Here is a 288,358-nt window from a genome sequence, read left to right on the forward strand (position 1 = left end):
AGACATCCAGAAACATCACTTTTATTTTGACAGCTTGTAAAAGAAAAAAAAGACAAAGAAAATATTTAACTGTATGAACAAGTGTTAATTACACATTGAAATGGTTACAAACTTTGGCGAATTTTTAATGTTTACTTCACGTTAAGTAAATTCAACTCTTCTATACAGTCCGTGAGTTCACATCAGCATAGAAGTCATTGGTTGCCATTTGTGACAGATGTTTCTAGGTAAAAAACGGATCACATTAAATTTTGAATTGTGACATCATGTCAGCTCATTTCACAGTTTCGATGACTATGTTCTTGTTGGCAGACGTACAAAGTAGATAAATGAACTGAATTTTTTTCCAGATTCTAAAAGTGGAACGTTGGAAATCAACCTTTACTCCTCTGCTTTCTCGTCTTTCTTGGCACCCAAAGCCCAGTCTGGTTTCGCCTATTAGTGAAACACATAAATATATTAGAATAGTGTGTATTCAATTGCAGGGACAGAAATACATCTAAAAATTACTGTATAAATGTATTTAAACAACGGAAGTTATCGATTATTCCAAATGACGCATTTAAATTGAAAATATTTTTTCTCAAAGCAATAACGGTTCGACAACACTATATGAGGAGGAATTTTTAATATCTGGAATTTTATACGAGGGCTATCCAGAAAGTAGATTACGTTTTGGAATAAAAAAATAAACAAAGTATAGGAAACAAATTTTATTATATACAGAATCTGTAATTTCATCTAATGTCTTAATATAAATTTTTAATACATTAAAGCATATTTTCAGTTCATCAAATCATATTATTGTAAATATATGCCTTTATTTTTCTAACTAATACTTTTTATAATACTGAAGGGAAAATTATAAATATTCATTCAAACTGTTCTTTCAAAGTCCATCATCTATTTTTAATGGCTATTTAAAATTTTAATTAAATTGCTTTAAAATATCTTTGTTATTACATTTTCTTGGACAAGTTTATACTTTGTTTTGGTTGGAAAATGAGAAAAATGCCAAGTACTGCGAAATTCTATAAAATACTCAAATACTATGAAAGTCGGATTGTGAGGGCTCCTTGCATTAGAAAAGAAGAGGAGAAAAACATTTATGTGGTGTGGACGCACACAGAAGGTCGATGTTTATTAATTTTTTTAACAGTGCTTTTTCCCAAAACATAATGTACAGTAAAGTTTTTGATTAATTTTACAAGATGATTTATTTTATTAACTTTAGTGCTTATTTTTGCGCAAAGCTTGAATTATGTTGCAAAATTTAACTACAAAATAATTTATTCACGTTCGCTTTCTATTGCTAAGCCTCAAAATGAATATATTATGTACATTAAAAACTGGCTTTATTCTCTGCTTTTTTGCTTTTCCATTCTCATTCCTATGCAACTCATACCGAAACGAATTTCACTCCTATGTTTCGTTAGAGAATCGGGGATTTTAGTTTAAATATATTTGAATGTCACATAGCAGATTTATTTACTTTTTAAAACATGCACTATCAACTAAATTGTGATTTTTCATCTTTTCTTGGAAAGATTTCATTAACTTTCCTCTTAATTCACCGTTTCTTCTGATATCCGCTATGAAACGTTTCCTTATTTTATTTCCTCTGTGAATGAGTTTCTTAAGCTTTTTTCAAGTGCGGACTACTTTTATAAATTATAATATTATGCGGATCATTTTACTCTTGTTCCCTTCGAAAGCAATGTTTTTAGCATATGTTGCTACCAGTATAATTATATTATTAAAACACAATTGATTAGAATTCATTTCATTTTATACTATTATTAAATTATACATTTTTCATGTTTATTTCATTTCTAGGATTCTTAATTTTACTAGCATTATAATTAGTTTCTTTCAAGCATTCATTCTTTATTTCATTTTACTACCATTACACTAGCTTCTTAGAGTAATGGTAATTATATTTGATACTTAAATGAAAAGGCGTACATGCAATTATATTTTTCCACAGTTTTTGGAATTTCGTTTACTGCTTAATTAAAATGTTTAAAAAATTTATGATATCAGTTTTGACCATTTCACAATATAAAACTACCCTATGTGTTATTATTAACAATCTAAAACTTTATGAAAAATAATTCTATTAAATTTTAAAACAGACTTAATAAATAATTTATCATTTTTATATTTTAAATATAATAAAGTAAAATCAAATCGAATTGATTTTACACTAAAGGCGTAAATTAATTAACATTAAATATCAGAAATATAATTCTTATTCATTTTTAATTGAGAAACTTAATATTTTTCTTCTAAAGATTAATTTTACTTCAGAATCAGTATTAATGATATTTAAATATAATTCTTCAGTTATTTAAAATGCATTTGTACTTACCTCTTAAAGGCTGTTTTGCGTCGAAACTGTTTATTGTGTTAAGCAATTTAAAACTAAAGCTCAAAATATGAACTTTTTTTTTTCATTTTCAAAATACGTTTAACTGCGCATCCATAATGAAATTCAAACAATCAAAATACTTCACAAAGCAAACAAAAACACAAAAATGACACAAAAATTTAAAAACATTGATAGGGAAACACTGCAAAAACATACATACACCTGGTTCGGTTTCTAAAAATTCTCCAGGTGGAAAAAAAAAAGGATGCAAAGCGACACAAAATACAAGGTAGCACAAAAGAAAACAAGGGATTAAAAATTGAGGATTTTCAGCTTCAATCTTTTTTTTTTTTTTTTTTTTTTTTTTTTTTTGGTTTTAAATATTATCAAAAGCATAAGTGTATGGATATTATATTCATTTTTCTAGCATTTAAAAGGCAATTTTAATTCCGATTTCCATTATTTAAAATTAAGTCTTCTGACTATAAAAAAATCTTCCTATGTTTGGACTTTTCAAAAAACATGTGAAGGTTTAATATGGAGAAAAAAGGAAAATTTCTTTTTTCCTCATTGTTTCAAAAATTTTAATTATGGAGCATAGATTAAAAAAAATAATATATATTACTTTTTCGCTAAAACCATTTGCAAAGAAATAAAAAAATAAACTTTCATGATGTTTTTAATATTTATTAGAAGTTTGTAATCGAAATTTACATGGATTTGAATGAATTTAATATGTGTAAACAGTGTGTAGGATAGCTTTCTGAACGCCCAGGTCACAGACGAAGGTTCAACACAGAGATGGCGATACAACAGCACTGTTACTTGTTTGCCCATTCGGGGGCTTTTTTCTGTGAAACGAAAAAGAAACATCATGTAACACACACGAGGAAAATTTCAGGTAGATACACATGAAACTAGAAAAATAGAGTTAAGTGAACAAAACTGCATTTATTTCAAAGATATTCCAAACAGGCACTGCTTTGCAGTTGTATGTGACTCTGTTTCAAGAAATCTTTTTGACTTTTTAACCAAATATCATATAGGCTGGATTTTGTCCTAAATACTCTATTAATACTACTTTAAAACTTATGTACTATTGTTGAGCATATTTAACTGATCAACTCTTACATCCTGAAGATTTATCCTACAGCCCTTTGTTTATTATCGTTAGTTTTGACGAATATTTATCGTCGTAGGTTTAAACTATATCCAAAATAATTTGTGACTCACAAACTATACTTGCGAAAACATGCATCGCACTTTATTCTACATGTACATCGGTTAATACGTAAGCAGAATTTATTTTACTCATTCGTGACGATTCACTTTATATTCAACCGTTTAATTTTTCATTTCGTAAAAAGTCTGAACAATTTAACTCATTCAGGTATAACACAGCTACTTTAAATCTGTAGTACCTTATTAGATTATGCTATAGTTAATTCATAATATGTACGAAATTTGAGACTGAATTTGTATGAAATGTGAGGAAACTTGCGAATCATTTGTGTACTGAAAATAATGAATCCCTTTTTTAAAACTAAATGAACTGATTATTTTTTTTTTCAGAAATGTATCTGCAATAGCTGAAAAGTAACGCACTGTTATCTTGCTTTCAGGTTACAGTAGCGTTAGAATGCACAAAAGTAGTTATAAATATAAATGATAATATTAATCCATGTGATAGGGTAAAGACAAATACACAGCACACAAAAGCGCTATAACAGAAGCTCATAATTATGATACAAACAAAAAGCCACCAATTTTTGTTACAACATTAAGAAAAGGAAATACTTAACCTGACAAAAGAAAATGAGACAATAAAAATAATCAATGTATTTATACTTTAAAACAATATTTGCTTATAAATTCAGATAAAAATTAGGTAAATGAGGAAGCTTCTCCTACCTCCTTGACATCTTCATCGAGCTTGAATTTCGTGGATGGTCCAACAGATTTCAGATTGGCTCTGAAGTCATTATCAGCCTTCTTGGCTGCGCGCATTAATTTCTCGAATCTAGGAAAGAACTCATTGTTAGAAGAAAATTAAAAATGATGTTTAATTTCAACATATTGGAATTTCATAATTCCAAATCCTCAAGTTTCCCGAAGATAAATAAAAATCCCAAAATTATTTAAATTAGGTTTAATAGCCTGCTTTTGTAATGTTTATAACGTGTTTTCTTATGAAAGGACAGGAGATTAGCGATTAAAGTCTTCCATTAGTTATATTTTTATGAAATACGTTCGACTTAAAATACTTCACTCCAGTCTGCAAAACATGTCCATTGCTTTATACAGTAACGAAACAAATCTATTTAGCTAAAAATCGACAAAATGTTTTCTTTAAAAAATCTGAAAAGTTTCAGATTTTAATCGTCGCCAAAAGAGTTAGTTAAGGTATTTACGTTCGTGTTAAGCTCCCAGTCTACCAATCTGCTGTTACACTCACTTACAACTTATTCGCACATATTCGGCTTATTTCTCTATCCCAAGTCACACATTACCATGAACATTATGCGAAACAAGAAAATATTTTCGAAAAACGAAAACTTACTTTCCATATTCGAATCGGGATACTTTCTTTAGAGGTGGCTTGATGCTAAGGGAAAAAAGGTAAAAGAACGTAAATCACAAGTACAACTTTCTATTCTATGGAATAAGAGCACGTAATTAATTATTAAGACTTAATTATTGTGATTTTAAACATTTAATTAACTTACAATTTTCCTCTCATGTCGTTGACTTGCATGTTAAGTTCATTAATCTGAAACACAGATCGAAAATTAGTTTCAATTAAATTAATTATATATCAGCAAATTTAATGCTTCACTTTTTTAATAAAAGGTTCTTTGATTATTATTTACGATAAAATGTTTTTTTTATTTATATTTAAATTGTTTGTTAACTTACTTTAAGAGTTTTTAACTTGATTTAATTTTGTAATTTTTAATATTATTTTTTATGAAATCGTTTTCACTGACTTTAAATCAAAAACAAAACGTAGAAAATTATATTATTATGGAAAGAGTTTCAAAATTTTAATTTAGTAAATGAGATTATGTGTAATGTGCAATTAAGTGAGATAAAAGAAATGAAAAGGGAAAAATTTTCAGAGTTAAGACAAATTTATTTCTGAAATAGAATTTCTTACATCTTACATAAAGATTTTGAAAAAAAAAAAAATCTCGGCGTAATAAAACATGCGAGAATTTAACAACATGCTTTCAGTTTACAAACTTGGCAGTCATTCCTACATTCAGTTCAAAACTTTAAAGTTTATAAACTTTAATAATAATGCATATAAATATTTAGATTAATACAGCACTTCACTTCAAAATTAGAACTACGAAAGTTTATAATTCTTGAATCACTCATCCTATAAAATGTAGTTGTTTGATATACTTGGATTAAAGTTCAGAATTTCTTAAAATAAGGCTTGTAGAAATATGTGAATATGTACACATTTTCTACAGTTATAGATTTTAATCTATACAAGTAATGTTACTCACTCATGGTGCTCATATGTTCTGGAATGTGTCCAAGATATCGACTGATTATTTTAATAGACTTAAGTGTCCATAATTTTCGTTAAGTGTCCATAATTGATTTGTAAAACGTATATATGTTAGCAATCCTATAAATTTTATTATAAGTTTTTTTAATTTGGGAAATTTCTTCGTCGCTCATAAATCTTGAAACATCTTATCCCATCAAAATGAGGTCAAGAATTTTTTAGAAGCCCTGCTATAGTTTATTCGTATTTTTACGTAGCAACGATTTCAATCACAGATTTAAATTTAAATTTATCAAACTTGTTTAAAAGTTTAAATTCCTTATTTATCACATGAACTTAAATTACTAAAAGTTTCAGTAAAAACTTTAGTAATATAATATGTCTTTCCAGCTAACTTTAATATATACTTTTCCATATAATTTCAACATACCTTTTCTAATTTTATTATCTTTCTAATTTCTGAATAGCAGAAGGTCTTGGAATCTCTTTTGTCTATTAGCGTGTTTTCTTTATTACATTTTCTGATTTTCTGAATGGCAGGATCTCTTGGAACCTCTGTTGAAGTTCTGTCTTTGGAGAATATTTATCACTTTGCTTTGTGTAATATTTAACTTTATTTAAGTGGGAAAATTTAAATATTCAAATAATCGTCTGTCAATAAACAGCAATAGTGAGTTCAAGTTTAAAGAATGGCTTTTTTTTAACTGTCAACGACGAGATTTATAATTATAAAGATATAATAGCCGGTTATGTTTGCACTTGTGTGTTAGCATGAAATATTAGTCTTAAGTGTATATTTATGGTATGAAAGTGTTTATTTATCACATTAGTTCAGATGGACGTCAAAGCCTCATTTATTTAATAATTTTCAGATAGTATGATTTCTAAATAATCAGAGAAAAATATTTTTATAGAGCTGGATAATTAATGCTGAACTGAATGAGTTAAAATAATGAGAGTTATTGTTTTATCTTTTATTTCAGTTTACGTTTTAGATAAAACTACAAAAAATGAGTAAAGCTCTTTAGTTTATGTTTTACCTTTATTTCTGACTAAGCCTTATTAAGCGTTTTTACAATTATAGGGAATGCAAGTAAATACTAGTTTCGTGATCACATGTGATATTTTCCTGAGTTGGAATGGAGTATCATTAAAACGTGCACTGACCTTGTATTCCTTATGTCTTGATTCATATTCCATGTCGTATTTTTCACCTTCCAGTTTACCAATGCGATCATGATACTCTTTGCAGATTTGCATTAGTTCGGCTGCAAAAAGCGGGTACAGGGAAAAAAAGGCAAAACATAATAAACTGCATTAAATCCAGTTAAATAAGCGAATGGGTTAGTAAGCGATTAACAATGATTGTTGAAAGCACGTAACAAAGGAAAAGGAGCACTGAGGATTACAAAATGCACTGTGACATAAAGCTCGTGGGCAGAACTCAAAAACAAAAAGCCACTTGCGAAACACAAATCATACTTGAAAAATTATTCATTGATTCTGTTTGCTTCAGTAATTCAGCATTGCATTCGTAAACAGTTCATTTTTGTCCGTCCCTGTGTGTTGTTCATATTGTTATTTAAGATGCATTCTCAATACCTCCGGGGACGAAAAGGGACATTTTACCTAATTATTGATAAGTAAGAATTGATCAACATTCCTAAATTGTTTTAAGTATTTTAGAAGAGTATCAAAAAAATAGGTTGCTTTTATTATAATTAGAAAGTAATTTCGATTACACTGTATTCTTTCTATTATGTCATATCTTTTTATATTCATTACTTATATTGATATCTACAGTTATTATTCCTGATAATATTCCTGATTTTGCTAATAAGATTACATTATTATCGAACCCTCCTGTGACAGCCATTTTCTTAAAATCCCCGTCCTTAAAAATGATGAATATTTCTGATCGATGTTAAACATGACGTTTGTAAGACCGCCTCTACAGAAAGCCTAAATCATCTGAAACCGTTGGTTGTCGCCTTATGAATATATTCCATATAGTTTTGCTAAAGTATAACTTTATTTTTTATGCGTCGTTGTCAATATATTTTGCTGTTATTGGCCTTTATTTTTGTTGTTCATTGCCTAAATACAAAATTTTGGCGTGAGTATTTCTTTCCTGGCGCTCAAAAGTAACAGTTTTTAGATCATTGTTAACAGAAGTTGTGATATGGATGGAAAATAAAGAAATTTTTTTGCTCTGACTTTAATTGCTCAAACTTTGTCGATTCGGAGAACCCATAAAACGATATATATATTGAGCCTCTGCCATTCGCAACGCAGTAAATGGTAAAAAAGTATTGTAAATTTATCTGTGCTGCGTATATTTTAAGAGAAAAATAAAAATAAAACCAATATTATATTCAATAACATTCTTTTTGTTACGCAAATATAAATAAAAAAAGCACTATTTGATTGTTTTTTAAGTAAAACATATAATATAGACTTTTTAATAAACAATACAATTAATCTAGTTGAATTTTAATTTTGACTTGCAGAACCAGTAGACGCATTGAACTCGAAGGTTCCGCTGAATATAGTTTCATATCCATTGGACTGGGACGATCTGCATTAGTTCAGAGTCGTATGTTAATTTGCATTTCACACATAGTATTCACAAGGTGTAGATATATCCCGAAATACGATATAATGATATAAATGGCAAGGTGTTGTCGATAGCAAACAGCATAAATGAATAACAGTTCCCAAAGTATAATAAAACATCGAACGACAAAAAACAAAACAAAAAAGTGCCAGCAAAAAATAAGGTAAGTCATCCAAAAAAAAAATCGCAGAAGCGTGAGTGCCGCAGCTATCTGCCAATCAAAAAGGAAAATTAACCATTCAAAAAATCTATTTTCTTATCAAATGACTCATACCACAAATTCTTTCTGTCTGACAGCGTACTCCAGATCATACTTAGCATCCTCTAGCTTCACGATCCTCTGATAGTATTCTTTGCAAATAGCCTGTAAGGCAGCTGCGGCCCAACAAGGTTGCGCGAGGAAATGGAAGTTGTGGAAGAGGTAGGGAAAACGAAAGGTGAAAAAAGAAGAGGAATTATTCATTTGAGAAGATGCAGAAGGGAAGTTATTGAATGAAACATGAAGTCAGAGCGAAATGGAGAGCTCTACTGAGATAAAAGTAATTGTAAAGCCGTAAAATTTCCATATGCAAATTACAATTCTGTTCGTAAATAAAAAAATAAAAAGCAGAAGACAAAAAAACAAAATTTCAAAACTATAAGAAACATATATGGAAAAAAAAACGACAAAAAGGCAATAAAACTCAAAATATTAAAGGTAAAATAAAAAATGAGTAAACAAAAATAAATAAAATCTGTTTAGAAATATTAAGAATTTTTTAATTTTAAAGCTACTGCAAGTTTAAACAGAAAATTCAAAATTCATTAAATCAGTGCGTATTTTTTGGGTTGCAATCATCTTTGTAATACTGAATATTTATTAATGGGTAGTGAAATTTTTTTACCAATAGTTCTTATTTCAATGAGTCCGTTTTGCTATTTATAAGTCGATGAGACGTTTTACATTTTTAATTGCTGAACGTAAAAAAATTCTCATTTAAAAGTCATACCTAATTACTGTCCCCATTATTTTATTAGAATCTAGTTAAGAATCTTCAGAACAAAATAATTCAAAAGTGGGGTTGGACTTAAGAAAATTATATATTGCTGCATGAAAAACAAAGTGGATTTATTTGATGTAAGAAATTGTAAACATCTGAAAACTATTATGTTAAGAAGCTTTATTTTGTTGCTATTATAAAAGAAGAAACAAAAATTCTTGCTATAAATTAATTTTGATTAACTTTTAATATCTTTTTTTTTTCTACTATTTATAGAGCTCTCAATTTCATTCTGTTGATAATGCAACTCTGAAGTGCTTTGACTACCGATATTCCTTTCAAGCCCTATCATGCTTCCGTCGCGTTTGATTTTTAGGCTATATTTTTGGACATTTGGTACTTCTTTGTTATAGCGGCCTCCAACTATGTTTGACGGTTTTAGATTTGCGCCAAGATCTCGGCTATAATTTTGTTAAGCTCATGAAGCGCGAATATAAAAATAAACAACACAGTACATAATAATAACAATAATACATGTCGTTTCCTAAGAATGATTTCAAGAATCCTTATCCTTATCTTGCCCACCAGCGGCCGAGCGGTAAAGTTGCTGAACACTGGTAGTTCGGTCCGATGTTCGAATCCCGCGAACGGGCTGGCTGCATGGGCGTTTTCGTGGTTTTCCCCATGTGTAACGTGTATACGAGCCAGTTTCCCTTAGAAAGTCCTCCACGAAGGCATCCCTCCTCTTAGGCAGATAGCCCTCGAGGCTTTGCCATAATCAAACACACACACACACACACACTTATCCTTATCTTCATTATTATTATTTTATCGCACGTAATTGTTCCAGTCAACTACAGTACTTTCACACATATTAAGTTGTGTGTCACTCCATTTCATGGACGTCAACTCCTCTGCTGAAAAATACATAAATCTAATAGCAATGACGAACAATATTCTGGAACCACTGAACGAATTTCCAACACAGAGGCCCTTCATCTTTTTTTAATTTTTAACATTGCACCTCCAAATGCTTTCGTCGTTAACATAGAGCTTCATGTTGCGGCCATTTTCTCATACTCGTTTGTCAGGTAAAAGACCTCTTTCTTGATAAAACGATATAGCATCCATCTCATTACTTGATAAATTAAAGATTGTTAACGTCATATTCGATGGACAAAATGAATATATTTTAAATAAACAATGCAAACTCGAAACACCTCACCAAAAATGAATAACATAAGAACACGTGGCGACAGTAAACATGCAACAGGGTTGTAATATACTTTTACTTGTGGAGGTTTAAGAACACGCAACCAGATTTTGGCGAGATAGCTCTTGATCGGAGATTCAATATCGGGGCCAGCTACAACAAAGAAGCACCGGACATTTATAACATATCTACACCTTATTAATTTCGGTTATTATTACCAATAATATCTAATATCAGATGACCTGTAAAATATTTTCTATGAACAAAACATATCAATAAATCCATGATCAGTTTCATTCGCAATGTCACTGTATTCATAATCGCAATATCATTGTATTCCATAATGACGTAATCTCTTCGAAAAAATTAATATCCTTTAACGCAATTTTAAAAATTCATGATGCATTGCTAAGTACAAATAACAATTAAGTTAGAATAAAGTTAATAGATCTTCTAATTAAATGAGGTGATTATATAGTTCCGTGGCCATACATTGGCAGCGCCTTTGTAATGAAAGATGTTATGGCAAATCTCAGAATATAACTCAAAAACCAGAAAGCTTTAATCCGCAAGCTAAAATAAATCTTACAATACTTAAACAATTGAGATAAGATACTATATCTGCTTTAAGGTGTGATACAAAACTTTGTTTCAGTTATAATGAATCAAATACACTACTTTCGTCTAAAGCAAATGCAATATATTATTATTATTGCGCATAACTGCATTTGGAATACTTTTAACTTAACGCAGTTTATAATTAGTACACGACAAAACAAAGGGCAAGGTAAGAAATCCAGAACTCAAAGCACTTTTCATGAAGAAAATACTAAGCACACTTTACATTTAAAACATATACGTATATGAAGAGTAAAAATACTAACAATAATGATTACACAAGCTGAAACATATACAAACACATTCATAAATAATACTAAAAAATAATATTAACTACAATACTGAAACACGTTTTAAAACAAATGGAGTACAAAGCTACAGTTTGTGTCGCTTTGAAATGACACAAATGGAATACAAACGTACAGTTTGTGTCATTTTGAAATGACATCGACTAAATGTGCAATTCGGAGAGGAATGATTTTAAACAATTACTAAACTAAACACAAATGATTATGCTCTATGAACTATTCTATGACAAGCACTTTGGTATATCTGCATTTGAACATACACAACTAAAATTATAATTTCTGAAACTTTGTTGAAAATTTAAGAAAAGAATTCTATTTGATTGACCACTCAAATAAATGAGTTCAATCAGTTACTAAACTAAACAAAACTGATTTCTTTTCTAGGTAGTATTCTATAACAAAAAATTTCCTACATCTGTATTTACACAGACACGAAACAAAAGACATGTTCTGCCACTTCGCTTAAAAATTTTAAAAATTATGTTTTACAAATCTCTCTTTCAAAAAAACAATTTTAAAGTATTCATTTGCATTTCTATATAAAGTAACAAATTAAGTAAAATGGTTCCCTTATTCGAATGATTTTAATGACTAAGTTCTAAGATAAAGAAAGTTTAAAAGAAATCAAAATGAAATTAGAAAACAAATCACAAATTATAATGTATCAAATTGAAAATATATTCCGAACTATTTCGAAGCAAAATTACATTTGTACTCCATAAATTATATACATATTTTAAAATTCTGGGTTTAGAATTACCAACATATTTAAAAACAATTTATTTGAAAAAATAAAGATCAGGTATTCGTGTTATAAAATAAATCAGACGCTGTTTAATGTTTCACAATGAAATTAAATTTTCTTCTTAACTTTAAAGGATTGACTTAAGCCGAGTTTCTTTGTCTCAAGTTTTGTTACGTAAATATTATAAATCTATAGATAGTAACTAACAGCGACAGACTATTGTACATAATTGTACAGTTTATTATCACGTTAACAAATGGACGTTCAATTTTCACTAAATACAAACTCAACAATAAACGTTTAGAATTCTAGAGATATGGTGAGATTTATCCGTTACAAACTGGGGCATTACGTCCGCTTCATCTGTCATAGAAGTACAGTTAAGGAATGAATTAAATATATCTTTAAATACATTTAGAGTTCTGTCCTGTTATTTTATTTTTGTTAAGCGTTTTAATCATTATTTTGTAAGTTTTATCACGCAAATGATAAATAAACTATCGTTTGATCTCGGTCAGTAAACCTTTTAATTGGATGTCTATGCTATAATATGAGAAGTACATACACTTACCGGACAAATATAACAATAAAATAGTTATAAAATAATAATTCATGTGGTTTGAAAAGTTTTTTTTTTTAAATATTTGCTTTAAAATTAGGTTTGGTTAATTATAATCATTTTCCATTTTAATTAGCTGAAGTAAAGTAATCTCACAACAGCTGTGATGGAGAGCAAAAGGCTCAGGATCCACAATCTCAGAACCTCGGCAAGGAACAAGATTCAAACATCTAAGCTATCTTTACAACCGGAAGACACAACTGGAACTCATTCATTAGAGGCTGGATGGATCCTTGTCAAAAATCCTACTTCGAGAACCGAATAAGGAAAAAAAAAAAGCGTCTTATCTCTCTTAACAATTTTCACTACGCATAGTGAAATTTATTTGTTCTTGATTTTCCTCACTTACTGCTTCATTTTTGAAATATTCGCCGCTACGGTTACAGGCTGAATTTTGTTATACTAATTATAATTTTAACCTAGTTATCATCATTTACCTTCATTGATGCCATCTAAGTTTTTAGGAGGTCCACACCTCTCGGCAATAGTCCTCTTCCTTTCTTCTGCTTTTCTTTCTTGTTCTTTCTTCAATTCTTCGGCGGCCTTTTTCCTCAGCAGGGTCTACAATATACTTAACTTTTAACTGGTAGAATTACAAAAGTATATCTCGCCTCAGCTTAGTAGACTTTTTTTAATTATATTTTAGTTAATTTTCTTCTCTAAAATATATTTATGTCGTAATGCTCAAATTAACTAAAAATAGTATTTCGTACTTACCCTCAGCTTCTTCTTACGGGCAGGGGTCATGAAACCCTTTTTTCCGCCACCCTTCTTGGCCTGAGCCGCAGCTTCTAGCCGGGCTCGGACCTCGGCTTTCTTCCTCTCCTTCTCAGCCTGTTTTCGTTTTTGTTCCTATAAAGCAAAAGAATCAGTATAATAAACCATGTTTTATTAAAATAGATAACTTAATTTACTTAAGAACTTATGTAATAACAACGTAAATAATTTAATGAAAATTTACTAATAAAACTAAAATTCTGCTCCGTATTCGTAATTTAACACGGCTTCCAAAAAATTTAGAAAATTAAAAAATAGCGAGTTATAAATTGCGTAATCCAAAAATGGGATTCAAAATTCCGAATGCAGTAGCCCAAAAAATTACCCGCCGATACTGTTTTTATGACTATCCAAGACGTAAGGAAAAGTATGAATGTTCGGTAATCGTGAGTCATTATTTACACAATGATTTAATAGGAAACTTGTTCAATATTAATAGTTTTCTCTTTGAAGCTGTTCCATATTTACAACGCAAGTATAATAGTTTTCGTTCCTCATTCGGCTAAAAATTAGAATTCCTTATGTTCTTATATATAGAGAAAAGATAGCAAAATTGGACAGTGTTGCGTGTACTTTATCGTTATTTTATTAAAAGAAGTCTATCTCTTACAGAAAATAATTCATTAATAATAATTTATAAATCTATGTTACACGAATATTACGTTATGCATAGTTTTCTGGGACTTGGTATTATCCGAGTTTTCACGTAACTGCGGAATGTCTTGAAACCTAAGTGTTACTTAAATGAGACTTCCTTTATCAAAGCATGCAAAATTTCTTGAATTTTTAAGTTCTGTTAGTGATTTGAAGCATTAAACACCAATAAGATTTGAAAATGATTCCAACTTCTGAAAGAACGTAGATTAATGAATTTTTATCAAACGTCGCAAGGTATTACTTTTTTACATATCTTATTTTTATTTAAAAGACAAGCACGCCTATATCTTTAAAGGGATGTATGATATGAAAAAACTATGAAATTTATAGTTTATAAATGAAACCACTTGTAAATGTTTATGGGGCTGCTTGCGTATTTCCCAGTTAAACAGTGGCTACCATCGAGCCAAGAAAGTTGGCGGGAACTGTCCTAATATTGCGCCAGTCGTTTCTGCAGAATTCTGAAGGTTAGGTTATTTAATTACGGCAAAGCCTCGAGGGCTATCTGCCTAAGGAAGGGATGCCTTCGTGGAGGACTTTCTAAGGGAAACTGGCTCGTATACACGTTACACATGGGGAAAACCACGAAAACACCTATGCAGCCAGCCCGTTCGCGGAATTCGAACCAGTGTTCAGCGACTTTACCGCTCGTCCGCTGGTGGGCAGAATCCTGAAGAAACTAAGTCCTCTTTTTTTAGTAACTGCTTCATTTTTACTCTTCATAAAAAGTCTTTCGTCGATTTCTAGTTAATTTTTAGGTTTTCTGATTTTACCGTAAGCTCTGTTTAGAACGCTTAGTGTATAATTTCCACGCAGGCAATTGTTACAATATATTACTGTTTTGTCGCCCATATCCAGCTATTCTTTTCTCCATTCAACCAATGTTAATTCTCTCGACCAGCTGTAAATGAACCGGAGTGCAGTCACAAATGTTGCATTGCCATTGTTTACCCGTTTTCAGTACTTTATCCATTAATTAGTACACACTGTTTTGAGAGTAGGACACAGAACTGAAAATAGTCCACTGCTTGCTATTCTGTAAAAGGCAGATCTCAAATTTTAATCTTATCCGCATCCGAAATGCAAGACAAAAGTCAGAAAATAATTAATTTATATTCCTTTTCGTAGAAACAAAAATTGGTTGACTGCTAATCAATCGAGGTTGCATCATACGAAAGCGCAGTTATTCTGAATATGTTGTTACGACTTTCTTTATTCATAACTAATGACAAATCGTGTTCCTTGGCTACAGTTTCACGGTCGACAGGATAATACGTAAGTATCATATTTGCTTAGTATAGCCAAATAACTTCTTACAATAGAATATACTACTAAATAATTCAAAATTGTAAAATTAGTTTAAATTCAAAAGTATTAGAGGCTGCTTTTTCGTGTCTAAAAGTGAAGTTTACTTACCTCACTGTAGTTCCCAAGTAGAAGAAGGTGTTCATGGAAAAGAGAAAATTAAATATTAGTCGTTTATATAACATGAATTTCACAAATGAATTGAAATGAAAGCTATGAAATTTTTAAAAAATGTAATATTAGCTACATAAAGTTAAAATTAGGTGTATATCTGAATTATTAAATGCATTTAAAACTAAAAAATATGTTGGTATCTGCACATTTTTCTCCTTCAGTTAGATTTCTTAATCAAAGGTACACCAGACTGAAAGTCAAAGAGGTAGTGCTTTGTTGATATCAAATTGCAGTTATCTCTATAGACTGCTTTATAAACTATAGCTATCTCTACAGCAAATCTGTATAATATTGCTGAAATGATGAAATTTTTGCATGCATCAAAATCCACAATATAAATTACTAGAGGATTTTATAATAATGTTAAATAACGTCATTACGTCATAAATTCTCCTCATCAAAGATAAACAGTAATTTAAATTTGATTGAATATTTTAACAATTTCTTCACTAAATATTTTTTTAATATTTTTTACAAAATTAAATATGAATAGTAGAAAAAAATGTCATAAATAATTATTTCTTTATTTTAGTATATGTATTATGATTTTTCATATTTGAGAAGCAGGAAAAAATAGTTGATATCTTGATGTGCCTAAAAATTAATTTTAAAACTGATATAATATTTCCATAAACCCATGTGTTATAAGAGATAAATTCAAACAACGTAAGAAATATCTTTGATACGTACTCTGCCATATTTATATTATTTGGGGCCCAAACTTACTGGACCTGAAAAGAAAACATAAATTATTGTAATAAATTCCTATGTAATCTAAAACATTTCAAGAATTTAATATAAGAAATTTTCATTTACTATGAGTATTTTCTGTTTTGTATACATAAAAATGTACACTCTGCACACAAAAAAGGAAGGTGACAGTTTTATGTCTTTCGATCTACTGGGTCGATTGACGAAATTTAACTTGCGTTTTTCATGTCTCGAAAGCGCGATTTAAGTATATATATTAGATTTATATACAGCATTGTTTTAACATAGGTATTTCGGTATTCGGTGTTTTAACATAAGTATTTCGGACTTTTCATGAAATGACAATTTATTTCCATATTTTGACTTTATGACTAAAATTATGCCCAAACATTAAATTTTATAAAATTTGGCGAGAAACTTGACGAGATATGTAAAAAGCTATTTGTTACCCTTTTTTTCAGTTTGTGCCAATAATAATTCATTTGGCGAAATTCTTAATTTATAGTAACCTATTTCCCTTTCCCTTTTCTCTTTGTGCACAAGACGGAAAGGTGCATCGTTCACTGTTTCAAATAATTTTAACAAAGAACGTAAACCACATTTGGCGTTGTTAGCTCTTCTAATAAATATACCAAGTTTCAAAATGCATTCATGTATAAATAAATTCATGTATAGCTTCGGAAATTTTGAATGAAAAGAACTCTGGAAGTATGCCTAGAAGTAAATCTACTTTAAGGTGATGGCGCAAATTTTAAGTTATAATTCAAAATGTTTTCGAAAAATTTATAAAAATTACTAATAAATGCAAATTTCTAAAATAAATCAGAAAATATTTGCGAATTTTATTTCTTTTGAACCTAAATTTCGAATTGTGAAAGAATGAAACAAGTGTGTTTTTTTTTTTTTTTTTTTAAAGAGAGATTAATAATACCAAATTCAATTAACATTGAAAAGCTAAAGCTTTGAGAGTTACTTTTTTGAACCTACTGGCTCAATTTTTTTTTTCAAAACTTGCCACATTGGCATAATTTGAGTCATGCAACAGAAATATGGAAAAAAATAAGTATGCCATTTGAGAAAAAGTCTAATTTTTTATCAGAATACCTATGTTAGAACAGTGGTATATGCAAATCTAATATATATCCTAAGTCGGGCTTTCGAGATACGAAAGGTACAAGTTAAATTTCATCAATCGGCCTAGTAAAACGAAATATATAGAACTGTCACCATCTTTTTTTTTTTTTTTTTTTTTTTTTTTTTTTGTGCAAGATGTACGTAAAAGCGGTGAGAAACAGGCAAATGTTTTTACAAGCACATGGTATTTAGCAAAGTAGATAACTGGAAATGTTTTAATATCTCGAATATTTACTTCAAATCTTTCAAACCAGAAGTTATCTAATTGTGTTGAAAATTAAAGCAAGTAAAAAACAGACATTAGATTAACAACATCGTCATCGAGTTACTTGATGCATTTGATATAAGCGAAATTCCAATTTAATACATTCGAATCCAATCTGTAACCCCTTTCAAATATAGATGAATTGAAACTGCATAATATTCATATATCGTCAATAGTAACATTCTATCTCCTGTCCATTTATCAAAGTATAATTATATCCTGCTTCTACACTGAGCCATTTTGGAATATATGTCGAGTTTGACATCGAAAGCGCTTACTTAAGACGGTAAGATAATCTGTGCAATTAATTTTGAAAGAGCACTGGTGACTAAGTCTAACCGCAGAATTTAATCTTGCTTAGTCGTTTAATATCGGAATATTTAAAATATATTATAATAGATTCCTTAAGTAATAATTAACGTGTTTTCTTTACGTTACATTTCGAAAGGAAGTAATAGTTCTGTAAATGGCAAAAAGTAAATGCTGAAATTTAATATTTAAATTTTAATCTAGAAATTTATTACTCCATACACTATGCGTTCTTATTTCTTTTTACCTATTTATTTAGTCTGCTTTGACTATTCGTATGTACATAATTCTTTTAAATAGTGCATGAATTTCCCATATTATCATATGTTTTACTTAAATTTAAATTATTGGCATTTTTATTTATTAATTAATAATAATGACTTGAATTTATTACACATATCTCCCATTACCATGTATCTAATTTAATAATTAAGAGTAAATTAATTACTAATGCCTAAATTTAACTAATTATTGCTTAAATTAATTAATTGATATTCTTGAGTTGAATTTATTAGGAAATTAATGCTCAAAATTAATTGGACTAAGTAACATTAAGATTATCTAACTCGCACTTAAATTTAACTACGAGAGCTAAAATTAAATTGGTATAACTAAGTAAAGCTTGAATCAATGAACTAGCACTTCAATTTAAATACAGCAACATCAGGCAAAGCTTTGGTTTATCATCCCATCTAGACATGATCTTGATTATATCTTATTTACAGTTTCTGTTTGTTGTAATGTATAAAATTCTTAGAATCTATATATTTGGCATCCTCCTTTTCTAAATACATTCAAAATTTTAAATTAACTCTTCTGTGTGATTAAATTTTCTCTGCCCCTGCCTTTAAACTTCTAATGCACTTTAGATTTGATTTACTTTTTCCACATTTCCAATTCAAACCAGGCACAACAGAAGACGTGTTGACTAAAACCCACTCTCTGGCAAACTTCCTGCTGCTCCCAAAACGAAGTGAATTCAAGAATGCTGAAAATTCAAAAGCATTAAATTTATGCTGAACGAAAGATTTCCAAGGATTTTTTCAGAATTTGCACTTTTTTGCATCTACAAAAAAAAATATCTGGCTTTTCAGCCAGCAGTTTAAAAAGCGACAAATCTCTAAGATAAATTAGAAATTTTTACTAAAATTTAAGTAAAATTGTTTACAACTGCATTATCTCGAATATTACACTAAAGCGAATACTATAATGTTTATCTATATCGGCATAATGCATTCAGTAGTATTAAATAAAGAAGATCGTTATTTAATCTTTCAACTTCATATTCGCAACAGAGCTGTGTCTCCCAGTAAAACCAGGAGACACGACTTTTCATCTCCTGATCTCCCGGTAAATTTCAATATCTTCTCTCCCTTAATTTATGGGAATTTGGATCTCCCACTAACGCTGAAAGGTAAAGTCACTGAACACTGGTTGTTAACCTGGTTCGACTGCAGGCGAACAGGCTAGCTGCGTGGGAGTTTCCGTGTTTTTCCCAGTGTGTAACTGAGTATAAGCCAGTCTTCCTGACAAATGTCTCCACGAAACCATCCCTCCGTTTAGATAGATAGCCCTAGCGTGCTTTATCACAATCAAATAACACAAAATTGAATTTGGGTCATTTCTCTTAAAATATTTCTTGATGAAATGTTGGCCATTAAGATTTGAAAAGAGAGGAAATTTTACGAGAATATTTTAATGGCAGATAGCTAGCACAATTTTTGTGATTCAATATGAATTTTTTTAATCCACTAGTCCCTTTCCCAGCCATCCCCTTGAAATAGTTATTATAAATGTAAAAAATATAGAATGGTTTTAATGAGTCCAGTTAGTAATTAATGTTAACAGAAGTGAAGAACTGCATTTACGACTTTTATATCACTTAGTTTCTAATGAAGAACTGACAGATTAAATTTTAAAGCAAAATTAAATATCTTACGCCTTCCAGAATGGCAACAGACGGGTTCGTGAAAGATTAAAATATTTGATTTCGGGCAGTGGCAATGCATTTTTTTTAATCGCCGAGTTTGTCTATAAAATTCGAAAGACAAACAGTCTACCCTTTGCCGAGTGGCAACACATTTCTTTGAAATCGCTAAGCTTTTCTGATTAAATTTGAGACAAATATTTTCCAATCTGTCCAGTGGCAGTACGTTGTTTTTAGATCTCCGAATTTGTTAATCAAAATTTCATTTAATTTACAAAATATGAAATAAATAAAAACAAATTCGAAATTTAAAATTCGAGTTCCGATGTGAGCATTTTTGGGTGGAGAAATACTATGTGTGTTTAAATTCTGGTGGTTCTAGATTTAGCTTTTTCAAAATGCGTGGAACATACATACATCCAGATTCTTAACTATTTAATAAATTCAAAAAGTTCTATATTTTACAATTGTAGAGAAAATTGTAACATATAGTGTGTCAGTATGGGCTCTACGCATGAAAAGACGAGAAATCAAGTATCTGTTCAGCATATAGAGACCCTTCTTAGAATCTACGGCACGACTTCTCTAAATTCAATCAGTATCCTTGCAGGGATTTTACCTTTGGATATAAAAACCGAAGAAGAAGCAGTTTGTCAACTATGTAGCCAAGCAATTGCAAAAGCCAGCAACTACAGATGATGAAGTATTTCAACCAAACGAATATGAAAAATAAACGCTACATTTGCATATACATCCGTCACAAAAAGAAATAGGAACCAAAATCAAATTTAACAACATACACAGCATATAATACACCTCTTTTGCCGAATTAGAAATTTATAAGACATACTGTAAAGAACTCTATAAAAACTTAATATTTAATACACAAATATTTGTGTTTAGTTTTGCTTTTAATCTGTAAATCGCGTATTACAAAATTTAACCACATGATTATATGTGCGCATTAATTATAAATTTTTATTTTATCGTGTTTATAAAATCACTCTACTTGACTTTTCTTCCACGTTGTCAGAGTCTAAATTTTAAGAAAATTACAAAATCGAAGCAAATTAGCTAAAATTATAACTGAGGTAAATTTGTAATAATGAATGGGATGTTAATAAATCAAAACTTGTTATAGACCGTTCAATAATCCGAATTATCCGTACTATCCCCAGATCAAATTGTTACTTCGGAATCCATCAGAAGTTCCATCACAACGAGTCACAAATTCGGTTTTTTGGTATTTCAAGGATGGCAGCTAAGTCACAAATTAACGACCATGAGCATACATTTTCTCTAGCATTCTTGGAAAAAAAAGACTTTGCTTTTTTATCTATGTTAAATGTTTATTATATACTGTTATTTGTGATACACATAGGATAGTCTCAAGTTGTTGGAACTAATTTCACTCATAAAGTGTAAATAATCTAAGAAACATATTCAATTAAATAAAAATAAGAAATAATCATTACATCTACATTACACAACAACTCATGCAATTTTTGGCATGTGTACTAAATATTAAAACACTTTCTGCATATGCAGAAAGCCCACCAGCGGACGAGCGGTAAAGTCGCTGAACACTGATAGTTCGATCCGAGGCTGGAATCCCGCAAACGGACTAGCTGCATGGGCGTTTTCGGGGTTTTCCCATGTGTAACGTGTATGCGAGCTACTTTCTCTTAAAAAGGCTTCCAGGAAGGCATCCCTTCTCTTAGGCAGATAGCCCTCGAGGCTTTGCCGTAATCAGATAAACTGAAGCAAACCATATGTATAATTTCATTATATATAAAGAGAGAGAGAGAGAGAATGAGAACTTCCGATAGATACATCATTTCTTGCTATGCATTTCACAATCTTTTAGGTTTAATTATTTAAGTAATTTTACGAAGTATTTTCTCTCTCCTTTCCGCGGGAGCACGCTTGACATGTATTCGGGAGGTCAGGAATTCGAATCCCGCCGAGAGTATTGCGGATTTTTTCTTTTTCCTGACATTGTTATAACTTACTGACTGCAAAGCTTTCATAATTCTTTATTTTAGCTGGACAGTTGCTAGCTCAGTTGTTAGCGTAAACAGGATATTTAACAAAGTCGCACATAAAGAACTCTGGAAGGATAATGCCAGGAAACCGAGGGGACCAAAAACCTAGTCCACCATGATTAAACATGGCTGTTAAAAGAAAGTTTAAACATAGGCTATCTAAACATAATTATTTTAAAGTGATTGTTTGCAGTAGTATTACTCAAATTGTTTTATTTATACTTCTGTATTCTTCCCTTTTGAAATAATTTTTGTTGCGATAATAATTTGTTTCATAAAGGTACGTAGATAGCAAAATCTATCTAATAAAATTATATAATAATGTAATATATTTAATAAGCAAGAATTCATTAAACCATTGTCTATATTTTATTGGTTAACAGCATGTATACTAGTTAATAACTTCAAGCTAGTTTTCATAAAAATGAGAAAGATTTTTATTTTCAATTCACTAGGGACAATTACAGCAACCTGGTTTCACATAATTAATTTGTGCGAAGAGTAATTCATGAATTAGTCTTCAATTTACAATTCTTTTTTAAAAGTAGCTGCCTGTGCTCAAATGAAATATATATATATATATATCATACGTTTAAAAACTTCTCGTGGGTTTAAAAATGAAATCTACACTAACTTAAATTGACGTTATTCTGTTAAAGAAAAAATAATAACCTAAAGCTAAGTTCCAAGAAGATCACTAGAGACGGTAAGAAAATAGGGGAGCGATGGTTTAAAAATAGAATGAACATGTTGTTCCTCTTCCTGTTCGCTAAATAAGGTTACCCTCCAAAACGGTTTTTTGCTACTTTAGAAAGGTACATAGCTGAAAAGGATCAATGAATTTAATAACATCCGACAAAATTCTCACTTCGTTACTGGATTAGGAAATTCAGATGACAATGCAACCCAACTAAATTCTTTTTAATACTTTTTCCTTCCTATTTAGAAATGTACGGAAAGTCGATTGTATAGTATACTGTTTCAACTTATCATCTGAGAGTAAAATTTAAAATGCTTGAGAATAGCTTAAAAAATTTAAAAAAAAGCTTTAAAAAATAAACATTATAAGCTTAAGAAGCTACTTCTGAGTTAAAAAGCTTTCGTGCGTTTTTAAATTTTTTGAAACATAAGTACCTTTTTGGCCAAAATAATTCATAAAATATGTCATAATGTAAAATTCTTTAGAATTCAAAAAATCTTTCATTCTTTCTTTTCATTATTAGATTAGGTTATTTGGTTTTAGTAATAAATTATTATCTGAAGCTTTTAAAAAGAAATTTTTAGCTGAAACAAATTGTGCTTACCTTATTATTGAATTATATTTATTATACTCAACAAATTTTATGCAATCTATATTTTCTCCTTTTCACTTAATTTCTCACTCTGACTGGCGAAAACAGAAAATGTAAATATTACGCTATGGCACATTTTATCATAATTAACATGTTGGAAACATGTATCTAACATTTGGATGCGAAGGAATCTAAATTTTAAATTTTAATGTTTTTCATTTTAAATTGTCCTACATTGCCTTTTCTTTTATTAAATCATGAAATGAAGTTATTTTTTTCTGGTTTTGTTTATAATGGCAAAGCACACGAGGGCTAAGTGGAGGAATACCTTCATGGAACACTTTCTAAGGGAAACTGGCTCGTGTACGCGTTACACATAGGGAAAATCATGAAAATCCCCATGTAACCAGCCCGTCGCCTGCATTGGAACCGTCATCGGAACTATACCAGTGTTCAGCGATTTACCGCTCGGCCACTGGTGAGCCTTCTAAAAAGAAAAACGGCAGCGAAAGGGAGAGTTTTGGCAGAAGCTACTTACATCATTGCTCACAGGCCTTAAGTACAATTATGATAGTATGAATTAGTTATAGCCTAATTTTGATCGACGAAGGATGGTAATGTCTGTGTTTTCCCAAAAGTCTTTCAACAGGACTCCCTTGCCAACAGATTTTCAGTACACTTATTTATTAAGCGTGCTCAGTATCTGAGTTAAGTGTCTAATTTAAAATGCAGTTTACAAATTATACCTTAGAAACAAAAACAGATTAATATTTTCCTTCTCTAGTAAAAAGTATTAAATTGAATTTGTGCGCATCTGATACATAAATATATTCAACTCTTTTTAGATATAATGTTAATATTTATAAGAAAGGTTTCTTTTACAAACTGAGAAATATAAATAACATTACTCAAAATGTGTAATTTATATATACAAATATCCTCCCTCTTTGTCTGTATAGCTATCTTTCTATCTTCCTTTAAATATGCGTATATATATATATAAATTAAAAGCATTTAGAGACAGAGAAATACACATATGGCGTGCAAGGTAAATACATATGTATGTACAAATATAGAATCATGCGTATCATGCTACAGAGAGAAATGCACATATGATGCATATTAAGTACATATGACCTCCTATATGCATATATATATGAAACTGATTTCACTTAATATACTTTCGAGTAGCTTAATTGTACAGATACATGATAATTTTCTACGAGGCAAGCAAACCTAATTGTATGATGTTTCTATTTTTGTCGACATGTGAGCTTTAAATATGAGCCGTTTAACCTTAGGAAATCCTGTGCTAAAGAATTCTTCTTAAGTCAGCTCAGAAAAATCAAATAACGAGCTTAAACTAAACTAAACTAAATCCTAACGTTTTTCATTATTCTGCAAAATATTTTTCCAATTTTTTTTAGAGTTATGCCCTACAGAAGTGTGGACTCTCTGGACATTGTTAACTATAGTGGTGCTGGATCCCCTGGACACGTTGTTATACTTTTCTTCACAGTTTTTAACGGGTGTAACATAAATAGGAACTAATTTCCTTTTTCCTCCATTTCCTATATTTCTCCATTTGGATAGCCTTCAAATGTTTTTCCAGACTCCAACCTACATTAGTAATTAATCCTCAGCAGTCATGTATTCACTTAAGTGCAAGAAGTGTTGCAACAGTGCTTTATTTCGATATATCAAGAGATGCCCAAAACATTAGCTTACATATTAGCGAGGTGATTTTGTCCAAGGTTCCGTTGTTGGAGACTGGAAGGCAAAGCCTGACGTTTCGTGACATGTCCATACCACTGTATAGGATGACCGTATCATTGTAAGGCTATTTTACAGATATCAGAAGTTTTATGCAATTTTTTTTAATTCTTTGCACCGTCATTGAGAATAAAATCCGGATTTCAGCTTACCGAACTGATATACTGACTAAAACGCCATAAAAATACTTAGCAGGAATGTTTTCTAATTTTTAATTTCCACCTACAGCAAAAGAAAAAAAATAACGAGAGAGAGAGGACTCCCAGTCGACCATTCAACATGTCCAATAATTATCGTCCTTCACCTTTAGTTCAGATGCCGGTATACATTGAAAATTTCTTAAAGTTTATAATGGCTTGGCTGCGAACTGAATTCAGGTCTTCCAATTATCAGACTAATATGTTGACCGTTAAATTACAAAAGCTTGTGGGAAGAAACATTTCATTCCTTAATTTTTTTTTCCCGAAGGACACTCTGAAAGAGCTTACGCCTACGAAGAGTAATTGTTCTTCGAACAGTTTGTGTTTTAGCAAGTGTATTTTGTACCAATTTAACCAGTATTATTATTGAATCCTTTGCTTGTTAAATAATACTGTGCTTTAAAAAATGCAAAAACTCATATTTATCATTTACTACTTCATACTCGCTATCGGTTAGTATTCCCAAAAACGGGCTTGAAAACCCAGAGATATAAAAACAATTTAAAAGTTCTCGCGATAAATTGTTTCCATAGATCTGGCTTTTCCAGGCTATCATACTTTTATTTTGCCATCCGCTTACTGGAAGCAAAACCTGTTTGAGATATACTTAAATATATTTATTCCTTTAAGTAATCGTTTCTTTGGTGGTCATGAATATGGATAGAATATGTTGTTATGGTCTCTCTACCAATGACAGAGTACTAAATTTGTAAAGGTTATTAGAGTTTTCTGAATAAGAGGCATGAAAATGGCCAGTATACCTTCGTCGGGTTTCGAATTACTGATTGAAAGTGCTATCCCTGGAAATCATGTGCGGTAATTGCAGTAATTACAAAGCAACCTAATATTTTACGCTTAGTATCAATATTTGTTTTATTTCTGATATCCAGGGGGGGAAAATACACTCCAAACTAATATTTTAGAAACTGAAAACTTCTATGCATTATATAAAATGTAATATAAAATTATGACTTGTATTTAATAATAGTAAACATTGTATTAAAGTGACATTTTCATTTAAAAAAAAAAACAAATTTCTTCATTTTTTTAATAAAAAAATACATAAAAGTGCAACATTCAACTTTTTTATTGCATAACGATCTTTTTTATCTTCTTTTTTTATTGTAAGTGCAAAATTCAAGTCTGATCTTTAGGTTAAAGCCGAATACCTATTATACGTTTCCTTTAGTGAGAAGACAATCGGAAACGTAGTAATTAACATTAAAGCTAGAATCTTTCAAAAAAACACTTCGTAAAAGAATTGTAATATTAAAAAGGATTTTAGCATTTTTTCCGCTAAAATGTAAATAATGAATGATTGCCTCCCTAATTCTAATAAAGAATAGCTAACAGCTAGTCGTATACAGAAGGGACTTTAAAATTAAATATGGTTTTGAAATCAGATACAGTGTCTAAATTCATTACCGTAATGAATATATTTCAATATAAATGGAAACATTTGATCACTTTAACATATAAATAAAGAAAACCTAATTAAAATTAAAAGAATTCATATTTTGAGTTTTCGGTTAAAATTACAGTAATGACTTACAGTTAAAAACTAATAGAAAATTATTGAAATTTTTGTAAAACATTGAAATACCACATGCGTCTACTTCAAAAATAGTATGAATGCATTTAGATCTCTTTTCCCTGAAAACTTCAATTATAAAAATTATTGCAGTAACTTGAACAAACCTATGCTTCACATATTTTAAGAAAAGCATGGACTGTTCATCAAATCAAAGAATTATTTTACATCAAAATTACCTAATAAATGATATTATGAATACATTTTATTGCTAGCATTAACTGTGTAAAATTAACCTAAAAATTATCAATCTTATAGTATAATTATCTTACAATATAATTTATCTAACAAATAATTATAATAACAATATTTACAAAAATATTCTTTCTGATAATTATAGGAATTTTTAAATTAAATTTATTTAATTAAGGTAAACATTATTAAGAATTACATACGTTATTTTAAATTTTATTACATTAGTTAGAGTTATATTCCTGCATTCGAAAGAAAAGTTGAACATCTAATAGCCAGGAAATGGTCCTAATTCTCAGAATTGACAACTTGCAAGGAGGCGTGTTGATTAATGCTGTGGTAGTTCAACGTAATCCAACGGATCGTAAAAAGGAACAATTAAACTATAAATGTTACTCATGTATATTTAAGATATTAATAGTACTTCTTTGATATGTAGGTGAAAATAAAGCACAATTAAACAAGAAGAAATAAATAAGGATTAAATCAAAGCAGAAAAATTCAAGTAAGTCTGTTTATGTAATTGTTAATAATATAATAAACGCATCTGATGTAAAGGTTTTTTCATATTCAAATGATAGCACAGAATAGCTTAGTATATTGTATCGTACAGTGGTCTGACTAAAGATTATCAGTGGAAATTGTATAAAATGGTACAAACTTATTATTTGTAATAAACCAAGAACGAAGTATGCGCATATATTTAATGCCATTCAAATATTCAAATAAAAGATTTTGCAAGCGATACAGGATACTGTTAAAATTCTTTTACATTATATCAAATTTAGGTTTTAAATTCCTGCATAAATAATAAGAATTTGATTAGTACTTATACTTTAACTAGATAAATTATACTATTATTTTTCACAGTTACTTTTGCTAATCAGTGTTAACTACAATGCAAACCGAAGCCTTAAACAAAGAATAATTACATTACGAAGATTACACTATGTACTGCACATTTTATTAAGATACGTACTTAAAGATCTATAAAAAAATTAGAGAAAATTATAGAAAATTTATACAAATTATAGAACATCTTTATCAAAATTTAGAGAGTACATTTTGTGAAAAATATTGAATTTTGGTTTTGTTCACTTCCACAAAACAACTCAATTAAGAATTTAATTAGATCTAAAGCAAATTAGCAGTAATTGAATTCTGAAGATAAGGTTAGGTAATTATTTTAGACAGAAATATTTTCCCTTAAAGATTTTTTTAAGTACTCACCATTGTAAAACTTATTATACTTCTAAAACACAATTTATCTCATATATATTGTATTATTTGTTATTTAACATAAATAACATTTTAATGCACTTCTAATTTCTTTTAGGTTTTTTTTAAGTTAAAATCACAAAAATTAAAAATTTAAAGTAACCACATTTAATTATTGTCATTTTAGAGATTAGTCTTGTAACTACGCAGTACAAATGAATTCAAAAAAAAATTGTATGTAAGATAGTTAATAAGTATTTCAAAATGAAATTTAAAAACACTTGTTTGTTCTAAATCATTGTATTTTTTCTCTTATAGGACATGACTGGATAAAATAATACCAAAACAAATTACCAAAGCTGCAAGTATAGCTGCAAAATTCGGTGAGTAAATCATTAGCTGTTGATATAAATTAAATTTCGTTTAAAACATTTATCACCTTCTTTATACCCAGCTTGAAACAAATTATCCCTTCTCACTTTTGATAATGATAACTACGTGTATAGATTTATTTTAAAAATTGTTTAATACGGTACATGAGAGCGTTATGAATTTATCTGAGTACTTTTTTATACGCTAAAACCTCTTGCTGAACTCAGTCTACCCGACAACTTATCCTGCGCATCTGTATATTGTAATAAACGGCTACTACAAAACTGATTGCTACATTTAAACTGAAGTAAGAGAAAGTCAAATTTTCGGTATTTACCTGCCAAAGAAATGAAGGAAAACTGCGAGGAGTACTATGAGTGCAAGTCACTTGTCCCACACCAAGGAAACTCCTAAAGAAATCTTTAGTTTCGAGAAGACTTCTCAGGGATCACTTAGTAGTCTCCTGATTGGAGGAACTTTTCAGCCAATCTTAAAAAAGAACACACTTCTCCCCCTAACCTAGGCATCGCGTAGCGTGCATGTATTCTTGGGAGATGGAAAATACCACTACAGAGCTATTCCTTTCTAGAAACATTTGGAAATAAACTCGCCCTTGCTCTAACGAGTTCAGTGGGTTACAATTCAGAAGCTTTTTGTTACCAGTTATTTTAACAATGCTCTATAGCAGAAATTAAGTACTTGATCCTATGCAAACGGTATGCGTTCATTTGTATACTGTAAACAGAAATTTCCAGTAATACTTTTCAACTCCGATTGAACCGAAATTAAAGAAAATTTACAAATTTCATAATCGCTTATTGTTGCTGAATAGTTTACTTTACATTGTTTCCGGTTGGAAGTATATATAACAAAAATTATGAAATTTTTTCTAGTTATTAGTTGATAAGATTTCAATTTAAAAAAAAAAAAACTGAAATGTTTCCGATTTTAACGGCTTTCTGAAAGATTTTGTTAAGGTTTTTTACGCTCTCGCTGTCCTGGCAGTATATAAGAGTATTGTTACACTGTTTTTTTTTTTCGGGGGGGGGGGTCTTTTTAGCTTTATTATTAAGCATCATTTTCTTTGCACTTGCGGAGCCTATGCAATTCAACAAAAAATTACAAAAAATTTTTAAAGCAGAATGCAGTATACATTTAGAACTCCCGATGCAGCTTAAGTGTTGGCAAACACGTTTTTTTTTTTTTTTTTTTTTTTTTTCAGTCTTTTCTCAATTTATAATATTAATATTTAGTTTGCTTACTAAATTGGCTTTACAAAACTTCTTTTTTATCTTTTTATTATTTACGATTTGTGAGTTTATTTTGTTTATCAAGTATTACGTTCTTGCCGTTTCGCCATATAAAATTCGGTTCAACAGCAAAATCACAAAATATTTAAAAAACAGCATATCTTTAGAATTTTTTATAGATTGTCTCGCGCACAAGAGATAAAAATGTTTTATTCCGTGCAGTGTTGGCGTGAAATCATTGAGCCCGCTTTGAAATCATTGAGTGCCCTCTTTGAAATCATTAGCTCGCTTTGAAATCATTGTGTTGATCAAAAATTCGTTAAAGTTTTACAAAATTCAAATGAATAATAAAGCAAATTTGAAATTCAAAATTTTGGCTTCCAGGAACCCATGTTCAGGAGGAGGACTATGTTAATCAAAATTAGATGGCTGAAGGTACCGTCGATTTTTTCACTATGTGAAAAACATACATACATTCATGCAGATTCTTCATTATTTAATTTCTTTAAATATAGTACAGGGCGATAATCTTTGGTGGCAACAATTTGAAAAGTGATACATCGTTTTTAGGATTGAACGCAAAATGCCATTTCATGTAATATTCCATTTGAGACTAGCGTCCCTTTTGGGCTAATAACTGAGTGGAATATGTTTTTTATGTAAGTTATTTAATCACGATATAATGTAGACTACAGTCTGGACGTTTCCTGTGTCTTTTAAATTCATTACAAAAATCGCAGACATTAAAAATTCAAATAAAGTTCGTCTACCTTGTTCAGTGACACTCTAGAGATTATATTTATGAATGTGGAATAAAAATTAATTTATTAAGGAAAAAATTTGTTTGAGAGTGGATGGTAAAAATCCTTCCCTTTAAGAAATACCTGCCCAAAATAAACGATCTAAAAATCCTTTTGCATTATGCATCGGAAGTCTGATAATCTATAAACTGCTAGTGTTTTAGCGATGCTGTATTATCAAATATGCTGAATTATCGGACTAAAATTGTTTATTGTCCGCAAAAACTATTTTTTTATTTTTATTGAATGTATAAAGGAATGGATAGTTTGCATGCAATAATTACATAAATATAGTTAATGAGTAAAACTTGTTGGTAAATATACTCGTATTTATTCTATAATTAAATTATATTTACTCAGCTTTCCTTTATGTCGTTAATATTTCCAGTACATGAAGATCTTTTTAAATAATGTTCATGTGTCCCCTCCTTCAAATATTTCGTTCTTTTCTTTCCCTTTAAAAAAATCCTTAGAATATAAATATTCATTTTTTTTTTCAATATTTTATTTTCTAGTTAGCCCAAAGGGACAATTTTCCCAGAAGGGCTATTAATTTCGTTTTGGCATTTCGCGTTGGTTCACCATAAAATTCTGAATCACTTTCAAATTGTTCCCACCAAATATCACAGCCTTGCATTATATTGAAAGAAATTAAATAATGAAGAATCTGCATGAATATATGTATGTTTCTTGCATTGTAAAAAACCAATGGTACCTAGAGACATCAAATTTTAAATAACCTAGTCTTCTACCCGAACATGTGCGCCTGGAAGCCCAAATTTGGAATTTGTTTCATTATCTATTTCCTATTTTGTAAAACTTTAACGAGCTTTTGATTAACAAACTCAGCTATTTCGAAGCGTTCTATTCACATTAGTATCACGTGCATCTTCAAGCCAGTTCCTATATTTACATTTAAAATTTTGAATAATTCCTTAACCCGCAAGTTGCATCTATATTATCCAGCTTTTGTTGAATTATTAAAGTCACGTTATAGAGACATTAGAATTAATTGGAAGCAGGCAAGATGAAAAATATGCAACGCGTTCGTCGGGAATCGAACCGCGAACCTCTCAATTACGCGCTGAGCGTGCAGACCACTACACCACGAAGGCTCGCTAAGAAGGCGTGAGAAATACCTTATAATATGTTTCCGGTTTTTTTTTTTTTTTTTCCCCTTATATTTTTATAAAGTTCCGAAAACATTTTAAATAAATAAAATAAAACAAGCAAATGCTATATAAAAGCTTTGTTTTGAATAAAAGACTAGAATTTCTGGGCCTTTCCGAATATTAGACACCAAAATGCTAATGGCAGAAATGTCTATGAAATGGTTTTGCTTATCGGGTGTGTCGACCATTACACGCCGGACTATCCAATGTTTACTAGAGCTATATTTTTCATGAACTAGTTGGTAATTGAATAAAAAACTAAAAACGTACGAATACTTGTGATGTTTGTCGAAACGTGAATGCAGTTATCTAAAAGACAAGCACCAAACATACTTTGATTTCGAAATATATATAGCTATAAAAGTTGCTATAATGGCATTCTTGCATGTAAATATAGTCAAGAAAAAAGGAAAACCTGAATTCGTTCGAGCTTAATGCACTTGAAAGCACATAGCTTCTTTTTTACCTAAAAATAATCACTGAAAACTAAATATGTACACCAAATAAATTTGATGGATATTCATGGAAAATCTGGTGATATGATAATAAATTAAAAGAAAAACAATAAAACATCCTTCGGCTAAATAATGTCAGTTTAAAACGGAAGATTTTAATTAGTATTTCCATTATTCACTAAACACGTTTTATGTCTGTAAAAACATAAAGTTGCTAATAACACACTTCACAAATGCTTACAGAACATACTACTATGAAACCTAAAAACTCCTTAATCTATAAGAACGTAAGAACTTTCATAATGGCATTAAATTTCACTTCATTCTGTTCACCTTGCACCATTAAAAAGGAATAGTTCAATATTTACCGTCTTACTGAGCCGATTGATGGAATTTAACTTGCATTTTCGAAAACGCGACTTAGAATGTATATTAGATTTACATATAGCAGTGATCTATCATAGGTAGTTTGACACAAAATCTGACTTTTTCTGAAATGGTATGCCAAATTTTTTTCCATTCTTTGTTTTGTGCACGGTGTCCATGTTAGATTTGAATTACTCTTTCTGGAGCTAGAAAACAATCTATAGCATATTATAACAATCTATAACATCTATATCATATTATTGCATTATATAAAATATTGTTTTTTTGATTCTAGAGAGCATTAGTGTTATTGCCATATCTTATTCTCTTTCGAATTATGTATTTGAATTGATTACTGAAAATGACTATTGTTTGCTCAACGCTAATAACACTTTCGTAGCTCATTTATAAAATTACTTTTTATTCTTTTAATCTTAAAAATTGTACCGTTTATTCAGTTATTTCTTTCTTGAGATTTTCGTGTTTGTTATGTATTGAAGGAAACAGATCTTGTTTAAAACAGAAAACGGTTTAAGCAAAAATGTTTCCTAATAAAGAAAAATTGCAGATTTTAGTCATTTAAGTATTTCGTAAATTTTCAGGAATCTTTTATCCTGCCTTTTTTCTATTTACAATAGAACAATTTACAGATGAACATTATTGTCTGAGTATCATCTTAATGCCAAATAAGCATTTAACTAAGTTTATTGTACTTTACAAAGATAATGTTGTCTCTGATTCATATTTTGGCATATTATCCAGGTGAAGAAATGGAAAATTTTCTTGCAAAGAATTTGTGTAAGGTGCTGAAGTCACAATTCGCATTTTTGCTTTCTTCATGAAGACACAACAAAAACGGACAGTTGTCTATAAACAAATTGTAAAAAAATTCTTCACATGTTTATTTAACATCATATCGTGGTTATCAGTAGATCTAACCATGCGATATCGGTCTAGCAACATGGAGAGATACCTTCATTGAGGATTTTAAGACAAAACTAGCTAGTAACGGAATATCTGGAAAAATCAGCAACAAAAATATGTATGCTGCGACACTGTTCAACTCCTGGGAAGTGAGCTGGTGAAGAACTATCAGAATTTCATAGCTCTGACAAATAACTATAGTTATTAATAGTTATCATAGCGCTCATATCATACAAATATACTTTATCGGAAAACTTACTCTTGGAATATCATTTATCTGTTTACGTTTATGCAACTCTGAAACACGTATATGGCATTCTACATAATAATAGATTCACATACTAATTTCTAATTTTTTCAGGCATATGGTATATATGTGAATAGATGTTACTCATATCTTGGGAATGTTTTCAAAGCATACACATATCAGTTGCCGGAGAAACTCTAGAACAGAGTTTTCCAAAAAGGTCGTTATTGAAACCCTGGGGGTCGATGAAATTTAAAAGGGGTCATTGATGGTCAAGGGGTCGATAGCCGAATGTATACCAGCAAGTGATCGGCATATCAAAATCAAACTGATTAAAATTTATTTATTAATAAAATTAATTATTTAGTGATATAAAGATATATCATGCAGTAAAGAAGAAATCGTTTAAAATAAGCGAAAATACGTTAAAGTCATTTAACGTATTTTAAAATCAATAATATTTTTTAAATATATAATTTTTTTGTATATATAAGAAGTTAAACTTAATATAAGAAATCACAAAGACTACAAAACTAGAATGGCAAACAAGAAACAGGTTGAAAGTTTTTGAACGAGGTGATTTAAAAATTAAATTAAGCAGCTCTATGCCAAATATTAAAAAAATTCCATCATTACATCTGGTCAGACATCATATTAATTAAACTGAAATTTTATGCAATTAGAATCTGTGATCTTCGCTTATATTCGTAAAATTAAAAAAACAATAATAATACAAAAGTAATTAAACATAAATCTAATAAACCATTTTTAAAACGCTTATTCATATTTTTAATCTAATTGTTATCTTTAAGCTTATTATGCGTTATCTTCAAGTTAATTGTGTACTATTCTTAATCTAATCGTATTCATTAATTTGTTTTATAATTGTGCTGTATATTATATATTATAGAGAAAAATGTAAGAGGGGTCGATGAAGAAAATCACTCCATTAATAGAGATCGACGCAAGAATAGGAACATTTTTTGAATAAATGAACAAACTCAGGACCTCGTATACCCAAATAGTTGCTTGAGTATATACTTTTAACTTCGCGAGTATTGGTGAGAATATATTTTATCAAAATGGTAATTATCTGACCACAATAATCATTCGACACATAAAAATCACGAACAAAACAAATCAGGAAAATCAAAACAAACTCTTTTGATTACTTCGTAAGCAATCAGTTTATACCAAATAAATATAAATAAATGTGTTCATTAATAGCAATTCAAATAAAAGTGTTAATTGTATTCGTCATTCAGAATTATACTCGTCTTTTTTTTTACATACATATTTTTCAAATTTCGGCTTTTTTTATTGGTACATAGATTCAATGTTTAAAAAGGTGTGCTTTGAAGTTGGCTAGCATTGTAACTTATCATTTATCCCTTAGACGCTTAACCTATGTCTTAAAAGAAATATATACTTCAAAGCATAATTAAATAAACCATTTAATTATCTTTTTGTTCTTAACTTGAGCATATCGAGCTCATATATGCAAAGACTTACGTATAAGCTTTTTCTTCAGTTGTAGAACAGTCTACAGTTTTAAGAATATCTTAAATAGAGGGTCGTTTATAGTCGGGTCAGTATTGCTGTATATGTTCATTTCTTCTGTGGTGTATTTTCTATAAAAACTTCTTTATAATATCTGTTAAGTTTATAATTAGTTAATATTTATTCATTTTATAAGATCTAGACTTCTTAGGCCACATAAACTAAACTATATCATACAAATGAACCTGGCAAATTCTCTGACAGACGAGAATTAAATACCAGCACAGAAGAAGAGTGAAAATAACGCTCTATTAATTCAACTCAGAACAGAAAGGCACGTACTTCGTGATTTACAATAACACCGACCACTTGCGGTGGAACTTAAACATTATAACATAAATAAATTCAATTCTAAATAGAATAGTGCTGGATTAGCACTTTAAGCTATGGCTAACTTAGGTTGACTCAGCAAAACCTAACAGGCGTGACAATTATCCGAAATGGCCAAGGGCCGTACAAGCGTAACAGCGAAATAAGCAAATAAACATGCGCTGGCTAGCGAAAACAGGCTCTGAATATACTCAGAGATTCACCCGTTTAAATGCTCCCTTTACTTAACTTAAACTTAAACCTGACGAGGAAATGCGAGGCGAAATTGAGGAGTTCAGGAACGATAACAAAAATCGGAATAAAATTTTATTTAACCAAAGAAAACCCTACAATTTAAACTAACGCATCATATTTAATCAAATAAGAGAATAATTTTCTCAAAAAAAAAAAAAAAAAGAGTCTTTTCATTCTTATTTCTAAAATAGTTTTTTCCTCCTAAGTTATGTAAAAAGTATTTAAAATTAAATTATATCAAAAACGAGACGGCCGAAACTGCTGCTAGTGTCTGCTTTTTTTTTTTTTTTTTTTTTTTTTTTTTTTTTTACTTTCTTGGAAATTTTGCGGTTTAAAATAAAGACAGTTAAGCGCTAGAGCTAGGTATAAAACGAAGCCAGATTAGTAAAAGTTGAAAATAATATGACGGATTTCACCAGAACAGTTCATCAAGCCAATTTTAATGCTTGACTTCTAGAAATGTCTCTGGGAAAGAAGCAGAAGGAACAAGTTTGTTAAATGATTGATCAGAAGTTATCTTGATGATATCCTCTTCCGTACGAAAGTAAAAATATCGCTACATAAATTCTGCAAGGCGGCAGGTATTTTCAGAAACTTGGAGATCAGCCATCAAAGTCCTTTCCCATGGGTTCGTTAAAAGATAAACGATTAAAACTCAAAACAAAAATATTAAAATAAAGCTTATTTTCAATTTAAATTAAACATTTTGTCTTCCCTTTTCAACAGCACGTGTTGCTTTCGAAATATTGCGGTTTCCGAAATAAAATATGAGGGCATTTAAAGAAAACATATTTTGCGAAAGAAAGAGACTTAAATATTAATAACTTCCATCCTAAACATGGTTTAAAGTGTTTCTTTCCTGACCGAAACGGCAATTGTTAATTAGTAAAATTCTGAATTATTTTTCTAATTGAAATCAAGAATTTCAATTGAAGATCAAGTGAACAACAATCATTTCCAAAATAAATGTTCTCATTTTTGTATGGTTACCAGGTTCCTTATAACGGCTTGAAACTCTTATTACTTTAGAACAGGCACTTCAGGGACATTTCTTTCCCCAAATCATGCCTCCCAAACAAGACAAAGACTGTTGCGAGAAAAAGGTTGAACACTCTAATTTACTAAAACCCTTTTAATTTACTAAATTCCTACTGTGCAATGGTGACGATGAACGTTACGATCGTCACTACGGCCTTGAAGTGCCCATTAAATAACAGACTAACGTCATTGACAGATTATAAGATTAATTTTCTACTCATTTTGAATTTTTAAATACTTAAGTTTCCTTCTTACTTTTCCAACAAAAATTTATTAGCTCTTTCAAAAATATGAAATACAGAAGTAAAAATATCCCTCTTTCTTTCTTGCGCTCCGAAATCACTATGCGAATACGCATTTAGAGCTATTAAAACATGAAAAACGCATGTGTGCGGTGTTATCGTCATGCGAAGATTTGTAGTTGCTTTATTTTCTACCACGATATTTTCGAACACAATGTTTTTTACTACAATATTTTACTAAAACTGCGATGTTTACTTTTTGCTTTATTTTCTTCCACGATATTTTGTACCACGATATTTTTTGCCTTGCGTTCTTTTCTCCGGTACTCTTTCGTCCGCAATTTTTTGCTACGATGTTTTCGGCGGACATTATCATATACAGGGCGATTCTAAATTGCTTTTACAAATTTAAAGGGGTGATAATACCCATCCAGACGAGCAATAATTACCATAGAGCACGGGGTCGCATTCCACACTGAGCGGCAGTAAAGAGAAATATCAGAATTCCAACCTGAACTTAGAACAGTGTTGGGAAAGCGAATAAACAAGACCAAAAGTTGCGCAATCAGATTTATCGTTCAGTAAAAAACTTACAGAAAGGCTCAAAATGCCAACCACGTGTGTCGTCGTCACATCATCGGAAGAAAAGACCGGCGCAACCTCCCGAAGATTCCTGGTGTCGTGTTAATTTTGTCCGCTGCAACAATGATTCTCGCCATGAGATCTTCAGCTGATTCCACAGGCGTCTCGTACACAAAAGATTTCATCTGCCCCCGGAAGAAAAAGTCCAGTGGGTTGAGGTCCGGTGAGCTAGGAGGCCAAGCCACAGGTCCGCCATGTCCAGTTCATCGTGCGGGATATGTGGTATTCAAAAGGTTACGGACCGTGAAGAAAAAATGTGTTGGTGCTGTCGTGCATAAACCACATGTCTCTGTCTGAATGGGGAGCTGAACAGCCTGCAATAAACTGGGAAGTACTTGCTCGAAGAAGATATGCGCCGGTCAAACGGTCTGGCATGGTGTAACGGCCTGCCAGGTAATTACCTATGATACCTGCCCTAATACTTGATGCGATGCTGTGTCTTTTTCAAGGACACCGTTTGCTCTGATTGGGTTTCTGCGGTACCAACTAAGAGAAAAATGTTGCTTCTTCTCAGTGCAAATTTGCATACGGTCAATTCTTGTAGTCTTAGGATGTAGATAGTATCCTTGTCATTGCTCGATGCGTCTCTACTTTCCTCTTTTTTCTGCCTCTCAGAGTGGAATGCGACCCTATGTTCTATGGTAATTATTGCTCGTCTGGATGGGTACTATCACTCCTCTTCATTTGTAAAAACAATTTAGAACCACCCTGTAGAATGCAAATAATTAAGAAAGTTTTTGTTTAAAAATTAATCATTAAACTTACGAATGAAATCTTTGCTTCTTATGATTCCGATTATACAAATCCCACACAGCAAAACGATTTGCATCCCTCGTAGAGGGCTCTGCATGGCGATACGTCCGTTGGACAGACAGCCCTAGTGGGCTTTGCCATAATACGGTTAACGGTAACCGTTATTCTTAATCCAAGACTTGCTCTAAAACAAAAACTCAAACGTCTCAGCAAAATAACTTACCAGAAATACAACCAGAAAAGCTATAATCTATTATCGGAGTATTCATCTAAACTATACTTACCTACAGTTATTCAATTACAAAACCAAAGATTTAGACTACCTATGCTTAATAACAAAATAATTAAAAAACGTCCAGTCGGAAACCTAGAATCCTGATAACATGCTTAAATGCTTTAAACCTATTAGTCAAATTTCCTCATTAAGCAATATCGCCGAAGTTATGATACTGATAAGGCTGCTGTCCTATACTGAGAAAAACAGTACAGTTTTTATAGGGTTTATAAAGGTTTGTTTTTACAATTTTTATAGGGTTGTGTATACATGCTTAGCATCCTGGATTTTACGGGATCATTACATTATGGCTGTATCCTGTCTTACAAGTGACAAAGAACGTCTGAGGCCTTTTTTATTCGTCTGATCAAAACGTTTTGACATTCATACAGCCTTTTCCTTGGTTCCATACTCTTTTATACTTAAATGAACGACATTCCACAAGCACTAAAAATGTAAACAGACTATCCTACAATCCTTACAAAAAATTCATTTTCCATTCATCCAAGCGCTTTAAGCTTGTATGCATGTATTGGAAACCTAGCTTGTAGAGTTAGAAAATGAGATTGGTATCGATAAATCAACCATAGTGTTCTTCGGCTAGGGAAAACAAAGACAGAATGGATTTTTATTTGCAAACATTCAGCAATATTTCTTTTAAAATAAACAATGCATTTATTTCGGAATGATTCTTAAACTTAATCTTGTATAGGCCCCACAAATATTATTTAAAAGTTTTTCGTAAAATTTATTCTGTCTTAATTCCCCTCAGCATTCATTCGAACAATAATAACTTATTTGCCTGCAAGATAGTGTCGCGTCTGACTTTCAATTATAATAATTCCTTTTGAAACTTTACTTGTAAAACCAATTATGGAAATCTAAAGGTTAAAAAATTACCGCATTTCGACAGATTCTCTACAATCACTTCATAGTAAAAAAAATACTAAAAATCTATAAAATGATACACTTCAGTTTTTCTTACAACCTTGCTCCCATGCCAGAAGTTCGTCAATACTCAAAACAGTTCCCCCGCTTCTGCAACTATATAACAAGTTATATAATATATAGGAACAACAAATATAGATGAGGCAACAATAAGCGCCTTCAGACAATCTTAAAGCCTCTTCATCAGCTATAAAAATATTCATTATGGCTACGAGTAAATTTTTCAATAAATTATTTACTAAACACAGTACAGTTCTTTTAAAGACACTTGTTTTTATTTATTTACTAAAATATTAACAATTTACAAATTAGTAACTGCAGAAACAATAATATATTATTGTCATTAGGAACACACTATTTTCTAATTTACGAAATAAATACGAAATTTATCAGTATTGTAGTTTACCAGTGTATCGAAAACTGCAGTATCAGCGATTAAATGCAAAATATTGTTTATGTTTTTAAAAGAAAACTAGCTAGAAACAGGCGTCTAAGATAACTCGTCTAATTCTCATGATGCTTTACGTTCAGGCACTTGCTGCATATTATTCGAAGTCTCCGTCTCTTTCTCCACACTTACATATGATTCATCTCCTTCATTAACCCCGCGCCTGTTGTGTGCGAGTTTTGTGTGCGAAATTTTCTTATCTATAAGACAAAAAATAATGATAAGCTTTAATATTTTAGTAAATTATTTAGATTATTTTATCTAATCGCGTAGTTTTTCTTGAGGTTAAAGGGAATTATTAGTTGAACTATTATTACACCATTTTGAATTATTGTTTGCTATACTGAGACATTTGAATGCTTAGCGTACATATATTAAATATGTACGCTAAATACATTATTAATATATGTACGCTAAATACATTATTAATATATGTACGCTAAATACAAGGTTGTTATTGCGATTTTAATTGTCACATTGGCGTGTTTCTCTTCTATTCTAAATAACTGATTATTTTTAATTTTCAATATACGATTTAATAATAAAACAAAAAAAAAGAGAAAAGAATATTTTTTTATTTGTACTAAAGCTTGAATCCACAAAAGCAGTCTGTAATTTTTAATTAACGCTGAACATCCTGTAGTCGTAGTACATTGTTTCAATAAAAACTGGTAAACTACAATTTTCGAATTAAGCTAAAATAATTTAATTATAATTTTAATCAAAGACACATCATGTGTTATGTGTCTAAATTTAATGAAATAATGAAATGGAACCAACAATTCAGGAAAAGGAATAAGGCAAATGAGATTTGTTGTCAGTTTACTTCATGCAATACTAAAATTAGAAAATAAATTAATTATTTTATCGTGAGTACTATTTTGCACATGAAATTATACTCATGAAATTATACTTATATTATAAGAGAAACACACTTCTTAATTACTAATTAAATAATGCTCTATCGTACTCCTTGATTTCTAAATAAAACGACGAAAGGGGATTTTTATCGAAAACTGAAAAAGCGAAGTATGTTCCCAAATTAATTATCATGTATGTTTTTGTCACTTAATACTTTTTCCGCTAAACCATAAACAGGGATTAGACAAATCGTGCTTTTGTTTATGTTATTTGTTAAAACGTTATCAATAAATTTCTCTACTTCCGCCAAGCCGTGACCTAGCACAAGAACAGCAGATTGCGTAGATGAGAAGTGTGGTCTAAGACGTAGGTATATTCACCCATCCAAAAAGCTCTGATGTCTAGAGAACAGCGAGCTAAGACGCTTTATTTTTAGATGCTGTGCAGAGTGCCTTATAGAGAGGACTATGCCGTAACCCGAAGCAAGCGGTGCTTCTCTGCGCAAGAGGGAAAAAATAACACGGACACAATCTAATTTGAGAACGAAACCCGAATTCTACGATCTTTGCGCCTCGTTCAATTTCGGTTTTTCTGTGACGTCGGGAAGTTAAAAGAAAAAAAAGTGAATAGAATTTCGACATTTTCTTCTTGTTATTTTAAATTCCTTGAAAGCTGCAAATTTACAAGAACAAAGTAAAAAATTGGAATTCCCAGGAAAATATTAGTTTAAATTTATAAAATATGCAAAGGAACTTCCATATGATATGATAAAAAAATCTTTCCTTCAATTCGAATCAACTAATTTTAAAATAATTGTTCCAACTAAATGAAATGCATTTGCTGTATAATTAGTGTATATTCCGGCGTATAACGCACACTTTTAATATAAAATATAAGAAGGAAATTTATGGGTGCGAGTTGTACGTCGGATATAAAAATAATAGATTTAAAAACAAGGAAAAGACGAGAATACAAAAATTATATTTCTACAGGTATCTAAAAGTTGTTTATTTGAAAGAAATGCGACATTCCTTATGAAGTTTAAAAAATTATTTATCTGATGGCATAAAAAGTTCGTCATATTCGCCTTTCGCTATATCTTCAGTCACATCATCGAATTTTGTTTCATTGCACCATCACTGTTAATCTGATTTATAAATAAGTAATCGCCTTCCGTTCCATGTAGATTGCTAAATATACTAGATTTTTAATGACTTTTGAATCATGTCGGGTTTAATTTCACTCCATCCTCTTATTATCTACCCACACACTGTTTCTAGACTGCCATGATGCATTTGGCCTCCTTTTCTTTTCTTGTTCCTTTTTCTTTCTTCAACGTTCACTTCAAAATCACGGCTTTCAATGACTTCAGGAAGAGAAAGAAAGCATCTAACTCCTAAATCCGCGAATTCATTCGGGTCGGAAGTGCATTCTTACCTCAATGACCTCCTCTTCTAGAAACCCTACAATAACATTCTTGTGCACATCTGAGTTGAATACAACGCGCAGACTTTGAAGAATTATTTACTCCCTCAAGCATTACCTCCACACAAAATTTGTTCCCCTTACATCTAATCAATTCTAATTGTACCATTGTACTAAACCCTGGGGAAAATCTTCGAATGTATGACTTCGAAAGATAAGAGCATCGCACATGTATCTTTCAGATTTCTTCATAAAGAAAAGGATGTGCATTATACGGCGAATATACCCAAAAAACTAAAAAATGTAGTTTGAAATTATAGGTGAACGTTATGCAATGGGGCGAGTTTGGTTATACACCGAAATATACGGTAAACATTGACCGTAGACAACTACGGAAGTGGTTGACACCGCTCAGGCGCTATTAGTTTGTCCAGAGTTCGACTCCAAAAGGGTGAATGATCTGGCTGCTTGAAATATTTATTTTTGTGCCCATGTGTGATGTAAGTTCACTTTAAAAAGTATAAGCTACTTTTCCTTGAAAGGTCCCCTTAATTCTTAGAAAATGAATTCGTTATCATAATCAATTTAATTAATCGTAACTGTTAATGTAAATAAGTAAGGAGTTCTAAATTACGAACTGAACATCTGAAAAAATAATGTTTTAACAAGCAAATATACAAATATTAGAAACTAATATCTATCTATCTGTATATATATATATATATATATATATATGACATTGTTTCTTAAAACGTGTTGAACTTTTTGGAACCACATCTCCTGGTAACTTTTAGGCGAGCTTACTACAATTTATATATATATATATATATATTGTATATTATTTATACTTGTCTGAATGTAAGATGAAGTATTTTTTCTTAAAATTGTTTCACTGAAAACCGTTATTAATTTTCCCTTCACAGTTCAACACTTTAAAATTATATTAAAATAATCATCTTTTCTCCCTTATCTTTTGAATGAAAAGCGAGTAATTTCATTTAAAATTACCTCAAGATGTGGTATTTAGGCCATGCAAATTTTTCTCGTTTAAAAACACTTAAGTGTTATCAAACTTAAATATATGACGCCGTTTTACAGCCAAGTCATCATTTTTCAATTGTAAAACACCTTCGAAAATGCAGCGTAATTGTATGCATTAACTCGTTTTACATTGAGGGTCTAAGTAACACTATATAACATATATTTTAAACAATTCTCTTTAGATCCCCTTAATTCGTTTTCTTTAGAAAGTTTTCCACTATAGTAAATTGGAAAAATGGCTAACAAGATTTATTCGCAAAATAGAAAAGTGGTTAAAATGTTTTTCACTTTTTAGTCCTTTTTCTATGTTATGCTGCATTATTTTATGTAATGCATCATTCAAAAATTAGTAGCTCTTTACCTTTTTAGTTAACACCTGCCATGGACTATAACGTATATGTTTGGAGAAAAATAAGCAATTCGTGTTTAATAATTTGTTTTATTTTCTTTTTAATGTTTTTAAAGAAGACTAAGACAGGGAGAAAAAATTACATAATGTATTAGGGTACAAAATTTTTTGTGTTTTTCAACCTGACTTATGATTATAATGCAGAATGTTCTTACTTCTGAAAAAAAATTAATAAATCTTCCTTCCTTAAAATTTTGTAGTATCTTAAATATTCTTTAAATTTTTAACTCTGCTTCACTAACAAAAAAAAAAAAAAAAAAATTCTACCATTACTGAGGCCTTTCACGTCCATCAATCTCGCAATTTTAGTTACTGATATTTTAATTCCTCTCTCCGCACATTCAAAGTCGTCTTACACACATGATCTCATAAAATTGTACTTGTGCCTTTTTATTTATCCCCAGTTTGTTCAACAGGTGGCGCTATATGACTGTTCAATTTAAATCTAATCCTTAAAAACTCCGACCAAGAAATTCCGAAAGTCCGTAGTGTCCAAAAACAAAGTGTTCGAAGATCTTTAATTAAACGCTGTAACACTACTCATATTATTACCGATTTTCAGACTGCTAACAGATCTATTCAAATAGCGTTATAACGATATTTGCTAGATCAGAGAAGAGATTTAAAAAATATACGGTAACAGACATATTATTAAAGTCCATAAATATTGCGAATTTCAAAATGACATGACTTACGTGTGTAAATTAGGCATTTCTCGATAATCTTTTACTGAGAAAAGAATGAAATAATCATAAATTAAAATTTTATCATCAGCCTTTCTTCTTCGACCGTCTTCTAGACTTCTATAATACTCTTATAATTTCTATAGTAAATTATCTTTAAACACAAATAGAAACAGCCAATGTATGACTTTAAATTAAGTAAAACTGTAAACCATTTTGGGGTAAATTTTTAAATAAGTTTACTATTTTGTCTAATTTTAAGTTATCTTTGTGTACTATCCAAAACTGAATTCTACTCAGTGGGGATATTTGATGTCATTTTTCTAGGAATAGATGGTCATAAGATTTAAATATCCTCACGAATAAATTCCATATAGTAAAGACGAAATTATTCGGCTTTTTTTAAATATTGCAGGGAATTTTACTTGAACAGAAATTTATGTAATGATGTAGAATTAAATATCTGCAATGGAAAATATAGCTGATGAAATTTTTATTGAAAGTTTGAATGTAAATGATTTGATTATTTTTAAATTCTCAACATAAAGGAACTTTGATCGTTATGTACATCAAATAGAATATAAAAATACACTCCCAGATATAATGCATAAACTTACATATTATATCATAAACGATAAGAAAAAAATAATCTGTTATTTATCATTGTCATTATTTTAAAGTTTCACTCATTATTTTTATTGGTGCGATTGTATGCTGCGTAAAAGGTTTGTTGAAAACGCGGTGTTTATAAATTTATGCGGATTTTCAAAAGTAGATTTTGAGCGAAAAGCATGATTTCAGATCTACCTTCTAGTCATAACAAAGGAATAAAAATTGTACTGATCATTGTTTATTTTACATACTAGTAATTAAATTATAATAAACATGTAATGAAACAAGAAAATCCAATTCATTAAAATTCTTGACTGAAAAGATGTATCCTCCAACCTTGATTTGGCGAAATATGATCCATTTGAAAAAATACTTTTGTCTTCCATTCATTTAAATATATTTACTTACTGCTGATTAAAAACATCATATTCTATAAAAGATAAGAGATATACTTATAATTCAATTAAAACACTCTTTAAAATTAGAATTTTCGTCAGAGAAAAAAATAATAAAAACCGTGAAAAAGAAATTACTAGCTTCCCTTCTTTCATATATCCGACATGTGAATATAACGCGAAATAATAGTAATAATATTGAATTTCTAGTCATTTGGTTTTAAAATTTTGAAAACAAGTTTGTTAATTTTAGCGTAAATGCTATTTACATACTAAAATTTTTCTTTCAGGGTTTTAAATTCAATTTGTGCTCCTTGGAGATAATATATGGAATGATTTCTTACTATAAATTATTATGAAGTATCAGAATCATATTTTCAGCAAAATCTTCTAATTTTCTTTTAATAAAACTAGTTCCCCTTCATATGTTTCGTTCCGTAATTATGTATTGTAATTTTATTAATTTCAAAAGAAATCCCAATTGTTGATCTTAATTTAGTCATCTTTGTTATCAGTTTTCATAAAACAGGATATAGTATCAACAATTAGCCCTTTTATAACCAAAAAAAGATACTTTTGTTTAAAAGTACCAAATATTTGTGTTCTGAGAAAAATGCATGTTAGTAAAATAAAATTAAAAAAGCAATAACCTTTTTCTTTTTTTATAAAATAAAATTAAAAAAGCAATAACCTTTTTCTTTTTTTATAAAATAAAATTAAAAAAGCAATAACCTTTTTCTTTTTTTATAAAATAAAATTAAAAAAGCAATAACCTTTTTCTTTTTTTATAAAATAAAATTAAAAAAGCAATAACCTTTTTCTTTTTTTATAAAATAAAATTAAAAAAGCAATAACCTTTTTCTTTTTTTATAAAATAAGCTTTTATTTAAAATGGATATGACAATTAATACACTAAAAGGTGAAAAATAATTTATCATGTAGTTTAGGAAATAATAGATTAAATAATTCTATTTACAGAATTCATTTATAATTTCATACCGCGAATAATAAAAGCATGGCGAGCCCATGATGAATTAAAAAAGATAATGGCTTATCAGTTTCACAATACACTTAAGAGATTTCGTTAGGTGCCGCACGCTTTAGTTATTCGCAATAGAAAATTGTGCGAATGTATCATTGTAATGATCCTTCGTAATGAACATTGACCTAGAATGAAAAACAGAAAAGTTTGGAATGCAATTATGATAAGTAATCAAAATTCTATGCATTCTATCTCTATAAATTTAGTTCCTAAGATTAAAAAGGGTTCATAAAAATTTACAAAAAGGCTTTATCAATAATGTTACGAATTTGTAAATAGATAGATAATTTTAGTGAAATTATATATAAAATTGTTGTATTTCTTTTGTATAATGTAATACAAAAATGTAAAGGAGAGAAGCTTACCGGAAAAGTAGCCATACAGGGGCCAGTCTAGATAACATTGAGTAAATGGATGTCTCGCCAATATCTCCAAACTGGCAACGATTTTGGGGACTAAAATTTTGCCGCTAACTTTGGAGATAAATCGCCAAAAGTCTCCAATCCTGGAGACATTTTGGTTCGGTTCCTGTATCACTGTAACAGTTATTATGATTGAATAAATGTAATTAATCACTATATCTCGATGGCCGTGTGAAAACTCTGTAAGCCCAGACAGAGCAGCTACTCTCAGTTATTCTTTTGTTGTTTTGAGTTGTTATTTCAGCATGAGAGTCTAGTGATGAGATATTTCAGGGTTACGTCAGCTTTATCTTTAGATGCACTTTGCAATACGTTATGTTTAACGTTCTTAGCATTTTTAAGAGCAACTACTGACTGCACTCTGCTATACTGTGACCATCTGTACAAGACTTTCTGTGAAAAATTCGAAAAATTCCAGAACATTGAAGTTTTTAAGTTTTTTTTTTTTTTTTTTTTACTTTAGATTTAGATAAAAGTAAATTTTACTAACCTATCATCGGATCTGTGAGCATTCCATCTATTACAAACTCGTATGCAAGCAACAGTATTGAAACTAGTCAAAATTTTGGTTTTAAATTTGAGAAAACCCTACAATAAAATTTATGAGTTGACAATGTTGTAGCTCGTTTTGACAGTTACATTAATTTAAAAGATTTTATTTCCAAATCCTGTCTGCTAGTATCAAATGGCGGTTTTGATCTCTGACAATAGGAATATTCAAGAGGAGACAAAACTGAACATTATTGAAAACACCTGTTTTAGACCTTATGTAGAATCGTCAGTTGGATTCTTTAAAGTTTAATACGAGCTGGGTTAAAGAATTAGACCTTGAACAGAAAACTAAATGAGTTATACAATAAGTAGTGTTCATGCGATGCGTGTGTTAATATACAAATAATTCAATTTTAACGACATAGACTGTATTAATTCATTACTGTAATGAACATTCGCGCCATGCAAGGCACCAAAAAGAGAAAAAAATAGCGTAATCTTAAAGCTAAACTGTCCTAATGACTGAACATACCCTCTCCCGGCATTGAAGGGTTACTTCAATAATTGCGTGCAATAATACTCATAATAACATACAAAGTTGTACAATTAAGACCTTATACAATGTAGCAATACAAATAATATATCTTAATTAAATACAATAATATTCAGTTTCCAATACAAACTTCTTATACACAATACAAGTTATATAGTAATAAGCTAACACACTTAACTAACTTAGGAAGCTTCTTCCTGGGGTAAAATTGCAATTTTTGTAATTACACGCTTAATGATGCCTTTTGCTGTGCGTATTTCTATTACTCTAACCTTACCGTCAGCTCCAGGAAAAAGTCTTGTTATGCACCCTAACACCCATCTACTGACTGGAAGCTCATCCTCCTTAATACTAGCATACCGATTTTAATATCCGTTTGTTCTACCTTCCATTTTGAACGCTGTTGTAGTGTGTTTAAATAGTTCCTATGCCAACGATTCCATATCAATTGGACAAATCTGGAAGTTCGCTTCCATCTTGAGAGTCTGTTTTCAGATATATTAATTAATTCGGGTTCTACTATAGCATCCAAGGGTCTTCCAATGAGAAAATGGCCTGGTGTAAAGGCCTCTAAATCATTTACATCGCAAGACAAGGGAGTAATAGGACGAGAATTTAAAACAGACTCTATCTGAGTTACTACAGTTAATAACTCCTCGACAGTCAGCCTTGCATTACCTATAATCTGCTTTAAGTGATATTTCACGGATTTAATTCCAGATTCCCATAAGCCACCAAAATTAGGTGTCCGTGGGGGAATAAACTTCCAAACGATTCCTTCTTCACCTAAATAATCTGCTAACTTTTTGTCAGGATTTCTAACTAAATTGTTCATTCTTTGCAATTCCACAGTTGCGCCAACGAAGTTTTTTGCGTTGTCTGAGAAAATGATTGAGCATTTTTCGCGTCTAGCAATAAATCTCTTTAAGATGGAAATAAATGCGTCAGTGGTGAAGTCACTCACTAGTTCGAGATGCACTGCCTTTGTTATAAGGCAAATGAAAAGAGCTAAATATACATTATGAAGAGTTCCTTTCCTCTGTCCCTTGCACCTAATGAAAAATCAGCAATGTCAGACAACACTGTTATCTTTGTGTAAGTAGCTGGTTTCTTGATCGTTGATTTGTATAAAAAACAATCTAACTTTGGATTCCATAATAATCATTAAGTTTTGATGCTCTGATCGTAATTCGATTACGATCAGAGCATCATCGAAATGCGACGATATCGAAAAATACTTACTGAAAGAATATTGCTCTTGTCCATCCGGGAACTGCAAAAGATCAGGGTGATTAGCACACCATCTGTGCAGACGGCATGGCATTCCTGAACGTGATAATAGGTTAATCAATTGCAAAATTCTTTAGCCTCTATTAGAGTATGGACTCCTATGAGTTCGTCATCGATGTAAAAATCTCTTTTTACAATTTACGCTGCTAACGAAAAATTGTTTCTCTCGTCCTCTGCTAATTGGTTAAGTGTGCGTGGTGCCAGATATGGTGCGTTGGAAGTACCGTAAGTTATAGTCTTCAGTCTGACTTTAACTGGTTCTTCTTCACTACTCTTCCATAAGATGCGTAATAAGTCTCTTTGATGTTCTTTAATCAAAATCTGACGATGCATTTTTACAATGTATGCTGTGAAGGCAATTTTATGCGTTCGAAATCTGCAAATAATATCATATAGTTTGTCTTCAACTAACCCTCCATTCAGTAGAATATAGTTTAACAAAATTCTAGTAGTCGTAGGAGCAGTGGCATCGAACACTACCCTAAGTTTAGTGCTAGGTTTATCTGGACACCTGAAAACACCATGATTAAGAAGATAATATGAGAAACTAGAGCTATCCCTTTCAGCAATTTCTTCGGAATGGCCTAATTTATTATATTCCTTAATGAATTCTTCGTATAAGGGTTGCTCTTCCTCCTTCATTGTCATTTCCACTACATATCTGCCGTCCTCTTGCCTCCTGTGTGCACAAAGAAAGTGCTGTTCACAAAATGCCTCTTCCTGACTCTTCAAGTTTTTCGCTTCATTAATACATTCAATCTCGCAAAATCTTCTCATGTTGCCAGATAAATGATCCACAGTTTCAACAAACCCTTAATAATTATCAACATTGCCTTGCTGCGGCAGGCGTACTGACCCGCTAACGATGTATCTAAAAACTGAGTGATGGAGAATCAGGTCTTGCATATTTATTCTATTTGTTCCCAGTATATCGAAAAATAATTCGTTAGATAATAAAACATGTATTTGACCAGTTTATAAAAGTCTGGATCAGCTAAAACAATGGGTTGCAACTGCTTAAGATCAGGAATGTTTAGATTTCTAACAGGCGTTACACGAGTTATTTTTGGAACAACAAAAAATTGTAAGGTCCGAATAAAATCTCTAGTAGCGTTAGCGATGGTTGCTATAGCGTTTTCTCTTAACACCCATAACTGTACCATTGATACCTGAAATAGAAGCGTTTATTTTTCTTTTCTTCAAATTCAATAATTCAGCACATTCTTTAGTAATGAAATTATTTTGAGAACCGGAATCAAGCAAGGCTCTCAGCGAAATAAATTTTCCATCACCACCTTTAACGAAAGTAATCTCAGTTGAAAGTAGAACTTGTTTATTAAAAGAACTGGAAATATTCAGTGCTGTTAATAGAATTTGCATGGTTGGTTTCATTAGTGTCACTAACCTTTTAGCTGCTTGCCAATGGAGTAAATTTATCAGCATTTGGAGAAAGATTACTGCTAAATTTATTAGTCTTGTTTGCGTTTTGATTCGATGTGCCGTTTGCTCTATCGAAATTTTCTTCACTTCGATCAAAATGTAAGAGCGAATTGTGAAATTTTTGACATTGTTTGCATTATTCGAATTTTTGCAGTCCTTGATTGTGTGGACCGAAGATAAACAATTGAAACAGTTTTTCTTGTCTTACCAAATTCAAACCGTTTCTTGACTGTTACATTTAAGAATTGCACACATTTCAACAATAAATGATCACCTTTACAATAAGGAACATTTTTTGAATTTTCCGAAAGTGATGTAAGAGCTTTGGTTTTAAATGAACGTTTCGATTCCCATGCGGAGGTTTGTAATGGGATAGGGTGCTAGCATGTTCCTTCAAAAAAACATCTCAGTTGTTTAACTGTTCCTATTTCATCTTTTTTAAGTAATCTTTCCCACGAGCACCAGTATTTCTATCCAACTTTTCAACTAATAAATAAATAATTAATGTGTCTGAAAATTCTTCCACCTTTTGCTCTCCACTGCTTCCAAGGATCGTAAACATTCATGCACCTTGTCGATAAATTTTAAAAGCGACGATGTAGAATCACTCGTTTGAGGTACAGAAATTAATTTCTTGATAGAATTTATCAAATCTTTTTTGTTGCAATAGAGCTCAGCCAATAGATTCCATGCTATGTATAATTTGAATCCGAAATTGGAATGGAATGAATAATATTTAACGGATCTGCCTTACATGAACTCTTTAAATATTGCAATTTTTGCGCATTACTTAATTTGCTATTTTTATGCATAGCTGCGGAAAATAAATCCTCAAATTCAATCCATTCTTCTATTTTCCCACTGAATATAGGAAGAGACAATTTAGGATATTTTATATCCCAAACAATTATGAATTTTATATCCGAAACAATTTACTTGAACCGTTTTCATTTGAACAACTATTCCTTTGAGAACTGATCTCAATTTTTTTTTTTCTTTTAATCTTGAAATAAATTTCATCAAGATTATCTACTATATTTTCCTTTTCCTTAATAAATTCGTCAGTGTCCTTTTCCTCACAATGTGCAAATAAAGAATCGAAAATTTTACTTAATTCCTTTTTAAATTCTAATATTGTTTATTCGTATAACTCCAATAAGGAAATATCTGCTTCATCCTCCGTTGAATACCTTATTTTCAAACTTTGTGATACTACATTTTAAACTCCTTTTTGTTAGCGCCCACCAGCGGCCGAGCGGTAAAGACGCTGAACACTGGTAGTTCGTTCCGAGGTTCGAATCCCGCGAACGGGTTGGCTGCATGAGCGTTTTCGTGTTTTTCCCCATGTGTAACGTGTATACGATCCAGTTTTCTTTAGAAAATCCTCCACGAAGCCATCCCTCCCTTTAGGCAGATAGCCCTCGTGTGCTTTGCCATAATTAAATAATCCAATCACATCCTTTTGTTAGCTTTAATCGATTTCAGTTCACTCATCATGAACAAATAAATAATTTATCACTTACCGTTATTGCAGATTTCTCGACAGCAATACCGGAAGTGAACGATGACACAGTATCCAACCTTAATTGCGTAATCCATACGAAAATGAAAGCATCCCAAACACTCTATATGCGTAATGCAAACAAAACGAAAGAATTCCAAATTTTCTAAAAAGTTAATTTTAGTGACGATATTTTTTACCTCCGGCTCTCGGCGGCCAGAAATGTTCATGCGATGCGTGTGTTAATATACAAATAATTCAATTTTAACGAAATGGACTGTATTAATTCATATTTTATTTTACAACCTTAATCATACGCGTGCCATCTTTCAAGCGATGACTTACTACTAACAACAACAGTAATAAAAAAAATCTGATGTGTACACCACATAACTTCCTTGTACGGAATATTAAATTATATGCATTTTATCTTGCATTTCATTTAAACTTATTGGATTGAATTAAATCTACTTCGTCGACAATACATAAACCTCAATAGAATAAATGCATTCTTTAAAATTCACTCTAGTATTTGTTTACCATAGCGACAATCTGGCGCTAGATTCACTTAACAGTATTATATTTCGTTCATATTATAACTCATAATGCACTTAATTTATATCATTTAAAGAACAGAATTATCTAATCGTTCCCACATGTTCTATTCAAATACTATAATAAAGCTAGAATGATGCATAAAAGAAATTAAGCAAACAAAACAAAAAAGAAACTGTTTTTCACAAACGATTGAGTATTTCTCATTCAATTAATTCAGGTCTCACTTCGCGAAAAGGCAAAAATACATAAAAACTCAAAATACGAGTATCTATATTAAAAATTACGAAATACATTTTGAACACTTATTTCCTCGAAAAAATTCCAGAAAGGATTAAGCATGATTTAATTGGCAATAATAAATGAAGGCGTTATCTTTTTTGTTGCGAAGCTAAGTTTCTCTAGATTGGTAACAAATCCACTAGTCTGCTGTTTCAAATGTAAACAATCAATGGCCGCCATCAAAAAAAAAAGTCTTAGCGGCACTTAAACAACTTTAAAATTGTTGATAATTCTAAAAATATTGCATACAGATTTACTAAAGGCATAAAAACCTTAACTGGAAGATAAAAACAACATAATTCAATCATTTTTAAAGAAAAAATGTATAATTTACAAACATATAAGAGTAAAGAAACTGAGATCACTGAGTCGGGTAACAGAGTGGATATATATATATATAAATATATTTATATACGTTTGGTGCGGCAGATTGCAACCAAAATACGAGGTGCACATCTACATGTTATAGCAGTCCTATATACAAAATTTCAACGTTCTAAGGCTACTCGTTTTTGAGTTATGCGAGATACATACGTACGTTCGTACAGACACGCCACAAAAAATTCTCTTCAGAATCAATTTTAAAGCAGTTTTATAATTTTTTTGGAGGAAAAGTGTCTTTTATTCTGTCCTTACCTACAGATATCACGCAAAAACATCGTTAAATTGCATTCCATAGTGGTCAAAATGGATTATTTCGTTGAAATATGCTGCCTGAAACTTTTCGCGATTACAATACTTCCTTTTTACTTCGTACAAGGAAGTAAAAACTGAGCGAGCCGTTACAGGGTTACTGTAATGAACATTCGCGCCATGCAAGGCGCCAAGAAGAGAAAAAATGACGTCATCTTAAAGCTTAACTGTCCTAATGACTGAACAAGTAGCTCGTACCATTCTTGATCCGATTGGATACGCCGCTGCAGTTATGCTTTGCTCCAAGTTAATACTACAAAAGGCTTAACATGGATGTGAAATGGGACACAGAAATCACTGGTAATCTGAGGAAAAATTTATTGCAATGGTTTCAAGAATTAAAGATTCTGGGGAAAATTCATATTTCCACACGGATTCATGTTACAGCAGAAAATTTGAAGCAGTTCACAGTTCACATATCCTGTGATTTGGTAAAGATATCTTTGCTACTGTGAAGTTTTTGAGATTATAAAAGAAAGTCGGTTAAATTGGCACTGCTTGCTGCTAAATCTAAGAGTAGCTCCCTTAAGAGGTGGAACAGCACCACGTATAGAACTTTTAGCTGCCAAGATTGCAAATATTCGGTAGCTGAAGCATTGAATTGGAAGGTTGTAAAATATTACTATTGAAATGATTCAACTACTGTACTCCCATGAATATGTATAAAGAAGAGAACTGGTCGGTGTTTGTCTGAAATGGAGTACCAGAGATAAGAAAACCAACTTCTCTTTTCGCTTGAAAATCATGTGGCTACTGAAATGAATCTTACCAACTTACCATCTAATGTGCCTTGCAGTAGCACAGCTTTTGCCACTTACATTATGAAGGGCCCACAATTTTTACACTGATTTTTACTTCCTTGCATGAAGTAAAGGTAGTATTGTAATTATGAAAAATTCCGGGTACCATACTTCAAAAAAATATCCATTTTGACCGCTGTCGAATGCAATTCAACAGTGTTTTTGCACGACATCTGTACGGAACGACAGAATAAAAATTTCTTTTTCCCCAAACGAATTATAAAACTGATTTAAAATGGGTTCAGGTTCAGAAGAGATTTTCTTGTGCCGTCTGTACGTACGTACGTACGTATGTATCTGGCAAAACTCAAAAACGAGCAGCTTCAGAACGTTGAAATTTTGTATATAGGACTGCTATAACATGTAGTTGTGCACCTCCCTTTTCCGTTGCAATCAGCCGCACCAGCAATATGTATATATATATATACCGTCAGTTTGATAAAACCGTCGCTTTGTATATATATATACACTTGCTTTGATAAAAATTGAGCTGATTTAGCCAAGTAACAGAGTGGGTTATATATATATACTAATAACCGACCCTGTTACTTGGCTCAATGAGCTCATTTTTTAATTCTTATATGTTGGTAAATTGTGCATTTTTTTAATTAAAAATGATTGAATTATGTTGTTCTTATCTTCCTGTTAAAGTTTTTATGCCTTTAGTTAATCATCGTGCAATATTTTTATAATTATAAACAATTTTAAAGTTTTTTAAGTGAGGCTAAGCCTATTTTTTTTTTACCATAGCAACCATATTTGTTTACATGTAAAACTTGGCAGAACAGCGAATTAATTCTTTCTGCACCTTCAGTGTTTTTTTGCCGAATGGAACCAAAAGGAAACTTTAAGTTTTGTGCACCTAAAAATCTGGCTTCTTTTCTGCTGGCCGCATTGCTTGTTTTTTTTTTTTTTTTTTTTTTCGTAGAAACTGTAATTTGTAATGTTTGTAATTTGTAATTGTAATGTTTTTTAAATTATTTTAAGTGTATTTTGTATTTTATACTTTTCAATATCTTTCAATTCTTTAATGAAAATATTTTGAGGTTTTTATGTATTTTTACCTTGCCGTTACTCAGTCGTTACTCAGAACTGCCGGGGAAAACTCGTTGCTCCCCGTCAGCCCGTACGGTTGCCATACAGGTTTACTTTCTTTGTTTACTGTTTCGCCAATTGGCGGTTTTCTCTAGAGTTTTTGAGTCTGTATCGCCTGTTTGGTGCTGCCGCTTCATACTCCCTCCGCAGTGTCAACAAAATGTGACATACCGATACGTAGGGTCGGATTAATCGTCCAGAACGGGTGATACAAATGTCCGAAGGTTTTTTTTCACACTCTTGGGAATAACTTGGGAAGAGTCCATGGTTACAAAAGCGGGTTTCAGTCTATCTATGGAGATCGTTTGCTTAGTACCTTTTATTTCGAGATCAAACGTTTTATCTCGTCTATCTAGCACTTTAAATGGTCCATCATAAGGTGCAGTGGTTGTCTAACTCCGTCGTGTCGAACAAACACATGCGTGTGCTGGTGGATGAACGAAACAGGTTCGCTGACCGCGGCAAGAAGTCGTGATCGGGCGGATACTGGCAAAATGGGATTTTAAATCCTCCACAAACTGTTTGGGGGACGCGTCCGTAGGTGTCGAATTGAAAACTTCTCCTGGGAGACGGCTTAACCAGATACGAGTGCCGAAACACAGATACGGGTGCCGAAGTTCACATATCACGTTGAAGGCACAAAACTGGGGTAGTTTCACAGACGTACACAGACTAAAGTCGTTACTCAGAACTAGAACTACCGGGAAGCGTATTTTTTTTTACTTCCTCCCTAGAAAACGCAACCGTGACTAAATTCTGCGATTTACGAGGTTTCGGCGAAATTGTGTCTAGCGCATGCACGGAGACGGACGAACTATCGTGATGGTATGTCGTATTTTGTAGCTTGATACTTGATCGCCGATATTTGGTAATGGCGGGTTATATGTACTTGTGCATGTGTCAAACATAATTACTGAAGCAGCAAACTTCATATGTGATTAGTGGGGGATATTGTTGGTTGTGCATTAGCACTGAAGGCGTAATGAGTACGTTTCCTCAAGCACAGAATTAAAGAATCATAAGTCAAAAATTTTAACTACGAAATTTTTATTTAATAAAATAGGATAATTCTGCTTAACTTAAGCATAACAATAAAGTAATAATCTTCACAGATATTAAAATTGAAGTATTCAAAAGAATAACTTACATAGAATCATCATCAGTACTAAATATCATCAGGCTTACCTATATAAGGCAATAAGAAAAATAAACAGGAACATACTTTGCCATCGTACCTGAAAGAGAAGAAAGTACTACTGGATTAGACCTTTGGCCAGGTACAAGTAGCTAGGGTGAAAATCAAATATACTGCATTGCACACGAGCTTTACTTTCTCTCGCCAATATATACCTTGGCGCACGTTCGTTTCGTATGCCTTTCGAGTTTCATTATGCAAAATACCTAAATTTATGCTAACATTGCCCCTGTTTTCCTAATGAAACTCATACCAATTGTAATTCATTCCTGCAAAACTGAAATTTAGCTTTAGGAATTGGTTTAGTCATAAGATCAGCAACCATTTCCTCTGTTGAAAGATAAGAAAGTTTTACTATTCCTTTGTCATTCAAGTCGCGTATATGATGAACTTTTGTATCAATATGTTTACTGCGTGAACTGAATTTTTCAGATTCTACAAGTCTTATAGTAGACTGATTATCTTCAAATACCTTTATCGGTAGAGTTTGGGGTAGATTGAAATCTTCTGTTAATTTTAATAGCCATAATAGTTCTTGCGTAGCTTGCGATAGTGCAACATATTCAGCTTCTGCTGAGGATAAAGAAACACAAGCTTGTTTTCTTGAAAACCATGAAATACAGTTCCTTCCTAATAAAATAACACTTCCTGATGTAGATTTTCTATCTTCAATATCTTGTCTCCAATCAGCATCTGAATAAACTGTAATATTAGGTTCTTCACTCGACGAAATTTGTAAGGATAGGTACTTTGTCGTGTTTAAGTATCTAATGATTCTTTTAACAGCATTCCAGTCCTTTCGACGTGGATTATTACACCTTCTGTTGAGTATGTGAGTTGAAGCTGTGATATCTGGTCTTGTGATAGACGATATATACAAAAGACTTCCAATAGCTTGGCGAAATTTATCATTTGAAGTTAGGAGATTTTCTTCTTTGTTTAGGTTATAATAGTTCGTTTCCATTGGTGTGCTAGCGTGTTTCGCTTCTTCAAGTTGAAATTGCTTGACAAGTTGATTTATTTTATTTTTCTGTGATAAGAGATAACTTCCATCTTCCTTGCGATTTATTTCCATGCCTAAGAAATATTTAGCTTCACCAAGATGCGTTATTTGGTAACGTTTCTTTAAATCATTAATTGTTTGAAGATTTAGTCCTTCTGTAGAACTTATTAGGATGTCATCAACATACACTATTAAATTAATTCTTTTATCACGAACCACTTTTGTGAAAAGACACGGATCTGCTTTACTTTGACTGAGCCCTAGATTCTTCAGTGTATTTTCAATTTCTGCATTCCAGCACCTAGCTGCTTGTTTGAGACCATAAATCGACTTCTGTAATTTACAAACTTTATGTCTTTCTTCCGGAACCACGAATCCTTCTGGTTGTTCCATATATATTTCTTCATTTAAATTGCCGTACAAAAAAGCTGTTTTAACATCTAGTTGATGTACCTTGGCATTATTATACGCTGCCCATGCTAAAAAAACTCTTATTGTAGTGTGTTTCACTACTGGTGAAAAAGTTTCATCATAATCACTGCCGTATTTTTGAGTAAATCCTTTGGCTACTAAGCGTGCTTTGTATTTTATATTTTTACCAGTTTCATCATATTTTGTTTTAAACACCCATTTGCTGCCTACTGCATGTTTTCCTGGTGGTAATTCTGTAAGTTTATAGGTTTCATTTTCTTTTAGAGAATGTATTTCTTCTTGCATAGCCTTGATCCAAGCTTCTTGTTCACGTTTTGGTAAGTTTAGAATTTCTTCAAAGCTTTCTGGATCTTTAATTTTAAGTAAGATTGATTCTTCGTCTTCTGCTTTATAAGAGAATCTTTCCGGTGGGACCCCTTTGGTTGATCTGCTAGAAACCCTTCTTTCTACATTTTCTTCACATTTAATTAACTCTTCGGAACTTTTTGAATCTTCTGTAAAATCATCGCCAAGAGATGTTTCTTCATTATTTTCGTCATCTTCTTGCGAGTTATTGAAGTAAATTAATTCTAAATCTTCAGCATTATTTTCTGCAAGTTTGTCAGGTAAAGACGCGTTTTCTGAAAATTTAACAGTTCTACTTACTATTATTTTTCTTCCACCTACATAAATCCTGTATCCCTTACTTCGTAAATTGTATCCTACGAATATTCCTTCTTCGGCTCTGTTGTCGAATTTACGCCGTTTTTGTTTGTTCACATAGTAAAATGCTTTACAGCCAAATACTCGTAAGTGACTTAAGTTTGGTTTTCTACCATTCCACAATTCATATGGTGTTCTATCTGTGGCTTTAGTTGGTAACCTATTTTGAAGATATGCAGCAGTAGCTGCTGCTTCAGCCCAGAATCCTTTCGGTAATTTAGAGTTTATTAGCATAGCTTTTGTCATTTCTATTAAAGAGCGATTTTTCCTTTCTGCGACGCCGTTCTGTGCTGGACAATAAGGAACCGAAGTTTTGTGAAAAATGCCGAGTTTCTTTAAATAATTTTCAGTACTTTCGTTACAGTATTCTGTACCGTTGTCGGATCTGAGAACCTTTATTTTCTTTCTAAATTTATTTGTTGTCGATGCAACATACTGTTTAAGTTTGTCGAATACTTCATCTTTTGAAGTAATAAAATAAATTTGAGTATAACGCGAATAGTCATCAATGAAAGTTACGAAATATCTTTTCCCTCCTAAGCTGTTGACTTCAATTGGCCCACACACATCTGTGTGCACTAAATCCAGTGGATTTTTAGATCTAAAACTAGTTTTGGGATAAGGTGTTTCAGTTAGTTTCGCTTTTACACAAGTAGAACATTCCACACTATGAGTGCATTTGCCAAGTTTAATGCCGTCTGCCAAATCATTTTTCTCAAGAGTTTTTATGGCATCTATATTTCTGTGGCCTAATCTTTGATGCCATTTTAGTATACAGTTCGTATTAGAACATGAAATATCATTAGCTAAGTATGCTTTCTCGTCAACTGAGTTTACGGTCAATTTATATAAACCTTGCTGAGCGTTACCGTCGGCTACGAGTATATTGTTACGCTTTATGTAACACTTATTACTATCAAATGTAACAATGCAACCTTTATTGGTAACAGATTGAACAGAAAGTAAATTACTATCTAAACCTGGTACATACAATACATTTTCCAATTTTCCATTTGTGTAACCTGACCCTTTAAGTTTTGAACTTTAAAACAGCCTTCACCAATACCATAAGAATTTAATTTAGCACCATTGGCTACAGTTACTATTTGTTTATTAGAGTCATTTAACTGAGAGAAGAAATTCTTATCACTAGTCATATGAGTTGAGGCTCCCGAGTCGATAACCCATTCTTGCGTTTGCGTGTTTTCATGTTTATTTTCCACTTTTAGAACTTGATTAAACTGAATCTGCGAATTTTCAGTTTCAATACTTTTAAGATACTTATTTCCTTTAAGTTTCCTTATGTTTTCTACACTTTGCGTATTTGCTATTTGGCATGCATTACTTTTATAATTTTGAGAATAATTTCTTACTTTACTATTATTTACATCTGTTTTCGGGGAAGTTCTAACTTTGCGTTTTAAATGAAAACAGTCATTTATCGTATGGTTATTTCTCTTACAATAAGTACAAAATTGTGTAACATACTTTGGTTTATTTTCGCTTTTTACTTTTTAAAGCAACTGAATCGTACTTTTGAACTTTCTTAGTTTCCACACGTCTACAATACTCATCTATTAGTTTGTTTTTAACATATTCTAGCGACAATTCAGCTTCCGATTTACTTTCTATTGCAGTTATTAAGGAGTTGTATGAATTTGGTAAAGAACATAGTAGTATTGCTATTAAGTTATTTTCTTTAATTTCTTCACCTATACTACGCAGCTTTTCAGCCAACTCTAGTACTCCTTTGATATGTTCCTGCATTTTAGAACTTTCATTATAGCTAATGGAATATAGTTTTCTAAGAAGAAATAACTTATTTGTTAAATTTACACGTTCATGGACACATTTTAACTTCTGCCAAACTTCTTTTGCAGATTTACTATGTAAAACATGGATAATTTGCGAATCCGAAATGTTTAGACATATTAAAGCTTTAGCTTTACGATCATTCTTTAACCAAATATCAGTATCAGTTTCCGGTTTTTCTTTGAATACAACATCATCTAAACCTTCTTTTATTAGAAGTTGTTTTATTTTAAATTTCCACACTGAATAATTTTCATCTGTTAATTTTTCTATACAAATTGATTCTTTTAGAATAGACATAATTATTCGTTACAATTATTCTTATAAACTTTGTAACTAGTATTTTCAACAAAGAGTTTTAACACTTTATGCCCCTGGAATCTTACAACATTACAAAATTTCAATATCTCAGTCTCATAATCTTTTGTTGGTTGTGCATTAGCACTGAAGGCGTAATGAGTACGTTTCCTCAAGCACAGAATTAAAGAATCATAAGTCCAAAATTTTAACTACGAAATTTTTATTTAATAAAATAGGATAATTCTGCTTAACTTAAGCATAACAATAAAGTAATAATCTTCACAGACATTAAAATTGAAGTATTCAAAAGAATAACTTACATAGAATCATCATCAGTACTAAATATCATCAGGCTTACCTATATAAGGTAAGGCTCCTCTAAACCAGGCTGAATCACCAACGTTTCTCTCTTGGCGAGGGAGTGAACGCGCTGCCAATTTTAGCGCGTTTATCGCACACGCTGGTTGAATGTCTGCTGTTTTTTTAAAGATTTATTTTATAGACGCGCGGTATTCAGCGCATATAAACTTTTCGGATAATTTATTAATTCTCGAATAGTATATAGACGTTTTCACTTAAATAAAAATTTCGCGTATATTTTGTAAACATATTCACAATAACTTATTCTTTAGATGTTTCAGTTTCGTTAGCAGACTATAATAAATAAGATATGAATAAAAACTTTCAATAGTGTCAAATGGGGAAATAGTTAAAGCGTAGAGTGTGAAAATAAATTTATCTTAATGACATTTTAACAAAAATTTCCATAAAAACACTGTAAATTCATACTAAAAAAAATAACTTAAGAATATGTTGTCATTTAAGTCTGAGGTACATGGAAATAATTGTGCAAGATTCTGAAGAAACACTTTCTTTTAAATGTGTGAAATATTTCATAACATAATATGGAAGAAGAAAGTACAGCATTCTGTGTTTTGGATGCTTTTCATCAAATGTAATATAAATACGAACTAGAAACCGTAATAAAAAGTCCTTCCTCTTCAATCAGATCACCTTTGTGTTGCATTGTATTTGTAATACTTCTAAAAATCCAGTTTTTACCTAAATTAAAAAAACAGTTATTCCATAAAAGATAATAACTTTGAACGTATATAGAATGAATTTTGTAATTTGAGTTATGTTACAAAATAATTCATAGTTTATATATTTTATACTAATAATTTAGATAAAACCTGTCCAATTTAAGAATGTGTGTTAACCACATTCTTAAATTGTAAAAGGACGACTTAACCACATGTAATTCATTTCAAAGCATAAAAAAAAGCTTATTTTTTATTTTACACAGCAACAGCATTTTCATGCAGTCAAGTTTTTTTAACTGCTAGTTATTATACATAATACTTAATTTTAAACCCATTCTTATTAGAAAGCATAACTAAGAAACTTCTTTTTAAAGCACCACAGTGATTGCAAAGAATGTCGTTAAATTTACAAAAGTATTGAAGATATATTGAACAGCATTATAACAAGAAAGTACTGTACAAAATATGTAAATTTAGCATAACTTCTTTTTTAATATTTGCATAGTTTCCTCCAAATGAACCTTAATGGGAAGTTATCTTGCGAAAATTTAAAAGTATTAAAATGGCCTCTATTTAAGATGTAACTGCATTTATAATTATTTTGTAATTGCGAATAGATTATATTATTGCAATTAGATTATGCACTTACAACATAATTGCATAAAGTAATGAAATTAAGAGTTCACAGATACAATGTAATATAATTACAATGCAATTACCTAAATTGTAATTATAATCACTTATTTCATACCACAATATTATTACAATCACAATGTAATTTAAATTGGGTACTATATTTGCATACCCTCCACTCAAAAGGAGGTACTGATAAGCCTGGAAGTTATTATCAACAAAAAGCCTGTTCAGGACAGTTTGATGACAATTTCCACCGGGCGAAAAGTACATTCTTAAGCCCAGGCAAATCATGACAATAAAAATCATTTAGTCTTATGATTCACTATATTTTAAACCCTAAATTTGAATTCTGCACCAAATTATTTACCTATATTTTAACATACTTTATGAATTATTAGAAGCGATATGGCAAATATCTTCTAAAAATAACTGTAAAATATTTGTATCCATTAATTGATTCAGATACACACTTTTATTATTTAAGTATATCAAAATAACAGTTTCATGTTCCTGAAATACAAAAATTATGGAAAAAGTTAAAGTAATATTCTTAGAAGCATATGATATTAGTCACCAGATGCAAAATTATAGTTAATTTTTTGCCCTAAATACAATTTTATTACACAGTAGTCAAATGTGTAACTTAATAACATGTTATATAAAAAATTAATGATAATAAGTTTATCAGAAATGAATTAATTCTGCAAATAAACTTTCTGCACTTGAAAATTTTCTACACCTGAGGGGAGGGAGAGATCTAGTAAAATTAGATTTATTATAACTTCAGTTGGACCAAACACCTTCTCTCTATATATATGCATCACTAAAGAAATAAATAAAATTATCATGCTTAAAAAACAGATATACCATACCAGTTTTTTTTCCCCTTGTTACACTTTACATTGAGAAATAACAAACCGTACAACACTGAAAAATACTATCCTTGAAATTTTGTTTAAATGAAGAAACACACACCATCTTTTTATTTAAGCATTACACTTCAAAAACAGATACACATACCAATTTATTTTCACTAGCCTTTATACTGATAACATGCCATATAAAAATGAAAAGAATTATCCTTGAAATTTAGATAAAATGAAGTAACACAATGGGAAAATTTATGCACACGGACATCTTTTTTCTATTGCATGTTGTCTGACATGATCCACAAGTGCCTAAAAATGTACCCAAAGAAACGCATTTCAATATTAACAAAAAATTGTTTACAGATTAAAATTCATTCATTTCATACCAGTATTATAAAGATCATGCATGAAACAAATCTGCTTTCCCATACTTTTAAGTAAAACTTTTATACTGGAAAATAGACTATATTTCTATAATTAGAAACAAGAAAATACTAATTTGAATGTTCTGCATTCATTTCTAAATCTTTACTCCATTGCCAAATTGTATAATACTGTGATTATAAATAAACTTGCACAATCCTTGCAATTATTGAAGTCAGATTATATATATTTTGTCTCACACTATTCAATTTATTCTATTGACTTCAGATGTCAATGTCAAAATTCTGGAAGTTATTTTAACCAAGAAACAGTAGTGGGCACCGTGCATAAACAACTCATCTAACTTTTTAACAATAGTGATTATAAAATAAAGAAAAAATTATATATCATTCCAACGATATTGCAACTATAGTATAATGTTACATATATCTTTAGCAAACATTGAGATTTTATCTTGACTTTCCAAATTATTATTTATTTTTTAATAAATTTCAATATGCTAATGATTTTCATGTTACATTAGTATAAATTCCACAATTAGCACAGGAAAACAAAATCCGCGCTTTATATTAGAAGAGAAATTTCTTTTCCATATTCAAAACATCTACATTGGCGATGTTTGGCGACGGTTACATTAACCCTAGACTAATTTAATTATAGCTATTATTACAGAAATTAGCAGATACTCAGGTTATTGTACACAAGAATTTCACTTTACTTGCACATTATAAACATCAGAGAAGATATAAACTCTAAATGAAGGCGTAATTAACATTATACTTACTAAGCAAAGTTGAGCGCCTGGACCAGGTTTCCAATTGTCTCTTCGGCAATTATTTACCCATATTTTTCTTCTTTCTTCATTTTTAGGAAATTTTACCAATGTATGACCTTTCCGTGAATGATTTGAACAATTAATAGCTGTACATCCGCCCATTTTACACAAAAAAAAACACAAAAAATTGTTGCACCTTAACCACTCAGCCGCCATTAAATCTCCCACTTGGGAGCGCGAATGCCTGATGATTCAGCCTGGTTTATAGGAGCCTTAATATAAGGCAATAAGAAAAATAAACAGGAACATACTTTGCCATCGTACCTGAAAGAGAAGAAAGTACTACTAGATTAGACCTTTGGCCAGGTACAAGTAGCTAGGGTGAAAATCAAATATACTGCATTGCACACGAGCTTTACTTTCTCTCGCCAATATATACCTTGACGTACGTTCGTTTTGTATGCCTTTCGAGTTTCATTATGCAAAATACCTAAATTTATGCTAACAGATATTAAATAAAAAAAATGGCGGTTCATTTTTCAACAGAGCGTACTTCTGGTGCTTTTTTTATGGCTTGACTACAGTAAAGATAAATATTAGGTACAGACGGGGAAAAAAAAGCCTTCAGCTGAGCATGAGCTCATTTGATATGATAGCAATGTAGGTAGAAGTGCTTTTATTAGGCTTTTGGAATGCTGGAGTTGTACGTTACCATGTCTCAGCACCTCTGTTATTACACCTTTCCTGTAAATTTGTGGGATTTAGTAAACCATGATATTTAATAATGATTATATTTGATTGAAAGTGAATAATAAAATAATAATAATTCTTTCTAATTGAATAAGTACTGTTCTTAGTTTAGATTATATAGTTCAGTTTTAATAATTCTGTAACTATAACATGTATTGTATATATTTACGTATTAAATAATTCTGTTAAGATATGTATTGTTTCTTATAAAATATCAAGTGGATGTATAAAAATTAATAATTTATTCATTTTAACAGTTTTTATTTAACTCATTCCACCTTCCTTTGCTTCCGTTGTCTAGTTCGTAACATATACAAACACTTAATAAGTGTGATATATTTTCCTATCTATCTATCGATCGATCGATCTGTATATATATATATATATATATATATATATATATATTGTTTCAAAAGAATAAATTGAATAAATACAAATTTAATTAATTCTTTGCGCCATTGCTGCAAGGAATTAAATTTAAATTTTAACAAAAATGTATATAAGTAAAAAAGCAAATTTAAAGTTAAAATAATGTGCAAACATATAAAAGAATTAATTTTCAAACTAATTTACAATATCATTTAAATTCAGATTGCATAAGTAAATCAAGTGCAAAACCAAAACATGAAAATAAATTCACCAATTTAGCAAATTAAAATTAATCTGTTTTTTTTTTTAAATGCATAAGTGAATGACTGTTGAGCAGGCAGGAGACAGACTTATCAAAGGGAAGTTGCCTCCTAACCTAACTCTTCAATCATTCAATTCGTGTTTCGCCATTCATGCAAGCAAGGGTAAAAGTCAAAACCAAAAGTAGTGAAGAATGTCCAAAAAGAAATACCAACTAAGTGGTACCTTGAGTAATTAGCAATTAAAATTAAAGGTCTAAAGGAAAATACCAATAATGAAGTATTTTGATAAATAAGCAATGAAAAGTTTAGTATTAAATTAAACTTTTTTAAAAAATTAAATTTTCCAGAAAAATTAATTTAGAGACCAATGCATTTTAGAAGCCCTTGTTTACAGAAACCTTCCCGACACGAATATGCATATTAATCAAAAAGAAACTAAAAAGGAACTATACAATTTAATATAAACCAATAAGTCACTAAAAAGAATAATTCATAATTTATAAAAAACAAATATATACTTAAAAATAATTACATATCTAGAAAATACTTAAAAGCAAGTAAATAGTAAGTTTTAATACTAACTTACCTACCATATAAGCATTGGGGTCTGCAAAAGTATTTCCTAAGTGATGTAAGTATATATATATATATATGGGGTCATATCATGAGTAATATATATACGTTATATTCAAAATATGTATTTTAAGTTTTAAAGGAAAATATCAATCTGAGAAATATTTTATCATGTAAGAAATGTTAATCAGAAGTAACATAGTTAAGTAATATATTTTGAAAGATCATTTTAAGTAATTATTACATTTATAAGCGTTAGGTTTATTTTAGATTTTAACATATACTTGAGTAATTGATTATTACTAACCCTTTAATAACTGATTTAAATAAATTATAAATATATCTTTTCTTACTTAGACATAAGTAGTTATCATTTCTGTAACTGTTTCTTCATTAAGAGACTGTTAGTTTTCACACTTTAAAAAATTATATAATTTATAATTTAATAACTTGCCCAACTCATAATAATAGTGTTCCATTTAAAAACTGTTACTAGAAATGCAGGTACTTTTCTGTTATACGGGCACTGCAAAAAACAGTGTTAAGCAACAATGTGATCAGCTAAGTCATCTTGGTTTTATGAGTGAACTGAGACAAATATTCATGTGTTATTATTAGTTTATTACACTTTCTTATTCTCATTAAATAAATATAATTTACATGCCGTACAGCTCGGGTTGTGCATTTTTCCAATACTAACCGTAGTCTTTGTGCATTGGACTGCAATATATAAAGCATTTGTAACGAAATCTAGAAAATGTTCCTTTTGATGTCAATTCAAAACAGAAGATGTATTTTATTTCCTAGTCCTCTATGAAAGCATGCAGAACCTATTTATGACATGTAGAACCTATTTATTATTTGTGCCCTGTTTGACATTCTCATTCTGAGCATATGCCACAGAAATCTAAAAAATTATGCACGATGTTCCATCAATTTAATTTAATGTCTGCTGGACTTGTTTTTGGCTGTGCTACGCAGCATTTCCTGAACAACAAAATGTTGTTCAGACCATGAACATCCTTGAAAAAACGAAACTGTCACTGCAATTTTTTTTATCCCCTGTATAGCATGGCTTTTTACTGACTGCTGTTAGCGATATATTGTTAGTACAAAGTCAAATATCTAGAATATTCGTGACATTGGCAATTTCAGATTTGGGATTTTGCTGCATATTAGATCTTAAGTTTAAATCCAGTAAGATGTTAATTATAAAATTAAAAATCTGATATGGCGATTTATGAAATAATAGAGTATGTGACCTAAAGGGAATCAAAATGTACAAAAAAAAGCTCAATATTTATTTGTTTGCTTTATTAAGCATTTATTTCAATGTAACTTGTTTAATTTTTTGTGCTAACACTTTCTCTTTAATTCTATAGATAGAAATTCTTGTTCAATAGCAAAGTTGCCTGGGATTTAAAAAAAAAAAAAAAAAATGAGGAGGAAGCAGTGAAATTACTACAGAATAAAGGGATTCCTCATAGCTGAAAATTTTGTAAGAATAATCATGAAATGATGTGTTTTACCAATTACGATACACCAAAATAACGTTTCAATCTTAGATCTTACCCAGAAAAAAGTCTCAGATCTCGCACTTGATTCTTCAAACCAAGTGCGAGATCTAAATTCTTAGAGCTGTAAATCTAAATTTCTAAATAATCTAAATTTCCTTAGAGCTGTAAAATTTATATACCATTGGTACCATGGACTGACCTCAGTTCAGTTTTGTAATATGCAATACAGTTGTTGATTGGAACAATTATATGCGGAAATTTTTTTAACCATTTTATATCTAGGTATGTCTCATGCTTATTTCTGAAGTCTGTTAATAAATGTTATTTTATCAAATCCTAGTTGATTTCTCATTTAAACTACAACAATGCACAATCTTAAATGTTGGAAATTATTTCCTACAAATTTTAATTTTTATGAAAATTGTTAAAAAATATATGGAAGCATTTATCATGCCAGCAAATTGGAGTTAATGACAATCGTATGGGCATTGAACAGGTTAAGAGAATTCTTAATTTACATAAGATTTACAATATAGAAGCATTTACTGCAAGATAAAAATTATTTCTGATGTGTCAGCTAAGTAATTTGACAATTGTAGCGTTTAAATATTAATTACATTGGCAAAATGACAATTTTATGCGCTACCTCTCTTGCAAGAAATATATCTCATTTTAAAAGCATGAAAATATTTTAAGACTTGTTTTTAATATTGTTACGAAATATCAAGGTGCGGTGTGATAGCTTCCCCGCAAAACAGTTTTAGGGTTGCCATAAAATGGCAAAGGAAGGCATGGTTGCCACATTTGGCAAGAAATCGCCCATTTGTCGATATTTGGTGACAAAATCGGCGATATGCCATGGACGGATGGAGAACCTTCTGGAACGAATTCTTACCGGTTTAGCCCAGAACGTTCTCGAACACCAGCCAAAAGCTATATAAACTCTGCTGGTACGAGTGCGAGTTAGTAAGTGCTTCTTCGAGAGGGCGAGTCAGAGTGCGCCTCGCAGAGAGTGCGAGATAGAGTTTGCCTCGTCTAGCGAGTTGATAGTCAGTCATTGAGCGAGTGTCTCGAAGTCTAGCGCCGAGTGGGTTGTCGAGTACATCGAAGGGTCTCTTAGCGTATCGCCATTTAAACTATAACAGTGCACAATCCTAAATGTTGGAAATTATTTCTTACACATTTAAATTTTTATGAAAATTGTTAAAAAGTATATAGAAGCATTTATCATGCCAGCAAATTGGAGTTAATGGCAATAGTATGGACATTGAACAGGTTAAGAGAATTCTTAATCGACATAAGATTTACAATATAGAAGCATTTACTGCAAGAGATAATTTTATGAAATTATTTCTAATGTGTCAACTAAGTAATTTGGCAATTGTAGCATTTATATATTAATTACATTGGCAAAATGACAGTTTTATGTGCTACCTCTCTTGCAAGAAATATATCTCATTTTAAAAGCATGAAAATATTTTAAGACTTGTTTTTAATATTTTTCTTCTCTTATTATACAGCAAGGATTATATACACCATAAGTTTGGCATATTGTTGCTATTTTAGGTTATATGCTATTAATATGCACTACGCACTTACAAGAAATAACTATCTTGAAATTTAAAGTTTAAAAATGATGGCAATTATTTTAATTAATAGTATCAAGCTGATATAATTACAGAACAATTTTCAAATTTTAATTAAAATCAGATTTTTTAATACATAATGAAAGCAATCTTTCATTGAACATTTTTATAAACAAAATAGTATAAATCAAAGAACTACTTACCATTAATTTAAATGGAAAAAGGTTCTCGGATTAGAAAAAAAAAAAAAAAACTTTCAAATTATATTTAAACAAATTAAAATTACTAAAATATAAAATGATATAATAAATACATAGTCTAATTAATAATAATAATATATATATATATTATTAATTAGCATTTAAAAGGCCAGCAAGTGCATTATAACTACAGGTGGATGAGTAATGATTATGTTTGGTATTCTGAGTTGTCAAAGATCTGATAGTAAGAGATGCAATTTTGTTATGCAGAAAGAAGAACGAGGATCATTTAGCAGTATCTTAACCACTGCTAGAGTGTGTACTGTTCCTATGATTTCTATGCCTGTTTGCTCACAGCACTGGCAATTCAGGTTTATATTGTGTTATGGTTAGCGTAAAATATTAAAATTAATATATTCAATAAACAAAATTTTTTTCATGCACGATCAAAGCATTTTGAAAAAACTGTGTTAGATCAGTATACTTTCTTTAAATTAAGGCGTACATTTTTGCAGTCATTACATTAGATAAAAATATTAAATAATAATTTCACTTTTTCATTCTAGAAAAATGAAAATCTAAGCTTTTATAACCCTTAGTTCTTTCTGAGAGTAAATTTAAGACCTTTGTAAAAGAGAAGTGACATAAAGGATTTAGTCATATAATTCGGGAATAATAAATTTCCAAATATTAAAAATATTTATTAATCCTAAATATTTATTTTTAATATTTAGGGATTGAGTGGGCTTTCTACTAAAAATGCACAACTTGCCATTGTTCAGGTATAATTTCATTTTTTCTTTCAAATTATTGAGGTCACATAAGAGATTTTTGAAGAATAAACAAAAAAAATTAAGTACCACATATATTTTTGTTTTGATGCACTGTATTCATGTGATAAACCTGTATTTATTTTGAAAAGTTTAGAGTGAGAATTAAAGGGGTGCAGGTTGGTGGCATTTAAATTTCTCTTCACTTTGTGGCATTTGTGTATATTGTTACGAAATGTACAGGCGTGGTGAGATGGCTTCCCCGCAAAGCAGTTTTAGGGTTGCCATAAAATGGCAAGGAAAGGCAGGGTTGCCACATTTGGCGGAAAATCGCCCGTTTGGCGACAAAATTGGCGATATACCATGAACGGTTGGAGAACCTTCTGGAACGAATTCTTACTGGTTTAGTCCAGAATGTTCCCGAACACAAGCCGAAAGCTGTATAAACCGTGCTGGTCTGCAGTCAGCAAGTGTGCTTCATCGAGAGGAAGTTTGTCTCTCATCGAGAGTGTGTGTTCCTCGTCTAGCGAGTCAATCCCTGCGGAGTCGATCAAGTTGACAGCCGGGCAGCGAGTGCCGAGTGGGTCGTCGAGTCCACTGAAGGAGTCTGTTACTGTATCGCGGTTAGTGCATCGTCCAGAGAGCCTGCTGAGCTCCGGGAAAGACTGAACCAAAGAGTCAGGAGCTGTGCTCGTGTGTCGTCGAGTGCATCGTGAGTTGTAGCGTGGAGAGTCTCGAGAGTACGTGGAGTTCCGAGAACGACCAAGCAGAGTCGGGAGCTGTACTCCGGAAAGCAGAGTCGGCTGCTTTGCAGGAAGCTGTCTCCACCGTGATAGCCTGTTAACCTGAAGGCTGTGTCGCTGATCGTGTCAGCGTGTTTATAGGAGTTTATCGACGAGTGTAAAACGTGTTTTGGAGCTGTCCTGACAATATTGGCAAATAAAGTGTGTTTCCATACTTTATAAAGTGTCGTCGTTATGCAAGTGAACCACAATTTTAACTCAGAAATTTTGTTTTAATAGTAAACATGTCTTAAAAATACTATTCTAACTTCTGAATGCAAGCCTGTCTTTCCCTCGCACTCAAGCCTTGCACAGAGGTTGAGACTTTTGAGGAAAGAAAAGCCCCCAATTACATGTCAAAGACTTATTCTCAAGGATATGCAATGAATTTATGAGAGCGGGTAAATTTTCTATTCTCTCAAAGAACTAAAAGTGACACTCTGGTCATGCACGTTCCATGCTAGTGACTTCCCTCTGCAGAGCTGTAGACTTTCTGAATGATGTAACCAAACAGAGGGACCACTGTTGCCATTTGAACCGAGAAGTCTTATATTTATTCTCACGTTGTATTCAGGAAAATTTTTTCAGAAAAGTAATCGGGTAAAATTTCTGCTTGACGGCTAGAATTATATCGACAGGGCATCGCGATCAGGTAGTCTTGAACTCTTCCCTCTTTGTCTTCAAAGCTACACTTTTCACTTAAATTTTATTCCATACCCTCATATTGTTTCTAGAATTCTCACTATTCTCCTTAGTGGAGCTTTAATCATTTTATCTTTTTTTATTCGTGTGCTGCAAAAATGAATGATACTTGTCATCCCTTGGAATAGTACATTTTATGTATAATCAGTACTTAAACTCAGATGGAGATTGGCTGAGCTGCTTCTTAGCATCTAAGTGGAATTGTAATTCCGGAAGATGCCTCAAATAAGACGAGGTTCGATACTTTTTTTTTCGATTTAACTTGTAGGGTTTATATTTATTTTAACTAACATTTATTTTAAGTTATCTTTCCTGTCAAGCCTTTACTTTCCCCTAGAATTGCCAATGCTAGGGTATGTAAATTGTAGTAGAGCGCGCAGTTTATTCAAATTTACCGGAAGTAAGTTGAGTTTAAATAGAAAGGAAACGAGATTGTAGGTGTGCTTCTTGAATCGCGAACGTGAATGTCGCTCGGTAGAATTTAAGAACCGCGCGTGTCGGCATGTGTGCCTACCTCGGCAGATTTTGCTGGATCTTTCAACTGCTTAATCAGTAACCTCGCTGAATCTCAGCGGTAATGTTAAAACGCGGTTAGGTTAGTTTAAGATCTCAGAGCCTCGTGGATAGTGATCTCGCTATTTATTCATCCAGTCATTATTTTTCATTTCTACATTCTGTTTCAGTTAAACCGCCGGGTTGGCGTAGTTTGTGAGCGTCAAGTGGACGCAGCTGTTATTTTAAAAGTTGAATAAAAAGGGCTTTAAATCCTTCTTACGTGTCTGCGTAAATTCACACTTAGTAGCAGTCACTACCACAGTTGCTGACAAGTTGGGGCCACACGATATTACAAACTATTTAAAATTAATTTAATAGTTTATTAAATTTCTCTTTGCATTTTTCTTAATTTAATTAAATTAGTTAATTTAATCAAATTAATTTATATTAATTAAAATTTATTATTTAATTATTAGCTATTTTAATTATTCATTTATTTTTTCTTTCCTTCCTTACAGTCTTCCATAGGGCTCCGGCACTTCTAATTTTAGAAATTAAGCCCTGGTACATAGCATGGAACAATAAGCCCTCAAGAGTTAATGGGAACGTAAGAAGGGTAGATGATCTTTGGATCTATCTTCTGGTCATTGTTTCAAAATGAGGTAGAGCTGGGCAAATTCATATCGTCACCTATAATGTGTCCAAGGTTTAAACTAATGACAGACATAAACAAGTGCACTCTTGGTCAATGATTTCGTAGACAATTTTACTGTTACTATCAGAGGAGTCTGCGATTATATTTAGAATTTAACTAAATCAAAAGTTACTATGTGTTATTAATTGCTTCAACATTCAATTAATTTATTATTAAATAATCATTTATGTAAGTGATTTTTCCTTCTATCGTGTCTGAATAATTTTACATTCTGAAGCTGTCATTTCAATATACATATAGAAACTATAAATTTATTTATTATTCCATAATGTGATGGATGAATTAATATGCTTAACAATTGCAATCTAATGTGCTTTCAGCTGTTGCAAAAAATGCCTTCAAACCTTCTTAACTAGGACAATTAAAATAATGCCAATATCTTAAAAAATTCATTGTACGAAATATGAGGTACTGGAATATCACGAAAAGTAATAAAACATATTGCCCATTAGGTAGAACAATTCTATGTTCAGATACATGTTTATGAGACTGCCTTTATCGTCACCATTTTGACGGTATTTACTAACAGTGAACTCTGTGGATGTATAGCAGAATAAAAATATTATATTATTAATTGTTATTTTATTGGCACGAAAGTAGTTGGTGAAAGCTTCTTTCACCGAATCAGTTGGGCGTAAGCAATTCCACGCTTCAGCAATATCACATCGATGTGTATGAATGAAACTTTAACCAAAGTGCACAGATTCTTTTTTACATACTCATCACGACATCTTGTATACTTATTATTATTTTTTTTTTTTTTTTTTTTTTTTTTTTTTTAAATTCTGACATGCAAAGCAGCTAAACATTATTTATTTCTGAAACTAGCCTCTTTCTTATTTAGTCTTGCATGTTGACACACATAATCTTTCTTAAAAATAAACTTTGCTCTTTCCGATTTGCATTGTTTTGTTTTGGAAGATACAATCCAATGCACATGGGAAACAGCTTCAAAACGTATTTTCCAATTCTCCCATCTACTTTCACTATTAAGATCACATGTGATCTCAAAGTCGGGTAAAAGTTTACAGTTCGGTTCCCCTTATTTTACGGCGATTCTTTTTTGACGTTAAGATCGGCGCCAGGAAGGCACAATTTCAAGATGTCCGCTAAACAAAACCAAAATAAGAAGTCAAAGAATTGCACAAACTGTGTCCATGTACACATCGATCTGTTTTCACTTAAAAAAAATCCTAGAATTGCACAAACTAGGCACTGTGCACTGCCTTAAATTTGTTCATGTACACATCAATCTATTTTCATTTAAATAAAATCAGGAAACTAAACCAAAGTTAAAACTCTCATGGTAACCAGAAGTGAGGTTTCATCGCCAAAATTTTTAAAAAATTGTCGCTAATCGAAGGGGACCCAATTCTACACTAGAGCCCAAAGTCGAAATCCGCTTTTCTTCCGAACTTGGGAGACACTACTAGACTGTAGGAATATCCATCAAATAAAATTTTATAAAATTCATTTTCACTTCGTTTGACATACTCGCAGCTATCACAAATTTGAAACATAAACCGACAGCTTTATTTTCTTTTGCGCATGCGCTTGGGGTCACAATTTCGCCAAGACCTGATAAATCGCCAAATTTAGTCGGGGGTTGCGTTTCCTAGGGAGGAAGTCAAAATACGCTAAAGGGAAAAAACTCGTCACTCGCCGTCAGCCCGTAGCCATACAGGTTTACTTTCTTTGTTTACTGTTTCGCCAATTGACGGTTTATCTCTAGAGTTTTTGAGTCTGTATCGCCTCGTTGGCGCTGCCGCTGCAAGGGTTTAAATGCACGGATTGGTTCCTTAACAGTTAATACGACTTAAATTTACTTGTCAAAAGAAAGTATTTAATAATGAGCTTCCCTCATGAGAGCCAACTTACAATTCATGAAAATGTGTTACCTACTATTCTTATGTTTACACATATTAACAATTGTCAACTAGCTTTGGTTGTGAGAAGGTCGGGTTATTAAATGAGTGGCTCAGCAGCCAAACTTATATCCGACATACCAAATTCTACCACGGGCAAAATGAAGACGCTATTCTTGAGATTGAATATCATAATCTTCGGAAATCGACTAATTATTCGATTACAGTAGCATGAAGGCAAAATCCTGTACACTGATTTCTGAGAGGAAGAACAAACAAACGTAGGAGAAATCAGAAATTCAAAAGCTGAAATTTGTTGAGAGGATTCAATAATAAATAATGCACTAAAAAATCAGTCAGCCTTTTATTTTAAAATCCCTTCATGTGATATTCGAACGTCAGTGTGACCAAATATTTAATTTTTTATTTGAAACTAGGTGGTTTGGGTATTTCAAAATAATAATGGAGTAATTTGGAGTTTTTGAAGCTCGTCAATCAGCATTTACCCTTCTGAGCCCCCGTTTCTTGCTTTAAAGAATTTCTTGAGAAGAAAAATGGGGTTCTTGGTCATCGACGGATGTATTAGGTTGTAGTGTTACTTTCATCTCTGACCTTTTTTCGGTTTGCCCAAAAATTGTTTCGCCCTTTGAATATTATACCTTATCGAATTTTTTTCCCTCTACCATTTTTAACCTTATCCTTTTCTCATACTGTTCCTTGTTATCTGTTTAATGTTCAAATATGAAATAATAGATTACTCTATATTTCCGTTGTAAGGATTATGTTAATTTTATTAACAGTTAAATTTCAAGTTCCTTTCCTGTCAAATTCTTAACTTCAACTTACTACTTCTGGCTAGAACGTAGTTTTGGAATCTTTCTGAATATTTAATGAGGAGGAGCGGTATTTAAACCGCAAAGTCTACTTGCAGAGTCAGATAGAATCAGAGTTTCTGATTTGCGCGCGTCTGCCCTTTGGCTACTCTCTCTCTCTCTCTCACAAAGTTGTTATTACGCTCGGCCGTACTCAGTCCCTTGATAAGCTTCGTAGTCAAATAAAGGGGGACGGTGACTTTAAAAATTAGTTAAGTTTTTGTGTTTTCAACAAGAAATTTTATATACGTACATATTATAATATCAGTTTATAAAATATATGTTCGAAATTTCAATTCATTTTAAATTAAAAAATTTTAAAACAAACAATTAATTATTTTAATTAAAGATTTAAAATGCTCCTTGTGCGCTAATTTTCAATATTTTTCCCTAATATTTCCTTTAAGTTAGTTATAAAGATTTGACAAGAGAGTTTTTGTGTATCCGTTATTGAATATGATAGATCAAAAATTTTTAAAAGGATTTTTGTGAACTTAAACCCAGTTTTGGGAAAAAAGTCACCTTTTGTTAAACATTATCACAAGATTAAACTTCTTAATAACCTCATATCCAAAAATGCATACACAGATCTACTGTAACATGTAACAAGATAGTGCCTTCCAAATATCATTCATTTTTAACTGAAAATGAGACGCATGGAGCATTTTCAAGGTATACGAACTGAGAAAAAATTTCTTCTGAGAAAACCGAATTTAAAGTTTTCTTCAAACTTACCTTTAATACATGGTCATGAGAAACAGAAAACTAACTTTAAATATGAATATATAGACACTGGATAACATTTTCGTATAATTTAACTATTTATAATCTCATAATATTACATTTGAGAAAAATAAACATATCGCAAATTGGTATGTGATTCGAAGTAGGTAGAAACAATTTATGCGTTATATCAAATGAAACTTTTAAAATTCACCCGCATCACATGTTTTACCTTCATTTGTTATATTTACATTATTTCTTAATGCTTTACAATATTTTTTACTATTTCTGTTTATTTCCAAGTAGATAAACTTCTCTTTTTGCTTTGGTTCAAGCGACGTTGATCACGCTTTTTTTACAAGCGTCTACGGAGAGAAGGCAACTTTTGAGATCATGAATCTGATCCTCCCGTCTTACGCGCATCTCAGTTTGCGCATCATGTGACGTTAACAGATACGTCAAAAATGTGTCTGTTTACATTTTGCATTTGACTTCGTGCGTTTTATGCTTCGTTAGTATGTGAATTTTGCTTTCACATATTTATAATGAACTGAAGATTCTCTCAATAAAAGACCCTTCTCACGGCCAAATACTTAGGAATATTGTGATGATTCTGCTTCAGAATATTAGAATATATAGCACCAATTTAAATGAGCTGGGTGGTAATATCAATGATCATTCAAGACAATAGATCTGAAATTCACATTTCCGCTTTGATTACGATTGGTAACATCTTTCAGAAAACTGTAATTTCAAAATCTTACAACTGTTCTATTTGCAAAAAGTGTATTTTAAATGCCAGCAATTTATAGCATCATTTGAAGAACATTCATTCCAATAAAAAGCATATTTCTACTGCTGAAATATTTAATTCCAATTCAGATCATGCATTTTATAAAGTCGTCAATGGTAATTCGATTTCATATACTTTTGCTTCAAAATCCAGTATAACTTCAAAAAAGTTTTAGCTGCCCTGATTCCAAAAAAATGCTTCTCAAGTAACAGCAATCTAAAATGTCACTGCATGAAATTGCATATATCACAACAAACAACATTACTCAAAGCAAGTAAAAATAAAGTTTTCCAATTTAAATGCAGTTTATATAGTCGTCAGTTCAACAATAATAAAAATTTATTATTTTCACAATCACATAGTGCATTTACTGCCCTTGAGTGTTCATCATTAAAAAATGATATAAATGCACATTATGTAATGAAGGTTTTTTAAAGGAAAACTTTTCATTACATTTGCAAATGGAACATGAAATAGTCATTGAAAAAGAAGAGAGAGATTTCTCTGTGTTTAATGATTTCATGTTGTGAAAGGAGAATTTTGAAATAGAAACATAATCTAAATTTTTTTAATTTACAAAGAAACATGACCCATTACATGTAAAAGATATTTATTTTGTATGCCATCATTCAGGACATTATTTTATATCTAAAGTGCAAGGCATGGGACATTTAAAAATACAAGGGAGTAACAAAATTAATGCTTATTGCCCAGTAAGCCAGTTTAATAATGGAAAATGTACTGCTTATATAAAAAAACCCATTGTAAGTCATAGAAAGGGTATAGGGCATCTGTCTCTTACAAAATTAGAACGGCAGTTATACCATTCTAATGTTAATTTATGTAACTTAAATTGCTGGAAAAGTATCTTTTGATGAAATTTTAGATAAAATTCAAGATTCTGTATATGATACTGCATCTTTTGACAAAGAATGATTTATGGAATATTGAAAATTCGGTACTCTTCCGTTATCAGAACCAGAATCAGAAATGTATGCATGTATGGCTGGATGGAAGTGTTCATGTATGCATATATATGTGTACATATGAATGTATACATTTCTGAATCTGGTCCCAGTAACAGAAGTGTACCGAAAATTCTTATAATCCACAATCAAATGCTGTAAGGCATAAAAATGATTGTATAAATGTTAATGAAATGGGGTTAATGAAATTACTAGTGAGGATAACAACTCTATTTTATTTTATAAGCCTTAAAATATATTTTAAAAAGTTATCCTGAATTTTAAAATGATGATTTCACATTAATGAAAATGAATGACTCCCAGAGGCACTTTCTTCAGAAGTTGGGATCAGACTATATATGTATAAATGGTACACATAGGTTGAACGGTTACAGAATTGAATTAATCACACTGCTTTTACTTGATGCTTTGCTTCACGGCTTTCCCTGTGCATTTATTATTACAAACAGAACTGAGCAGGAAGTTTTGTCTGTTTTCTTTGCACATCTGAAAGATAAAGTATGTCAGTTAACACCCGAAGTATTTATGAATATGAATACAAGCTAGTTTTGGCTCACCAGCGGCCGAACGGACGCTGGTAGTTTGTCACTGAACTCTGGTAGTTTGGTCCGAGGTTCAAGTCCCTCAAACGGACTGTCTGCATGGGCATTTCCATGTTTTTCCCCATGTGTAATGTGTATACGAGCCAGTTTCCCTTAGAATGTCCTCCACAAAGGCATCCCTCCCCTTAGGCAGATGGCCGTCAAGTGCTTTGCCATAATAAAATAAACCAAACCAACAAACTAGTTTTGATTAAAAAGTCTTCCATGAAGGTATTTCTTCCCCCACATGATCTTTGCCATATTCCAGTTCCAACAATCAAATCAACACATTGTTATTTAACTACTTAATTTGAAGATTTTTGGGCCCACCAGCGGCCGAGCGAGCGATAAAGTCGCTGAACACTAGTAGTTCGGTCTGAAATTCGAATCCAGTGAATGGGCTGGCTGCATGGGCGTTTTCGTGGTTTTCCCCATGTGTAACGTGTATAGGAGCCAGTTTTCCATAGAAAGTCCTCCACGAAGGCATCCTCTTCTTAGGCAGATAGCCCTCGAGGCTTTGCCATAATCACACGCACACATTTTGAAGATTTTATATATATATATATATATATATATATATTTTTGTGTGTGTGTGTGTGTGTGTGTACGGTTGTGGTCTTGTATTGTATATGGTTCTATCTTGTTTGTCTGCTGCTGTTTTTTGCAAAAATGTATGAAAATGTTGGGAACGAAAATAGCACAAGTTACTTTAGTTAAATTAATATATACTTTGTATGATGACTTTTGTTGATATCTCAGGATGCAATACATATTACTTTGCATATACTCAGCATACATATTACTTTGTATTTCATGCTAAATACCTTGATACGAAGCAATTTAACACCGTCAATATTTTTTTCTCCCCCAGTAACACATCTATTCATCATTACCAAACACACTCACCACACACACACACACACTTGTGAGACACTATTTATTGTAAATGAAGACAAATTTTCTTCCTTTTAACTACACTCATGGACACAATCGTATTTTAGGATATTTTCTACTTCTTTTCCTTTTCTTTCTATAGGCCCTTTTTTTTTTTTTTTTTTTTTTCCCTCTCTATTATTTTTGGCCATTTATTTTAAATTTTATTTTGTCCCATCTTTTCTTCCTGACCTTTTGAACTCGTGCAAGATGTACGAAGTTCCCTTTTTACTCTCCTCAAATACGAAATTGCCCCCTTTCTATATACCTTTCCTTCACACCTATGCTAGATTTTTCGCCCATCGGTGCAGAAAGACTTAACGGGTGCAAAACAAGACATCTGTCTACTTTGTCTGTCTGTCTGTCAGGATACAGAGTATATACTCCGTGGTTTGTATGTTAAGTAATACGAACGATGAAGTTGTTTAATCCAGGATTTCAAGTGCGATGGAATTTTCGGAAGAGACATCTATATTTATTTGCGTAACATAGGTGAAACTTCTGCTGTAAAATCTAACTTTTACTAATGCGCCTTTTTTAATGTAAAACACATTAGAAAATGGAAACGTCTTAAATTATATGTTAGAAATGCATGGCTTTTACTCGTCATACTTTTCCGATCTTTTATGTATTGATATAATTCTGAGTTTAGAATTTTAAATGTTCATAGGGGGCATCTGAAGTGTTACAAAAATATGGCATCAGGAGGTTTGTTGTCACCCAGAGTTTCGTACATCATAGCTGAGCTAGAAGATGTAGATTCTGTTTTTGCACCAATTAGGAATGCAAGTCGAGTTAAGGTAATGTTTAAAAATACAGGTAATGCTTGTTTTTCCCATATTCTTGATCTGTTCGTAAATATATAATGGATCATTTTAGATGGATATGTAAATGTATTTGTAATCGTTAATTTGTGTAAATTTGAATCGTTTAGAGCAAGAGTTTAACATTCAGTTTCTGAAAATTTAATTATGATCAGTTAAAATGTAGTAAAAGCCACACTGGCATGTGTTAATTTATAATAGATTAAAATTTATTTAATGTGTTATCATATCTATGCTTGTTGAATTTCAGTATATTATTAAAAAAAAAATAGGGGTAAAGTGCAGAATTGCCCATTTGTATGGCACATATTGATGTGTACATGGACAAAGGGAGTGCACAATGATGTTTTTTTAAGTGAAAATAGGTTGATGTGTACATGGATACCGAGTTTGTGCAATTCTTTGGCTTAATATAATATTTTCAAGTTGATGCAGAATCGCCTATTTATATGGTGCGTATAAGGTACGTGAGATGAGATCGCTTGGGGTCACGTGATATGAAACGTCGAATCAGGATGTTGAACATGAAAGCATAGTAAATTCTTAAATTTATGTCTTTTTACAAATTTATTGTCTTTATTTATTGGCTTTTTTTATAAAATTTTAAGCAATATTAAAATGTTTATGCCTTCAAAAAAAGAATTCTTAGAACTAACATTTTTTTATTATTTTTTATGTCTATACTGTATGTTGTCGCCAATAAAGTCTGCTTGGCGAGATTTGTGCCGGCGAAACGGAAAAGTACTGAATGTTTTTTTATCGTATCATAATTTACAGACATCCAGAAAATTATCTGTTAGATAAAATCATTCCGCCTTTTTAATGGTATTATAAACACATATCTTTTTTTTTAAGAGTTGCATATTAGCTTAGTTTATAAGGTGAGTTATTGTTTTGATATGTTAAGCTCCTATATTCATTTAAGTAAGTTTATGAAAAATATTGAAATGTCTTGTAACTAAAAAGTAAAAAGTAAAAAAAAAAAAAAAAAAAAAAAAGTGCTGAGTGCTTCAAATGTATGCATGGACATAGTCAGAATCGGTGCTAGAGGGGGCAAACAATCTTAGACGGAGCAAATGGAACCATGATATGACAAGAATTAGTTAATCTTCGGATTATGGTAACTTGGTGAAACTTTGGCGACTAACCCTGTTACAGCAACCTGCTAGTTTTTTTTTTTTTTTTTTTATGCCATTTTGTTTTTACGTAGTAAAAAGCTTTTTTTTTTTTTTTACTGAACATTTTTTCCCAACAATCTGCTAGCCGAATTACGCTTATGCTAGAACTTTTATGGAACAAAAGTGCTTAATCATGACGAAGATTAGGTGCAAAATTGGGAGAAAGTGCAGAATCGCCCACTGCTTGCCGCGTTTTTAAGAATTACACATACACGGTATCCATGTACACATCAACCTATTTTCACTTAAAAAAACATCCCAGAATTGCACAGGAATAGACTTCTGAACATTTTTTATTTGGTCTTTAATTTATGTTACAACAATTCTTCTACTGTCTTAACTAAATCATTCTAAAACTCCTTTTTCTATTTCTATTCTTGTTTATTGCGCAAGCTTTCGATGCACACTTAACATATACAGCCCATTTAAGTGATTCTCTGTCACTGTAGAACACAATCAAGTTTGTACTCTGCACAGGGTACTAAATGAACGCTCAATAGTACACGTAGTACATGGTTGAGATAAAGATATAAGAAGAGCACATTTCATTTTCTGGGGAAAAATTGTTTCTTTTACAAATCTTCCATAGTTAACTCCTCCATGTTGTCGATATCTGGTTTCTTTATTTTCCAGAAATTATACCAGAGTTCTCTCTCACTGGCAAAATTTTTCAAATTATAAAAAATGCAAAAGCACTCTGCTTTTTGCTAAATTTTTCCACTGGTATCTGTAGCATAGCCACAGTATGTAATAACAACAACAACAAAAAAAATGTTGGTAAATTATTGCTGGAAAATCTTTCTTCCAGTCATAGTAGTAAAGAATCCAGATAAGGGATAGTAAGAGGCCTTTTCCAGAATTCATCGGTTACAGATGCTGGAGGATTTGAGCGATGTTTTTGCAGTATTGTAATTCCCGGTGCTTGCAGTGCCAATGCTCTCAGCCATAGCACGTACGAAAGATAGAATTTCTTGGGTTAAAACATCTGTTGCTCTATAGAATTTCTTGGCTTAAAACATCTGTTGCTCTACAGTGTTCTTTCACAAGCATTCAAATTCTGTTTATGTGATCTATACATTGTAGCATATTTAAACTTTTGGACTGTCAAATTTTAGCCACAGGTTCTAGTAGAACTGAATATTGTGCAATTACTCCTACATACACGATAAATTCAGATTTCATTGTAGTACAATGTAATGAAAAAGTAGTTTTCTGGTAGATGCATTACCTTTTTTTGATAACTTTTTCAGTCCCTGTACTGTGTTTAATAATGCTCTTTAAATATACAGATACTTCTGTATTTCTGAGACCAGCATGTGTCACCTAAGTTTGGAATATTTACTATATATCTTCTTCGTAGAACAAATTCACGAAAAATGTTTATCACATCCTTTACAGTAGCAGTAATATTTCTGATTTCCGATATGCAGTTCAAATCGTTCACAACTAAATTTAGTTTGTCACTGGCACAATGGAAAAACAAGGCTTTTTTATACTTCTGTTGCAAGACCTTCTGCACACCACTAACATTCCTTGCCATAGTTGAACATCCATCGTAACCCTGTCCAACAGATTTATTTCGATAAAAACTTTCCCTTTTCAGAAAAAATGGCTAATTCATTTGCTAGAGTACGAACATCCATTGCATTTAGTTTAATAAATACTAGGAATTTTTCCCGGAAACCATCCTTTCTTCATCAAAAAGTCAAATACCAATTGACAATTACTCCTTCCCAGATATATTGCTTGTTTCGTCTGCCATTTTCTGTAAGCAGAAGCTTTTATTCCATCTTGTACTATAGTGTCTTTCACCACCAGTCTATACAAACTGATGAATTCGTTTTGGATTTGAAGTAACATATAAGTAGAATTTTTACTACCTTGTTTTAAATGTCTTTGCAAACTTTTATCTACTGCTTCGATTCTTAGACAAATCAGGTTCTGATAATTCCCTTCCTGTTTTGTCTGACCCCTTAGAGAGAGATCATGAGTTCCACAAAATATGATTGTGGAAACTATTGAAGCTATTACGTTCTGATTTTCTTCTATTACTTTTTTGTGCCCAGAAACTAGTCTTAACATTTATAGGTCCATTTTCTAGAAACTTCTTGGCGGCGATTACTGATGCTCTATGCCACTGATTTGAAAAATAATTTTTACAAGCTTCATGCATGACATGATAATGCATGAATGGCTTAATAATGAAGGAGCCCAAAACACTTTTCACTGATGCAGAAGCAGGAGGGAAAAGAACACAGTACAAGCATAATGCTCCTTTTACACTTTTTGAATATGCAAGCCGAAAAGCATAAGTCTTTAGCCACTCATGTCCAAACTTTCTTCTCAGTTGGATAGCATCTGCTGCAAAATCATAATTTTCATCAGGTATGCAACAACATTTTAATATTTCCATCTTTAGATGTGAGGCCATTGATAACAAAGACCCTACCCATCTTCCCAAATCATGGTTGCAACATTCCTTAATAGTGTCACTACTATGTGATGTAAATAGAAGCATGACTTTATATAAAGTGGTAGGAAAAGTACACGTTTTCGTTAATTCTTCACTTTTGCCTTCACTATTGTCTTCTATTTACTTCCTCTTCACTGCTGAAATATAATACCAAAATTATTTACCTGTTTGGAAATCAACGTCAAAATCCTATCACGGTGTTTAGGCTTTTACAGTATTAGAGTTGACAAGCATTCATATCAAATTGGGTTAATGCAGCTAAAAGCATTCAGAAGTTATCATATAATATCCATGCACATACGTACAGTCATTATTCAATCAATAACATTCACAAAAGAATTTTTTATTTCTGTCTTTACTAAAATTTAGATCTAAAAATTTTACAAGAAGGGCCTGCATGAGGTATCTCCTGCTTTTAAGCGAATGCTACTTAGCTATCTTTCAATCAAAATGTTTAAAAAGCATTTTATACATTCTAAAATTAATACTGTAACAAATGCAAATAAATTCTAGCTGTGAATGAAATGGATTGCCTGCCTTAAAGAATTATACCTTATAGAAATAATCTACTTTAAAGAATAATATAAGAAACAGAGAAAACTTTTCGCTAACTTGTTAATTGAAATAAAAAAATAAAGTTACATTAATTGGGGGGGGAGAAGTGCAAGTGCATCTAAATGAATGCAACTTTACATTTTGCACCTCCCTGCAACCCCCTGGCTAGTCCCATGAATGTATGACATAAGATTACAAGTATGTGGTAGATTTCAAAAGTGTTCTATATCATTTTTTTCCTATGCTTTGTGAGTTTTCACTTGGGAATTTTTAACCCACTTTTATAAAGCAAGAAAGCTTGTTACATTGATTAAATGCTGGTAAAAAAATAATTGCAGAAGTATCTCAGGGATGTACTGCTTTTTAAAATTTTGATAAAATTTTGTGGTACAGTATAACTTATTTATTAAAGCACCCACCGCATAAGCTTGAAGTTTAAAATTTTCATGTTATGGATTAGGCTCTGAAGTTTATTACTAGTTTAGGAGTTGGTGGTGGTATCAATAAATACTAAATTTTTAAAAGTATAAAAAAAAAAAAAAAAGTATTGATAAGAATTTATTATAAGGGGCAAGTTATTAATATTGGCAATTTTTCAAAAATCTCTTGATATTTATTGCTATTTGCCAAATATTATCAACATATCAAAAGAAAGCAATTTAAAATAAAATTAACATACTACTGTTCGTTAATGATCTGATTATAATTATAGGTTGTAGAATTCATTATTGACGCACTGAAATGTGAAGTTAACATTTCTTTCCATAAAAGTGCAGTAGAATTTATTTTTTTAATTATGTTGTTTTGAATCTTGTTTCTGTTTGTGTTATTGTGGAAATCTTATGCATGAAAATAATGTTCTAATTTAAAGATCGGTTGCTGGTTAGTAAATAATTAGGACTGACATCCAGATTATTTGGTTATTTGTTATTATTTTTTCTTCAGAAAATAAACTGCTAAATATGTTAAAAAGAAAATAATAGTTTTTAAGTCTTTTTCAGGAACTACTCTTATATGCGCCCTCAGGTCGCCCAATTTCTCGCCAAGCATTTTTGGTGAGAAACTCCATGCCGCCATATTACTACCTAAATTTTTTTGTCTACATTTTGAATTTTAAGCCTAAAATATCTCCATAAATGTGGTTTTCGCACATGCAAAAACCACATTTTAAAGACACAATTTAAGCTAAAAATCCGAAACAAAAGCAAAAAATGTAGATAGCAAAAACAAGAAGTTTCTAACCAAAAATATTTGAACAAGACCCCAAGTACACAGCAATACATTTCAACTTCAAAAAACATCTACGAATTGCACATTTTAGGCAGTGAAGGAATCTACGAACTACGCACACCTCGCTTCAATAAATTAACATAACAGCAATAAATTTCAAAGAATACCATGTACACAGCATTCTGTTTAAACTTAAAGAAACATCTACAAATTCCACAATCTAGGTATTGTGCACAAATCAAACAAATAAACTAAATGATAGTTACAAACTATTCAAAAAACAACAAGTTACAAACGATTCAAAAAACAACAATAACAACAGAAATTCATAACAAAAAAACAACGAACATAACATTCTACAAAATAAAAACAGTAAAATAAAATGCACTTACCATAATACATTCCTGAATAAAATTTCGCCAGTCACGCAACATCTCTGAACAAAAGTGCCACAATTTTGCTATATCACGTCTTTCTGAGATTCAAAATTTCGAAAGTAACGATAAAAACATCCTCCAAAATTGACATACTACACAAAAACCACAATTGAAATCTTAAACTCAGCTGACAGCCACATACTTTACCAGCACCCATTTGACTGCAAATTCACACAAGAACTATCAGAAACACCCTTCTTTGTCCGAGACCTCATAGCAGCTCCGCATTTTGGACTCCGTTTTTAAAGTCCCATAGAAATTGCAAAAATACACTTCAATCCTCATAAATACACCCGTGAACAAAAAACTCGTTAACAACTCCAACATCATACCTTTTAATACTAAATTTACTTTCCACATAATCTAAAATGCACGACTGAAATCTTGCCACCACGTCTATCATTGCAGCATAGGCCATTTCAAAACACGCACGACACGAACCAACAAGCAATTAAACCACTCCAGCAAAAGATTTTTCAATGTCAACAGGGTTGCCACACAACACGCAATCATGCCAAAAACCAACGCAAAGCACATATTGCCACATTTGGTGATATTAGGGCGTATATAAGAGTAGAGCCCTTTTTCATTTCTGTTTTATATACATGTATAATTTTTGCATGTGTGAGAACAAAATTCCTGTAACTTTTGAAATATGTCTTTCAGTACACGTGTTTTGATGTATCCCGTCACTACATTGTATTTGGTACAACTGCAGGTGGCATTGTTATATTACAGCATGACAGTTTATTGTACATAAAGACATTAACAGCTAAGGTATATTTTACATATTTTTTATTGTCTATTTTGTATTTTCAGAATCAATTTAAAGTCAGAAAGCTGTATATATTATTGTATCTTTAAACTATGTACTGAAATTTAAATTTGATACTTCCTATTAACTCCACACTAGGTGATGTTTTGGTTCTTTTCGATTAAAACCATTCAACTCATTTTTGACTCCATATTGCTGCATTTTGGTTTATTTCTTTCTTCACACTTTTGTCTGGATGGTAGACAAAAGGAATTTCTGGGAGCAGCAGCAATGAATCCTTCTCTAATTTCATAACAAAAATCCTTCAAAAACCCACTGAAGTGTGTGTCTGGGGGTGGAGATTGTGGCCTACATTATTATTTACTATTATTTGTCTATTTCCGCAGTTTTGCAGTTTTAATGTTATGAACTACAGTCATAACAGTCAATTAGTTAGAATGAACTACAGTCAAAGTCTGTAATCTGGACTCGTCGGGACTTCGGCGATTCCGGATTATCGGTTTTCCCGGATTATAGATCATCAGTTTAAATCTGGTAAGATGGCATGCAGAAATTGTAAAATTAAAACTATGAAACTGTAATTTATGAAATAGAGAGCAATTATGATCTAAAGGGTATCAAAATTTACAAAAAAAAAAAAAGCTTAATATTTATTTGTTTACTTTATTAAACATTTCTTTCAACTCGCACATGTGTAAAGCATACATTACGCATAGTCGAAATTAGAAAATTGCAACCAGAAAACTATTTGATGTGTATTCCTGATATTTATAATGACGAGGAATTTGATTTCAATCATATCAAAGACAAAGTACATCGAGATGAAATACTACATTTAGTAAGGAATTATCAGCTGAATAAAATAAAAACATCTGCCCTGAAGATAAGGATAGTGCTGACAGATCAACTTCCAGTTCATTGCGCGCCATGTCGTCAACCCCCCCCCCCCCCGGCAGAGCAGCGTGAAATTGATAATGCAAAGAAATGCATGACAAAATGCCATCATGCAGGCCCAGAAATAAGTGCCTTTCTTGCTAACACGTATGCATGACAGTCAGCGCAAAAGGGTTAAACTTATTTTCTTGAATTATTCTAACTTAATTAACCTACTCTCAAGGCAAGTTAAAAATGACATCAAAAACTGTGAATTTTGAAATTAAATATCCTGGTTAATTTTTCTCTTGCAGGTGTCAGACTTCTTATAATTTTATTTTTTTCTTAACGAGTATTCAACTTTCCCAAATATAAGTATAGAAATTCAGAACTAGATATCAGTATTCTTTAATTTTTTTATTATTATTTTTTATTTATTTATTTATTTTTTTAAATTTGACATTATTTAAACATGAAAATTTTCGTCCTTTAAAATACTTCCATAATTGGAAATATATGACCAATGGATTGTGAAAATTAAGGCCAGGTAAGGGTGAGACAGAGAGAGAGAGACATGTTTGGTACTGCTGATTGCATTTTAAAAAAGGAAGATGCATAACTACCTGTTACAACAGTCCCATTTACAAGTTTCAATGTTCTACAGCTAATTGTTTTTGAGTTATGCAGAATATAAATATACATTCCCATATAGGTGCAGACATCATGAAAAAGCCTATTTTACAATCCATTCTGGAATAAAGAGTCCTTTATTCTGCTCGTATGTACAGCCATTGCATTCATTTACTTTGTACAAGGAAGTAAAAAGGATTAAAATTTTGGACCTACGTTCTACAGAAAAGCAAGTAGTGGAATATTTTTAAAGCTGTGCGAGATTAGTTATACTGGTATGTATACTCAAAACATTAAAAAAAAAATACATACGAAGCAGTGAGATAGAAGACATTGTGGGACTACACGACACCACTTAGATTCCTGTATAAGTGAATTTACGTGTCAAGTTTAGAAAGATGACAGTTTTATTGTTATTAGAACCATTACTCTCAGTCCTCACTTTTTTGTCCAAATCAGTTTTCAAATAAAAGGATAAGTGGATGCTGTCACTAAATGTTATTGCCATGTATTATTTTTAAAGAAATATTAGAACAAATGTAAAAAATGCTTGCCAACACTTAATATTCTCTTAAGAATTCTAAAAATATGTTAAGCATTTTATGATTTTGCTGTTGAATTTTATGTGGGATAAGTGCAAAGAAAGTGATGTTTAAATAATAAATCGAAAAAGACAAAAAGTTGTGTAAATCATGTTACTGAGAAGACTGATCATGATGCGACGAACTGAAAAAAGACTAAAAGAATAAATTAAATAACTAAATAGAATTTAAATGTATGGCAGCATTGATATATATACTCAGACACAATGATTATAGGAAATTCTGAATTGTGTATCTGGAATTCTAAGGCAACATGTTGCCACTCAACAGGGCATAAAGTATTTATATTTCTTGTTAAATGAAAAGACTTAGTGATATAATAGAAATGTGTTGCCACTTGGGAAATCATGAGATATTTGTCTTTCAAATTCAATAAAAGAACTCAGTTGTTTAAAAGAAATGTGTTGCCACTGCCTGATATAAATATTTTTACCTTCCATGTGCCAGTTTGTTGCCATTCGAAGCATAAGATGTTTAATTTTTCTTTTTAAGTTTAATATACCAGTTATTGATTAACAAACTAAGTGATTTAAAAATGATTTGAAAACTATAAACTCAGTTTTCTTTAAATCTTTTATTCCTTACCAGCTCGACCCATGAAGTGACACTAGCTGGATTTATTAAATGTTATTTATTTTTCTTTTTTATAGTGACTATTTTAATTGCCTGGCTGCACCAGCAGCTACTTATTTAAAAGGTGATTCAATGTAAAAGTCAGGATCAAGACTTATAGCACTTCTTGGCTAACAAATGTATTGCAACACTTAACACTGTATTAGAAATTCTAAAGATATGCTGCTGATAAAAATTTTGTGATTTTTATGTTGAAGTTTGTGCACGCACCATAAAGTAATGTTAATAAAAGTTCAAATGATAAAAAATTTGTGTTGCCAAGAGCGACTGCAAGAACAGTTTGATACAGTATGAGTACAGTAAAAACATAAAGAAACTGAACAAACCCTCTAGTGTGATATTAAAATCTGAATCCTTTCAGATTCCCTTCCCCCCCTTTTTTTTCTTTTTATTTGGGATTTTTGACTGTCAAAATGATTAGTGCTAGTTTTAATAAATTTCTTAGGTAAATAATCTCAAAGACTGAGCTTACAGTTCTTTGAAGTTTTGTATCCCATATTCATAACTTCTGTCTGTTGATTATCTAATTAAATAAAGAGCATTTCCACCGGAATTATTGATGCAGTTTTGGCAGGTTCTTTACAAACTTTTGCTAATGAAAAGTGATTGTCAGGTTTTCCCATATGCACCTTCATTTTAAATAAATTGTGTGCAGATTTGTATTAAATAAAAGAAGTACAAATTAATATTAAATTGTTTTTCTATATGTATATTATATAGATTTTCTACTGCAAACATTGATTGAATTGCTTGCGTGTATTGCTAAGAGTGTTTCTTGTCAGTGCTAAAATGTGCCGATTCCCACTTCTAGCCAAGGCCTGCATAACCAATAAGTACCAAATATTCCTTGAAATTCAATATCCAGATCAAGTTGTACCTGTTCAATTAAGCTTGTGCAAATTTTCAATTTAAAATCCTATCCTAATAGAGTGCATTGCTTCTCAAAATTCTATCAAAATAATACTATTTTTCATCTTTCTTTGCCTATTTGTTAACGACAAAAATATTATTTTAATATGTTATGACATATTTCAATACGTTATGTTTTAATGAAGCATAATATTTCGTAATTTGATTTTTTTTTTTTTTTTTTCCCATTTGAAATAATATAATTTTCTGTATGTAGGAAGGACCTGTTTGTCAAGTTGTTTTGGCTCCAGATGAAAACATTATTGGGTTTGCAACTAGGTAAACTGTATTTTAAGTAAAATTATATCAATTCTTGTAGTATAGAATAGAAAGAATGAAAAATGCAAAAAATTAATGTTTTTTGATACATATAAAGTATATTTTCCTTTACAGTTTTTAGTATTTTATTTTAAAAGTTCTTTTTAAAATTTTCATTAGTTCATTTTTCAAAAATTATTAATGCATTCATATATGTGTACTTTTATAGATCATTTCAGTAGTATAACTTTAAAAATAATAATCTATTATGAAAAAAAATAATTTCTTGTTCATTTTTAGTAGGGGAGTTGCTCTTGTTATGGAGCATAATGCTGAACGGGGAGCCACTCAACCACAAAGGTTGCAATTATCTTATGAACACAGAGGGACATTAATAAGTTGTATGCATTGGAATATGTCTTCTTCTAAATTGTTTATTGGAGATGATAAAGGCAAAGTGTCTGTTATCAATGTTTCTGTTTCAAGGGTAAGTTTTGATTGCTTGTATGTTTTGCATTAACTTTGCTGTCCTTTCTCTGAGTTACTAGTATTAATGTAAATTGTTTTATTGTACTAAAAAGTGTCTGTCTTTTTTTTTTTTAAAATTAAACGCTTTAGATAAATATTTTTTCCCTATTTATATATATATATATTTGAATACTTCTTTTAAATTTTAGTTTATTTTGCAATTATTTTTGCATTATTTAATATACAGTATATACTGTTCTCTATTTAATATATTGTGTGTGTGATCATACTTTTAAAAGATTCATGCTAATTCCATGATATACGTATTATTTACATGATGTACAAAATGTCAAGTTTTATAGTCTGTATATCATTTTACATAGCTCAGATGTAACCCTTCTGTGTGAGATGACAGACAGCAATGTGGTAAAATCCCTCTAGACTTTGTATAATATTTCAGGGGCCATTGTCATTATAGCTTCTTTGATTATTTCTTGACAGGTTATATGGTTATTGGACAAGTCAAACAACAAGAATCAGTGTAATATTTGTAAATTTTGCAGGACTAGTTTCAATGGTTTTAACTGCAAAACCATCGAAACTAGTCCTGCGAAATTTACAAATATTGTGCTGATTCTTGTTGTTTGCCTTCTCCAATAATCATTATTGGGCGTGCTACTATAATATAGGTTATATGTTATAAGTGGCATGAATACATTGCTTTTGATGCACACTACTTAAGAGAAAAAATTGCAAAGCAATATTCAGAGGGCTATGCCATGAAGATGGTCACGTTTCCTCATATGTAAATTATTCAGTGTCTTGAAAGCCTTTGAGTGTATACACAAATTTCAATGTTATAATGAGGTAGTGCATAGACGTTTTTATACCAGATGTTGCTGATACATCACAATCTTTACTGATTTTATAAAACATATGAAACAGTGGTTCTCAACCTGTTTTGCCTCATGCACTCCTTCACCATCACTAGAAGATTATCACCCCTTCTTTTCAATACTAAAAAAATAATGGTACAGTTCTGTTATTGGGACCGGATTAAAAAATTATGTATGTGTACACATGCATACATTTGTACATACACATATCTATGCATACGTTTTTGAATCTGGTCCTGATAACAGAACAGTACCAAAATAACTGTATGCATTATTTAGATTTAAATTATTTTTTAATGTGTTTTATAAATTAAACAGTAAAAAGTATAGAAAATTTTGATAAATGCCAAAGCTTGAATAAAAGTAGTTTTTCATAAACTAAAATTAAATGCAGGTGTTCCTGTTATCACACAGTTTCTCTCCTACACTATAAGAAAATTGTGGAAATCCTTTTATACCACTGCAACACAATTTCTCTCCAGCACATTAATGAATATGTGTTAACAGTCTCATAGTATTTTATGTATGTATATATTTCTATAACACAATTTTTATTCTAATCATTTATGATTAAGTTATGTGTAAGGCCATCATGTGTAATAACAACCTATTTATTTATACACAAAAAAATATATTCTGGGAATACCCACTTTCTGTCAGATCACAACTCTTTTGAAATATTTCAGTCCTTAACTACATCTGAAAGTGAGAAAGTAACTTTGGTAATTGTATATTATACCATTAATCACAAAACTGTGTCCAGAAAGCATGATTCATTGTCAGATTTGGATAAGCAGGATGTAACAATACATTCATAGGATCTACGTTTTTGTTTGGTATAATCTTGATTGATTTCCAATAAGCCACATTTTGTTTTTATAAATTATTTGTTATTGCTGTCTTTTTTCCTTCCATTTAAAAAAAAATTAATAAAATGTGGGATCTGTCTTTTATATAATAATAAGCAGTGGATTAATTACAAAGTTATGGAATCATGCCATCGAAAAAAGTGGGGATTAATGGTTAGCTGAGTATGGTTAACAATATAATCGACCATATTCAGTGAATAATAAAACAATAATGAAACAGAATAGCATATTAAGCAGAGCTTGCAATAAAATTGAGGGGCCTAATAAAATAGTAGCAGTCAATGAAACCTTCTTGCAAAACACAGAAACCAAACAGGTTGAATACCGGTTGTTTATTCAATAAAAAGGCATCCATTCGTTTAAAATTCTGCAGAAATGATTTGCACAACTCTGATAGGATCTCCTCCAACTTTCAGAGTTCAATGGTAACTAGATTTCACGGTTTATGGGATATATCTATCAGTTAAATCTTTTATTTAACTGATAGATAAATCAGGAATCTATCTATCAGTTAAATCAAAGTTAACAGCATTCTCTTGAAATATGACATACAGCAGAAAATTTATCTCTGGCTGATAACCCCTGATATAGAATGAATGCTGTCATTTCTGTCATGACTGGGCATCTGATGCAACTGCGATATGTATAGATGCATTTGTAACTGTTCTGTAACATTTTGCTAACGATGTTATGCAGTGTCAAAATCAAATTGTCAAATCAGTTAGCATGTACAATATAGGAACAATGAAAAGGCCTGTTTATTTTTTAACAAAATAGGAAAAAGTAACAAAATAAAAAATATTAAAAATAAATTTTAATTTTTTATTACTAAATATTTATTAAAATGTGGCATAAATGTAAAGGGAAAAAAACTCAAATTTTTACCTGCAAGAGGTATTTGTTGGTTACATTATAACAATTCAGTTATATTATAATTCAAACATACTGACAGCTAAATATTAAATTTTTAAATTGGCATTCCTATCTAATAATTCTAGTATGTTTAATGAATCATTGAATAATTCAAACTAAAAATAAGCAAATTATGAAAAATTTGTACGTTTTCAGAGAAACATTTCCAAGTGAAACAAAAGCTGAGAATAAATAATGACAACCTAATCTCTTTCTGTTATTTATTAAATTTTTCTTCAGGGCATAAATAAAAATACAATAATTTTTTGCAAATAATTGTAAACTCTTTATTTCTTATTACAACTGGACACTTGATGGTATAGTTTGTTAAAGTTTTTAATGTTGTGGAGAAGTTACTGGAAATTATCTTCATCATGAATTATAGATTCTTTTCTTATCAGTTTTCAACTGTGGAAAAACATTCTTCACGTATTAATGCCCTTCTTTTTAGAAAGATTCTCAAACTATCAATGTTTCCAGTAAGTTTGGTAAATGGTATCAACATAGGAAAAGAAAACATACTTTAGCAATTTAAAATATAAATTTTAATTATTAAATAAGGATTATGTCATACATTAAAAAATAAAACGCATTCTTCTTTAATTTTTTTTTTTTTTTTTTTTTTGTTATTCTTCTGAAGTATACAGCAATCTGTTTTCATTTAAAAAAAAAATCGGAGAGTTGCTGAGACTCGGCTTTGTGCAATCTTTAACAGTAGTTATCTAGAAAGCGTATTTCCTCGTTGTTGTTCCCTTTAGAAAATTTTCAGCAAAATTCTGTATTACTGCTGAAATTTTATCATAGTTTCTTCCACTGTTGGTGAATTCCACAGGTTGATATTTTAAAACTGAGTTTAAGGCAAAAGATATCATGATTTGTGTATAAAAATTGTCGGAACTTGGAATACAACAAAACAGAACACATACAAAAATGGCAGCGTTGCTTGAATGAAGATTGTTATGAGCTTGGTTGCCGGAAGAATGGGTATCTGCATGGTTGCCAGAGTTTGGCACTTTCTGAAACTTTGGCTACTTCTGCGATAGTTCATGAGTACCTCTGTATCTTGAAATCTTTGAGTAAGATTTATATCACATTATAAATTAATTAACTACATTTATAGATTTTCTGACACATTGTTCATGTTCATTTTTAATGGGATGAAAATAATATAAACTTAAACTTTAAATAACTGAAAATCAGTACTAATGTATTATCATAACCACCTTAGTAGAAATTTTCAAAGCTTCAGAATGCACCAGACTCTGGTAACCAATCACATAACAATTATTCAGGCAAACAATGCACATTTTTGTTGTTGTTGTTGTTGTATTCTAAGTCCCAACAGCTTTTATAGAAAAATTATGATTATTTTTTATCTTATATTTACAGGGTTGCCACACTACCTGGAAAACCAGAAAAAGTCAGGGAATTCGAAAATTGACCAAAAAATTCAGGGAAAAGTCAGGGAATTTAAATAATTTAGTAAAAATCTGGAAAAGTCGTGGAATTTCATATGGCTGTTCCTCCCAAAAAAGCGATTTTTTTGCCGATGTTGGAAGCGATCACTCTCTTGGCGAATTATGTATCACGTGAGCATCATTCAGCCAGCTGGCATAGAGCCAATTTTCGCAGCTCTAATCAGATGGTCTTGAGAGAAAGGCAGCAAGTTTCCAGTAACCTCAAGTATCGAGAGACTTCAATGCGCATATGCAATGTATGTTGAACTAAGGAAAAGATGTATTCTCGTATGAAATCGGTTTAATCCTAGCATAGGGTACTTATGGAGGTTAGAATAGCCTTCATGTACCATATACACGGGATTTGGGGATATTATGATGAGCAGTAAATGGACCATTTTGGTGTTGGCAACAATTTTCAAAATCGTGCCAAGGCCATGGCGTATACTAGGATTTTACCACAAAATCTTTTTAACCCCCTTTTTTTAATAAATGCCTTATTTGTCATTTTGCAGTAAAATAAAAAAATAGTAATCAGTCACCTAGGCTAACCATTTAATGTAACTACGTTCGCCAAAATATTGTTGATTATTCTAATTCAATTTTTAAATAATTATCGTTATTTTAATGTTATTTATGTCATTTAATGTTGCTTCTTCTCTCTAAATTTATTTATTAGTAAATAAATACTTTCAAATTTCAGTAAATTTTCTCTGCATAATCCTGAAATTAATTCTAGCAGTATGATGACATACCATCACGAAATTTAATGCACATATTTTTTGCTTATGCATGCTACTAAATTAATATAAAATACCTGAATTTATTTAAAAATATCATTAAATTGATTTTTCTTTCGTTTATCTGCAAAAAACGTCTGCAAAAAAAAGGCTTTTTTTTAATCCAGATTGGGCAGATCATAATCTCAATCTTCAGTGGAGAAAACAACTCCTATTATAGTTATAATACTAATGCTTTGTAATCTAGAAATTCTGCATAAAAAACATTTCACCTATACTTTATAATTTACTTCCGCATGATTTCGGTAAGCTACTTTGAAGTACATGCTTGGTATATTTATTGGAAACTGGTAGATAGATTTTTTTTTGTTGTTGTTTTAAATTTCAATTCAGATGTAAACAGTTTAATGAAAATTATTGATAGCATGTTTTTTTAGGTCAGTTTGCTTGCAGGTGCTTCTTTTTCCTATTAAGTCAAAAAGAGCGTAGTATGATGATTTTTATTGAACTAAAGCAAGTAACAAATTATCTTAACACCAGATAATTCCATTTTGCTACGAATTATATACTGCTCTTTTCATGAGAGATTCACTGTACTGGAAGTAACTATTCAAAATAAATAAATAGCATAATGTTATGACCCAGATATTAACTGTAATGAAAGTAATTTAAAATGTGACATTATTTTAAAGGATTACTGTATTTTATTTTAACTGTTTTCAAGAATTTTTAAGTTCATCAGATAATTATCATGTTAAATTTTAACGTGCTTGTTAGAGAGAATAAGCTTTAGATTATTTGATAATATCTAATAACTAACTAAATTTCAAAAGATGACAGCTAAATCCTTTTCATATGCCACATTACCTTATTAATAATTATGAAACTAAAATGAACCTCAACTTGATGCACATTATGTATTAAATAATGTGTCAGAAGTATTCTTTAAACTATAGTATTTTTTAAATAGTTTTAGCACTTTTTATCCATAATGAAAGTGGAGATATTGGTATATAAAATTATTTGCTGAAAGATCATCAAGTATCAATAGATTGAAAATAAAAGGTGGGAAACTGTATTATATCATGTACTATAACAATATAAACTGTGTGATGTATTAAATGCTATAACATCAGTACGTTTAAAGTAAAGAATTGCCAAGACATGAAAATGAGTTAGGGTATTAGAGTGTAGTGCTAGACAGTAGAGGTCAGTGTGGATGGATTTGAAAAGGCATCATTATAATTTATTTGAAAATCAGAGAAAATAAAGTGTTTAAATAAAAATTGAAACATTCCTGTGCTTAAGGAACAATAAAACAGCTTTCATGACTTATTTAATTTTCAGAAAATACTTGAAAGTACTTGATGCCAGGATGTGTATAGAGAAAGATATCCTCTGCATGTGTAAAAAGCAAAACTTTTGTCCAGTGTTGATACCGAGTTCTCCAAGTGAATTTAATAGCTGCGTTGTAACTTTTATATCAGGGTGTTATTCCAATTTTAAAAGCATACTTTTGGAAAAGGCTTTTCCATCAGGCGTTTCTTCTGCATACTAATCCAAATACAGCTGTTTCAAGACATAATTTCAAACTTCTGTATAGTATTCAAACTTCTGTATAGTGTATAATTTGGCTGCATCTTTGGAGTAAATTAGTCATACATTGGCACCAGTTAATTTGAAGAAGCTAGGTTAAATGAAAGTGGATAGTAACAAATATGGTATAGGACGAGAAGGAAGAAAGTTGCATGCAGTGTGATGGAGACAATTTGCAAGAATTTTTGGTACTCTTCTGTTACTAGAAACCAGACTCTGAAATGTATGTGTTCCTGTATTCATGTGTATATGTGCATTCATATGTATGTATGTGCACATACATATATATGCATATACATGTTCATACATATATACATACATTTCTAAATCATGTCCCAATAAAAAAAAATACTGAATGTTTTGATTTTAATGGGAAATGTGAAGGTTTCATAGATATAGAAGACACTGTAAAATTAGTCTAATTACGGTCACTACAAACTCTTGAACACTCTGTAAGCAAGATTGTAGTGTATCAGAGAGTCGAAAGATGGTGGAAGATCTTCTTACAGTGAGGCTACAAATGCCCTATCCACATTTTGAGCATTTATTGAAAATGTTCCTGATGTTTTCTATATACATTTTAAAAACTATTACAGAAATTGAATCGCTGTCAATAAAACCAAAATAAAATTTGACTAAACAGTTACTTCTAGATTTTATTTTTACCATCTTTCCTTGAGTAAACAGTTTATATATAAATGAGATGAACTGGTTTTTATTTCTCTTTATTAAATGTACTAGTTGCTATTCCATTGCTTTTAATAAGCTTTACCTTCTAATCAGTGTTTCTGGTTCAGAAGTTTTTTATCTTGTGCCTCATGAGAAGGTTCCTAAGTTCCTTCAACTGCATTGAAACTCAAAAGAGGAATATAATGTAAAGAATGGCATTATATTTTAAATCATTTGAATTTTAGAATTTTACCTGTTGTGATTTTATATTTAAGTTTGTCAATTGAAGAGCTCAAGAGATAAGAAAAAATTATGAAGCAGTTTTGATTTAATAAGTGTTAATATTTTAATAGTCACCAATGTAATATTTTGACTAGTACTTCATAATGGTCTTTCAATAGAACAGATTTTAAGTCCATTTCATTTTGTTTGTTTTCCCACAATGAATTATTAAAAAATTTATAAATTTTTGTTACTTTCAAAGTGAAATGTGTCATAAATTTCCTTTTTATTAATATAGACAAGGAATTTTTTTCAAGTTCCTACAACTACACTCATGAAATTAGATTCTAAAGTTGTACAGTTAGATTTTGCCCAGGATCATTTACTCGTCTCTACCATGACTAGGTGTTACCTCTGTGATACTAACAAGTAATTATAATTTATTTCTTCTTCATGTTTGGCTAACATTTTTTTTTCAAGATTTAATTGGAGTAATATTTATGCATACTGTGTTACTGATGTATAATGCTATTTAACTGTACTTTTGAATGTGCTGCCAATATTGAGTCGTATTTGAAAAATTAATTTTTTGAATAAACTGTAAGAATAATGCAGGGAATTAAAATAAGAGTGGTGATACATATATATATATATATATTGTCCATTGTGACTTCATTGCTATATATATATATATAAGAGTTTGTTTCGTAATGGTAAACTTTGTCTTTTGTTTTATATTAAAATGGGCTTAAGATTGAAATTTACTAATTATTAAATTAATGTGTAAATGTACTATTTACATCTTGTTTATTAAGTTAGATGTTAAGAAGCCTGACATTTTAAGACAAATTTCAAATAAGATTCATAAAATTAATGGTTGTATTTACTCTTTGTCAAACACTTTAATCATCTGAAAATGTGAACATTTAGGTAAATAACATTAGATATTTAAGTTTATGGGGTGTCACATATTATAAATCACATTTAAAAGTTTTTCAGATATACTCTTATTTCCATTTTTTTTTTTTTTTTTTTTTATTATAAACACAAACAATTCCCTGTGTACCACAACAGAAGTAAGTATGAAACAGAATATTAAAAATAAATAAACGATAAAGAAAAGGTTAATATGAAGAATTTGTAATTTGCAGTTACAGTAATTTAGGAAAGATTTGTAATTTACTAAAATTACAAAAATAGTCAAAGGAACTTCTCTCGGAAATAAATTGATGAAAACTGGAGGCCAGTTAGAATTAATATTTTTAAGTGCCAGTTTTTAGACCTTTCTTTACACTGTCAAATTTGGAACACAGAAGAAGCATATGCTCAATTTTCCTCACCACTGATCGTATAAAAAAAATCTCTGGAGCCAACTTAAATCTGCTCAGAAATTTCCATGGTCACTAAGGAAATTGGTCATTTAATAACTTATAAAAAATTAGGTCAATCTCTTTTTAATCTAAGGGAAAATTCTCTTAGTTAAGCTTCCTTTATTTCAGCTAATGTATTCTTGATTCCACAATATTTTTATTCATGACCTTATTAAAGAATGTAGAAATATTGACAAAAGTGTCAATTTAGCAGTCTTTGCAAGAAAATTGACCCATTCATTCCCAGCAACACCTGTAGGTCCATAAACAAATGCAAAAGCAACCAAAATGTGTTTATCTTTTAGGTTTTTAAGTTGCCTTGCATTTCCAATATTTCATAGCCAAACCACTACATTGCATCTAAGCATGAATTGTGTATCCATTTCTTGTATTTTGCTTCATCTTACTTTATTGATGTATATATCATAAATTCTTTCCTTTAGTGATCAGACCATAGAAAAAAAAAACAAGTGTTTTATGAACAAGCTAAGGTTGAAATAAGTGAAACCATGGTGTTATTTAGAAGTGAGCTCTGAATGTATATAATTATTTATACATCAGTCACTATATTGTGTATTTTTAAAGTAAATTTATATTTGATAAAATTTTGGATCTGACCTTGAAAATAATAATGATAATATATATATAGCAGTGGGGTTTTTACACATTAGTCATGCCCAGTTGATTTGATTCTTTATTTAAGGCATAGCATTATCAAAGTAAACATATATAACTAAATTGGAGTAAGAAGCATATCTGTTATTCCCTGATTAATAAGTGTGCATTTCATGTATTCATAACATTACAACTGGTGATGAAAGCAGCAGACTACATGTTAGCTGGACAGAGGTGAGCATAAGAAAAACAAAGATTATTTTACTGAAGTTAGATGAAAGAATGTTGAAATTGTATCAGTTGTCAACAGATGGACATAGTATCATTTTATTGCTGTTAGTTGCCCCACCAGTGGCCAAGTGGTTAAGACTGATGAATACTAGTGGTTTGCAATGGGTTCCAGTCCAGGCAGGCTGGCTCCATTATTGATTTTCATGGTTTACCCTATGTGTTAGATGAGACATTTTCCCTTGGAAGGTCGTCCACGAAGGCATCCCTTCCCTATGGTAGATAGCCCTTTTGTGTACTTTGGCATATCAAATAACCTTATCTAACCTAATCTATTACTCTTAGGTAATAAAAGTTTCAGTGTGATTACACTGTAGAAGACCTGAAATACACACAGCCTCGTAGATGTCAGGAGGGAAATGCCAACAATGAAATGCTTTGGTGATTTTTATTCACACTGAAAACTATTAGTGAAATTATTGGTTTCCTCATTCAGTATTGAAACAAGTTATTATATTCTGTTGATTATCACTTTTACAACTGTTGATGAATAAATATTTTACTCAGAGCTGCTAATTGTGTTCGTGTAACTAAAGATTAACCCTGTGTTTTTTTATTCAAGCAAGACTACAGTTTGGAATTTTGATAATCTTTCATTAGTAGGACTGCAGCTGAGATGAGCATAAGTGTGATTGAAATGAAGCAGTTTTATAGTGCAAAATGTGCCAAGTATTTCAATCCAAAAACTTTTTTCATGTGACATTTTGACTAAACCAAGATTGATTTTTTGGCATTCACTAGATGGTGAAGAATTTGCTATTAAATTCTTTCAGCAAAAGAGAAAAATAATCAGGAAAAGTACATATAATCAAGATTTTGTTTTCAAACAATGATGCGTCTTTTAAATGTATTGTTAGTGTCCAAATCATTATTCCAGATTACATTTCATGCCAATATTAATGTGTAACAATTGCTGTCCCTTTATTGGTAATGTAATGAGAATTTTTTTAAACTTTCATTAGAATTATTTATTTATTTACTTGAACAAACAATACTGTCTTGTCATATCAGAATGGTACTTTCTAAATAAATTACCAATAAATATGCAAACAGTAGCAAAAAAATGAATTTGGAGCTGTAAAATCATCTGAATGATCAGGAAATAATGTCTGTGTAATTTAAGGCAAAAGGGATTCAGATATAGAACATCCCAGATTTTTAAAACTAACTGATCTAAACAGATGCTTGAAAATATAAAAAATACTATTTATATGCTACCTTTAAATTAAATTAAAATATATTTAATATATATATATTTCTCTTATAAAAAGTTAAAAAGAAATTACTTTAGTGTGATATTCTTGAATTATTTATTCTTCCTCTTTATAATCTGAAGGTAATTATATTTAATTTATAACCTTAAATTCAAAAGACTCTAAAAAGTTGTTACTAAAAAGTTGTCTAAAAAGTTAGCCACCACCTTTTGATTTAATTATGATTTCTTGATTATTTAATCAATTTTGCAACATGCTCTGCAGCTTTTAATAATCTTCAACTTGAAATTTTTAAACTCAGTTTTGAAGTTTCTAAATTCATATATTGTTTCATGCATATGAGTTTGTAATGAATTGAATGCACACATAACCAGTGATAGCTTGATAAAATTTATTTTAGTAAAATAAACACCTCTGGAACTTTTCACAGAAATACACTATTCTCAGTATGACAGAGCACAATCAGTAGTTACCACTTCGAATTCTTAGAAAATTAAACATTGCACAAAGCAAAGCACATCCAAGAGCAAAGCTCATCCAATGTCTCAATGCTCCAAAGTCAGCTATGAACTAAAAACTGAGAGCAGATGCTGTCTCCTGTCTTTTATAGTTTTCACCTGGCAGCCAAGAAATCTCTAATAGTACCTTCCATTTCTCGAAATTACCGGAAGGCAGATATGGTTAAGGTTACATCTAAGGGCCAGATACAGTTACAGTTACATGTAGGGGTCAGTTACAGTTATACAGGGACTGGACCAAGATGTTGCTGAATGATCACCAAATTTAGAAACAAAAATTAAGTCATCAAAACCAAGGCCATCTTGGTGATATCTCACTATTTTAGTGAGATAGCCATTTACCTCAGTATTAAATAAACTTACCCCTGTCTTTTTTTTTTTTTTTTTTTTTGATGAAGTTTTGCCTCTTCATGTTGCATTACACAAAATATACTTCAGTTTTGCATATAATTTTACTAAAATTATTTACAAATATGCAAAAAGCATTTTAAAAATTTAGAAACGTTGGTAGAATTGAATGCAGTTTGTGAAAAAGTTATTCCCATGAAGTTTTTTGGGGGGGTCAAAGGGAAAAAATGCTAAAATTTTCGTTAATGGAGAGTGCCACACAAACGCAGTAACAAGAAATATGTAAATCAGAGTTCTATAAATTGTAGGTGTTATAATTAACAGCTCACTTCTGACTTTTTATCCTACTTGACCTTACATAAAGTTTTAATTGTGATGCTGATATTAATGGATAAATCGTTATTAGTGAAGTTGTTTTACTTTAGCCAAGAATCGTCAACTAAAGCATTGTCATTGTGGCACAGAAGGGATGGAAGAAGGGTCTAATCATTCTTGTTGGATTGACTTCCCTGGTACAACATTTCAAAGAAACAGGATGTTTGTGTCATTGCCTTCCTGTAGAGGTGTACCAAGTTTATCAGAGGTCCATAGTTCCGATGTGGCTTTGCAAATTGATACTTCAAGGTGCAGAACAATCAAGATGTGCAGTAAATAGTACACAAAGTGGCTCGGAATACTGATATACCTAAGGCATCAAAATTCAACAGCCTTCACAGTGTTTTAAAATTGTTCCCCTACAAGTTGCAATCAGTCCGCCAGCTCTTATCAAATGACAAGCAATATGAATTCGCAAATTGGGCTTTGTCAAATTCACTGCTATTAACTGTTTGGTGTAGTTTCACTATATTCATTATTGTGGGCCCTTTTTTCTTTGAAGAGTGCTGTGCAAAAGCTGGCTGGAAGATTTGCTCAGCTACTGTAAAACACTACTTGAAACTGCTGCAGACGAAAGTGATACCGCTTTTACTGGAACATAATGTCCTTGACACAGTGACATTCTTGCAAGATGGGGCACCTCATATTACAACAGAAGTGAAGACATTCCTAAGAAGAACTTTCACTGAAAATCAATTAATTAGCCATTACTGTAGAAGTAGTGCCACTCCTCGTTTACCAGACTTAACACCACTTGATTTTTGGCTTAAGAGTGATGTGCTTGTAAGCATTTGCCTGCATGTAAATAAATATAGTTTTCCTTGAAATGCGTAATTTGCTTTCGTGCAGCGTCCTCTGTCGACGAAAATTTTAACTATTTTTTACCTTTTTCCAAAAAAGAAAATCTTTACAGGAATAACTTTTTCAGAGACCAAATTCATTTTTACAAATCCCTTCAATTTTTATGAATTTTTTAAACATTTACAGACTTATGGGACGTCACCCTGTATATATGTGTACGTGCTGTTCAAAACTTTGTATCATAATTTGCAAGCTTTATTTACTTGTTGTAAATGTAATATCAAAATAATAGTTGATCCTGCTTGTTACAGTCATTTTTAATAAATGATGTTTAAGCAAAAAGTAACAAGTTAGATAATTCCTTGTTGATAAGATATATGTTGTACGGTAAATCAGTGTCAGTGGCAATTTGAATTTAAAGAAAATCTATTTCAGTTTTCTATTTTTTAATTATATAAATTTAACATAGTTCTTAATTTTTATAAATTAGAGAACAATACTTAACAATTGGAAAGAAATTAAGAGATGGGGAATATGGAGCCTGCTTTTATCCTGGTGTTAGATCTGTTGATCCTTGCACCATTTATGCTGCTCGACCAGGATCAAGAATGTGGGAGGTAATAATGGGTAATTACTTGTAAAATTTGTTCATCCTAAAAAATAAATAATTTGATTTCATGTAGTCAGTTAATCAATATTGTAATATTTTAGTCAATTAATTTTATAATATTTTATTGTCAAAAATATAATTGTTGTGTTATTTATTCAACTTTTGATATAAATTTGTTTGTTAAATGCTGTGATAAGGCTTAACTATTTCAGAATAACTTCTGTAATGGAATAAGGTTCAATGATATTTAATTCATGTATTTGTATTTAATTTTATATGCAAAACTTCACCCAGAAAACAATTTTTTACTTTGAGAAAAGAGAAGAATTAAAAGTATTTTTAGTTTCCTACATGGCTCCTAGAAAAACATAATTAACTTGAACTGTTTATAAACTGGGTAGGATGGTATACAATTATTTTCATGACAAAGCAAATCATTGAGATAATTTTATTACTAAGTCCAAGATCCAAACTCATCAAGACTTTGACAATTCCATATTTGAGATTTCTGTAGATCATCAGTTTAAAACTAGTAAGATGACATACAGAAATTATAAAATTGAAAATATCAAATAGTGATTTGTGAAATAATAGGGCATTTATGACATTAAAGAAATCAAAATTTGCAAAAATAGCTCAATGCTTATTTGTTTGCTTTATTTAACATGTCTTTAATTAAGTCGCTTTATCTTTTGTACTATACTTTCTCTCTAATTTTGTATACAGACATAATTTCTTGTTCATTTATAAAGTTCCGTTGTTAAAGTCCTGTAATAACCGTGTTGTGAATTTCGACTAAATTGTCAATCGAAATTTTTTTTGTTTTCAGCAACCTCTCTGTCACTTTCATCATTATCGGTAGCAACATTTTCTTCTGGATTTAGAACCATAAGACAGATTTTCATGTCCTTTACCTGATTGGAGCATTGTCATCACAATGAAAAACATCTGTTATATCATTATCATTTATTACTACTTCTCCATATTTCTTGAAAAAATTCACTTTTTCAATGTGATATCTGAAAACCTTCAAATTCGCGGCTGTCACCCTAAAGCGTAGCAAGCGTCCACTATATACAATTGGCAGTGTATCATGAGCCTGGCAACTAAAGGCATGTTGTGCACTAAATTTTGTCTTGCTTTTATCACGTGCTGAATTATGTTAGTTTAGTTATTTATTTATATTTACATTTATTTCCTGCATATATTTAGCATTAGAATTAACAGCAACAGCCATTTTTGACGATATCTCTATTTTAATTGGACATAACTTTTTTAATTCTTTATTTACAACTTTGATTTTTTTTACTTTTTCTAAAAACTTACAAATATTACATGATATTCTTTTTTGTCCATTTTAAATAATTATCTTTGCCGATATTATTATGTATACCTAGAATTGCGGCTTTCGGTCATTTTGACTGCATCTTGAAATTTATGTATTTTTTGTTATTTTTAAGACTTTTTTAGATATTTTCAGTTTACTGGTAAATAAACAAGTGCATTTTTGGTAAAGAAGATTGCATATTTCTCAGAAGTTAATGGGGAACGGAATAAAAACACCTCCTTAGAATTTTTTCAAACCACGTGTCTGCCTGTTTCCCTTGTGTTAGAAAAGTTATTTTTCAGTAGACACAAATGTACTTTACTTCATTTGAATAGTTTTGTAGTTCTGACCTATTTATCATGTCGAGTAGAAGCATTGGTGGAAAATATCTAATAAAAGAAGAGATGCAAAATGTTTTTGAAAGCCTTTCTGGTGATAATTCTGCTTCATAAGCTGAACCTGATGAAGAATTTTATGCCGAAACTATTTCCAGTTTATTCGATAAGAACTGGATTGTTCCTACTGAAACAAGTGAATCCGATTCATCTGATGGAGAATCTGTTCGTGAAACAGTAAAGAAAAGTAAAAATTTATACTGAGCAAATATTAAATTGCCTTCTACTAATATAGTTTCCGAAAGTGAAATCCACAGCAGTACTCGAGCTCGAGAGAATAGTGAAAGGCAGCAAAACAGAATTCAAGAACGGGGTAGATGTATCCAAATTAAGTAAACTCAAAATGATGAAGAAACATCGAATGATGGTTTAGTTTGGAAAATAGGAATATTTCAGGAAGACGTCCTCAGTGGAATGTCTTACGAGAAGTAGCTAGGCCAACTTCGTACGCAATGAGAAAAATAATTGATAGTAACTCAAGTAGTGCTGACAACGGACATTTTTTTTTTTTACTCTGCTGAAAATAGTAAAAGAAAATAAAGTTCAGGGATAAGCTACATTGGCACAATTAATCATTCAAAAAGAGGTGTACCTTATTCTTTCAAAAATATGAGGGTGAGCTCTCTTATGCTAAGATTGCTAAGCATGACAATATAATGCTTATATTTTATCAAGAAAAAAACAAGAATGTCCTTGCTCAAGAGTACCATGCACCCAACATTGGAAATTTCATGTGATGAAAAAAAAAATGGTACCGGAACTTGTGAATTTTTACAATTCAACCAAATATGGCGTTCTAGTTTTGAACTAGATGACCAGAAAATACTCAGTAGAGTTCTCATCCAGCCGTTGGCTGGCTTAACATTTTTTTAAATATTCCTGATTTGGCTACGATAAATGCATAGATAATTTTCAAGGAAACAACTGAAGGTAAGAACATCAGCTGCCATGATTTGATTTTGAATACTGCTGAGGAGCTTCAAAAGATGCACAGTGCACAAAAAAAGGGGGGGTATAGTTCTATATCTCCCATTCTACTTGGCTGATTGACGAAATTCAGACTGACTTTTCCATTTCTCAAAAGCATAACTTGGCATATATATTAGATTTATATATAGCTTTGTTCCAACATTATTATTTTGACAAAAAATTGGAATTTTTCTGAAATGGCATATTTATTTTCTTCCATATTCGTATTGCATGACTCTAAATTATGCCAGTGTGCCAACTTTTAAAAATCAAAAACCGCCAGTAGTTTAAAAAAAAATAAGTCTCAAAACTTCAGCATCTCAATGTTAATTGAATTTGGTATATATAATTATCTTAAAAAAAAAAAAAAAAAAAAAAAAAACCTACTTGTTTCATTCAAATTGCATTTTTCATGTCTTTAGAAGTGCAACTTGGGATATGTACTATTAGGTTTATATATAGCATCATTCTAACATAGATATTTTGACAAAAAAATCAGAATTCTTTTGAAATGACATGCTAATTTTACGCATATTTCAATTCTACGATTCAAATTATGCCTAGATATTAAATTTTGTAATTTTTGGTGAGAAGTTTATGGAGAAATTTAAAAATTTATCTTGGCCAATTTTTTTCATTTTGCACCAAAAATAATTCACTCGGTAAACTTTTTATAGCAACGTATTTTCCTTTTCTTTTTCTTCATTGTTCACAACTGGGAAAAAAGTTATGGTTCATACTTTCAAATAGATTTAACAAAGTGTGTAAACCACATGTTCGTTATTATTGCTTATAATAAATACTCCAAATTTCAAAATTTAAATTCACCTATATCTTAGGAAATTTTAAATAAAAAACTCTTAATTTTTTGCAGGTATGCTTAGACATCTACTTTAAGATGATGTCAAAACTTTTATAGGTTATAATTCAAAATTATTTTTAAAAAATTTATAAAACTTATTAAAAAAATAATTTTCAAAATAAATCATTAAAAATAGACAAATTTTATTTGGAATTAACGTAAATTTCAAAATATGAAAGGAAGAATAAAATAAATTTAATAAAAAAGAGATATTAATAAATATATATCAAATTCAATGAACACTGAGGAGCTAAAACTTTGAGAGCTAATTTTTTAAAACCTACTTGTGTGATTTTTACAAAACGTGGCAGTTTGGCATAATAAGAATTGAAATATGAAAAAAAAAATGTCATTTCATTTCAGAAAAAGTCTCATTTTGTGTCGAAATAACTGTATTAGAACAATACTAAGTATGAATCTAATACATATCCTAAGTTGCGCTTTCGAGACGTGAAAAACGCAAGTTGAATTGCGTCCATTAGCCCACTAGAATGGGAGATAAAGAAATGTCCTCTTCTTCTTTTTCTTTCTCTCTCTTCCCCTCTCCCCCACAGTGTACCTTTTATCCAAATTTCACAAGCTTCCAGTATCTGATGAAAAGAGAATTGATACTTGCTTCAACTCTTCCTGTAAGCTTAAACAATGCATGCAGAGGTAACAAAACTTTGAATAGTTGTGAATACTGTAAAAAATATGTTTCTGGAACCTGTATAGGTAAAATTAAAAAAATAGTAATTTGTATGCACTGCAAAAGCAATAAATGTAAGTTCTAATATGTGTAATCTTTAATATATTTATTCCATATTGAAAATTTTTATGAGTCAATTTTTTGAATGGTATGAAGTTTAAAAACATCTAGAGTGATTTTCCCCTCCTTTCAGCTGCTTGTTGTATTACATTATCCTTCAATTCATATATTTACTCACTTTATTTTATTTTGCTCTTTGTCACATTAAATTTCTGGTTGTGTGTATGTACAGTCAAAAGTCGTTAATCCGGATTCGTCGGGACTTCAGAGATTCCGGATTATAGATCATTAGTTTAAATCTCGTAAGATGGCATGCAGAAATTCTAAAATTAAAAACATGAAACCGTAATTTATGAAATAAAGAACAATTATGATCTAAAGGGTATCAAAATTTACAAAAAAAAAAAAAAAAAAAAAAAAAAGCTTAATATTTATTTGTTTACTTTATTAAACATTTCTTTCAATGTAAGTTATTTAAGTCGCTTCGTTTTATGTGAAAATACTTTCTCTTTAATTCTATAAACAGACATAATTTCTTGTTCAGTTAAAAAGTTCCGCTGTTCAAGTCCCGAAATTGCTGTGCCGAGAATACCAACTAACTTGTCAATCGAAATTTTTTCATTTTCACTAACCTCTCTGTCACCTTCTTCATGTCTTTATCCATTTTTTGCAGCAATTCCACTTTTTGTTTGATGGACATCGAAACATACTTTCGTTTTGTAGATTCTTTGGGAGCTCCAGCATCGGAAATTCTATTTGACATAATCGAAAGTTCAAGTTTACTTTTATAACATTGCTCTTGCAGTCTGCAATGTCTGTTATACATTAAACGCGCACGCGAAAATGTATTCTGCACTTGCGCACACGCATCTCGCAGTCGTAAAAGTCTTACGCGCACGCGTAAACGCCTATGCGCATATGTCAACGCGGCGCATGCGCAGAAAGTTTTTAGCTTTGAGGTCCGGATTATGGGTGTCCGAATTAACGACTTTTGACTGTACTCACTTTACTTTATTTATTAATTAAACAAGCAAAATGTATCATTATAAGCATTAACCTTAAGTAATATTACCAAATAGCAAGCCTTTTCTTCTGTTTGGAGCAAGTGGTCAAAATGAGCACTGATCATAGGTATATGGAAAACGCTGTAATGCTAGTGTTAAGGCTTATCTGAGTCCCAAATAAAATAAATTTCCACGTATACTATACAACCAAAATGTGTGTATTAAGAAGACATTTTGAGTCAGTGATATTTTTATTTTAAAACTGTCTTTATTGGTAAATAGTAAGATAATTTATACTGAAAATACTTGTAATATTCTTTAAACATAAAAATTAAAATTTTAATTATTATAAAAACAAACATAACTGAATGAACTTTATTATTCTCTTCGATATCATCAATTTATCCATTTGATTTTCTTTTCGGCTTCCCTGATATTGACTTGTGACATAAGTTTAGTCAAGCTTTATCAGTAGTTGTCTTCAAACATCTGAATTTTCAGTAGTTAAGCTATCTTATTATTACTTAAAATAAATTTCATGTGTGAAAATATTTACTTGCATTTATAAGTAGAACTGAATGCAGGGGAAATGGAAAAGCCATTTGTTTGGAATTATGCATTATAGAAAGGTGACCAGATTTCAACGTTTGAAATTCAGAATACTCTATACATAATTTTTTAAATATTTTTTTTAAACCATTGAATCATTTTATTATTGCTATTATGGTCGAGGTGGTATGGAGGTCCAATATATACATATATATGTAGTGATATACAATATTTTTCAATAAATAATGAAGGAATCAAAACGCAGTATTCATACTTATTGTATGATATATTCGCAGTAGTAAATTTTTTTTAAAGGACTGCTATAATATGTAGTTGTGCACCTACCTCCCTTTTTCATTGCAGTCGGTCGCACCAAAAAGCATATAAATATATATACCCACTCTGTTACTGGGCTCGGTGGGCTCAGTTTTTTTTATTCTTACGTATTGGTCAATTTTGCATTTTTTGCTTTAAAAAATAATTGAATTATGTTGTTCTTGCTTATGGTTAAGATTTTTATGCCTTCAGTTAACCTACATGCAATTGTAGAAATATCAACAATTTAAAAAGTTGTTTAAGTACAGCTAACCCTAATTTTTGTTTACTATAGCAGCCATATTTGTTTACATTTGAAACTTAGCAGAATAGTAGATTTGTTGCCGATCTAGAGAAACTGAGTTTTGTAACAACAAAGATAACGTCTTCTTTTATTATTGTGATTTAAATCATGCTTCTGGAATTAACATTTAAGTTATTAAATTATCTCATATATTGACTCAGCGGAGTGTCCACAACAAATTGCATCAGTTTCTAGGCCTTCAGTGCCTTTTTGCCGAGTGAGACCAAAAGTAAACTTTCAGTTTTATGCACCGAAAAATCTGCCTTATTACCTGCTGACCGAATTGCTTGTTTTTCTGTAGGAACTCTAATTTTAATTGTAGAAGTTGTTCTTTAAATTGTTTTAACTGTATGTTTTATATTTTTCAATTTTTAATAAAAATATATTGAGTTTATATTTTTATTTTGCATTTGCATTAAAAATATTTTATGTATTTTTGACTTGTCATGAAGTGACAACTAAATTAATTGAAGGAGAAATATATTTCTAATGAAATTCAAGGAAATAAGTTTAAATGAAATGCTGGGGAAAAAATGCATATAATTTAATATTATGTACAGTGAAGTTATGTGGTGTATACATCAGATTTTTTTAAGAAGTTTTAACTGCTATGCAAAATCAAAATGACAATGGAGTAAAAATTTTTCATCTAAACGTGAGAAAAGAAGGCAATTTTAGATTAATATATCTACAGTGAAATTTCAGCAAATTACAAAAGAATTATTTTTAGATGCTGTGTAATTAATTATGTGTAAGGGGTAAAAAATATATGTATATATTATAAATTTAAATTACAGTCAATATATCAATTAAAAACTGCAGTGCTGTCTGTAAGTGAAAGTGTGAACTGCATCTATGAGCTGTGAGAAAAACTTTGGTGTATGTTGGGGGAGGGAGAGAAATACAAGAATGAGAAATACTAGATGGACTAGGCAAATACTAGATGGGGAATCATCTGTTTATGTAGCCGGTATGGCATGTGTCTCTTAACTTAAGCTTGAATTTTCAGTTTGCAATCTGCACTACTTAAATGAATATATGCCGTAGAACTTTAATGTTCTCATACTACAGTTCTTTAGGACTATTCGGGACAAATTCTATAAATTCAGGACCAAAAAAAGAGTTGTAAAAAATCAGGACAGGAACGACAATTCGGGATGTATGGTCACCTTAAATCTGCATTGGCAAATTTATTGTTTCCTCCTTGAAATTATGTTATAATTTTTACTTTTTAAAAATAAAAATACATTTTGATTACTACAAATTAATAAACAAACAAAAATATTATTTTATTATATATTTTCAGTTTATTTTTTCTGTATTCATGAAGTGCCAGTTTTATATTTAGGTTTTATAATTTATATATATAATACTTTATATTTGGAAATCAAGTAGGCCACTTGAAATTATGAAGTGGGTCACTCGGTGACCTGCAGAGTATAGGTTATCAAGCCCTGAATTAAGGTTTATCCAGGACTGGCACTAAACAATTTATGGCACAGTGCTGTCTCTGAGGATTCTAAATTCTGCTGCCAAGCACCTTCCTAAATTCCAAAAATATTCCAAACCTAAATTTTGTGTCCCAGTGCCTTTCATAAATTCTGAAGATTTTGCCTTTCCATAATTTTTTGCTTCGTGCTTCTCTAAATTCTAATGATCCTGCTTCCCTTTAATTCTGCCATGCAGTGCAACCACATCAGCTCTAACACCAGTCCTTGGCTTATCTGAATAATAAATTTGTTATTCTTAATTCAAACAGTACTAAATGCAATCTTTTGGCCTATGAGTATCATTTACAAAATCTATTTTTTTTCGTATGGAAAGATATTTCTGTTAAATTTCTTTTCGTAACACACGTATTGCTTTACAGTGGAGTTTAAATCTGTAATCATCACCAAGCATAATGTCATATAAAAATGTGTCATGTATAAAGGATAACTGTGCTTTTTATTGTTCAGTCGTTAATATTATTTTTTTAATTGTTTTGAAATTGATGCATAGATCATTTCTCAAACTGCAGAATGTTGATAGTCATGCAGTGATGAAAGCAAATAATATAATAACTCGCTAGGTTGGCATTAAGGAAATGTTTTGATATATAATGTTTTAGCTTGAGATGTATGCCAAGCTAAAGAGCCAAAAAATGGGTCGTACAGATTTATGTTAATAAATTGTTTCTTCAGTGTGGAGATATTTTATTTAGTGCTGAAGTTAAATTAGGAATCAGGATTCTCTGCATGTTTTATTATGAAAAAATATCAAATCACTTACATAAAACACGCAAAAAAAAAATTTCTTTAACCTTTTGGGGGGCGGTATATAAAATAATTTAAACTGTGGTAAAATTTTGCATGAACTATAATTTAGGGACCCTAAGGACACAAAATTGAGACTTGAAAAATCTAGAGCGAAATCCTAAATTTTGAGAGCCGGTATATATTTTATACCGGCGCCCCTCTAAGACATTTTTTTTTCCAGGTAGTTCCCAATTGTTAATTTTTGTTTTTTAAATTGATTTTGCGTACTTTTGATGTGCATCTGTAGAGATGGGTGCTTTAATATAGTTATGTAAGTCTAAAGACAAAAACTTTTAAAATTTTGGTAGAAATTTAAAATTTTAAAAGTAAAATTTATGTTTTTATGCACTTCGATGATGCAACCGAGCTGAACATACTTATGTAAAATATGGGTAAAAAGCTTTTGAAATTGATTTAAATTCAGTATTATTATTTTATGAAAAAAATTAGCAAATATAACGCTGCATGTGTAAACCATATCATGCTGTAATTGAACTAGTATAATCTTACAAAAAGATGTAATTCAGCTGAAAAATTAAAAAAAAAAAAAAAATGAAACACTACAACTCAGCTGAAAAAGTATGTTGCAGTTTTGAAGTTATTACATTTTATGCTTTAGATAAAATATAAAAAAGAGCATGCTTCGTGCTATGATACCAATAATCGTCCCCCCACTCCCAACACACTTTCAATTATCGAGGTTTGTAAGAGCCCCTTTGTAATTTTTGTAAATATAGGTTGTAATATATCATTTTGTTCAGGAAGAAATGCCATTAAATGATTTTATTATTTTGTACATCACAAAGCCCTTATTTGATTGTCAACCCCTTTGGCCTCCTTATCAACTTTTGGATAAATTCTAGTTTGCATCTAAAACAGGAAAAAAATATTTTCTGTCATTTCACCAACCGTGAAATTTATTTCAAAAACAACCTATTTGTAACCCAACCTTAAATTTCTCTTGCGTTCCCTAGTCTTTCATCTGAAATTAACAAAGATGATAAGAATAAAAGCATGCTTTCAAATCAGCAGTTTTTGTGATTACACTAAAGAGATGGACCTTCAGTGCACTTCTATTTCCTGTATTTTTAAGTGAGCTTTCTCTTTGTGTGATCTTATCACACCACACAGAGGGAAGAAGGCTTGACTCCTGAATGACAAATCAGTTGTCAATCACCTACTTTCATTTTCGTTGGATTCTAGGATTTTGGAAAACACGAAGCAACGGGTGTCTTTTGGGGGCTAACATGCCACATTAACCCCCACAATTGTGTAAAATTTTGACCCCAGAAGGCAATTTTGAAATCGGCAAGTCTTTCTCTTGGGTAAGGGTGAAGTGCTGAAGTTAAAATTTTAGCTAAATAGAGAGGAATGAAACTCGAGCGGAGGGAAAAAAGAAACAAATATGCTTATATTCAGTCCTAGTGTAAACTCTCCATCTCGTCATGAACATAGTACTGAATCCTAAACAACTTGTAAGTTAATAATAAACAAATTATTACATCATAAACTATTATAATGAAAAGAAATGCTGTCATCTCACAGAGTAGAGAAGGAGAAGCCTGGTGCTGCCATTTATTGGCAAGGTACCCTCAGTAACTGGTATTAAAAACACATACATAATCTTCTTTTAATTACCAGTTTTCATTGAAATGCAGTAAATATAAAAGGTTCAGCATGTGTACGTCATATATTTACAAATTTTGAATTTTTTCTTTCCCTGCAATAGAATTTATCAATCTTCAAACATGATACCTTGGAACGAGGTATATTAATTTCATAACTGCAAAATATTGAGCATTCATGGGTGGTGCTGCCATTCAGAATCGAAAGGAAACACTACAAACTTAACGATTAAAGCTTTTGGAGTAGAGAAATTAGCATTTTTTCATAGGTTAAAAAATTGACAAACAAACCGGTGTATATTATATACCGATGCCCTTCAAAGGGTTATAAAAAAAAAAGAGAGAGAGTTGTTTGTGATATGGAGGTCTGGGTTTCAAATCATTCTGGATATTGGTTGCCTGGCTTTTAGGCTTCATACTGTATTTCATTTATATTTAATTAGAAATTAATATACAGAAAAATATTAATTATAATTAACTTTTTTTTTCCTTTTTTAAATATATGTGTATGTTAAATTTGCCATACCAGATGTATGGCTTCATTGTATACAAAGAAAGAAAGGCTTAAAATAATTGTAATTTTCACTACTAAAAAGTCATCCAACAAAGTTAATAAAAATATTGAATTTTAGTTTATTAATTTTATATTATTGAAATTATAGTAAATAAATCATTCTGTATTGATATATATATAACATATGATTTTAAAAGTAACTTTAATGAATTGCATTAAGCGAATACATGGCCTGCAGAAGAGTGCAGGCTTATGTAATACATGGCCTGCAGAAGAGTGCAAAAGCTGTAACTTTCAGACTGAAACCAGTTTTAATTACTATGTAAACAGTTTCTGTTTCCATGATTTGCATTTCTTTTATTCAGATAATGTAAGTGGTTAGTTCAGTCGCTTGTTTATCACTGTTAGTGTTCATTGCTTATTCACTTATTCTGCAATTATTTTTGAAGAATTTTTTTTAATTATTCATACATATGAATATAAGAAAATTGTATCTACACAAACTTAGAGTACATATCAGCCTATTTCTACAGTGATTAACCCCTTAACTGGTGCAGAAAACTCACATAATTCATTTCCCAGTGCCACGTTTTTTTTTTCCACACAGGCGCGCGTAGTTTTATGCGATGTATTAGGGAAAAAATAAGTGCAAGTTTTACTTTCTGAAAACTGTTTACTTTCACAAAATAAAGAATAAAAGAAAAAAAAATGAATGCACAAAATTTAATGTTTTGAGTAAAAGTATAATAAAAAGATTAAGTGTAATGAAAATGATGTTTTTATAATAAAAAAGATTCCTAAAATAGAGTTTCGATCAATTCATTTTTAAACCAGTAAAGTGTAATATCGGTATGCCTAAAAAAACATATATTTCTTCTGAACTGGTTGAAGGCCACGATTTTGTTCTTGATTTTTCGTTTGCAAGCTGTTGTTTCATAGTCGTTACAAAACGGATAGCTTCAGTAACAATATGAAGCATGAGCAGTTCATCAAAAAATAATTGAAAAAAGATAAATGGGTTTGAAACATCTGTTATATCTTTCTTTATTCCTGGAACCTACTACAAAAAGTAAGTGGAAACGGAGGACACAGAATAAAAAAAAATACGTTTTACTCAAACAACACCAGCCAATACCGCGCAATCATTACTTTCACGGCTTTAAACACATTCCTCTGTCCAATTTCTCCACAGACTTCTCTGAAATAGTATCCTCCTTCGCGTACTTTGTCAAGGTCATTGTGGTGTTGCATTTCAAAGCTTTGCGAATAATTTTATGGGTAGCAACGTAAAGCAAATGATAGTATTTTGGAAGAGTATATATATATACTCTCGGGGCAGTTAACGCATTGGCTAAGCAAGGCGTATGTATATATACGCCTGCTGCAGTTAAGGGGTTAAGCAAAGCAGATGCAGTTTGTGGGCCACATAGAAGGTTAATTAAATTTTATGTAGTTGACTTTGTACTGTAACTAAACAACACGTACCATGTCACATGGCATATAAATGGCATATTAACTTAATGTAATAATCTGGAAATTTTGTAACACTGTTAATAAAGTTTGTAACATTAAAATCACTGTTTTCAAGCATAATATTTGAAATATTTTTTGCCTGTTTATGACTACACGCATATGTCAGCATCATTTGATAGAGCTGAAATTATATATTTAAAAAAAATATTAAGATAACTCATTTGTAGAATCTTGAAACTATATTATGATATTGTGTCTTTTTATTATAGTATATTAATTTACCTCAACTTTGCATAATGTTATAAGCTGATGATGTCTTTTTGTGATGATTTCAGTTGATTAAATAATAAACTAATGTAAAAATCCATTTAATAATTTTCTTAAAAGTTTGAGCTTTATTTTTTACTGCTAAAACATTTACTAAAGAAGGTAAACAATTCTAAGCCTCCCAATGAAGGGAATGTTTGAGCTAGTTTCTCATTACGATTTTTGTACGTAATCTCATGCTATATCAATGCACATATACATTCTATGCATCAGTTTGTTTATTATTATTTTATAGAATTATTTGTTATGAGTATCACATCACTAAACAACCACCTTGATATCATTGTTCATATTGAAATGGCATTCTCGAAATGTATTCTTAATAGCAGGGAGCAGATGAAACTGTAAGAGGATGAGATCAGGGGAATAAAGTGAAAATGAGCTGAAGCCGCAGTTGCATTGTTTTGATGCTGGCTTCTTTTTCAATTTTACCAGGCCTTTTCTCCTCCATAACATCTTTTATTTTGTGTATCAGATTGACATGATATTCCCTTTTGGTAGTGGAGTTTTTCAACACAAAGTCAATTAAAATTAATCCTTCTTATCCACTTTCATTTTCATAATTCTTTGTTTTTGCATTGGTGTAAAGTTTCTAGGGACCAATTTGTTTATGGACATTTCTTGATAGATGATGTGTGACAGATATTTTGTCAAGATTTGCAGATGGTCTCACTGTCATTCAATGATTGTTATGTGACTGTATTTGGCACAGTATTGATGTTTTCATATGTTGTTGCTGACACTGGATGTCCTTATTTGCCATACAAAATGCTCTTGCATCCATGTTTGAAGTCACTCCTACTGTTTAATAGTTTGAAATGATGGGGCTTCATTACCCAGCATCTATCTATGTCCCAGTGAGTTTCTGTTGAAATAAATAAGTATCTTCTGACAGAGGTACCAAATCATGACTCGGCCAGCCTCTCTTTTTTCTGGTATTTCATTCAATTTCCACTTGGGTGGGGGAGAGAAGAAAACCTGTCAATTTCATTAATTTTTCACAGTCTATCACAAAGCTCCAACTTAACATTCTACAAAATTTTAACTATTTAGCATCAATTCTTGTGAATCTCAAAACTTTTTACTCTTCCTCTGTATACTAAAAATTCATGATTCATTGATCATTCAATACTGCTTGAAAACAAATCTGAGCATATTATACGATAAGTATATAAATGATGAGATTCTGTTTTTATGTTGTCACTCTGCTTGTGAAAATGTATGTCTTCCTTGTGTATGAAAACAGAAATTTATAGATTAATTTTTTTTTTTCCTAAAAATTCATGATTTATTGATTATTTAATACTGCTTGAAAACAAATCTGAACATATTATACGATAAGTATATAAATGATGAGAGTCTGTTTTTATGTTGTCACTCTGCTTGTGAAAATGTATGTTTCTCTTGTGTATGAAAGCAGAAATGTATAGTTTTTTTTTTTTTTTTTTTTTTTTTTTTTTAAAGGTTGATATCAAAGGAAATGTTTGCTGTACTCATCAGTTTAAAACTGCATTAGCCATAAAACCAGAAAAACTATATACTTTCAGGTTATACCTTTTCCCTCTTTCTTATGATGCTTTAATATTTCTTTTAATGTATATATATATTGTTTAAAATAATTAATATAATATTTTATGAAAATAGGAAGCTGACCATTAACCCTTCTGTGCAAGCAAAATTTTTGTATTGACAATTTTTCATTGATAAATTACAATGCAAGCCATGCCATAGCATAATTACCAATAAAATTACATTCTTGCTTCCCTCCTATTATTATTTTATATTCTTTATCTTACTTCTAACTAATTAATCAAGGTAAAACAAAACTGCTTACCTTGTTCCAATGGGTTCGGCCAGGGCCACTGGAGGCATTCTTCTCAGGGAATCTATCTGTAAAATCTTGAGAGGGATAATCCATAAATGATAAACTTTCTTAACACAAACATATTTAATGAAGGCGTTAACGGTTACATAATTTTTACATAATGAAAGGTTAAATGTTCGTGCGACTTCTCAGTCCCGAGTTCTCGTGATCTCTAGCGAGAGTTTATAGTTCGAGATGACGTCACTCAGCCATCGGATCTCAGCAAGAGTTGAGTTGCAACATCCTCCCGCCCGGAAGGACAATTGCCGTAATTGTCCTTATTTCATTCCAGCTCCACCGGATACAGTAATTGCACTGGTCTTTTAATCGTATGTCTATTGGGCAAGCGGACAGCACAGGCTCTCACCTTGCCATCTCTCCCAGGAAAGACTTCCATTATGATGCCCATCTTCCACATCAGCCGTGGAATTTTATCTTCATGCACTAATACAATAGTTCCTTTCTTCAAACAGGTTCCTGTTTTCGCCAGTTTGGAATGATGAGCAGATTTTAAATTCATCAAATAATATTGCCTCCATTTTCGCCAGATTCTTTTTACCAGTATCTGTTGATGTCTAAATCGACGTGTAAGACTTTACTTTGTTGAAGTTAATTTAGAGCTTCCTTGTGGCAATGATAGTAATCGTCTTCCTATTAAGAAGTGACCAGGGGTCAAAGATTCTGGCTCTCCTAGATCTGAGTATGTAAATGTCAAAGGTCTGGAGTTCAATATAGCTTCCACTTCTGTTATGACTGTCTCTAATTCCCTGAACGTCAAGGATGATTTTCCTAAGATTCTCTTCAGAAGTGCTTTAAGAGACTGAACCATACGCTCCCAAAAGCCTCCCCATAGTACATTTTCACCTCTAGTTAGTAAACCAGCTGGATTATGTTCACCAGGTGTATATCTCCAGTTCAAGACATCTGAATTCTTCTGTATTTCCTTCACTCTGTTCTGAACGAATGGCTTCCACCTTTTCACATCACTTCTAATCCTATGTAACGTTATACTAGAATCGGTCCACATATATACAATTAAATCAATGTCCCGAAGTTTCTTTTGAATGTAATTTGACAAGCGCGAGCCTATCAAAGCACCCATCAATTCCAATCTGGGAAGTGATAATTTTTTCAAAGGTGCTACTCGTGATTTTGATGTAATGAAACTTGTATGAATGACTCCATTTTTCGAATAACGAAAATACAGAACAGCCCCATAGGCCTTCTGACTCGCATCTGTGAAACAGTGTAACTGTAAACCATCCTTTATATCCCTTTTCCCAGCACCTGCAAACTGATGTCTTGGTATTTCCAAACTAGAAATATGAGCTAATTCATCACACCAGCTTTGCCAATTCTTTCTGAGATTTTCTGGTATTTCAGTGTCCCATGCTATCTTTTGTTCCCATAAATCTTGTAATAAAATCCTAGCTCGAATGGTGTATGGATTTAAAAACCCCAGTGGATCAAAGAAACGTCCTACAAATCTCAAGATTTCCCTTTTAGTTGGTATGTTATCTATCCTTTTGGCATCTTTTACCAACTCTTCAATTTCTATCAAAAATGTATCATTTGACTTATTCCATATGTATCCCAATACTTTAGAACAAGTCGAATCGTGTGAAAAATCTTCTTCATTCCATACCCTTTGTAAATTCGTTTCATTCGTTTTCCACTTCCGCATGTTAAATCCACCTTCTTTCAGTATGTGTTTAATATGTTCCGATTCCTCGAATGCTTCTGATTCTTCATCTGCTCCAGCGATTAAATCGTCAACATACATATTTTCAGTTAGCACGGAAAATACGTTCGGATACTGTAACTTGTATTTGTCAACATGTACATTAAGAGTTGCTCTGAGAAGAAACGGACTAGATGTTGCTCCAAAAATTACCCTTGTCATACGAAGAGCCTTTATTTTGGTTCCATTTAATTCACCATCGTTCCATAGAAACTTGAATGCGTTTCTGTCTTCATCAGCAAGGGAAATCTGCAAGAATGCTTGTTCGATGTCAGCTGTAAACGCAATTCGATTTTGACGGAACTTAAGGAGCAATTCCAGTATATCTGGACTCATCTTAGGACCTGAATGTAAACAGTCATTTAATGACAAACAATTCTCCGCATGTGACGAAGCGTCAAAAACCACACAAAGTTTTGTAGTTTCCTTGTTTTCTCTTATAACGGCTTGATGCGGCATAAAATACGTTTTTGGTCCAATTTCAATGTTAGTCTCTTCGGCGATTCCTTCTTTTAAGTACCTATCAATTACTTCGCGATATCTGTCATAGAACTGTTGATTATTCTGAAATCTACGACTTAAACTCTTAAGTCTAATTTTAGCAATCTCCAGATTATCTCCTAGCTCATTTGAATTATGATTCCAAGGAAGGCGCACAATATAACGATTGTTTCCAAACTTCACAGATCTTTTGAAATTATCGAAAACTAAATTATCTTCTAATTCGACTTCCTTATCCGAATCATAATTTATCCCCATAGAATCGAGCTCCCAGAGATTCTTCAGCAAACTAGACAGTGATTCGTTCTGTGTATCTTTATTATTATGAACCACAACCTTCATAGTATTCACATTATTTTGTGAAATTCCGTAAGCCCTTTCGGTTCCACTAATGGTCCAACCCAATTTTGTTTCAACCGCTACTAAGGAATTAGACAGTCTGTGAACCTTACCCGTAACTATCTTCCAATAAAAATCCGCTCCTATCAACAAAGAAATTTTCGGCGGTTTATTCCGTGGTCCTCATTCTTTGGAAAGTTGTATGCCCTGTTTTTTAATAAGATCAACTATTTCATTTCTAGGGGAATGAATATGTGATCCATTAATGACAGGAATAATTAAAGCTTCTATTTTGATTTCATATCGATTCTTCGAATTACGCAAAATGAGTCTGGTTTTTTTAACATTCTGCGCTTCAGACGTCGTGCAACCGAAAGAGAATATTTTTATTTTTTCTTCTCCAATAACGGGAAGTTTTAATTTCTTACAGATGTCCTCTCTAATAAATGTTCGCTGCGATCCTAAATCAAACAACAAGCGAACGCTTTGCTGGCGCAAATTGCCTGTGTTTATAATTTCAGCTGGTGCTGTCAGAAGAAATGAGTTATTTGCTGTTGCGCAATCGGAAACAGAAGAGACTACTGCCCTTTGGACGGTACTCTTGTCAGACGCATTCGTTTCGTCAGAGTGTATCAATGTATGATGTCGCTGATCGCAAATACCACAAGTTAGTTTCGATTTGCACATCCTAGCTAAATGGCGTCTTTTGAGGCACCTGAAACAAAATCCACTTCGCATTAACGCTTCCTTTTTCTCTGGCACAGTTTTTTGACATGATTCTGACGTATGATTTTCAAAACAGAATAAACAGCTATTAGATAGTGATGTGTTTAACGCTGCCGCTGAAGGAATTCTACCCTTATTATAATCCCGATTTCTTTCGCTGTCTCGAAAACGTTCTCCAAACTGTCGCTTATTTTGAAAATGGGATTTCTTTTCAGTGACTTCAGAATCTGTTGGCTTAATTAAAAATCCTGTACGTTCTCAACTTTCTATTTCTTTTCTTAGAAAATGGAGCAAATTCGTAATTTTTGTCTGATTATCATCTTCATACTTCCTATTAAATTCTAGTGCTAAATCATTCGAAATCACCTTTATTAATATCGGATATAATAAGGTACTGTACGAATCCGGTAAAATATTACACGATTCTAATCCTCTAATTTGTACTTCACAACGATCATATAATTTTCGAAGTGCTGTCACATCGCCAGACCTTTTAACCGGAGTAAGAGTTAATAAATTGTTCATATGGGTATCTATTATTAGTTCTTTGAGTCCGAAGCGATCTTTTAATATTTTCACAGCCTTCTCGTAATTCTCCGCTGTTAATGTCAACTCTTGTATTGCAGTTTCTGCATTGGAAGTAAGAATTGACTTTAAATAGTTAAATTTATCTACGGCATGTAGACTTTCGTTTTCGTGTACAGCTGTCTCAAATCGTGCCCAAAACCCGGGCCAACTGCACACGTCCTTTCCCGAAAATGTTTCCAGTGCCAATTTGAGGAGTTTAATTTTGTTCTGCGATTCAGTGATATTTCCACATGAAGTAGAATTAGTGCTATGTGGATTAGTATCTAAATATCTTTTCGTGTGTAATTTCCAAATAATAATTTTACTTTTATACCCTTCTCTAGACATTATTTCATCTTCTAAATTTGCTACATCAATTAAAGTTTCAATACCATTATCCGCTAAGATTAGTTCTTCTTTACTAATTTACTGAGCAACCGTTTCTTCAATTACATTTTTATCCCCCTCATTAGCAATTTCTGTTTCTATTTTATTTATTAGCCTCGTAACTACTGCTCTTATAGCAGATCGTTTCTTTTTTAATTTTTCTAAATCCATATTTTTGCTTAAGCAAAATCTATTCAATTTCAGTTCAAATTCAACCCAATGGCCCCACGTTGGGCACCACAATATTATTATTTTATATTCTTTATCTTACTTCTAACTAATTAATCAATGTAAAACAAAACTGCTTACCTTGTTCCAATGGGTTCGGCCAGGGCCACTGGATGCATTCTTCTCAGGGACTCTATCTGTAAAATCTTGAGAGGGATAATCCATAAATGATAAACTTTCTTAACACAAACATATTTAATGAAGGCGTTAACGGTTACATAATTTTTACATAATGAAAGGTTAAATGTTCGTGCGACTTCTCAGTCCCGAGTTCTCGTGATCTCTAGCGAGAGTTCTTAGTTCGAGATGACGTCACTCAGCCATCGGATCTTAGCAAGAGTTGAGTTGCAACACCTCACACACGTCTCACAGTGGTCCGCTCTGCAAGGTGGTTATTCTGGCTTTTGACCTGTGATCATGTTAACCACTTAACAGTTTCTTTATTATGACCAAAAAATAAGCATATTTTTGATAAACATTTTTATGAAGAAATTCATTATATAAACCCAAGTCAGCAGTCAGAACTATTACAAGTGTTGAATTTATTGATTTATGCTAATTTTTATTTTCATCGTAAAAAGCAAAAGTTGGCTTTTTTCTAACAAGTAAGCGAACTGGAAAGAACACTTTACAAAAATAAATAATAATTTAATGTCAGAATTTAAAATATGTTTTATTGTTATTACATAATCTGTTCGATTCCAAAGAAGAATTACTAATATCAAGTTCCCCAAAGTTCTGAATTTACATTAGATTATCTATACTTTTCATTTCTTCATCACCAAAGAAGTCAGACAACAAACTGTCATTACTTCCAGAATCATTGAGTGAAATTTCAGATTCACTATCTGAAATTTCACTTCATCTTCAGTTATAAAGCTGCTCATTATCATTCATTTCGTCTTTTATTTTAGCTGCAAATTTAAAAGAAGTAGTATTTGCAGTAGCCGGAACACCGAGCTAGTGAAAAGAAATTTTGCGCCTTTACTTGCGTAAAAGAATTCTGTAAAACCTAACCTTGAAACCAGTTGTTATGCAATTTTAACTTTGCTGGATTACCAGCGCCATCTGTTCAAAAATTCTCACCAAATTTGTTATCTCAAGAAACTATTTATTACTCGGAAATAACTATCTATATCTCTTTAGTTATTTATGACTCTACAATAATTAAATAATTCTTTTACTCATACTCTAAAATGAAAAAATCAAAGTTACACTAACTTTAAAAAAAGAACAACATAGTATATTGCCATTCTCTGAAACATAAACTGTACAAAAACATAGATAATAATATGAATAGATAATGAATTTTAAAAAAAACTTATAGAGTAAAGAAAACGATTACATCTGATTGAAGTGCTTGCAATATTACTTAGAAGCTGCAGTTAGAAAAAAAATGTAAGCAAAAATATTAGAGTCAAAATATTGTTCATCCTCCCATCTTGCAATATGAAATTTGGGATTGAGTATTGCAAAATAATAAAAAATTTAAACATTGTTCTCACAAATCCAATCAATAAGGAACTCTAATTGTCCTCCCTGATTTGGTTATCGTGTGCAATTTTAAATGGGTATGGCTTATTCTATTTATTTCTACAGGTACATCATCAATTGGAGTTTGCTCTACTGAAATATTTTCGCGTCGTTGACTTCCGCTGAATTTCGATGGAAGTTCCTCAGCAGTCGATAATTCCAAAGGATAAAGATTTTGTACAGCTCATATAACTTCCCCATTTTGCACTTTAATTCTGGCTCGTTGACTTTCACCGTCAGTACCTGGAAATGATTGTATGATTTTACAAAGAGGCCAATTTAATCTCCTTTTGTCATCGCTTCCAATTAAGACAATGTCTCTTTCTTTTAATTTACAACCTCTAGCGAATTTTTTGCTTGTTGTTTTCAAATTTCCCAGATATTCCTGGCGAAATCTTTTCTTGAAAACCTGGTAGATTGTAAATGACCCCATAAGAAGTCACTCGCTTTATTTCCTTAATTCTGTTGTGAACAAATACGTCCCATACTTCATTCCTCTGTATCCAAGCTAGCACAGTAGACGAATCTGTACAAAAATAAATATCATCAGCTTGAAATTCAGGTATTATGCTGGATGCTAAACGTGTACATATTGTAGCTCCAAGAAGTTCCAATCGAGTTATGGTTGTCTTTTTCTTTCCGCTGGATGCAACTCTCGCTTTAACTTGCACCAAATGAACTTGAACCAAATCCCTTGTTTGTACTCGAATAAAGGTCGCAGCTGAATATGCAAGTTTACTTGCATCAAGAAATGAAGTGAGACATTTTCAATCTCACGATAGTTTAACCATCTTGGTTTATTTCCAGACACTTCAAATTATTCAACCATTTACAAAATTGTGAGTTTGAATTTGAATCAACTTCTTGGTCCCAAGATAACTTAAATTCCCATAGTGCTGAAGTAAAAGTTTCGGCACAAGAGTTACGGAGCAAGCTATTCCTAAAGGGTCGAATATTTTGTGTGTAGTAGCTAACATATCTCTTTTAGACAAAATTTCTGGTAGATTGTAAATGATGTTAGTAATACTAAGGCAAAGGTAATCTCCACATCGTTCCTAAACCATTCCTAATACATTTGTGGTACTAGAGGAATTATCCAACAGATAATTCCTCTAGCACCACAAATGGTTTGGGATTCCCAACCACATAATTCTAGCTTTCTTGTAGCTAAAGTATCTGAAGCAACTTGTATGAACTGTTGCAATTCTAAATCATTCTTCACATTCGCTAAACAATTATCTACATAAAAGCTCTTCTTCAATTGCTCAATAATATCCACTTTATACTTTGAGTTTCCATTTAGTTGTTTCAAAGTGGATTCTAGAAGATGGTGAATTTCAGAAACTAGCAAGAAAGGGCTACTTGTAACTCCAAATACTACCCTACAATGCCTGTAATACTTCAGTTTTCCATCAGTTCTATACCATAAGAATCTTAGATAGTCTTTATCCTTATCTTTAGGGTTGAGACTTATTTGTAAGAATGCTTTTCGTATATCTGCAGAAGCTCCTATTCTGTTCATTCGGAATCTATGAAGAATTGAAGGAATCAGTTCGATAAGGTTCGGTCCTTTTCTAGACAATCATTGAGACTAGGTGATCCTTTTTGTTTGGCTGAGGCATCAAACACTGGCCTGATTCATGTAGTACTGTTTTCTTTTACTACGTGTCGATGTAGTAGATAATGGCATGTTAAATCAATTTCGCTTTTTGGTACTTCTTCTATGACGCCTTCTCATTCCCATTCACTAAAAACTTCTTCATAAGCGTCATAAAGTTTCTCAGCTTTTAGTTGTTTTACTGTAGAATCTATAAAGTTTCTCAGCTTTTAGTTGTTTTACTGTAGAATCTAATCTCTTTACAGCTAAGTCATAGTTATCTTTTAACTGTAGATGGTTATCAAGCCATGGCAAGCTGACTTGACAATGTCTCTCTTCATTCACATTTACAGTAGACAAGAAATGATCTCTTGCCTCTTCTTGAAGTTCCAGTTTATTTTTCTTCTCTGAGGGATCTAGAATTCCAAGTGAATCTAGAGACCATAGATCGGATATCAATATTTCCTTATTCAACATGGATGTGACGAGCAGTGCGGAATTGTCCAAGATCTCACGCATACCATTTTTCCCAAAAAGAGTCCAGCCAAGTTTAGTTTCTATAGCAGCAGGGCCCGAAGTAAGCAATTTAAATCCTCCGGTCATCAACTTGCCTGCAATGTCAGCGCCCATAAGTATTTCTATTGGTCCATTATTATTGTTGCATACGGAAATATTGTTCTCTTTAAGCTCTCGAATCCACTCGCTTTTAGCAACTGGTGGTATACTTCCACAAATAATATCTTGGCTAAGAGCTTTGAAGTTACAATGATAAGTTCCATCTGTTTTAAACAAGAATACTGTAAAAACATCAGGGTTTATGACAGTACATGACCCGCCAAATAATGAATGGCTCAATTTTCTTTAGATGTACTCTTAAATTTCATTTCATCTGCAGTGCTTTTTAGAATATAAGATTTTTGTGAAGCTGAATCGATAATAGCACAGGCCTGGCACTTTCTATCTCGCCCTTTCAACATAACCGTTAAAGTTTGCAAAAACACATCATTTGTTCTCGCCAAATTGGCAAGGGTTTCATCTCGTTTAGGTACTGCATCCATATTTTATGTTAACAGGTTAACAGGAACTGGAGATTTTGATTCAGCTTGGATATTTCTACATAAAAGTATGTGGTGTTTCTTCCCTCAAATCACACACGATGTTCATTTTTTACATTTAGCTATTACATGTTTTCTGTCCAAACATAAAAAGCAACTGTGACTATTTAGAACTGCTTTTTGCCTTTCAGACGTCATCTTTCTTGCTTTAAAGCAATCACCAGATGCATGATTTCCAGCACAAAAAATACATCCAGTTGAATTTTGTTCAGATGTTGCTATTAAAGTAGAAGCAGAAAGTGTTTTGGAAAATTCTCCATGGATTTTTAAACCAAAGTGTTTAGCATTCCCAGGCTTAGGAGTCTGATATTTAGTAAAGCACTGAGTAGTTATAGATACTCTCTCTTCACCTTCAATTTCATCGAGCAAAAATGAAAGCAAGCCATGTAAATCCATGCGATGTGTTGATGCATTTTTCTCTTTTTGCTCACTACTTTCAGATTCTCTCTGACTGCGATTAATAACTCGGAACCTTTGCCATGCTCTTTATGTATCAGCAGGCAATGGCGATTCAACTAGAGGATATAACATTGCAGCATATGTATCTCTAGCAACACCCAGAACTTCTAACGCTCTAAGTTTTGATTCTAAGTTGTCATAGAGTTTTCATAATGAAAATTTCTGCTGAGAGTTTTTTAATAATACTAACGAAAGTAGATCTCTAATATAGACTTCTATAAGAAGGTCTTCTTTCCCAAAATGCGATTGCAGTTGTTGTAAGGCTTTACTATAACTTTCACCACTGGGTGGAAAGCTTTTGATTAACTCTTCAGCAGATGACCCTTTCTCCATACACTGCAATAAATATGCAAATTTATTATGATCATCTAAAGTCGGATCCGTATCGATCTTTTTAAACTGGCCCCAAAATCCTAACCAGCTTTTAATATTCCCATCAAAAATCCGGAGTTTAAGCTTAGGATAATGAATAGTAGTATTTTGAGTTAAGCTTTCATTAACAACAGAATCGTTTTCCTTTTCAGCTAGAAGCGAAACTAATTTGCTTTTTACCATTCTCCACTTATCAATATAGCATTCCGAGTCATCAAACTCATTATTTATCACAGTTTCATCTTTATCAATTTTAATCAGTTCTTCTCTATAAGTCTGTTCTATTTCAATCATAGGCTTCGCTTTGTCCTCAATTAATTTAAGTTTCGAAATTTTTCCGTCTAAAGATAAATCATTTTCATTCTTCTCAAAATCATTTAAAGCACTTGTAAACAATCTCCTAAATTGAGATTGTTTGCACTTCAAAACATCCATTATAAATAAACGAAAGAGTTCTACTTACATATAACAGTCCTTCCAGAGGATGCCAAATGTTAAAAAATTCTCACCAAATTTGTTATCTCAAGAAACTATTTATTACTCAGAAATAACTATCTATATCTCTTTAGTTATTAATGACTCTACAATAATTAAATAATTCTTTTACTCATACTCTAAAATGAAAAAAAATCAAAGTTACACTAACTCTCTAAAAAAAGAACAACATAGTATATTGCCATTCTCTGAAACATAAACTGTACAAAAACATACATAATAATATGAATAGATAATGAATTAAATAAAAACCTGTAAAGTAAAGAAAACGATTACATCTGCTTGAAGCTCGTGCAATATTACTCAGAAGCTGCAGTTAGAAAAAAATGTTATAGTCAAAATATTGTTCACCATCTGTTAGAAACATTACACACTAAACAAGGAAAAAATTCGTGCAAATCAGTGTATTAGACTAGAAAAAAATGGTTCCCGAGCGCCACTCGGGAAAATAAAAAAAGTGCCATTTCCAAGTACCCAAACGGCGTTTGGGCAAAACTGGGAAGGCACTGATGCAGTACATATTTTACTCTATATTCAAAGTTTTTGTAATTATTTGTCAGTTGTAGCAACTGAAATCACATAATATTTTCAGAAAATTTATGTATTCTGATCATATAAGTAGAGAGTTTGCATGCTAGCATATATTAATAGTGTAGTTTTCAGATGACAAGGTGCTATAGTTGAAAATAGATTTTTCAATTTTGAAAGAAATAAAATTTTGAAAATGAAAATTCGACTTTAAAATGACTTTAAAATTCATTTGATTAAATTGCATACTCGTAGTCCTTTGAAAATAGATGTCTTATGCAAGAAAATTTGGTAAGTGATCTGGGAAAAACTTGTGTACACCTTTTGAAATTTATTTTAGAACTTTAAAAAGTCAGACATCTTAGAACAGAAAACTTCTTACACTGATTCTACTACATCTATACTAGAAGTGATTTTGATGGTACCTACTGCTGCATTTAAATTATATTTACTAACAGATTATGTAGTAATTAATAAGTAATCAAAGTTATCTAGAAATAAATTTTTAGGATAATTTAGATTAGGGCTATATGCACTTACATTTTAAAAATATTTATGCTATAAAAATTACTAAAATTAATTCTTAGTAATGTTTCAAGTCTAACAATAAATGCATTTGCATTATTTTTAACTCCCTTCTAAATAGACAATTTCACTGCAGTGATTGCTGTTAATCCTGTTAGGCACTTTAAAGCTTTCTATTTGGTTGTCATCATTTTTCCGTTTTATTTTATTATTATAATTTACTGTAAGAAAATAAAGTATATAAGCTAATTGAACATAATTTTTTTTTTTTTTTTTTTTTTTTTTCTGAAACTGTTTTTAATGCAATGATAACTGATGTTTTCTTTCAAATTTGTTTTGCTGATTAACAGATAAAATTTGAATTCTGTTTATGAGATTAATGCTTCTACTTCAATCAGATTCTCATATTTTTACACAAATTTAATTTCTTAAATGTATTCACTGTTACATAAGATATAAAGTATTTAAATTAAAATAGGATCCTAAAGGTATTGCAGAATTTAATTTAATTTTTTCAAAAATATTGTAAACAGTGTTCTTACATTACTATTGAATTGCTGTCATATTTTAATAATCCAGATTTTGTAATTTCTTTTATGTTTGCAGTTTTATAATGTTAAAATTTAAGGTTTTCGTAGTTGTTCTGATGTTTAATTAAATATATGAACATATGCATTTTTAGGAATGAAATTAATATGGAAAATGGAACAGATGAATGTAAGCCTCAGGCGACAAATTTTCAAAAGCTTCTTCTTGTTTGGCCAAGGTACATTTATTTATCTAAATTATTATATTATCTTCTTAATCAAAATTTCCATTTTTTCCATTAGTAAAGTTCAAAATGTGCCTTAGTGACTTAACTACAGCTGTGTATACTACTTAAAAATATGTTTTTTTTTTTTTTTTTTTTTTTTTTTTTTTTACTGACTGCTTCTATTTTATTCAGCCAGATTTTCATTGAAATTTTTTCTGGAAATCAAATTTGGTTGATAGTTCTTGGCAAAAGTAGAGTGTGCTATACTTATTTGATATATTATCATTTATTCAATGTATATTTGTGAGTCAACATGTTATTTTGTGTAGAAAGTGTATTGCTAATTACAGTTTCGTAACCTGGCATACTTGCACCTCAGTTAGTAATTTTCATCTGTGCTTTTTTTAGATTAAAGTTGCTTTGTGTGCATACTTTCTTTTGTTGCTATTTGTAGATTTTATTATTATTAAATTTACATCAGTTTGAGGTGCTGAACTTGGAATAAGTGGAAAAGAGATAATGTTTATTATTAAATTGAAATAAAAGAGTTGGAATATTTTGATAATAGAGAGCATGTGGATTGGTTGTGTAATGAATTGAATGTTGAAAGAAAATATAGCAAATAGTAGAAAAACTAGAAATCTTTTAAGATTTATTAAGCAAGTAACTGTCAAAAAGTATACATTCTAAAGAATCCTCATAAAAAAAAACTGATTGTGCATTAATATACATATAAAAAATTAATAGGTATTATCACAACCAACTTGGTAGAAGTTGCCAAACTGTGGCAACCATGTGCATAACAATTCTTCACGTAACCATATCGATAAATGTAAGTTTGAATAAGCAAGGTCGCTATTTTTGTACTTACTGTGTAACAGCTTTAAATAGTATTAAAATCTTGTAGTTTAAAAAATTTAAATAGATGAACATTAAGGTATATGGCAATATTTGAAACCAGACTCGAGTGCCACGTGCGACTCTCGCACGAAGAATGTAATTTTTTTTTAAACGTTAGAATATGTTTTCTCTTCTTGTTTGTATGTCACCATTTTTTTTTAGTGTTAAATAAAAGTTATTGCTATGTTCCATCATTGGAATTGCTTCATTTCGCCAAAGAAGTATTACAGTCAAGACTGTATTGCCATTCACAAATACCTTAATGTTTATCTATTTAAATTATTTAAACTACAAGATTTTAATAATATTTAAAGCTGTTACAACCTCTCCCAAATAATTAAGACTGTAATACTTCTTTGGCGATATGAAACAACTTCAATGATGGAACACAGTAATAACTTTTATTTAACACTAAAAAAAATGGCGACATACAAACAAGACGAGAAAACATATTATAACATTTAAAAATAAATTACATTCTTCGTGCGAGAGTCGCACGTGGCACTCGAGTCTGGTTTCAAATATTGCCATTCACAAATCTATTTAAATTATTTAAACTACAAGATTTGAATACTATTTAAAGCTGTTACAACCTGTAATACTTCTTTGGCAATATGAAGCAACTCCAATGATGGAACACAGAAAAAACTTTATTTAGCACTCAAAATGGCGACATACAAACAAGAAAAAGAAACATATTCTAACATTTTAAAATAAATTACATTCTTCGTGCGAGAGTCGCACGTGGCACTCGAGTCTGGTTTCAAATATTGCCATTCACAAATACCTTAATGTTCATCTATTTAAATTATTTAAACTACAAGATTTTAATACTATTTAAAGCTGTTACAACCTCCTCCTGTTTACCATTGGCTGAGATCGAACTAAATTGCGATCTTGGGCGAGTAATAACTAAGGTTGCCATTATTAGAAATGAACTCGACAAGGGAAGGTATTTATTAGGCAATCGAACTTTTGCACTGTTGAATAAACAAAGAAAGGAACCTGATAGTCATCCTCACCTTAATGCCGTCTCTACTAGAGCTCAAAGGAAAAGAAAAATAGCAGAAGAGAAGATCTTGGAACCGATGAAGGAAGAAAATAAAGCATCCTGAGATGTCTTTAAAGAAGAAGTTAAATCACCGGAATTAGGCATGGAAGACGTTCACGAAAAATTAGAAAACGATAAAGAAATTAATATTGAGAATAATTTTGCAATGCAGCGTTATCATCATCTTTCGGCTTTTGATTTAATGTGAAAGCCGCTACTAATAGACGAAAAAAACAATTGTCAAAAGCAAATGACAATTGAATATTATCCGAAAGGCACAGATGAACTAAGGAAAGGCTTTGCTGTGAATTATAGCCGAGGAACTGGTCCACCATGGAAGAGATCTAGGCGCTGTCAAGAAAAAAAGGAAGACTAATTTGATCATTTTCCATCTTTTTCTACTTAAATGTGGTATAAAAATATTTGTTTAAAACTTAAAAATTTTGGCCTGAAGTTTGGAAACTTGTGAGAGAAGTTACCTTTTCTCTTTCAGCAAATGAGCAAGCTGAGGTTGTAACAGCTTTAAATAGTATTAAAATCTTGTAGTTTAAATAATTTAAATAGATGAACATTAAGGTATTTGTGAATGGCAATATTTGAAACCAGACTCGAGTGCCACGTGCGACTCTCACACGAAAAATGTAATTTATTTTTAAATGTTAGAATATGTTTTTTTTTTTTTTCTTGTTTGTATGTCGCCATTTTGAGTACTAAATAAAGTTTTTTTCTGTGTTCCCTCATTGGGGTTGCTTCATATTGCCAAAGAAGTATTACAGTCTTAATTACATACCGACCGAGATCGAATAATCGTGCGTATTTTTATTTTATTAGTTCATCACTGAACATAATATTAGTGATACCAGATTATTACTTCCTGTTCATATAGAATTGCTTTATTTTATTAGTTCATCACTGAACGCAATATTAGTGATACCAGATTATTACTTCCTGTTAATAATAAATTGTCTTATTTTATTACCATATTTGATATTATATTTAATATTCATTTTAGTTGTACAGACGGTAGATATATATATTGCTCTATGTTATTATTCTTATTTTAATCACAATTAATGTGGTAGAGAGAATGAACTTCATATAATTTAAATATTTCATTTTTGAGGTATACGTACTTAACAAAGTGCATTTAATTTTGTGATTCCTGACTGCATTAATTAATTAAAGTAATTGAATTGAGCTATTTTGAGGAAATATAAAGAACACAGTGTTCGTTAATTTTAAACATAGAAACAATGTCTTACTTAGGAAGAGCACGTAAGGAAGATTTGCAAAATCTCGCCGGTGCCTCCAAAATAATTAAGACTGTAATACTTCTTTGGCGAAATGAAGCAACTTCAATGATGGAACACAGCAATAGCTTTTATTTAACACTAAAAAAAATGGCGACATATAAACAAGAAAAGAAAACATATTCTAACATTTAAAAAAAAATTACATTTCTCGTGCGAGAGTTGCACGTGGCACTCGAGTCTGGTTTCAAATATTGCCATTCACAAATACATCTATTTAAATTATTTAAATTACAAGATTTTAATACTATTTAAAGCTGTTACAATCGTTTTCATTATATTAGAAGTGTTGAAAGCAAACTGTGGTATTTTTGGTTTTCAGCTGAATTTTGAAATATGCATTCATGTGATTTGTCCACAAATGGAGAAAATTCTGTGAAATTTTTGCTGGAATATAATATTGTTACCAATATTGTACATAGATAGATGATCTTAGTGCAGTTATATGTGAAATTGTTGTATTTTTTGTGTAATGTAATATGAAAAATTGAAAGAGAGAAGCTATGCCGTAAAAGTAAGAATACAAGGGCAAGTCTGTTTAACATTGAATAAACTGGTATCTCTGTAATTTAGAGAGGTATCTCCAAGCTAGCAAGGATTCTGTCTTCAAATTGTGCAAGAAAGTGCACCAAACTTGGTGACATTTTGGTCCATTTTTTGTATTACTATAATAGGTAGTGTAATTGAATAAATGTAATTTATCACTATTTTAGCTGTAACCGTTAGTCAAACCTCATACTGCCTTTCAGTAATTTCAAAAAGCAGAAAATACTAGAAATATTTTGGCAGCTGGGTGAAAATTAGATTAGTAAGATACCATTTGTAAGTAGTTTTATAAACTGTTTCTGGGATAAATACTGAACTAAAATTAAAATATTTACATAATAACAGGCATGATATGAAATAAATAACTTTCTTCACTTTGAAACTACTATTCTTTTCTTCAGAAAATTGCCAAATTGTGCCAAGATGGTTGTGATAATACCAAAGTACCAAATAATATAATCCATTTGCTGTGTATTGTTTCTATGAAAAAGAAACATGACTTTGCATTAAATTGTAATTGCTGTTTTTTTAAGTCCATAAATGATTAATAAACATTTATTAATTGGAAATTGAAGATAAGTTTTTTAAAACAGGAAACTAAACAATGCACTGAAAGCTGCAGTCAGTTTAGTGGTAAATAGGAAAAATTATAATTTTTAAAATCTAGTCTTAATTTTAAATTTCATATTCCATTGAAATTCTCAAGACATCCATTCTCTAATGAAAATATCACAAGATGTGTAAAAGCTCCATTTCTTTTCTTTTATCTCCTTTTGATCTTTTAAATTGTATCTCATTTTTTTCAGTTCTTTGCATAGTTATTTTGTCTCTAAAGTTTTTTTTTGTTTTCGTCTTTGTATTTTATTCTTTCTATATCACTACAATATGATTTTTCATAATATAGATATGGTAGATAAATAGGTAGACACATACACACAATACTTTTGTTTATTGATTTATGATCTATAAATGTTAATTTGTATCTTGGGATTAACTAGTCACTTTTTTATCCACCAGAAGATCAGGTTCCATAGAGGCTGATTAATGAGGAGTGTACTGTGTTATTAAAATATATCAGTGTTTGCCAAATATTCATAAAGTGTTGAGTACATTTCATTCATAATAGAAAACTAAGAAAGAAATCCACTCATCTAGACTCTTTTCAGTAAAAAATTTAAAATAAAAGTCTTATAATCTGTCAATTATTAATCATAGTTTCTTTATAGTGAAAAACATAAATTTAAACTTTTGTGTGATAGAATATATATATTAATTATAAATACAATATTATGTCCTACTGTGATTTTAATTTTTAGCAATTTATGTTATTGAGTATGTAAAAAGCAGTTGGTTCATATTGCAAATTTAAAAAACTTTTTTTCAAGTATTTATTTAATTTTAACTGTTTTAGCTCTGAAGATTGCCCTTTTATTTTTACTTGGAGTCAACAAGGTGCTTTTGTATTTGATCTGAAAAAGGCAGAAGTTGTTCTTTGGAATGAAGATCTTAAAGGTTTTGTTTGTCTTTTATATGTTTTTATGTTTTGATCATTTTGAATAATTTATTTTATTTTTTCCAATTGAAGATTTTTTTTATTGCTTGAAAGTCAGGTATCATTATTTTAAATTTTATTTAGAATAACTGTATATTTATATCTCCTTGTAACAAAAAAAAAAATCTGTTTGTCTTATCAATAATTCACTAATAAGGAGGTCTTGTGAGTTCACATGATATTGTTCAAACTTTCTCTTAGCAAATATTTTACTCTCTCCTCTTCTGCCTCCCCCCAAAAAAATGTTAATTTACTATTTCCTGGGTTTTTCTAAATTACTGTTGCTCTATTCATGATTTAATACTCCCTCAAAAGAAAATTAATATTTTCTACAAATAAAAATATATATCACTTTTACAAAATTCCTTTCATATCTTTTTAAGTTTTTTTGTCAGGAGTATGATTGCTCAACTCAGAATTTTTTGTGTTTAATTTACATGTCAGATAAATTTGCTATTCGGAATTTCTGTATTAAGTACTTTTCGGGTAATTTTTGTCTTTTTTAATCGTTTAACTATGTCTAATACATATATATTCCATTTTACCCTTGTGTAGCTAAAAGTGCCAGTATATTAAAATCATATGTGTTTAAAATGGTATTTTTACATTTGTGCAAAGAGAGGTTACTATTTTTAGAATTGATAAAGGAAATTTACGTTGCTAATTTAATCTTTTACATATTCTTTATTTTTCTTACATATTCCCCCCTCCCCTTCAAGAAGAAAAAGGCATAGCGACAGAGAAGCCTTTTTAAAGAAAAAGCGTTAAATTACTTGCAAATGGGGGGGGGACATAAATCATAAAATTTTGATCCCATGGAGTATAATTTATAAATATCATTTTTTTAAATAAATTTTAATTTTTAGAGTCCTAATGAATTTTTTAGCATTTTGTTTGATAGTTCACATAATCATAATTCTTCAGGGAAGGTCCTTATCACAGAGTATCACAAAATAAACTTTTACATAATCATTACTTATAATTAAATGTAACGCACATAAATATTTATGATACTAATTTCCATATTGATAAATTATATTTTAATACCATAAATATAATAGGAGTAACAGTTTCAGAAATTATGGTTTCACCGTTATTATGTTTCACTTACAATTCCTGATTTTAACAAACTGGAAGGCCTCGCATCAAATTTTAGTTGAAAATAATTGCTAGATCCAAATCTTTACAAAATGATCCTTTAAAGGATTTATTTATAAATAAATTTTAAAATTTTGCAACGAAATTATATTCAATCCTTGTTTACATAAATACTAAAGTTTGCACACTGTATATTAAATTTATATGTGCTTTCTTTACTTTTCTGCACTGCCTGGAAACAAAATTAAATATTTTAATTTATAAAATAATGAATTTTTTAAGTCTTAGTGATTAAACTATAAGCATTTTAAATAGTTTAAAATGAATGTGTGTTGTATAAATGTATCCAGACCCTGTTTATCTTTTGACACAGTTTTAGCTATCTGCCTAATCTAATAATTTCTTTCATCTTTCACTGCAAATTTAAGTTCACACCTTTCTAAAATTAAAGGCAGATAGGTTTTAAAATGTGTCTGTTTTTAAGAGGTTACTATTTTTAGAATTGAGAAAGAAAATTTACATTGCTAATTTAATCTTTTACATATTCTTTATTTTTCTTACATATATATACACCATGAAAATGTGCACAGATTTTATGTAAAATGTGCTATAAACAGAGTAGTAGATTTAATAAGAAAATAGTTGATTAACATAATGTTTTTGCCCCAAATGCCTATTAATACACAGTAAAAAGTGCAGGAGATTTATCTGGATTTTTTCAGAAATTATACCTATATAAGAAGTAAAAAAAATAGGGAAAATTAATGTAAATGCCTACGAAAAATATATTTGTTTGCTATAAGTAAAAGAAATTGTTCAGATTTACACTAATTTTCTCTAAAAATATACCAAGTAGAAAAATGGGAAGATTTTGCATATATGCAATGAATATATGTAAATCCGATAGATATATGTAAATTTACATATACATAAAAGCTACAAATAAAGTTCTATCATGCACATGAGTATACCTGTTTTATGTATAACTTACATATATTGTAATGTAAAAATGTATGTAAATATCTACTATTTTTTTCCGGACATGTGATATTTTTATGTACAAGTTGTATGTATTTTATGCTAAGGGCATTCATAATTTGCACATATTTTTTGCGTGCAATTTAAAAATGTGTGCTGTTTGGCTAAGGCTTAACTAATGTCCACTATACACTGTTGATGAGGTATCATGAGACTAGCAACTAAAGGCATGTTATTCCTCTAAATTTTGTCTTGCATCTGTCACATGCTGCAAACATCTGAATTGTACTAGTTTAGTTATTTATTGTACTCACATCTGTTTCCCAAATATAGTTAGGTCCTTATCTGAGTCCTAAATAAGTAAATACCTGCATGTATTTAAGGCTTATCTGAATAACAAATTATTTATTCTTAATTCAAACAGCACTAAATCTAATCTTTTGGTCTATGAATATCATTTACAAAATCTATTGTTTGTACATTTCTCTTTGTAACACTCTCAATACTTCACAACACTGTTGGCTGAAGTCTGCAATCTTCGGCAAGCATAATGTCAATATAAAAGGTTGGTATTCAGTTATTAATATTTTGTAAATAAATTAGTTAAGACATTGTTGCGTGAGACATTTCTCAAGCTGCCATGAGCTGATAGTCATAGAATGTTGAAATCAAAAAATAATTCAGAAAGCTTGGCATCAGGGATATAAGTTATTCAGTAAATGTAAAATCAGTGATGAACTTTGGTAGAATATGTTTTTGACATGCATACTAACCAAAAATGTGGGTATGAAGCCAAATTATTGATCAAGTAGTTTTAAGCTAATAAATAATTGTATTTCTTCAACGTGGAAGTATTTTATTTAGTACCAAAATGAAATTAAGAATCAGGACCCTACACATACATGCTTATGAAAAAGTTTGTACTGTGCATGCATAAAGCATTAATATATGCTAAATTGAGATGGTTACTCTTGGAATCTATTTCTTTCTGTTTTTTCTTCAAAAAATTTCTAAAGAAAACTCTGCTGATAATCTGAAGGTTCACATATTGGATATCTTTATTTCAGACTTCACACTGTATAAATGAACAAAAAAAAATTATGTTTATGTTGGCAATATATGAAAATATTGTTTGCAGTTAATTCTGTAGTATTATTGTGCCTTTGTTTCTTGTATTTGCCTGTATGTTTTTCAAATATTTTATTTATTTATTTATTTTAATATTTCATTATGAAAAAAAAATATTTCTTTGTCGTAAATGATGAATTTTAATTTATTCATGCATTCATTTTTAGCTGAAGACTCTATGATGCAGGATTTCTTTTAATAGGATTATTGTAAACAATTTTTTATTGATGAGCAAAATTTAAGATTGTACTGCATTGGGAAAAATCTAGCAATATATGTGGAATCACTACTTATTTAGCCTACTACTTATGTTGGATCTAAGGTTAATTGAAATGACTTCTGGGAGAGTATAATAATTTTAATGTCTAAAATTATCATATTTTGTGTTTGAACAGCTTTTGCCGTCCTAGCGAAATTGTGATGAATTAGAAGTCAAGAACTTCATATGTGCAGTCCCCTCACAGTCACAATCGTTCAACTGTTACAAGTTGTGAGATGGCATACTCTAACATTGCAGGAACAATAACTTGTTCAGTAACTTCTCCACTTAGTATTACAAAAGTCATAATTTCACTGCCTGTGTCAAAAGATTTTAGTGTGTGTCTTAAAAGGCCTCTCAAAGTCACAGGGCCGACTGGCCAATAATTCTATAGCTCCTCTGATACCGCATGCAACTATAACAAATCATACGATGTAAAGTACAACCAAACAATTAAAAGGACATGACTAATTCTAATGACTGTTTCCGTCAGAGCAAGATATTGGAATGCTCTGCAACTCTCAATTACAGATTCTTGCCACTAGCAGAATCCTCATGTAATGACGAGTACTTATGTTTCTTATGCATTTAGTATTAATTGTCAATTGTTGTTATTGTATTGCTAAAAGAGCTTCTCATAGTTTTATAATATATTTTAAATTCTATAACTTTAAAACCTAACAAATCCTATATGAAGTTGCTGCATTAGCGCAGGCACCATTACCATTAAAATAAAGCATAGGTTTACATTTATGCTCATAATTTAGACAATTTTTATTGTCCTTAGAGTAAGGATTTTTATATAATTCATGCTTAAATGATAGCAAAATTATTACAGTTTCATTAATTTCTTTTTATAGGTATAAAAGATGCTAGATGCCAACGAGGAGATATATATATACATTTCTTGGATGGGAGATTTGGAAAATATACACTAACAACAGTTGAACAAGGAATTTGTCGATTGTATCAGCAAGGACTTGCGATACATGGGGCACAATTACTCTTACTTAAGAAAGCATCTTTGTGTTCATCCAGACTAAATCTTCATGTTCCTGCTTCATTTATAATTGATATGCTCCAAAAAACTTCTGAAATGGGAAAATCTTATTTATTTTCTGGTCTTACTTCTGTGTTAAATAACCTCGGTCTTAGTCCGGATAAGCTTTCTCAGTCCAGTCGCTCAAGTTCAGCAATGTCTGAACCAGTACGACTTAATTCTGGCATATATGTGATAAACAAATTGATGAGAGATGCAGATGATGATGCACAATCAACTGTCTGCCTCAGTAGATGGCGATCAGCTTCTCCTGTTTTTAGACATGGCAGTCGGTCCCCTCATTCCAGTCCTTCAAGATCTAGTGACCGTGCTTCCTACAGTTCCAAAAGCCAAAGATCATCTGCTACAGTAAAAGATTCAAGTGCCAAAGTCCGAGCATCAAGTGTCATTAGAACACCTGATAGCACAGATTCTGGTACTTCTGGTCGTGTGTCAGAAATGAGTGACGAAACTCAGAGTAGTCCTTCCAGCCGAGATATTCATAGTAAAGAAACTTGGCATTCCTGGAATCAACTACAAAGTAATCAAAATGAAAATGAATTGAAGAATGCTCAAGATTTTAATATAAATGGGAAAAGTTCATTATTGAGCAATGCAAATAATGCGCTGAACAATGGTAAGCCTAAGTCTGATCCTGTAAATGGCTGTTTAGATCACAGTAATGGTGATGAACTGAATAATAATGGGTCAAGCATGACTCCTAGTATAAGTCTTAATTTGCAAGAGCTGTCCAAGCATGGAAATGCTGGAGAAAAAAGAGTTTCTTTTCAAAGTAAAGTTTCTACTAGCTCTGATGAAAGTTATTCTTTACCAAAAATCACTACTGATACTGTTAATGGATTGGACACTAATGAAGATGTTTTTTCCCCTCAGTATGAATGTCCTGATAGCTTGTATGATGAGTATAGGTATGCAGGCATGGCATTATATGGCTCGATGATGATGATGCCCAATCTTGATATGTCCATTTTGTTTGGTACTGATGCAGATTTCCAAAATATAAAAGAAAGGTTAGTGAGTAATTTTACTTTTTCTCTAAACACTGCTCTTGTGTAGATTGTTTGAATCTTTTGTTTTAGTTAAACTGATTTATAAATTGATCTGAAAAGATAAAGAGATTTTTAAATTTTGTGTAATTAAACAAATAAATGTGGGTGTAAGTAAAAAGAAAGTGCATTGGCAATTATTAGCCCAGAAGGGCTATTAATTTCGTTTTGGCATTTTGCGTGGAAAACTTTAAATGCCCATTTCAGTTTTCAAATGTTACCATCAAATATTATTACCCTGAGATATAATAAAAGAAATTAAATAATGAAGAATCTGCATAAATGTATGTATGTTTCTCACATTGTAATAAAACAACGGTACCCAGAGCCATCAAATTTTGAATAATGTAGTCTTTCACCGAATATCGGCATCTGGAAGCCCTAATTTGTAATTAAAAATTTGTCTTGTTATCGATTTCATATTTTGTAACACTTTTTGTAACAAACTCAATGATTTCAAAATGAGCAATGGCAATATTGTATTGTGTGTTGGGGGAGGGAATTATCTCCAGTGCACGAGTCTGTTTTAGACCGACTGAACGGAAGTTTTAAAGATATGCTCATTTTAAAATTATTTTGTGATATTGCTGTTGAATTGAATTTTATGGTTTAAGTGTAAAAAATGTGATATTTAATAAATAAGAATAACCTACAAAACATAAAAAAAAAAGCCTCTTTGGGCGTAATGTAAAATCTGAAAGCTTTCTGTTTATTTTTATTACATCAAAATTCTTGATGCAACATTTTCTGGGATTAAAAGTTCTTATATGCTCAGTTTTATATATTTTTCTTAAATAAGAGTAATTTTATTATAATAAATTATTATTTATATATATATAGAGAGAGAAGCTCACCATCTCTTTTCAGGGCTGCGTATGATAGCTTTATTTATAATCATAAACATGAAATAAGTTCTCAGATGGTAGTTCTTTAATTAAATCTTGGTGCCTTAAAAGTATGAAAATTTTTTTGTATTATTAATCAATGATAATACAATTTGAAATATACATTAAAAATGCCACCTTGTTAACCTTGTTAACAATAATTTATCATTTTCCTATGTTACCATTTTATTATTTTTCTTTTGATGCAGGAGAATGTATCATTTTAAGTGCAAAGTGTTATTAACTCAGACTCTTACTCTAGGAATAGTGTAAAACTTTCAGTATAATGATAAAATCATTATTTTTGCAACTATAGCTTCCTTGTGTAGCCAAATTTAAAGTAATGTAGCACATAAATAAATAATTTTATAGGTAGTTTTTGATATAACCCTCAATGTATTATAAACTTAACAATGAAATTTCAGCTGAGCATCAAAGGCTGTTTCATACGTTTCCTGATATTTTCTTTACTTCTGGCTACATTTTTTTGAAAAATTTATATTTTTAACACAAAAGGATGTTAGTCTAAAGTGACCACATGTTCTGATTTTGACGGGACAGTCCCGCTTTTTCGAGTATTGTCCCGCCGATTTTTAAAAATGTTCCACTTTTTTAGAAAACATCTGCATTTCTTATTTTAAATGTACTGTAAAAGTATATTACCTATTATTTATTATAGTAAATATAAAGAAATAAAAAATACATAAATAAAAAAACACATAAAATGCATGCGGAGTACACTAAATTAGGCGATGTAACGAGTTAGATTTACTCGGTGGTGTTCAATCATTGTCGTTACGTCTCGTCAAGGAATATGTATTGTTAACGGAGGATTAGCTGAAGGGCTATTTGATTTCCACACCATAAACCACAATCAAAGTTTCAGATCAATTGACTGTACGTCGTAAATGATCAAAACATTGTACGACAAAAAATTTGCATGTGCAAGAACAAAAACCGAAGCAATTATTTGTAATGTTTTTTTACTATATTCATTTCTACAATTGCAGAAAGAATTAGATTAAATGCAATATCCATTTATTATGATGGAACCAACCACAAAGATTTTAAATTATTTCCTACAATTGTTAGACTTTTTGATCCAGAAACAGGAATTAAAATTAGAATATTAGATTTTATTTCATTGCCGGGTGAAACTTCAGAAATAATTTTTGATTCAATAAGTACTATTTTAAAAGATAATAATTTGAACAATAAAATTATTTCCTATTGTGAGGATAACACTAATGCAAATTTTGGTAAAAAAAGCTAGAAGAGGCATCAATAATGTTTTTACGAAACTTAATGAACATTTGAACCAAAAAATTATTAGAGTAGCTTGTCCAGTGCACATTCTACACAGTACTATTCAGACAGCATCTGAATTACTTCCAGTGGATCTTGAAAATATTGCAAAAATTTATTTGTATTTTTATATATATATACTGTGCATGTTGAAAGTTTAAAGGATTTTTGTGAAAGCGTAGAAACTGAATATAAAAGAATTGGGTGACATTAAAAAAGGAGATTTTATGGGAATATGTGAAAAAATCTTTTTAATATAGTAGTAACCATTTTCCGAAAAATAATATTTGCGAAAATGATCTTTTTGATGAGGTATCATTGGTAAAAAGATATGTTACTGAAGAAAAAAATTAAATGTTGGTTGTCTGCAAATGTGAAAACAGATAAAAAATGGACGGAGTTATTCCTTCATTTTAAACAGAATAATATTCCTTATAAAAATATTTTGAAAAATTTTAGAACCCGCGCTCTCCCTTTCAGGAACAAATGCAGCAACAGAACGTGTTTTTTCTAGTATCAATAAAATATGGACAATTCAAAAAAACGCAGTTGAACATTAAAACTTTAAAATCTGTATTAAGGGTAAAATATAATTTGGCCAATTCATGCGAGAAATTTCACGTCATTTCAATAAGTGATTCGAATCTGTTGCAATGTATTCACTCAGATAAAAAGTTAACTGTGAAAGAAAATCATATTTTTTTAAGTAAAATTTTTAATTAATTAAACAGTACTCAAATTATAGTTTTTTACAAATATTTTTATAGCTACCAATAGTTAACAGTAAATATATGTTTATATATTTCTAGACAAGTATATGAGCGTATACAGTTAAATATATTTTTTTTGAATTATTGGTCTGCTATCATAACTAAATTACAATTTTCATTTCATTCCATTTGTCTCGCTTTGTCTCAATGAAAATGTGATCGCTTTATGTTCTCAGAATGGCTATTATTCTTGAAACAGCATTTTGCATTTAATCGCTAAAAGCATTGAATCACTTTTTTAATTTTTGCCGCCAAATATTATCCCCCTATATTATATTTAAAGAAATTAAATAATGAAGAATGTGCATGAATGTATGTGTATTTCTCATACTTTGAAAGAAAAAAAAACTTTACCTAGAGCCATCAAATTTTGAATAGCTCAGAACTACACCCGAATATGGACACCTTGAAACCCAAATTTTGAATTTATTATCTATTTCATACTTTGAAAACATAAAAAAATTTTTATTTAAAAACTCAGTGTTTTCAAAGCAAGCAGTGGCGACACTGTATGGAATAAAGCATTTTTATCTGCAGCACATGAGACTTTCTGTTGGAGAGATATGCTATTCTTAAATATTTTTTGTCCAAAGGGGCTGGGAAAGATATGCTATTTTTAAATATTTTTGTCCAAAAGGGTGTTAGCTCATATGATCTTGAAATGTGTTTGTGTGTGTTAATGAAAAACACGTTTCTTTGGGTATGATATAAAACCTGAAGGCTTTCAGATTTCTCCCCCCCCCCTTTTTTTTTACTTTGGACTTGTGTCATTATCATTTAGCATACCCCTGCAGGAAATAATCATTAGCAGCAGCATAAAATGAAGATGATATCTATTTTTGAGATAGTAGGTGATTAGTATTTCTCAAATTAAAGCCATTATATTCATTCACTTAACTATAAGAGTCTTGATGGATTATGTAGCTTATGCCTGGGTAAAATATGTTGGCTTCTTTGATTATATGAAACAAAAGTCTTTGAGAGTATCATTTCCTCTATTTCCTTTGGTTTTCAAAATGAGGTTTATGATTTGTGATGATCTTCTGTATAACACCAGATTACCAGCTTGCACTTTTCAAAATGGCTGCATCTTTAAGACTGTATGATCTCTATGTTCAGTACTTTGCCAAATAGCATCAGATACAGGAAATTTTTCACCATTGGCTATGGTCCAGATGTTGCGTGTATCATTGCATTCTATAATACATAGTTGAATGCTTTTTTTACTTTTTAGTGGCTGCTTCTGCTCTTAGTTGATGACAGATTGTTAAAATTTATGATTCCAATTTTTTTATGTATCAGTGTATACTTGATTTATTGCCAAATGTTGTGTCAATGATTTTTCCTCCCCAAGGTAAGAGATTCCACAGGACATCCCTTTTGAAGCAGATAACTTTGCATGCTTTGCTGCAAAATATATTCATTTCTACAAATATTGTTATTTGTGGCTCGTCTTTCAAGGATACATATATATTTTACAGCATTCTCAGAAATTCCGTTGTATGTCTCAAGTACAAATCCTTGATTCATGCTTCCAGATGCTACATGTAGAAAGACATAAGATGAAAATGTATAGATGTGTAATATTGAAGTATGATAAAAAGCTATTTGTATTTTGAGAGAACAAGGTACAGATATTAATTCATTACAAATGTTTTGAAGTGGTAATAGCAGATAAATATTGTACTTTAAGGTCAAATTAGATATATGTTTTCTGTGTAAAAGTGTGACACATGAAAATTAAGAAATGAATAAATTGTATTAACATATTTCTGCATATAGTCTATATCTAGAAAATGGCTATTGTTTATTGTTTTAAGAAGGGCATATTAGGGAAAAACACATAGTCTTAAATTTAGGCTAAAATGGTATATTGAATGTTTGCTAAACACCTCAAAGAGATGTTCATTATTTTCAAAAAATCCTGGCATGTCCTGACAAAATAAAACATATTGCCATTGAAGAAAATATTTTTGCAGGCTTCATGCGCACACAATCAGACAAAAGAAATGAACAACTACATTTTCTTTTTTTAATACTTATTCAGTATTAATTTATAATGAAATAATATTATGGCAGAGGTTTTTCCACCATTTGCTTTGCCATTTGAACAGCTTATTTTAGATGTAAGATTTTGTATTCTATTTCTTAAATTTCTGGGGAATAATTCTTAAACTAGCAGGCCTGATGTAAATAGTTAACTCAAAATAATTGTGTTGTTATTGTGACTAATCTTGCTTGTCTGATATCAGAACAAGCCCATGAAATTCATTATGGCAAGGAGGCAAGATTGCCCCTGTTATTGGCAAGAGCTTTGCGCACCATACAGGTGATAGTATGACTTTGCTCAGTTCTACTCCTAATTTTGAAGGAGAACACCCTGGGGGGACAGGTCCAAGGATCTCCCTCCCCTCTTCCAATACCGCAATCTCTCGAGAGTACTTTAAGCTCACTGCCTATTTTGAGTGCCTCCACGTCATGAAGACACTATACATTTACAAAGATGCATGCCTTCTCCAAGATTCAAACCCCGGCTTTTCAATATGGCAGTCAGAGTATCAAACCGTTATCCCATTTGAGCAGCAAAGTAAAATTGTTTCACATGTAAAACTGAAATCTGCCTACCAATATCAGATTGCATCTTCTTTTTAATCATGTAGTTTTTATATGTTTTAAATAGTTTTTAAAAATTTTTGTTCTAACCTCTTCTAAGCGTTGAACTGTAATCTAAAGTATTTAAATAGGTATTTTGTTAAAAAATGCACTTCTTTTGATTTAATAAAAATGAATGTATTTATTTAGCCATGCTGCAGATAGTATAAAAGTATGGATTATGTTTAAGGCAAATTCCCTTTTTTCTTATTTTATGCACAGTTTATGTATAATAAGTTATTATGTATGTAAGTTTTTTATTCAGCAGTAAAACATTCCTGTTCTGTGAAATTATAATATAGTGATTAAGGACCAAATGCTGGAAACATTCAAGATTTTTTATTTTGTTTTTGTACTCTGGTTTGTAGGTATTGTAGTATATATTATTATTGCAAGAAAATATCTTTTTACTTATTTATTTTGCAGTCTTGCTAACAAATTAACAAGTGGGAAAAATATAATAATGAAAAATCTTCGTGGACTAGAGCAACGTATTTTGCAAGATGCAAAGCCTGATCTTTTAGATGTGAAAACTCAGCATCATGAAAATACACAGCCTACCTCTCCCGTATCACATTCTGGTATGTTTTAAAGTTGTTTAATTTAGTTGTTTAGCAGGTGCATGTATAATATCAAGTCACATTATAATGTTCATTATTGATTATTTTATTATGTTTTAAAGTGTTTGAACGTTATTTCTTACCAAAATTCTCTTTTTGATCACTAATTAAATTTTACCATGTGTATCTTAGGATGTGCTTATTTAATAAAAGTGGGTGGAAAAAATAATTTTAAGTCATCATTTTTAATTTCAATAGTAAATTTCATTTGTTGTAATTTTTCATTTATATATACAGTACAAAGTCTGAGATCCAAACATCCAATATCTGGAATAATCTAAAATCCAGACCTCAAAACCTCCAACAACTTTTTTTTTAATGCTTTATGCATGCACATTTGATTCCCCCCCCCCCCCCAGAGAAAAAAAAAAAAACTTTTGGGGAGTCCCGATTCTTATTATCCCTTCGCAACTAAATAAATACCTTATTATTGTAGAAACAATAATTTAGCAAAAATTTGTGTGATGAATAATTTGGTTATATAGCTGCATGTCTGCTTAGCATACATCTCAAACCGAAACATTCTAGATAGAAACATGGTTGATTTTACACCTACTAACGTTTTATATCCATTATGCAAACCTGGCAAATCATTATTTATATTTTGCTTTCATCACTGCATGTTTATCAATACATGACAACTTGAGTAATGACTCACGCAGTGATGCCCAAACATTTTTTTTTATTATTAGTACAAAGAGTTCTGTAACATTTTATGTTGACATTATTACGCTTAATAACGATTACAGATTTAAATTTGCTTATAAATATTGACAAGGAAAAATTTAATAAAAATTTCATTCCATATGCTAAAAATAGATTTTGTTAATAATACTCATAGGCTAAAAGATTACATTTAGTGGTATTTGAATTAAGAATAACTGGTTTGTTTTTCACATAAAACCAGAACCGGCACAGAGCTCATATGGCCGCACTGGGCGGCAGAATTTAGGGAAGACAAGATTTTTGGAATTTAGAGAACCACCAAGCAACAAAATTAAAGGATGAAATTATTTTTAGAATTTAGGGAAAGCACTGGGATCCAAAATTTAGGGGTGGCAAAAATTTAGGACTTAAAGGGAAGCTCTTGGTAGCAGAATTCAGAATCTGCAGAGACTCATCAGTCGATAAGATATCTAGCGCCAGCCATAGATAAGCCTTAAATTTTTGTGAGAATTTATTTATTCAGGATTCAGATATCCCTTAACCATGTGCAAGAATTAGACGTAAGTATAATAAAAATAATTAAACAATCAGGCTTAACTGTCTCGGTGTGCAATAGAAGCAAGACAAAATTTAGCGGAAGAACTTGTCTTTCATTGCCAGTTTTATGACACATAACTAATCATGTATAGCGGATGCTATTAAGTTAGGCTAAAAGTATACGTTACTGATTCCAAGGAATTCCAGACAATATAGCAGATTGTGCTGTTTCTTAGCTTCCTGATTTGATCTAGCTTAATTATTTTTTGCAGGCTGTTTTTATTACAGCAGTTTGATGAAAATTAAAGTTGCAACTTTCAATTATGTCGACAAGAGTTTCTAATACTGGACCTACAACAGGATCTAAAGCAAAAGCATGTTTCGACGTCCATCAAACAAAAAAGTGGAATTGCTGCAAAAAATGGATAAAGGTATATCCGTGTCAAAATTATGTGAAAAATATCGCATTAAAAGTAAACTATATATGACATAAGAAAACAGAAAAAGGATTTTTTAAAATTTTTTGAGGATTCCGACACCTTTGAGACCGAGAAAAATTACTCATTAATTGAATTATCATAAAAGTGAAGATCAAGACAGAATGATAATTGAATGGATCAGACAGCATCGTAGTGAGAGTGTTCCATTGACGGATCACATGCTAATAGGCAAGCTAAAATATTTCACTAAGAAATTAACTTTAAAACTGAGTGCAAATATTTGACGGGTTGGTTAATCACATTTAAAAATTGCAGTGGTATAAGGCAATGAAGAATTTCAGGTAAAAAAGCTTCAGCCGTTACTGAAGCTGCTGAACTATTTGCAGATGAATTCATTGAACTCATTAATAGATAAAAGTTATCTCCAGAACAAATTTACAACGCTGATGAAACTGGTCTTTTCTGGCAATATGTACCACAAAATACCTTTGCAACCTCTATAGAAAAGGCTCCAACTTGTGTCAAAGATTCCAAAGTGAGACTAACAATTTTTATTTATTGTCTATAAGATTGTCTTATCTCTATCTATTTTCAGATACATTATGGGAAAATATTTGGTAATTGTAAAATTATTATAATAAGTTAAAGAAATATCAAAACATAAAATTTTTGGCAACCCCCTTGGGGGTCAGAACCCACAGTTTAAGAAACTCTCAGGGTTCGTACGGTCCTTAAAAGTCCTTAATTTTTTCAAAAATGATTTTTGGTCCTCAAAAGTCCTTAATTTTGGCCAAAATGAATAAACGGTCCTTAATTTTGCTCATTTGACATTTCTTATCATTTCTAATGATTGCCATTCTAAGTGCGAATTACGATTTCTCATGAATATGGAATTAAAATTACACGGCTCTTAACCAATCTGTTGGCGGATTTGCGTTGCAAATGATAAAAAAAAAAAAAACCAATTAGCTACCCGAACGAAAGTATCGGTGTCTGATTGGCTATTCACCCAATCTTTCGAAACAGGTGTTATCCATAAATATAGGCAGATTGTGACGAAAGCGTGAAGCCGGAAGTTCTTAAGAGGCAAAAGTGATGATGAAGGTGCTCGAGAAAAAAAAGGGGGGGATTCTGAAAATATTTGTCAAAATTAGAGCAATCCCAACCTGGAAGGCCATAACCTTTCCGACGCCAATAGGAACGAGATGCCTGGAAAGTGCATTTTCAATAAACTGTGGCTTCATCAAGCTGATTACAAAAACTGGATATTGATGGATGGCAATCCTTAAATGTGGTCTTTGTCTGAAACAAATTGAAATTTCTAGAATGGGAGAGTCAGCACTGAAAATTCACATGAAAATTAAGTTTCGTTTCATCATTTCAATTTGTTTTTACACGGTTTTACTTAGCTTAATTTCTGTGTTTGTTTCAATTAAGCCATAAATTAATTTTTTATCACTTTCTACGGAGTTTATTCTCTTTCCCATACTATATGTATGGGATATCGGGATTATGAGTTTATTTCTACAGAGGGTCTGTTATCGATTTCGCGGGAAATCTGTTGGCTCCATTTCGATTTTAGGTCGCCAAGGGCAAATTCGGTAACGCTAGCCGAGAAAAAGTGAAGTTCGGAAATACGTTTTGAAACTCCAATAGACAATTAAGTATTTGGTTTAATCCTCTGCTGTTGATAGTAATGCATTATTTTTGCTAATGGCAATACAATTATTAGTTGAAAATAACTAATTAATTAAAAATTTTTTAATATTTTTAAAGCTGAAAACAACTAATTGAAACTAATTTTCCTGAATTAACTAGACGCAAAATTAACTTTCATGAATTACTAAAGTTATTGGGTAGAAGTTTAACTGAAAATATACATTCCGTATTATATATATACAGTACAAAGTCCGAGGTCTGGACTCGTCAGGACTAACGGAGATAGTATACTGTTATATGAAGTCGTTGGTCGGGACTTCGGCGATCCCAGATTTGAGATTTTTCCGGATATTAGATCATTTTAAATCTACTAAGATGGCACGTAGAAATTATAAAATTGAAAATATGAAATCGTGATTTATGAAATAATGAAGCATTTATTATTTAAAGGGTATCAAAATTTACAAAGGAAAAGAGCTTAATATTTATATGTTTACTTTATTAAACATTTCTTTCAATGTGAGTTGTTTGATTTGTTTTCTCTGCTAATACTTTAGACTAATACTATAGACATATAATTTCTTGTTCAGTTATTGAGTTCCATTGTTCAAGTCCTGTAATTGCTGTGTCGAGAATTCCGAATAACTTGTCAATCGAAATTTTTTCTCGTTCAGTAACCTCTCTGTTACTTTCTTCACTATCGGTAGCTGTATTTTCTGGATTTAGAACCATACTACAAATTTCGCCCTCTGTTAATTGATTGATGATTGGGCATTGTCATCGCAATGAAAAACTGCTGTTTAACTTCCCTAAATTCTGCCGCCTGGTGCAGCCATGCGAGCTCTGGCACTGGTTCTGGCTTTATGTGAATAACAAATCAGTTATTCTTAATTCAAATAGCACTGAATATAATGGTTTGTCCTATGAGTATCATTAACAAAATCTATTTTTAGCATAAGGAAAGAAATTTCTGCTAAATCTCCCTTTGTCAACATTTTAGCGCATTAAACTTAAATCTGTAATCGGATAATACTCTGTTATTTGGCGTCGCTGCATGAGTCATCACTCAAGTTGTCATCCGTTGATAAACATGCGGTGATGAAAGCAAAATTTACAAAAAAAAAAGAAGCTTAATATTTATTTGTTTACTTTATTAAACATTTCTTTCAATGCGCGCACGCGTAAAGCATACCTTACGCATAGCCGAAATTAAAAAATTGCAACCAGAAAACTATTTGATTTGTATTCGTGATATTTATAATGACGAGGAATTTGATTTAAATCATATCAAAGACGGAGTACATCGAGATTAAATACTACATTTAGTAAGGAATTATAAGCTGAATAAAATAAAAACATCTGCCCTGAAGATAACGATAGTGCTGACAGAACTTCCAGTTCATTGCGACCCCCCCCCCCCCCCCCGCGCAGAACAGCATGAAATTGATAAACAGATTTCCGAACGGTTAGATAAACAAAGGATATGGCTTTATTCATTTTTTGTAGGTTCTTTTTTTTTTTTTTTTTTTTTTTTTTTATGGACATCGAAACATACTTTCGTTTTCTAGATCCTTTGGGAGCTCCAGCATCGGAAATTCTATTTGACATAATCGAAATTTCAAGCTTACTTTTACAAAATTGCTCTTACAGTCTGCAAAAAATAATAAGCCGGATCCAATTCGAAGATTAAGGAACAACGCAATCATCAACATTAACTGAAATAGATAATTAGAGCTTATACCGTCCGTTATACATTAAACGCGCACACGAAAACGTATTCTGCGCTTGCGCAAACGCATATGCGCAATCGTGAATGTCTTGCGCGCATGCGTAAAATGCCTATGCGCATGCGTCAACGCGGCGCATGCGCAGAAAGATTTTAGCTTTGAGTTCCGGATTATGGGTGTCCGAATTAACGACTTTTGACTGTATATATATATACAGTCAAAAGTATATATATATATATATATATATATATATATATATATATAAAATGTATACTTTCACTATTCAAGTATTCACTGTGAGAAGTATTCTTATCTTGTCACATGAACAGGCCTCTGTGGAAAGAGGCTTCTCTGTAAATAAAGCAATTGAAATTGAAAATTTAAGTGACTCATCATACATTTTTCAATGCACAGTATTTGATTACATAAAATTTTCTGGAGGTGTTCTTAATATCGAAATTAATAAAGAAATGAGATCAGCAGCAGCTTCTGCAAGGTCTAAATATATGCAGTATTTAGAAGAACTAAAATCTTTAACTAAATTTGAAAATTCAAAGAGGAAAAGAAATATTATTGAGGAAGAAATTGATTATATGAAGCAGAAGAAAAAATTTCTTCAAAGGGACATTAAGGATATTAATGAAGAAGTAGATGCTTTAGCAGATGAAGCTGAGACTAGCAGGAACATTGATTTGTTTATCAAAGCAAATGAACTTAGAAGAATAGTTAAAGAAAAGGAAATAAGCATAAATAAATTAGATGTTAAAATAGCTGAAAAGATTTCAAATTTAAAAAAAGCACAAATGTTTTGTATCTTTTATTGTACAGTTTATTATTCTAGTATCTTTCAAAAAACCAAGGAAATAAATTGTACGTTTACAAATCAGTTATTTTAATCTGCAAAATATTCTTACATTGTGATTATAATAGTAGTTGACTGTATTTAAATAAATATCAAATAAGTTAAATAATAATCATGTAAATCTCTAAAATAGTGACTGTTATTAGTGTAAAATACACTTATACATGTTTTTCAAGAAATTATGTTCCTAATTTAATGTTATCTGCTTCATAACTTGTAGGGAGTTAGTTTAATTTTCAAAATTGTTTTATGGTAAGTATTAAATTGAATTTAATAATAGTGCATAATACACACTTCTGTTAGTTTCTTAAAGTGAAATTACAAGCATGAAGTCGGTTGTATGGACAATTGCTTTATTCTATTCGGGTTTTTTTTTTTTTTTTTTTTTTTTTTTTTGTTTTGTTTTGTTTTGTTTGTTTGTTTGCTGATAGGTCCTTAATTTTTTCTTTGATGGTCCTTAAAAGTCCTTAATTTTCATGTAAGGAAATGTGTACGGACTCTGATACAGATGGTCTTCAGTGTCTGAATGAATTACAGTGAAAATTAATTATTTCTATCTTTTATTGAGTATTAAAAAAACTGTTTGTAGAATGATAACAGCAAGAATAGCTATTTTTGCTGTGTTTCCCTGGTGAACAAATGTTAATTTGTCTTCAGCCACCTGGGCATAGCCCTATCCTAGAGTAGCAGTATAATCTTTTTTCGAATATTAAAAATATTGGGGATAAAGTTTGTAGAGCAATTATGGCAAGAATTTCGTTGTAGAAAATAGCAATCGTAGTCCTGAAGGAAAGTTATAATTGAAGTTGGTGATGAAGAGCCAGGAATCAAAAATCTTTCAGAGAGTTAGTCGTAGTGCATACAGCAGTGGCAAGCATTCGAGACTGAATGAGAGAGAGAGAGAGCTGGCTCAGTAGGCAGAGCATAGATAGGAGCATAATTGAATGCTATTGGCTGTAGAGGAGGGATCCTATTGGGTACGATGTGATTGACAGTGTGCTGGGGGTAGGGGGTTAAGCTCTTTTCAGGTCCATACTAATTTAGAAGGGCAACCGAATGGGTGGGGGAGGGGGTGTACATTAAAGAATTAGAATAAGCATGCTAAGAATTTAATAATTGGCTAGGAATTAAAATTATTTTTACTTATTCAAGCTATAGGTATTAAACCATGCAATTTGATATATTACAATCCGTAATTGTTTAAATAAGGGTATAATCAATTTTTTTTTTTTTTTTTTTTTTTTTTGGTAAGGTTTTAAATATGAAGGAAAAAATTAAGTATGATTATAGAATGTCCCTGAGGATGGCTTTTGGCCTTTTTCTGTGTTCTGCTGAGTCTATGTGTTAATTAAGAACTGGTTATTGTGGGGCTATTTGCCTTGATGATAGTGTTATAGAATTTCACATCAACTATTCATCTGATCTTGCATTCGTTATGAACAGAGTCATTTCTGAGGTACCATGGATAGTTTGCTAGTTGTCTCAGTATAGTGTTTTGTAGCTGCTGTAGTTTTAGAAGAGTGCTTTTATAAATATAACCCTAGACTGGGCATGCATAGGTGAGTATGGGATGCAACATTGTCTTAAAAATAAGTTATTTTTTATCTATAGCTAAAATGCTGTTTCGGGCAATTAAGGGGCTGATTTACTAGCTTGAGACTTTGTAATTATGTGTTTAGTGTGGAGCTTCTATTATAAATAATGATCTAAGATTACACCTAGGTATTTGACCTCCTTGGCACAGCCAAAGAGGGTATTGTAAAGTAATATTTCTTTCAGTAATCATATTAAATAAATTTATATTAAGTAAATTAAAAAGTAATATTTCCTTCAAATCAATTCTTGGTGAACATAACAGCAATGGATTTTTCCACATTAAATTTTATATTTTATGTGGAGAGCCAGAACTCTTGTGAATGTATGTGTGCTTGTACTTGTTGTATAGCTGAGAGCTAATAGATGCTTTCAGGTGAGGATCACAGTGTCATCTGCATACATACAAAGTGTTGTGCCCTGTTTGTGTGGAATATCATTCGCATATATGTTAAAAACTACTGGTGCCAAAAGTGAACCCTGAGGGACATCAACACATATTTTTACTTTGTGAAGTATGTATTATTTACAAAAACAATAAAGTATCTATTGGTGAGATAGGAGTTTAGTGTTGTTATGATGTGTTCTGGGAAACCCCAAAAGATTAGCTTGTATATGAGTGTATCGACCCAAACACGATCAAATGCTTTAGATGCTTTAGCTATATCTAGAAAAATAGCAACAGTGATAATTTTTGAAGTCCTGTAGATATCAATTCAGTTACCCTGTATAACTGATGGACAGTTGAATGATACTTTCTGAACCCATATTGCTGGGGGATCAGGAGTATTTGATTTTCTGCAAAATTTGTGATAGATTTCAGGATAACAAACTCAGCAATTTTGCTGGATACTGGTAGGAGGCTTATTGGCCGCTAAGAGGCGGGCTTATTTGCAGTTTTGCCAGATTTGGGAATGGGTGTGATGATCGCTATTTTCCATTGTAGTGGAAAGTATCTGAAGTGCAGGATTTATTGTATTATTCTATTGAGCTTACAGATCATCATAGAGTCCCATATTTTTCCCATTTTATTCATGATCTTATCTTGTTCAGGGCTCTTTTTTTTTCTTTTAAATGTTCGATATAACTAAGAACGTCTGATGGATTAACTGCGATGATGTTAGTGTATGGCTGTGGGGAGAGAAAGCATGAATTTGTATCCGTAACCACCGTGTTCTGTTTGGGTATCAAAAATGTTGTTAGTGTTATGCTAAGGACTGAACTTTTTCAGTTTCTGTGTATATGATCCCTGTGGGCTGTGTGTTTATCAGAATTATAATATGAAGCCATATAAATCCAATTTTTTGTGGAAATTTATAAAACCTATTCCAACAAAACAAATGTTTGGCTACTTCTAATCATTGCAGCAGAAGCAAAAAGTTGAGCAAGCCATTAAAGCAAAGTAGTCATAGCCTGGCTACTTTTGTCCACCCTTGCAAATGCAAATCAAAGTAAATCAAAATAAATTTGCACTTTTTGTTCGTTTTGCACAATATTCAAATATGTGTTTCACTTGGTTATAATAAAGATGTTTATTCGAGATGATATGTAATACTTTCTTTGGGGGGGGATACATGCTAAATTTAACTTTATACTAAACAATGGATAGATGTAGTTGGGCAATCTCAAAATAGCAATTATTCTTTCCTCTATTATTATAATTCTATAAGCAGTTCTTGATACTTAGTACAAAATAAAAAAACAGAGAAAAAATTTAAATTGAGAAATAATTGCTGTAGTGTCTGTGCATGTGTAAATACTTGCACAGAATTTGCTATGCTTTTCATTGTATACAATTGACTGCCATGTGAGATTGCATATTTTTAAAAATATTGAGAGAATTCATGGGAGTGGTCATGAATGGTGTAAAGTTTGTGAAAATAAAATTTTGAAAGTTGAGTAAATTTACAGTCCATTATGTGTGAATTGCATGCAATTACTTTTTTTGCCCAAATAGATCAAGATTATTTTAGGGACACCCTACATAAGTTCTTATTAATAACCTTCTCACTCTAGTAAAATTTGGCACTCTCTGATTATCCATACCTTCACCAAAAATTCATGGAAAAATATTCATACAGCAAAGCAATATGTCGCTAAAGTAAAAAAATGGTAACTTTTGATGTTACCAAAAAATATGCATGTTGCCATTCAGGTGGGCACATAGTACATATTTGTTTTGGCCAGTGCGCAATTAGCAAATTCATGCAATTTTCAGATGTTTTTTAAGTAAAAATGGATTGCAGAGAATTACAGTGCCAAAAAAAAAAAAAAAAAAAAAAAAAAAAAAAAGGGAGGATTTCTCAAAAAAAGGTAAAAAAGTGTTTTATAATAGTGTTTCTAGTGTTTTATTACTGATGTTTCTTGCTTTTTTAATTTTATCAATTAATTGCTCTTCGATGGAATTCTTAGTGCACTGCTATTTTCATAATGGCTGTTGCCTTTTGCACATTAGCTTAGTAAAAATTAGTTGCCAGTGAGTTTGCAAGTGCTGTGGCAATGAATGTTGTAGGCCAGGTGGTCTGTATAATCAGATAGTACCTGAAATTTATTTTATCTCCTATTATTTTATCTATATTTTGATGTGAACTTTTGTGATGAACGTTTTTGATATGAATATGTGCATTTAAATAAATATTTCACTTAAATGTACAAATTTTAGTTTAAAAGAGTGATTAATGTTCAGCAAAATATTTTGGCATCAATAGTAATTTTAATTACTTTTTTTTTTTTTTTTTTTTTTTAACATAACATAGATGCTGAACGAAGTTCATCTGAGTTTCATTCTGCTGACAGAAACTTTTGGTCTTTTCTACCTGCAATAGATTTAATGGAACTTATTGAAATTACAAAAAATACCTGGTAATATAGCATTCTCTAATTTAATAACTTACAGTATTATCTCTTTAATAATTCATGTATTTATTCATTTTATGTAACTTGAACACTCAAGAATGTCATTAACTGTGTTAATACGGGTATTAATTTAAAAGTTTATAAGTGTAAGGAAGAAAAGACTGAGCATTTTCAAGTGTGGTAAAATGTGTATTTGGTAGCAAATATGAAGTAATTTTGAGATTTAAAAATTATGTTGAAACATTGTAAAATATCAATGGATTTCAAATAATATTCATTCTTTGATTATTTGAAAAAATATTTTTAATTGTTTTAAAATACACAATAGTCAAATACAGAGGAAAATACTTGCATGTTTTCTTTTATTGATGCTCTTATCTTAGATATAGTTTTGTCATTTTAACTAATATTTCTAATAACATTTTAGTTTTATTGTTTGATGTTAAAAATATTTTTTATCATTAATTACTAAATATGCATTTTACAGTGAACTTTTGATAGTGTAATTTTTGTTTCCTTCAACAAATATATATTATTGAAGTTACAACAAAATGAAATAGTCTTAGATTTGGATTTCAGTTGATGAAACAGATTGGCTCTCTGTGAAAGATGTTACCTTAACAATGTTTTAATGCAGATTTTTAGCATGTAAACAGAATCTGTTTTATTTTGCTTTAATTTTAAGTACTAATTTCAATTATTTTTAACTGTTGTGAATTTTGATTCTTCAAAAATGTCAATTGTCATTATGAATTTAATAATGCTGGAAACTTACATTGAATATTTCTATATGACTATTTGCTGTTTAAATATTGAATTTTGCTCTCATTTAATATATTTAGTCCCAAAGTTTGAGTTTATTTATTAACCATTATATTATTATTAATTTATAATAATAATATAATAGTTTATTTTTAGTTTGGGATTTTAGCATTCAAAATTTTCTTCTGTCTATTGAAAGGGTTCCATTTACAGCAGTCATGAGCTCCAGTTCATGTGGGCATTCCTGTGCCAATAGAACTGAATAAATAAAATATTGCCAATTGTCTTTGCTCCAAAGCCAGTTTAATTCTGAAGGATTGAATCAGAACATTTTTTGAACATAGGCACAAATTCATAAATGTGGACAATGCTTACTTTTATTGTGATTAACTAATGGATTTTATATAAAATAAATATTCTTGATCTGCCATGTATGGCCAGAACTTTTCCAGCCAATTAATGCAGGTCAAAATTCTAATATACTTGCAGGACCATGCCACTTAACATTTGGAAGAGGAATTTTTGGCAATTATTAACTGTTTTTAAACTGACTATTATATATAGAATAACTTTCGTGTGTAGGGCTGTCAATATTTTGATTTGTTACAGATTTGTAACTTTTGTCCATGAGTATTCTGTAATAGTCGTTCTTCACAGGGTTCGTACAGTCCTTAAGAGTCCTTAAAAGTCCTTAAATATTTTGAATTGATTTTTGGTCCTTAAAAGTCCTTAATTTTGGCCAAAATCAGCAGAAGGTCCTTAATTCAATTCATCTGAAATTTCTGTCTGTTTTTATGACTGCCATTTTGAGTGTGAATTAGCATTTTGGAGGAATATTTTTGGCAATTCACTGACATATATGGTCATCTTTTGAATGGGTTTATGGGTTATAATTTGTTTCTATTTCTAATAAAAATGATGGGATACTCGAGTTTCTAAGCAAGTGTTTCTAAGCAAGTGAAACATAAGCATTTCGAAATTCCTTTTTTCTAATAAAGAACTCTTAAACAACTTTTCGCTTTTGGGGATGTGAATTCTTTTATTAAACAGCTCTAAATTTGGCGACTTGTCAACATTTTGGCGATTTTAGGATCAGTTTCTATAGAAAATTTTTACTTCCGAGATCTGAAAATTTTTCGACCAGTTTTCTAAAGCATCATAAACATTGATAAATTTCATTAAAATAATGGTAATATATTGAAATTATATATAAAAAATAACATTAAAATTAAAACATTCTATTTTTCGCTGTCACATTATAGTTTCATTTTGGCAACTTATACAATATTATGAATCTGATAAATAAGGCATATTGCTATAAAGCATAATTTATGAAACAGCTCTTAGCAAGAGCAAAATTAGCTATGCAATTGATTAAAAATGTCTTCTTTTTAATTTTTTCATACTAAGCGTTTTTCCCATGCAATTGTCTTGGAATATTTAAAATTCTCAGAATATGCATCAGTTTTCTCTATAAAATTAATTTTACACTTTTTCCCTCCTTTTTTTTTCAAAATATTTCTGACTTTTTGCTGTTACAGAATTGGTAGGGATAATTTTTCTTTAGTATTTTAGACATTGCAGCTTGGAAAGTTTAGAAGGGTTTGAAGTCAAGATTTATAGACCCACGATTCTAGAAGATTCGAGAAATATGTGACAAAATGAAAAATGTCTCCATGATATCGACACGTAATGGATGTATCTTACACAAAGTTTGCGATGAATTTCTTACCTTTTGGAGAACGTCTGGAAGAACAATGAAAACATAATATTTAAATGTTTTACTCCTGATACTAGAATCTTTTTCTTAACATCTTTATCTTCCCTTTATTTTCTCTACCTTTCACTAGACACAAGCATCAAAAATATCAAAAATGCTTCTAACTTTTCACTGGGTAGGCATTATAGAAAGGGATTTTTTTATTAATAAAGAAATTGAAAACTTACAATTTAAAAGATTCATCTAATATGCCTTAATGCATTATATACAGAGCTGGCACTAGGCATTTTTCCATCTGAGGCAATCTCTGTGGATCCTAAATTCTAAACGTTTTGCTATTTCTGGATTTTGTTGTTCGGTGTGTCACTAAATTCTAAAACTTCTGCCACACCAGCTTTGTAACCGGGCTTTACCATATATATTTCATATTTCTTCTGAATGTTCATATTACTAAAAAATAGAACTAGCCACTTTTTCTATACATTCTAAATGCATTTAGTGTTTCTTAGAATAACAGAAATAATTAGATCCAAAAATTCTAAAATGAAAAGGAATCGTGTTGAAGAAAGAAACTGAATACATAAAAAAAAATTACTCCTCAAAGATATGTGCAGTTATTATTATGTAACTTACTTAATTGTTTATAATTTCAGCCTTTCGGTTTATGATTCAGTCGGGGGTTTGGGACTATTTAACTTTTACCAGGTCAAGTAAACCCTCATAGGTACCTTGTGGAGATGTTGACAAGTTAGGAGATAAGCACGCAGAAACTAGCGAGAGCATTGGTTTGCATATTGAGACAACTCTCTAATTGTTAGAAAAGATGATTAAAGAGAAGGAAATCAATATAAACTAGCCAAAATGTTTAGAAAGGCTTCAAATTAAAATGAAGGATAAATATTTTGTTGAGTGTTGTTTCAAAACATAAATGTTTTGTAGCTTTTAATGTGTATCCTAATATTGTTTAAGAATCAATGTCATAAATTACATGTATTTTAAACTGTGAAATTTTATTAGATTTTGATTTTAATAGGCTTTTTTAACAAATATTGTTAAAAAATAAAATTTAATAGTGGCCATGTAAATCTATAATGATTAAGGTTATCTAATTACATAATTTAATTATTTATAACTAACTGCTTACCCTTAAAAGTTATTTCTACATATTAAAGCGAGTTATTGCCTTTCATTAACACTTACTGTGGTCACAAGATAAAACACAAAAATTTTTAAATTCAAGTAAAACTTATTCTTTGCATCATTCTTTGCATCTAGTGAAACTTTAAAATAATACAAAAAACTTATCATCTCTGGTACTTTAATCGCTTATTTGAACATTAAATTATATTAACTGGGCTACAATCCCTTGGAACTCTACACAAAGCTATGACACTAACTGCAATCAAACAGAGCCTGACTAAATTTCAACACTTGCCAACTGTGTCTACATCAGACCTTTCAGGTTTGTTCTAATAAGCAGATCTCTCTCTAAGCAAGCAACAGTGGTGACAACATTCAGTCTTTTGTTATGAATCATGCTGATTATGATCTTACTTCTCATTTTAACCTATACCGTTTGACATAAAATCTACCTGCTATTTACTAAACCTCTAGACTGACAAAGTATGTAACAAAATGAGACATAAAAAATCAACATAAAGCTAACTACTAGTAAAACATAAATAAATGTCATCTTCAAAATATTTAATCCTACTTGATAAATTGTATAAAGTTTATTTTATTCTCAAGCTTATTAATCATTATGTTAATTAATTCATGTGTAGTAATAATGCATACTACTCAGGGCTCTATTTTATTTTTAGGATGATATTACAAAAGTGAAGTTCAGGCATAGAATAGTATTTTTAATTGAATTTATTCAGTTCCCATTTCCTCATAGGTCGTTATTTTTTCATTAATGGTTCTTAAAAGTACTTAATTTCTGTGTGCAGAAATGTGTATGAACCCTGCTTCAGCACTTTGATTTTTTCATGAATATTTACCACCATATTCAAATGAGCTTGTAGGTGTGTGATATTCCATTCATTTTGCTTTCCACTGTTGTTACAACATTTGAAGTACTTGTTAATTTGTCCTTTGAGGTTTCTGCGTTTCTAATTTAAAGGTGCAATATCCATCGTCATTAATTACTTTTGGTTTGAAACTGATAGTGTTTAATCCATAGGTTCAGGTTCTTCTGTAGTTTGAGTGGACCAAAATGTAGGTAGTTTAGCATAGTAAGAAAAAAAATGCGTTTATTCACGATATCGCTTAATTAATTAATTCTTTTAAAGAGAATAGGAACAGTTAGTTCAGTGAGTACATTTTGGGAGGAATTGTTCTTCGTGTAGTGGAGTATGTCAGTTGCCAATCATCAGAAACTATACATTATTTCCAGTTGTCAGATTTTACATCTAATGCATTAACATAATAAATGCACAATAACAAAAATGCGACGGGAAGGTGTTCTATCAGCCAAACGATAAAGTTACAAGTACGGAACAGTGTTTCTTTCTTTCTTTCTTTCTTTTTTTTTTTTTTTTTTTTTTTTTTTTTTTTTATGAACTTGAGTTTTGGCAAACTGTAATACTTTACTACTTTCAATTATCATTATATTTCACTTTCATGTTAGCTCTTTTAGCCTTTTTTTTAAAAATTTATTTGTAATTTAATTGTTTAATTAATTATCTGTAATATTATTATAGTTTTTATTTGGTTTCTCTCTTATTTTATTTCCTAATCTTAATTTATGCAACTATTTTTAATTTTAATTATTTTACTGAATTATTCAAATATAAGATTTCCCTAACTTTTTTTATTTTGCAGGTTACTTTCAAGAGACTTAACAGTTTTATGTGATAAAAATAGTATTTCACGCAAATTAGAGACCTGGGTGAATTCGCTGCATTCTGCACAAATTGCTGTTATTCAGTCTATTATATCTTTCCTTCAGAACTATCATAATACAAGTAGTCATTCATATAAAGATGATGATACGCTGAGAAGTACTTGCAGTCAAATCACTAGTCAAGAGTCATCTCCAAGTGAAAATTATGAAATAAGTGAACGCTTAGATCAAGAAGATCCATCAGTTTCTGATTCTAAATCATGTGATGATGAAAAGCATGTGGATTCTCTACATTCTATAAATGCTGAAACATCAGATTCAAGCACTTTAAGAACAGAAAGTGTCCTAGGAAAGTTAGTAAATTTAGAAGAATTAGTGTTTGTATATAATCCATTTAGACTGTCATCAGATGATCATGGTATGATGTCCGAATTGGCCATGATGTGCTTCCAAATGCAGATTTGGGGTAAAATTGATAAAGTTATGGAAATGCGATCAACAATTTTAAAAACAAAAGAAGAACTTCTGAAAAGTAATGATAAAAAAAGTCATGAAAATTTACTTTGCTATTCACATGAGTTTTCAGATTTAAAAAATACAATAAAGCGTTCTGAAAGTGCACACTCATTTCAAAAGCCTGAACTATTAGCATGCTCAAGTTTACCAATTCAGAAGTCTTCATATCATAATGATCTGGATAAGCTAATATTCATACCGAATGGGGATATAAACACTGAAGAAGAATGCTCTGTTCCTAGTTCTAATGATTTCTCTTCTCAGTTGTATGATGATTTACAGTCATCTTCTTTTTTACAAAATTACTTTCATCTTTTTGATGTACAGCGACTGAGAGAATTATTGAACGTTCTCAATAAACCTTGTTATAAAACATGGAATGTGATGTTAGCTGGTGTTTCTTTATTAAGTGGTTCCGATGAATTTACAAAAAAACTAGCTGCTGATCAAATTGAAACAGCAGCAAACTGTCTTGAAAGAAGTTTTATTGGCCCTATTCTTATTTCTCATCTTCAAAAGTAAGTAAATTGTTATTTTACATGGTATTTGTTTTACATGCCATTTATTTAAACATAGTATTTGTTTTTAATTACTAAGATTGCCCTCTTCCAATTTTTTAATCAAAAAATTTATTTTTAAAACCATACATATGTTTAAAATACCAATTCATAAGTAATGCAATATTTTTGTTTGTTTAAAATTAAAATCATTTATAGGATTATTCAAAAAGGGGAAATAGGTAACGTGGAATCAATGCATATGGAGGGCTAAGAATATTTTCCAAATTGAAAAACAATAGATATGTTGTTATAATTAAGGTAAATTTGGCTGTGCTTATTTTAATAGTAGGATCAGTGATCTCAAGTATGGAACTATATCTTTGTTTCTCCTTTCCTTTTTTTTTAACTGCCTTTCCAAATTGGCACTATTTATCTTTTGGCCAGCAATCCTTGACCTGTATGGTGAAGATTGGCTATGAATAACGATGTAGTTGTAATTACCTTTGATTTCTAGAATCCAGCTGTGTTGTTTTTATGTTATTTGTAGCTATGCAAATATAAAGTTGAATTAATTAATTTTTGCTGCTGCGGGCCTGAGGGAGACAGCAAGAACCCATCAATTTCGAAGCTTGTTTTTATATATTCCCATGTTTTTTAAATTATTATTTATTTATTTTATCTGCTTTAACCCTTTGTGGCTCAGTGTTCCACTTAATGGAACACCCAAATTGAATTGCTTCTGAAACCTTTAAATTCAACCATAAATAGATAAAAATGCCTTTTTAGTATACTTTGAATATTTCTTTTTAAACAGTAGATAGCAGCATATCACAAGGAGACACAGAATTTTCATTTATTATGTGTTATTAAAATCCACTTTTTTTCAAGTAATTTTCTCTATTTTTTAATGACATAAAAAATTTTATTTGGAAAAAACATTAGGCATAATTTTGCTGGCTGTACTCCAAATTATTTGTTCTATATTTTTTTTTAATCTTTCATACAAAAACCATACGCAGAATCATTGAATAAACCCGGGTTTTCCATTAACGGGAACACTGCACCTTTAGCGATCTCATGCTGTTACGAATCAGAACATCTGTGCTTAGGAGAGAACATCCGTTGTTTTTTTGGGGGGAATGAATTCAAACAAAGCAGTATTGAGGGGTGAGGTGTGTTTTGTGTTATGAAAGCCTTAATATTGGCATCTTGAATTTTTTTGGAGTAGTTTTTTAGGCGGGAATTTTATTAGTAGCTTGACTCATCTTTACTTAGACCTGCACGAATTTTTTTCTGTCGCTTTTTAGTCTCATTCCCGTTTATTTTCAATAATTGTGTAGATATTTTCGTGTATGTATATATTATAGGCTTATTTTTCTTTATTGTTAATATTAATTGTATATAATTATTTTAATCGTAGTCGGTTTGTGCTTCCATCAAAAAGGTGTGACTTGCTTTGAACAATTTCACGAAGCTAAGTAAGAAATAGGAAAATTTGTAAATATGTTTGTATATAGGACTTGTGTATAGATATTTATCTCATTTATCCATATATATTCAAGAATATTGTGTATATCCAGGAAACCATGTATACAGCCAAAATACAGAGTTTTTTTCATTCTTATACAAACGCTTCTACTCATTTTCATGCTTCACTGCAATGCTCGCTTAGTCACACTTTTAAAAGCTCTAGCAGCACAGTGTTCCACCTCATGGAACACCCACAGAATTAAAACGGTAAGTGCAATTTTTACAAAATTTTACCAGTATACTCCTTTAGGACTAAATAGACTGCATACAACGCTTGTTGTTGAAATTCCGACTTTAACGTATAGTGCACCGCAAAGGGTTAATGCATTTTCCTTCTCAACTTTTCACACATTAGAAGTAAAGTTTGATTAGTTTTTTGACTATTTTTTTTAAATTTTTATTTTGTTATCTACCTTTATCAATTCGTGTTGCTAAGTGTTTGTATGATATGATGTAGAAACTGTTGATGTTGCGGAGAACATGATTTACTGAGAGCTTGGTTCAAAAGATATTAATCGTTGTGCTCAGTTTAACACTTTTTTAGTCTTTGTGCCTTGTTATATCTCTTTTACAGTTAATTTCAATGAGTAAAGAGCAGCAGGTAGTAAGTGAGTTGGCACCAAAGGAACAAGAGTCCGATGTATGTAAGATAAATATCTAATTCAGAATGATTTATTTTTAATTCAACTTTTATTTTGACTGGTTAGTTTTAAGTTCCAGTTCCAAAACTTTTAAATGATTATTGGCTGCAGCTGTATCATTAGCATAATGCAAGATTTATATGACTTAGACTAGCGTTTAAATGGTGCAGTTTAGAGCAATTTATTATAAGCAGTATCTATTTTTAGAACAGAAAGCAGAAATAACCAAATTAAAATAGAGAACTTGGATACTATTGCAAATTTAAGATAGTATTTTTATTTACATTTGATTACATTAATTTGATATGTACATAAATGTATAAAAATAACTGGCGATTTTTCCTCCACTTTTGATTTAGAATTTTTAAGGCAAGTGCTGCAAGAGCTATAGAATTATGTCTGCAAAGAAGCTATCACATTACATCACTTGATGTTTTGTACTTATCGAAATCATGTGATACACATCCAAAACCATTCCTAGAATATATTTCCCGTGTTGTAGATTGCCTTCCAGAAACCCAAAGGTAATATTTTTTAAGCAATTAATTTTGAAATTATATTTTAAAAGTATGCAAATAATTTACTTTAATTAAAAATAAGATTTAGATTTCAGTGTAATTATAAATTTTGTTAAATAGAGTATAAATTATGTTTGAATTTGTAGAGAGTAGCTATTTTTAAATTACTTTTATTACATAGCTTATATAAACAGATGGTAATGTTCTAATGTCATGAAATAAGTGAACGCATGAAAATTAGAATATATTACAGTAATTTGTAGATAAAAATAAAATCTCTAATAAATGCTAAATATACAACCGTGTTATGTTCAAAAAAGGCTAGAAGTGTTCTGTAAGGATTTTTAATACAGTTTATTTTTGTGGAATTAATTTCATTCTTATAAAACATATTCATAATTTAATATTGTTGACTTTTTGAAATGTAAAGCTTTATATGGTAAAAATATTGAAATCTTTTTTTAAATTCAACATTTAGTGCATGGTTCTGTTTTAAAGATATTTCTCCTGTCCCAGAAAAGGAAATTCAATGTTTTTAACCAGAATTATTGCACTAATGGTAATTAGCATGGATTAATATTGTTGCATGCATAGGGGTTCATGATGAATTGAATGGGCTCAGAACCCATGATACCTATCTAGTCCCACTTCTGGCATGAAAAAGTTTTGCATGTGTATGGGTTCATAATGGATTGAATGCACGAAGAGAAGTCAGCTCTGAATTAAAAACTGAGAACTCTTGCTCTCTTTGGGCTTATAATTTTCCCCTGGCTGCCAAGAAATTTGTAGTAGCTTCCATTCCTCAAAATTAGTGGAAGGCATATATGGTTACAGTTACATATAAGGAAAAATTACAGTTATTCAATAACGATACCAATTACAGTTTGGGACTGAACCCAAAGGTTGGCAAATGTTCACCAAGTTTGGTAAATTCTCGCCAACTTTGGTGACAAAAATTAATTGCCAAAATCTTTGGCAGTTAGGTGATATCTTGCCAGCTATTTACTTAATTTCACTTATTTACATATACACAAAATTCGTAATATTGCACCATTCCCAAACACTGCACGTCTAGGGCAGTACAGTCCCTGGACACGAAGCCATACTTACAACTAAGGCAAGTAAATACAATACTAAAACAATAATTTCAGTAAATAATGTATGAAAAATCAAATACTAAATCAATGAATAAATACATAAATTCAGTGCTGAATTTGTAACTTGACATTTTTTAAAACTTATATTTTAAGAAAAGCACGAAGGGGATGGATTCCTTTCTCCCCTTATGTACAGCTAACATCCCTTACGTGCAGCTAAACATCCAAATTTTGTCATAATAACTAGATTTGTCAAGAATAAAGAATATATATAATAATACAAATATTACAATTATAAGAATGCTAAAATATGCTATAAAAAGTAAAACTGTAATAATAATAATACTAAAAAGAAAATAATAATAAAAGAATGCGTAAAAAGTAATATTTATACAAAGGAGATATAACACAACAATAATATAGTACATTAAAGCACAACATAATCATACATAATAAAACTTAATAATAATGCAATGGCACATAAAAAGATAAGAATTAAATAATGTATAATAATAATAATAAAAGTTTAAACAACAAAGTTGCACAAGACAGCAAGAGCTTCAGAACTCATGGCAAGATAAAAAAATCTGATGTGTGCACCATATGACTTCCTTGTACGGAATATTAAATTATATGCATTTTTTTTCTTCATTTAACTTATTTCATTAAAAAATTTCATTTAAACTTATTAGATTGAATTAAACCTACTTCGCCGACAGCGCATAAACCACAATAGAATAAATGCATTCTTTAAAATTCACTTTGTTTACCATTGCGACACTCTGGCGCTAGGTTTACTTAACAGTATTATTTTTCGTTCATATTATAACTCAGAATGGACAAAATTTATATCATTTAAAGAATTATCTAATCGTTGCCACATGTTCTATTCAAATACTATAATAAAGCTAGAACTATGTATAAAAGAAATTAAGCAAACAAAACAAAAAAGAAACAGTTTTTCACAGACGATTGAGTATTTCTCATTCAATTAATTCAGTTTTCACTTTGCGACAAAGAAAAAATACATAAAAACTCAAAATATCTGTATTAAAAATTACAAAGTAAATCTTAAATGCTTATTTCCTCGAAAAAATTCCAGAAAGGATTAAGCATGATTTAAATAATAAATGAAAGCGTTATCTTTGTTGTTGCGAAGCTAAGTTTCTCTAGATTGGCAACAAATCCGCTACTCAGCTGTTTCAAATGTAAACAAGAGCAATGGCTGCCATCAAATTAGGCTTAGTGGCACTTAAGCAATTTCAAAATTGTTGATAATTCTAAAAATATTGTATACAGATTTACTAAAGGCATAAAACCCTTAACTGGAAGATAAAAACAACATAATTCAATCATTTTTAAAGCAAAAAATGTACAATTTACAAACATACAAGCGTAAAGAAGCTGAGATCACTGAGCCGGGTAACAGAGTGAATATATTTATATACGTACGGCCGATTGAAACCAAAATACGAGGTGCACATCTACATGTTATAGTAGTCTTATATACAAAATTTCAACGTTCTGAGGCTACTCGTTTTTGAGTTATGCGAGATACGTACGTACGCGCATACGTTCGTACAGACGCCACAAAAAATTGTCTTCAGAATTCATTTTAAAGCAGTTTTTTAGTTTTTTTGGAGGAAAAGAGTCTTTTATTCTGTCCTTATGTACAGATATCATGCAAAAACATCGTTAAATTGCATTTGAAAGCGGTCAAAGTGGATAGAAAATATCCTGCCTGAAGCTTTTCGCGATTACAACACTTCCTTTTTATTTTGTACAAGGAAGTAAAAAAAAGGTGGGTAGCAAACAGAGAGGTACCTTAAACTCACCTTAAATGAAATTCTGGCACTCGCATATAACCTGCAATGCAATAAGATATTCTCTACATCTTCTATAGCATTGCTGTGAGTGCAAAGTCTGTTATTAAAGAAAATAAATCATAATAATAATAAAAGAATAGATAAAAAGTAATATTAATACAAATGAGATGTAATACAATGGTATTATAGTACATTAAAGCATATCATAATCACACTGATTATGATTTTAAAATGAAATAAGTATTTTTTAAAATTCCCATGATCATTTAAAATTTGAGTTAATCTATAATCTGGTTAAATATGTTTAAATTTCAAACTTCGGGGGGGGGGGGAAAAACTCTTAATCCTTTGGGCATTCCATGAAGCAAGGTATTTAACATTCCAGTTAACAACAGTGTTATCCAAGCAATGTGCTTCCAAAAATAAGATATTTTAACATCCCATTTCTCTTGCAAGAATTTTGTATCCATTTAATGGCAAGATCAAAAGTTCAGTCTAAAAAGCAGAACATTCATCTGGTATTCTGTGTTGGAAATTACATTCTGTTTGCCATCTTCATAGATAACAAATGCAAGGCCAACCTTTCCATTTAACTTACTGCTGTGAGTGAAAAAAATAATTCTGTGTTCTTGAAAAACATCAATTCCATTGATAAAATTGTCAAAGGTTTTCTCTCTGAAGAGTGAGGCAGATTTGAAATACAAAGCATCCCATTTAAAGCATTGCAAGGGTTGTCACTTGAAGCCCTCCTTTCTGCATGCCCTAGTGGTGTAATGGTTAGTACAGTCGGCACATATTCGAGAGGTCCAGGTTTGAGTCCCGGCGAAGGAATTGCTCATTTTTCACTTCGTCTGCTTCAAAAATAACCTAATGACTCTACAGTCTACCTCTGAAATCAAAATTATATAAAATTATTAAATCAGTAGGTGAAAGATAAGAAATGATGAATGCTGCCTCATAACTAACCGTCCTGTAACCCGAAATAATGCAAAGGAGAAATCTCATTTAAACTCTTTTAAAAAGTTCATTAGAGAAAAAAATAAATTGTAGTTTATTTTCTTCCTTAAAGCTTTTGAGGCATAGGAAATGAGTGGTAGGGTGTCTTGGTTTGAGCTTGAGAACATCAGTTTCAATCCCATAAGTGTTCTTTGAAATTCACAGTAAACCAAGAAGAAATGTTTTACTTTTTCTGGATATATAAGAAATATTTTTTCCCCCACTTTGGCTTAGTTTCCAAAATAATTCCTAAATATTTGACCCACTGCACTTCTTCAATAGTCCAATGCTCAAGAGTTAAATCATTATTATGAGATGGCATTGATTTTTTATGTCTTGTCTTAATTTTCAGTTTTGAAGAATTAAACTCAAGCTTGTAAAGTTTTGACTATTCATAAATATTGTGTAAAATATTCTGAGAATAAACACTGGTGCATTATTTTTGTTTTACACTGTACAATAGCAAATAAATCATTATGTAAAAGCAATCTGGTGTCTGTTCTGGAATTTTCTCAAATTGCAGAGAAATTCTTTCATAAATAAGATTTCAAACAAAAGGACCAGAACCCTGAGGGCATCCTTTTTCTAAATCAAATTTTTTTCTTTAAGTTCAGCTGAGCAAAACTGCAAATTGTCTTCATTAAATAAAAAATATTCTGAAGATCTTTAAGATACCTAAGTAAATGAAGAATGCTGAGCCACCATGCATTATGAAATGCTCCTCTTATACCCAAGAAAAGGAGAAAGCTATATAATCGGTACACTTTCTATTAGCAATAATATTGAATAATGAAAGCAAAACATCTTCTATAATTAAGACACAATAACACGCCGAATAAATACTAATTCAGAAGTCAAACAATAAAAATCAGCGTTATATTTACAAAATTTTGTAAATATAACGCTGATTTTATTTTGTACAAGGAAGTAAAAAAAAGGTGGGTAGCAAACGGAGAGGTACCTTAAACTCACCTTAAATGAAATTCTGGCCAATTACAAAATTTTGTAAATTTTGTAAATATAACGCTGATTTTTATTGTTTGACTTCTGAATTAGTAAAACATCTTCTGTAAATGTTTGTGGAGTAAATCCAAACTGATCCTCATTTAAAAAGCCAGAACAACCAAGATGATAATTAAGTCTAGTTATGCATTGCTTCTCTAAGCACTTCCCCAAACACTGAAGTAAATTACACTTTTAGGAATAAGCATAATCTTTGCACTCTTCAAGCTTCGTGGGAAAACACCAAGATTGAGATACACATTAAACAAGGTTGATCGTGATGACTTCTTCAGACTTACGTTTCAGTCACACAGTCAACTTCTGCAGTAGAGAAAGAAACATCAATATCAACATCATATGCCATATCAGCGTCGCAACTCAAAAGACTGATGATTATAGACTCATGAAATAACAACATCTCTTTGATAGAAACAATGTAGCTTTAAATGAAGAAATAAAACAATCAGGATGCTATATTTCATTTGTTTGTTTCTAGGAAAGTATATAATCTACTGTACAAATTAAAGATGCCTTTAATACTCTTTTTTTCTTTTTTTTTTTTTTTTGTGTGTGTGTGTGTGTGTGCGTGCGTGCATGCGCGTGCGTGCGTGCGCGCGTGTGTGTGTGTGTGATGTACATGGGAAACAAATATCTGTAAAAGTCAGCTTAATAGCCAAATTGGATATTTACACTTTTCCTTTAAAATTCAGTTGTGCAGCTTCCACAGTTATTCTTTTGAAAACTTCTTTTTGGTAAATAGTGCCATTTTTGTTCTATAATGTTTGTTTTTGTAAAGATGCATTGAATTTAGAGTCATAAATAAGGAAAAAACACAGTTTTATAGGTAAATATTTATTCAGAATCTATATTATATAGAAAGAGTAACAAGTGATTGTTCTTGATAAATTGACTGATCACCTTCATATTGTGTTCATTGTGTATGATGTAGTATAATTATGAAAAGAAAATTTTCTTTTCACATTCATAAACTTTTTCATGTTTATGTAATTCTAAATATCCATGTTCTCCTCATTACTTTTAATTATTTTATTTAAATTTAATTTCCTTCTTTTCAGGTCAAAAGTGCTTGATAAACTTCTTCATCTTGATGAGGTTCGTTTAGAATGGCTGTATGGAGTACTTCAAACTGAGAATGACATTAAAAATAAATTAAAGTGCAACTGCGGATGGCCGAGGTTCATATGTTTGATTCTTTAGGTTAATAATGTTTTGTATTTTGTGTAAAATACATTAATTTCCATTTCTTCAAGAATTTTTAGTCCAAAGGGGCAATTTGCCCAGAACTATTAATTTTGTTTTCCCATTTTGCATTGGTTCACTTTTCAAATTGTTGCCACCAAATATTATCACCCTGTATTATATTTTAAAAAATTAAATAATGAAGAATCTGGATAAATTATATGTATGTTTCTTGCATTATGATAAAAGTACGGTACGTAGAGCCATCAAATTTTAAATAACGTACATTTCCACCCAAATATGGGAATCTGGAAGTCCAAATTTGGAATGTGTTTTATTATCTATTTTATATTTTGTAAATTTTAACGAATTTTTGATTAACAAACTCAACGATTTAAAAGCGAGTAATGGCAAGACAGTACGTTAAAGAAAAGAGAGACTCTCAATCGGAAATCCTCTAGATATGCTGTTTTTAAATAATTTGTGATATTGCTGTTGAACTGAATTTATGGTTTAAGTGCGAAGGACATGATATTTGATAAATAAAGGAAACACACAAAACATTAAAAAAGTCCCTTAGGGTGTAATGTAAAATCTGAAAGCTCTAAGATTTTTTATTTATTTATTTTTATTTTATTTTATTTTATTTTTTATTTTTTTTTTTTTTTTTTTTTTTTTTTTTTGTGAAACACAGTGCATTTCTCTCTTTTTCTCTTACGTTTTTGAGATATGGGGTTGTCAGATTTCTTTAACAATGGAGAAAACTATGGGAAAAATTAGGTGGAAGGAATAGCTTTCTTCTGCTAAGTGGAATAATCTAATTTTTGAACTTATTTTGTATTTGTATTTGGTTTTATTCATAAATACCACTATTGTTGTGGCAAGATACAACTTGCTTGCCCTATATGACTTCATTTTCAACAGAAAGCATATTGGGTACAGACATCTGAACTAGGGTTTATTATGGTCCACCACAGTAACAAAAATTAGCATCACAGAAAGAAAACTGAAGCATGGTGCTTTGTCATTAAATAAAAAAAAATGTAATATAATGATGATATCTACATTGCTATATGGATGGGGAAAATATTCTGTATTAACTACTTTCTTCAGGGCCATTGCCAGTGGGTCAGGTATAATCTATCAGATCAGGAATAGACTATCAGCTCAAGGACAACTGAGGAAACCAGAAACGGCTGAAAAATCTAGGAATATGTCAGAAGATCTTGAATGGCGGAAGAATCCAGGAAAGGGCCAGAAAATCAGTGATAATCACTGCGTTGCTTCTCTTGCTGCTGTGCTGTCCAATAATTCAAAGAACAACTTGGGCTCATATGTGCTAAAGCAGGCTGCATGTGCTGTTCCTTTCAGCTAAAAAAATTTACCTCTGACTAATGTCGATGAATTGCTCAGCTACCAGAAAGCTATCTGCCACATTATCATTATTACTAATTTACATATTTACATTTCCTATATATATAATTAAGTTAGTCTCAATTTTAAGCTTGCGATAACATTTTTGTTGTAATATAATATATGTATTTTTATATCCTTGCTGTAAGATCTGCTTTCATCTGTGTGAATTCAGATAGATTCTTTTTTTTTTCATATAATTAACAAAAATAGCAAAATAACATAATTATTTAGAAAACAAAATTGAGTTAAGAAAGGAAATTAAATGACATTATCATAAAATGGATAAATGTAACATTATGTTTATCCATTTTATGATGGACACTTTGTCATAAATGGGCAGTGTAACAAAACATTTTTTCCCATGCAGTAAGCTTTCTTATAATTAAATGAATAAATTTAGAAAAGGAGAAAATTTGCTGTATCCTTCTCTTGCTGAACTTTAATGTCAACTACTTTACATAATTCGTTTGGAATTTCAGAAATTATTCATTCCTTTCTGCTGTATAAGATTTAAATGCAGTATTCGGACCACAGTTTACGAAATACACAGTTTACACATAAAGACCAGACAAGTGGGGAATTATTCATCATCGCCATTTCGCCATTAAGACATATTTTTCTTTACACAATTGTATTATATCTTGCCGTGTTATATTAAGTTGATTTAAGTTAATAACTCTAATTAGTTTAATAATTTAATTTAATAAACATTTTATATATTATTTATATAAAATGTTTATTAAATTAATTTTATAAACATTTTATATAAATAATATATAAAATGTTTTGGGGTACAGTTTTATACAAATATGCCATTACACATGACATATTAATTTTAAGAGAGTAAGGTGCTGACAAGATTTCAAAATAATTCCATTTCCCATTTAGATTTCATAAAAATGTGAATTTTCTGCTTGTATGAGTGATTTCTCTGAACTAGCTGATTAAAATTTCAAGAAATTTTGATGAATCATGTAAATATTGTAACCGCATAATTTTAAAATCGATAATATAACTTCTGTTATATCAGAAGTTTAGCCCCAGTTCTCTTTGATACTGACAAAATTTTTCAACTAACTATGTGTAATTTTTTTATATCTAATACTTGTAAATAACTATATATATTAAAAGAAACCTTTATTAAGCATACAAAACTAAACAGAATTATTAAACTAAATAAATTTAATACAAGTATAATATGACAAGATAAAATACAATCACGTAAAGAAAAATATGTCTTGACAGCCCAATGGCGAAGCATCCTGACGGCGAAATGGCTACAATGAAATGGTGATGGTGAAAGGTACCAGACCCTCATAAGTGGTCCTCAAAGCCTGCCCTTGTATCCTCTTATATTTCCAAAAAATAATAAAACTAAATGTAACTGCATATACTGCACTGAGCTAAAAATTCAGGATTTCAAAATTACACAAGACATTTATCTATTACTTTTCCCCCCAAATTGGCATTGTATAGAGTTTTATTAAAGGACTTGAAAAAGCTTTCTATATTGAAAATGTTCATATCATTAAAGAGCAAAAAAAAACCTATTCTATTAGGTGAAACTTTAATATTTCCAGTTACAAAAAAAGTGTTAATAAAACGTTTTTAATGAAAAATATCTTGAGAACATTAATTTAATACCACTATCAAACAATATAGCTATACACCAAATCAATGACATGGCTAATAGAATCTGGATTAATCAGGGAAATAGAAAGGAAGCCTATTTTATTCACTTTAGATAAATGAAACAACAGACATTTCAAATGATGTATACTTGATTTATTGTGTTAGCTATGAGTTAAAGACTGACACATGAAGATATATTATTTTCAAAAGCTCTGCCAATTTGTACACATAAAGAACAAATTTTTAAAGTTCTATTGAGATATGAAAAAAACATGAAATTAATTTGTGTAGGAAATTAAGAATGTGTAGGTTGTTTGAATTGGGTTTTTGCACTTGCCACTAGGCATGGTTCCATAATAGCTAAAATTTTAACTGGAACCTGATGCTACCTGGCCATAATTTCATTCACTGAGAAGCCTTAGTAGTCAAAGGTATGCCATCAAAATTCAAAACCATGTTAGAAAGCATTAACATAATTAACTTCATTAATCTAAAGCCACTGAAAATCAGAATATTTTCATTACTTTGTGCTTTGTGGTGACATAAGGAGTTAACACAAACAACTTCTTTATTTTAAAGTTTGTTGTTTTCAATCAATGTGGTATACTACTGTGACACCCCACCAAACTCAGGTCTACCATTCGTCGAAGAGATCGGAGCTCTTGAGTGAAGGTGCTTTGCTCTTAAACAACAATGCAAAACCATGTACGGCAAGGCTTACACAAGATCAAATTTATTGCTTTGGATGGGAGAGATTAGATCACCTGGCCTACAGTTTCAGTCTTGCTGTATCAGACTTTCACCTATTTCTTGTATTGAAAGCCACACTCTGAGGATGTCACTTCCAAAATACTGTTGAGGTGGAGCAGGCTGTGCCACAATTCCTTCCATCATAGGGCACCAAGTTTTTCCTGAGTGGTTTCTTCAAACTGACTGCATGCTATGACAAATGTTTCAATATCGGTGACAACTATGTAAAAAAATAGTGCATGGTGTTTAGTTCTTAATATCACGGTGGGCTTTTTTTGGGGGGGGGGGGCGATAAAGTTTCCATGTGAAAATGAATGAAACTTTCTTTCGGAACATCCTATGTAAATGGTGATGTGAATTCAGAAAAAGTTAGTTGTTGAAGAGTTTAAGGCCCTAAATACCAAATATTCAAATGTTGTGAAATCATTTCCTGAAAACCATTCATCATATAAAATGTTTACTAAATTATTTTTAAATTAAATTAATTGATTTGTGGATGATGGCATATTTAGAATTTACAGCAGTCCTTTGTGCTCAAGTTCACAATATGAAAATAATGTAAATCATTAAATATAATACAATAAATGGTAAATAAAATAGATAAAAATTTAACTCTACCATACCTGTTTGAAGAATGGACAGTATAAATTGAAAGTGATGAGAAAGGGAAAAGATTGTATTTTTTGGATGAGAAATGCCCTTTCATCAAAACATCTGTTAACTGTCTTTCTGTAACATCTTTTCTTTGCTCTTAGTACTTGACTCCTTAAGCTTGAGACTCTGTAGGCTTCTGTTTTACACAAAGCTTTTCCAGTTTGATTTGTTGTTTTCTTCATTTTAAAATGTTTCTAACATAAGCTATGGCATTGTCATTGAAAATGCTTTGCTGTAGGTTGATTCTGCTTTATCAGGGTTATATCAGTACATGAAACTTTGCATCTTACCCCCATTTTGAAAAGAAATTTGTAGATCAAAGAATTAGGTTCACTTTCTGTTTATTTCTCTTCTTCTGAAGACACATCTTCCACAATTGCCTTTTGTTACCATTTCCAAAAGTGCTTCAGTTTTTTTTTTTTTTTTTTTTTTTTTTTTTGTTGAACTCATTTTTATGGTCCTCTAGCAACTTGTCTGTGTGTTTCTTAACTTTCAAACCTGTAGTTTTGCTAGATATGGAATATCAGTAAATAACAGAAAAGTCCATGGTGTCAATGCCCTCAAAATTTCTGCTTGCAGCACAGTCTGGCCGTAATTTACTCCAAGCCAGATTCATGGCCTTGTATCTGCTTGTTGCAGGCTTTGTTAATGACAGTTAAGCAAAGAAAAACATTAAAATGGTGTTTCTAGAAATTCCTGAACATTAATTCTATGTCAAAATATCTTTGGAAATCATTTATTGCAGACTTGAATGTTTGTAATTTGAGACACCATTTGTCATCCAAAACCTCTCTCTCTCTTTTTTTTTTTTTTTTTTTTCCCCTTCTTAAATGAGAGGTATTTACGATCAGAGTTAAATTGTTCTAGAAATTTTCTAAACTTGTTGAATGGAAGAGGGCAGTGAACTAATAAATAACTTTTAAACATATATACATTTTATTTACATTTAGTCTACAAAAAATAGCCCTCAAAATGTCAATGAAATTTAACTAATTTAATATAAATATAACTAAAAAAATACAAGGTGCACCAATAAAGTAATTGAACAGTTTTATAAATAAGAAAAAAATTAAACCAATTTCTGTCCTTCAAAATAATTGCTAGAAGGGTTTACACATTTTTTCCGCATTTCTCCAGGCCATCAAAATATTATTAATAGGCATTAGAACTAACTGTTTACAAAATAGGTTTAATATTTCATTTAATATATCAGATGCTTTCAAATCTGCATCTTTTCACAGATCCATCTTATGCTTCAAAAAAAAAAAAAAAAAAAAAAAAAAAAAAAGGAGAGGAACCAGCTGGCATATTCAGAAGAATATGATGGGTAATTTATCATTGCAGTTGAATGCCTAGTAAAATATTGTTGTACAGGCAGAGCTAGATTTAGATTTGATAAGACCCTAAGCTATTTGAGATGTGGGGCCATATTTTAATACTATTTATACTATATTTTTATTTTTTGGAGGGCCCTAAGCTATAGCTTGTGTAGCTTATACGTAAATCTGGCCCTGTGTACAAGCATTGTTGTATGGGGCCTAGCATTATTGTGTAAAAGTGCCATTGCCAATCAAAACATTCCTTCCTAACTTGCCGTATCTTGTTTTTTAAGTGGAAAAGCACCTCTATGTAAAGATACAGATTAATTGATTGATTTCAGGCACAAATTTGTGATGAATAAATCCTTTGTAATCAAAAGTGTAGTCAGCATCATCTTAGTCTTTGATCTTGACATCCGTTCTATTCTTTATATGGGAGAAGGCAGTTCTTTCCGCTGTACACTTTGCTTTTTGTTTCTAGGTCATATTGTAGATGGCAGGTCTCACCTCCTGTTATTATATACTTTACGAAATTGTTGCCCTGACTTGCAGTAGTCAGCAAATCTCCACAGCAAACTTTTCTGTCTTCTTTTAGCTGTTCTGTCAAAAGCCAAGGTGGAAATCTAGTGCATAACCTGCAGCTTTCTTTGCTTATCCCAAACATGTCTGGAACTTGCTGATTTGTTACATGTCTATCAGCTTTTACCCAAGAAGGAATTTTCTCTACATTTTCCTCATTCTTTGAAGTTGAAGAGCACTCTATCTTAGGTTCTTCTTTAATGCTTTCGAGTCAAATTTAAAGTATTTGTATCACTCATGTATTTGTGTTCTTAGTAGCAATTGATGTATCTCTCTCTCTCTCTCTCTCTATATATATATATATATATGTGTGCGTGTGTGTGTGTACTGATTAAATCATATGTTATTACCGTATATTGTTCGAATTATCTCTAATGTTTTAATAGCAGAATTACTTAATTTGTAACAAAATTTAATGTTATAATGTTTTTACTTCTTGAGGCACATTTTTTTATGCAATGTATTCTCAGTAAATGAAAATGACTGCCATTTTTATATGCAAATGACAAAACAACCTGTTTAAACTGGCTTTAATAAGATTTGAAATGTTATTTTTTAAAAACATGCATTTATTCTTTTACCTTTTTAATTCCTTGTACGAAGTATTAAGGAAGTATTAATCGCGAAAAGTTTCAGGCAGCATATTTCAACGAAAATATCCATTTTGACTGCTATCGAAGGCAATTTAACAATGTTTTTGCGTGATATCTGTACGTAAGGACAGAATAAAATACTCATTTCCTCCAAAAAATGATAAAACTGCTTTAAAATTAATTCTGAAGAGAATTTTTCGTGGCGTCTGTACAAACGTACATACGTACGTATCTCGCATAACTCAAAAACGAGTAGCCTCAGAACGTTTAAATTTTGTATATAGGACTGCTATAACATGCAGATGTGCACCTCGTATTTTGGTTGCAATTGGCCGCACCAAACGTATATAAATACTATATTTATATATATATCCACTCTGTTACTCGGCACAGTGATCTCAGTTTCTTTACTCTTATATGTTTGTAAATTGTACATTTTTTGCTTTAAAAATGATTGAATTATGTTGTTCTTATCTTCCGGTTAAGGTTTTTATTCCTTTCGTAATTCTGGAAGCAATATTTGTGCAATTATCAACAATTTAAAAGCTGTTTAAGTGCGGTTAAGTTTTAAATAACATGACGGACATATTTGTTTACATTTGAAACAGCAGAATTGTAGATTTGTTGCCAATCTAGAGAGACTAAACTTCGCAACAACAAAAATAATGCCTTCATTTATTATTGCGAATTAAATCATGCTTAATCCTTTCTGGAATTTTTTCGAGGAAATAAGTGTTTAAGATTTACTTCGTAATTTTTAATATGGATATTTTGAGTTTTTATGTATTTTTGCCTTGTCGCGAAGTGAGAACTGAATTAATTGAATGAGAAATACTAAATCGTCTGTGAAAAACTGTTTCTTTTCTGTTTTGTTTGCTTAATTTCTTTCATACATCGTTCTAGCTTTATTATAGTATTTGAATAGAACATGTGGCAACGATAAGATAATTCTTCAAATGATATAAATTTTGTACATTCAGAGTGTCGTTATAGTAAACAAAGATAATGAATTTTAAAGAGTGCATTTATTCTATTGTGGTTTATGCACTGTTGACGAAGTAGATTTAATTCAATCCAATCAATTTAAATGAAATTCAGGAAAAAAATGCGTATAATTTAATATTCCGTACAAGGAAGTCATGTTGTGTCCACATCAGATTTTTTATTTTATGGTTTAAGCTTTTAACTTGTCTGATTACTTTATGTGCACATCTAATGCATTTAGGTACTTTCATAGCATTTTAATTAAAAAAATACAAAAGTTTGTTTATGAACTATTCGTAATGCCTTTAATGCAAAAATTTATTTAATTGATGCTGTACCCTTAATACATCAAGAGCCTCCTCTGTTGAAAGATAACATACCAAAGTAAAATTTAAAATTAGAACAAAAAAATTAGACCAAAAACAACCTTAGTTTGGCATAGATGTTTTCAGGGAATTTTCCAGAATATTTTTTGCTTCTGAAAAAGAGAGACCAGTGTCTGTTCATCTTTAAAACTGATAGTCATTCAAATTTTACATCAAACTAAGACCATTTCTTTGCCTAATTTTAGATGGTTGACTGAAATTGAAATCAAGCTGTGTGATGACTTAATCCCTTTAACTTGGTGACATTTCTCTGACACTTTCCAGTTTTTATATTTCTAGTTTGATTTTATTTGGCAACTTTACTTCAGTTTAAAAAATTTATTCTTAAAGGTTTTGATCATACAGGGTACAACAGGGAAACTACCTTACTTATTTTTAAAATGAATAACACAAATAGTTTCAGCGATATCATATTAATTTTTTTAAGTTATAGAGAGACACTTAAAGTTTATATATATATATGGTTTAAAAATAATATCATTAAGTTGGCCTCCGTTCTGCATTCAGATAGTCGAGTCTTGAAGTTTCTTTCCACTTTACTAGCATATCAACGGGTATGTTATCGATAGCATATTGTTCTTCATTTGAGCCAGGGTCTTTGGACACTAGTGATTTCAGAAAAACCCCACAAAAAGTAATCACATGGGGCTAAATCAAGCAAGCATGCTGGCCACTGAAGATCACCCCGTAAGGACATAAGGCATTCAGGAAAATATTCTCCAAAAAACCACGGTCAGATGGTGCCTATTCTGGACAATGCACACCAAACAGTCACATGTTCTGTATTGACGGGCTGCTCATGAAGTTCTTGGGGATTCGTGCCACTCCAGTATTGCATGTTTTGTATTTTTGTATTCCAGTATTATTCATGCAACCGGAAAGATGAAAATTAGCCTCATTGCTATAGAACACATGGGCATCATGAAGCATATTGTTAAGAACAACTTCGCATGCATTTTTTTGTGAAAGAAAATCACGTGGATTAAGTTTTTGCACCACTGCCAATTTATATGGATGAAAATGCAGTATGTTGAAAAGTAAGACTCCACGGCGAATGCGCTTTCCTCTCTCGTCCACTGCATGATCGGTACTAAACTTACATGACCTAAAATGTTAGACATTGCTCTTATCAATGAGCACCACCCCATCCTTCTCGGAATAAATGTCGCTAGATGGCGCACGTTTCAAATAATGAAGTTCCCCTGATGCACACCGTATGAACCAAATTGCTGAGCACAACAAGCGATGTATTTTCCATGTTTTCATATGTAAATGGGCAAGACATCAGCAATTCAATAATCATAACCCTACTGTGAATAAAATATTACAATATAGCAAAACCAAATTAAAATAAATCAGTTTAAATTCTGTTATATGTGTTTTAGGGCATTTTATTTAAATTAGAAAAGTTAATTGAAACTTCTACTTAACATAAATGGTATGAAATGATGTAAAAGTTTTTAACAAAATTTTAGCCATAAAGTTAAAAAGAGGGAAGAGAGGGAGAAAGAAAAGGAAAGAGCAGAAAGAATGAAAACGTGCTTGCACCATTCAGTTCAAAAGGTTCCAAGACCAGGTTACATAATCTCTCCCATTTGAGTACATGGCACAGAATATTCATATAACCATACAAAACTGTCAGAAAAGTCCTTGTCTGAGATGTAATTCATATTGCATATCGCCGTGGCTTGAATGTTGGTTACATCAATGATCCTTCATGTGATGTTAGATTTTTGGGGGATAGAAAAATGTCATTTGGCTCCAAGTCAGGTGATTATGAATGGTGGTTGAGAACTGGCACATTTTCCCACTAGAAACTGTATCACAGCTCCACTTGTGTGAGCAGGTCCATTGTCATACAGCAAGAAAAAAAAAAATCCTTTCCCCTTCCATTATTATGTAGAAACCTGCTGAGTCTACTTGCACAGCCAATTTATAACACTCAGATGGAACTGGAAATTTGCAGTGGTGCCAGTGAGAAATACATTTCTTGTGAATAATGTCGTGTACACTAAGAAATCGCAATGAGCATTGTCTTCACTTCCAGTTTTATCATTTGTATTTTCTTGGCAAACTATCACGATACGAATTCATTCTGTACTTTGTCATAGGTTTGTACTGATGACAACAGTCTTGTCACCAGTGATGATTTTTTTACAGAACAGAATTAATTGTCTGTGTTTTTTCATGTGTTGTTGTTTTTGTTCAGTAATTAAGGATTGCAGACACACTTTGCACACACTTTTCTCTCCACCAAAACATTCCGGAGACTGCCTTGAACACTTGATTTAAAGATATTCAGTTCTTCTGTGATAGCTCTGCATGAGAGATGATGGTCGAAATCAGAAGATCATGGAATTTCTTGATGTTTCTGGTTTGACAGCCTATTCTTCCACTGTTCTTAAGTGATACATCTTTCTTTAACACATTTAAACCACTTAAACAATTATTGTTGTAAGCCTTTCTTTATAGACTCGAATACCTGCACAGCCGTTTTTCTTACTAAAACATAAAATCAAATTACTGCTTGTTGCTCCATTGCACACAACTGACAGACCACATGCACGTCTGTTGTTTACAGTTGTTAGTTCAAACTGCTACCATATTTATAATGTTGATGTTGTTTACATGCTAGGAAGAAAATGTGTCTTTGAGCTTTTTGAACAGACAACTTATATCTTGAGAATTTTATCATGATTTAAAGCAAAGATATTAATTGTGGTAATGTAAGAAAAGGAAAGAAAATGCAATGTAAAATAAAATTCAGAAGTATGAATTTCAATACAAAGAAAATATGAAACTTTTTTCATAGTAAACTTATTATACGATTAAATTTACATTTTACTGCATTTTATTGAGTTTTATGCTATTTCTATTACATGTTCACTAGTATAATTTGAAACGCTAAAAATGTTTGTGATCTTTTCTTTCTTGACTGCCTGCATAATCATAAATATTATAATTGACTTTAGTATGAAAGATTTATTCCCATGTTTACCATAAATTTTTACTGGGAAATATTTCCCCCTCTAGATTTAGGCAGAAAAATAAAGACTGGAAAAAAAAAAAAAAAAAAAAAAACTTTTTCATTTTAAATACATTAATTAGTAAAATGTTATAAGGTAGTTTTTAACTTGGTAGAATTTTTTGTTCACATAATTTTGCATATGTAATAATTATAAAAGATTATAAAGTAGTTTTTAATTCATTTATCTTATTGTTATCTTAAAAATACTTAGTTGATGCTTATTGTAGGTGTTCCAAGCTTGATATTAAAGATATATTTAAACTATGTTTTTCAATTAGTTTATTACTAAATCATGTAAAATTTAATCATTCGTAAAATTATTTATCCTGTATATTCCTTTGCCATCCTAATTTTTTTATGAATCATGAGCATCTAAATAATGTGTGGGAACTTTCTATAAATTTGTACTCTGTGTAAAAGTTTCACACTTTTTTAAGTAATTTATGTTGTTATTTAAATAGTTCTGTAAATTTACGTAGTTGCCTTGAATAACTTTAGAGATTATTTATAGTATATACAGTAACTATTCAGTCATTCACATTGCATAAATAACTATCTCATTTTGAGTTATGTTATTGGATTGTGTCACTACCAGTACTCAGCAGTTTTAACCACTCAGCCACTAGTAGGGCACTGTATTCTCCTAGCTGTAAGATTTTTTTCTTGTAATCAAATTTGTTTGACACCTTTGTATGCTGCATGTGAAAAATGAGTCATATTTGAATTTGGTCCTGACAGTGCCTTGTTCCTTTCATCTGAATTTATGGCTTATCTTCAATAATTTGTTCCACATTGAGATTCTGCAGGCTGTATTACATTTTCCACACCTTGACGACTGATAAATAATACAGAAATTCCAAAGTGCTTGTTCCAGATGATGGAAAAATGTCTTTACGTAGTATTTCTTTCCACGTTTTCTGGCAATGGGATAGTCTGTGTTGATTAACTTTATCAACACCTCCCATAGTGTTGTTGTCAGCAACTACTTTTTAGGGTTCAGTTTCTTTTGCTTCTTCCAGTCTTCCATCTTAATCATTTCTGCAGTAAGGACCAAAAAAAGCAGGTAAATTTCTCTCTTGTCGTGTCTTTTCAGGACTGTGACTTTCCCTACGCTGGAAAAACAGAATGTCACCTTTCTTTCTTTTGTTGGGGGGTGGAGGAATCTTCCTGATTGCCCGTATATTTATAAATTTCAGGCCTGTATGTTGAGAAAATGGTAAATTACATGTTATGCATTAGATGAACTGAGTTTGAGCTTCACGGAATTGAAACACCGATAGGTCAGGCATTCCAAAATTGACACATTTGCATTGTCACAGGCAAGGGGTTAAAGAAGTAGTTACAGTTCATTCATGTTACAGCAATCAGTAAATTTAATTTGAAAATGTGATTTTAAAATATTTTCTATCATCCAATTATTTTTATATTGCATTAAAAATATTTATGAAGATATATAAATAGTTGAATTATAAAAGCATATTTATTTAACATTTTAACAATCTTTCTTTAATTAAGTATGATAAGTTAATTATTTCTATGGCTGTTTTTAACCTAGTTGGGGTTTAATGTTGTTAAGACTTGAATGTTTTCCTCTTTTAGGCCTGGATCTCATTTATATCCATGGAAACATTCACAGTTAATATTGCATATATTATCTACAACAACAAGTATGGACAACAGGTTGATGGATCTGTGTTTTTCAAATGGGTAAGATTGATAAATATTGCTTTTCAAAACTAAAAGATAGATTTTGCGGTCTTTTCTTTTAAAATTCTTGGTATTTTGTCTGAAAGTGTTTGAATCTGATTGGTTTTTGATTTGTACTTAAATAAATAATGCTTACAGAAAATATGAAAAAAGTGGCATTTTCTCATGAGCATCTATTTCTAGGGAAGGAGTTTGTTTTTTCTGTATTTATTACTGAATATCATTTTGTGACTAAAATAAAACTTTAATTATGTATTCAAAAAATGAGATTGTTTTTCTGGTAGTCTTTTGTTATCCCCTTTTCAGTAAAAGAAAATATTTAAAAATAATTATATGCAATAAAGTATTATCAAGTGAAATAATAGTTAAAGCCTCTAGTAATTAAAAAAGATGTTTTTTGAAAGTATTTGCATTTTCTTTCTTTTCAAATTTTATTTTAATGTTATTAGCCTTTAATTATTATCCTCCTGAATTGTTTCATCTGGTTTGAAATTATCGTTTGTAAAATCTTTTTAAGGTATTGGAAAGGTTACATCTTATTAGCAAAGAAGATGAAGTTAAACAATGTTCATAGAAAGTTAGTTATTCATTTGTCTGATGTTAATCTTTTGAGTGCCAATGATCATTTAGGTAAGCATTATGTTTGTTTACTGTAGAATCTTGACATTCATTTTTAAGGGAATAGGAAGCAATGAAAGAAAAAAAATTAAATGCAAAACTGCTATGTATTGTAAATAAATTAACTGTTTTAAATAAATAACATAAATTGTTTTATCATGACTATACTGCAATAGAAAATTAGTTTTTAGTAAAAAGTGTGTTGTTCTTTGTTTTGTTGGAATTTTTACCGAACTGAAAATACAGTTTTGTAAGATTTGTAATGTCTTATTGGTCTATGCAATTACTGCTTTGCACATAGAAAAAAGCTTTAATCTTTTATAAGGTCTCGGTAAGCTTGTCGCCTGCTCTTATTCATATTTTCACTTTCTTTTTCTTCTTCTTCATATTCATTGTTGACCCGAACTGAAAAAGTAATGCTGAAACTTTTGCAAAATGTCAGTAAGGAACTAAACAAAATAAGCTGATTGAAAATTGCAACAAAATTATATTCACAAATTGCCCTACCAATTACACCAAATGATCCGTGTGTGAAATGCTACTTTGATAACACGATTTACAAAAGTGAAAAAAACTGATGGGTGCAAGAATAAATAATGTTACAGAACTTCTTCAAAACCAAAAATAGCATATAATGCATACAAGAAAACTACCATTGCAGGAAAAATAGATTGAGGTTCTACTGTATATTGTAAGTTAATGTATAGATTGTATATACTGGTATAAAAAGAATATTTATGCAGTAAATATTTTAATTGTGTGTTTAAAAGCTATTTGTCTATTACCGAATCAAATATTAGGCTGATCTGATTCTGATCTTCCATTGAGCAGTTTTTTGCTTAATTTTAATTTCAACTGAAATGTTGTAACATTTGTGTGTGTGTGGGGGGGGGAATGTGCCTATTCAGTTTGAATTTTTTTTGCTTGTTATGACCAATAACTGTAGTTCTGTGTAGAATAATTCAAATTTACAAAAATGTTTTCTTAAGGCTTTAAGGCTTAAGGTTTGTCCTGTTTTGTAAGTAATGTAAGATTTTTGACCTCTGCTATAGTATGAGGTTATGTAAATTGATATAAAAATTTCTTCTATCATTAACCTTTTAATGTTAGAATTTTCATAAACTTTTAAACAATAAATTGTATTATATAATTGATAAGGTATACAACATTAATAATGTTTAATTTTTGCATTTGAACCATAAGTATTAATACATTCACTGCCGAGCGAACGAGATATTCATGGTTTCACTACAAGATAGCTTGTGGTTGGCAGCAAATGTGTTAAATCTGAGGAAATGATCTGATCTAGTTGTCAATATTAAATGTATTTTAAATAATGATTCAAAATTATGTTTTTGCTCAGAATTTTGGAAATACTTTTTAATAAATCAATTGTGGTAATCTACTTTAGCAGGTGAAAAATCTCTTCCCCGTTTTTAATTTATATTTTGTGAAGTGTAGACTGTATGATTCAAAAGTGTGGAAAGTTTCCCCCCCTCCTTTTTTGTGCTGGTATAAGTTTATATGTGATAATTGTTGAACATGAAAGTCAGATTTATGTAGCTGAATGTTCTTCTGATAGGTTATTTGCCAGCAAATTCAGAAGAGTGGAAAGAATTCTTTTCACTGTATTCACAGTCTTGTTGTACAAATGGATTTGTAACATGTTTGATGTGCAATAAACAACATAATACCTGCACAGACTTTTTCCTGTCCTCTGATGATTCTAAACCTTGGAATACAACTTTACAATGGGAAGCCATAGCCAGGGTTGCCTTATCCCATTTTGACTCCATCAAAGTATTAGAAATTTTGCAACAGTTAGATATTCCAAATGGAGCTTTTACACCAGGGTTTCACAAAGCTATTGTAATGACTTTCCTAATGGAAAAGCAGCAGAGGTAAGAGGTTTCTTTTATCTATGTGTATGAATTTTATTTTAATAGAATAATGTCTTATTTATCTGAGTAGAAGGAAACTGAGAGAGACAGTAGTTTAAAGAGCACAGAGCCATTTCAGATAATCAGTCTACGAGAATTTTTTTATGCATTTAAAGGTAGAAAAAGCATATAAATGTTTAACAGTTAGTAGAACTGTATGTAATCATAGTACATTAAGTATCTATACTATTTAATTCTAATATCTTTCTCCACCTCCTACAGTACTCATAAGCGAGTATGTTGCACTTGCTATAGAATATTTATTTATTTTATTGGTAAAAATGAAACAATTAAGTGTTCCTTATTTTTTAAATACAGGGTTTTTTTGGGGGGGGCTTAATATTTCTTTCTAGCTCAGTGTTTTCTTAGTTAAATTGGATTTTACTGAACGAAAATTTTAGAGCGATCTTTTAAATAACAATGTCTTATTTTTTACACAGCTTTATTGTTTAGGACAAATATATTGTAGATACCTATTTATCTGACCTTCATTTAACTGGCCATGTCTTCATCTAAATTATTTTCCCCCCTGGCATAAAATTTTTGTAACTAGTTCTGAATGTTTCATCGTGAACCTTAGAAAGCAGAATAAAACATATTCAATATTTAAATAAAAATTAAAAGTAGAAATATATTGATTATAGAAAAACCATAAATTGAATGAATAGTGAACCTCAAATTGGGGAAAATAATTGACAGAAAAACTAAAAATATGTACAAGAATTGAGTAAGCAACTGAAATCAGTAAAAAAGTTCTGAAGAACGTATATTTAGTTAAATATGTTAGCTAAAGAAATAAACATTTATATTTTTATCTATTTATGTGTGTGTATTTAAGATATATATATATGTAAGATATAAAAATATGAAGGAAAATTATTCACAAATTATTATTTAATTGGCAATAGCCTTTAAAATTCCTAATTTCAATTTAAATACAACCCCTTCGAGGCATATATACCATGTCACTGACATCATTATTTCCCTTCATTAAATAGCAAAAGCTCCTGCCCAATCATCGTTTAATATTCAAATAAAATGTTTGGAGTTTATTTATAGGCCCCGCTGCATACTGTACATCATTTTCTCCTCTGCTGTATTGCAAACTAATTGCTTGGTTCTTTTGATTTAAAATTTTATAGGGGCCTGAGAAAGGAGGAGAAAGTTTTTTTGTATTACAATATTGAAATTCTCATACTTTACTACATCATAGGGTTTAAAAGGGAAGTCGTATCTATTTTTTTCTATATTATGATAAGCATCAGGCCTTTCCTTAGCAATATTCCTTCCTTCTTCAACTGGCAGGTATGTATCTTAATTTTCATTTAAGAGATCATAAGGTAACTTTACATTAAATAAGATGGTGGGAATTTTTTTTCAATATGTGGTGTGTTATCATACTCTTCAGTAACTTGAGGTAACAGTTTTGTTCATGCAATATTACCCTGATAGGTACTTAATTTATATTTTAATCTAGTTACGATAGTTTGATTTCTGTCTACTTTAGAATTATTTTATGGTGTAGTAGTAGTAGTTAATAGTTGTGTAACATTATTGTTTCACAAAAAATACTTAAATTTTGAGGAAGCAAAGGCAGCATTTCTATCACTTAAAATTTTCTTTGGGACCTGAATTTGAAAAATTTGTCTTAAGCAATTTATGTAAGTGTCAGTAGTTAACACTTTAAAAACCAAATGTCTCTATAAATTGAGCAGCATTTACAATAGTTAAACATTCTAATTCTTAACAGTTCAGACTTTTGCGTTTGCTGACGATATTGACATAGTCGCATGCACTTCCAAGTCACTTAGAGAGGCTTTTACGAGGGCAGTCCCAAAAAAAAGGTCTCCTATTTTTTGGGGACGTAGAGAAAGTTTTAATACAGTTGTTGGCAACACTGTTATAAGTGTTGCCTCCTCCACTACCACATAAGCACACAGGCGCTTCGCTCAGATGCTCAGTCTTGGCTTGGCAGCCATTCGAAATGGAGCTCCCGATAAATGTCACCGCGAAGTGCGTGCAGTTATTCGATTTTTGAACGCAAAAGGCGTTAAACCGGTTGAAATTCACCGCCTATTGACGGAAGTGTATGGACAATCGTGCATGGATGTCAAAAACGTTCGCAAGTGGTGTAGAGAGTTTACAGCCGGTCGTACTGAAATTCATGACGAAGAGAGGAGCGGGAGGCCGTCAATTGCCGACGAGACAATCGCGAAAGTTGAGGAACTCATGCGTAAAGATCGGAGAATCACTCTGCATGCTCTCTGCATTTTGGTTCCTGAGGTTTCCAGATGATTGTTCAACCCTTCCTGAAGGGCATGGCGGCAGGCTGGTATGACATGGGCATTGTAAAACTGCCACGGTGTCTACAAAAATGCATCGACCGAAATGGCGATTATGTTGAAAAATAAAGCATTCTTTAATCTTTAAAGTGATGTAGCAATTATAGAAAATAAACGATTCTTTGTATATCTAAAAATATAGGAGACCTTTTTTTTGGGATTGCCCTCGTACATCTCTAGAGGCTGCAGCCAGCAAAATGCATCTAATAATCAACCAAAATAAAACTAAATACATGCCATGTGGTAATAACAGAAATCTCTATTTTGAAATTGGGAATTACAAATTTGAAACTTAGCAAATTTAAATATTTAGGATCAGAAATTAATACTCTCAATGATTTAATGCCCGAGATTCGTAGGGGAGCCACTTATGCTAACCGATGTTTTTTCGGTCTCAAAAAAGTACTTGAAGTCTAACTTCATTAGCAGAAAAATGAAGATTTTAATTTACAAAAGCTTAATCAAACCCATTCTGACATACTCTGCTGAGACCTGGGCAATGACAGAAAAAGCTAAAAGTATTATTTCTGTCTTTGAAAGAAAAATTTTGAGAATTATTTTTGGTGGCATAAAATGTAACAATATCTGGAGAAGAAGAACTAACTCTGAACTCTATAAATCCTCTAAAGAAATAGATAAAGTAAAATATATAAGGATTCAGAGAATTAAATGGGCAGGACACCTGTGCAGAATGGATGAAAATCGAGTAACTAAAAAGGTCTCCTCGGCCAGACCATTCGGCATCCGAAAAAGAGGAAGACCTAAACTTAGGTGGCTCAACTGTTTGTAAACAGACTTAAGAATTTTAAAATAACCAATTGGATGCCTATGGCAGGGATCGAAAAGCTTGGAATTCGATTCTGAGGAAGGCAAGGGGTCATCCTGGGCTGTCTGGCCATTGAAGAAGAAGAATAAGAAACATTCTAATTCACTAATTGCATAATTTTTCTCTTAAGATCTTAATTTTCAAGAATGGAAAGCTATGGATGTAAACTACCATCTGAATGCTGTTGTTTTAAAACTGCAGTAACAGCATCTTTAGATGTATCTGCAAATACATGCCAGGCATATTCTGGGTTAAGTACAGTTAAAAATGGGTCTGGAATTTAAGGCGTCTTTTAAATTTTTAAAGGCAGTTGGCATTCAGGTGTCTGTATATATGGGGTACATTTTTTAAGTAAATTTGATAGAGGTGCTGTAATTCTTGCATAATTTGGGATGAATTTATGGTACACATTGATACTTCCAAGAAATCATTGTTATTCTTTAACATTTTCAGGGAGTTGTAATATTTTAATAACTTCAAAATATGCTTTGCTGGGCTGATAGTTTCCTGCTTGAATTTCATATTGTAAAAAATTTATTTTTTCTTTTGCAAAACAGCACTTAGATTGTTTTAATTTTTTTTCACATATGTCAAATATTAGTTAAAAATGTTCTAAATGTTCGTCAAAATTTAAGAAAAATACTACATCATCAAAATAATTTAAAGCAAACTGAATTTGATATTTATTTAAAATTTGTCTAGGGCTCTTTGAGAAAGAACTGAAGAATTTTTCAAACCAAAAAGTAAACTATTGAATTAATAAAGGTCAAAATTCATTATAAATGCCAGTTTTTCACCATCTTTTTCATTTAACTTTGCATGCCAATAATCAGCTGCTAGGTGTCATGTAAAAAACACTCTTGCATTCAGTTGGTCTAGCACTGCATCTATTCTAGTTATGAGTTCAAAATCTGTTTCAGTAATTTGGTTAAGTTTTTCGTAATCAATGCCTAATAGAGTTTTTGGCGTTTTTATCTCTTTTATAAACTAAACTTTTAGAACTAATTATCTTTAAGGGATCTTAATTTTGTTATTATCTTTAGAAGATACTCTGTATGGTCTATACGCTTCAGATAAATTCTGAAGTTAATATCACTCTTGAAGGTTCACTATTAACACAACCCATAATGCACAGCATCATATTTGCTTTTTGCAACTATACAAGGTGTGACACAAACACACACACACACACAAAAAAAAAAAAAAAAAAAAAAAGAGACTTAAGTATGTAGCTTGAAAAAAGAGTGCAGTGGCCAACAGCTGTTTTGATGATGTCATCCCACACACCTCTATCCATGCAGCTAGTTTCTACTTAACTGATCACACCAGTTGGGAGTACTGCGTTATTGAGTGAACATGTGCAACTGCATTCTGCCGGAAAAAATGCCTAATGTAAAAACCGAACAGCGAATCAACATTAAGTTTCTTGTGAAACTTAAGAAATCAGCCACAGAAACATTTCATATGTTAACTGAGGTTTATGGAGATGAAACTTTGTCTCATGCACGTCTGTTTGAATGGCATAAGTGGTTTTCAGGGGGAAGGGACAAAGCATGCAGATATAAATCAAAATTCAGGGCATTATTAATTGTCTTCTTGAACATTAATGGAATTGTAATGATTGAGTGAGTTCCCAGCAGTCAGATTGTTAATCAGCAGTACTACACTGAAGTACTAAAAAGACTAAATTAATTAAGGATTAAAAAAAATTAGGAAAGAAATGCCACAGTTGTGAAGTGATGGATGGCTGTTGCACCAAGACAATGCACCTGCTCACACGGCCCTATCTATCAAACAGTTTCTGACCATCAAAAACATTCCTGTGATGGAGCATCCTCCTTATTAACCTGATTTAGCTCCATGTGACTTTTTCTTATTTCCTAAAGTTAAATCTTGCTTAAAGGAAGGACATTTTACCTCAGTTGAAGAGGTTCAGGCAAAAACAGGGAATCTCTTGAATGGCCTTCCAAAAACCTCGTTCCAAAACTGTTGCCAGCAATGGCAGCACTGAAAGCAGAAGTGTGTGAATGCCAAAGGGGACTACTTTGAAGGTGATAATGTCACGGAGAACTGATTTGATAAGTACAATGATTTGTTGGACCTGTCTCTTTTTTATCGTGTGTCAAACCTAAGGCGTAAAAATATCAAATAAATCTGAAATTAAATTATATCATAAGTTGCAAGTCTCCTAGATTATTTTTTGTAATGTGTTTCTCTTTTACTAGATTCCAGCTATCTTTCTCAACACATTCACGAACATAGAATGATAAGGTCTCGACTTTTAAAAAATCTGCAAATAAAGCTAATTTTTCTTTTTCAGAAAATCATTTTTCAAAAATTATCAAATACTGTCAAAAGTCGTTAATCCGGACTCGTCGGAACTTCGGCAATTCCGGATTATCGATTTTTCCGGATTATAGATCATCAGTTTAAATCTGGTAAGATGGCATGCAGAAATTATAAAATTAAAAATATGAAACCGTAATTTATGAAATAAAGAACAATTATGATCTAAAGGGTATCAAAATTTACAAAAAAAAAAAAAAAAAGCTTAATATTTATTTGTTTACTTTACTTTCTTCGCTATCGGAAGTGAATTATAATGACGAGGAATTTGATTTAAATCATATCAAAGACGGAGTACATTGAGATGAAATACTACATTTAGTAAGGAATTATAAGCCAAATAAAATAAAACTATCTGCCCTGAAGATAAGGATAGTGCTGACAGATCAACTTCCAATTCATTGCGCGCCGCGGCGTCCCCCCGCCGCAGAGCAGCGTGAAATTGATAAACAGATTTCGGAATGGTTAGATAAACAAAGGATATGCCTTTATCCATTTTTTGCAGCAATTCCACTTTTTGTTTAATGGACTTCGAAACATACTTTCGCTTTGTTTACATATTAGTAAATATATATCAGAAATTCTATTTGACATAATCGAAAGTTCAAGCTTACTTTTATAAAATTGCTCTAACTGCAAAAAATAATAAGACTCGAAGATTAAGGAACAACGCAATCTACAACATTAACTGATTTAGATAATTTTAGCTTAGCTTATACTGTCCGTTATACATTAAACGCGCATGCGTAAATGTATTTTGGACATGCGCACACACATATTCGCAGCCATAAAGGGCTTACGCGTCAATGAGACACATGCGCAGAAAGTTTGAAGCTTTGAGGTCCGGATTATGGGTGTCCGAATTAACGACTTTTGACTGTATTTGTGTATGGGATAATTTTTAGCTGCATTAAATACTTATTAAGTATTTAATGTATGTAATACTTAGGAAGTATTTAATGTATGTAATACTTAGGAAGTATTTAATATATGTAATACTTAGGAAGTATGTAATGTAAAAAAGTAAATGTATATACAGAAACAGTTTCAGATTGGGACATCTTGTATCGAAATCTTGTTTCCATTTAGAATTTTGTGAAAAATCAGAAAGTCCTTCACGTGAAAATAGAAAAACAACATTAAAATATTATAAATAAATTGTAAAAAGCTCGAATTACTTACTTCGTAGAAATGAAAAAGTTTTAAAGTATACATTATTAGCAAAATAATGAAATTAAGTGCTTTTAAATGCAATATTGAATTATTAAATTTTCATTCCATCAACAATAATTTTTATGTTTTTTTCAAAACAGCAAAATAAAAATAATTTTTGAACAAAAGTGCATGGTGTGAACTTTAATAGCATTTTTGCCAGTTCCGTTATTGAAGGTTCTGTAATTTCACATGCTTATATAGAAAGAAAATAATTATCAAACTGTATTGACTTGTGACTCAGAGCAGGGAAAGATAAGCACTTTTAGCAGGAAAGCAGGCTGAAGCACACAATAATTTTCACTATTTTACACAAAATATTTTCTTCTTATTCACAGGCTTGATTTTAGTCTTAACTTGAAACACATGCAGTTGCCGACAGTAAATATGCTGGCTACTGCATTCTAATTATAATTAACCTGCAAACTGTTCTTTTCTTTTAAGCACTTTCTTTTTACTTTATTCATTGAACTTTTGCAGATGGAAATACTTTATCCACTAGTAACTGGCTGAGTTTGTGGCATATGTTTATTATGGTTTTTTTTTTTTTTTTTTTTTTTTTTTTTTTTTTTTTTGTTAGCAGGGTGAGTTTTGGTTGTGGGCTTTATGTATTAGTATTTTACATCAGTCATATTCCTGTGATAGATTCCATCTGATAGTCTTTCCATAGGTATATAGTCCATAGCACAAAGTACTACCACACATATACTCTCTAACATACACATGTTTTAAGTTTTTCTTACTACTATTGTAGGTTATTGTACACTGGTCATCAAAATTAAAGGATAATGAGAAAAAATATGCTCATTAAGTTAATGTTGCAACCAATGCCCAGCACTGTAATTACACTGGTTAAATAAATTAAGAGAATTTGCATATTTTATCGAATTGCATGAAAAGAATTGAACTGAAGGAAAACCCACGGCTTCTAGATAAAAATGCAAATCTTGTATGGGAAATACATAAGCATAACACGTGTGTGTAGGTGGAGCCAGCAGAAAACAGGCTTTATAAACGCGTGGAGGGTAAGAAGAATTGCTTTCACTGGCGCACCTTGGCAAATTTCTTGGTGTTATCTTGCAGCAGTCAGTTAAATTCACATCGGAACAGTAGAAAATGAGTAACCACCAACGTTTAGATGATGGAATGAGGTGGCGAATTGTGGGGAGGCTAGAGGCAGGCCAATCGCAAGTCCAGATATGCAGAGAGTTTAATTTAATGCTCCAGCATCATTTGTAACCTATGGAAACAGTTCCAGGATACTGGATCTATTAAGAGAAAGCCTGGGCAAGGTCGCCCAAGAGCCACAATGGCTTGAGAAGATTGTTATTTGTCCATTTTAACGAGGTGTAACAGAGGGGCTACAGCTTCTCAGCTTTCTTGGGACCTGTATGCAGCCACAGGAACCCATCTAAGAAGGATGTCTGTTTCCAAAAGACTGAATGAGAGAGGGTTGTTTGCCAGAAGATCGGCTGTTTGCATCCCGCTCACATCTACGGACAAGAGTGTCCGATTAACATGGTGCAGGCAGCATAGTGTTTGGTGTACGGAACAATGGGCGATCGTTCTGTTCACCGACGAGTCCCGTTTTAGCCTAAACATCGCTTTTTGCTGCACTTTCATATGGAGAGAGCCAAAGACCCGCTACCTACGCTCCAATGTCTGTGAAATCAACAAATATGATGGTGGCAGTGTAATGGTCTGGGCAGACATCATGTTGGATGGCCACACACCTCTCTGCATCTTTGACAGAGGCTCTGTGACTGGTGTGAAGTATAGGGATGAGGTCTTGGAGCCCTATGTTCACCTTTTCTAGGGTGCAGTGGGCCCCTGAGTTCATTTTACAGGACAATAACGCGAGGCCACATAGAGCTCTTCTAATCGACGAATTTCTCGAGAACTAGGGTATCCGTCGGATGGATTGTCCAGCCAGGTCTCCAGACCTCAACCCTATAGAGCATGTCTGGGATGCTCTGGGGAGGGCAATTGCAACTCGCAACCTTCCAAGAGCCATCCAGGAACTGAAAACAGCGTTGCTGAATGAGTGGGACCATTTGCCTCAGGCACTGATAAACTGCCTTATTTCCAGTACGACATTACACTGCGAGGCCTGTATAGCTAGCTGTAAGAGGGGACCCATTTCTTTTGCGTCATCTGCAACTGCTGTTTCAGACCTTCAGACTCCCATGAGTGTTACACACGATCGTGTGTGTCTATTATAACTGTTGAATGTTTATTTTGTTTGTATTATATCAACCTATGTTCACACCAAATTTTATTAAAATGTGTCCAGTAGTTCTGGAGATCATAGATCAAATATGAAAATTCTCTTAATTTCTTTGCAGAGTGTATTTATGTTAATTAACACGTTGAGCACCAAGCGTATTTCTTAGGCAATCCCGTTCAGGCTACGCGCGCCGCTTAAAAGCGCTGGTATTGTAGGGCCAGCGATTCTTATCGCAGTAGAAGATAGTTTATGCATGGAATGTGATTTCTATAGGCATTCATTCAACATGTTACGCGCTAAGTCTGTTTTGTAAATAGTTACATTCTATGCAAAGATATTACAAAGCAGAAAAATAGCATTACTGAAATTCGGAAAGAATTAGCGCTATCCCTTACAAGTTGTGAAAAAGAAGATATTCCATCGAACAGAAATGCAAGAATATCTAAAAAATGACAACATAAACTTCAAAGAAAACCGGGAAAAGCTTCTGGAGTACGGAAATATTGTAAATTATGTTATGATAAAAATGCAACTGAAGCTGGTAGAGTAATGGCCAGAAAAAAGACTAAGACAGTTGTCACATTTTGTAGTAGCTGTAATGGAGAACCGTTTTTATACTTACTGTGTTTCAATGAAATCCATTAGTCCTGTAATGAATCAAAATTAAGTAAATTTTAAATAATTTTTCTGTAATTCCATAAAACAGTGTAAATTGTATAGTTATATATCATGTTACACGCTGTCAGCCAGCGGTGGTCGACGTGACCTAAACAGAAAGTCTAGTGTCAGCCACAGATGGCTGACGTGGCCTAAACGGAAAGTCTAGTGTCAGCCATGGCTGACATGGCACTCAACGTGTTAAAAACGACCGAACACAAAATTGCACTTCCGTCCATATGTTAGTGTTTTGGAAATATAGAAATTCGGTGATTGCAATGTGATGCCCAGTGGACGCATTTTGGAATTCTGGTCTATAGTGTTGTTAAAGTGAATGTGGTTTCAGAGAGTAATCAGTATCCAGTAGTTATGGCTCAAAAGCATCATTTAAGTGAAGATCAAAAGTGGCGAGTTATTGGTAGAATTGAGGGAGATCAGACGCAAATGCAAGTTGCCTAAGATTTGAATATCTTTCAAAATGTCATATGAAGAGTTTGTAGCCACTTTTTAAGCGCTGGATCAATTAATAAACAGCCTGGTCAAGGACGACCAAGAGCACTGCATCAGATGACCATTTTCTGTCATTGTCAGCTCGAAAAAAAGCATGAAGTTGCTACAAGAAATTTGGCTTTAGAACTTCAGGCTGTCACAGGAACTCAAATTAGCTGTTCCAACTGCTGTGTTAGAGCTTCACTAGGCTGTACTGTATGCTAGGATACTAGTGGTTTGTGTCCCACTCACTTCACCACCGAGAGGTGCCTTTTTAAACTGGTGCCATTGTCATGTTCAATAGAGCCAAGAAATTTGAACATTAGTATTGTTTATTGACGAGTACAGATATAGTTTGAACAGTGATTCTAGATGTGTTCTGATCTAGAGAGAGAAAAGAACACTCAACTTGCCTTCCCTTATCCGTGAAATATCCTGTTTTTGTGACTGCACGGTTTGGAAAGGAATCATGATAGATGGCCACGCTTATAAGGTATTTCTCCCGCTTTCCAGTATTTCTCCCACTTCTCTAGCGTGCCTTCATGGTGTAGCGGTAGCACGCTGGGCCGGTATTCCAGAGGTCCGTGGTTCGATTCCCAGCGAAGGCGGTTGCATATTTTTCATCTTTTCTGCTTCCAATTAACCTAATGACTCTACACGCTGAGCTGGATATCTTTCAAGGAGGTTTTATAACTACTCAAGGATATGTGGACAAGTTATTGGAACCCCAAATTAGACTGTTTAGGGGTGCTTTTGGACTAGAGGTTTTGCAGATGGCAACACTTGGCCTCATCGAGCATATGTAGTGTCAGAATACTGGCAAACAGAAGATATCTCACGATAGATTTCTCACCTTACTCACCCAACTTGAACCCGTTTGAGCATGTATAGGAAGGATGTCTTAGAGCAGCAAATTACAGTACATCAGATTCATCCCTGGACCCTTCAGGAGCTGAGTCCACTTTTAGAAGAGTAGCATACAATTCAAGACTTCATCAACATTTTTATAAAGTCTGTGAAATCAAGATGTAAGATATGCATAACTGTTCGAGATGATCATACACCATATAAAAGATTTTTTTTCCAGAAGAGGTGACTTAATTTTTCCAGTTTCCATAAATTTGGTTTTAATTCACTATTTTGTGAATAAACTGCGAAACATTGTAATTTATGTTAACTAATGCTTTTGCACAAATTTCTATTAATAAATTTTAAGTTTCAGTTGTGTTTTATTTTTGTCATTATAATTTAATTTTGATGACCAATATGTAAAATTCTGTTTACTAAATTACTAAGACCTAACTTGAGTGTACAAGTTATTTTTCTTGAGTTTTAATTTTCATATGTTTATTTTTTTATTATTATTTTCAAGTACATTCTATAAAGAATTTTATGGCCATAAATCTAAATAGAAACTTTGATGTTTTTATGCAATACTAAATACCTTGAATAAGGAACGGAGATTTTTATTTAATTGTTTTTAAGTATTATCAGTAATCAACAAGTAGTTATGCTAATTTGCTTGTAGCAGACCTGCCTTTTTCATAAAATTTTATTTTATTATTATATTGTATTTTGTTCATTCTTATGTATTAATTATTACATTGCAGTATAGCAAGATATTCTGGTTTTGTTTGATAATGAGTAAATAAGTATTAATTCTAATGAAATTTCATCGATTTATATTGCAAATATTTTGGTTTATATTGATTACCATAGCTTTTATGAAAGACTTTTAAAGTCCTAGAACTATCAAAGTTATATTGACATATTCCAAGAGACATTTTAATAACTGTGCATTTTCTTGACTGTTTCGTGGGGGGGGGGGGAATCAGACTCCAAATTTAGAACATTTTTATACTATTTTCAGAAAATGTTTCAAGAAATTTACAAACTTACATTTTAAAGACTTAAATTGGAATCTAAATTGAATTTGCAGATTATATAATACTTTGTTCTAATATTTCTAAATTATATTTTTATCTGTTTTTATATATTCAAATATGAGAAAGTTCATGAACCAATGTTTGGACATAGTGAAACCTAAAGGCTATGTCCCTGAAGCAATTCTTTTGCTTCCTTGTTGGAATTTTATATGTTATGTAAAATTTCTCTGCCTTTGCTATTGCTGTAATACTTTTCCTCAAAAGACCTTTTTATCACCAAGTCTTTTTCTTCTTTAAAGGTGGGGAATATGTAAAATATAAAAGTATGAAAGAAAGGTATTACAAAATCACTGCTTAATGGAAAATAGCTCTTTAAATTCCTAATTTTAATTTAAGTGCAATACCTTCAAGGCATTTATACTGCATCACTGACTTTATTCTTTTCCTGCAGTAAACTGCAATGTGAAAGCTGTTGACCAATCCTCATTTAAGATTCAAACAAAACATTCTGAGGTTATTTATAGGCCCTGCTGCTTAAAACGCATCACTTTCTCCTCTGATATCACTTAGTTAACACATAAGCAATCGCTTACCTCTTTTCAAATATTACTTTAAAAATGTGGTGCGTCTTTTGTACCAGTTAAGTGCCCTAGTGTTGTACCAGTTAAGAAGATATATGCTATGAAATTCATCATCCAGAAATAAAAATGATGTTCTTCTATGATGCATCTTATTTGTTTGTGAGCTACATATCTCTATCACTATCCCCAGCATGACTGCTAGTTAATTGATGTCTTCTCTATTAAGTTCTCTCATTTTATCATCCAAAAATATCATGTAAATATGAAGTGTAATAATTTAAATCTTGATGCATAAAAAAAGCAACAGTCAGTTAGGCCAGTTAGACCTTTCTTTTATTCTATGCATAATGTGGAGCAAAGTGTGGTTGTTCTTGAAGAACTGTTAAATTTTTTAGAAGTTTTGGTTAGAAAAGCAGTGCAACAATCTCTCTAGAGACAGGGAAGTATCGATCAAATGCAAAGTGTTCAAGATGAAATCATGGTTCAGAATCGTTTAGTTTAGGTTTACATTTTCCTCATTGGCTGTTAAAAGATCCTGAATCTGAAACTTAGTAATTGGTTGGAGTATTTTGCAAGTCTGTTCTTCATTAGCTTTACTTAAAAATCATAAGACATTGGATTAGTAATTTTGAAATGATGCAGTCTAGTAAAATTTATTATAAGCAGTTACTATTTTTAAAACAGAAAGGGAAATTATCCAGATTAAAATAGAGATTTAAGGGGTATTGGAAAATAAAGTTAGAGAATTTTACTTTTTTATTGCTTTTAAATCCTGTTTCAGAGAAGTTGGCTCATCAGAAGTTTATTGGTATATATTTGTTTTTCTTTTTGAGTATACTGCAATTGTTAGCTTACAGTGTAATTAATTCTTGTCACTCAAATGGATTTTTGTTTTATGTTTTTAGTTGTAGCTGCATCGTGGCTTTTGTTTTTCCTCAGTAACATATTTGTAGCAACTTTATAATCATTTTGCATTCTTTAAGTATGCTATTTAATGTATGCTTTTTAATGTAAGTAATTTTGTAGTATTTTATCAATAAATAGTTTAATAAAAAATAGTTATTTTGTTTCCAGTTTATAATTTACTTTAAAAACAACAACATGTCTTGTTTTTCAGTGCCTTAATGCATAGGGCTTTAACTACAGTTGGGAGTTATTTATGGTCCCGAAAATTGCAGTCTCTTTCCCCAGAGGTAAATGTCAAACTACTAAGTTATCAAAATATTGAAATATTCCTTATTTCAGTTATTATTTGAGATTATAGTTAATGAAATTCAATATTTAGGCAAGGCACACATTACAGAATGAAAAAGAAAAGCCTTCAACTTCTGATTCACAGAATTCAACGGTAATTATGTTTTTATTGAATTTATCTGAGTAAAGGTAATTCATAATAATACTTTTTTTTTATTATTATTTTCTTTTCTATATGTTTAATAATGAAACTAAGAATATAAATAGTTGAAATAGTCATGTTGTGATGTATTTGTGCTAAAAGTGTTGCATACTTTACCTTTCTGTGTAGTATTGTAGTATTTGTGAATGATGTATGTTTGCATAATATTTAGTTTAAGAGTATATAAGTGCAAATGCGTTTCAAATTTTAGTAATGTTTCAAAGCTTGATGGCAGTGTTTATTGTACATAGAATCCATAATAAATTAGCAGTAAGAAACTTTGTTGTGACACAGACGGCCTGTATTTTAAACAAGAAATGAAATATTTTTCAGTAACAAACTTCATTGGCAATAGAGCTGCAGGTATTTCTACTCATCCTCTAGCAGAAAGCATCTAACTTTTTTTTTATTATTACAATCTTAATGTGTAGTCAAAGATTCTGCTTGATAATAAATACATTTTAATTGGGGTATCCTGCTTTGGGATTATCAAGAAAACGATGCTACGTTCCACTAGTTAAAATATTAGAAAATCCCTCGGTGGTGGTATCCCTGTATCTGCAGGTTATAGATTCCAATGTTTACAGTAGATACTTGAAACCATGATAATAGTGACTGCTGCATATAACAGTACCCAGGCAGCATGTATTCGTAATTTGCACATGAAAAATACGTGCAATATACGAATACCCCTTCGTATAAAAATATAAAACTTGAACATAAAAAAAAATATCATGAAAAGTGTCCAGGAGATATGCACATTACGAATGTAAAAACGCTGTTTAAACACATTTAATTAGACTTTACACCATTAAAAACACGCCATCCACATTTTTCCCCTGCATGAGGTGAAATTTTCCAGTTTGTTAAATGTGATAAGCTAAAATAATAAACCAAAAAGTTGTTCATTAAGTAAATCATTTTTCTAAAAATATATGAATTTAATATTCTAGAATTACTGAAATGGAAGATAGAAATGATTTTAAAGTTACTGAAAAATATTAATTTTTATTTAAAAAATTCATATTTATTATTATGTATTAAATGATCAAATAACTAAGCAGATTTCAAAAATAAATTACTTTCATAGGTTTTACCTTAAATAAAAGTAATAAGAGACACCTTCCCCCCCTTTTTTTTCCCCTCCAGTTTATGACTTTTGTTTAATGCACATTAATAAAAATATAACTGTAGTTTTCTGCACAGACACTACCTATGTGTCCATCTCTAGGGAATTTCTTTTTTATTAATGATCATTTTATTTTGGTATATTTATTTCACTTTTTTGTTAACCCTTTGTTGCATACAAATAATCTTGATGAAATAAGTTAAACAAAAATGTTTGTATTTTTTCTACTGAAAATAATCTTAGTAATAATAAAAAAAAATAATTTTATTCAAATTTCATTTTAAATAATTGCTACAGTGGACAGCATGCATATACGTACATGCATACAAATCTCTTCCCAACGATTTACGATCATTGCATTTGAAATCGTTTCCTGCCTTGTTTGCAGTGATCATCACCATCTTCTAAATGGTAAATCTACAAATGACATGCACATACAGATCCCCCCAAAATACTTTCATTTTGTCGATTGTGATTGAATTCATTTTGCTACGATTTTGTAACCTGTACCTGTTGGATTCAAATGTCAAATTTTCTAGAAATTCCTTGCCAAACATAAACATTTCCAGTGGTGCTTTGGCTTGATAAGCAGTACATTTGAGTTTCAATTAACTCTTTTTGGTAGATCTTTATCTACCCACTCCACAATTTTCTCAAACTGGCATTTAAAATAAGATGTCTAAAATTACTAATTATGAATAAAAAATGGCAATATAAGAAAATGTAAGCAGTATTGTATAATGTTTGATATGAGAAAATGTACTAACTTGGAAACAGAAGTAGCAGCCATTTTCCAAATAGCAATGCTTTACTTAGTGATGCTATACAGCCATCTATGATCGACAGTTGAAAGTTCTAATAATATAGAATGAATAAATAGAGGAATGGAATCTGTTAAGGAATTTACAGAAGAATAAACAAATTTAAATTTTTGTCTACTAGAGTGGACATTATGCAACAAAGGGTTAATTTAAAGTCTCACAGCTAATGGTGTTCCAAAATATATCAAAACTTACCAGAATTTTTTTTTTGGGGGGGGGTCATTTTGAAAGCATTTTTGTTGATCCAGTGCCTTAATACTATAAATATTTTAGCCATTGAAAAATAATATATATTAATTGGTGTAGTATCAGTGTCTAAAATTATGGTTTGATATGTCTCATGTAAACAGAAACCCAGTTTAAATCAATAATAACAAAGCATACATAAATTAGAAATAGTGACTGCTTTAAAAAAAAACTCTTATAGTGTTATTTAGAGAAAAGTCAATAGAATTTAAGAGCCATTCAATGTAAACTAAAATGCACCTTTCACATGGTGCTTTTCCATTCTTAAGAATTCTTCTGAAAAAAGAATTACTCTTTTCTTCCAATAAGATTCCATTCTTATTGGAAGAAAAGAGTAATTCTCTTTTCAGTTCAACATCAATAACAATAGTAATAATAAAAATCCTCAATCTTAAAATTTAATATGCCATTTACATTTCTGTTCAATTAAGTTTTATTTGTTTTAGGTACCTTAATGTAAGACATTATTATAAACAGGAAATTTCATGTTTAATGCATGGATAGGTTAATTTTTTTAAGCTTAATGATATGTGTTATGATTTCAGTATTATTTCTGAAACCTTCAGAAAGAATTATAATTAATGATTGATTGTTCATGTGTTAAGTTTGTTTCTAGTGTTTTACTGTTATCAAAAGGATGAAGCCATGATATTATCAGACATTATTTTAATTATCTAGTTTTACATTAAATTTCAAAATTTTACAAGTCTTCACAAAAATATGAAAGCAATAGAAAACCAAATTCGTTTTTCCAAATTAGTAAAATGGACACTACCAAAATATTAATGAAAATTGAAAATATTATTAAATATTGAAATCTGCTGCATATTTTTTCTTTTTTAATTTCAGTAACACCAAGTTAAGTATTAAATATTAAATTCAAATGCTGACAACGAAACTGGCATAGCCTAGACTTATATGAATAGTAAGTAATGTAACAAATGAGTTTAATCTTTATGCTACATGTGCCAATAAATAATACTTTGGTATAACTTGTATCCTTTCATAACAATGTAAACAACAATTACTTAACAACAAAAAGTCACTTTCTCACTGTCAAATATAGTAGAGATGAAACATTCATTTTTATTTAATGTCATGAATTATGTTATAAACGAAAATAATTAATGGTATGCCCTAAAATATCTTTCACATAATGCCTATTTTAACATTAATTCTTCCATTCGTTTATTCTGAGGATATTTTAGATGCTTATTTAAAGATTATCTTAATACTAAGACAGACAGCATCTTCAATAGCTGAGAAAGAATAGCTTCATAATAGTGCCAACACCTACCAAGTCGGCCACTGTTTGAAATACAGACATTTTCCTAAAAGTATCATTACAGAAACCAACCCTTATGAAGACCAGTTTGTAACTTGTAAAAAGCAACCTTTATATGTTTGCTGCCTGGGTAGCAGATGTTTGAATTAACTTGGTTTGCTATGCAGATTAGCAAAATAAATGAAAAATTTACTTACATTATGGACATAAAGGTGGACACCAGGAAAGTAGCTTTTCGTACATATAAGAAAATAATTTACACAAGGATGCAAAGCCCAAAGTACAATTATGAAATTTTTCATAATGATTTCATTTTCATTTTGAACATGGGTTGACTCAAATTAAAGTATTACCATCATTATGAAGCATTTCTCCAATAGTAAATGGTATTTACTATTGGAGACTAATGTAATGACACCATTTGCTATTATATGCTCTTTGAAACAGTTATCAAATCCTTAATTACATATAATAATCTAATAGATGTGCAATAACCAAATTTTCGCTTAACATATTAACTTTAATAAATCTTTAATTAGCAGGATGACTCTATTAAGGCAAATTACGAAAGAACTTCTTCTATTATCTTTTCTATAACTAATGCTATATGATACATATATTTTCTAAATGTGAAAATTTTAAGTTAGCTTAGAAACTGTAATCATTCTTTAAAAAGTTTGATTCATGCGGATATTAGATCAATGAAATAACTTTCCTGTATTCATTTAGAAGTGAAACAACAAAAATCAGCATTATATTTTCAAATTTTCACAGGACTAGTTTCGATGGTTCGGTAAAACCATCAAAACTAGTCCTGTGAAAACTTGAAAATATAACGCTGAATTTTGTTGTTTGACTTCTAAATTAATACTTGTTTGGCATGTTATTGTATCTTAATTAACTTTCCTGTGCAAAAGCAATATTCTGTTCAACAACATGATTTTACATATCATCAACATATACTGAGTGAAAATTTCCTGAAATGTTCTGATTTTTAGAATCTCGTATCGCAACATTAATGCTTAGTGAAATATTACGAAGAAAATTGTTTGGTTAGATTATTTCATTTTATAATTAATAGTAGAAAATAAATCATTTCTTAGCGTATTAGAGTTTACTTCTCATATGTTTATAAACAAACGTATCATTATGATTTCAATCCAAATCTGTCTCTCTGATGGTCTGGTAGACTGGACATCCTGTTTACTACAACTCAGCAGGATGCTCACTCGCCATACCAGGCTGTATTTTTTTTTAATTCACACGGGGGGAAAAAACAACAGAAATATCAGCAATTTCTTGATTTTAAACAAGCATTTCTGCACATTTACAATTTTCATTTTTTTTTAAATATCAAAATACATGATTTAATAAAATAGAATTTATATCATTTAAGGTATTTTAGATCAAACACTAACTTCTGAATAAATATTTTCATGCAGTTCTAATGATCAACATCATCATGAAGTTTTGACTTGGAATGTTATGTGTAGAGAAACTTGAAGCTACAGTAAATAGCAATAAATCTATTAATTTATTTAAAATTGAAAGGAAAGCAAGCATTCTTACTTGAATTCATTTTCTTTCTTTAATTATGATAGATCATTTGAAACGACAAAAATCAAACAAACTAAACTAAAGGAAAAGGAATGCATTCATGAAGAACTTAAAGAAAACTTTATATATTTCAGTAATTAAAGTGCATGAAAATTCAGTATAAAAAAATTAACACGGATATGGAACAAAAATACCTATGTTTTATCACATAAAATTTCATTTTTAACAGCACAATATCTCTGAGTTAAAGATTATATATGAAAGCAAATTTATAAAACTAAATTCAAAAATGAAAAATTAAATTATTTTTAGGAAAAATAATAAATAAATAAATAAAATTGAATTTCATCAATAAATGAAAGTTACATGCTTTATTTTTTGGCATAAGGTAGATATTTCAAGGGCAGTTAGTGTATGCATTTTTCAGAAGAGATTAATCATGTTAAAATTGCCTTTGTTTTTCCATTATGCTTCTTCTTGCTTAATTACAGTAGGTTTTAAGATAAATATTAAAATGTTTGAGTAAAAGACAATATAAGAAAGTAAGAAACATACAAACAGTGAAAAACACATTAGTGCAAAACAGGAAGTTTTTGAATCTATTGATTTGGTATTTTATATCATTAAATGTACCAAATGCTAAAAATGAATGATTCGGCACACTCGCAAAAGAACAACACATGCTTTAGGAAAATCATATTTCCTAGAATGACTGTATTCATATAATTTTACATAGGTGAAGAAAGCATGAATATTAAACACTGAAAATATAAAATTTTCACTTACTTTCTTCAAATAGTACTGTAATATCAGATCCGATATAGAACATGGCCATTGCTTACAAACACCACCATTGCTGAGTGCTGAGCTGCTGAGTTGACAAATATCCCACCATGCTGCCGAAAGTAGAAGAATTCCTGCTTTGCGATTGGTCAGTGAACAAGAATTAAAACACGTTCTTTTTCCCCTTTATAATTAAACATATTAAGAAAGCTCTAAATTAGCATATGAAATTAATTTATTTTTGCATTGTATAAATTTATATTCACAGCACATCTGCAGTAAAGTAATAATTTATTTTTTATATGAAAAATAGAAATGCCTAGCTCTGCACATGCTCAGTGCATAATCTTAAAAGCGGGTAATTTTATAAGTTAGCGTAAAATTAACCGCATAAATTTTGAGTTTGTTTTACTGGAAAGTTGTACATAATCTGAAGATCTCCATATTAAGAATGTCCTTAACTGTTTCAGGAAAAATATGAATATAATTATTTATTTACATTAATTATTTTATTTTCTCATATAAAAATTATTAAAATTACTGTATCATTAATTTGTATCAACTGTATAATTAATGTATGAGAAAACATACATTAAACAAAATTAAAAAATTTTAGCCTCATGTGATTTTTATAATAATGATTTAAGGAGTTGAAATTTATGTAGAATATCAGGATTTCATAGTTATTATTATTAAATAAAAATATTTGTATATAGCATTAAAACTCATTAAAAAAACTCTATTTTTGCACTTTGTTTTGTTTTGAAAGGAAGAAAGAACTATAAAATGAGAAATAAAAACACAGATACTCTGAATCATAGATTTTTTTAAAAAGGGTTTTAGTATTCGTATAATATGCGTAAAAGTAACGAATGAAAAATATGCTGTCGAGAGTTTTTAGTAGTACATTTCATTTCATATAATTTTCGTAAAAATAACATATGTAAAATACGATAAAGCGTCGATAGTATCTTCAGTTTTTTTAATTCATAAAACTTTCGTAAAAATAACGTGCAAAAATTATCACACCCTTATTTCACCAAAATTACACGTATATTTTTGAGACATGCTGCCTGGGTATGTGTGTATGACAATGGAATTATGGTTACATTTTGCTAAGAAATTATGCAGCAACGTGTAATTTGCTGTACAAATAAATAAAGTAATATTAAATATACTGTACCCTAAAATATTCTTTCTCTCTCTCATGCATCTGAAAAATTAAGGATTTTTAACTTAATCCTCAAAATGAAGAAATGCCTTTTTTATGTTGTACAACATAGTACATGCCTTTATATGATGCTGGAGGTTCATTTTTCATACATACAGCCTACTCCGAAATTTTAAGAAATTTAAGTTTTTTTCCATACATATGGGTACCGGACAATAGAAATATTTGAATCACTTGACGCATGTTGTGGTCGTCCCCTAAACCACCAATTTATGAATTATTTTCCTCTCTTCTTTCTGAATTTTTTGAGTGAAAAAAAAAAACGACTGATTACTTATCTTTTACTTCTAAATAACACAAAATGACTGCAGAACCATGCATTTGTTAGGTCTTAGTACCTCAAATCAGATGCCTTTTAAAATTCATTTTCAGTGAGACAAAATAACTTCCTGTTATTAATATAAACAGCTTTAAATTTCAAAAGTTATTCATTGCACATCATCATTTCTATCATAAACAATAAAAATATAACAATAATTAAATGCATATATAAACAACCTGCATATATTTATGACATCTGCTTCGTGGTTTCAGGGCACGACTACTGAGCCAATAGAGCATTGTGTCACGATGCTTACAATACTCTAGAGCAGTGGTCATCAACACTTAGAACTTCACAGACCACTACATATATAATTTTATATTTGGCAGACCACTAATATGATTTTTTTTTAAAAAAAGATAAATACATTTATGCAGTAATAATCAGCAAACTACACGTATTTCGTTCACATCGAAAAATTACATGAAAAGTACAAAAATCTAGTACAGGAAAGCTTTACATTTCCCTATAACTGAAAAGCAACTTCACGAAAAGAAAACCAGCAAACACAAAGCAATATCAATAAACTGACAGTGTTATGCTGCCAATTTTTCATTATTGTAAACATAATAATCATCGCTTACTCAGCAATGGTACCATCGATCAACAGTTAGACAAAACCAAAATGAAAACTTTCAGTCATGCAATTATAAGAAAGAATGCAGATGGTTCTCATAAAAATCCATCAAGATGCCTATTGACACGGAAAAAACCTGTGTTATTAATGACCACAATAGCATAATTAAAAAAATTGTAATTCAAAAGGAAAGAGAATTTCAGTTTGCACTGTTATTGATAACAGCAGTATATTCATAGATGCCACCTCTCACTTTCAAGTGTTGCTATATACACCTGCAAAAGTAGCTAAAAACTTGCTAAATTCAGAAGGAATTTTGCTAAAAGTAGTAGCTAAAATTTTTAAAAAAAGTGTAATCCATATTCCATGATAGTTTTTGTTACTCGTCATTTTATAAACTGAATCTTCCTAAAAGTATAAATAATATCCCAATTTTTCTGCAGGCCATCAAAAAGTTTTCATGGACACGAGTGGTCCATGGACCACTGGTTGGCGACCACTGTTGTAGAGATTCAATGATTGTGAACTGAAACCACTGCTGCTCACAATACTCATATTTGAAAGCAGCAAACACAATAATAGTGTTTGCTGCTTTCAAATATGAGTATTTATTTTTCACCAGATATAGCTAAGGAGCTCTAAAAACCACAGAATTATTTTATTACTAAACAATACATACACCTGCCCAGTAAAAATGAACTCCCTTGCCCCCATCAACATTAAAAAAACACAAACTTCATGTGCCAGATGAAAAGAGACTAAAGAACCCTGAACATATACCAGTAGAATGCAAATCTCTGCGGTGTACACTTTGTAGCACAAGGGAGAAACTTCACAGAACAAGATACATGTACAAAATGTGCCATACCTTCTTCATTGCTATAGAAAAATTACATAAATGTTTAATTTTTCATTTTTTCTGACAATTTACTTTGTAAAATAATGTAAAAAATTAACATATGATGCAGTTTTTAAATACTATATTTTTTTTTAATTTGCAAATTTCGTCATTTATTAGAAATGCACATGGTAAAAAGTTTTTTTTTTTTTTTTCCCCCTACTGCCTCAGTAAGTTTCAAATGATGATGGTGGATGCACACTGCTTTTACAGTGCAACCATCACCCACAGATCAATGGGCAAGAGTAGATTTTTTAAAAATTCATAATAAACTGCCATATTCAATGTCTATAGTTTTTTAGTTAAAACATTATAAAAGTAATATTGTGTGCATTAAAAGGTTAATAAACAGTTAATCATACATCATTTGCTTAAAATATTATTCCAATATTAGTAGTCTTGCAGTTCCTGTTATTTATCAACCATTGATGTAAATATAGGGTATTACTTAATAATTTAAGCTTAACAGCATTTGGAAAATATACTTGTTAAGTGGAAGTATATGTGATGCAATGAAGAAAAGCAGCTATTTATAGATAAACTATTATTATACTCTAACATAGTTGTAGTAGCGATGATATTAATGTTATTTGAGGATACCTTGTAATAGTTGACATACACATATTGTGATGAAATACGTTTTAACAAGTCAGCATGAGCTATTCGTTTTTACCAAAGTAATTCATTTTTGAAGGGATTGATAACTAGTTGTTTAAATATGGTCCAAACCTGGTCATCCAGTTAACATCAGAAGGTTATCTGTTAAGTTTGGTGAGATTGTAATTGCATTGTGTATTTTATTAAGGCACAAAACAGTCAATTCTAAACTGTACCACAGGTTATCACATCCAGATTTGGTAAACTGTAAAGGTACCATATAACATTGTGACAATTTCAAATCTCGAACACCATTAGCCCCTCATCACAAACTGTTGGAACTTGGTTGGGATGTGTCACCACATCCACCATATAGCCCTAATACTGCATTAGCTGTCAACTATTTATTTAGTGCTCACAAAATTACTCATCTGATAAAACCTTCATTTTTGTAAAATCCTTCTAGAAAAATATTTTTTCCGGGGGGGGGGAAGAGCGAGAAAAGTTTATTGAAAGAGGCAAATGATAATTGAGAAAAATGAACAGTATTTTGCTGTTTAAAAAATTATTTGTGTTTAAAAAACTACCTCCTCCCCCCCCCTCAACTGAATAAAAAGTGAATGTAGTTTTTTTTTTTTTTACCCTCTTTTCTATATATAGAATGAAGATCCCCCAAAAGCTGGTCACTATTATTTAGAAGAATCAGAAGGCCACTGGGGAGTAGCAACTTGCTTAAATACTACTTGCAAAATATGCAAACTGCCATTAACTTCTCATTTGTCAGCATCAAATGGTGGCATAACTGTGTATAGATGTGGTGAGTATTAAAGTTATTTTATTTAAATTTAATAAATTATGCTCTGCTTATATATTGCACTTGATTTTCTTTCTGTTATTTAGTAAATGAAATTAAATAATGTATCTTATTTTAAATTGCAATTGTAAAAATTTTAATAGGTCATTCATATCACACTGCCTGCTCAAGTGAAGGATTTTGCATGGCTTGCCTTAATTCTCATACTGGAGATGGATAAGTTTCTTTGTGCCAAATGTTGTACTTATAATTTCGGTTTTAAAGACTATTAAAACTAGTACAACTGATAAAGATTAGTTATTGAGTACTTGTAATATATTTTGCTATCAGTCATCTGAATTCTGAACTGAAGTTTCAAGTTAAATCTACTTAGAATGTATATGAAATGTTTATATTTGTGAATTTATAGGAATAGTGTATAGAACATTCATCATTCATACACATATTGTGATTTTCAATCAAGGTATCATAGATTACAAGATATATTTAATTTTGTATTGTTTACAATTTGTATAATGTTTATAAATTTAATATATTTATCTGTGATTTATAGCTTTGTTTATAACTTAGTTTTTTTTTAATATTCCCTCCATATTTTATGTTGCCATAATTTAATGTTTTTCCTTTTTTTAAAAAATTTGGCATAATTTATATCCTAGTCTGTCTCTATATAGCATAACAGCATTGAAACAAAAATGGGTATAATAATAAAAGGTTTATAATGTTGCTTTTCAAACAACTGTTGTTACCTGTGTTATCATTCCTGTGAAAAGAATTGTTACAGATGTTTGATGAGATATTGATGAATGGATAATGATTTTTAATATGTAAGAACTTAACCCCCCTGAAAAAAAAATCTTTAATCTTTATGTAATTATTCCTAAAATATCCTATTGGAATTTATTCACTTAATTCATAATTGTTCAGCAACTTCTAGTTTAGAAAATGTAATATAATGTATGGAAAATCTAATTTACAAGTAAGATAAATTTATGAATAGGAAAATATATATTGTATTGAAGCATTTGAAATGAACTAGGGGAAAAAAAAAAAAAAAAAAAGGCCATTCTGAAATAAGATGCTTGTACAATTGCATTACATTTTAATTGAATAGTTTTATGCGTATATTATGTTAATATACAACTGCTTTTGAGATATAAATTTTTAATTGTGCAGTTTCTTAATGCATTTGATAAAAGTGAGTGCTGAACAGATTTAAAATTAAATATTTCATCTTTTAAATAATGCACATCAATAAAAATGTAAATAAAAGAAATGAAATACCAAAAGTTAAGCAAGCTCCTGAGATTTAATTTATTAGAAAACTTTGACAATTCTTGATATTTAATGTAATTGTCCTTTATAACATAAAACATCATTTCACAGGCTGAAAATTTTCTGATTTTTGTAGATATGACCCTAAAAGTATCAGATTTCTCTAGTAATGTTTTATTATTGCTGATCCCATTAGTAATGTAGTTTTTTTCGCTTGCATGTACTGACAGAGCAAAGTCTAATTTTAATGACAGAAGATCTTTCAGAGCAGGTTTAATAATCTATACAAGGGTTCATTGCATTTAAAAGCATTAAGAAGAGTTTCTCAAAAGCTCACTGGGTTCTATGCAAATTGTCAAGCATGAGTTTGAAGCTACAAATTTAAATTTCTACTTCTTACCCTGGGTCCAATTAAGAGCATCTGAGATTCTAGACTCAGCATCCCTTCAAGAAACCCCAGTTCTCAATTCCCATGTTTTTATGTGAGAAAAATAAGGTTTTGAGAAAATAAATGATGATTTGGGTTTCTTAAAAAATGGCATCTTGGGATCATACTTTATGAGAGTATGTCGTGATCTTGTCTCCCTAGATCAGGGGTTTACAGGTTTAAAGAAGTTGAGGACTTCTTTTATGTATCATGCATTTTCTCAGACCCTCTTACCATTCATTTGAATGATATTATATTTTTATAATGAAATGAATGAAAAAAGTCTAATTTATTTTGGAAAATTACTTAAGGAACCTCAACTATTAACTCCTCAAATCCTAGCGATATAGAGACCATAACATTTAGAATCATTGCTCTAAAGTTTTTTAAAAAAAAGAAAAAAGCATTTATCAATGAAATATTATATATTTTCATATACAAGCTGAAATTTTTTAACAGATTTTTTTACCACTTGTTTGGAGCATTCAAGTTCAAAATGCCTTACAAATAATTTGGTCATAAAAATGATATTACAAATTAATAAAAACATATTATTTTTATTTTGTTTGATTCTAATATACAATTATCAGTTCATTAACATTGTTACCTGACTCAGAAATTTTCCAATAATTTTTATGTGTTTTCTTGAGATAAGTTTGGGTGAATGTTATCATCCTTCATTTCATCATTAACATTGCTATCTTTTCCTTCATGAACAGTATTATTATTAGTTCTTTTCATAGCATTCCTGAATAAAAATGATAATTTTTAATTAAAAATTTTAAAAAAAAATGTAATTTTTTGTCTTGATCTCTGTTTTTATATGGTGAATAGAAGAAACATTTTAGTAATAAAAGAGAAAGCTCAGTTGAGAGCAAGAAATCTTGTGATTGTTTAAAATGTTTACTACTACAGATAACCAAAGTAAAATGCAGTATACTGTTGCCAAAGTGTGAAATGATGTACATACCCAGAAGTTGAAAAATCGAGAAAAAAGAAATTTTTCACACGGAATGTGCTCTTTCATTCTAAAGTACTCTCATCCATTTATTTGAAATGGAAAAGGAAAATGAATTGATGCCTACATTTAGCTCATCTGATGGGTTTGTTAATGTTGCACAATTAATTATCTGCACTTTTGGTGGTATATACAGAGTTATTCAGGAATAGTTAGCAAAAATGTAAAAACATATAGAGGGGAATATATAAGCATATTTTTTTATGAAATATGTGTAGTGAAAGGTTGCACTGAGATGTTACAGGTGCTGTTAAAGAGCAGCTTTCTGCTTGCGTAAATCATCATTCTCTGTGTGAATTTCAAATGGTATGCATTAATTACACAATCACAGGTTTCACCAACATGCATTTTGTCTACAAGGCTCTAGATGAAACTGAGCATCTGCTTAAAAGAAGATACCCAGGAATTGTCCTTTGTACCCTTTTGAGTAGCTGCTTCATTTTAAAAGCAACTCCATAGATAAAATCCATGTTGGTGAACTCCTTGTTCATGTAGCAATGAATGCCACTCAGAATTCACATAGGAAATGATGATTTGTGCCTAGGAAATGATGACTTGTGCCAGCAGAATGCTTTTTTTAATCTATCCCTTAACAACAACATGTATCACCTCAACACACCATTTTGGCACATTCATTTCATTATAAGCAATTTTTCCGGTGCATAATGTGAATATTAGCCAGTTTCTCTTGAAAAGTCTTCCACAATGGTAAGGTCCTCTTAAGCAGATGTTCTAGCATGCTTTGCCATAATCAAATAAAAAAAAAAAAAAAATTGAACTATTCTATTACAAAATCTGCTTATTTTGGTCCCCTGTAAATTTTTGGCAGATATTTAATCACTCTGTATGGCAAAATTTATTGAGCAGTTTAAATTCAGTTTTTACATGGTCTCAAGTTTTTGCAGGAAAATCTTAGTTGCTAGTTTATGCATGGATTGGCTTATTATTTAGAAATACATAGTAATCATTGGTGACAGAAAGTGGATTTTTTATTAGAATATAAATTATAAAAGGCAGTGGGTCATTAAAAAGGAAACACCTTTCTCAAAAATGAAAGACCTTCATGTAAAGAATGTGGTGTGTTTCATGGGGTAATCAGTTATTTTCTGAACACAAAACCGTCATTAAAGAGCATTGTGGACAGTTGAGTTAATTAAAGCAAGTTATTGATGAAAAAAATTATGCACTAACTAATTGGTGATGGTATATAACTGCTATAACTCTTCCACCATATTCTTCTAATCTAGTCGTTCATATTACCATCATCTTAAAGGCTTCTAATACAGAACATGATATCTGCAGAGTTTTCTGCTGGTTACAGATGTATGGGGTTGTGCAAGTTACAATAACGAGGAGCTCCACATTCCAAGGAACCTCCAAATTATTGATTAAATTTTTAAAAAATTCGTAAACATATTCTGTGTTTTAAGATGAGTAGCCTCAAAAGTTCAGGTAAGAGTAGCATTCCAGTCTGTAAATCTGCCACTGACCTCAATCCATTCTTTAGGCTAAAATACAAGATAATTTGTCACCAGGGTAATGAAAATTTTAAATTAAGATTGGAAATGATCAGAAATAATAGTCATTCTTTTTTTAATTTTTGTATTTATTCTAAAAAAACTGCATTACTTATGGAATAGTCCAATAATTTATACTTAAATGAATTGTTGTTTTAAAGCAGAATATCGATATTGGATTATAAAATATTAAATAGAAAAATTTTATAGTCATAAAATACCCATTTGGTACAACTATAGTGGGTGAGAATTTTTCAGGAACATGTGTTTTGCAAGAAGAATTATTAACTGTTTAAGGAGTGGTGAAAAATAATTTATATTTTTTTAGTTCATAGGTATTGTTATAAAAGTCAATCATTTCTGTTTCATTATTTCATTTTTAGTACAAATCTCTAACATTGTAATTTCTAAATGTGTATTATCTAATTACTGTTACTTTTTACAAATGTTGATTTTTTTCAAAAGTAAAATATTAATGTACAAATTATATCAATTTTACAAAGTTACTTTTTCATATTTTAAATGACAATGAAAAATATTCATTGAACTTTCTGCTAATCATAGGTTAAATATCCTTTTACATGTTAAAGGTTTTGGTTTTTACCTAACCTCTCATTAAAATTTTCTACTTCACTGAAGCACATTATTCTCATCACTAGCACCAGCTTTTATGCTATTGCTCAATTTCATAGTGCCCTTGTACAAATATTATGCACTGCTTCATGGCAAAGAATATTCTTGAAGTTTTTGTGTAGTTATATAATAGATTAACTACTTATTCAGATCTTCCACCTACAACTAATGTTTGCTTAAAATTAAACAAAATAATGCAATTGAAATTTTACCAGAAGTTATTTTAAACAAATTTATATTAATTTGTTGATAGCATTTTATTATGCATGATTGTAATTGTTTATTCTAAAAATTAACTATATGAATCGTATGTACATGAACTTATAAATGTTTGTATAAATATCAGTGAATCTAAATTTTACTTCTAACAATTGCGCAAGAATTAGGCTTAATATATGGGTTATTCACTCATTTTATTTTATAAATGTTTTCTATTTTATTATTATGCAGCAAGACATTTAAAAATATTGTTTTCAAATAATTGTAAAAATAGCATATTTATGAAAATTTACAGAGCTTCTTAAAAATAAAATAATTTCTACAAAGCATAGAAGAGTATATAATTTGATCCAAAAATATTTATGATTGTGGTCATTTAAAATACTGTAGTAGATTCACTATTTGAATGTCAATAAATAATTGTGTTTCGATCATTTCAGATGAAATAGTTCTCCAAAAATACCACTACCTTATACTCCCCTTGCTGAAAAGAAAATAAGGTGTAAATTTTTCTAAAATATATGCATTGATCAATCTCTTTTCCTAGGTGGCTTTCTGCATTTTTGCTTCCACCACTAACTAAAATTAAAATATGTTCAAGGCGAAACGTAACCTTGCCCTGCTTTATGGTGAAAAATATTCTTATCATCTTTAAACACTGGATAGAAATTGCAGTGCTTTATCATACCTTGTCAATTATTAAATTTTGATTTTGTGGCAATAAAATCACTATTTTTGTTAAAAACTAAATATGTTAAAAATTCTAAATGAAAAAATAAATAAATAAAGAGCATTAACTTCATGTTTCTTTTTATTCTTTTTTGGGGGGGGTGATTCTTTTTGATAGATTTAAAATAGTACTCACCTTATCAATGGGCAAACGGTTAAGGCCAGCGAATACTGTTGGTTCCACCCGAGATAAAACGAACTAGCTGCATGGTTGGTTTTTGTAGTTTTCTTATGCATAACATGAAGATGCAACAGCTTCACCTAGAAAGTCCTCCACAAGGTCATTCCTGCTTTTAGGCCAATAGCCCTTTTGGGCTTTGCTATAATCACTAACCTAACCCAAAATAGCATATGTAGTTCTTTCTTCAAGTACTTTCTTTGCAAAGTAACATTTGAAATGCCATCACAAAGAAACATTTCCTTATTATGCTATATATACAGTACATATTAAAATGGTAATAATAATCAGGTAAATCAAATACATCAGAACTAACAAAATTGTTTTTCTAGTTTCTTTACCTAAATGAGTCATCTTGAGTCTTTTATCAGTAAAATCACAAACTCATCATGTCAACTTCAATATTCAACCCTCTTACAACTTACAAGAGATCAGTAACACGCACCTACAATTTTTGTACATCACTTAGCATAAAATGTAATATGCAGAGCAGTATTGTAATATTTTTGTCCAAAGCAATTTCTAGAAAAGTTAAAATTTGCCAGTACACCATAAAATAAAAATTCAAAATCTGTGTAAACTTTCATCCTGAATTGAAGTGTCTATCTAAGCACATGCCATGATTTACATGTTGACAAATCATTAAAGCAGAAGCTGTATTGGCATAATCAGAAATGAATATGAAATATTTGTTGATGTTAAATAGCTAAAGAGAAAATATGAGCTTTATTTTGGGGAAAGTCATTATAACTTATATTGATGACAAAAAGTGATCATAGGTTAGCACATATCTCAGATAAATTTTCCTAATGTAAATTACTGATTTTCTGCTTTTAATCTGTCATTCATTAGTTTATATTTTTACTACTGTTCAGAAGATACAAAAGGGTTTAAATATGTAAAATAAACCATAGTATTCTGAAAAAATTTACATTTGCATTAAGCTCGGTGACTTCTTTGTTAGCAAAAATTGTGTTTGATTTTTAGCAAAGCTAGCTCCAAGCATAAAATATCAAGCATAGGTGATGTAGGCAGGTGCCTAGGGCACTTGTTTTCAAAGTCTATCAGCTAAACAGAAATCACATTATGAAGTAAAAGTAACATTTTTGTCTTTGACAGAAAGCAACATATAGCAGAACAGTGTATCTGGCACTGCTAGATTTCCATCCCTGTAATAACTTACAATTTTTATCATGTTATTCTTTCAAATTACCATTATCTTTCTAATAATTTGCCTTTCCCTTTCTATTCGGGCATATGTCATATTTTTATGTGAAAAATCTACTGTTATGTTTATTTATTGCTAAAAGTTTTAATTTCTCATAATTGAAGCTCTGTAAATATATGATTTTATTTTCGGGGAATTTTTGTTATTTAAGGTTTCATTTTTAGTGTACAGAGAAGTGTTGTATAATCAAAAAATCTATTTTTTCCAGTGTTTGTTTAATTATAAGATTATGCTTATCTTTATGTATTCTTACAATTAAATATTTTTAAAATGCCACTGTAGTATCATAAAAGTTTTGTTTATGAAATAATGCAGCAACATTCTTAAATATATATATTGTCTTTCATGTGAATTATCTTTTTATGGAAATTTATGTTTTCAGCTAGACATTAAACGACTATTTTTGTAAAAGCTTGTGATTCACAGCTTTCTAGATCATTATGCACTATGCTCTTCCTTTGTGAGTATCTTTTTTATATTATGAGCTATAATTATAGATTTCAATGCCAAAAAATTTCTTCTTGACTTAATTTGAGCACATCCCAAAAAAAAAAAAAAAAAAAAAAAAATTGGGGGGGGGGTAAACTAGATTCTATACTTCTAATGCAGATTTCTTCAAAATATCTAGAATAAATATTTTTATTGTTTAAGTTTTGTTTATCTTTTTATTTTAGATACATACACAATTTGCTTGCCACTTGTCAACTATGATTACAGTTATTCTCATTAACAAAGCAACTAATCACTAATCATCAGCTAGTGTCTCTATCTTATTAGTGCATATATATTAAATGAAAACATATTTAAAAACTCCCAAATTCAGCTTTAGGTGCATTGTAATTGATCTTTAATAATACAGCATTATTCATTTTGCTGTAGATATAAACAACTTTAGCTCTCTGGTTCAGAAATTATTTCAATGTATGTGTGTACAAAGCGAAACTTCAATAATTTGAAATTTTCAATAAATCGAACTGGAAGTGTGCCCACAATAAAATGTGTAAAATTTGATGGGAACTTTTATAAAATATGTTTGTAAGGATTTTAAGTTTTACTAACGTTTATTTTAAATCTTAACTATCACTTCTTATTTTCTACTTCCGGCCAGAATTATAAGCGTTAACGTATTTATGCAAAGTTTGTCTGGCGAGCGCCAAGTATTTAAGTTGTGGCTTTTTGCCAAGCGAGAGAGAGGAAGCAGTTAGTCGAAGCAGGTCGCTTACCTTAGAAGTTTTACTGAGTTGCTGGTTGCCTTCCAGGCCAGAGGTTTAATCTTCTTGATAACTTTAAACGTATTGTAGTGTTCACAGTTCTCTGTACTACATACGGCTTCCTGTTAATATAAGGCCAATCTTCCACATTTATTATTTTAAAGTTAAATTAGAGTTTAGTTTTATTTTTATATTCTTACGTTTAGACTACAAATAGTGGGTCTTTGTATTCCGAAGTACGGAAGTTATTGTAAATAGAGAAAAATAAAGGGTTTTGTATACCCTTCTTGTGTATCCTGTCTACTTCCCACAGTTATTGAACATAGCTTCAGTAAGCTCTCTGTTCCGAGTCAGGTCCTTGCATGTTCCCGAAGAAAGTAAGACGGAACATTGAACCTGATAGTGGCGCCCAACGAAGAAGAATAACCATGGCCGAGTTTCAAGAAGAACCTGTGCTGCCTGCAGAAGCGGCTCAGAATCCAGAAATGCCAGCTGCCGCCCTGGAAGGATTTGGTTACATCGTCCAGACCATGCGCGCTTCGATGAAACCAGAAGCAACATTTAATGGAAACTCACCGGTAACCAGTTTTTTGGAAAAATTGGATGACCACTTCATGCTCTACGCCGTGCACGAATTTCAAATAGTTACCTTAGCTACCAGCGCTTTGAGGGGCCAAGCGCTTAATTGGTTCAAATGTATAGGCAGAAGTCTCTTGGGTCAAGCAGGAAGTCCCACCTATACTTACAAAAATTTCAATACTGCCCTACTAAAAGCCTTCCCTGTTGTAAGGGATCGTGCGAAATTAGAAACGGAACTTTTCAGCATATATCAGCATGAATATAATGAAAAATAATTTAAACTAAAACGGATTTCTGCTGACGGGAGGGTGCGGAAATCCGAAGGCCAAGAAAACCCCTCTTCCTTCAAGTTAAATACAGTAATGGTGAAAAATTTGACTCTTCCGAAGATTGAAGTGTTGGTGAATAATATCCCAGCCACCGTACTCCTAGATACAGGCGCGCAGTGTTCCTGTGTGGCAGAAGATTTTTTTAGGAAGTATTTTCGGAAATACCGCATATATAATTCGGATAATTCGACAGTGTTAGCGGCGCAAGGAGAAAGATGCAAGTGCATATGTAAATTACCGCTATACGTCCGTATCAAGGACGAACAAGTAAAGGTTATGTTTTTATAGTAAAGAATCTGCAAGCACATATTATCTTAGGAATAGATTTTCTTTCAGAGGCACAAGCAACGCTGGATTTTAATGAAGCCTCCCTTAAGCTGACGATGAAACCAGTTCATGCAGAAAAGGCTGAACCGCCGATGTTAAATCTTGACCACCTACCTAATGAAGAACAGCGAAGAATCCGACAAGTGGTAGGTGAATTTGCTTCGTTATTTAGTGATATTCCAGGATTTACTCAGGTTACTAACCATAGTATTGACACCGGAGATTCAATGCCAGTTCGCCACAAAGCATGCCGGTATGATAAGAATAAGGAAAAAATTATAGAATGGCATATCACCGATATGCTACGTAAAAAGATCATAACGCCCATCTCAAGTAGTTATGCTAGCCCGGTGGTTTTATGTAAGAAAAATAATGACTATCCTTTGACACATCCAAAAAGGTGGAGATTCGCAATTGACTACCGTAAATTAAACTCCATAACTAAATATCCGGTATATCCGTTACCTATTATTGAAGAAATTCTAAGGAACATAACATCCACCAAATATATGACGACTTTAGACTTAACGACTGGTTATTTTCAAATAGGGGTTAGGCCTGAGGACGTGCCTAAGACTGCTTTTATGCCGTTTGGTCTTTCAGGGGCACCGGCAACATTTCAGCGATGTATGGACATTGTGTTAAGACCTGTTCTTGGAAAGTCCACATTTATCTATTTAGACGATATCATTATTACTAGTGATAATCTCGACCAACATGTACAGGATTTAAGACAGACGTTTTCTTTATTAAATGAGGCCGGTCTAAAAGTTAATGTCGAAAAGTGAAAATTTGCAGCCCCTGAATTAAAATATTTAGGTTACAAAATTTCTCAGAAAGGAATCGAGACGGACGAATCAAAAATAATCGCTGTACAAAAGTAACCGACTCCAAACACGGCGAAGAAGCTCTCTTGTTTTCTAGGACTTTGTTCATATTATAGGTCCTTTATAAAAAATTTTGCAGCTATTGCTGAACCATTGTTAAAATTAAAAAGGAAAAAGGCAAGATTCTCGTGGACGGCCGAAGCCAATAGTGCTTTCGAAAAATTAAAACATGCATTAACGCAAGCCCCTGTGTTGAAATTTCCTGAAAAGGATGAGAATTTAGAAATTTCAGCGGATGCTTCGGATTATGCGGTAGGAGCGGTACTTTCGCAAAATCAGCAGCCCGTGGCATTTTTTAGCCGAACTTTAAATCAAACACAAAGAAACTATTCCGCGACCGAGAGAGAGGCACTTGCAGTTCTGTTAGCAGTGCAAAAGTTCCGAGTCTATTTTGGAAAGGCGCCAATAACAGTGTACTCTGATCATGCGGCGGTAACTAGATTGTACTCAGGGAAAAACTTATCCCCAAGGTTAATAAGATGGGCACTCAAGCTACAAGAATATAATCTAGTAATCAAGCATACCCCCGGAAAGGAAAATATCGTAGCAGATGCCCTATCCAGAATTAAAATAGATGAAGAAGGTAATACTGTAAAGGTGGCAATGCTCACAGCATGTACAATAAATTCCCGAGAAACTGTAATAACCGAACTGGGTAAGGATCCTGAGTTTGGAAGCATTTATGAGTATTTAAAGGATCCTGAAAATTTTAGCCACCAAGATATTGTGGCGATAAGAAATAGGGCGGCCCATTACGAACTAATAGATGGTCTATTATTTTATACAAAAACTATGAATTCCGACCTGTTATCCCAGCTAGTCTTAGATTAAATATCCTGCAGGAGCTCCATGACAGCCCTTTAGCTTCTCATGCTGGTATTCGAAAAACTATCCAACGCGTACGCGAAGCAGTCTATTTTCCTGAACTGCAAAAGTTAACAAGGGCGTATGTCCAGTCCTGCCCAACATGTCAAGCAGTTAATTATATTAATTTCCGCCCGGCCGGGTTTCTAAATAGTATTAAATCCGTATTTCCAAATGAAGTAATTGGCATCGATTTATTGGGCCCTTTCCCAAAAAGTCAGTTAAATAAAAGTCGCTATCTCCTTGTTATGGTTGATCATTTTAGTAAGTGGACCGAAATTGTTCCCTTAAAACGAGCCTCCGCGAAATTAGTTACTGATTCTATTTTAAATAAATATATTTTAAAATACGGGGCGCTCCTAAAAGTTATATCGGATAATGGTCCTCAATTTGTAAGTAATGTATTTGAAGACATGTACCAAAAACTGGGCATACGTCATTTAAAAATGGTCCCGTATCGGCCGCAATCAAATATAGCGGAACGGGTCAATAGAAATATAGTGAAAATTATCCGTAGTTATGTTAAAAATTTTCATAAAAGCTGGGATAACTATGTCAATGAATTTGCTTTCGCCCTTAGGACCGCAAAACATGATACAACGGGCAAAACTCCTGCTGAGTTATTTTTAGGCAGAAAGATTATAACGCCGTTAGATAAATTATTTTATGCTCTAAAACGGAAGATCTACTCATCCGACAGGACTCTCCGCAGCAAATGTCGCCAAACTGCGGAAGGGCCACCAGCGGCGGAGGAAAAGTTACAAGGAAAATTTGAACGGCCAGCAACGAGGTCCAAGCAGGAACACGAAAGAAGTTTCCCGGTTCCGCCAAGACCAGCTGCCATCAAACGGCCAAGACCACAGGCAGAGGCGAAAAAGAAGGTATTCAAGGGTGACCGAACTGGAAAAAAAAGAAAGCTTCTAGAGAAAGGCACTGAAGGACGAGCCCGCACACGAAGGAGGATAAATCAAACAACAATCTACGCTACTTTCCAGGACTGGGCTCAGAAAAGAATGTCCGAATATTACAAAGATAAGTAAAATTTTATGTTACTTTGCAAACTTAAGTTAATCTTTCATTCTTACTGCAAGTGGCAGATTTCAAGAAGTTTTACCTCATGCGAGGTCTACCTTTATCGCCAAAAGGGCGAGAAATGAGTTGTTACCGATTTTGGTATTATGTTTTTCAATTACTCGCGTGTAAAACTAAAGTTGATGTATAATAGCGATGTGTAAAGACTTAAATATTGTAAAAGTTATTGTATAAATTTTATTTAAAACATTCTGGCAAGAAAGAAGTTTTAGTCTGAAAGACTTTTTGAAATGTAGTATTTCAATGTAGAAAAATTGGCACTTGCTTTGAAAAGAATAGAAGTTAACAATGTACTACTAATGTATGTTGTCAAATGCGTAAAATTAACGGCATGTTAATATGTTCTTATATACAATGTGAACTGTTATTTCAAATGTTAAGAAATACCGTGATATGGTAAAAGTGAAAGTAATGTTAAAATTTTTTTTTATTCGTGTGACTGTAAAAAGACTAAATCATGGTGAATATGTGTTAAAGGTTGAATGAACGTAGTTAAGCTCTCTGACGCTACACTTCAGAGTTAGCCACTTTCAGAATAGTACCTCAGGGTTTAGAGTTGAAGTTAGGGTGTGTTACGAGGTCTTGGTATGTTGAATTTTTAACACGTTAGTGCTTTGATTGTAGGAGGAAGTGTTGAACACATAGACATAAACACATTCGTGTTTGGTGTTCTTTTACAACACATGTCAGAGAGCACGGGGAGAGATAATTAAAATAGTCATGAATGAAATAAGAATGTTAAGAGAAATATAATTATACATGTTACATGCCATTTCATTGTGTAACGTTTCATTAAACTAGTTTTCCTTCCAGATCTCTGGAAGGAACCAGAATTGAATAAAAGCTCCTGTTTAGATGCAGTACAGATGAAAAAAATTTTTTGTATCCTGGGAGCTGCTATTGTAACAAATTTCTTTCTTTTAAATTTCTAGTTTCTAGCGAAGTTATGTTTGTAAAAGATTGGCCTCGCGTTAGATTCTAGAGCTAAAAGTTTTCAACAAGGTCGTTTTAGACCTCAGTTTCAAACTAATTAACTCTGGCGGGAAGTATGTAAGGATCTTAAGTTTTACTAACGTTTATTTTATTTTAAATCTTTACTATCACTTCTTATTTTCTACTTCCGGCCAGAATTATAATCGTTAACGTATTTATGCAAAGTTTGTCTGGCAAGCGCCAAGTATGCAGGCCGCTTACCTTAGAAGTTTTACTCAGTTGCTGGTTGCCTTGCAGGCCAGAGGTTTAATCCTCTTGATAACTTTAAACGTATTGTAGTGTTCACAGTTCTCTGTACTACATACGGCTTCCTGTTAATATAAGGCCAATCTTCCACGTTTATTATTTTAAAGTTAAATTAGAGTTTAGTTTTATTTTTATATTCTTATGTTTAGACCACAAGTAGTGGGTCTTTGTATTCCGAAGTACGGAAGTTATTGTAAATAGAGAAAAATAAAGGGTTTTGTATACCCTTCTTGTGTATCCTGTCTACTTCCCACAGTTATTGAACATAGCTTTAGTAAGCTCTCTGTTCCGAGTCAGGTACTTGCATGTTCCCGAAGAAAGTAAGACGGAATATAGAACCTGATATGTTTAACTCTGTTAATTAAAATTTTCAATAAGAACTTTTTTGAAGGGAGTTCTTTTCTCTTCCCCCCCCATTTCTTTTTCAATAAGTTTTATCATGATCCAGACCTTAGGTAGGAAGTAATGCTCTTCCCTCTGATTTTCCGTGCTATATCATCATCTCTACAAGTTATTGTACTCTTGCTGTTGCAAAAGAAGTGCATTCTGCAAAAAATTGTACTTCATTTTAGACATGTAATCTGTAATTTATATGGTATGAACAAAACCAGTGGTTTAAATACTACACCTTTTTATTCTATGCTTAAAAACATTTAGGGTAATTTTTAAGAGTTCAGAGATTACAACTTTAAAACATTAGTTGTGTTGTATTACACTGCATGTTAAAATTAAAGGATAGTCTCAAAAAATGTGCTCATTGAAATTTTCAATCACTGTCCAGAGATTTGGATATTTGTATTAATTATATGCAAAATTAGACTTCTGTGCATAGTCTTGCTTGAAATATGCAAGTTAGGCAACTGGCAATGTATTGCAAAATGGACTGTATTGGAATTCAGGTATATGATGTAATTTCTGGGAGTAATCAATATTCATTAGTTATGATTCAAAAGCATCATTTAAATAAAGGACAAAATTAATAAAAATTAATTGGTAAACTATTACCAGAAAAATCATTGTTTTTAATTTATTAATCCTAAACAATCCCAAAATCTTTTTTTTTTTTTTTTTTATTTTTTTTTTTTCCATTTGATGATTTGAAATCCAAGATCTTGTCTGTTTCACTGCTAACATTTTCCAGAGTAAATTCATGTTATTTTAAAATTTGGATAATTCTGTTTTTTAAATATATTTCTGCAGTGAAAACAGTTAATTTCATTCTTAAAAGAGTGAATTAGTGAAATGTCAGTAAATATGTGAAGTATACTCATTCACCGTGGCATTTTTCAACTGGAAGCACCTTGTTTCAAAAATGATATTCACAAACTTGCATTTACTATATAAAAAATACTGTAATAACTAAGACTTCCTAGCATAAATTTTTTTAATATATGGAATTTTACCAGCTCAATAATTTCTCTCTCTTATACACAAATTAATAACATAAAAATGCAATTGAATATCTAATGTACTGAAACTTAATTTTACGACACTTTCTTCTGTAATGAAAAAAAAAAAAAAAAATGTAATGGTAAAACATTAAATTCAAAGGAAAAATCTTATGAACTTACATGTTATATTTATTTGTCAGTGAAATATGTGAAAACCTTTGTTCTCATGTTTTGCATTGACACTTCATTTATCAGTTTGGGGGCATTTTGTTAGCATAAATTTAGGTATATTTAGCATAAATCATATTTAGGACTGATGATGATTCTGTGTAAGTTATTCCATTTCAATACTTCAATTTTGAATGTCTGTGAAGATTGTTACTTTAATTTGTGTTCTACTTAAGTTAAACAGAATTATCATACTTGTTAAATAAAGATTTTGTAGTTATTTTGACTTATTTTTTAATTAAAACTGCGCTAAATAGAGGAAACGTGCTAATGCACAATGCAACAGTTTATTATGAGACTGAGTAAGTTAATAAGTTTGAGAAAATTGGCTTGTAGAAATGCTTCTAAAAATTGAAATTCTAGAACTGAAATGTAAGATTCCAGCGGCACAGAGTATTAAAACTTGCTGTTGAAAATACAAGTTACAAAGTTTAAAAGAATAATTGTAACGAATAATTATGCCTATTCTAGAGGAATCAGTTTATTTGGAGAAGTTAACCAATGAAAATTATTCAGCCTAGAAATCTAAAATAGAACAAACAACTAATAAAAGAAGGTTTAGATGCTGTTGTATTCCAAGAGAAACCGTAAACTGTTTCTGTTACGTGGTTGAAAAACGACCATAAAGCTACTTTAATATGCCTAAACCTTTCAGATTCGCAGATTATCCACGTTTTGCATAGTAAATCTGCAAAAGAAGTATGGCAGAAGTTAAAATGTGTTCATGAACGTGTAAATTTAACAAAAAAGTTATTTCTTCTTAGAAACTTATATTCTATTAGATATAATGAAAGTTCTAAAATGCAGGAACATATCAAAGGAGTACTAGAATTCGCTGAAAAGCTATGTAGTATAGGTGAAGAAATTAAAGAAAATAACTTAATAAGCAATATTAATATGTTCTTTACCAAATTCATACACCTCATTAATAACCGCAATAGAAAGTAAATCAGAAGCTGAATTATTGCTAGAATATGTGAAAAATAAATTAACAGATGAGTATTACTATATACGTGTGGAAACTAACCAAGTTCAAAAATATGATTCAATTGCTTTGAAAGGTAAAAGAGAAAATAAATCAAAGCATTATGTTACACGATATTGTACTTATTGTAATAGAAATAATCATACGATAAATGACTGTTTTCATTTAAAACGCAATGCTAGGACTTTCCTGAAAACAGATGTAAATAACAGTAAAGGAAGAAATTATTCTAAAAATTATAAAAGTAGTGCATGCTAAATAGCAAATACGCAAATTGTTGAAAATATAAAAACAAAAGAAGTTAAAGAAAATAAGCATCGAAACTGGAAATTCGCAAGTTCAGTTTAATCAAGTTCTAAAAGTGGAACATAAACAGGAAAACTCACAAACGCAAGAATGGGTTATCAAAGCTCAAAATTAAAAAGGTCAGGTTACCCAAATAAAATTAGAAAATGTACTGTATGTGCCAGGTTTAGATAGTAATTTACTTTGTGTTCAATCTATTAGGAATAAGGGTTGTATTGTTACATTTGATAGTAATAAGTGTTACATAAAGCGTAACAATGTACTCGTAGCCCATGGCAGCGCTCCACAAGGCTTATATAAATTGACCGGGAGCTCAGCTGACGAGAAAACATTCTTAGCTAATGCTATTTCATGTTCTAATACAAACTGCATACTAAAATGGCATCAAGGATTAGACCACAGAAATATAGATGCGATAAAAATACTTGAGAAAAATTATTTGGCAGACGGCATTAAACTTAGTAAATGCACTCATGGTGTTGAATGTTGTACTTATATAAAAGGGAAACTAGTAGAGAAACTTTATCGGGTTTTAGATCTAAAAGTCCACTACATTTAGTGCACACAGATGTGTGTGGGCCATTTGAAGTTAACGGCTTAGGAGGGGAAAAATATTTCGTAACCTTCATTGATGACAATTCGGTTATACTCGAATTTATTTCATTGCTTCAAAGGATGAACTATTCAAAAAGCTTAAACAGTATGTTGCATCGACAACGAATAAATTTAAAAAGAAGATAAAAGTTATCAGATCAGAATACTGTAATGAAACTGCTGAAAATTGCTTAAAGAAACTTAATATTTTTCATCAAACTTCGGTTCCTTATTATCCGGCACAGAAAGAAAAGGAAGGAAAAATCGCTCTTTAATAGAAATGACTAAAGCTATGCTAATAAATTCCAAATTACCAAAAGGACTATGGGCCGAAGCAACAGCTACTACCGCCTATCTCTAAAATAGGTTACCGACTAAGCCACAGATAAAACACCGTATGAATTGTGGAAGGGTAGAAAACCAAACTTAGGTCACTTACGAATATTTGTCTGTAAAGCATATTATTATGTGAACAAACAAAAGCGACAAAAATTCGACAACAAAGCGCAAGAAGGAATATTCGTAGTATACGACAAAGGATACAGGATTTATGTAGGTGGAAGTAAAACAATAGTAAGTAGAACTGTTAAATTTTCAGAAAACTCGCCTAAGAAAATAATGCTGAAGATTCGGAATTAATTCATTTCGACAACTCTCAAAACGATGATGAAAAGTCTCTTGGCGATGGTTTTACGGAAGATTCAAAAGGATCTGAAGAGTTAATTAAATGTGAAGAAAATGTGGAAAGAAGGGTTTTCTAGCAGATCAACCAAAGGGGTTCCAACGGAAAGATTCTCCTGCAAAGCAAAAGATGAAGGATCAACGTTATCTCAAATAAAGATCCTGAAAGCTTTGAAGAAATTCTAAGCTTACCAAAACGTGGACAAGAAGTTTGGATCAAGGTGATGGAAGAAGAAATAAACACTATCACTTCAGATAGCCCGCCAGCGGCCGAGCGGTAAAGTCGCTGAACACTGGTAGTTGGGTCTGAGGTTCGAATCCCGCGAACGGGCTGGCTGCGTGGGTGTTTTCATGGTTTTCCCCATGTGTAACGTGTATACGAGCCAGTTTCCCCTAGAAAGTCCTCCACGAAGGTATTCCTCCCCTTAGGCAGATAGCCCTCGATGCTTTGCCATAATCACACACACTATCACTTCAGATAAGAAGAAAACGAAACCTATCAAATTACAGATTTACCACCAGGAAAACATGCAATGGGCACCATATGGGTGTTTAAAGACCAAATATGATGAATCTGGTAAAAAGATAAATGTAAAGCACGATTATTAGCCAAAGGATTTACTCAAAAACATGGCAGTGACTATGATAAAACCTTTTCACCAGTAGTGAAACACATTACAATTCAAGTTTTCTTAGCGTGGGCAGCATATACTACGTATAACAGTGCCAACGTACATCGACTAGATGTTAAAACAGCTTTTTTTGAATAACAAGGTAAATGAAGAAATATATATGGAACAACCAGAAGCATTCATAGTTCCTGAAAAAAGACATAAAAGTTTGTAAATTGCAGTGTAAGTCAATTTATGGTCTCAAACAAGCAACTAGATGCTGGAATGCAGAAACTGAAAATACATTGAAGAATCTTGGGTTCAATCAAAGCAAAGCAGATCCGTGTCTTTTCACAAAAGAGGATCGTCATCGAAGAATTAATTTAATTGTATATGTTAATTATATCCTAATAAGTTTTAAAGAAGAAGGACTCATTCTTCAAGTAATTAATGATTTAAAGAAACGTTATCAAATAACACATATTGGTGAAGCTAAATATTTCTTCCGCATTGAAATAAACCGAAAGGAAGAGGAAAGTTATCTCAGAAAAATAAAATAAATCAACTAGTCAAGCAGTTTCAACTTGAAGAAGTGAAACCGGCTAAGTACGCTATTGGAAACTTATTATAGTCTAAACAAGGAAGAAAATCTCCTAACTTCAAATGATAAATTTCGCCAAGCTATTGAAAGTCTTTTGTATATATCGTCTATCACAAGACCAGATATCACAGTTCAACTCACATACTTAGCAGAAAGTGTAATAATCCACGTCAAAAAGACTGGAACGCTGTAAAAAGAATCGTTAGATATTTAAACACGACAAAGCATATATCTCTACAAATTGCGTCAAGTGAAAAACCTAATCTTGCAGTTTATTCAGATACTGATTGGGGACAAGATACTGAAGATAGAAAATCCACATCAGGAAGTGTAATTTTATTAGGCAAAAATTGTATTTCATGGTTTCCAAGTAAACAAACATGCGTCTCACTATTCTCAGCAGAAGCTGAATATTGTTGCGCTATCGCAAGCTACGCATGAATTGCTATGGCTATTAAAATTAATAGAAGATTTTAATTTACACAAAGTTCTACCGATAAAGGTTTTCGAAGATAATCAATTATCAATAAAACTTGTAGAATTTGAAAAATTTAGTTCGCGCACAAAACATATTGATACAAAATTTCATCATATACGCGACTTGCATAACAAAGGACAAATGGTTGCTGATATTATGACCAAACCAATTCCTAAAGCTAAATTTCAGTTCTGCAGGAATGAATTGCAATTGGTATGAGTTTCATTAGCAAAATAGGGGCAATATTAGCATAAATTTGGGTATTTTTGCATAATGAGACAAATAAGACTCAAAGGTGTAAAAAATGAACGTACACCAAGATATACATTGGCGAGAGAAAGCGAAGGTTCGTGCATTCGATTCTCATCTTACCTACTTGTACCTGTCTAATTCAATTAGTGCTTTCTCTTTCAGATAGTGTGTCAAAGTATGTGCTTTTGTATATATATATATATATATATATATAATTTTATTGCTAAATAGGCAAGCCTGGTGATATTTAGGACTGATGATGATTCTATGTAAGTTATTCCTTCAATTTTGAATGTCTGTGAAGATTGTTACTTTAATTTGTACTTAAGTAGAATTCTCATACTTGCTAAATGAAGATTTCGTAATTATTTTGACTTCTGATTTTTTAATTAAAACTGCGCTAGAAAGAGGAAACGTACTTAATATGCCTTACGTGCTAATGCACAACAGATTTTTCGGTTTACTTTGCAAGTAGATTTTCATTTGGCGCTGAGAGTGTTAATTTTTGTTATTATTTTACATCCTTCTTATTATAATTCAGAAGCTAATTTTTTTAAATAGTCTATTTTTTCCAGCTAAATTAAAAATTTTTCACTTAAGAACGTTAATTAGTTAGCTATATACCTTAAAAAGTTATTCATCTGAAGCTTTCTTTGAAAAAAAATTGTTATTAGGAATTATAGGGCAAAAGATTTAACAAGGTTATTTTTTAAATAACTTAGGCCCGTTTTTGAGTATTCGCAAAAAAGTGTATCTCACGAAAGACTTGCAAGTGCTGCATTTTGGTTTTTATCTTTTGTGTGATTTTTAAAAATTTCAAAATAAACATCTTATTTAAAATACATACATATCTAAATTTTGGAATTTAAAAGTCATCTGAAAGAAATATCCAATATATGAGAGAAATATGGCAACAAAAAGTTTCTTTTCCTTTTTTTTTTTTTTTTCCTAAAAACTGTATTCTGGTGTAACTTTTAAAAAATACCGATTACCTGTAATATATTTTTGATCCGGTACTGGAATCACTGCTTGCAAACTATAGCACTTTCTTGGTACTGTATGCTTTTGAGAGCATAAATAAGTATTCCTTTATTATATAACACATAAGTATTAAAAATTGGATCATTTTAAAATCTCAAACGTACATAATAGGAAATATGTACAAACACAATACTTCAGATATCTAAATTTTTTTGCTCACAGTTTGCGATTTTTTTCAAGTCTCGGTTCTGGAAATGGATAAAGCTGACTTTCTTGCCGCTGTAATTAGCGTCGGAGGAATTCTAATGGATAATATGTGTGCTCCCGTAGTCAGTGCAATATGAAGAATTAGTTTTGTGTCTTAGTTCAAGAGTATGGTAATACGCGAAAATAATCATAATTCAAAAATAATGTTTAAAAAATCAAGAATTGTTATTTTAAGGTTTAAACATTGTTAACATTGACAAGCTGCATATCAGTTGCAGTTATTAGACTAACCTTAATCACTGCTTTTCAGAATTAGAACAAATGCAGAACTTCGATTTATTTTTTCTCAGAAAAAAACTGAAAGCTGTAATCTGGTTGCCGTAATCTGGCTCAAGGGATGAAAATACTGAATAGACTGATGAAAATAGCCTTGACATGAAATGGCTTTGTTTCTATTTTAATAAGTGATAAAATATTCAGTTATTTTGAATACGACTAGATTAAAAGGACTGATAATTTCTTATAACAATTCCTAATTGTTAGGCTAGAAATCTTAGCACTGTTTTTTCGCCCTCCGTTCGGACTGGCTGCTTTGTGGGTTTCCGGGGTGGGCCAGAGATGTGCAATTCGAATGTGAGCAAGTGTCCTTTAGAAAATCATCCGCAAAGACATTCCTCCTTTATGTAGATAACTCTTATGTTTTTGCTGTATCCTAATAACCTAAAATAATCGCCTAATCGCCTAGAAAATACTCCATTTCCAGAGTGTCATCGGCATGACAGCAGATCTTTATTTTTCAGATCATAGTTTGGTAACAAACTGAGCGATTTAAAAGAAATAAATATACTTCCTAGTAATTTTTAATGGATAACAATTCAAAGTTCATTACAATTGCAATGCGTCATTTTGAACATTTACAATATTATTGTAATCATAACAACATAACATATAAACACATAATATTAACAACATAATATTATTGTAATCATAACAACAACATAATATTATTGTAATCATAACAATCATAACAGTTCTGACATATTCAGTATATTAATATAGAATCATATGAATTCTTTATTTTAAATCTTTTCAGATCTATCTTGTAACCTAACAGCGTTCTCACTTTGACCTTCGCTTAAAAAAATATGGATACTAAGTAAACAACTTTCACATCCAATAATTATTTAAGAAGTTTTTTTATTTATTTGTATTTTTTGAACTCAGCAGAGGTAGAGCATCTCATCAGTTAGATGATACGGAAGTTACACCTCGTGGTGACAGCCACTTGACCTTAAAATGATAAAGTTAGTTGGAAATTAAATCTGAAAATAGTCTCGAGGCCAGCAGATGATCTAGAAAACCGTTATTCGAATATTAATAAGCAATGCGTCTTAATTATAATGCCCTTCGTATTACAGATGAAAAGTTCTCCAGTAATTTGACTGATTTAAATATCGTAGACCGGAAGAGACGTGGAGGTCTTTGTAAAGGAAACTGGCCAGTATTTATCTTCAATTCAAATTCCGGCGAACAAGCAGGTTGAATGCGAATTTTCGTGGTTTTCCCCATTTGTGACATGAACACGAGCTTATTTCCCTAAAAATGGCCTCGAATAATTTATCCTTCCCTGCCGCAGGTAGCTCTTGCTTGTTTGCTATAATCTAAATTAACCAATCCACTCCTTATTTATATTACATACGGCAATCAGCCTATTTACTCAATAGAAATAAAGCTCGGTGGAAACTCCACTATTTCGCGGCAATACTTGTGGCCATATTTCCGCCATAAAAAAATCGAGTATTTACATATTAAAAAGACATAATGTACAAATGTATTGAATAATAAAATTTAAAAACTATACTTATGCGTTCAACCAATACGCTATATAATAGCAAACAAAATAAGAAAGTGCAAAATGTAATTCGTTGTTCACAAAATGTAATATCTCAGTTAACGAACTCTTGCTTTACGAAACCTCGGAATTATGAAATTACATTTTCATCTTAATACTCATCATCTCAATATTCATCTTTTGAAAGTAACAATTAAATTACAAAATTTCAAAGTTATTCATATTTCTCAACCGCTAAATGCAAAGATATTTTCTGATGCCTAATGTTGCTATCACAGCGCCATCTCTCTGAGGTAAATTTCGAATTTATAATTATATCTCACTTATGAAATCCTGCTTCCCAAATAACTGTTAACTATATATTAGTTCGTGAAGGAAAGATGTTCTTATAAAATCATACTATGTACACTGTTCAAAAAAAAAAAAAAAAAAAAAAAAAAAAAAAATGGGACAGTCCTATATCTCCCGATCTACCGATTGACAAAATTCAAATTGCGTTCTTCATGTCTCGAAAGCGCGACTTAGGATATATATTAGATTTAAATATAGCACTATTTTAACATAGGTATTTTGACACAAAATCGGACTTTTTCTGAAATAACATACGAATGTTTTTACATATTTCGATTCTACGACTCAAATTACGCCTAAATATGAAATTTTGTAAAATTTGGAGCGAAATGTACGGAGAAATTCACAAATTTATGTTGGCACTTTTTGTCAGTTTGCGCCAAGAATAGTTCACTTGGCGAACTTCTTAATATATGGCAACCTAGTTTCCTTTTCCGTGAGAGGAAAAAAAGTCACCATCGTTCCTTTTTTCCAAATAATATTCTTTATATTATATTTTTAATTATAACTTATTATTTTAAGTAATTTTTTTCTTTTTCGAATTTCATTTTAATTGTTTAAGTTGCATGGTTTTTTTCGAATAACTGTTTTAAAAATTTCTACTTACCTATTCGAACTGCGTAAATAAAGGTGCAGCGTTTTTTTTTTTTTTTTTTTTTTTTTTTTTTCCAAATAGTTTTCTTTATATATATTTTTTGTCATTGTTATTATTTTAGGTAATTTTTAAGTTCTTAACTTTTATTTTAATTGTTTGTGTTGCATTGTCTCTTCAGATAATTGTTTTAAAATTTTCTATTTATTCCTTCGAATTGAGCATTTTAAATATATTTATTAATATAAATTTTCCAGAATTTGATTTTATTTATTTGAATTGCGTTTTTTTCGGAGGAATACTTTGTAACCCAGACTACAATGCGTTTGAAAACTGCATGTATTAAAAGAGAAAATACAGTAAAGCACAGTTAACACGCCTTTCAATGTTCCGTTCAGAAAAGATATATATAAATAAGAGAGACATTTAACCTAGGATTGCGACATTTTAACTTAGGATGACTTGCATACACTGCTGTAAACAGTTTTATCATTGTGCCCATTGCTTTACACAATTTTATCCTACATTTGGCTTCTTAAATGTTAGTCATATATTAGTCAAATATTTTATTTTTGAAATCGTAAGAATCAAATATCATAAGATTAAAAAGTTTTAAATTAAAAAAAAAATAAATAAAGTTATCGCCTTCCATTTCATAAAGGCCCACAAACGGCCGAGCGATAAAGTCGCTGAACACTTATAGTTCACTCTGGGGTTCGAATCCCGGTAAACGGGCTGGTTGCATGGGCGTTTTCGTGGATTTTCTCATGTGTACCGTGTATGCCAGCTGATTTCCCTTAGAAAGTTCTTCACAAAGGCATCCTTCCTTTTAGGCAGATAGCCCTGCTTTGACGTAACTTAATAATTCAATTCAATCCATTTCATCAAAATTTGCTCAGAGCCTTTATCAGTCTTTAGAGGCTAAACATTTTGAAGGTATGAGATGAAAGGAAAGACTGGTTTCATCAAGAGGTTTTGGTTTATTTAATTATGACAAAGTACACTAGGGCTATCTGCCTAAGGGGAGGGATGCCTTCGTGGAGAACTTTCTAAGGGAAACTGGCTCGCATACACATTACACATGGGAAAACCACGAAAATGCCCATGCAGCCAGCCCGTTCGCGGGATTCGGACCTCGGACAGAAATATCAGCGTTCAGCGACTTTATCGCTCGGCCGCTGTTTCATCAGGAGGAAAAAAGAACATCTTTAGGTGACATCCACATACATCACTGGATAAACTCCTGAATCTTCAAATAATTCGAATGAGAAAATCATGGGATTCTCCATTTATGATACGATATGATGTCCTATAACGTAATTTAAATTTATACAACCATATAGTCTAAAACCAGTCGCTCTTCACTTTAATCTGAAATGATATCGTTTTTGTCTTTTCTGTTAACAACAAGCTCAATTGATGGTATTTGCTGGTGTACACGTCCAAGTGTTTTTTCTTTGAACACCTAAATTCTTTGAAGTGTCCTGAAATATATTCGAAAGCGTCCAACTTTTTGAAACATCTTGGTATATCTGACAACCAAATTTCCCTGCAAATTTTTGCTTACTTTTCTTCTTTCCTTCTACAGTTATTTTCAGTGCACACACAAGAAAATTAAGATTTTTCGATTGCTAGACTTCCATAAATTTTGCATTCTTGTCAATTTTTTAAAATATCAATTACATGAATTGCGTTTCAGCTGAAGACAGCTTTTCATTTTCTAGTCATTTTAACTATAAATAAAGTTTAAAGCGAAGTCCAAAGGATAAATATTTTAATTAAAAGATTTTTGCTAAATGACGAAGAAATAAAACAGTCCAGCAGGGTTTATTCTCTACCACCGAGTAACCCGATTCTTATATCGGCTGAAACAATCTAAATCATATTAAAGATCATGTTTTTTTATACAACCTATAACGCGAGAGAAAAATTAGCTTCTTAAAACATTCTTTCTAAGAAGATTAATATAAAAGATTATATTTATATATATATTTTTAAAGCTGGGACTTGAATCAAACTGTAAAATTTTTAAAGTTTAATTTACATGGTGGTTATAATTAAAGTTCCAATTTGAAATGGTCATAAAAGGAAAACTACCGTACCAAATGTTATCAAACTTGGGAATCGTGTAAAGGAGGTTATGGGAATTTATTTTCCGCGGAAAAAAAACAAAAGAGTTCAAAAACTCACCACCAGGGGAAAAATGGCGCTGTATACAATATTGTTAAATGAAAAAAGACACGAAAACATCTCTTTAAAATGTGTTTAAACTTTTCCGTAACGTGTTACAAAGCATGTTCAATGTAGCGTCCAGCATTTTCCAAAAGCAAGTTAAATCCTGTTACTGCATTCTCAACAGCAGCTCTTAGCATATCAGGAGGAATGTTACGGACATGTCAGTGTATCACATTTTTCATTTCTGCCAAATTGTTTAGATTATCACCATAAACAGTGCTTTTGAGAAAACCCCATAGCTAAAAGTCACAAAGGTTGAGGTCTGGTGGGAAGAGGGGAAATGTTGGCCTATAAGACGTTCATTCGTGAAATGTTGTCTAAGTAACTGTGCGACACACATGAGGTGGGGCCCAGCCCTGCATAAAAATCATAGTATCTAAAATGCCACTTTACTTCAGTTCATGTATCACGAAACATTTTAACATTGACTCCAAGTGAGCTGCAATCACAGTGGTCCAGCTGTCGACTGCTCTTCAGAGAAAAATGGTTCAGTTATAAAACTAGCTGTCATTCAACACTAAACGGTGTGGAATGACTGCTATGCAGTCGAATGCAGTAGGAGAAAGCAATGGAACTAGATAGATAACATGAGGGATTTCTTTGGCCCAAATCGATTAAAAGCGTTTTGAATCAGTATCTTCATGTTTTAGGGCCGAATTCAGGCTTCAAAAATTACAAATTAGCGATCTGTAAGAAAACGATTTCCAGATTGTACGCACTTGTGCGAGTGATTTGCGATCTCACATTTTCTAATCGCTAATTCGTGGTTTTCACGGAAGAATTTCTCACTTACACGGATGGCGCACTCAACGTTTATCGAATTTAACGCCTTTAAATGGTAATTTGCTTACTTCAAAATTTCTTAAGGGTATACAACATATAAACCCGTGTAACAAAAGGTTAAGTTAGATTCCGACCCATATTTCGTTTAAAAATATTGCATACAGCGCCATTTCCCCCCTGGTGGTGAGGTTTGGAACTTCCTTTTTTTCGCGGAAAATAAATTCCTATGACCTCCTTTACACGATTACCAGGTTTGATAACATTTGATCCAGTAGTTTTCATTTTATGACCGTTTCAATGTGGAACTTTAATTATAACCACTCCGTATATTATTAAATTTTCATTTGAAGCTATGCGTTATATATATACCATACGTAAATTTTTCGCTTTTATGGAAAAATAAAGAATCGAAGCAAATATACTTAGGATAATGGACCAAAACTGAAAAAAGTTCCCCTCCCTTCGAAAATAAAATATTGAAATTCGACCTAAAATTTATTGGGTTATCGAAATACTTAATTTGACTTATCTTCTAAGTCCTAGTTCCGACAACAATTCCGTAAAAAATTCCGAATTACTTAAGCTGAAGTAAAAGATTTAGTATATATTCACTGTATGTTAATAAAGTAATCAGAGTGTAATAAAAATAGATTATAGAATTTACGCTGATGCAACTTTTTGTCTGACTGCACAACATGTAATGGAAGAGAAGGCTTGTAGAGATCTGTTTTTGACATGCCTCTAAAAGTAGATGTCATACTCCTTTTGTCTCTTCAATATCAAAAATCTTTCCTTTGAGAGGCAACTTTAGTTTTGGGGAAAGAAAAAAAAAACACAAGAAGACAAATTTGAAAAACATGCAGGACGATTGAGTACACATACTTATTTTCGGAACACAAGCGGTTCTCCGACTGGTTATTGAATAATGAAAAGATGCATTATCATGCAATAAACATTTGGAATACGTTGTCTGACTGAAAACGTAAGATTAAAAGTCATCTGCTTAATTCACAGCCATTTGCAAGTCAACTACTGGGGCAATTGCAGAATCGTTTTGATCCTGAGCTTGTAAGACAAACCTTATATCATTACCTTATATCATGGATTTAAACACTTCTTTAATCTTCCGAGAACGTTCCTTCTTCAGCTCATATTCCAAGAATATTAAGTGAATACAATTATTGCAAAAGAAATTGAATATTCATTTGCACTACGGCTTGGTAGTTTACTAACGAGTTAACAAAACTTAAATTCTGCTTTTTGTGTCTAAGTATACTGCAATATTTTAAATATTTACAAATAAAATATTAAATTAGAGATTTAATTGGAGCCTCGCCAGTTGCCTAGCATTTGAAGGTTGTTAAATACTAATTGTTTGTTGCGAAGTCTAACCCAGGCTGCATGGTTGGTTTTCTTAGTTTCTTAGGTTCTCTTTAAAAAGTTTCTCTGTGAAAACATCTTAACCATATAGCTCACATGTTCTTTCTATGTTCAAATAACCAACTAACCTAGTTTAAGCGCGATTTCCAAATGAAGTTACTAGCAAAACCCGAATACTCATTAAAAATCATGTAGCTTGCCAATCGGGAGTAACATGAAAGATACGGCGCCAATAATTAAATTGCTGTTACGGTACGCTGTTTCTAAATTTAGATGGTCATTCCTTAATTAAATAGCCCACCAGCGGCCGAGCGGTAAAGACGCTTAGCACTGGTAGTTCAGTGTGAGGTTCGAATCCCGCGAACGGGCTGGCTGCATGGGCGTTTTCGTGGTTTTCCCCATGTGTAAACGTGTGTACGAGCCAGTTTACCTTAGTAAGTCCTCCACTAAGCATCCCTCAGGCAGATAACCCTCGTGTGCTTTGCCATAATTAAATAATCCAATCCAATCCTTAATTAAATATAATTGATTTGTAACTTCTACTAGAGCTGACGGTAAAACTTGAAGTGCAAATAAATAATATCGTGTGCAATCTTGATTAATATAAAATTAAAAATTTTCCATAGAAAAATATTTGCATTCAGACAGAAAGTTTTTTGAAATATTTGCAATTACTTTATAAGAAGTATTTATTAATAACCGTAATAATTACTTATTATATTACTGATGATTAGGATTCAGTTCTTGACAATTACATTCTAAATTAGAATTTTAAGGATATAATGAAAATACGCTACGCATAAAAATACATTTTAGGATAAAAAATGAGTTCATTTTTTATGTTTTAAAACTTCTTAAATTCATTTAATAAACATCGTATCCTCGTTGTTAATTGAATCCAGAATGTTGTGTGTCGTTTATATAATTATTCTTACTTGTCCACAGAAGCTGCTGACTTATCCAGCCATTAAGTAGCTGCAGATCATTTCTACATAACCATTGAACTTCCACTAATTCAGTCTCTAGAGGGTTGTATGTTTATATCATAATTTGACTTATATAAATGATTATTCTAAATCTTATGTTTTTATAATATGGATGATAATATCAGCCGTCCATAAAAATATGGATGATAGTATCAGCCGCTCTTTCAGCCACTTCAAAAGCAACAGTTTGTTTAGAAATAAATTATGCAGTTAATGTCATAAAATATTTTCATAAAATTCAAATAAACATTAAACGAAAATTCTCAGTTTTAGACAATTCGATTTAAACGAAGTAAAGTAGCAGACGATAAAACACCGAAGGTAAAAATTTACTTAGAAAAATGTACTCCTATTTTTTTAAAAAAAGGAAGAAAGAGAGAAATTAAAAAACATTGTTAAAATTTGAATAATATTATCTATAATTTAAAAAAAATAGCTTTTCATATAGTATTAATAAATATTTATTACGCCTTATTGAGGGAAAAAATTTCATATAATTAATTCTCCGTAAAATTTTACTTGAAATTTAAGGTTAAAAATAGCTGTGGCAATTCAGTGTAACAAAAATCCATAGACCACATTTGGCGTTATTATCGCTCAAAAAAAAGGTGCCAAATTTCAAAACGCGAAAATATGTAAATTCGTGTATATCTTAGAAAATTTTGAATAAAAAATCTAATTTTTTGCAGATATGCTTAAAAATACACCTACTTTATGATGATGGTAAAAATTTTATAGGTTATAATTCAAAATTTTTTTCGAAAAATTTATAAAAATTATTTTAAAATAGAAATTAAAAAAATAAAACACAAAAAATGGGTAAATTTTATTTGGAATGAACCTAAATTTCGAAATGTGAGAGAAAAAATCAAAAAAGTTTAATAAAAAAAGAGATATTAATAAATATTTGCCAAATTCAATTAACATTGAGGAGCTAAAATTTTGAGAGCTAATATTTTAAAAACTAGTCGTACGATTTTTACAAAACTTGGTATTCTGGCATAATTTGAGCCGTAGAATCGAAATATGTAAAAAAATTGGTATGTTATTTCAGAAAAAGTCCGATTTTGTGTCAAAATACCTATGTTAGAATAGTGCTATATATAAATCTAATATATATCCTAAGTCGCGCTTTCGAGACATGAAAAACGCAGTTTGAATTTTGTCAATCGGCCGAGTAGAACAGCAGATATAGCACTGTCCCTTTTGTTTTTTTTTAGCAGTGTACATATATTATTTATAAAATAAATTTTTAGAAAATATTTCTGAAATGTTCTGCTATGCTTTGGCATTAATGAGTAAAGTAAAGCTTTTGATCACAGGCAATGGCACAAAGTTATTATCGGCTTTAGCGAAAGTTTCCCGCCACTGCAAATATTGTCTGTGCAAAGAATTAGTGTTGGCGTGTTTAATCATATTTTGACTAACGATTTTTGACATTTGAAAGAAAGAGACTTGCTTGAAATTTGTAAAAAAATATCGTTATTAAGTACAATGTTACCAGATTAGAACCATCATTTACTTCCAGCTCTGTTGCAAAAAGTCAGCTACAGAATGTCACCAAATCATGTATACAGCTTTAGGTGCTAATGTTGTACGATATGACACTGTGAAGGTTTCGTATTGAAAGTTCAAAAACAAGGACTATGGCATTCAAGAAGCAGAGCACTCCGGCCAGCCTACTGATGTTGATGAGGCCGCTTGCGAAAACTTGTGGAAGATCAGTACGCAACCACTCGAGAGCTTGCTAAGGAGTTAGACGTTAGTGCCATGTCCATTAGTCGTGCTATACATTGCATATTATCCAGGTGGTGCGCTGCTTCCCTGAAAGGGTAATAATTGAGGTTGAACCTCCACGAGGTGCCCAAAGTAGGAGTGGACCTGTAATGTGATTGAGTTACACGAAGCAGGGAAGCCCAAATTGTTGTTGTTGTTGTTATACATTGCATAAACTTGAAGTACAAGTTCAGTCTCCGGGTGCTGCTGACTTGAGCAGATAAGGACAGACGTTTTTGATCTTGCACTAATCTGCTCAAATATTCAGCGCAAAAACAAAATTCTGGACTGGATCGTCACTTGTAACGAAAAGTGGATTTACTGCAGCAATACGGGCCAAAAAGAGAGGTTTGTCTGTGCCCGGTGAGCCCGTCAGCAGCGTGGCAAAGCGCAATTTAACTAAAGAAAAGATTATGATTTGTATCTGGTGAGATTACCGTGGTATTACCAACAAAGGTTATCTGGCAAAACCCTTAACAGCAAGGTGTATAGCGGGATGCTACTCTGTGATGACGCAGCTATCAAAGAAAATATGTCGAATTCAGTTCCAGCACCAAAAAGTGATGTTCCATCAAGATAATGCAAGATCACATGTGTTTGCATTCACCGGCTGGACTCTGTACGGAATCGAATGGGATCTTTTGCCACATCCACCATATAGCCCCGACATTACACCTTCGGACTTCTACCTTTTTTCACACCTGCAGCTAAATCTTGCTGGTGCTGTTTTCCATTCTGCACAGGTCGTCCGAAATGAGGTTGATGTGTTTTTGGGCTCGTGGCCACCAAGTTAATGGGCCGAAGGCTTTACAAAACTACCAAAACGCTGGCAGAAAAATCATAAATTTGGGTGGTGATTACTACCCGCACTAAAGGTACTTATTTCATGTTTTTTTTTTTTTTTTTTTTTTTTTCCCTAACTTTATTAAGAACGTTTTTTGGCGGAAAATTTTCGTTACAACCAGATATTTTATATTTATTAATAAAGTTGTGTTTATAATTTTATACAGACTTTTAAAGCTGTTTCACCAAAAAATTATGTTTACAAATTTATATTTTAGTCATCGTTATGAAAAAAGAATTTAGTGATCGTATTTTGTTTTAAATATTATTTATTAAGTACAACAGATATGTTAGCAAGTCGAATTTGTCAATACATTCGACTGGAGAGAAGTATTCGCAATGAAAGTATCAAGTATCATCCTTGATATTAATCTTATTTTTTAAAAGAGTGAAATTTTCAACTCATTGAAACATTGTTATTTACTTATAAATAAAAATATTATATTATTCATGAAAACAGAAACGCCAATAATTATCTTAAAAACTGCAAAAAATTACAAAGTATGAAAAGGTAAACTAGAATTCTGTTCTCCTCTATCTGTGTAAACTTCCTAAAATCTTCAGTTCCAATGTTGTAAGAAAATTTCCCAGAATAATCTGAGTTCTTATATTAAAAAAAAATATTTTTTAAATGTGCCCCCAGAGAAATTGAGATTTATTTAAACTTTGAGATTGGTTTTCTTTTAGTTTGAGATTTATTTAAAAGGTATCCGACTACGTTCTATTCGACAATTTTAATGAAATTTTTCAAAAAAAAATTATTATTTTAAAATTAAAGCTTCCCAAAATTATTTTTCTTTTGTCTCTCCGATCTTTAGAAACTGAATTATGGTTTTTCTTGTTCTAAGCCATGAGCCGGAAGTTTCTTCTTAAGAATCCGGTAAAGGATGTCTAAAGAAACTCACAGACTACTCTTAATAACTTGTGGAGATTCATTTAATGTGTCTAATAATTAATTCTTATTTTAAAGCAACTTTTCTTTGATTCTCGTTTTCAACCCATGCTGTCTTGTCAGAATGTTAATAAGCTAACGCGCCCGTATTCAAATCTTGTAGAAAGAGGCAGTATTTAAGGGAAGGTTTTGGAAGGTGATTTTAGAGCGTGTTATGCCTACTTTAAGGCCACGTTGGTATAATGCATGACTAGCTATTAGATTTCTGTGGCGTTGAGCACTTCTAGCCATTAGGCTTGTTTTCTTTTACAAATCAGAGCCTTTCTGCGCATTAAATTATCCTGTGAGCCGTTAGGCTAAACTTACTGCATTTAATTTTAAGTTTATCCTTACCTTTTTGAGTTAAACAAAAAATGCTGGCTTCTGTAAGCACGAGTCGGTACCATCTGTGATTATATTAATTTAATAAAGGGTTTTTTACATTCTCTGGGCTCTGTCGTACTTAAAGACTTAAGGATAATTCCTCACACATTATTCTAGTGTCTCGTTAGTTTATGCCAGCGAAAAACACAAGCCGCTGTATACTTTAAAATGATAATTTTTTATTTGAATACTTTTGGTGATATTCTAAAGATGATTTTAAATCTTTTCTATTTGTTATTAAGTTATTAATTTTTCAATTTAATTTTCATACTGGGCAACGTTTTCTTTTCTTTCTGTTCTTTTGCTTTACATTATACCTATTTTTTGAAAAACGTGATTTTTTTCAAATATTCTGTTACGAGAAAAACGTTAACTTAGAATATCACTAATGAAATTTTATGAAATTTTCCATAAATATTCTATGAAACATTATAAATTAAATGGACTAAAAATTTAAGTTTATGCACGTATCTAAAAATTTTTAAGACAATTTTGTAAATGAAAAGAGAGAAATTTCTCGAAAATTAGTTACTGTACATACTCAAACAGGTATATTTAATAGACATTTTGCTTTAGATTTTAGTCCATTTAATTCCTTGTACCTTAATAAATATGTAGAAACATTAAGATAATTTTTTTAAAGCAGGAAAGATGAAAAATGAGCAACACCCTCGCTGGGAATCGAACCACGGACCTCTGGAATGCGCGCCCCGCGTGCACTACACTACGAAGGCCACTACAACTACACTACGAAGGCATGCTAAGAAGGTGGGAGAAGTACCGTATAAATATATGTGACGAAAACAAAAGTAAAATATTGATAAATGTTTTCATGGGAACATATCTAGTAATCCTGAAATTTAACATTTTTCTAACTCAAAATGTAAGAAGAAAATACAAAAAGGCTCTACTCTTATATGGGCCCTCAGGTCGCCAAATGCGGCGATATGTGTTGTGCCGTGGCTTTTGGCACGATTGCGTGTTCTGCGATGGTTTTGGCGGTGATGTTGGTTTCTATGGCAACCTTTTTTACGTGGATTAATTTCAGTTGTTAGTTGTTCTGTGGTGTGTGGTTTTAAATGATGCAATGAAAGAAGTGTTGTCAAAATTTTAGTCTAGTGCAACTATTTTATTTAACTGCAAATTCTACAAGTATTTAGGAGAAGACGTATTTGAATATTTATCTGTGAAACATAGTATCTATTTTGTGGATAGTGGGTCTGGCTGTCGTATAAATACGGTAGAGATTACGTGGTGGCATGTTAAGGCTACGTTACCTACTTATATTCGGAAATGCGATTTTGAGTTTTATATGGCGGTTTATATATTTGGTAAATCTTTACATTATGGTAACTTGGCGATTTTTTTGGCGAAAATTTGGCAACCAACCCTGCTACAGCAACCATCTAGTTTTGTTTTGGACGCCATTTTGTTTTCACCAAATAAAGGCTTTTTTTTTTTTTTTTTTTTTTTTTTTTTTTTTTTTTTTTTTTTTACTCAACATTTCTTCTAACAATCTGCTAGCCGAATTACGCTTATACTAGAACTTTTATGGAACAAAAATGCTTAATCATGACGAAGATATTAGGTGCGAAATTAGGAGAAAGTGCAGACTCGCAAACTGCTTCTAAGTGCTCATTAGCTAAAATCACGATCGGAATTTTCCGGAAAATGTCACATTACATGTCTCATGATCTCTTATTTCTCTGAGACAAAATAATCTGTGATTCGAACTGTGTACTTCTCAAATTATTGCTAAAGTCCTAGCTAGTAACCTTTATCGCCTTACCAAAATGTCGCCAAACTACCTGTTACCATATTCTAAAGATTAGCCATATATTTTTCCATTGTTGTTCTGAAACGGGAGAAGATGCTTTTAACAAATTTGTGGTGAAATTGTTTTGGTGATGTTTGAAATTGGTATATCTGCTGTTCGAAGAAGCATTCATTCATGGTAGGTGCATTTTATTTTATTATTTTTCTTATTTTGTAGAATGTTATGTTCATTGATTTTTTTAGTATGAATTTCTCTCGTTATTTTTTTTTTTTTTGAATTGTTTGAAATTTATTTTATTTTATTTTGTTGATTAGTGCGCAATGCCTAGATTGTGAAATTCGTAGATGTTTTTTAAAGTTTTATAAAGTTATTTTTGAAATTTATTTTTATTATGTTTATTTATTAAAGGGAGGTATGCGTAGTTCGTAGATTCCTTCGCTGCCTAGATTGTGCAATTCGTAGATGTGCAGAGGCATTCGGTATTTTTTTGGAAGCAGGAAAGATGAAAAATTTACAACGCCTTCGCCGGGAATCGAACCGCGGACCTCTGGAGTACCGGCCCAGCGTGCAGAACTACTACACTACGAAGGCACGCCAAGAATATTTTAGAAATACCTAATATACTCCCCCTTTTAAAGGGCGACTGGGGTTTTTAGGGGATCCAATCGCCCAAATCCTGGGTGAGGAGAATCATCATCCAACACCCTTTTACTTCGGGCGCCACTGCAGAGACATTAGGTTAATTAGAAAAGCCGCGAAAAATTAGGAACCGCCTTCGCCGGGAATCGAACCACGGACCCCTGGAATACCGGCCCAGCGTGCAGAACCACTACATCACGAAGGCACGCACGCTAAGAAAGCGATAAAAATACCTTATAGATGTTTTTTTAAGTTTAAACAGAACGCTGTGTATATGGTATTCTTTGAAATTTATTGTTGGTATGTTAATTTATTTAAGCTAGGTGTGCGTAGTTCGTAGATTTCTTCGCTGCATAGATTGTGCAACTCTGTGATGTTTTTTCAAGTTAAAACATATTGCTGTGTACAGGGATTCTTGTCAAATATTTTTGGTTAGAAACTTTAACGTTTTTGCTATCTAAATTTGTTATTGTTTCGGATTTTTAGCTTAAACGTGTTCAAAACGTGATTTTTGCACGCGCGAAAATCTCATTTTTGCAGACATTTCAGGCTTAAAGTTCGACATGTAGACGAAAAATTTAGGTAGTAATATGGCGGCGTGAGGGCGTATATGAGAGTAGTTCCAACAAAAATTACACTTTGATATGTTTATCACCTGTTTCTAACATTTTAAGTAGTAACTAATAATAAAATAAATAATAATTATTTAGTTGTACTATTTTCCAAAATTTGGGTGTCGAACGTTGTCGGATACCTTTACAAAATTACCTCTGAGATTTATTTAACAGAACACAAAGAAATGACATTTACTTTTATGTAGTAAAATTGAAAATTCCAACACTTAGTTTTATATTTGCAGCAACACATATTAAAATTCGTAGCTCTATAAGATTAAACTTTATCAAAGATCAGGATTTCGCAAGCAGAGAGGATTTCATAGTTTTAGAAATGAATGCAGTCAACCTTTTCTTTAGCTGTTAAGTGTTTAGTTATAGTTTACGAATAGAAAAAACCACTTTTATTCAAGTTTTGGTATTTATCAACATTTTATTTATTATTTAATTTATAAAAACACTTAAAAATAGTTCCAAGTCTAAATAAATGTACATGTTTATATTTTCGCATTTTGTAAAGGAGTGACGATATTCTAGCAGAGCCGGATTAAAACACAGAAGCATTTAATTAAAAGTTTTTTGTGCCCCTTATACATTTACATCAGTTCCCCCCCCCCCATTCCTTTTCTCTCGGTTTTGATTTAGTTGTCCCAGACATTCTATGATAAAAATAGGAATGAGAAATTTTTTGGGGTGTCTCCTTTTTTGACTACCCAAGTGCGTTTCTGTGGTGCCTACTTTTCTTGATGCACTAAACACCTGCTTATTTTGCTGAGTGGTTAATCTAGGACTGTCTTCTAGCAGTGGTGCATGTTGAGAAACAAGTTGAGAAATACTGTCATAGATAATTCACATTTCCTTCTTTGGAATCACGTAACCTAGTGTATTTTAAGAGACATTTAAGAACTTCGCAGAAAAGTTCACAACGCTTACATTATTTATGTAAGTATGGTAGTCGAGACTAAAAAGAATTTCTGAACCGTCTGAGCAAAGACGTGAGAAGAAAGGAAAACATAATTAAAAGCTGAGAGTTATTGAAGCCTGCAGCTGTCGTCACAGATGGTCAGACAGAAATAACTTTTATAATACAATGGTGAATATATTAGATGCAGCATTTGAAAGTGAAAGAAACGTTCTGGCGGAAACTGATATTTTATTGCACATCATTCTTTATCGCGATGCCTTGACAGCCATTTACAATTCTTATTTAAACCATAACATGACTAGAACAAGAGCAAATTTATATACAGAGCCACAAAAAGGGGGAAGTAAAAAAACATCAAAGCCACAAATTTAAATTAAAATAACCAGATTTTATTGGTTTGAGAATAAAAAGAAGGGGATGTTTAACAGTAAAATAATTGCAAGCGTTAGTATTTACAATATTTTATATATATCAGCTTAGGTTTGTTTGTATTGTTGATACAATTTATTCTGAGGAAAAATAGGAATTCTTCAAAAGAGATTTTTCTTTTTTCTCTAAATTTACCTCAGTCAGTAATCAAAGCAAACCTTCGGAATTTAATTTTGTGAGGTTACGTGAGTTATAAAAAAAATATGATTTCCAAAAATATTTGTTGGAAGATGATTATGAGTGAACTGCAGTTTAATCAGGTGTTGTTGTGACTAATCTCAGTTGTATGACATCCGAACAAGCCCACGGAATTCATCGCGGCAAAGAGCACAAGATCACACCTGTCGCTGGCAAGAGCCTTGAGCACCATATAAATGAAAGTATGGTTTTGCGCCATTTCACCCAATATGGAGGGAGAGCAGACCGAGGGCGGTAAGTCCGACGGTCTCCACCTTTCTTCCCCTATCACCAATTCACACGAGAGGACTCTCGGCTCGTTATATATTTAGAGTGCCCCCATTCCGAATGGACACTGTGCATTTACAGCATTCACGCCTTATCTATATGGTGCTCTGGGAATCGAATCCGGGCCTTTCTGTACGGTAGTCAGAATCACTAACCACTATCCCGTTTGTGTGGTATTTAATCAGATGTATGGACTAGATTATTTAAATTACTACAATACACTCGAGAGCTATCTGCAAAATGAGTTAGATTTATTTAATTATAACAAAGCACATAAAGGCTATTTGCGTAAGGAGAGGGATGCTTTTGTGGAGAACATTTTAATGGTTAATCCAGGCAATATTTACGCCTGCCTAATAGAAGGAATGTCTTTGCGAAGAGCGTTCTAAAAGAAACTGATTCTTATTCACGTTACACATGCGGAAAACCGCGAAAACTCTCGTGTAGCCAGCTCGTTCGCTGGGTTTTGACCCTTAGTCCACCAATCACCACTCAGCGATTTTACTACTCCTATGTTGATGCGCTTGCTATTCACTTGTATGTATTATCTGCTATCATTGTCTACATGTTCGCCTCATATATTATAAGGTATTTCTCCCGCCTTCTTAGCATGCCTTCGTGGTGTAATGGTCAGCACGCTCGGCGAGTATTCGGCAGATCCGTTGGTTCGAGTCCCGGCGAGAGCATTGCTCATTTTTCATCTCTCTTGCTTTAAAAAGTACCTAATGTTTCTACAGTAGCATTATCCATAGCTTTAATTCATTTTGTTGCATAATTTTTAGTTGCTTAGTTGTTATTAACACTAGAAGTTTGTTATTATCTACGCAAAATGGAATTTTGTTCGAGATGTCCTTTCAAACAAAAGCATTTTTAACCTTTTACATCTCTAAAACAAAAAATTGACTTTATATATCATTAAATATATGACTCATATATATATAGATGACACTAATAATTACTTTTTCATTTTTATCCATTTGAAATAAATTATTTTTTTATTTAGAGATAAAGGTTCGTTGAAGATTTCATTGAAAATAACATGATTATTTTATGGTGAATTCTAATATTATATCTCTCATGTTGTTGTACTAACTAAAACCGGTTGCGTGAATTCCTGATTAATGGTTAAACTATTAAATCATTTAAAGTGCTTTGTCATATTTATATGAATACGTTGGTTTAAACATGCATTAAAATATGTATGGCGTTAGAAACATCTTTTATTTCTTACAGTAATACTTGTAAATGTTCATAATTATTATAGTATTATAAATTAAAAGTATTTTAAATTACATCAATTAAATATACAGTGACTTCCAAAAGTTAAGCACGACACGTTAAAATCAATAAAAATGGAAAAGTAAAGCTTTAATTAACATCAAATTTCCTATGAAGTGACCAAATGTATTTATAGATGAAAGAAAACAAGTGTTATATACAAAGATGAAAGCAATATTTAATTTTCGTTAAATTATATGATGACATCACATTTGGGTAATTAACAAACTGATGTTTAAAGCTGAGAAAAAAACTTACAACGATAAAGTGTGTAACAACTCCGGACCTTTATACAAACTTTACAGCGACTGCCCATGCTTTCAAGGAAGTATACATCATCGCAGACGCTAGCAATGCCCATTCCTCCAGTAAGGTAGTTTCCAAATGTCTGAGACTGGCTGAGGAAGGTAAATAGGCAGAAACAGTCTCAAGATATTCATTAAAACCTTTTCTAGGGAACTGAGACATATATGTCCCGCAAGTTCACTACTTTAAATGTATCTCAAGAAATATCAGTAAATTATAAAGATTTAAAATTTACTTTTTAATATGGGAGTAGGAAGTGAAAGACCCTGTTGATTTCTTTTTGTGCCCCTTCCTGTTAAAACAGCTGATCAAATGGCCCTTAATACCCATTATATTTTAATATAGTTTTAAACCGCTACTTTCTGTCGCTTTGATTGCCACTGGAAATCTCAAAATTTCACGTACTTGAGGGCTTGAATTCTTCAAAAGGATATATGAACCTCTAACAGTGCATATCAAACTGCTCATTTAACAGAAACTGGAGTTAATAGATTCCAAAAGTAAAATTCCAACGAGGTCAAAAGGGCCCACCAGCGGCCGAGCGGTAAAGTCGCTGAACACTGGTAGTTCGGTCCGAGGTTCGAATCCCGCAAACGGGCTGGCTGCATGGGAGCTTTCGTGGTTTTCTTTATGTGCAACGTGTATACAAGCCAGTTTCCCTTAGAAAATCCTCCACGAAGGTATCCCTCCCCTTACGCAGATAGCCCTCGAGGCTTTGCCATAATTACACTAACCAAACCAACCAACGAGGTCAAAACGAATTTCCTCGTAACTTGGAAGAAACGAACTTACTTATCTTGAATTTAAAAATTTCCTGACATCTCTGCTTATTAAAAATATATAATGATAAAATAAATTAATGCTGAATCGCTACAGGTAAGCAAATACAAAATATAGAAAATAACGGTATTTAGCGATGCAGCGCTTCTTTTCAGTGCATCGCGAAGCAACTAAAATTTCACATTTCTGTTCCACTAGCTGCTAAATGATTGATTCCGAGAACGAAAACCTAATAAATGAATGCGAAATATAAACTAATAAATGGCATATGGAATCTTAATTTGGAAATATATATTATTTATGAGCTTTATTTATTTAATTTATTATTTGTGTTCCCTCACTGTTTATTATTTGTGTTTTGATTTGTGTCCCCTCACTTTTACAAAAATTGTCACGAGAAAAAATATATACTTTTCTGTCAATAAGTGTTAACGTAATGTGAAGGCCTAAATAGAAACTAAACAAATTTAATCTTGGTATCAAAATTGTGCAATGAATTATATCATCTCTTTCCTCGTGCGTGCTCTTGCGGTATACATAGTTAATACGTTAATTAGTTATTCCAATTAATGCTGGAATCCTGGCGAAGACACCGTTAGTTTTTCGCGTTTCTCGCTCCGAAGACTGCATTAGCCTCAACAATGCCGCCAGAACTAAAATGTCGGAGACGAAAACTAGTCACTAGCTGGATCTCGCGCCTCTCTCCATTCGCTCTTTAAGTCAACGAGAATTCAAAGAATTATCGCATACACTAGCGTATGATTTCGTGGTGTAATTGGATAGCATACCCAGTTGAAAATTCATAAGATTCGTGGTTCGAATACCGGCGAGGTCATAATTGATTTTTAATGAGTCTTGCACCCAAAATCCTGACAATTTCTACAAACAATGTAGGAAATGCTTTACACAAAAATGAATAAAATTATGGTGGTGATTAATATGACAATAAAAATGCCCAGTTTAAATTAAAGACATAAGTAAAAAAAAAAAAATCATTAAATTAGCGATAACAACATATGCTGCGGAGAAAAGTAAATAGTTACAGCAACATTCGTCGCGGACAGATAATTTTTTTTTTCTATTTTTAGCTTCTAAAATGCACTTAAACACTTCTTGACTGGGTACATGCAGCCTCTTTTGTAGCCTATAAATTTTCTGCATACATCGCGTATCGACATGGGGATTTCTTCCCGAGTTGCTCAAGTAATTCTTTGTACATTTGGCTCTTTGCAAGAAAACTGAAGCATGAACTCATTTGTTAATATCAATAACAATTTTACTATTTGTTAAAATATATTATATATATCAACAACAGAATTTACTAGTCATATTGAAATTTAGATATACAACAAAATAGCGAAGCTCATCCTATTTGGGTCTCCGAGATGCTTCGGTTACAGGTACGAATTCCAAAGTTGGATTTGGGTGAATTTAAGCTGTGAACGTCCTGTAGTCATATTCAAGCAACGCTTAAACAACGCCAATTTTACGTGACAGTTATTGCACTGGTTTTTGATTAACCATATACTGCATTTATGGTGCAGGTAAAAATTATTAAACCAGTTATGTTTTTTACAAATCTACACTGGCGATGAAGAATCAAAATTTGATAACTGTAAATGACAGTAGTTCGTGTAACAAATTAACTGCAGCAACAATTTAATTAAAAAAACTTGTATACGAAATAATTAATTGGCAAGCACCAACGTAAGCGTAACAACTTTAAAGCATTGATTTCTAATTTCGGGATTGGCTTGTTTATTCGGGTTAATATAAAGCTCTCTAGAGCTAACTGTCTAAGGGAAGTGATGACTTCGTGAAGGATTTTTAATAGAAACTGTCTCGTATACATGTTACAAATATGGAAACAACAAAAACTCTTACACAGCCATCCCATTTGCCGAGATTTGGCAAATTTAGTGAAACGGTCGAGGAAACTTTCGACAAAACAGTGAAATCACGTACGTAAAGCAAAAATCTTGTCAGAAAGTTTTCCTTTGGAAATTAAACATTTTTCTATAGATTATCTATAATCCTTTATATAAGCTTAATTTTAATTATTTTTATAAGGGAATACAACCAGTTTATTTTTATTTATTTATTTTTTGCAAACCTGTTTAAAATTCAGAGTTGAGATTTATCTCATTAAAATTTTCCAGAAACCAATCGAGGACAAAGAAAATCCTCCATGGAGGTATCCTGTTCCTTGGCGGATATTTTTGTGGTCATCACCATAACCTAAGTAAAATAAATAAATAAAATAAATATAGGTCAAAATGATATCAGCAACTAACAAACAAACGAATAAACAAAAATTTATTGCTTGAAGCATAATATTCTTATTTCATTACAGAAAACTGCTAGTTCAGATACTTAAAAATATTTACAGTCTAAAAGATTTATTTATCTTTTTCTCTTACTTTCCCTTTAAAAAGCACTCCTTCCTTTTACTGATTGGCTGAAACCGGTGCAAATTTCAGTGATATGACAATTTGCAACTATCACAGATTTCAGAGTGAATTTCACTATCACATTTAATCGGATTCTTTAAGTTGCTGTTATATTGCTTATTAATGAAGTGTGTTGGAAAATATGATGACTAAGGAAAAAATGAGGCTGTGTTACTTCATTTATTTATTACTCTCTGTTACCATTTATTATTTCTACAGATTTTAGAGAAATATGATTACTCGTAATATGAGAAAAGTTTTAGTCCATTTCTCGTCTATTTCAGATTTTCGTTCACACCATTTTTCACTATCACACCCAACAATTTTTTCGGCTTGCATATTCCGTAAGCAACATTTCATAATAATTCATATGATTTAATCACAATGATAATTTTCCTATATGAAATGCAGCTGGAATATGAAGAATTCTTTTTGTTACCCGAGAGTGATTTTTTAAAACGCTTAGCTAAGTAAAATGTACGACTATCTGAGTAATGAATGTATTTCTGTTCCGATTCCAAAAAAAGTATCTTTATAACTACATAAAGTATTACAAGAAAAGTTCATGTCTACTTTTTAGAAAATTCGAGAAATATTGACAGATTAAGTGACATGCAGTCTACTTCAGATTAACTGGAACAATTCCGTAGGCGACGCCCTAGGTTAACGGTTAATCCGAGGATAGCTAAGGGAGGGAAAATAGGAAAGAGGTATTATCTGTATTATAATTAAGAGTTACATTAAACGACAATTATTGTTATGTGTTGTTATGAATTTTGTATAACCTATATTCCGCCGTATAACGCTCACTTTTAATACCAAAAAAATAAGATCGAAATTGACGGGTGCGCATTATACGCCGGATATGAAAGTGATACACTTAAAAATAAGCAGAAGATGAGCATACAAAAATTAGATTTCTACGTATACTTAAATGTTATTTGTTTAAAAGAAATGACGTATCTTATGATCTTAAACATTTTCAATATCGGATAGCATGAAAAGTTCATCATATTCGTCTTCCGTTATAGCTTCAGGTATACCATCGAATTCTGTTTTCGTCTTAACCGTCACTGTTTATGGTGATCCATAAATAAGTAATCTTCTTCCATTCCATCTAGATTGTTAGACATCCTACACTTTTTAGATGACTTTTGAAATTACGTTCGGTTTAATTTCTTTCCATGTTTTTATTACCCACTCACACACTACTTCAGGACTGGTATGACGCATTTGGCCACCTTTTGTAAATATTTTTCACCTACTAACATCCATGTATTCCATTGTTATATATTTTATTTTAATGTTTTATTAATACACATATCTAAAGACTGAACTGAATGCGTTAATCCGTCTGGAATAACTGCCATGTCTATAATGCATTCTTTCAACAATTTCTTCGTATTGTCTACTATATCGAATCTGAAGAAATCCTAAATTAAAAGACTTTCTGGATTCTTTAAGACAACAGGATGTTTTTACCAAACATTTCTTATCCACAATGTCACACCGATCTCATCTATTGTTGAATATGAACGGAAACACCATTTGGGAAATTATTTTATATTATATTTCGGCGTGGTCTTTTTTTTTTTTTTTTTTTTTTTTTTTTTTTTTTAATAATTAAAAATAACTACGGGTTTTAATTTTGCACGTCTGCTAAGTAGAAAAGCACGACGGCGAAGTGAGAGTATTCGTGACCTATTGTTTTTATATGAACGATTTTTGTTCCTTTCACATCAGTTGTTTTATTTCCTATCATGTCAAATATTACTAGGATTTCATCCATATTTCCAGTATGTTACAATAAATAATTTTTTGCCTGCGTAGGTCAATAACATACTTCTGGAAACTTATCAATTTGTTGCCCAAATCTTTAGGAAATCTTTGCGAAACTTTTTTCTCATAGAACTATATTATTCCGTTCCATAAATCGACTACACCAATTCTAAGTTCCTTTAAAGTTTTCATTTTCATGTGGATTCTTTTTGGCCCACATTAACGTACGCTGTTTCTTGTTGCAATTAATCTCTTATGACGACATTTTAGGACCCAGTTCTCAACACTTTGTACTGGACTTTACTCCTTACGACTTTACTCCTTTACGAAAAGCACATTTATTCTTTGGCATATGTAACATGGTGTTTTCTACATCGGGAGTTTTCACCAACGCCAAACGTACTGAAAGCACGATTTCCATTTTTTTTTTTTTTTTTTTTTTTCACAAGCGAAACGACATTGCATTTGAAACCAACATTGTGTTTCTTTCGTTTGACAGGAGCCTTATTTATTTGTAAAAGGAACACTTGACCAACAGTATTATTTCAACTAAAGCAAATACGACTTACTAAAGCATTTGACGTTCACTTCAAAATCGCGGCTTCAAGTGACTACATCTTTTTCTATGTAGAGAAATATGATGTCATACAGCGATAGCAGCACCCTCACCTGAAGTAAAAGTTAGTTAGATGTTAGATGCCAGACGGGAATGGCGCATTAAGCCATACGCTTTGATTAGCAGAATTTTTCATATGTTGATTCATTAACTAAGTAATTCTACATATTGTAAATAAATATTTAACTTAACCTTGTCGAATATAGATCAATTATAGATATAGATATGATGTACTTCATATAGAAAGATAGATTTTAGATACAGTAAAAGTTTCGACTCGAAACAGTAGCCCTTTCGCGACCCTCCAGTCATTTGTAGCCATCCGACTCCTAATTCCTCGAATTCATTCGGGTCGGAAGGGCGTTCTTACCTTGAATTATGTCCCACTTTTATCGAAACTGGGGAATAACATTCTTGTGCACAGCTGAATTGAATACAGCTCAGTCTATTTTCAGAATTATTTACTCCCTCAACCATTTCCGTTATATACATATTGTTCTTTTCAGGCCCATATCACACGGCGTTTCTTTCACACGAACAACTGTTTCGGACAATTTTTCTGCTTGGTTTACTATTGAAAGAAAGACTTTTTCCTTCCTTTCCAAAAAATTGCAATTTTTTCGTTTTCAACCAATCAGCTTCGAATGCTATCAGCTTGTTTGTAATGGGGAACCAGTTTTCCCCGTGTTAACCCCAAAGCGATTTATTGTGACAAAGCAGAAAAATTGTTCCGTACAGTTGTACTTCCGAAACAAACCGACGTGTGATAGCAGCCTTATACGCCAGAATATATAGCATATAGAAGAATTATATGTGAAATTGTACTATCTTTTGCATAAAGCACCATGAAGTGTTTGAAAAAGCGAAGCTTTGCCGGTTATAAGGGCAATAAGGTTACAGGGGCAAGTCTATTTAACACTGATGTAAATGACTACCTCGCTAAACTGGAAAGATATCACCAATTTGGCGTTGGTTTTGACGACTAATGTTTTACCAAAATTTGGAGAGAAATCGCCAAATATGACGACCATTTAGCAACATTGGGCCGGTCCTTGTATAACTGTAATTTGTCCCTATATGTAACTGTAACCGTATCCGGCCCTTATATGTAACTTTATATGCATTTGTCTTTCAGTAACTTTCAGAAGTGGAAGACACTAGAGATTTCTTGGCGGCAGGAAGGGAAATCTATATAAGTCCGGTCGGAGAATCAGTCTCAATTTTAGCTTAGAGTTAACTTCGAAGTACTGAGAGATCTTCCGTGCGAGCTTCGCTGTTTGGATGAGCTTTGCGTTGTTTTGAATGTTACTGGTAGTTTGAAATGATAACTGCTGATTGTGCTGTATGCTACTGAAAGCGTTGTACGTGTACTTTTGAGAAAAGTTCCAGAAATGTAAAGCGTTTCGTTTGGCTAAATGAATTTTATGAAGCTATCATTAATTCTGTGTTCATTCAATCCATGACGAACCCGTACGTACGCAACAGTATATTCAGAAAGTTTAATTTGGGGAATAAATACATTTGGTTAAATTAAATAATATTCGAATTCGAAAGTGCAAGCGCACTTTCTTTCATTTTCCATCTTTCTTCTTCACTTCACGGCACACATGCTGTTCGTTTTTATTCACATTTTGTGATTCGATAGAAAATTAATAACTGTAATATAATTCCTTTTTAAGACTGAGCAATTTACTTTTGTTAGATAATTTAGCATGCGCAGTCTGTATTAAATTCGTATTCATTTACGCACTGTTGTGTATAAAATCAATTACAACTAAAATACATATAAATCCCCTGCTATCACTGCTGTATACCTACACATATCCTTTTTTTTTTTTTTTTTTTTTTTTTGTGTGTGTGTGTGTGTGTGTGTGTGTGTGTATTTTCCATAAGCAATTCTGGATCACACTGATGATCTGTGATAGCAAATTTTCCTTCCCTCAAAACAAACTTTTGTTTATACAGAGCCTGGTTAATCCGCTTCTGAATAATCGGGACTTGACTATACTAGTCTGAAACCGAACTCTGCATTTAAATCCGAGATACACCCTCACAATTTGGTATTTTCGGTCATCTCAACGTAAATGCTTATAAATAATGAAAAGATTAAAATTCCAAGTATCACCTTTAATATACGGTATTTCGTCAAGTATTTTTAGGTCCTGAAAATTTTAAGGGGAAGAAAAAAAAAAAAAAAAAAATGCGCATTACATTCCCCTTCCTCTATTCTAGTATATATTTTTTTACTCTGAGCACTAAATTTATTAGTGAATTGGTTATTTTTATATTTATTCAATGTATTCAGTTTGTATTTGCATTTTTATATTTGCATTTCATTAATTTTATTTTCCCTTGCATTTATTATCTGAAACGTATTTTGCGCTAATTCTTGTTTAAATTACACGAACGTGGTAGGTGTTCTCATACTTAACGAAGTTTTCAAATATGTGATTTCACCTTACTTCTGTTATTTACGTTCCAGCTAATTGTAGCCTTGTCTAGTGTTCGATTTCTCAAAATCTAGGGCTTTAATTCTCCTCTTTCTGCTTCGTTCTTCTGATGCCCCTTTTTGAAAACTGCAATGAAAACTTATTCATGCGAGATGCTCCTGGAGCTTTACAAGATAACTGAGCCGGACACATCTCACGGCTCAGTTACCATCAGATATTGTTATATTAATAGTATTATGTATTCTTATTAGAATGTAAATTTCGTTTAAATTAATAATATTGTGAAAGTTACCAGTAGTTTTCCCATGGCTACTTTTCATTTGTTATGTTCTTCCCGTAACCTTGTTTTTCAAAAATTCAATTACTTGCATAATTTTCCCCTCTCGAATTTCGGGTGGTAAAATTAGTTAAGAAAAGGAAAAAGAACCCAAGGAAGTATATTTGAATTTCAAAGAAGACTTTATGAAATTAATAATTTTTTTCCATTTTCTCAATAAAAACTGAGCAAAAAATGTCATTTTTAACAAGCATTAACACCAATTTAACAAATTGTCAAGAATTTCCAAATTCTTCTATTATTGAAACTTTTGCAGAATTTTTTTCTGTACTTTAGCAAAGTTAATAGTCAGGTCCTAATTGCTTTTTTGATAATTACAGAATGAAGTTGATTTTCCCCGATATTCAGAGAATGAAATGACATCAAATACTACGAGTAACGGTGTTTAACAAAATGCTTTGCTTTCACAAGAACTGAGAATCCTTGAAATAGTAATTAATTTATTTCTAAAGTTTTGAGGTTTCCTTTTTAAAAATTCTAGAAGGTCCTGGGATCCTAAAAAAAAAAAAAAAAAAAAAAAAAGAAAAGAAAAGAAAAGCATATATTAATAATGAGGGGGGAAAATCTATATGAGGCAGAAATGATCACGTTAAAATTATATTTGGAAGGCTTTTCTTTTAAGAGGCCAAGCTGACATGCCTTTTAATGCATGGCTCATTTAAATATCATATAATCTGTATTACAAATCACAATATAATTTATTAACTACATAAATGTAGTTTATATGTCAGTTTCAGAATATCGTGACTGACGTATCGCAAAAAAAGCAAGATCGCAATAAAAACAGTTAAGTTGTTGAACGCAGTCTTTTTTTTGGGGGGGGGGGGCTCCCGAATGCATATTTCACAAGTGCACATCTGTGTAGCCACCGAGGGAGTGGCTTTTAGGATAGACCAATGGGCATCCAGTAATATTTCTGTCATGTCATCTGACCTTTCGCGTGTTTTAAGATTTAAGCAAGATGGTTGAAAATATTCTGCTACGCAATTTTCTGTACAAAATAATTAAAGCATAGTCGAGTTCTTCTGAAAATTTGCATTGCAAAGTTAGATCAAATATAAGCAATTGGGAAGATTTCACTACCTGGTTGAAAGAATTTGAAATAAATACAAACACATGTTGGATACTCCGCAAAAATATCCATGTGAAATATTAATTAACTGGTAAATACGATGAAGAAAGAAATATGTGAGAAAATGTTTACACCAATTATATATGTAAACAGAAGTCAGTACCTTTTTTTGGAGTTTATATGAAAAAGATGTCGTATAATAATAGCCAACGCAGAATTTTATTCAGAGTGAACTTAACTAATTTGCATTCGTATACATTTAGTGTGTTAAATTTCACATTTAATAACTGCTCACTCTTAAATGTATTGTCTACAGAAGAAATACTCATCGAACAGAATAAATTTATCTTATTCACAATGAATATATTCAATTTATTCACATATAACTTTTAATGTTAACAATGGATATAATCAGATCATGCACAATATGTATTTTGAATCTTACACTTTAAACATCAAAAGAATGCAAGCACTGAAATAAGAAAACACTAGATTCATTCATTACAAGACTTCCAGTCCTTCTCAGCTTAATTAAAAAAAAAAAAAACTATACACTTGAATTCTCTTAATCCACAGGTGTTAGTAAATGTATAATATTCGAGGCTAACTGTAGCTTGAGTCATTTTCTCGATGTAAAAAGCGATAATACGCCGTTAACATCAATCCAAATATTAATGCGTGATAAAAATCGAGAAAGTGAAATGTCAGGCATTCATTAAACTCACTAACGAAAGCACTACGAGATTTTCTACTATTATGCCATACATTTATAACTGCGAAACAAATGCAAATTAAAACATAAACAATGTACGCTCACATGCACGAAGATTTAGCATCACAAGAGCAATAGAAGCTCATTGGTCCATTTTCGAAGCCGCTCCCTCAGTGGCTACCCTGATGTGCACTTGCGAAATATGCCTCCCGAATGCCTCACGTGGCTCACCCGTTGACAGATATACATGATTCAAATGTCTCATTCTGTGCAGTGCAGTTTATCATTGTAGGTATATCGGTTTATCATCCGTTACTGGTCATGCGTATAGGTAGGCGAGTGGAGTGTAAAAGTTAAAATTTACGGAAGTAACAGAAAGAAGGAAAGAAAGTTGTATCGATGGAACAAAAACTTGTGACAATCAAGAGAATAGACAAGGGAGAGACAATGCAGGAGGTAGATGACGACTTTGGCATTGGAAGGGTAACAGTAAGAGACTAGAAAAGAAAACGAATAGAAAAAGGAAAATTGTGAGTTTCAAGAGTTATGGAGTGTGCATTTAAAAAAGAGAAAAATGATGAAAAAACGTAAGTGAAGCGCTGTATGTTTATACAATTCAGGACAAACGTGTGCCTGTTACAGCTTGGCTCGACCGATGGAAGAAACGCTACGGTAACCGTCAGTTAAGTGTTTGCGGTAAAAAAGTACCACCGAATTTTGAAGAAATGGATTAATTTAAGAAACCTTTCAAGGAATTAACTGAAACTGAAAGCCTAACGGATGATCAGATATTTAAATGTTGTGAGAAAGGTCGTAGTTACAAATTGTTACCTAGTAAGAGTCTGGCGGCCAGAACTGAAACAACTGCCCTTGCCTATAAGCGTCGCATGGAAAGGCTGACAATTTTACCATGCAGTACTGTTATAGCAAACCTCAAAAGGATCTTGTAATGAATAGAAAGCCTCCAAATCCTAGATTCTTTAAAACAGTTTTAAAAAGCATTATTCTTGTAAAATATGATAGTCAGAAATGTGCATAGATGAACAGTGAAACTTTTAGACAATGGTTCTTTAAGGAACTCATTCCTTCAACAGAGAGAATTTGAAAGAAAATAATTTACCCAAAAAAGTTTCTCTGTCGCTAGGTAATGCTCCAACTCATCCTAGATGTTGGCATTAAGGTAATGTTTATGCTCCCGCCTTGTAACCGCCATATAACAACTTATGAATCAAGGCGATTAAAAAGGAACTATTGCAGTAAGCTACTGTCCACAGGGATAAAAGAAACTGAAGAAGGACAAGACGTAACTAAGAAATTAAAACGTATCCATATAAAGGATGTTGCTTATTGGAATGCACGGGCCTGAGCTGATGTAAGGATTACAACAATTGCCAAATCTTAGAAGAATCTGCAAGGTGATGATGAAAGTATTAAAAACGGAAAGTGCAGATGAAATGAAAAAAATTACCTTTAATGAAACATAATCTGGGATGTGAAGATGGATCTTTACAAGAAACCGAAATTAGAATTAAGGATGATGATAAATATGAAATAACTGATGAAGAAACTGTCGCTCTTGTCATTTGCGATGAAAATGAAATTGAAGATGAATATGAAGCATTAACTTTCACATTACGAAGGAGTTAAGTCTGTAGAAACTCCAGTTAAATATATTCATCAACAAAAAGAAGCTACAGAAATTGAATAAAAAATTTCTCTCCAACATCACAAGCCTAAACTTTTAAAGTACCGCACATACTGTATTTAACTTCAGACAGTTTTAAACGTCTGTAAGTTCAGTTTTTTAGTTAATGTTTTCTTTTATGTTATAAAACGCCTCTTAGGGTCTACCTCGGCGTGGTGGAGGAGAGACAATGTTTCCCGCAGAGGAAGTGGTAAATGGGTGCGTCACCAAGTTGAAGGTGGCGTCCCAACATGTGTGGCATAAGCACATCTTGGTGATACATTTAAGACTTTGCTTGCAAAGACGTACTCGACAATGAACATACTGTTTCGGTTTGGCGATGTCGTCTTGTCGAGGCAGGCCTGAGTGAGCTTTACAGCTCGGTGATACTCATGTTGCTTTTCCAATATCTTGTTATATTGTAAAGCATGATTATTATGCTCGTGATGTAAAAAATTATAATATAGTTTGACGCTTAATAGGCCTTTTTTGTAACACCTCCTTAATACCCTACACTTCCTCTTATCTGACGTTCCGCCAGTTTATCTCAAATAAGCGAGGCTCTACTGTATTTCCTCTGAATGTCCCAATTATGTTATATGGATAAATGACTTTTGTATCAAATATATTATTGTTTCGGGATTTAAATTTCTTCCCAAACAGGGAAGTAGTGCGTAAAAGAAAAGTAACTTATATAAATAACTTATTTGTTTATTTGGTCAGAAGACTTCCGCCTATTAATAAATATTATTGTTCGTCCCGGAAGAGATGTCTCTCTGATGGAAAATGTTTGTTTATGGTTATGTGATAAGACTCTTGTAAATTTAGGGCGTGAAGGTAGTTCACACTCATCTGTCTCTTTGACGTTTACATCATCGGATGGTTTTGAGATACAGAGCTGTCTTATATAACTATTTTGCCTTGCCTTTTCTACGCAGCATTTTATCGCGATATAGGTCAATGTCCTTTATAGCAGAATAATGTACTGAGAAGCAAGTTTAAAGAGAGGAATTGTGCTTTATAACTTGTGTAAACAAATGAATCTTTTTATAAGCATATTGTATAATACTGGTTATGCATAATTTTTATATTAAATCAATTATTTAATTAAATTTAATTAAAAATGACATTCCTTTTAAGCTGGAAATAAATGCAAAATATAATTAAGCTTTCAATAAAAATCGGAGAATCAATAAAACACAAAATACTAAGTTAGTCATAAATATCAATAATGCATTAAATACATAATCCTTTAAAAATTTCAAATGTATAACCTTTATTTTAAAAGACGTAAACCGAGAAACGAAAATTTATAATTTTGATTTAATTCTGTCATTCTGAATAAGTTTTCAATAATGAATGCTACTTGCATCTTAAATTTCTTTATTTATTGCTGTTCCAAAGCATTTACTGTAAATTTTTAAAATGCAATATCTGCTTGTCTAAGAAAGGATTTTTGAGATACATGGATACCTAGCATTAGCATGCTATCTGAAATTACAAAAACAATTCTGATTCTTACTTATAAATAATTACATGTTAAAATTATGCACAGGGAATTCATTTATATGTATAATATGTTTACCGATATATATAAATTAGATAACACATACAAAATAATCTTTATTTTTGCACTACGAAAATTTAGTCCCTCCAGAATCTATTTTTTCCTCCTCATGCATAGAAATATGTTTTCATTTCAAGATCCTTTGAACTTCTTGAAATAAATGGCAATGATACTTATGATAAAGCAATGACGTATTTTAAAGGTGTTTCCATCAGATATGGTTATTTTTATATGTGTGTTTCAGCAAATCTTAAAAATTGCCTACATAACCAGTCTTATTTTTTGAAGTGCTGATTAAAATACTAATGCACTGGATTTTAAAAGTTAAGCTCGGAATATAAATTAGCAATTTTCGAAAGCGTAGCTAAATTTGAACGCCTGAAAATAGCTGCGGTAGCAGGTGACAGTACATAAATATCGTAAATTACAACCAATCACAATTAATTGTCCGAATATATGGCTAATTCAGGCAGTCGTTGAAGATTCTAGTATTTTGAAGGGACTGCGGAGGTTCATTTTGATAAGGAGTATTTATAAATCTGGTAGGATAATTTTTGATCATAGGCAGAAAGTGAGCGCTGGCGTAGTGTCGGACGCATCGAAGCACGAAAGTCAATCAATCATAGATGTTGCTTTTTCCTTCGGCGTTGATTATTTGCTAATTTCTGAAATGTGAAATTCCAAGCCACTCAAACAATTGTATGGAGATCTGTGCCCTGTCGAGCAAGGGTTACCACCCCTTCTGAAGATCGGTATATACAGTAGTCAAGCGGAATTAACCAGCGTTCTTCACAACTGTTACATCCATGATTGCAGCGTCACTTTCGTAAGACAATACCTGCCAGTGATGTGTACCGAAGTCTTCACACGAAGAGACTATGCGCCCAAACGTTTGCGTTCTACTAATCCCCCCTTCAATCCAGAAGGACAAAGTAAAACTGGTGTCGTAAACATCTCAGTTGGACTGCCTCAGATGGCACAACATCCTATTCATGGACCAGTCCAGATTTGGCCTAGAATCATATGATAAGCATGTAAGAGTCTGTACAGAACAAAGCACACGGAATAAGGTCAAGAATATCATTCGATAACCACACATTTAGAGGCGGCGACATCATAGAATTGATTGAAATTTTATTGGGCTATCGCACCCAGGTTCACATTTTTCAAGACGGCCTGTGACGATTGCGCGGTTTTGGGATGAAGTTCTTGTTTTGCATCCCATTGTTTTGCATCCCAATTTACGCTGCAGCAATTTGTCCTGATTTGCTCCTTAATGGATCATTAATGCCCACCCCCATCGAGCCAGTATCGTTAACCTTATCCCGGGGGCTATAGGGACCAATTTTTTATGTATTAAATGTGTTAACAATAATCAAGTAAATGCCCGAAATCATTGCTTGGTAGAAAAGGATTAAGTTGGAAGAAAAACATGTCAGTTTGAAATTAGGCAAAAAAAGCAACTGTACGTTGATGTAGATTTTTAAATAAAACTTTACAATCTGAAGCGAACCAGGAAAATAAGATTCCCATTTTAGGGAAGAAAGGAATGTTACCAAGATTTCCCCTTCCGAGCAAAGCTCTGATATTCTTTCTTTATTACTTACTAGAAACGCTCCGAGCTTTCCCCCCCCCCCTTGGGCACTTATATATTAAGCGCAATTTGGCATTATGGCACAGTTTCGAGATTCTTACAGACAAAAGAAAAAAGTGATGGCTTATAATTGCAAAAAGTATTTTATTAGATGCATGCATATTATTATACACTATTACCATTACTATACATATTTTAATCTATACTGTAAATTAATCAGTAAACTTAGCTAAAGTTGTCTTTCCTTTTTTCTTTAATCAATCAATAAACTTACTTAAAGCGGTCTCTCCCCCCTTTTTTTTTCTTTCTTAGAACCTTCCTTTCCACTTTAGTAAAAAAATCGTAGAGATCGCTGCTTTAAAAATAGATACAAAATATTTATTCTTATTCATGTTTTTGCTGTAAAATACTTTATTACAGAAGAAATTTCATTTGTGCCACTGCAGGCAAATACCGCCAGTACATGTTTTAAAATTGATTCCATCACGAATTATCCATAAAAACTCTAGGAATACAAAAAAAAAAGGAAAAAGATCTCACGAATATATTGAAGAACTATTTGCACATGGTTGCCAAATTTTAGCACATTCTGGGAATTTCGCGACTCCTTTCAAAGTGTCTACGCTAATATTCAAAAACCTTTTCATGGTAAACTTTGGATGTTAGTGGGCCCTGCAGTAATAAAAAACGAGGGAATGCAGCAAGATCTAATAAACCTACGAATACCTACCATGAAATAAACCTACGCATCTCGGCAAAACAAAGTACCTTTTTTTTTTTTCCAAATGGATTGAGATTATTTTTTTCACTATGCACAGAAGCATTTCAGCTTAGCATGGGTAGACAGCATTCATTTCGAAGGTGTTTAGACTTAGTTTCTCTTCTTCAGAAGCAAAATATTTTTTACGTAGTTGGGAAGAGCGACTAATCTCAGTCTTCCAGAAATCGAAAAGTCTTCAGTTAAATCTTTCTCACAACCAAGGTTTTATTACTCCACTCAATAACAGCTAAGAAAGACACCCCTTGTAACTTAGGACTTTGCAGACCCACTGATAGGTCACATAGCATCTCCTATACCTCATGACTGCACTGAGTCTTTTTTTTATATCAATATCCGTTCTAATGTAAATATAATGTTACGAATTTTTGTATATATGCAAATAATTTTAGTGAAGTTATGTTTAAAATTATAGTATCTTTTCTACAACGCAACATGAAATTCTGAAGAGTCGAAACTTGTCCAGAAAAATAAGATTACAGGCACAAGTCTAATTAACATTGAGGTAAATGGCTATCTCGCTAATTTGGCGAGATATCGCCAAGCTAACGGTGATTTTCGTGACTAATTTTTGTCGTCAAATTTGACGAGAAATCGCCCGACAAACTTGGCGACCATTTGGCAAGATTTGTATCCAGTCCTATTATAACTAAGTGATACTGTAATTCACTCCTATATGTAACTGTAATTGCATCCGGTCTTTATCCTAATCGTATATGCCTTCCAGTCACTCTTTAGATGCGCTTTGCATTGCGTGTTGTTTAACGTTCTTAGCAGTTTGAAGTGTAACTTCTCATTTTGTTCTGTAATACTGAGATGAGCTGTACGATTATTTTTGTGGAACGCTCCAGAACTGTAAAGCTTTCCTTTTGGTAAAATAAATTTTATCAAGCTATCATCAGTTCTGTGTGCCTCGAATCTATTACGAACCCGTAGGCACGCAACAATACGTATATACATACTGATAAAAATATTTGTTTGAACGAGATTGAAATCACTGCGAAGGCAGCAAGTTGTGGATAATAATATAATCCTTAGTGTTATGAAATGTCCAGGCGCGGTGAGGTAGCTTTCCCGCATAGCAGGTTTAGGGTTGCCATAAAATGGCTAGGGAAGGCAAAGCTGCCACATTTGGCGAAATTTCGTCTATTTGGCGATATTTGGCGACAAAATTGGCGAATGTTTCTAGCTTAGAATGTTTTTGAACACAAGCCGAAAGCTATATAAACCCTGCTGATCCGCAAACTCCAAGACCACATCCCTTTCATAGAAGACTGGTGCAAAAAGTGGGAAGTACAAATTAATGCATCCAAGTCTCAACTACTCATCATCAGGAAAAAGAAAAATAAAAAGAACCTCAAGAGGCAACTCCTATTGTTTAATGAACCCATACCTGTTGTGAAACATGCTAAGTACTTAGGAGTTACCCTGAATAGTAAAATGACATGGACTAACCACATTAATAATGTGAGAAATAAAGCCATCTATGTAATGAAATGCTTGTATCGTATGTTAGGACGCTTTTCAAAACTTGATCTCACCAAAAAGAGATTATCTCTCAACTATTCGTCCTATCATGACGTATGCCTCACCAGCCTGGACTACTGTGACTAAAACTGACTTGAACAAGCTTCAGGTTGTGCAAAATCGTTTTCTAAGACTGATAACCAGTGCTCATTACTTTGTGCGGAATGAAGTGCTCCACAGGGATTTAAAAATCGAGCCATTAGATACTTTCTTACGCAAAACAAATGACAAGTTCTTCAGGAAAGGTAAAGACTGTGAACATCCGAATTTATTTAGTCTATTTCACTACGAAATCTTAGACGAAGACAGACATCTCCGTCCTTTTGCTGCTTTTATCCTGAATAGCAATCAGAACTTTCCTACGTAATTGCTATGTATTTCATTTAGCGACTATTGGAACTCTAAGTCCAAAACGAAGCAGCATTCATCAGAGCCAGCACTTGGGATGGTGGCGTCCCACGTGACCTGTGCACACCGCTATACAGATGTATATTTCATGCAATCAAGCTTTCCTGATACTATGTACATATGTATATAATCTATATTTAACCTAGCATATTGTTTTTCAACTATTTATTCTGCACTTTATTTTATATTTTTCTTTATTCTATATATGTTACTTTTTGACGAATACTTCAACACCAATCAGATGTCATCTCAGAGCTCACGTGACTTTGGTCACACCCCTTTCTACATCTCAGCATCCTGCACCGCCCAGCTCAAGCATTTCCCCACCTGCAGCGCTCTTAGTAGCATCTAAATCAAGACAGCCGGAACACAGCACGTAATTACTGCGTGCTAATCGCAGCTTAAAGAGGAACTTGGAACTTGGAGTCAGTTAGTGAGTGTGCCTTGTCTGGAGTATCAAGATAGCATCGAGTCTCGAGTCAGTCCGTGCGGAGTTGATTGAGTTGACAGCCGGCCAGCGAGTGCTGAGTGGGTCATCGAGTGCACCGAAGGAGTCTCTTAGTGTATCGCGGTTAGTGCATCGTCGAGAGAGCGTGTTGAACTCCGGGAACGACTGAAGCGAAGAGTCGTGGAGCTGTGCTCTGTATGTCGTCGAGCGCATCGCGAGTTGTAGCGTGGAGAGTCTCGAAAGTACGTGGAGTTTCGAGAACGACCGAACAGAGTCGGGAGCTGTGCTCTGGTGCTCTGCAATGAAGGTGTCTCCACCGTTATTGCCTGACAGTGTGAAGGCTGTGTCGCTGATTGTTCCAGCGTGTTTATATTAGATCTTCGAAGACTGTAAAAAGTGACTTTGGAGCTGTCCTGATTAATATTGGCTAAATAAAGTATGATTTGATACTTCATCAAGTGTTGTTATCATTATTCACTCCAAATCCTCACGAACCCCGTATGAAAATGCAGGAAGAAAATAGCGTAACAACTGGTGTCAGATAAAAAACGTAACATTAGGATATTTTTGGAACACTGTCTTTTCATAACTCTGAACATATAAGATTGGTAAATCTTGCAAGCACTGTCATCTGTACTGGCACCTTCAAGCTTTTAAACAATATCGCTCAAGTGTAGGATCGTTAAAAATGTTAGAAACTTATTATACTACATAGTTTGCTATTTGTTATTATTTTTGCATTAAAATATTAAACCGAAAATTGAATTAGCAGGGGGGGCTAACGTTCACTGTTTGTTACCGTGCTTAGCATCAAACATCGATCACAGAGGAAAACTTCAATCTTTGTGCAACAACAAAGTGATAGTTAACATCATCCTAGACCCCTTTGTTTACATTTTCTAATCTATTTCAACTTTGCGTCCTTGATAAGATATGTAGTTGTAAACTAAACACGTGCTTTTATTAAAAAGATATGATTTTTACATGTGCCTATTGCTAAGAGGGTGTTTATCATAAAATTGATAAGCAGCTTTTTTTACATTTTATATCGTATCTTGAAAGAAGGTGATAAAAACCTGGTTATTTTGGTTTAGCTGATAGTTCACAAGTGTTACTCTTGATTGGATAATTTAAGGTACGGATATGTGAATACAACCACTCACAAAGCAGTAAGAGGTGTAATGATAACAGTAAGAACTGATATTTCTCAGAAAACTCCTGGAATCTTTCAGATCGGTGCAACTAAGCATCGCGCCTAAACTGGATAACAAACAAATTAGATATTTGTAATGTGAAACCAAGTTATTGCAGCAGACATCCAGCTAAAGACACAAAATGTTCTTTAGTTTTCCAGAAGAAGGTTAAAGTTTAATCTCTAATCTGAAAAGCCATTTTAAAATATGAATTAAAAGTAAGAAAATAAATAATATAGGAAACAATAACAAGTTAATAAATTTTGAATGTCTAAAATCGAAAAGGATAAAGTAATAAATAAACAATGATAATTATTTATTATTTAAATACTAAATAGTTTGAATTCGTTTGATTAATTGCTTACATTATTTTTACTCCTGCATCAATTTCATGAAAACTATTGTCCTTTCTTTCAATAAAATATTGAAGACTATAAAATATAGTAGTCTCAGTAAAAGTCTTAACATAAATGATATATTGAAATTACAAGTAACAAAAATAATTACCCCCTCCCCCAAAAAAGTAAGAATTCGCGTCATGTGTTTGTTTGGTCCGATACATCCCAGTTTGAAACACTTAGTGATTTTTTTTTAAACGATGTTGATAATTAGATTATAAAAATATTTTTATGATGTTCTAAGATTTTCTCCAAAACTAATTTTGAAGATTTCTTCAATGCTACATCTTGCTATAATCCACATTTATGTTGTCTTTGATTTCGCTAAGTAGATTTTCAGTATGAATAGATACTATCCAAATTTAAAAAAATTTTAAACTGCGTTCACTAGTTGCTTTCGGGTACTTTGAGTCAATTATAAAGTAAAGAAGTAAAGGATAATTATGAGGGGGTAATGTCTTAAAAATTACATATTTATTAAATACAAATATAATTGCACTCCACAGGAATGAATTAGATTTATGGTATTAAACAACAAAAATTGGTTTTACAGAGAATTATTGGCTCTGGATTCTTACTATGGAAGCTCATTGGTGTGGCATAACAGCAATAATATTACCCCAAAGTGTTTTATCTTTATTCAGTCCTATTAAATAATGCGTTTTAGCGTCAAATTACACACACACACATACACACTCAAAGAAAAGAAAGAAAGAGTTAATATTTGGGAAGACAGCATTTCCTTTCTTTGCCATGTTCATCTAAACCAGGGATTTCCAAATTTTTTCTCGCATCGGCTCCTATTAACATAGCAGTTTTCTTCATCGACCCCCCCCTTATATTTTTCTCTATAATATACGGCAAGGATCCCCAAACTTTTTCTTCCATCGACAACTTTTAAAAGCATAGTTTCTTCTTTGACCCCCACCCTATATTTTTCTCTATAATATACAGCAAGGATCCCCAAACTTTTTCTTGCATCGACCCCTGTTAAAAGCATAGTTTTCTTCTCTGATTCCCTTACATTTTTCTCCATAATATACAGCAAGGATCCCCAAACATTTTCCTGCATCGACCCCTTTTAAAAGCTAGTTTTCTTCTTTGACCCCCTTACATTTTTCTCTGTAATATAAAGTATGCAACGTAATCGTAATGCAAATAATAGATAACGTAAAGTTAAGAATTAGTTTAAGACTATGTACAAAGATATTGAAAAAAAAAAAAAGATTTAATAGACTCATGTTTAGTTATTTTGTGTATTATCATTATTTTTAATTTTAAAAATATAAATAAATTTTCGGAAATAAAACTGCAGATTCTTATTGCATAAAAAGTTCGATGCTAATTAATGTGATGTCTACGCTATAATGATGGAAATTTTTAAAAATTATCTGACATAAAACTGCTTACTTTATTTCTTAAACACACTCGTTCAACAATATTTAGCCTGTTTCTTATTTTTTATACCAGTTATTTTCGTAGTTTTTTATTGCGTTGTAGAGTTCCTCACTTTTATTCTGTTAAATAAAGTGTCGAGAAACCTAGTGAAGTGTCAAGAGAATTATCGCTTAGTTCAAAGAATAGAAAGTGTAAACTAAAGAAAGGTTAATTATCCTTTATTCTCTCAAGATAAGATTAACATTCGGCTCCTTTCTTCGGCCTGCACTTGGGCTTAAAAAATAACGAATAAGAACTAACTATATCTAACTAAAAGATTTAGTCGAAGCTAACACAATTTTAATGTAGTAGACCCGTTATCTGAACTAGCCGGCAAACTATCAAAAGGCACGTAATAATACGACCTAGCGTAACAACAGCTTTGAAAGACGTAGCTCAAAGGCAAAAGCGCGCTACTCAGGATTCCTAACTCGCTCTTCCTAACTCTAGAAGTCAACTCAACTTTCCTTTAATACTCTTTCTTCCCCATTTGAATTCAACGCGATTCTAAAAATTCTAAAAATTCTTCAACTTACAACTCTGGTAGGGAGTTGTAAGTTGAAACGAGGTAAGAGAGGAAAGATTCACTAAATTAAAATAACTGTTAGAAAATTAATATATACCTCACACTTTTTCTTATACTCTTGGATTTTAACTTTATAATACTCCAATTATTGCAATTATTTAAAATTTATATATTAAAAAATTCATGGATTTTAAATATATGTTAATTTTTTTAAATATATTTTTCCTTATTTATTTTATATGATTCCTTCCTTGCTACATAATGAAGCTTTATATCAATAAAATATTTATACTGTTTATATTGGAGTTCCTCTATCATGTCAGATGAGAGCTTATTTATAACTCTTCCTCTGTGAAACAGAATAGAACACCATTTCTCAACATCCAAATCTCTACAGTCCACTACAATCCATTGTTTACGAGTTTTGTGGATTTGCAAACAATCTTCTGTATAAAAACTAAATAACTAAATAAAAATATTTTTTTTAAAAAAAAAGCCTTTTATTAAAACTCATAAAATAAATTAATGAACTAAAAGAAGAAAAAACGGAAGAAAATCTGAAAGTATTCAAATTTTAAGGTCCCACCAATGGAATTTGTTAAGATTTTTTTTACTCTCGTTGAGCATCGCAGGTACCAGACTCACTCCTGCCAGCACTATTTGTTGTGTCTATCGCTTTATTATTAAGCATTGCTTTCTTCGCACTTACACTCCATAAAATTCAAAAGCAAAATCACAAAATATTTAAAAACAGCGTATTTTTAGAATTCTCTGTAGAGTTTTTAAGGTTCCCATACATTTATATACTGCATTATTTCTTTGAAAACAAGCCACTCTAGCAGCCAATCGAATAAAAAAAAAAATTAGGAATGAGTATAACAGCAGACTGGTGCTCTGCGGGCTCAGCGAGGGCGTAAAAACCTTACATAACGTTTAAAGCGACCGTTAAAATCTGAAACCATTCAGACTTTTCCTTTTTTTTTTACTCAGAAAGGAATGAAGCTAAATGTTCGTATCATACATAAAATTTCTTACTCTGTAGTTCATTTAAGTTAAAGGTATAGTACAAAATATTATACCTGATGAGAAAAGTGAGATGTAACGTCTTGGAGAACATAAAAAGTTTTTTTTTTTTTTTTTTTTTTTTCCCCTTAAGATTCAGCTTAAATGTACTTCTTGCCTGAGGCAATATTTTTCTCTTGTACATTTTTAGAGAATCATAAAAGTTGTTTAGAAAATTAGTTTGAAATTTGAAGTGATTTTATTACAGTTGTAAATGAGTTTATAAATATGGAAAATGAAACATGTCTAAGACGAACACAAAAGCTTCCAATGGTCTTGATCGTCTGTGAATGCTAGATTAATCGATTAGGACAAAGCGCACGACGACAATCTGCCTAACACAAAGAATGCTTTTGTTGAGAATGTTCATATTCATTTTACATACGAGGTGTTTTGTAGAAAACTGACCTACATTCACGTTGCATATTAAGAAAACATCGAAATCGCCATCAATGCAATCGAAACCAGTCCGTTGTCGGTGTTTTAAGTCCAAGATAAACTACCGTTATACACAGGGCCCGACTTAGCATAATTGGGGCCCGGGGCAAAGACTTCTTTGGGGGCCCCGCTCTGCTTCACTGCTTCAGTAATGAAGAACCAAATTTTATGCATGAATTTAAAATTTTATAATAATAAACTTTCTATTCAGTTTGGGACACCCCTCTGATGTGGGTGCCCGGGGCAACCGCCCCGTATATGCTCCTGCCTTAGTCAAGCTCTGGTTATACAGCGATCTTATTCATTCAACCGCTGGCTGACTTCTACTGTGAAGATGATCATTTTTTAGAAGTTATTTTTATACAGATAACTATGAAGTAGTTACATAAGAAGGTGATTGTCACTAGACTCGGTAGCTGCATTTTCGACGCTAATAGGCTATTAGTATAATTCGCCCCTTATATAAACTAAACATATTAATAATTCAAAGCAAATAGACCTTTTAATTAGTTGAAATTCGAGAGAACAATTTAGCTGGTCAAAAATCGGGATCCTGAGCAGCTGCCTATGTTACCTATCCTTGCAGCCGGCTATGCTTATCACAAGAGTGTTCACAGTAATTGATTTAATGTAATCATTCTTTTTTCTTATACAGCATTTTATTTCCAAACGTTTTTACACATTAGTAGCTGAAAATGTAAATGCCTTCAGATGGAGAAGGAATGAATCAATTTTTTTAAGGATGCAGTGAAAAAAAAGCACTGTATTATTTTCTTTATTTCCTGTAAAAACTATTGTAATTATTAATTTAAGTGAATCAAGAGTATGAGTAAGAATCAAAATGCTGATATTTATTACAAGCAAAAGATAACTTCTAAACACTTTTATGGTATGGGAAATAATAATGATAATAATAAATCTACCAGAAATTAATATATATTGGACAAAGTTAGACTGAAACGGAAGTTTTAGTAGAGGAAATGATTTACATTCCAAAATAAATTTTTGTATAACCCCTTGTAAAAATAGTAGAGTACTCGTTCTCACTCACTTCGAACCCTTTCTTCTGTCCCTTCAGCAAACAATTTTTTTTTCTTAAATTTAAGCTGATAAAGATAAAAAGTTTTATACAATAATCAAAACTCGGACCAGTTTATGAAACTAGCTCAAACCGATTAATGTTTATGGGAAATAGATTTCATATCATATTTTAACAAAAGGCTGTTATTGAGTACTCAAAAACATATCTTAACTAACAAGATAAGTGCATGGCTCATAAAATAAAGTAAATAAAACAAAGATAGAGGTGAGAGCTTTATAAGATTAAAATAAAAAATAAATAAATATAATATTGCCGATAGAAGCTGCTGGAAAAAGCTAAATTTACATGGTATTAACAAACGTTACAAGCATCCAATAAATGCAATCCTTATAACTTACATTTACAAGACTGCATTTAACTAATATATTATATATACTATATTTTATATCGAAATATTTAACTAGCTTTATAATTCTATTCTGAAGCATATTTCTATGAATTTTACATTAAAGTGATCTGGTTTCTTCGAAGCGTATACCAAACAAGATAATTTTTTCGAGTAAAGAAAGAAAGAAAAAAAAAAAAAAAAAAAAAATGCAAGATTTCAGATTTTAACAACAGCCCAAAAGGGTTTGTTAAGATTTCTTACGCTCTCACTTAGTTTCCAATCTATCAATCTGCTGTTACCCTCACTCCTACAAACTTTTTTTGATCTTATTATTTAGCATCATTTTCTTCGTACTTATGCCATATACAGTTCAACAGCAAAATAGCAAAAATTTTAAAAGCAGCATATGTTTAAAATTCCTTATGCAGCGTTAAATTTTCGTACGCATTTTTCCATTCCCCCCCCCTCAGTCTTTTCTCAGTTCATCATATCCATTTTTAGTTTTCTTCTTAACATAGCTTTACAAAACAATTTTTTGTCTTTTTATAATTAACATTTAGTGTGTTTACTTTATTTATTAAATATGTTCTTGGCGCTTACGCCACATAGAATTCGATTGAACAGCAAAAACACGAAATATTTAGAAATAGTATATCTTTAGAATTTCCGATAGACAGTCTCGCTGGATATAAAAATGTTTTATTTCACGCAATGTTGCCAATGACGCTTTGAAATCGGTGAGTTGGTTAATCCAAAATTCATTAAAGTTTTACAAAATATGAAATAGATAATAAACCAAATTCTAAATTCAATATTCGGGCTTTTAGATGCCCATGTTTGGGTGAAGGACTACGTTATTCAAAATTCGATGGCTCTAGGTATCGTTGTTTTTTCACAGTGCGATGAGCATGCATACATTCATGCAGATTCTCCATTATTTAATTTCTTTAAATATAATACAAGGCGATAATATTTGGCGGCAACAATTTGAAAAGTGAGTACGCCGTTCATAGTCATTCAATAGTCATTCAACGCAAAATACCGTTTCCAGACTAATATCCCATTCGGCATTAACGTCCTTTGGGGCTTAAAAAACATTTTTTTAACTCTTGGTTTCCCTTAATACATGGAGAATTCTTTAATTTCACAGCTGCTATACGTCTTTCTAAATATAATATTTCGATGAGTTACCTGCTAGCATTTGCTGCAGTGAACAATCTACTTCTTCCTTTTAAAAAAAGTTTATTTTTTCTCAAATTTTAATTTTAATTTTTCCATTTTTCGTGTTTTTTAATTTCACAATACTTCCCACATGGGACCCATTATTTAAAGCTCTGTCACTTTCTACTTTTTAACTTTCTTGTTCATTTTCGGCAATTATGAAACGCAGCTAAATTATTAAAAAATATCACACACGATTTTTCTCTGTGAAGATTGTTTTATAGATAGTTCTTTTGTGAGCATTCTAGATACAAAACATATGTCTAAAAAATGTGATTAATTTAATATCAGTGTATTTCTAGTTAGAGAATAATACGATCATCGCTGTAAGGAAATCCTGTAACAGAATTCCTATTGATTGTCAGAAGCATTTTAAGAAACTTGGATAGATCCTGAAGCAGCACTGTACTAAAGTATGGGATTTGTTTCGCATAATTCGGAACGTTGATTAATTTACACTCCGGTAAATCATGCTGCCGATTGGTTGCACTTTTTCATTTTTATTTTTAGTTCAGTTTAGTTATCAAAACGAATAACAGGTACAATTTAATTACATTTAAATATAGCAATTACATAACGATCAGTAGATGGAAACAAAAGTCTGGAATTTGGTTTCAGTTTAAAGAATATTAAAATGTTAAAGTTTTAATTAAAGATATTAAACAGAGATTACAGAAAATACCACAAGATATATTATGCAAATTAGATCACTAGCTTGATCTGAGTTCTAAATTATGACATAAAGTACAATCATGTAAAGAAGTTTACAGAAGATAAATATCTGTAACATTCAGTTACCTTATATTTCAACAAAAAAACAGTAGCTATCTCTTGAAGCGACATTCACCAAAACAAAAATTTTGAATTAAAGTTTTGTTAGAAACTGCTTAGGTTTTGACACATAGGTTAGGCTACGCTTAGGTTCTGAAACATTTCAGTGTGTAGCTGTTTGGCAGAATTTAATCTTTTTAATTATTTAAATAAAACCTTGCGCTTTTTTACTTTTGTTATTTTTTTGAGTTATATACTCCTTTTAGAAAGCTGTAGAAACACGTACACTTTTCTATCAGAATAAAATGTTCATGCAATACAGGTTCATTATATATACAATTTCAGTAGGCATTTGAAACTTGTTCAATATGAGAATTTTTATTTGTGCGCATTGCTGCACGTCCTTCGTAAAAAAAAGAACAGTTTAAAAACCGATTAATAATTTGATTGTGTTTAACTTAGATTTATGTTTTGAATTTAGTTTTAAAGCACTCTTCATCTAAATAATTAGGTATTTCTGTACTGTTTTATTGTAATATGAGAGAGCTTAAGTTAATGAATAAAAGCAAATTACTTTATTACTGTCTGAAGCGGTCGCGAACACTTAGCCGACAAGATAAAACCAACAGGATGTTTAGCCGACCGGATATTTAGTCAACACTTCCATTTAGCAGACATGGATATTTAGCCACCAAATCCATTTACCTTGCAGCATTTTGCCGACAGTACGTTTAGCGGACATCACAATTTGCTCCGTCACGTTTGACAGCACACTTAGCTGTCAAAACTTGCTCGAAAGCATATGACAATATTTTTGCAAAGCAGTGATGGCGAACCTAAGACGTTTACGTGTTATAAGTGACACGTGAACACATTTTAGGTGGCATACTCATTTCCACAGCCTTTCAAAGGGAAAAAAAAAACTTTATAATACAAAAAAAATATTTGTCGCTTGGAATGGCCTCGTCTTTATTAACATGCCGGAATGAGTCAGTGGTTCTCAACTTGTTTTACTTGATGGACTCTTTTCATCATTGCTAAAATAGGGATGTAGCCAGCGCTGAATATAGGAGGTGCCCATTTGTTGAAACAGAATTTATTCGAAACAGGCTGGTTTTTTATTTAATAGAATAAATAAGATTCAAATTCAAATTTTGCAAAAAGATGAACATTTCTTTTTAATTTTAAAACTAAAATTAATTGATTAATTTTAATTAATTTTTTTCTCAATTTTATGTTTGAATGCCTGCTAATTAATCTCTCTTTCTTGAAGTATTTCTCTTATATATACCTCCTTCGAGCTTAACCCTTCTATTACTTATTATTCTGACGGCAGATTGTAAGCACTGCCTATGTAAATACATTTTATGAGTTTACAATCACATTATTTTTATTTGCGTTAAATTTTTGTCTGCGAATAAATGGAAATTAAACGTTTAATTAAAAACAGTGAAAGAACTTCAAGTAAATTTAAAAAGCTGTAATTCTCAAAAACTTTAAACGGTACTTTTCCATTTCGCCTGCGCAAATCTCGTCAAGTAGACATTTTTGGCGACAGCGCATAGTATACACATCAAAAAATGAGAATCTGCAGATCTCGCCAAGCAGATTTTATTGACGACGACATACAGCATACGCGTTAAAAAATTTTGCTTCTAATAATTTTTTACTTTGGAGACATAAACATTTTAATATCGTACAATTTTTTTTTAAATGGATCTTTCCTTTCCTTTTCTCCACATAAATTCCACAACATACCTTTCCAGATGATGACGTGTTTGGTGATGTATGGGCGACGCCTCCCAACAAGATGTATAGAGAACACTGGCTCTCAATCTGAAGGCGCCAAATGTTTAGTTTCCAAAAAGGAGACCGACAGAGAGGTCATAGGGAAGGCTCGTGGGAGCCATTAATGAAACCGAAATTAACTTTTATTACTTTATATATTTCAGTTATTAGTATTGTAGTTTTAGTATTAGTTTTGTGTTTGTGCAATAAATGTTCAAAATACAAAATGTTGGAGTTATTGCTCAATGAGGCGGAGGATGAAGAAAGGGGTGATATCACACGTTCTCTCACTAGAACCAGAGCGTTAGATGACGGTAGAGAAACTTCAAGAGAAGCAGTTAGGAAGCTTTTGATTTTATTTACTTAAAGTATAGATGTATTGAAGATATATTTATATATGATATAAATAAATTAAAATGTATAAGAATACTAAGAAAGAAGATTTAGTAAACCTTCTTGGTGAAATTGAAGATACACAAACTGTTGGTTTAACAGTGGTCCAATTAAAAGGTAAAATTGAGGACAGTAAAATATTTAAAGATGATCCAGAATTTGTAATTGGATTATTAAACTCCATAGTTGAGGAAAGAAGAAAATGAAATAAAAGCTAGGGATGCACAGTTAGCCTTAGAAGTTCAAAAGGTTGAACTTGAGAAATTAAAATTAGTGCAGCTAGAGAAAGAATTAGAACTGAAAAAGTTAGAAGTCAGAACACAGTTAAATATGTATCTCGCGCAAATAAAGGCATGATTACAGGTTCGGGAAATTATTTAGAAAATTTGATAAAGAGTGTTAAAACATTAACTATTCCTGTTCTATTACTGTTCCGCGAAAATCGGAAAACTTCAATTTGTTTTTTCAAACAATAGAGAGAGCATTCATAACTAAAAATGAACCACAGGAGCTTAATCCGAAATTTTGATTAACATTTTATGGGATAAGGCAACTAATACATTATTTTACATTAATTATGAAGAACTAAAATGTTATGAAACCATTAAAAAACTAACATTAAAAGAATATCAACCAACTACTTATGAATGTTTAATGAATTTCCGAAGAGCACGATGCGATCACAGAGTCACACGTTCAGTTCGCATCTAGACTGTCTGCAAATTTCCAGTAATTACTGTTATCAGGTTCAGTGTTCCTCCTTACTTGCTTTGGGAACATTAAATGACCTGACTCGGAACAGGGAGCTTACTAAAGCTATGTTCAATAAATGTGGGAAGTAGACAATACACACAAGAAGGGTATACGAAACCCTTTATTTTTCTCTCTTTACAATGATTTCCGGACTTCGGAATACAGAGACCAACCACTTTTGGTCTGAACGTAAGAATATAAAAATATTAACTAAACTCTAACTAGACTTAACTTTGGATTAATCAAAGTATTGTATCAAGTATCAAAGTATAACTTTGGATTAATCAAAGTATCAAATCAAAGTATAACTTTGGATTAATCAAAGTAAACAAGTGCCTACTCCAAGATTGGCCGTATATTAGCAAAAAGCCGTATGTAGTACAGAGAACTGTTAACACTACAATACGTTTAAAATTATCAAGAGGATTAAACCTCTGGCCTTGAAGGCAACCAGCAACCGAGTAAAACTGCTATGGCAAGCGGCCTGCTCCTAATCACTCCTTCCGCTCTCTCTTGCTTGGCAAAAAGCCACAACTTAAGTACTTGGCGTTCGCCAGACAAATTTGCATAAATAAGTTAAAGCTTTTAATTCTGGCCGGAAGTAGAAAATAAGAAGTGATAGTAAAGATTTAAAATAAAATAAACGTTAGTAAAACTTAAGATCCTTACATACTTCCCGCCAGAGTTAATTAGTTTGAAACTGAGGTCTAAAACGACCTTGTTGAAAACTTTGAGCTCTAGAATCTAACGCGAGGCCAATCTTTTACAAAGAGTTCTCACTAGAAACTAGAAATTAGAAAAAAAAAAAAAAAAAAAGTCGTTTTTACATTATCAATTCCATGGACAATTACTTTTCATCTGTACTGCATCTAAACAGGAGTTCTTAGTTGAAATCTGGTTCCTTCCAGAGATCTGGAAGGAAAACTATTTAAATGAAATGTTACACAATTAAATGGCAAGTAATATTGTAAGGATCTTAAGTTTTACTAACGTTTATTTTTATTTTAAATCTTTACTATCACTTCTTATTTTCTACTTCCGGCCAGAATTAAAAGCTTATTTATGCAAATTTGTCTGGCGAACGCCAAGTACTTAAGTTGTGGCTTTTTGCCAAGCGAGAGAGAGGAAGGAGTTAGCCGAAATTATGTGTTTTGACACGTAACAATTTCTAAGGCGAAAAAAAGACATATAAACGGTGTCTTCATTCCCAACCCGTAAAATACGTAATTAAGCATTTCGAGTTAAGGTCTAATAAAATGAACTCATGTTAGCAAAAGATTATACGAGATTTCGGAGTTCTATTTTTGCAGCCGCACAGCTGTCATTTTTAATTAATTGTTTAGCAACCACTTATTCTCAACACAAGGTTTTTCCCTTTAATTCGCTGAAGGATTTAGATACGAAATGAAATCTAACAGCTGTAAGATTGCTCAAGGCTTTACAAAATTTTTTACTTGTTTTCTTTCCATAAAAACTGCACGACAGTGTTTTTCAATATACATATTGTTGAAATCTAGTACATTGGTGTATTGATTGAAAACGAATTTGTAATCTTAACAAATGTATAATTACAGCCAAAAGTCAGTGTAAAGGAAAAATTAATTGTATCCTCATTTTAAAAGGGAAAAAACTGAATACTAACCTGCTTTAAGTTTTAAATAAAGTTTTTAACGATATTTTAGATTCAGATTCGAAAGTTTCGAATTTTCGAAACTTTTACGAGATTCGCGGGATCTGAGACTTCGAATGTCTGTTCTCTAATCTTAGACAAGATTATCTTTCTTCAAAAAGATATATATAACCTGTGAAGTCATTAGGTTATGCGGAAGCTGGAAACTGCAGAAATCTACAATTACCCTCGGCGGGATTCGGACTACGATCTTCCCGAATTCGTGTCAAGCATGCTTTCAGTTACATCACGAAGGCATGCGGAAAGGAGGAAGAAAACACCTTATATACCCTCCTTTTACAGGGCAGCTGAGGATTAGGAGACCCAGTCGCCGAACCCAGGCAGTGATAAATTATTTACTTTGGGAGCCACTTGTAGAGCCTTTTATTTTTTAGAATTTTTCGAAACAAGAAAATCGTAGAAATCCTCGAACTCCGAACCTCCCGAATACGCTCGAGCGTGCTTCCAATAACACCACAAAGGCAGGCGGAAAGAAGTTGAGAAGAAAATGATAAATAAAAATGAATAATAAATGATAAATTTTATTTAGCTATTCAGATTTTCTTCTGAATAACGTCTTTGTTTCCCCCCCCCCTTTTTTTTTTTTTTTTTGATGAGTGCCATGATGACTTTTATTTAAGAAGTATAGCAAATACTGCTCACACTTATGAAAGTCTTAAATTCGAAGCAAGTTTTTTTATCATCCATGTAGTATATATAGCATGTTCATACAATACATTGTCTCAACATCGTTATTTCTACTTCGGTTTCATCTTTATTATCCTCATCGTTCTCTTCCAGTAACTTCTCTGGCATCATTGCATTAATATAAAATCCTGAATCATTCATCGTTTGTCTTTCTGTTGAAACTTCGTTGTTTCCTTCTGATAAAATTTGAAATCCTTGAATACCATAAAGAATTTTAATAAGGGTCGATCTTGTTACATCTTCTTAAATAGTAGACCTTAAATATACCTTTTCCGTTTCCACCAGAAAACAATGAATTTTCAAAAAGCATACTTCACAGATAAATAATCAGAAGTTCAGAGTATATGCACATAAAATAGTATGAAACGATTCTTGCTGTCCTGAGGACAGCAAGAAGAAAACCTGCAAACCCTGAATCAGCTAACTGATAAGAAAACTGATGAGACAAATAACTGATAGCTTAAAGATAAATTAAGATAACTGATAGCTAACTGCTGAGATAACACAAGCAGTGTAAAAGGAACAGGTTGGAAGGATGACATCGCATTTGTAATTTAACATTCTAAGTGGTATGCCCTTATTGAATCATAAGGTATGTTTTCACTACATCCATATTAAACCTGGTGTCTTTACAAAAAAGTTATTTCTTCCATTGATGAAAATACCATTCACAAGATTTGTAGGTTAGGAAAATATATAGTAAATTATCCCATAAATCAAGGGGGGAATTACTGTATGAATACAGCATTTTACTAATGGCTTTAACAGTGCTGTCAGAGAGTTAATGAGTTAATATATCATCACTTGCATGCCAATCACAAATCTGAAAATTTGGGAAAATTATGCTCAAATATTTGGCACATGCTTGGTATCTCGATTTTTCTAAACAATTTCCATATATTCACCCAACAGAATATACATTGCTCTTCTTTTTGCATATGAAACTAAAATGAAAATTATCTGCTCTCAAAATGTAAATAACAGCCATATAGGTTATTCTTTTTTCACATGCAGTTTCCTTCTTTCTTAGAATTTCTTTTATATTATTATTTAAGAACAGTATATTAACTATGAGCCGTAAAGTTAGTAACATAATTTTTGCCAATTTACAAAGTCGTCAGTTAGTTGAAAATATCAGAAGAGAATAAAGATAAGGTAAGAAAAATATTAAATAAAATAAATGCTTGTATAGGTTTGAAAAAGTATCAATCTCATACAAAGAAGGGTTTTTACATTCATAAATCAAACCAGCTAATGAAAAGCAAAACTCTTTATTTTCCTTCTGCTGAACTCTAATAGTGCCCCCTGCTGAACTCTAATAGTCGTTATAGAGATGAGATTTAAATTAATGTAATTAACAATTAATTAGCCAAAATGCAGTCACTTGCTGGCACGAGATCACCTACTAATATTGGTCGATATAAACATACAAAATATTTGGATTCAGAGAAACTTTTACACAAAAGGAAATATTCCACACAATTAATCTTATACAATATATTAAATGAAATTAGCAACTTTATTTTAAGAAAACTAAGCTAAGTAAATATAGTACAATTATCACAAATTCGTTAGTATTTTAAGCGATTGTAGCCGCATGCACGTGATCTTCGAGCATGAGCGATTGTGAGCCGCTTGGTCGAAATCCCTTTTTC

The 288,358-nt window shown here is 31.4% G+C and overlaps 2 protein-coding genes across 7 annotated transcripts; one reads left to right on the top strand and one right to left on the bottom strand.

Annotated features, from left to right (window-relative positions):
* Window positions 1-5: 5 nt before the first annotated feature.
* LOC118195274 (troponin I-like protein) lies at window positions 6-13,866 on the bottom strand. 3 transcript variants are annotated; one of them, XM_035366542.2, is made up of 7 exons: window positions 13,709-13,866; window positions 13,429-13,552; window positions 7,059-7,159; window positions 5,098-5,141; window positions 4,932-4,976; window positions 4,283-4,391; window positions 6-435 (listed from the first exon to the last, which is right to left on the bottom strand). In XM_035366542.2, exons 1-7 carry the CDS (start codon window positions 13,736-13,738, stop codon window positions 382-384), a joined length of 507 nt encoding a protein of 168 aa, XP_035222433.2. In that variant the 5' UTR covers window positions 13,739-13,866; the 3' UTR covers window positions 6-381. The 3 variants fall into 3 exon arrangements, with proteins under 3 accessions (XP_035222433.2, XP_035222432.2, XP_035222434.2); XM_035366541.2 differs by lacking the exon at window positions 7,059-7,159 and adding an exon at window positions 8,783-8,883; XM_035366543.2 differs by lacking the exons at window positions 6-435; window positions 7,059-7,159 and adding exons at window positions 3,038-3,222; window positions 8,783-8,883.
* A 66,659-nt stretch (window positions 13,867-80,525) lies between these two features.
* p (WD40 repeat domain-containing protein pink) lies at window positions 80,526-222,975 on the top strand. 4 transcript variants are annotated; one of them, XM_035374000.2, is made up of 23 exons: window positions 80,528-81,325; window positions 81,504-81,633; window positions 88,197-88,307; window positions 92,170-92,231; window positions 92,511-92,697; window positions 100,338-100,468; window positions 106,059-106,185; window positions 120,352-120,434; window positions 132,547-132,630; window positions 137,837-137,937; window positions 142,301-143,510; window positions 149,584-149,738; window positions 160,018-160,123; window positions 165,426-166,481; window positions 168,994-169,158; window positions 175,150-175,269; window positions 188,214-188,321; window positions 188,839-188,951; window positions 190,522-190,840; window positions 204,563-204,638; window positions 204,731-204,793; window positions 214,948-215,104; window positions 215,245-222,975. In XM_035374000.2, exons 2-23 carry the CDS (start codon window positions 81,529-81,531, stop codon window positions 215,319-215,321), a joined length of 4,716 nt encoding a protein of 1,571 aa, XP_035229891.1. In that variant the 5' UTR covers window positions 80,528-81,325; window positions 81,504-81,528; the 3' UTR covers window positions 215,322-222,975. The 4 variants fall into 4 exon arrangements, 3 of the variants coding, with proteins under 3 accessions (XP_035229891.1, XP_035229892.1, XP_085673121.1); XM_035374001.2 differs by having other exon boundaries at window positions 92,514-92,697; XM_085816995.1 differs by having other exon boundaries at window positions 80,528-81,633.
* Window positions 222,976-288,358: the final 65,383 nt, after the last annotated feature.

The sequence above is a fragment of the Stegodyphus dumicola genome, chromosome 5 (genome assembly GCF_044657685.1).
Source record: "Stegodyphus dumicola isolate Sdum_Otavi_A_Nest chromosome 5, ASM4465768v1".
Classification (NCBI taxonomy): Eukaryota; Metazoa; Arthropoda; class Arachnida; order Araneae; family Eresidae; genus Stegodyphus; species Stegodyphus dumicola.

What these genes read in the sequence shown, in the direction of transcription:
- LOC118195274 (XM_035366542.2), bottom strand. Translation starts at nt 13,738, where the DNA reads ATGACCCCTGCCCGTAAGAAGAAGCTGAGG. An exon ending in CCCGTAAGAAGAAGCTGAGG is followed by an intron (nt 13,553 to 13,708) that starts GTAAGTACGAAA and finishes AGTATATTGTAG; the next exon opens with ACCCTGCTGAGGAAAAAGGC. An exon ending in TCCCGATTCGAATATGGAAA is followed by an intron (nt 4,392 to 4,931) that starts GTAAGTTTTCGT and finishes GTTCTTTCCTAG; the next exon opens with ATTCGAGAAATTAATGCGCG.
- p (XM_085816995.1), top strand. Translation starts at nt 81,529, where the DNA reads ATGGCATCAGGAGGTTTGTTGTCACCCAGAGTTTCGTACATCATAGCT. An exon ending in TGCCTTCCAGAAACCCAAAG is followed by an intron (nt 169,159 to 175,149) that starts GTAATATTTTTT and finishes CCTTCTTTTCAG; the next exon opens with GTCAAAAGTGCTTGATAAAC. An exon ending in GATCTGTGTTTTTCAAATGG is followed by an intron (nt 188,322 to 188,838) that starts GTAAGATTGATA and finishes AATCTTTTTAAG; the next exon opens with GTATTGGAAAGGTTACATCT.